The following is a 284,513-nucleotide window of genomic DNA, read 5'->3' on the forward strand; positions in this document are numbered from 1 at the left end:
AAGAATTAAAGAATGTGTTGAGGTAGGTGTCTGTCACACAGCCAGTCAGTGTGTTAGTCACCACTTTCTGACAGAAACCACGGAGCCAAGTGGGGTTTTCTAGGACCGAGGCCAAGTCGAGATGCTGAAGACAGAGAGTTGAAAGCCCTGTTTGTTTATATGAGAGCGTAACCCAGCCGAGGAGTCATCTCTGCTGGCAATGAAAAGCAGAAAGAATCACCTAGCTTTTGATTTAGATGAAATGGACTTGTATAAATATTTAGTAAGTACTGGCAGGACTGTTTTTGACCCTGCTGTATAAAGCAGGCTTCTCATTCTGTGTCGTACGGAAAGGCATACATACTGTAGGTTGGTGTAATGTCTTGGCTTATTAACCATTTTATGGTGATGTATTTATAGACATTTGCTTCTTTTAGTAAAACGAAAAGAAAAACACTAAAAGATATTTCATTTATTTTCATGTGATTTATCTTTAAAATCAAAGAAATCCAAACACTGCAGAAATATGAGCTAGCATTGTTTTTTTGTAAGTTTCTTTTTTAGCATTTCTTCTTTTTGAATGTCACTTAAATGGCTCATTACTTAAAACTACTCGTTACAAATTCAAAGCTCAGCTACTAATATGTATAATGTGTTTGATCATTTCAATGAAAGATCAATATTTCTTCCCAGTTTTTCATTTGAAGGTTTCAAGGAATGTCTTTCCAAATGTCCAAGTAGATACAGATTGATGATGGTGAGAGAAAGTGAATGAGTAATGTGGTGTGTGAAGCCACACTGTCCATATCATTATATATGCTCACACTTATCTCAGACAACCTAAACAGCTGAAGTGGTTTTACAGAAAGTGTCAAATCAATTTCAGCAGCAGTTTCCTTTTATCTACATCTAAAAATAACATTTATATAAAACACCCAGCTCGTGTTTCTGAAGAAACCATTAGCGGTGTAAAACCTCTCACCGACACATACTCAAACATCACACGCGTGTGCATGATGCACATTCTCACACACCACAGAGGCATTCACCGGCTGCTTAAAGCTACTCGATGTCAGAAGCCATACGTGTTTGAACAGAGTGAGAGAAAGAGAAAGGCAGAGATACAGAAAGCTAGCAACAGGTAGAACAAGTGTGACACGGAAACATTAGACATGTTTCCATTTGTGTAAGAGTCATTTTTCCTCTGTCAGTGCGCCCCAGGGCAGCTGTGGCTACAATGTAGCTTGCTATCGCCAGTGTGTGAATGTGTGTGTGAATGGGTGGATGACTGAATGTAGTGTAAAGCGCTTTGGGGTCCTTAAGGACTAGAAAAGCGCTATACAAATGCAGGCCATTTACCATTTCCCTTTAATGTTCACAAAGAAGTCAGAAGTTTTTTTAACACTAACGGAATCTGTGCCATAAGAAGCCCTCTGACGATGAAGTCTCGTGAATCTGACATTCATCGTACCACATAAACACATTTTATCCCAACTAAACCCCTTCAAAATCACCTGCCTCCATGGGACTACAAAACAGAGGAACCGTTTCCAGTTTCAAAGCTAATCTTCACGTATTTAACATGTCACTGATCTAATCGAAACACCGTCATCTCCTGAATCCCTGTGCATTTAGCCATTACAGTCGCAATTCCATGTTGTTATCGTTTATGTCCAAGACTACAGAAGTGGTCAGAGATTATTCCTGCAGCTGGCACTGCTTACAGCTGATCTGACGCTGGTCGCTGACTCTTCAGCAGCAATGTTTCTCCAACTATGGTCCAGCAGGCCAGAGACAGTTCATTACAAACGCCCAGGAACAAAGACAGAGTCTTTTTCTTGAATACAACAGTCATACTGCACCATGAAAAGCCTCTGTTGCAAGTTTGAATATTGCGTTCATAACTAGAATTTTTTTTGTACCTAAAACAACTCATTTGAATAATAGTTGATGGGATTGCTACAAAGCAACATATCGCACTGAAGTATATGTTATTGTCAGATATAGTCTCCATCATCATCATCATTATTATTTTTTATTATTATTATTATTATTAATATTACAGATTTTATGCCTAATGGCATTGACGGCTGCTCTCTCCATGTCTTCAATGGATCTTGAACCCCTCTGTTTTCCTTATGTAGTTTCTTAGCATGATGGCTTTCCTGCAATGTCTAACATATTATGAACTACAGTTGTAAATATATGATAATAATCTGGTGCAAATCCTCTTCAGGTTCTGTTGGAAAATATCTCGGTCAAATTCAAACTTAATGATTTAAAAAAAACCTTTTGATCTTGAGTTACTTATTATTTTACAGATTTTAAAATAGAAATTGACTAATATGTAATGCTGTGTTATTGCAGATAAACTTGTTGGTCTGGAGCAGCCCTCAGCTGTAATGCATTTAGAAGCAGATTGAGCACATGAGCTGCTGTGTGTTTGAATCTCATGTATTATTTTATGTAGCACTGCCACCTGCTGTTCAAACAGATGAACTACCAGATAAAGAATAAAAAAATATTTTACAAATCAAGCCTCATTCGTCCCTCCATCCTTACAGGCTCGTGTACTGTTGCACCACAACTTCGTCACGCTTTGTTTCCACAAGAAAACAGTGACAGAGCTGGGACTAAAAACAACTCTCAATGCAAAAAGACTGATGTTAAGAAAATTAATCGTAATATTCTGTTATTAAAACACACTGATACTTAAATGACAATGCAGAAGTGAAATATGTCTTAGCTGAACACAGACCTTCCTCTCTCTGCTCAAGCTGTACAAAACCCAAATAGGGTGTCCCTGACATGGGGGCGCTCCTGTGATAAACCACAGTAGAAGACAAAGTGTTGAGTGGAAGCAAGTTTTTAAACTTAGAATCAAAAGGTGTACTTTATTTTTTTCAGTGATAGAGAAGCATAGAGAAGGTCACATGGAGTTGCACCGTCTTTGTGGATCTAGAGAGAGGATATGATAGCTTGCCAAGAGAGTCTTTTTCCGTGGCCTCTCCAAACTCCTCCCACACCCGAGGTTCTGCCTTAGCTACTGCCCGATCCGCGTTCTGGTTGGCCTGTTGTTACCTATCTGCTGCCTCCAAAGTCCCACAGGCTAACCAAGCCTGATAGGACTCCTTCTTCAGAGTGATGGTTCCCTTCACCTCTGGTGTTCAACATCTGGTTCAGAGGTCACCACAACAGACACCAACTACCTTGTGGCCACAGCTCAATGCAGCAGCTTCAGCAATGGAGGTTCTGAACATGGTCCATTTGGACTCAATCTGATGATATGATTACAAAATCGATCATCAACCAGCGGCCTAGGGTGTCCTGGTGCCACATGCACTTGGTCCAATACATTTTGGGGCATGTATTCTGTAATGGAATACATTTTAAAAGTAACCTTCCCAACCCTGTCAACAGTAATTGTTAAGATTGGCTAGTGATTGCTTCACAAGACTGGTGTCCATCACACATTAGTAATATAATAAAAATATGATATGACCAACAATAAATTTATTGTATTTATAAATTTAATGTACTTAATTAAAGCATTTACAGTAGTAAAATTTAACCCCATCCATGAATCGCTACCCAAACAGTCCTGACCCGCGACAACATGAAACAGGAAAGTACCGCAGTGTAATCCATTTATTTCAACAAAGTAACTGTATTCTGAATACCACCCTTTTAAACGGTAACTGTAACGGAATACAGTTACTCATATTTTGTATTTTAAATACGTAACGGCGGTACATGTATTCTGTTACTCCCCAACACTGACTGTTGGCTACAGAAATGCAGCCTAACAAACCAGGTGCAAAGTCTCATTGACATTAAAATGTGTTTTTAAAGAGGTCTAGCCAAGAGAGCAGCAGAAAATGAAAGAAATATAACATCTCAGTTTATAAATATATTTAAGGGACCAGAAGGACTGGATTAATGACAATAAGGGTACAATTATAGAGTCATAAAGATACTTCAGGAACAGGTCTTTTTTTAAATTTTACATTCGCTAAATGAACTTGCTATTAGCATTAGCTACAACTCCCAGCTGAAAACAAAGTGCCGTACGTACACTTGACATGACAAACAAAAAATGGGAAGCGCATTAAATTAAATTAAAACAATAATATCAGCACATTAGATTAAATTAAAGCAGTAAAATAAGGGTCAAACAGCGTTATAAGCCAAGGAATGAAGTGGGTTTAAGACTTGTTTTAAAAATGGACAATGAAGGGGCCTCTCTAGTGTGCAGGGCAGGTTATTCCAGAGGTTAGGAGCAGCAATAGAGAAGGCCCTGTCCCGTCTGAGCTTCCTCTTGAACCTGGGTACCTCCAGAAGCAGCTTGTCAGCTGACCCGAGAAACCTAGGCATTCAGTAAGGATGAAGAAGCTCAGAGAGGTAAGGTGGGGCAAGACCATTTAAGCACAAGGAATCACAAGGTCCACTAGGACCAAACACAATCACCTCTGTTTTGCTTGGTTTACATTTTTAAAAAATTAGGGCCATTCAAGTTTTTATTCCAGTGTGTGAATGTGTGCATGAATGGGTGGATGACTGGATATGTAAAGCGCTTTGGGGTCCTTAGGGACTAGAAAAGCGCTATATAAATACAGGCCATTTACCATTTATATCCTCTAGAAATGCCAAAAGCAGTTTAACAGATAAAGCATCTTTCTGCTTCAGAGGCAGATAAATCTGGCAGTTGTCGGCATACCAGTGGAAGGCTATTCCATCCCTTCTATGCATGGCTCCCAAAAGCTGTAAATACAAGGGAAATCCAGGGGCCCTAAAATTGAGCCCTGAAGAGCAGCAGAAAATTACTCATACCCTTAAAAAGTTAACACTAAAAGTTATGTCAGACAAATAAGACTCAAACCAATTCAAAGTAGTACCACGAATGCCTGCAAGATGGTGTAAACGAGACAGTAAAATGTTGTGGTCTACAGTGGCAAAAGCAGCTGCTAGGCCAAGGAGGACAAGAACAACATGATTACAAGAATCATAGGTAACGAAGCTATCACTAAATCTCCAAGATACCATTCTCATCGAAACAACCAATCAATTAGGAATATACATTTTCTCTATAATTTTAGACAGAAAAGGCAGCTTGGAGATAGGCCTGTAGTTAGCCAATACAGTGTGGTCCAGGGCAGGTTTCTTGAGCAGAGGTTGTACTGCATGCTAAAAATTAGCAGGGACAACTTCGGATATTAAACTGGTGTTTGACAAAACCCTGCCCTATGCTAGGCAACATCTCCTTAAAAAAAATCGTGGAGGGGCAGGATCATTTGGTCTCAGATGGCCAACCACATCCTCTAAATAAAAAAGAGTCACAAGCTCAAACTAGTCAAAAACAACAGAGCAGGGGATGGAGACAGAGGGTCAGACCCAGGGGCAGAGATGAGAGCTTTTTCAATAAAAAAAGAAAAAGAAAGACACATAAAACATTAGGTCGTTTATGAGAGGCCTCCAAACAGCCAATTTGTGGAGCATGGCATTAATCTTTTCACCAAACGCTCCAGGAGCAACAAACGCACGCGCAGCTCTCCCGTCCAGTCTGTGGCAGTCACGTAGCAACTGAGAAAAAATGTTCGCAGTAGAAGAAGAAAAGCCGGAAGCGCTGCGGATGTTTTGGAAAACAGTCGGCTCTGGGGTAGGGAAACTGAGCTGTGTAGGAATGTGACGTTTGCTCATATTTGACTTACTTTATGTCCCTGAAACAACGAAAGCGACCTCTTCAGACAGTAACGACGACATGTAGCGTGTACGGCTGCAGTTTGCTGCTGCTTCTTCTTCGTGTACGAGATTTAACGAGCTAACGGTAACATTTAACTTTAGACTGCTGTGAGTTACGAGTTTAACACTCGGCTTAACGCGGCAATATTTTATAGTATTAGGACGCGTTTAAGAGAGTAAAATGCGTCTTTTAGTTTAGTTTCGTTTTATGTCAGGGTGACGTGTTGCTTTAAATCAAGCTTGATTTTTGTGTTTATATTAACCGGAAACGTTATTTCCTCTTTAACATTGCCTTCCCAGGAAAATGCCTAAAAAGGCCAAAAAGAGAAAGCACAAGAAGTCGTCTTCGTCCTCAAGTGAAGAAGACGAGAGGGTAAGGTTACAGCGTTTGTGTACTGTAGTTGACTTTGCTGCTACATGACATGAATACTGTCCAGTCACAACAATGATTTATTGAACACACGCGTGGGAGATGTATACAGTGTCATCCTCTGCATAGATCTCAACTAGGTAGCACACAGCATACTGTTTTTATATATCAGGGTTCAGCCCCTTCATAAGCATATATCCTAACATGCATCAGTTGCACTTAGATACACTTCCTTTATTGACAAGCTTCTGTAAGACTTAAAGAGCTGTCTCAGCTGTCTTACACTTCAGGTGTTTCCCGCTGTGCTGCTCTCTTCATACTCATCTGTGGCACATCCTGAGTACATACTGTACTAACCTTTGCTGAGCAGGCACGTATGTAAGTTACAAGCAGAACGTTTCTTCTAAGGCCCTAAGCTTTGCACGTTCAATAGCTTCTAGGTTAATATGTCACTAATAAAAGCCCTGTTGTATAAAAATATATTTTCCACAATACGTGTGTGTTAGTGAGAGGGATGTAAGAGTGACGCTGGATGAGTTTACATGCCTGGGTTAACCATCCAAATCGAGGGATAACGCACAAGAGAGGTGAAGAGAGAGTGCAGAGAGAGTAAGTTTGAGTAAGAAATAAGATAAATAAAAGTAGTCCAAACTCATTTTGATTTAAAAGCCAAGGAAGCCATAAAAGTGGGTTTTCAAAGGGTTTTGAAAGTGTCCAATGTTGGGGAGGTCCTGATGTGAGGGGCAGTTTGTTCCACAGTTCAGGAGCAGTCACAGCAAAGGCTCGATCTCCTCTGTGCTTTAATCTGGACCTTGGGACAGCTAGGAGCATTTGATCTAACCCTGATGACAGACTGACGCCAGAGTAAAGACTATTACAAAAGTCAAGGCGAGATGAAATGAAGGCATTAAGGAGGGGAGAAAAAATAACTTCACCCAGACTGAGCTCCTGATGGGAGAGCAGTTTGAGAACATGTGTGTGGAGCATGTATTCAACTCGAGAAAGAGAGAGTGCCCTTTCACCTCTTTTTAAGAAAAAGTCAACAATCCTGAAGTCGACGCAGGTGACCTTGAGGAAGTAAGATGATGAGGCAGAGCCGTCTTGTAATCTGGGAGAATTTGTTGTTCCAACTTTGGCCCTGAAGCTTCCAGCTGGTGAGGGGAGGCAGCATGAAGATAGTGGGTGTTTGGGTTTGGTTTAGGGCGACGAAAACTGCATCCCAATTCCCAGTGGCACTAGGACAAGACAGGAGGCGTGGCTGGAGGTGCCAGAGTTAAAGGTTCCTAAGATTTTCATCGGAAGGGATAAGAATTGGAACTTCAACATTATGCACTACATACTGTACATTAATGCCACTGTTTTGCACATGTCTCAACTCTGTATATTTTTATATATTTTATTTATTGTTGACTCTATTTAATTTGTAAAATATGTGTATACACACACACACACACACACACACACACACACACACACACACACACACACACGTAGAAAAACATTTAGTATACACATCCAGAAAAATTTTTTTTTGCATATACTATTATATATTGTACATATATTTATTAGTTTCAGATTTAGCCATTCGTATATTTTGCCTGTTTATGTTATTGTATTTTGCACAACTCTGTTGCTTGTGAAGCTCGCACACAAGAATTTCACTCGCATGTGCTGTACCAATGTACCTGCACATGTGATGTGACAATAAAATTGATTTGATTTGAATTGGGAAGAGTATATCAGAGAAACGGCTCAGGTTGAGCAGTTTGGAGACAAAATTGGTTTCGACATGTGCAGCATAACTAAGCACTATCATGACAAAAACGTTCAGAATAGGAGTGACAGGGCACTGGAATATTACAAAGTTTTCCTAAAAACAAGAAGTCCCTCATGTAAAAAATATCAAGAAAAAATAAAAATTTCTTTTATTGCTTTTATTTCAGCTGTAGTCTGCCTTAATTGTTGCATTTCACAAAATGTTTCATGTTTTTTATGTTATCAGATATCCAGAGGACAATATGCAAGCAACAGTTACAAAACCGCCAAGAGGAAAGAAGTTTTAAAGAGTCAGAAAAGGTTTGATGGAATTTACATAACCATTTATTTATTTCTGCATTTTTTTAACTGGAAATTAATCGTGTTTTTATATTATTAAAAAAAAAAGTTCTTACAGCATCGTTTCTTTTTATTCTTCAAAATCTAGCTGTAAAAAGGACAAGGAAAAATCCGTTTCTTCTTCTGTTAAAGATGACTCCCAAAGCACCCGGCAGATCAAAAAACCTGTCTACAGACTGGCAAAAACACAAGCAACAGAGCAGAAACCCATTAATAAGGACAGACAATATGCAAAATCCAAACCAGACTTTGTGGCATTCCATGGGGATCATTGCTCCAGTAAAGCAAAGAATTATGTTTCAGGGAAAGATAAAACTGTCACTGGAAGCGACATTGTGGAAAGAGGATACTCAAAACTCAGTGCAGGTGCAGTCCCTCAGAGAACAGAAACGAAGTCTAAAGGTGGGTTCGATGAAAAGTCTTCCCAGAGGAGCCAGTCCAAATTAAACAAGCCTCGAGTGGGTCCCAGTTTAGTTTCTGCTGAAGTGAAAGAACCAAGGCAGGATGTGCAGAAGAGGAACTGCAGAACTGAGGACCCACCGAGGACTGGAAATCACAGCAGGTATATCAAGACCAGCAAACCTACCTCCTCCACCTCTGCTATAGAGATGTGTCAAAAGCATGAAAAAAAGGAGTTAAAGCCCCAAAGAAGTTTCTATAAAGATGATGCAAACACGTCTTCTGCCTCCATCTTAAAGAAGTCTTCCACTTCAGCCAAACACAGTGCCTCGGAAAGCAGCTCAAAGGTAAATTTCACATCAGTGTCCCGTGGTAAAGTTCAGTCATCATCAATTCCAAAGCAAATCCTGGCACATTATCGAGAACCATTAGAATGTTTTATTAGGCTCAGATATAAATACACCATCATCTGCATATAGGGCCACTTCGTGGTCTTCTCCACTTATATGAATACCTTTAATACTTTCTCTCTGTCTTAACCATTGTGCAAGTGGCTCTATATATAAGAAGAGGAGCAGACATTACAAATGCTTATCACTACACTGTTGATCTTCCCTGAGATTACTATATGCCTCCCTTCTTAATAGGCCTCAGAAATGTACTCAAATTGTACTTTTTGTGATGTTAATATCACAACTACCCTCATCAGTCCATTTTTAGAAGACGAGTAGTATGCCCTTTTGTAACCCATTCTTTTCAGCTTCTCACGTTCTGATGCTGCACGTTTTATTTTCGATAATATCTTACTTCTTTAACCAGACTTGAGCCCCTTTTACATTAAATGAGACCATCTTGATGTCCTGCATGATCGTATGGTGAAAATGTGCTAAATGCTTTTCTTTAAACTTGTGCATGGACAGTTTCTCTCCCTCAGAAAAAATAATGAACTCAAACATTGAATAAAAACAGAGATTAGGAAAAATACAATAAAAACAAAAATAGTCCTTCCAAGAAGAAACGAGCCTTCTACACCCTAACAAGTTTGTGTCTAACATCCTGACTCAGGATCTAATTTTTGAACATAGTTATATATTTTTTAAAAACTCCACAGTTATTACAAATAGAGAGAGAGAAAAGAGAAGTAAGAAGCCGAGTTAACGACTCTACTAAGTAATGTGACCATAACCATGATGTAATATCAGATTTGTAAAACAATCTGAACTCTTCAGTCGTCAGTATCTCTCCTGAACATCCGAAGCTTCTCTGCAGCGGATGCGTTGGCTTTCTTGCGTATGATCAGGCGTCACTCCGGCTTGGTGACCGTGCGCCGTGCGCCAAGCGGACGGCAACTGAATCTCTTCCTGCTGTCGGGTTGCTGTGGGGTTTTCGCGCGGTGATATTCGTTGCGTCTTTTGAAGACCTCATTAGGGTAGTCGTGGTCCGCAAAAATCGTACCCTTCATAGAGCACCTCCTTCTTCTGCCATGCGCTCCAAAGAACATCTTCTTTCGTATGGGAGTCCCCAAACTTCACAATGGATCGGGGCTTTTCGCGGTCAAAGCGCAATGTGCTGTCTGGTCACTGGGAAAGCCCAGCGTGTTTTTCAATTAATTGTCCAAACATGTAATTATGTCGGCCCTTTCTTAATCTTCACATATTCCATATATCCAAAGGTTGTCTCTGCGCGCTGCTTCTAGGCTAGCTTGACGTCCCGTCTCTTATTTAATGACGATGCCGCCTGTAGCGCCGTCTCAGTCTCTTCATTCGTCCCTCTGCCTCTTCCACTCTAGCATCAACTCCTCTTAACTCACGTTTAATATCCGCCTGTTGTTGGTTGTTGTCTTTTCTGAAGTCGCGTAGCTCTTTCAGGATATTCAGGAGGGTGGGCTCAGCTGTATCCATGCCCTCCGTGGCTAACCTTGGGTCAGGAGAGTAGCTCCAATCCACGTGGCTTTTCTGTTTCCTCATCTGTCGGAGTTGTGACTCTCTTACTTCTTGTGACTACCCCCGTTTCCATATTTAAAAGCAGTCTCCACTATTATAAGAAGATTAGCCTCGTTTAAACCATACAGGGACAAAACAAAACAAAGCCTGTCGTTAAGAACCGGAAGTTCTTAACGATTAATTCTAGCTATGCAACGAACCCAAAGTTGCTCAGATCTTAAACCAAGGTTAAAATTTGATGGCAGGCCTTCTGGGTATGGGCAGCTCCCGCAGACACCTGATACCAACACTGACCAGGTAACATCACTCATTTAATGTTGATCCATGCTCAGTCATCTGGACCTAGCGTCTTCAGTGGGAGTCATCCAAGTGACTTCTTCAGTCTCAGCCGACTGCAGGTTTTCCCAACCTTATCAACAGTACATTTCCACAATAAACCAGCCCACCGAATGAACAATCGTTCAGTGGGCTGGTTTCAGTTCATATTGTCCACATGAACAGAATCAGCCTTTTGGGATCACTCATTTAAAACAGTAAGAAAGAACTGAAGGATAGATGTTTGTTTTTAAATGGATGGCTTTTCCACAGATACAGGTGGTTGAAGAGCTTCATCTTGCCCGCTCTGAGAAGAGATTGGAGGTGAATGTCCTGAAGAGCTACGGGGAACTCACCGCTATGGACATAGATTGTCCCGAAGAAGGACCTGCAGGTACGTAAGCGTCGTCTCTTTCCTAAAGACGTCCCAATTTTGTACACTCATCATGTGTTAAATTTTAAATCACACTTTGAGGAGTTTTTGGTTATTGTTTCAAAATTTCAATTAAGTATGTCAACTTTCAACTCACTAATTCAAACATCTGTAAGTGACAAAACTGAAATAAAAGCCCAAACTTTCAACTTGTGGCAGAAGCAATTTAACACATCTAACCCACTCGTAACTTGATCCATGGTTTGACTTTTTTTTAATTAATCCTTGTGTGACACATAAAGATTACGATATAAGCATCTGATTTATATATTTTAACATCTGACTTATGGATTTAGTTATTAATCTAACAAAATGGATAACTGATAAGACAACTGAGATGCTCAGCTCAAGTTAGTCTTAAGTAGTTTCTGAAATCGAGTTTCCACAAAACAATTATGTGGAAAGTAATATTATTTTTTGTGTTATTTTATTTATTGTTTTGATCATTTAAAAATAACCAAGAAATTACTTGATTCAATCCAATGTTTTTTTTCTTCACAGGCAGAAACTCGTCTCAGCAGGACCTAATCCTTGTTCTCGACACAAACATTCTCCTCAGTCACCTGGATTATGTGAAAAAGATCCGCTGTCATGGCCTCGGAGGTGTTTCACGCTATAATTTGCTATTAAAGCAGTAACTAATACTAACGGTGTTTTGTAGAATGATTTATAATATTTCATGTTGTTAAGATTTTTTCAGTCATGAGTTAAATGCTTACGTTATCTTCAAGCAGTGTATTTAGCCTTTTATCTTGAAAATTGTCCCCATAGAACAGCGTATTGCATTTTTGCTTTCCCTAACATAACATAATTTAGTTTTTAGACTCTATGATCACGCATCTGCTCCAAAAGAATGATTTCATTCCAGGATCAATACAGTTGCAAGAGAACTGAAGAGAAATTTTTAATTTTAAAAAACGTTATGATCGCTTCCACATTGTCAGATTGTATTTTTATGGATAAACTAATCAGTACTGTCTGCTTGCTCTGTGTTTACTTCATGTTCTGTTAGGCCTGGGCTTCCCCATTATCGTCATCCCCTGGGTGGTGCTTCAGGAGATGGACTCCCTAAAAATGGGAAGAGGCCTGTCAGGCTCCGTGGCCCACCTGGCGACTCCAGCCATCTCTTACATTTACAAGTGTTTGAAGAGCCGGGAACCTCGGCTGTGGGGCCAATCTATGCAGCAGGCCGCAGAGAGCAGCAGTGAGTGGAAACTTTGTCTCTATTACACATCCATTAGCCCATGTGAGAGCTGCCTGATAGGCTGTTGGGTGAATTGTTGACTTGATAAATAAATAAATGTCACCGTCACCCTCAACAACAGCGAGCACATGAAAACCTTCTATCCATTACAAAGGAACGTAACCGTTCCAATGTTACCAGCATGACAAGCAGATCCCACCTGAGATGTTTTCCACGTGCCACAGTGAGGAGGTGCCCTAACTTCTTCTTGTTGCATGATGAAACTCCACTTGGAACCTTGTTAACATCCAACCATGCAAAATATGATTTTTTTGCCATTTTTCAAGTGGTCTGAAACTTTTGGTCGGGACTGTGTTTTGTCATTGCTTGACTCCTCTGCACAGACACTAGGTGGCACTAATGCTGAACTCTTTCTCAAGAAATTAGTCACCATAATATACATTGTAAATATCTCAAGGGCACATTGTATCCGTGCATTCATTGCTGTGTCGATATTTTGTTACATTTTAAACAAGATCTGACAAAGGAGATGAGGAAGAAATGTTTTGGGTTTATTTTGGAGCCTCTACGCCTTCAGTATCTCTTTTAAAACAGGCATGAATTCTCCATCTTGTGTTTTCATTGTTGAGTCCTCCTGGTGTTTAACAGCGTCATGTCTTGTCCTTCTGTCCCTCTCTCTCTTCCTGTCTGTCTCCCCTTGTATGCAGATGGTCTGACTGCTGAGAATAACGATGACAGAGTGCTGCAGTGCTGCCTGCAGTACCAGAGGCTGTACCCAGAGTGTGCTCTCACCTTATGCACGTGAGTTATCCCTCCTCCCCCCCTACAGTAAACTGCTGCTGCTGCAGAGTGTGTCCTCTGCTGATAATGCACATGCATGTGACTGTGAGTGGGTCCAGCCAGATAGTTCCAGTTGGGATGAGAGAAAGAAAGCGAGGGCCAGACAGCTATTGGCAAAGAATAGATGTGCTGAGCACGGGAATGTGAGTTTAGTTTAGCAACTTATTGGCTCCGATTTTATGACGCAGCTATTTTGTTTTGTTTTCATCATTTTGACCTATTTCACGGCGCTGTTTCCTGCTGTAGTCATCGATTGTTTTGCTAAATCAAATTAGCGGGCAGACAGCGCTTCAGTGTCGCACAGTGAATTGATAATGAGTGTGGATGTCTGTGAAAATAAATAGTCTTAATGCCTTATCACTGCCCCCTGATTAAAAACATGCTTCTATTCTGTCATCTTCAGCAATGATAAGAATCTGTGCAGTAAAGCCCTCCTGAGTGGGGTGAAGGCACTCTGCAAGACTGACTTGGAGGCAGAGGTTGGGAGATCCAGACATGGCCTTCAGATCACTGGAGGCATTCAGGCTTCTGTGCCACCGAGCAATAACCCTCAGGTCTTATCACCAACGCTGAGCACGAGGTGCCCACCGGTTCAGCCACATGGTCAAAAGAAAGCGGGCTTTTATGTGGGAGTCCTACACAAAGGTGAGCTGGAGGTTAATGTGTTGCTTCATCATCATGCAGTAGTTAATGGCACATACTATCTATGTACTAGGAATCCCCCGCAACACATGCACTTCCTGTTTTCCTTCCCTCCCTTCTTATATTAACTGTACACAAGAAGTACACAGAGTTAGTATTACAGATGTTCATTTCTAGTCATTTACTCGTATGTGCTCTGTATCTACTGCCTAAAATCACTCAAACATATAAAATACTTGTATGTAACTGATCACAGAAAGCAAGCAGCTCAGTGAAGGAGACGAGGAGAGGACACTAAGGGACCTCAGCGGATGCATTTCTGCATTAGAAGACTGTCTGAGGGAGGTGCTGTCTGACGTTTTGCAAGTGGAGATGAAGGCTGCTTATGATGACCTCTGGCTTGAGGTAAAATAAATAAATATGGGGAATTTCACATCACTGACACTAAAAACACAGGTTCATTAGTTAAATGTTAGGTTGTATCAATATGCTGTTATAATATAAGAAGTTACTTTAGATATGGGTACGGTGATTGATGAGCTCCTCATAAGTGACACGTTCATTCTGTAAATAAAACTGTAATGTAAGTAATTGGTTCATGATATCATTCTTTGCATTAACAGATCGTTTATTTAAAGCCACCGTGGACACTTCAGGATGTCTTACAGTGTATAAAAAAGCACTGGATTGCTGTTTTTGGCCACCTCACCCATCGGAGGAAGGAGCAAACTGTTTTAAAGCTCATCAAATTTTTCAACTCCGGTAAGCACAAATATAGGTGAAAATATACTCTTATATACTCAGTGGTTACGAATAGTGAGTCTGTTATTAGCCTTATTTTGGAGTCTTGTGTGGTGATTTGAAGATTTAACAGGCAGCATTGTTGTGAAGGACATCACGTCTGTTTCTTGGATCTCGCAGGCTTGATAGAATCAGACATTCTAGATGAAAACATGATGACGACAGTTTCCTAGGAGCTTGTGTCCATATTCCCCTGAGAGTAAACAGCAGAATTTAATGTGTATAAAGGCAAATACTATATAATTATTGTAGCTCTGTAGTCATTTCAATGTTATAAACTGAAGCTTCTGATAGTCAGTTTGCCATATAAGCAATGTTTGAAACTGACGAGCTGATTATTAGCTCATCAGTTATGCAAAAAGTTACATTGTTAGGCGATGAAATGTCCAATTTCCGATACTCTGCATTATTTGTATAGAAAACGGTGCTTTCCCTGCACCTTGGCAGAGAGCGGTGGTGAAATACTGAGTCATCCCTCGAATGTAAGCCGTCCACCGTGGGGGTGTGATGTTGTCCGCCCTGCACTGTGCTAGAACCCTAAAGAACTGCGTGCAGAATCAGGTCATTTGCTAAAGTAGGAGACGGAAATGTGGGTCAGAAAGATGCTGAGTCGCCCACTGCAGCACTTCTGGGTCTTACTGCTGGATCCCCTTTGTGTATTCTCACAGTGCTGAATGTGTGTGTGTGTCTGTGTGTGTGTGTGTGTGTGTGTGTCTCTGTTTCTCATGCTCTGTGTCCACCTGTGTTTAGCTGCCCAATAATTTTTAATCCAGGCAAGAATGTTAATAGATTAAACAGTGTGGTTTTGTCCTTGCTGTGTGTTTTTGTGCGTGTTTGTGTATCCTTGGTTCACATGCTTGATTTCTTGGTACCACGCAGCCTGGCTCTGTGCCAGGAAGCTGAGAGAAGGGTGAGCAGAAGGAGGAAGTGAAGGCTGGATGGACTGTATCTGAGGCTAAGAACAAATCTGGGAGTGGAAAAGTACTGCATGTGATTTTCTGGTATCCCCTAAGAAGGCTGTGTGTGTGTGTGTGTGTGTGTGTGTGTGTGTGTGTGTGTGTGTGTGTGTGTGTGTGTGTGTGTGTGTGTGTGTGTGTGTGTGTGTGTGTGTGTATTCATATCTTTGTGGAAGTTTAGTATACTTGGGGGGACCAACAGCTGTTATGGAGACCAAGATCCTGGTCCCCAAAATGTGGTTTTAGTGTCAGGGTTACAATTGGGTTGTGGTCAGGTTTAGGGAAAGCATTATGGTGATTAGATGTTTGTTTTTTAAAAACAGCTGTGTTTGTGAGGACAGACTGTCTTCATACACATCTGTAAGGTAACAATATTCTCACTGTTAGGGCTACAGCTGGAAATGGAAGGATAAGCGTCCTGATAGATGTGTAGCTGTTGCTGTAAAGAATTTACTTTGTTTGTTTCCTTTGCTGTCCATACACAAATGCCAAGTTAGGTAAAGGATTTTTAAAAGAACAAGATAAATAAAGATAAAAAATAATGGAAGATAAATAAATGAGTACAAAATAAGTCAGGGAAGACAAGTGTGGAGATGTTGATGTAGATGGATGTACACGGAGCTTAATGTGCAAAGTGTCTGACATGCAAATTGCAGTTGAGGTAGGTCAGCTGTTCAGGAGTCTGACAGCAGGGGGGAAGAAGGAGCTGTTGAGTCCGGACGTTCTGGGTTTCACACTCCTAAACCTTCGTCTGGAGGGCAGAAGTGTGAACAGTCCGTGTTGGGGGTGTGTGGGGTCTTTGAGGATGGAGGCGACGCTCTGCTCTGCAGAGAGGGCAGCGGAGTCTCTGACTCTGACCTTCATATTTATAGAAAATAATGTGTTTATTGTGTAAAATGTTGACGTGCTGTAAACCTTCTTCTATGTGTGGATGTATGTTTTCTTGCACAGTATGTGCACATGCAAGCTCCCTGTCAGTCTGCGCGTCTATAGGTTTCCACCTGACTATAACAGGAACACAGCAGCTCTGCAGCAGAGCTCACTTTCATAATAGTTCAGTTTTTGTTACGTGACGTAAAACAGAGTTCATTTAGCTTCATTCATTTAGCACATTTTAGTTAGGTGAGATTAACCTTTATGTGCAGTCAGCTGATGGGCAGACTGCATGCATGCGTGCGTGTTTTCTCAGGTGAAACGGTGGAGCGTGAAGCCATCTCAGAGGTCGTTCAAGATGCCAAAGAGCTTGTGAACGCTTTTTCGAGAAGTTCAAAGCGCGTTCCACGAGCAGTCGCTGTACTGGACGACATTTTGAACAAGCTACGACCTCAGGTCAGCTCGAGCGCATTTGAAGACTTAATGGGTTTTTGTGTATGTTGTATCGTGGTTGTGTCTGTTTGTGTCACGTATATTGTAAGGGAAGTATTTTTAAAGTCTGATAACGAGCTAAGCATTACCCATTTTCTTATTAAACATAGCAATTTGAGTTTTTTTGTTTGAAACGTATTTTTCGTATTGTTTCTCAGCCAAATCCTCCTATGGGGGGAGAATCTCCCGCCTGCGACGTTGTCATGAATGACGATGACGATAACGGAGACTCTCACCAGGAAGTGTGGGCCGTCTTTGAGAGGATCTGGTCTCACGTGTGTCAACTAAGGTGGGCATGTTTGTTATTGGAGTGTTGGGATTATACTGCAGGTGCCATATTAGGATTACTTACTAGCACATATGCTTGGATTTATTTAAATAACTATGTCACCATCAGTTCAGAAGTTAGCGTATTCTGCAGCAGCACCGTACTATGATGATAGTGTGAGAGCCAAGTGGTTCCAATTGTGGAGGAATTACAAAAAGTGTGATTTTGCCAGGACAAAAACACACTTTGGAGTTTATTTTGAAGTGTGTCTTGTTTTTCTTTCCGTTCTGCCGACCCCCTGAAATCTTTTGCTTTCTGTTTTGTTTTAGCTTGGAGGTGTTCAAAGCTCTGGGCTTTGACCCTCACACCAGGCAGTGCCTTCAGCCAGAGGGAGCTGCTCCACCACCACAGGATGCCTTGGCCTGCTTGCACAAACTGTCCTCCATGGTCTCGCAGCTGCTCCAAGCTTTCAGCAGGTATGTCACGTCAGTTAAAAAAATACCGCTGGAGGCCCCTTCCTGTTGCTTCTTTAGATTTTAGGTGTGTGCGTCACAGTCACCGTTTCACAAATCTTACAGGTACATCTGGATCCGTGTCTTTCGGTAACCTCCACAGAGGAGTGTGATCTTGCTTAACCTGTCACGCTTTCCTCATGTTTTCACAGGTGTGTCTCACCTTTGCCTCAACAAGTAGCTTTTCGAAGAAGTCCTTTAAACGGCCACCCCTCTCCTTCCTGTGCGCATGTGTTTTATGCTGTCATTGCTCTCGGGCTTCATTCGGCACCGTAGCGCAGGCTGTAATCTCCGTGACCTTGTAGCTTTGCCTTATCGCCTTTCCCATGACGCAGCAGCCTGTGCTTCAGTGTAGCGGGAAGTTTCTGGTACGAACTCTAAGAAAAATGTCTAGAATGCACTTCTTGTGCCTGCATTGTCAGCGTGTGGTATGTTCACATGTAAGAAGCGTGTTCTTATCGCACTGGGAACGACCCGAGTCAGTCTTTAGTTTGTTCTCACGTTTACATAACACGAATCATCACAGTCGTCTGCAGCGATGCGGCTGCAGTCACGTGCTTTTAATTTGTTTTCCATTCACTCGGTTCCACTCGGAAAATTCAACAACAGCGCTTTTTCACGGAAGACATTTCACGCTGTGCAGTAGGAAGAGCTTGTGGACATAACAAAGTTAAGAATCGCCGATTTCCATTTGACCGCTTCCGTTTCCCAGAGTTGTGACTCGTAGCTCGGTGTCAACCTCGTTAATCCCACCTCGCTTCTGTGCGTGGGACACAAAAAGTGACAATTATTTGTTATCTATTTCCCGGACAGCATTCAGTGTGACATTTGGGTCTCTTTGAGGGAAGGTAACAATAAACCGCTGCCATCCAAAGGTCGAGGTGTCTCCTGATGTTCAGCCTGGTGTCAGATACAAAAACAGTGTAGAAAAGCTTTTGCTCTGGTAGTGACGCGGTGTTTGTGGTGACATAAAACAATCTGCTGTTTTAAAGTATATGAAACTTCTCACAGTGCGATATCCTGAAAGCCCCTCAAACCATTTAACCCTCTGAGCTCGTCTGTTTTTATTGTTTTTGAATGGTGGGACTTCGTTACCAGATATTACATCACGTCTAATATATGATCTGGTGAAGCTGCAGATAACATTGTACAAAAGCCTCCTGACACGTTGTGCCACAGCGGCGTCCTTTTCGAACACTCCGATAATCCTGCTTTCTCTCGAGTTTGCAGCTGCGGCGTCCGTGCGTACCCGTGGGCGTGTGCGAGGCTAATAAGAGCCACTTTAAATAGATAGTAAAGTAAACACACAGTGAATTCATCAGATGGGATACTGTCTGTAAACATCTAAGAAGGACATACCAGAATATGCATAATGGCCGAATAACACGAGTGCTTTCAGTCCAGAGAAAAGCTGGAAACAAAAATGGGAACTTCTGTCACACTGAGTGATATTGCTGTGAATGCATTTCCACATTAGTGTGAAGCATGTCGAGTCAGGTCACGATTAAACAATCTTAAACTTGATGTCTGCCAGCATGACAAATATTATAAATATGAATCACTGCAGGATTTGCATTCCTGTGGATTATTATTAGCAGGAATCTGCGTGTTTGTGTGTAAATCTGCGCCAGTCCGTACGCATGCATGTGTGTATTGGGCTGCACGAACATGGTTGCCTAGGAGACAGCCGGGCTCATTTTCATGTGTTTGAGCAGAGCTATGAGTCATTCCATGCACGCTATCGCGCCGTCTTCCTCTTTTTCATTTTTCTCATTCTGCAGACACTAGATATGGATAATTTAGGACACTGTCATTTCCTATCATTTTCTCCTATTTCCTATCCTTCCACCCTCGTTGCTCTGCTGCCGTTCCTTGCTGTCTTCTTGTTTCTCGCTCTGCATTATCCCCGTGTGCGTCAGAATAATGCACTTAATGACAGTGCGGGTTTGCATTTTATGCAGATGCACGGTTGTGGATGAATGCGCGGATAATACATGGAACTGCAAACTCATTTTGTCTGGCACAGTTTTAATCTGAGCAAATTCGTGCAATCGCAGAAGAACATTACACACCGGTTAAAACCATCCTCCAAATATTTGGTGGTCGTCTCCCTTTGGCCATAAAATCAGTTCAAACCTGTCAGAGACGAGCGCTGGGCCTTTGGGTTGCGCACACAGTGTTTCTGGGGGGCTTTTTGTGATGGTTCATGAACCCGAGCGTTTGTTTTTCCTTTTGATATTTAGCCTTTATTCAGATATTACTTTGTTGAAATCATGTAACGCGCTGTACAGGTCCAGGGACTCACTGCTGTGTGTGCTTTATAGGCTGCCGTCGTGAAATAGGGGTGTGTGCTGTGGTTTCCTTTCACAGCCATGTGAACGCATGGACGGTTAACTCGTGACACTAAATTGTGACAGCGCTGCTGCCTCTGTGTTAGAGGACAGACTCCAGGGCCCCAACCCTGAGCTGGCTAATCAAAACTGAAACGTATCGATCCCAGTGGGACTTTCTTGTAACAGAGATCAGTTCTAACATTGTGTTTTTCTGTTTTCAGTGTCTTGTTATCAGCTCCCGGCTTAGAAGAAGTCCAGACACTGCTCAGCATCATCAACTCCAACAATGTCAGTGGCATATGACAATTATTGGTACACAATTAGATGCACTGGACTTTGCCATGCTAAGCGCTTCTTAATGTGCTGTTTTCTTTTAGCTCAGATAAACTGCTTTCTGTTTCAGATAGTAACTGAGAATTCCAGGTTAACCGCCAAAAGCCTGCTCGACTGTTTTTCACAGCCGGACTACAGGTAGGGAATATTCATCTACATAACATAACTGTATTTTTATTGTTAAATGTAAATGGCTGCTTTGGAGCTTGATAAAAGCGTGACGTGGCTGCGCACATACTCAGTGATGCGTGCCATTAGCTATAACTTTCTTCTTACCAGGTATTGTATTCAAGCATGTTCTCGAAATTCTTGCGCTCTTTGTTGCAGCGTGTCCAGGCGAGTAGCTGTTACAATGACTGTGTCATGCCAACATTTCCAAACAGTCGTGCAACTCATTGTTAATATATTTCCTTGGGGAAAAATCTGTTAGCCATACCTTAGCAACCACTAAGCTGCTAGCTTATCGGTGCAGTTAGCGTGTCCTTGTCAGTTGCAGAGCCATAACTACACGCGTCTCACAGGGTGAAGCCTTAACAGGAGATCAGTGTTTAGTAACCCGGCGGCTTCATTTGAATCTTGGAGATGTAGCAGTGCTCCTGTGCAGTCTCATAGAGTAAAAGAAGGGTCACAAGTGAATTGAGTTTTGTGTCACCTCATTAAGCTGCCTTTGGATTCAAGAGCTTATTTTAACCTGAGCTCTATCTCACTGTTATCTGTTGAGATGTAAATTTGAAGTAGGTCGGACTTTCAAGGAGCCTGATGAAGTGCTGAGCAAAGGGCTAAGTTCAGGACTACGCACAGAGCAACCTCTGCCCTCCTTTTATATCGTGTAACGTGACACATGAGCTTTACATTTACGCTTTCTCTGAGATTATCTCATCAATCTTAAATGCCCATCATAAACTGTTATAAAGGGAACATATTATAGGATATAAATGTCATCATTACGTCACAGATTTTGGACCGTTTTTGTCTGCTTGTAACCTTCAACGTGGTTGAGAGTGTTTAAGCTGTGAGGTGTCTTATACACACGTACATTATTTTATCACTATGTCAGATGGATTTATTCAACTTCTGCTTGTATTTTTAAAGTTTTAATAAACAGACTTTAATCTTACGTGAAAACTCAGCCACAGAAACAAGCAGAATCACTACACCCGTCAGTCCATTGTGATGTCAGCTACCATGGAAACAAGCCACAGTTTTACGTATTCAACCGTCAGTTATTTGTTTAACACTGCTGCCTGACTCTCAAAAGGTTTCTCAGATCGTGACATCACTCCAGCCGTCACTGTTATTAGGATTGGTTTTGTTTGTCTTCAGTCTATTGAACATTTATGGATCAGGGGAGGGCCGGTGTCCTGCAGGATCTCACCCTGGGTCAGCACACCTGAATGAGATGATTAGTTCATTAACAGGCCTCTAGAGAACTGCAAGACATGGGGGGGTCATTTAGCCATTTAAATCAGCTGTGTTGGATCAAGGACACGTCTAAAAGCTGCAGGACACCGGCACCGAGTCCTGGAGTTCCCCACCCCTCATATAGATAATAATAATAATAATAATAACAGGGCTCTAGACTAACTTTTTGCCATGGGCGTACCGGTACGCCTAACTTTAAAAAGTTAGGCGTACCGGCACAAAAGTTAGGCGCACACAAATGTTATAATAATTTATATAATATAAAGTGTTTTTCTGGATACACTGTGCTTTTTCAGCATTCAAAGATTGATGACACCGTGTCAGAGCACTGGCTATGAATTTCAGAAGGATCAGGCCTTAACTTAACAGAAAAGTTAGCAATAGTTCTTTTCCTATTACAGCTACATCCACTTCTGTCGTGCCTAGGCTGCTCACTAGGGCTGCGTATCATCACTGATTTCTATAATCCATTCGATTCCGGTTTTCAAAGTCCCGATTCGATTCAACTTAGCCTCAGACAGTCAGAAATATTATAATTCTGATCATTTATCAGCACTGACTTCTTCAGAATTGTGAACATCACAGCAGATGCCTTTGTGTGAAAGTAACTAAGAATAAAACAGAAAAACATGAAGGAGATTTTCCTGGTCTGGCTTTTTATAGCAGATAACCTTAAAAATATTCTACAATGTTCTGCATATAAAGTTTAAATTTCTTCAGTATTGAACAACAGAAAAAATAGGCTTTCTTGTCCGAGGTCATTTAAGTGAAAAAGAAAAAGACAGCAGCCACAGCGCTGTAAACAACGGTAGACTGGTGGGTAATGAGCGAATGAATAATACAGAAAACAGAGATTGGAGACGGAAACTGTTCTTGAAGTACAGAGAGAGAGAGAGAGAGAGAGAGCTAGCTGTGCATGAAGTGTGATTTTAATAGTCGTGGAAGCAAAACAGCAAAATTCATGACGACATTGATCAAATGTGAAGCGCAGTTTGCTGCTTCTTTTGCTGCTGGCTCGGTGGATTTTGGTTGGAGAGACAAAACCTGCAGCTCAGAATCAGCGCAAAAAGACGTAAACACAGCGCGGACCGGACGCATCAGGATCGCTGAGCTCCGACAGCGTGTCCGTCTGCGGGCCGTCGGGTGAGAAAGCCGAGAAAGACAAAGCTGATTCTGATGCGTCGGGTCTGTGTTTACGTCTTTGTGTGGAGTCTGTGTACCTGCTCTCATCTGCTGTTTGGTTGTTGTTGAAATGGTTTTGTGAGCTTTAATCTGAGAATCTGGCGTTTCTGGCAAAACACAGTAATATTTAAAAGTCGATTCAGGATTTAATGAATTGATATCGCTTTATTCAAACTACTCACCTCCCACTTCCACCTGCACTTTCAACTGGACCACGGCCAATCAGAGAGGTCCCGCCCCTTACTATCTCTGATTGGTTTAGTCCACGATAGGGGCAAAATGTGTCTGTTGTTGACCACAGGGAAGGTTGCAGATTTTTTTTTTTTTTTTTTTTTTGCTACCCGAACATTTGGTCGCACAGGTGCAACCAAATTTTTTTTTTTTTAGTAGCACCACTGAAAAATTTGGTCGCATTTGCGACCAAATTGGTCGCACTCTAGAGCCCTGAATAATAATAATAATAACTTTATTTATAAAGCACTTTCAAACAGTGCTGTACAACTATTTGAAACTACAGAGATAAATAAAATAAAAGCGATACACAGCAATACAAGTAAAAAACAGTAAAAATTTAAAAACTAAAAGCCATAGAATTAAGACGTAAGATAGGGTGAACAAATGTGTCTTCAACTTAGTTTTAAAAACCTCCACACAGCATGCCTGCCTAATATCTTGAGGGAGGTTGTTCCATAGAAACGGGCATGAAAAGAAAAAGCACGCTCTCAGATTTTCTGGCTCTAGGAACCTTTAGAAGGCCAGAGTCCTGAGATCGGAGAGCGAGAGAGGGAGAACATTATATATAATATATACATTAGGTGAATGTGCAGTAGTAGCATGTATGCAGCAAGCAGGTGATTTCTGTACATCATCTGGATGGCTTGGGGATAGAAGCTCCTCTTGAGTCTCTCTGTCCTTGCCCGGAAGATGCGGAACCTTCTACCAGATTGCAGAAGTTGGAACAGTTTGTTGCCAGGATGGGACGGGTCCTTCAGTATCTGCGCTGCTCTAGTCCGGCATCTCCTGGTGTAGGTGTCCTGAAGCGGGGGGAGAGCAATCCTGCAGCAGCGTTCTGCTGTACGGATCACTCTCTGGAGAGCTTTTTGGTCCTTCACACAGCTGTTCCCAAACCACGATGTGATGTTCTGTGTGAGGATGCTCTCCACAGCGCCTGTATAGAAGATCCTGAGGATCTCTGGAGAGACCCTGAACTTCCTCAGTTGTCGTAGGTGATACAGGCGCTGCCTAGCCTTTTTGGTCTGGACCTGAATGTGGGCAGCCCATGTCAGGTCTGAGGAGATGTGGACACCGAGCTACTTGAAGGATTCGTCTGATTCTGGCTATGTTCCTCAATCTTTGTTATCTCTTTTACACGAGACTCAATTTATGACACTATCATCAATTTTCAAGATGAGATTTTGGGACAAGTGCTGAAATTTTTGAGGCCGAGATGACTCGAGGTTTTTTCGTTTGGTTTTTTTGATGTTTGGTTTTTTTGCCGTCAGAATTGTTGTCTGAAGGCCAACAAGGAGACCCAATGGATTTACTTTACCAAGTGGATCATCACGGCCTTACTGTATTGATCCATTTGATCGACCTTTGTTGTTATTATTTATTTTATTTTATTTTCAGTTGTTACAGACAGGACAGACATGACTGAGGGATAGGAAAGGGAGAAAGAAAGATGAAGGAACAGAAAAACAGAGGGGAAGTGGGACAGTGAGAAAGGAAACTCCTGGATCACCTGTTGAGAGAGAAAAATGGCTCGTTTTGTGATCTTGCTTATTGTGTCATCAGAGCTGAGAGCATTATCAGATGACTTTCCTGTATTTCAGTGACTTTCTTGCCTGGAATAATCATGTGAAGTCAGATGTTTTATTTAGTGTTTAAAGGCAGCTTGTGCCGTGTCACTTCCCAGAAGAGCTCTGCAGGCACTTGGCAGTCGCATCGTTCTGGCTTTTGTTGCCACAGATCGTCACTGACAGGCTCTTTGTTTTGATCCTAAATGTTTTATTTGTTACATTCGCCGTGAACCAATCTAGGACTTCACTTAGCGAGCGCAGTGTTAAATATTTGATTTCTTTGTTGAGTGCAGTGGTATTATGTCACGAGTTATATAAGGCCTTGGGAGGCGCTGGTTTCAGCTGATAAGATTTTACTGTGTCAGGTTAAATAAAACGTGTTCTGTGTTGCTTATCGTTCTCGATAACATACTTTTTATAACACTATAAAACACATTTGAAAATAATCAGTGATAGGTCTGTTACTCTGCACTGGCACAGAAGCACCAGGAATAAGGGTACTGCTTTCTGTTATGTGATATAGGAATGCCATTGTGTGTTTAGTAAGAAAGGATATTGTGCAAATCGAGCACAGAGCTTGTGGGCAGTCACATGTGCTTCTGAAAGACATCTAGATTTTGAACAAAGAGGCAAATGTTTGGCAGATTTTGAGCTGCTGGTAGCGTGGGAGGATGCAATTGAGGAAGCATTTGAGTGCTAGTTGACCGATGCAGCTGTCTCAGGGCCTTAACACAAACCAGTGACGCACTCTGGGGCCTGATCAACCCTGGCAGGGCCTCCTTGGATGAGGGTGTCTGGCGATAATGGCCGAAACACCCGATGAATCCAAGGTCCGCTACTGACGATGTGTCCCACATTTTAATATGATAATCTAGATCAGATCTCTAATCCCTAAAGCTAACCAAGGAAGGTAAAAATGGCAGATTATTTTGGGTGAAAGACCGAAACACCCTGTGAAGTTGAGGCACACGACGATGTGTCTCGCTGGTAACGTTTCTGGGCTGCATTTCCTCATAACAGCAATACCTGAAGACCTTCTCCAATTATCAGGGATTGTAACTTCCAGTCCTGTTACTGAATGAATGTGATGTCCTGCGACTCAGCTCAGTTTGCCTTCTGTTGAAATCCACTCAGCTCCAAGAAATATTCAAATCCACACAGCCCTGCTTCTGCTCTTGTTTGAAAACATCTGTTTTGTTTTCATGGAGTCATCGGTCTGATGATGACACCACACCTGGATTATTTTTCACTCGCAGACGTGCCGTCAGGTTGATGCCCGATGGCTTTTAGTGCAGAGCAGCGTGGCTGTTGGTTACCGCAGCTGATAATCGAATGACTCTGTTATCACAGAGTGCTTGTTCACGCATTAGCCACGTCCATGTTTAACTTTCATATCGTTTCTGGCATAATACGCTGACTCACTCGACAGATTTAGCGGTGGCTCCTTCTGGCGTCGTCTCATGTCATGAAATTTACACATTAGTTTTATGTAACTCGGTCACACGGAGCATCCAGAGGGAAACGCCGCTCTGCCGTTTCGTAAGCCTGTGGGGAACAGCACATCGTTCAGCACAAGAAAGCCTCGGGTGTTCCATTAGTTAACTTTCTGTTCATTATACTCGAGTGCTGCTGTGTGTCTGATAAGGCAGATCGGTCTCCTTCAGTAATAGAAGCTTTTATTTCGCCCTCTCGTGCCTGATGTTAGTGAAATATGAATCTTTGTTTTCATGTGTTGCATTAATTTGAACGCACCGCCTTCGCTTGCTCTTTATGTTCATCGGACACTTTAAAAAATCTTCTTATTGATCAGTAATTAGAATTCTTTGTCCGCATCACAGTGACAAAGAAAGATTTCTCTGTGCTTGTTGGCAGGACCGGTGAGGGGAAAAGGGAAACATGGATATAAATGCAACCATTTTCGTCTTTATTGTTACTGTTGTGATGCTTTTTGCTCAGATGCAAGATCCTAAATGTTCTTAGCGCCATCAGAGGGGATGGAATACAATCGGAGGCTTTCTGCTCCTGCTAATCACATGATGCTCTGCTTTAGAACATCACATCATCACGTGGTCCTATTTTCAGTTGAGTGCAAATCATTAGTGTCTCCCGGGGACATGCATTAACTACCTGTCAAACACATGTAGGCTGTTATGTAACACAGCAGCCCTTCCCTGTGTACACACTGTCGATGTGACAAACGTGTCGCAGTAGTTTGTCAGTGGAAACACTTTGAGGGAAGCTTGTCTGTCCATGGCGCGCTCTGGAATGCAAAACCAGCCCAGTTGCCACCAATCAGCACATCCTGGGAGCAGCCTGTACCCATTTCCACAGGCTCCAAAAACACACAGCTGCACCCTGGGGTGAGGGACGGGAAGTGGATGGATAGCAGTCAGCAGATTCCTCTCCTTCCTGCAGTTGCACAATCATCTAGTGAAAACAAAGAAAAAAGGCCAACGAGCAACAAGCTCCCTCAGCGTCTCCGCTGCTAAGCAGCTGTTGCCAAGATTTCAGCAGCCAGTTTGCATGTCTGTGCATGCCGAACCCTCGTTATGTGCGTTTGCAACTGCCTGGATGTGCTGTACTGTAGCAGTGTTACCAAAAAAAATTAGCTCAGCTGAGGGAAATGTGCTTAAATAGCTGCCAGTGAAATCCAGAGCTTCTGGAAGCTGCCGTGTACACAGAAGCAGGATTGTCTGTTGTGAGTGGCGAGTGCGATCAGCACATCCAAAGTTCAGTGATCAAACTGTTAGCGTAGAAAAGTCTGGATTCATCCACACGGTGCCATGTTCGGTTTCATTTTCAGGCATCAATTCAAGACGACGTGTTGATTATTTCTAACTTCAACTTTCACAGTTTCAAAATTACAAATAGGAAAAAGAGCCTTAAGCAAACGTTGGGGCACCTCGTGGTGTGTGCACGGCACCACTCTGTTAGGTGACTGTCAGCTTTTAAAGGTTTTGAGTGCCTTCGGGTTATTTAGGGGTTTTTTGGGGGGTGGAGGGCTGCAGTGCAAAGACTGAAACTAACCCACTGAAGGAGCAATGTGAATGGTACTCATGGCCATTGATCAGTGGTCTTTGATCAATGGTTGCTGATCAATGATCATGACAATTTGCATATTAATAATCAAGGAACTGACCTCAGAGCCCATTGTTCATTCAGTGGTGCTGGTGTCAGTCAGTGTGCAAATGTCCTGTTTATAAGGTTGGAAACCTGCAGTCAGCTGAGACTGAAGAAGTCACCTGATGATGATGAAACGTTCTGCTGGTGGACGGCGAGGACGTGTCTAAACCTTTAGCTTTTGTTTCTAGAGACAACACCTTGTGAATTATCAGGTTTGGTAGGATCATCCGTAGTGTTGTGATCAGAAGTGTTTAACTGTCGTTGTTTACCTACAAACCATTCTTCATCTCACCACTGAAATGTTCCCTGTGCCACTTGCTGCAACGTCTTTACTCAGGGCCCTTAGAGACTCCTGTTGTTTAGTTCATCAGTCCACAGGCTTGTTTCGATGCTCATTTGCAGACTTTTATGGGGAGGTCACAGGAACAGACTTTTCCCAATGACTCTTCCATGAAGGTCATATTTATGCCGCAGATAAGAACGGTGCAGCGCCATGCCCGACTGTGCTTCCAGGTCTTTTTAAGTGAAACAGGTTTTCCTTTCTTGCTGTCCTGTGAGCAGTTTTCTTGAAAAGTGCTGCGATCTTCCAGATCTCAACTTGACCTCCATTCCCATTGACACGATCAGGCTTAAAACATTTCATTAGCCACAGGCTTTTTGGAGATTAGATCGTTGTCCGCTCTCAACTCCTTGTCGCACACTAAGAGACATTTCTGGAGCGGGGTTCTCAGGGTTTTATGTTTAAGTTGTTTGTTGCTGGTTTTTAGTTTGTTTTTTTTGTCTTTTTGAGAGCTGACGCAGTCTCTAAGGGGATGGGTTTAGGGGATAACAGGAGGAGGGAAGCTGCAGAGAGGCATTGAAGACTGCAACTCTGCTTTCTGCTCCCAGCTCTGGATAGTCACATTTTGGGGGTTTTAATAAATTTGGCCAGATTTCTAGAAATGAGAGCTGCTCCATCCAGAGTGGGATGGATGGCATCTCTCCTGAGAGAAAAAGTGTCACACACAAGGTTCCTTTTGTAAAGCTTAGCCCATCTTAAACACTGTGTACTGGTGGAGAGTGCATTCCTGTGACCAAAGTGCCGTACGTTTGACACCTTTCTGTTGAAATGTTCAATTCAATTTTATTTATACAGGTGCTTTATATTGTAAGGTCGACCCTACAATAATACATACAGAAAAAAACCCATCAATCATATCACCCCTATGAGCAAGCACTTTGGCGACAGTGGGAAGGAAAAACTCCCTTTTAACAGGAAGAAACCTCCGGCAGAACCAGGCTCAGGGAGGGGCGGGGCCATCTGCTGTGATTGGTTGGTGTGAGAGAAGAAAGACATGCTGTGGAAGAGATACAGAGGTTAATAACAAGTATGATTCAGTGCAGAGAGGTCTGTTGACACATAGTGAGTGAAGAAGAAACACCCAGTGCATCATGGGACTCCCCCAGTAGCCTACACCTGTTGCAGCATAACTAAGGGAGGATTCAGGGTCACCTGATCCTGGTGGATGTTCTGCACATCCTCCAGTTTCACAACACTGAACGCTTATCTTATAACTCAAAATTCACTCATCGATCTGTTTTCCATCCCAGCCTTTCAGTCTCCGTGTACTTTGTGTAAAAGCCGAACGACAGGAAAGTGTAGTTGAAGGGTTAATATCTGCCTCTGGATTATAAAGTCCGCTTTAGTGGCTCTATTAGTGGATCTAATTAAACCATACAGGCAAAGCTGTGTGAGAGAGGTGGATGCCACTCCCTTCTCTGTACTCATGTCTTTCTCTGTTTTCTCGTATTCCCAGGGAGAAGCTCAGGGTGGGAGGGACCAAGTTAATGGAGCTTCAAGAGGCCTTGGAACACTGTGTTCAAGCTGCAGGTCAATACACGACGTTCCCCACGTAGCACCGTCAGGAACGTTGCTCATCAACCAAACGGATTCCTCGACGTGACAGATTCTTAACTTGAACTCAAAGCTGTCGAGTTAAAGGCGCATCTGCTCGTGCTGTGCCCGTTTCTGCCTTTGTTCTCCATCCATAAAGCTCATGTTACAGAGATAACGCTGTTTTCCGAAAGTTTGTTTAATGCTGTAACAGCTGGTTTGTATAATTCAGCAAGTACAGATTTCATTATTCTCTAATAGCTTTGCACTTGTGTCCTGAATGAGTTTTGGTGAGTTAAGGTGAAATTTAGTTTATAAATATTTAAATCTATTTTAAAAAAGCATATTATTTTGTTTAGAGTGATTAGTTAAATGACAAAACATTTTTACTTGAAATATTTTTTTAATAAAAATAAAACATGTACCATTTGTTATTTAAAGGCCTGCATTTATTTAGGTTTGTTTTTAAATCATTTCTGATTACCTGACAGCTTCTTACAGAGCTTAATCTGTTGACGTTGTTTAACTCACATCGATGTCGCTCTCATTCAGTATGAAGCTGACGCCTGAACATAATTCTTTAATGTAGATCAGGACAAAAACCCTTTCATGATAAACCAGCAGGTCAGTGAACAGAAAAGGACCATTTTCACCACGAGGCTCAGGTTACATCCATAAAACACTATTTTTCTTATGAATGCTGAGATTGTTCAGTGCATTTTTTTAAGAGCCCATTTTGACATCTAAACTTGTTGGCTAAATTGTCAAGTAAAGAACTTTTTTTTTTTTACTGTTGCTTGGTTTTGAATCACTAAAGAGACGCGTCACGTTTTCTTTCCCGAGGTAGCGTTCGCATGTGCAGAGCGCTGCTGTGATCGTCAGCCCGAGCGTGGTCATGCGTGTGTGTGAAGGGTGACTAAGGGGATTATATGCCTGTGATGCCAGCAGACAGGCTTAGAATACACCTGCTGGTAGTGTGACACAAGCAGAGGCTGAAGCATCAGACACCATCCAGGGAGAGGTGGAAGATGGTGAAAGGACAGGTAATGAGGACCCCAACTTCCTGTCTCAGCTTAGTCATTTAGAAAAATGTACAGAGCCTTTCTTTTAAACTTGTAGCTGTCGAGGGACCTCGCTGTGACGTTGTAATTAGAAAATGACTGGAAGAAAAACTATCAAAGTTATAATTGTAAATGATCAGGTAAGAGTTTAAAATGCTTCAACACATGTCGATGCTCTCAGCTCTTTAGTCATGATCCCACTTTACAATGCAAGAGAAAAGTGTACAGCCACACATACTTATACTAGCCCATTTACCCCACCATACAAGTTACCAGTGACCAAGTTGTGAATTGAGTGCAGGGCAGGGATTAAACCAGCTCCAGCAGGCAGGCAGTGATACGAGGTCAGGCAGTCCTCTTTCAACACTTCCACTATCCAGAATGACTGTCGTCATCCCTTCCTGCTGATGTCTGTTAGCCAGCTTAGCATAATCTCCACTAAAAGACACTTGGGAGGGGAAAAAAAAAAAAAAAAAAAAAACTGGCTTAGTGTGGTAGTCACTGTGGAAAATGGTGGCAGTGAAAGCTTAGCAGTGAACAGGACACAGCAATTACTCAGGAGCAGAACTAGAGGAAGATGAGGTGGCAGCAAAAGTTAGGGTCACCTGCTGAGTCACGACTTAAAAACGATACAGTCTGTTATCGAGCGATACTTTGTTAATTACTTGATTAATGTCAGAATTTGCAAACTGATGATTCATCTCAAATTATGACACATCACGCCAAAAGAATCTGGTTTAAATGATTTATTAAGAAATGTTACAAATGTGGTCATTTTCTTGCTCTAACAATCCTTCCAGAAGAATCTGCCAATGCCTGACACTTTAAACCCAAGACGGGAAAAAAAAGAAAAGATTTTTAGTAAACTGCATGTCTACATACATCAATTTCTTAAGTCACAAAAACAAAAATGTAGTTAGCAGAAGCATGGTTTGTGCGTGTGTGTGCACGTGACTGCAACTAAATCTGGCACTGGTTAGAGTCAATGACTGAAGCTCTCTGCTACTACTATTTTTTTTTTTTATTTTTAAACTGGTAAATCAGCAGTGTATAAAAAAAATATAAAAAAAGGCCATCATTTAAGATCCAAAAAGCAATCCAGCTGGTTTAAAATGACACAAAAAGCCATGATAGGTGTTTATCTACTCGCACTTTTGAGTAAGGCTTCAAACTACTGACCTTTAAATGTGTGAGCAAACTTACATTTCCCCCAACAGAAATATTCTTAAATGAAAACAAAACCACTCCATACAGCCACCTTTTAAGTAACCAAAAGTCGAACGTTTCTGTGAAAACCTCAAAGGTGACAAACCTTTGAAATGTAAGGGGGGAAAAAGAAGCACTAAATGTGTTGGCATATGACAGAAATGAGGAAGAAACTAAATATATACAGCACAAAAACCATTGTATGCAATATGCAAAGGCGTCATGTTGCTTTGGGCAACAACCCCCCCACCTCCCCTACATATAAGTCGATCTTCACTGAAGACCCCTCGCCCGTCCCCCCACCCCCACACGTATCCGCTCATACACACAGATCATCACGAAACACGATTACGTCACTAAGCCTGTTAGTTTGGGGGGAAAATAAAAATAGGTGAAGCACTGAAACTCCAATCCCCTGCTCTCCCTCCTCCCGGTCTTCCCTCTTCAGTCAGAGAGGGGAGACGGGGCTTTGGCGCAGTCGTACCACTCGTCCATCTCGGGGTTGTATACCTCCACCGTGTTAAGGAACTCGTTTCCGTCGAAGCCGCCCACGGCGTAGATTGTGTCGCCCAGCATGGCCACGCCCGCATTGCTGCGAGACGATGTCATGCTGCCCAGCATCTTCCAATCGTTGCGGGCGGGGTCGTACATCTCCACACAGCGAAGAGCGTGGGTGCCGTCGAAGCCGCCGACAACAAACAGTTTGCCTATCGAGAGCCAGAGATGCCAACATCAGGGAAGTCTGACCGAGAACGGATCAGTCTGAAAGGCAGATCTAGCTTTTCGTATCTGTGGACTCACCTGCATGAACGGCGACGGCGGCCCCTCTGCGAGCCACATTCATGGGAGCTATCAGAGTCCAGGTGTTGTTCTCGGGGTTGTAGCGCTCCACGGTGTTCAGGCAATTCCACGACTCTGCCCCTCCGATCGCGTACATGAAGCCGTCCAACTCGCACACTGCTGCCTGGTGCCTCCCTGAAATCATATTCGCTTAATGAATACAGCTTTTCATCTCACCTCAGGCTGCAAAAAAGTCAAAATCCACTGTGGATACACACTGATGTTGAGGGAGGCACAGTTGGTCCAGGTTTTGGCCACAGGGTCAAAAGCGTCACAGTTCTTCAGACCCTTCTGCCCGCAGGGATCCGACCCTCCCACAACATAGAGTTTGTTGTTCAAGGAGCAGACGCCTTTAAGAGAGATGAAAGCGACGAGTTGAAGACTTCAGACACTTTTTTCCTAGACATGGAAAAAAGTTACATGCATGCACAGTGGACCGACCTGCGTTGCAGCGATTCGTCCTCAGCTCTGGTACTTGAGTCCACTCATCAGTGCGAGGATCGTATTTCTCCCCACAGCTCAGCTCATCAGAATGTCCGTTTGAACCTCCAATCACGTAAAGCTGACCCTGCAAGAGGTCATTAGACCCTTTCACACTTCCAATTTTTGCAACATCAAGTGCCAACTAACAGAAATGTAACAAACATATTTGAACACGAGGAGTAGAGAAATACTTAAACAGGACAACTAATCCTGTTTGAACAGGTGCAGCTACGCTCCCGGGCGGATATTAAAATGTCTCTGTAATCCAGAACAAATGAACCTGAGATAAGATAAATGCTAAAACTCTACCATGAGCACGGCCATCTGGAAACGAGCCCTCGGAGTCCGCATGGGTGCGATGAAAGTCCAGCGGTCCTCCTTGGGGTCGTAACACTCGACAGTCCTCAGACACTCCTCTCTGTTGTAGCCCCCTGCAGGAACACAAAGAGGCACCACAGTCAATAACTCCCTTATATAAACTCAAAATATTAATCAGTGCAAAACCTACATGTCCAGTGAGAACAACGTGTGTACGTCTGTCCGTGCTGCACTATAACCTACAAATACACACCCCACCGACAGAGAAAGCAGTAAGGCTAATGGATGATTTGCCAACCTGCTGCAATGAATTTTCCATTCAAGGCTGCGGTGCCCAGGCCGGAGCGAGCATAATGCATGGGTGAGAGCGGTTGCTCTTCGAGCTCTTCTGGCTGGGCCTCGAAGCTGAGGCTCTTCATCAAGCAGGGAGTGGCAGAGGGAGATGTCTGAGGGCTGTTGCGACCGTGCAAGAAGATCACACACAGCACACCGTCCAGCACAGCCAGACACAAGTAGTTGTTGCCTAGGAGTAAGATTAGAGATGGTTAGGCAACAAAAAGTTTGCTTTTCATGTACAGCATGTGGCGTTTATTCCACCCAAAGGCAAGTTCTGATCGCACAGTTAATGGACTTACTTGCGGTCTTCTCAGAGGCGATGTATTTCCACTCTCTCCTGGCGGTCTGCTTTGGGGCGTTTGCTGCTTGGTTGGAGGGAGACAGGCTTCCTGAAGAGCTGCAGCTCATCTGTCGCTGGTCGCTCTCCCGTACAGGTTTCTTCTGCAAGAGTATATTGCAGCTACAGAAACCAAGCTTGCACCACAGGCCCCAACAGTGGCCAACGCCAACCAATTCCATCCCAGCCTACTCTTTGATCCAGCTGCTCTAACGTAGACGTAGCATGATCTTGCCGGAGCAAGTACCAAAATCTCACCTCCCCATATCTGAAGCCAGCTACAGCAGCTACTACAGCAGTGTCAGACCACCACACAATTTAAAGGAGGCCGATAAAAACCTGAAACAGCAACTGTCCACGCTCAGCTGGCTGAGATTAGCTTAATAAACACAGAGAGCTTTTAACATATGCTCAACAGCACTGCCAGGCCGGCATCATTGGTCATGTTCTACGTTACATTAGCTCTTACATTGTGGCTAAATTATGGTACAAATGAGCCATATAGACTTTTAGCCAGAAAGGGACCATGTAGTTCTTTGATGCATGGTCAGGCACAAGCTGTATGCCGCACGCTGCCAAGCAAAGTGTGGTAGAGGCGGTGAAGCCAGGCACAAGCTGTTGAGTACCTGCACAAACTGAAGGTGGTCCTCCTCGCCACCAAACACCTCACTGTGCCCCTCAATCACCAGCCCTCCATCCACCAGCTTATGGTCAGGTGAGTAGTACAGCGTTTGCACCTGAAAGACAAACAGGAACAACACACCCATGTGGCTGTCTCCATGGCAACACACTGAGAGCCCCTTATAAGGGGGGAGGGGGAAAAAAAAAGGGGGGGGGGGGAGGAGAGGCAGTGCTGTAAAGAGGAGAGGGGGGGAGGGACAGAGACCTGGATCTTCTGCTGTTTGAATAGAAAGGCTTCCTTTAAAGACACACATACCACCAGCACTGCACAGAGTGTGTTAGGCGTTCAAGCGCAAGAAGATATCGGCCGAATGTGACAGAGCATCTCCTTAATTTCCATCTATGAACAGAGGGAGTTGGTAAAAAAAAAAGAAATAATAAAATGCGAAGCTCCATCTGGAAAGATCTTCTGTGAAGAATGAAGAAGAGGAGCTGCGTGTGGCACACTTCCCACATCAGCTGCTTCAAAATTCAGCCTCTAGTTGAAGTTGTTACTGTGACAGCAGCCACAACGAGCAGGCAAATCCAGATGCCTAACAACAGTGCAGGTAAAACAACTTTGCTGGGACATAACAGATTAAATCCACCAGGAGACGCGAGCAGTCAGATGTATTCTGTCGGAGCTGCTGGAGTCACTCAGCTGCCCATCTTTAGGGCATATAAAAATAAAATAAAAGGCAAAGGATTGATGTGTGTGTATTTTAGAAAAGTTTAACATGAATTTATGTGCAGTAACGGGGTATTCAATTGCATATATCGCTTGCGAGGGAGATGATGAACCATGTGTTCTGATAAATGTGGAAATGGGATTCATGTGCATGTATGCCATGGACAGATGGGGACACAGTGTTGTTTGGCTGCAAAGAGAAGCTGCTGAGGGGCAGTTGTGCTCCTCTCCTCCCTCCCTTTTCTCTGACTCATTACCCTGGTGGCTCAGTCCTGGCTCCTCAGTCTGGTCTCCTGCTGCTGCTAATAAACCTACAGGAGATATAAATCAACGGGGAGGAGTGCCTGTTAGTGCTGCAGCAACAAACGTGCACCTGTTCAGATAGCAAAAAGTGAAAAATCAGAATCAAGGGTCAGACCTTTGAGTGTGTGTGTGTTCATAGGAGGAGAGGAGCACCGTAATACTCAGATGGGGTTGCATGTAATCCAACCACATACCCAAAAGAGAATATTGGAAAAAACAAACAAACCAAAAATATAAAGACAAGAGCAGACAGCAGCTCTTTTGGGCTCACCTCTAATTTGTAGTAGGGTTCAGGGGTACAGAGTTTCTTACTGCAAACACTCCAACAAATCAGAGGGAACAAAAAAAGAACAATGCTGATAGAACAGCATGAAAATGGCATGCCATTTCTACTTCAGCCTCCTAATGACTTCTTAATGTCAAAAACAGGAGGAGTTAAGAGGGAGGGGAAGGGGGAAGGCAAGAATGCAGATTAGTATGAGCCGAGACGGCACACCCGGATACTGACCTCCTCCATCAGTCGTTCCAGATGGTCACCGTTCTCCCACAGGCTACGCTGCACCCAGTTGAGAACCTTCGAGTAGAGCTTGCCATTGCTGGGCAGGGTGAGGTTGTCTTCTAGCATTACCTCCAACTGTAAACACAGAGTGAGGAGGTGAAACAGGAGGCGTGCACGGCAGAAATGAAGTGAGCACGTAACAGAAAATGAATACCACGAGCTTTACTGGGTAGCTGGGAACCTCATCTTACTGAATGATTAGCATTTTGCCATTAGTTTGTTTAAAATGCCAATTTCAGCTCTTCTCTCAGCATAATGCAATCCTACAATAAAGGAAATCACATGCAGGTTTATATTCCAGCCTTACAAAACTGGAGAGGCTCACTTTGACTCAACCACGGGGTTAATTCAGTCCAGTGTGAACAAAAGCCTCATGTTAGCCTGCTGTGCTTCACGTCCCCCACACTCAACAGGATTTGAGTGTAATGATTAAAGGGCGCACGTTCATACTGTAAGTATCGTTAATCTTGCGTTAGAGTCAGAAAGGTATAAATGTAAAGCTTAATCCTGAGTTATTTCACTAAACACTAACTGTAGCTACAGAGACATAAGACTGTTAACGGAGGCTTACAATGTATCACTTCTTCATTACAGAATGGCTCAAATGCACTTAAACAGTCAATAAATACTTAAATATTTAACTACATGTGTGATCCTTTATGCCAGTACCTTAAGGCGGGGAAGTTTAAGGAAGTCCTCCTGTTCAGACACTTCCAGTAGATGGTCTTGGATGAAGGCATCTACCTGGGACAAAAATCTAGCATCTCCCATAGAGCTGGCAAAGTTTCGAAAGGAGATGGCATTCTGGGAATCCAATTTAGACAGCAGGTAGTCGCCACAAATCTGAAGTGAGCGGAACACACTGGGATTAACTGAGGAAATAACCTTTAAGGATGATGGGGGAGAAAATTGTGACGAATGGGGCCGATGAGGAAAAAACATACCTGTTTGACTCGCTCCATTTTGAACCTTTTGGCTGCAGAGTAAACTTCCTTGACCAGCTCCTTGTCTGCCTTGAGTCTATCACACAGAAAATGCATAGTCGTTATCAACCAAAGGTTAAGAATCATAAAGAGATGGGCGTAAGGGTCAAAGGTCAGAGTTGCTACTGACTGGGCAGTATAGGCGTAGTTTAGCAAGATCTCCACAGCCTCTGGGTCCAAGTCCTCAAAAGTGACATGTGAGACTCCATGAGACTCAATGTCACTGTTAAAGATCTCAAACAGGTAGGGACTGCAGCAAGCCAGAACTGCACGGTGGGCCATGAGTTCGTGACCACACACCTGGGCAATAAAGAGAAAGAAGGGTCACTCAATCAGGATCGGGGGGGAAATGCATAAAAGATCACAGTGGGTAAAACTAATAAAGTTAAAATGAAAAGCAATTGAGTTTTTTTTTTTTTTACAACATGTATTTAAAGGTTAATCAGTGGAGTAAGTGGTCATTTGTCCTCTAGAGCACACCCTGCTCCACCTCAGCTCATAGAAGTTCACAGAATAACTCGGTGGCTTTTCTGAGAATGTGCAATGGACCATGCAAGTGTTTCTGCAATAAAGCATACCTGCAGCCTAACGTCACAGAACTGCCCGTTTTTCCTCAGGGCATTCATTTTGGCCACGGTAGAGTCCAGGAAACTTTCATCCTCAAAGATCAAATAACCGTTTTGAATCATCTTGGAAAAATTTTGACAAATTATCTAAGGAAAAAAAAAGAAAGAAAAGAGAACAAAAAATATATGCATTTAGTCAAGCACTAATGAATATCTTCTGCAGTGTGAGACATGCTTTCAGGTATGCAGGATCGTAAACGCTGGCTTATTTCATTGACGACTACACCGGATTAGGATTAGGCGTCTGCAACGTGCACTGTCAATTATAATCCTTGCATTAGTGGTTGTCTTACCTAATAGAGAATAATTCAAATCCAGGGAAGCACCACTGCTGAGAGCAGAACAGGAAACAAACGTAGGCACCAGGCAAAGCAGACTAAGATCCCTGTGAGAACCAAGTCTTCTTCACCCAGGGAGAGGGATGGGAAGTTGTCAGAAGAAATGCCAGCTGACCACTGAGCAGAATGGAGAGGGGAAGCAGCCACAAGGACAAACTATCAGGCTTGAAGCGACTGCAATCGAGTCCTTGGTATCCCGTTGGCTATAGAGTAGTACTTATTCTGTGTTTGTTGCACATTATAACCTGCATGGGGGAAAAAAAAGGAGAAGGAAAACAGGGAGTTACGTTCTTGCTTGGTTTTTAAATGGATGCTGCATGTTCTTGGCATTCAGGCAATGTGAGCATGAGTCAGTTCCACGTGGTAAGAAAGTGAGCGCTGCAGTCCCTTCTCTTTGGAAACAAACAATCACGCAGCAGAGCTCAGTTTTCCTCAATAGTCACAAGACTGCTTACAAAATTCAATAAAAGATAAATCAGACCAGTCAATCCCATCACGTTTAAGAAACTGTTATCCCAATATCCTGTAAAGCAGGGGTCCCCAACTCCAGGCCTCGAGTGCCGGTATCCTGCAGGTTTTAGATCTCACCCTGGGTCAACACACCTGAATCACATGATTAGTTCATTACCAGGCCTCTGGAGAACTTCAAGACATGTCGAGGAGGTAATTTAGCCATTTAAATCAGCATGTTGGATCAAGGACACATCTAAAACCTGCAGGACACCGGCACTCGAGGCCTGGAGTTGCCTACCCCTGCTGTAAAGCATGGAGCCTGCAGCACTGGTAGCCAAGCACCATATACTCCTCCCTTGCAACACTCCATTTGGCTCTAAATCTCCACACCTGCTGATAAGGCCAAGCAAGACCATTTAATCCATCTCATGTCTTCAGCTTCATCTCCCCTTCTCTCCGAGGCAAGGCTCCATCAGCTCTATGTTACATGACAGGCCTACTCGGCTAGCTCCTCCCTATAGGAACCTTTATAATCAGGCACTGACCTATAAGAAAAATGCAGGAGGAAACGACTTGTGACATGTGAAGCTTCATATGATAATAATAATAATAATTTTTTTTTAATTTAAAAATAGCGCCCCTCAGAACACCCAAGGACACTGTACAGCAAATGCATCATATACATGTAACCCTAGTGCACAACCCCACCTACAAATCACACCTAGTAAATCTCCAAAAGTTGATTCTGTTCATCTGGACGTAGCGTTTTGTGGGAGAAACGTTTTGTCACTCATCCAAGTGACGTCTTCAGTCTCAGCTGACTGCAGGTTTCCCCAAATCTTATAAACAGTACATTTGCATAATAGAATAGAATAGAATAGAATTCAACTTTATTGTCATTGCACATGCACAGGTACAGGGCAACGAAATGCAGTAATAATAATGACTGAAACCAGCCTACTGAAGGAACAATGGGCTGGGAGGTCAGTTCCGTAATCATAATTATGCAAATTCTCATGACCATTGATCAACAACCACTGACCAAAACCCACTGACCTAGTAAAGATCCTCCCCCTCAGACATTTCGATCCAATACTAAAAAACAAATTTAGACTTCACCAAAAAGTAAAGCAGAGGGATACCTAAACTGACCCCGAAACACACGATTATCCCAGTTTAACAAAAAGATTTTAACAGAAGTAAATACAGCTGTTCTACGTTTGACTTCACTGCTAACCCGATAAAGAAACAGCAAAAGACCAGACTGACAATGAGGCAGACAAACAGCATGGTCTTTGTAAGCCGCTGCTGAAATAACAACCATGTTATCCGCTGTCAGATAGTTCAGAGGAAACAAACACATTCTTTCCAAGCCAAGGTCACGTGTGAATGACACATTTGTAATAAAGGAACAAAAAGGAGAGAAAACTATTCATTTGTACTCTGCTTTTTAAAAACATTTATTTTCCAGCTAACTTTGAATAAAGTGCATGTTTGTTTTTACTGCAACATTAGAAAAGGATCAATAAAAACGGTATGAATACATAAATCAATCTTAAACTTCTATCCGATATCATTTACAATCACACTCGCAGAGCAAGTACACACATGTACTGAGCCAGATCAACAAAGTAAAAGTACTCAAATCCAGTGACCTACTAAACTCATAACCATACTGTTAGCAGTTTTATAAGAAAGTAATGGAAGGAGGATCTATTCTAAGAAGGGATTACTGTGCTTCAGGCTGTATCCAACAGTTTCTTTACCTCCACTGCAACCCACAAAGGGACGCAAATAAATTGGGACAATTCAAGTCTGAGGGACAAAATGATCATGATTAAAAAAATAATAATAAAAAAGATTAAAAAGTAATGCATTTTCCTGAAAAAGCATTACACTACTTGTCAGTCACTACTGGCTTTATTTTTTTGCAAGTGCTGGAGTGATGCTACTTGCGTGCAGTATAAAAATTAAAGCCAGAAAGCATCAAGATGTGCCATGTTGCGCAACTGTTTTGTTTTTGGGAAAGAGCTCATTGGCAAATATGTGAACCTGCCAATAATGTGTGCCACTGAAAAAAGCAAAGCTCGGTGGCACATTCTAGAAAATAGGCTTTTTACAAAGCAATGAACAGCACACACAGCGAGACTGGCACAGAAAGCTATAATTCAGCCCGTCTGCATGTGGACGGAGGGCACGCTGACCTATTTTTGAGTCGTTACGCAACATCTGGCAGAAGACTCCCTGAGAAGGAACAAATGCTGTGAACTCCTCCACAGGCCTGGGTCCACCACACTGGCATATTGACTCGTTTCACTTCCCTTTTTCCCACCAAGCACTTTACGCGAAACTCTGGCAGCCAAAAGCCACACCTTCAACTTTCCAGATAGTTCTTTAACAGAGTTTCCATCTTAAACCCAGCTTTCCTGACACAAGGACCTGGTGTATTTGGATAATTTTAAACCACTGACACAGTTATTCTGGGAACCAGTAAATGTTTATTGTCTCAGGCTTAACAGAATATGTATGAAATTGTTGCCTGTGGCTGTCCTTTGGGGCACTTGTGTGAGCACAAGTCATGATCAAAACTTGTATCACATCAGACACTGAGCAAGCAGTAAAATAAGAAGGGGGGGGGGTCGGGGCGCATGGTTGATGAGCTTCAAATGCCGTTGTACAGGCAGGCTTGAAAGCCACTAAACAAAGGAGGGAGAACAATAGCCTGGAAGAGAAAGAGTGACACTGTTCCCAACTTTGTCACAGAGGACAGCTCTGAATGGATCCTCTCTCCGTTTTTCCATCTGATTAAACAGGCACAAAGAATGCTGGTAGGAAAGCTGAACAATTAATGCTTGTTAGGCAGCCCTCTTGTGGTGAAAAGAGGCACTGCTTAATATTACACCCAGTTTTCACCGTGTGGAAATTTACCGCCTGTAACACGTCGCAAAGGGAATCTAATAAGGGTGAACAACAATAACAAAAAGCACTATACACCCAGCTGCCTCTGTAGCTTATTAAAACACAGTCCTTCCTACGCTGGAACATGTCTGTAGTTGAAATCCATTCCAATAAGCTACAAGGTGAGGAGGCCGTCAAATGCATGTAAGGAGCAAACCAACCCCCTCCCCCAAGTCAACTACTGGCCATCTCATTAAAATAGCACGTCTGCAAATAAAAGCACTAATGCCTGTGAGCACAACTGATCAGACTGCATATATACGCACACACTCCATTTAGCACATACTGGACATACATTAAGGAACCCGTTAAATGTTTATTTTTAGCCCTTTCATTAAATCAGTGTGTTACTAGGGAATTTTCCACGTGACTGTTAGCTTCAGAAACCGATTAACAGCACAGTAGGTCAAATACTACCATGGCGTTAGGCAGCATGCAGCCAATGAATACCAAATGATCAAGGGTAATCAATAAGCCCCAGTGGCAAAAACGGGGCATCAGTACTGTGGCAAGACTGGTCACAGCCCACAGAATGTGGCTAAACTACATGAAGGGTCAGTAAAGGACAGCGTGTCCCACCCTAACTACCTACCATTTCTCGAAGGGTAAATCTTGCAACTTGATTTAAAGTACGTATGTTTGTCTCGTCGCTATTATGCAGTGCCATTCAATAACCCCCTCTCTCCTTCACTCTAGCGAGAGGAAACCACCACCAGGGCCATGATGTCTGGCGATGATCCAGAAGTCATATAGCCACTAAATACAATCCCGCCACCGGAAACTGAGTCGGGAAAGGGACCCCCCCCACCCGCCCTAAAGTACCAGATTAGGTTAAATCGATTTTTTTTCCTCCAAAGACTACAAAGGAAGACTATACAAATACCTCTGCATTTACGCGACCTAGGCATGGGCATGCAGGTGGAATGAACGGAATGAGCTAGGAAGTCACGGAGAGATGGATCCGAGGGAAGCGCATGTTAGCCTTTTTTTAAGCTAGCAACCGCTTCCTAGCTCGGTAACCACGGGGCAGCTACACCAACAATAAATTCAGACACTGTGTTTTATTCAGTAATTACATCTAAAATAACAATACTCTTATGTTACCGGTCAGTGTTAGCTTATTGTAGTCATCAGTAACGCCAACCTGAAAGCTGCGGCCGGGGTAAATTGTCCGCGACTCTCCGCTACGAGGGAGCATTGCGCGGCATTTTCAGCGGTTGTCGCACAAACCCGATAAATGCGAAAATTGCCATTTATCTTAAGCTCCAAAATACACATCTAAGAGTCGTTTTACGGCCGTGCTAGTGCCCAATAACCCATACAACGGCTTCACCACGCGTTAACAGCTGACTACACGTCGAAGCCATCAAGCAACATCAGTTCATCTCTGAATTATTTTTAAGAGAGAGAACAGTCTTACCTGAGGCGTTTGATAACAAATGATATGAGACATATTTAATGCGAATTCAGACTTGGTGGAGTCGAGCTGGAGAAAAGACGCAACGCGGCTACAGGCACGGCGTGTGGAGCTAACGGTAGGTCTTTTCTTCCTCAGTAAAGGACCGTCGACACACAGTCAAACTTCGACTGTCTCTGTGCCAGAATGGCCGAGCAGCGCTAAAATGAGAACGCGCGCTCCCGAGAACCGCCACTCCGCCCCCCGCGTCACCGAGAGTGGGCGGTCCTTAACGCCCACTGTGAAAATGATGAAATCCAGGTTGTAGCGAAGCGCGGTGGATTATTAGAAACACACTGAGAAAGACGGTTTTATTTATTTTTATTTTATTTATTCGTTATTAATTTATTCATGAAACATTTTAATATTTCTTTAATAACTAGTCCTAAAAACTCTTTTAAAAAGGCTCATTCCTCGATTATAATTAACTGTTGCGTTTAAGGTATTTCTAAGCAACTTTTCAGAGTGTGGTTGCTATGGAGATGATGACCTTTGTTAATAAAATTTCCTCAAAATTGAATCACCTTACAGTATATACCACTCCTCGTATGATCATCATGGAAATGTGTTCATTTTATTAATTCGCCTGTGGTTTTTCCTACGTTTATCTAAACCTCTTTCATCCATTCATATCAGCAAAATAGAGAAAGTAGTAAAATATCTACAGTGAAACGAGATTAAATTGGCCTTATAGTGTCCTGTTTGAATAGGATAGTCTTTTATCTTCTCTGTCTTTTGAATGCACCTGCCAAAATTTACTTGCTATTACTAATATACTGATCCTATGAGTCATGACAGCAAGCTCTAACAATTGCCACAAGTGATGTCCATTAAAAAGGAACATCCAAACTAAACCGTGGCTGCTACTGCAAGGACGTCATTGTAGAAGAGCCCATTCACCTGCTGTGACTGAATGGAGCTTAGTACAAACTCAGTGCGTCAGTAATTAGATTAGAGGATAGGAATCACTTCCATAGCCACGTGTCAGTCAGTCAGTCAGTATCTGCACTGTGAGCATGTCTATTTGTCTGCAGCACAAGAGCATATGTTGGTAACCGCAGCGATAAGAGCCGCAGTCAGAGTTTAGCCATCACATATAAGGTATCAACACAGCATAGTCTATTCATAACAGCTCTTGTGCTGGTATTATTACCACAACACGCGGTACTTCCATCCATGTAGGTTAACATTCCTGACAAGGTGAGATAAGTTATTGCTGGCTAATGTTCAAGAAAATAAATGAGTGAATGACAAAGATGGAGCCTGTTTAATATTTGACCTCTGAATGTTTTTGCAGTGATGTGTCTCTGGACTGCAGAGGAAGCTTCTCCACAGACAGCTAAGGAAACCAAGCAATTCCAAAAGCAAAGCACCAAGGACCTAACAGAACAACCTGACCTTCATGCATCAGTGATACATTTCTCCCTGTCACTGTTAAAACACTTGTATGAACATTTAAACATGACGATCAAAGTTAAAGTAGCATAAATGTTTGAACTCCACCCTAACAAAGAGAGACAGTCAACCATTCACACCTATGGCCAGTTTTCAGTTTCTCCCACTGAGAACGCTACAGCCAGACAAACACAATCAACTTTTTGGGATTTCCTTGCCTGGATGATTGAGCATGCATTAAGACACATGATGTGCTCACTATAAGCTTTCTGTTTGCAAAATCACTTTCATGCCCGTGTGGAATAGGGAATGAAGAGCTCTTGGCAGGCAACACAGTGCCTGGAGCTTCAGACACACACACAACGATTATAGCTGGAAAGCAGCCACACAATCCAAACAATCAGTTAGTTTCTTAAGGAGGTGTTTTTAGCAGTCGGCTTGAAAGAAGAGAACTGAGTAGCCAGAGGGATACATTTCCAAAACATCCCCGATATTAAGAAAAACAGCCCAAAACTTTGTATTTCAAATATTCTGTTTTAGCTTAGTTGTGTACAAAAGCTGTAGTCATTTCTGAAGTGTTAGTTTGCAGTGTGACTTATATTTTAAGTGTCCACAGGACTTTATTATTATAATGCCTTTTATTGGAATGAGCAGAATCAAATCAACGTTAAATTATAAATGATAAAAGCTACAACATCAACCCAAACAAAGCATGAAATGTTAACCAGATGGAAAGCTTAAAATCCCAGTTGTTAGTAGTGCAGCCTCAGGGGCAGACAAGAAATACAGATAAAAGAACATCTTATGAGCACTGCAGAGCGTCCTGTGAAAAACTAAGGGCACCCTTACAGCTTCCAATTAAGAATAAAGGTTTTAGGTTGCAGCCGGATGCTGCTAATTAAACCATTGATTAACCGATCCTCAGCACGAGTGACATCTCTATAAAAGCAGACGTTCTGGCAGCTTGCTGGTCTGGAGCATTCAAGTGTATATTAGCACAGCTGTTCAGAAATAGCAAAAACAGCTAAGAGCTACATCTCTTGGCTGCAGGCCTCAGTTAGCATGTTAAAAGTTCAAGTTCAGGACATCAAAATTAGATAAACCTGAACAAGTATGAGGTGTTTGGGTTTTTTTTAGAGAGAAGAGGTTGAAAAGGGAAGATGGAGGAGTGATGATCTGAGTTTGCTTTGCAGTCACAGGACTGGAGCACCTTGCAGTCACTGACCATGAACTCCTCTGTTTACCAAAGTATGTTAGAGTCTCATGTGAAGCCATCTGTCTGACAGCTAAAGCTTGGCCTGAATTGGATCATGCACCGGGACAATGATCTCAAGCACAGCAGCAAATCTAATGATGTGGGAGGGGGGGAACCAAGATGTCAAAGTGCAGATTTCAACTTCATTGAAATGCTGCGGCGAGACCTAGAGAGCTGTACATAAGAGAGGAACGTTGTAAAGTAAAGCGGGCCAAGAGTCCTCCGCAATAATGTGACAGACCGATAAGGCCACATAGAAAATGATTACTTCAAGTTATTGCTGCAAAATGTGGTCGCGAACAGTTATTGAATCACGGGCTGCACGTAGTTTTTCACAGGACAGCAAAGAGTCCTGCAAAAGCCTTTTTACATGACAGTAATTACACCAGCTGCAAATGTGTTCGTTTAAAAAATGATGGTATCCTATATATTCCACTTTCATGAAAGGTCCTTCTGTGGTTGCTTTACTGTAGCAAGCAAGCGTACAAGTGAAACAATGATGACATTATGTAATCCAAATGTATTTATGTGGTTATCTGTCATTGTTCACTGTAAAGCAGATAAAGCTGCATCTCTGTGCTGTATAATTCCTCTCAGCTAATCTCCATATGTCACTGCGCTTCTCTTTTGCACAGTACTTGTTACTAATAGTATTTCTTATTTTGTGTTACTTTGTCTTGTGTATATGGCATTTATAAAAAAAAGATTTTACTTTGTCGTGAAGATGGGTTTTATCTCTGACGTTTGACATTAATTATTGAACCAAGTCCAAAATAATAATTTTAAGTATTTATTGCCTGTTTTACAATGCCAGCACAACGGACGCAGCCCTTACTTCACTGAGTCATCTTGGCGCCCGTTCTTTCTACAGAGATTTGTTCACTGGAGCTGCATAAATGTGTTCTGACAAGGACACTATGAATATTTTAGGTATCTGAGCCCGGCTGTAACACGTGTCTGATCCTTGCGTGTATGAAGTTGAATACAAGCAGGAGGATGAAGTCCTGTCAGGAGTTTAGAGAGGCTCTGCAGTGTTTGGAAACTTCCCCACATGAAAACTTCTTTTGAAAGCAAACCGCTTCGTGCCTGCTGTGGTCTTACCAACCATTTGCAGCTGTCTTATTTTGCAAAATATGATGCGGACTCATTTATTATGGCGAGCTCTCTATTTTTCTTAGGATACCGACTATATCATTCCCCCGGATTTAATGTGCTTCAGTTCTCCTGTCATTGTGGTAAATTGTAGTTGGAGCATCAAACGTGAGTGTGCCTTTCAGAGTCACTAAACTGTGCAAAATGTAGAGTTTTGTTTCTAACGACATCCTAACCCTTCACCCTCTGGGCACGGGAAAAGGAGAACAGTGCCACGTGAGCTGGAGTCACACAGTCCTCTGATAAGGTAGATAAACTGCAAAACTCTACAGTGTACATTTGATGACGGGCTGAAGATACTGGCAAAAAAAACCCTGGGTTTTCAGTGGGTCAAAGGTTAGATTTGGTTGTGTGCATTCTGTGTCCTTCTGTGTTGAGAATCACCTGTATTCACTTCCTAAAACTCCGCCCTGTAATCTTGTGTTAACGCAGATATTTTGGTTTTCTTTTTTTAAAGCAGTGTTGTTCTCTCAAAGGAGACACTCAGTGTAATGAAATTAAATCCAGTGCATTATTTCCGTGCAGGTTTTCCAATGCTTGCTGGATATGTTGCGCTTTCTCCAAATGAAAGAACAAACCCCTCAGTTTGTGATGCCGACGTTGCAGGTAGGTTTTGCTTTGCTGCAGCTGAGGATGGTTTGCATCAGGAAAATGTGAAGGAGGCCGTTTTATAACTTGTCCTGCTGATAAAAACCTCCCCGATGGCCATTCAAGCTACACCAAGGTAAATAAGTAAAAGTAATTTAATGAGAGAAAAGTCTTGTTTTTTTCACTACTGTGCAAATTTTAAAGGCGAATTAACAAAAGACTTTCTGGGCAAGAAGCTACCAGAACTATTTCTGTAATTTTACACATTTATTTGTTAAAATGTAAGAATTTAACCTCTATGTTACAATTTAAGCTCATTTCTACACTAGCATTTCTTTGCCACCTAGAAAAAAAGTAGATGTACTATTGTAATTACAGTTTTTCTTACATTAACTGTGCAGTTAAACATCTTTACACCGACAGATAGGAGTGTTTCCTTGGTCTGGGTCTTAGACACTTATGTATGACTGTGGTATGTTAGCTATATTACAGCGGTCATGAACCTTCAACCTGAGCGGCATCGTCTCCTGCCCTTTGACCTCTATGTTGAAACAGTGGCAAGTGAATCAGTGAGTGTCTCTTCTGCCTCTCATGAAACTACTTCTTCATAATTAACAGAAGCTCATAGTCACCATCCAGCTCTTACTTATTAAACGGATTGTTGACTATGACACACAAAGTATTGTTGTAGTAAACGACTTCTTTTATTTTTAACCACTGAACTGAGCCGCTGTTTAAAGGGGGAGGAGTCTCAGGCTTTTTGACCCATGGATATATACAAAACCACTCACATGCTTCAGTGTAGTAACATGACTCTCACTTTTCCACTTCCAACATTTCCCACACAAGGAAGTGAGTCAGTCTTGTGAAATTAGAACCACATACAAAAACAAACATCCACAAGGAGGATTTTGTGGGAGAAATCACTCTTATTTCTCTCTGGAGTCACACAAAACATACCTGTCTATCAGAGAGCAACTTGGCATCTTGCTCAAGGATAGTTGGAATGGAGACTGGAGCAGCTGGGGATTGAACCAGCAACCGTCCAATCAAAAGATATCCTACAGCCAATAGAGATGGGCAAGGCAAAGTGGAAAAATGCATGAAAAGGTGCTTCTGCTCACCTTTTTTGTGTGCTTTGTTTTTAAGCCAAGAGGTCATGAAACCAACTACTCAAAACCATCAGTCAGTGGATCCCTTCAAATAGTCGGTGACTTGGGAGAAAATCACATCAAGCTCTGAGGTTCGATCGGTGCAGCTGTGGCAGAAGCAATTTGAATGTTACATAAATGACTGAGTCAACATTTGGATGCTTGTAAGGCTCCTGTGAGCTTATATGGCAGCAGTTTAAAACCATGCAAATCTGTAGACTCACATGTGACAGTTTGTTTTAGATCATTCCAAACACTGCCTGCTCTTTTCCCCTCTGTTCCTCCCTTTTTAAAAATAATAATAAAAAAAACCCTCCCCTCTCTCTGTGAACAAAGCTCATGCCCAGAGCACAGACACTTAGATCTTCATTTCTTTGAAACACATAAATAACCTCAGTCATCCTTTCTACTCTGTATTCCTCTAGCCAGTATTTTTAATCGGGTGCCGTCTCTCATGTCTATTCCTCATGACTGTTAAAATGGGATTATCTCAGCTGAACTCATAAAACATCGCTATTTTATTAAAATAAATAAAAAAACAGAGCTCGGAGCAAGTATGCTATGATTCAGGGAATTTTACAACAAACATCAGTACTGGAGCCACATGAAAACCCGTAGTCAATACTGGAGGAGCCAAAAAAAGAGAAGAAAATCTGGCTTTAATGTCTATTTATTATGAAATTCACGAAACAAGGCTGCAGTTCTTCCTACATGCACAGTAGTTTCATCCGGGTTTTGTTGTTATTTAAGGACACACAGCAGAGTGAGGTGAGCACACAAATATATAAACATGACAGTTCCATTATGCATTAGAAAATACAGCAGTCCTCAAAAGCTTCTAAAATCATAAGAAATGAGTCTTTCTTCTTAACACGTCTCACCCACACTGACAGTGAGAAGCTGCCAGCAAAAGCCAATTAGTTGCATACCAGTGGTCAGCTCATCACACCGTGGTTTACATAATGAGCTAGTTAGCAGCATATCCCCTTTGAGGATGATACACATTAGAGCAGTGATGCCAGTGGTGGGGTGTTTCTGAGGCCAAGGTGAACGTTTGAAAAGCACCTTCGCCTTAGAGCCTTCTCGCTCCCTTCAGCATCATTTATCAGTACTTTCTAATCTTGTTCCCTTCAAACATTTCCATACAAATCAACTGCTTAAGTAGCAACACAGAGATGTTTACCTTCAGCAGAAAATGAATCTGAATAACTATGACGATTGAGGGAACCTGGATTGCACCGTGCACGCAGTTAATCATCATTCTGTTCACACTTGAGGAAAGGGAATTTTCCGCTGCTTAAGGCAGTAGGTCAACCCCCCCACCACCATCAATCTGGGGGCTTAAAGCAGAGCTGCTGATGCTGCAATAAGACGTCTCTGTGTTAGACCTATTGGGCCAATTAGCCCTAAAGCAGGCGGACATAAAACGCGACCTACAAATGTCATCGGTCAAACTTCAATGAGTGGCGAAAGGCGCCGTGGCATGTGGGCAAACATTGAAAAAACGCAGACACATCCGAGTACACACATAGACACGCACAGTGGCCGCAGGCTATCAGTGATAATCTTTGTAATCAATCAACTATTAACCAGTCTGCTTCCAGTCATGAGATCTTACATCATTTTGACCCCAGTAATATATCCAGTTATAACCGGAGTTTATTTGGCAGCTCAAACTTCCCGTCTCGCAGTACCTGCAGTACTTTATTATTTGCTGAAAGGCACTCATGAGTCCACAAAGCATCCAGCGTACCCGGTGCAATAAAAGCTCAAGCCTTGTTTGCACGGTTACATTTTACAACCTAATTGCATTCATAAAGTGGTTTTAAGTGCTGTTGCACTTCAGATTGAACCATGTATCTGCGAGCCGAGCAGCTTAAAGAACCAATAAATAAATGGATTAGATTCTGCGCCGATTAACGTCGGACAAAGAGTTCAAACACGAGTTCAAAACCAACTAAAGTGAGACAGCAAATCTAGGTTAGATTATGTCTCGGAATGTGAAAGTCTTCATCTCGGTGTTTTGTGCAGATGTTTCAGGAAAATGTTGAGTTTCACGTTAACTGACAGGATGAATGAGACTCAGATGTCAAATGGGTTTTTGCAGTAAGTGCTTGTAATCTACTTCTTTCACGGTCTTATCTGTTAATATAAATGGGGGATTAACTGAGCAAGTATCATATTGAATTACATATCCAGCTGAGGAGAGCTGTAACAAGAGAGGCCATGGCACATACAGAGCGCGGGCTCGAATGGGTAAAGTAATGGAGCGAGACTGCGGTGCTAATGCATGGCTGTGTGCTCCTCCTTCTCTTTCTGGCATCCAGGGGCGGAGCGGGGGGGTGGCTTACGGGGCTTAAGCCCGGGTTGTTTTGTCAGAAGCCCGGGGTATTTTGGAGTGTAATTTTTTCATAGTTAGATGCCTGGCTGACAACTGTATAAAACAAAAAGTACACACAATATTCGAAGCACATAGTGCACACTGTGGGAATTTACGACTGTGCGTGAATCCCCCCCTGATATTGGTATGATCCAAGCTCAGGCACTAAGCGACTGAGCGAGGGGGCGGGGCAGCTGCTGCCCGTGAGTGCGCTGTTGGAGAGACGGAGCCAGCCATACTAAGGAGAGCTTAAGTTTGACCAGGTACCAAAGCAAATCATTCGTACCGTACAAATAATGTAAATATGACGGTGCATCACGAAAGATTGATATGAAACTGATCACTTGACCAATATTACCTTACTTGCTCTTCAAGTGAATCAACAAATGGCAAAATGAAAAGCCGAACAAATGCTATTTTTTTTAGAGAGTCTTAGCTTACGTGTGTTTATTTCATATTTTCAGTTCTTACCCTCCCCGACTAAATCGGTTTCAGTTATGTACTGAAATATAAGAATGGACATTCGAGGGTTCTTTCAAAGAAAAAACTCAGGTAAATGTTATTTTATATATTATGCTTTGTATGTTGTTCAGTATATTTCTATGCAAAACAAGAGGGATTTCAGTACACAGCAGGATATTCACATTTGTAACCAGATATTTAAATACACTTTAGGGAGAAAACATAAAACATTTTTACTGTACAACATCAATTTAGAGTAAATTTTTGTTTTAGATAAATATTGAAATATATTTTGAATTAGTTAAATGTCAGAATAAAGAGAGACAGAGCTATTTTTATCACTTTCATCAAATTTAGGAGTACATGTACACTAAATTTATTGTTAATTAATAAGAAAACTCCAGAAGATTCCATTCTGAGCTGAAGAAGCTTCTGATAGGTTAGTAGAGTCCATGTGAGTAAATTGGTGGCACAGCTGTGGATGCATATAAGGCAAAACACAGAGCCTGTTTCTTTGACATGGGAAAATCAAGAGATATCAACCAAAACACCAGGAAAAGAACTGTGGAGCTCCATAAATGTGGCTCAAGTTTGAATACAATTTGGTGCCATTTTCAATTAAGAAATACAGATAGTTTCTCTCTTTACTCTTAAAGTTAACAAATATGTTTTTATATTTATCAATCTAAAAAAATAAACATTTAGTCTGATTTGATGTTACAATTAAAAAAGTGTTTTTATCTGAAGAGTAAATATCTGGTTTCAACTGTATATTTGATGATTGTCAGCACAAAGAGGGAGAGAGAGAGGAACAGAGAGGGAGAGAGAGGAGAATGAGGACAGAACAGATGAACAAGAGCAGGTGAGACACACATGTTAGTCAAATGGTTGCTTACCAAAAGTATCACCGTATCATAGGTACTCATGTATCTCGTACCTAGTGTTTCTTTTTAGGTTTGTTATTTTTCAAATTCTGTATTTATTAAGTTCTGCAGGCTTGTTTGCACAACAAGGCTAAATAATTATATAAACTTTTCTCAATCTAAATAGTGGACTTTGGTAGAATTAAAAAATAAGTGTAGTGCAGGTCTATGATGATTTTTAGTGCTATCATCTAGTTCTGATTCTGGTTCTGTCTTGGTTAAGTCCTCAGTAGTCCTGATTTTGAACTGTTGTAGTCCTGTTTTAATTCTGGATCAGTTCTGGGTCTGGTTGAATTGGGGTTTAGTCCTCGTGTCTTGATGCAGCCCTGACCTTGTTCTGCCTTGCTGCTTAATTAAAAAACTAGTTTAAGGTGTCCTGCACATGTGATATATATTTTTCCCTATATGAAGTCATTCTTTTTTGAACAGAGCCTATTAATCTTTCAGTCATTTCTACACCCCCCCCCCCCCCAAAAAAAAAAAAAAAATCCCACATGCATACTACTCTTTGGGCTAAGCCCCGGGTGTTTCAAATGTCTGGCTCCGCCTCTGCTGGCATCCACTAATGTGTACGTTAAAGTAGAGACACAGTCTGCATTTAGAGCTTTATCATCTCGAGCTTTCAGCATTTTCTTGGAAGCCAGTTCCTGACTATTTATAGGTAAAAAGTACCGTTGATCTTTCATGTAATTCATCCGGCCCACACACAACAAGAGGCGCCGGTGGCGGTGGTGTGTTTGCGTTTGTCTTACGCATGGAAAGAATGTTCTCATGTAGTGGGAAATTTACTTGTCACCTTCCTTGTTGTTATGTTTTATCATTGCTGCACGTGATTTGTTTTGTTATGGCGCCAGCAGCAGATGCAAGCAGGCGCGTTCTGCCAGGGCAGACCATAATATTTACGTCGGGAACTGACTCATCACAGTTGCTGTGGATAGCATTAAATGTGAAAATAAATAATAATACAAATATTGTAATCAAGGATCAAGTGTAAGGGATATCTTTATTATTGCCCAGGCGCGATGCATTATACAGTCTGCAGAGATGAACCAACCAATGAGTAATAAATACGCAATAAATGGAAAATACAACAGCAACAAAAAGCAACACTGAAAACATGGTGAGAATAATCACAGCATTTTGGCTTAAATAACTACTAAAAAATATTATTATAATGTAAAAGTTTTAATTGTAACACTTTCTAAACAAAAGCTGCCGCTTCCAGTTTAACCTCTGTCAAAACATTTCAACATTACATTTCCTAACATCAGCTCTGACCCTTTGTGCGGGTGTGTTAGTAATGTAGCTCTTTCAGTGCCACACTATGACCCAGCTCTTTGTTTATTGTTGCCAATGTCACATATTCGCACATATTAGAAGTGAAGAACAGCGTTTGTATTTTGTCCACGACTTTGTGTTTTGCCCAAAACTCCAGTCACCCACTTCCTAGAATCCTTCCTAAAGGTGTGACCTTGCTCTTTTCATGCTAAATAAATTACACTGTAAATAAAAACACTTTAAGGTTGAGGACGAGTTTTTCGCCTGAGGTCGTTGCCTTCTTTAGTTCAATAATAGGGGGTTTTACTAAATAGCATTAGCTTTTCCTTTGTGACCACTTTAGTTAGTATCGAAGAAATAAAGTCACCACTTGCATTCACTGAACTAAAACTGAAGTTTTCCTTCTGACTACACTAGCTCTCCTCCTGTACAGGGTGGGCTGTTTTAATAATATTTAACCCAATAAACTAGGTATTTGTGCAAATTACATGACACAAACATAAAGAGATAGGGATTTCACATTGAGACAGGTAAGCTCCTGCCTTGTGCCCTCACCCAGCATGTGGATACACAATCTGCACTGCACACATTCAAATGTTAAGACAGCGGCTCACCTTTAAAGCTGGAATGGAAACAGCTATGACATACAGATACTATACAATAAAGATAATATACATTTAAGTAGATAAGTGTTAGCTTAATTATTTATTTATTTATTCATAAGCAAATAAATAATTAACATCTCGAAATATCTTTCACTGTAAAAATATTGCCTGCAGGAAATGCTCCACTGCGAGGAGAAGATAAAGATCTAGACTGTTAGAAACGTTTGTTTGGTCAAAGCTGCAAAATGTACTGCAAACCTGGTTAGCGGTTACTATAGCAGCCAACTCAAGCAACTGCTGTTGACAGATAAGGTAGTAATAATAGCTCAGTTTGATGTACACACAGAAGTAACGATGCAGTTAGTGTGTGTTTTGCACAGACTGTACATAAAAGACAGATGTTTTTCTGGGTCTGAATAGTTAAGCCGATACAAAAAGGCCTTAAAATTGCATTATTTTCATTGGCCAGCACTGCAGCAGGCAGCTCCCTTGGCAGGTTTGCTTATCGTAGAGCCTCCTAATGCCGTCTGCAAAATTAGTTGTGCTTTCCAAAAAAAAAACAAAAAAAAAAAAAACAGGGTCCTGAGTCCAGGTACCATCATATTTTAATTAAGTCCAGTCACACAGAGACTCCTTGGTCTTCACTGTTTACTGGGGAAAATATTCCTTCATGCCAAACCGAGGAAATAAAAATTTGAATCGCAGCTGTTTGTTGGTTGTTAGAGGTTACAAAGATTATGAGTTGCCAGGATTTTAGCAACCAGTATCCAGGCCTGTGTGGCTGGCGCCTTAATCCATCCATTTCCTTAACCACTTATCCAATATAGGGTTGTGAGGGGGCTCGAGTCTTTCATACCTCATTTGAGAAAACTTCAACTTCAATCGAATGAATGATTCGGTGGATTTTTCCTGTGTCCATGCTGCACCTCTCAGCTGACTTTCATGAAGATTGTCATGGTTTTGCATAATCCTGCAGTCAGATAAACTGTGAAAACATCATGTCCTTGGGGAAGGCAAATATGTCCTGACCCATAATGGTGTTATAATGAGGAGACATACCCAAAATGTAAATGGGCATAATACACCTTCAGTGTTTCTCGTGTCACATGTCTTACAACCTCGGACACGTGCGACACGCTCAGACATTTCTGTAGTGCCTGCTTGTCTTTCACTGATTACCAAGGTCACCGAGGTGGCTTTGTTGTCAGCGCTTTGCAGGCTATTACATATCTTAAATAAATGTCTTCATTTAGAAAGCAACAAGAAAAGGTCACCTGCTTCACACCACGCGTACAGCAAACACACACACACACTTTCTCTCATACAGGAAAACCTGCAGTGACCTTGTGACCACCTCTGCCCACAGATAAATCTGCCTCAGAAGCCTTCACTTGGTGTGTTTGTGTTTCCATGGTGAATTATATTAGTAATCTGAAGCCTGTCCACGTGAGTTTTGTTGGTGCCACAGAGGAAGGCAGGGCTGGAACATAAATTTGTTTTTAAAACAGCATGTAGTGGTGAAGATGTGTCCTGAGTTTGTGTGTGTGATTATGAGTTGTGTATTTTTTGCCTAGAAATGATCCAGTTCCTCTGTAGTTGAACATGCATTAAAGGCTGGATGTGAAGCAATTATGGGACCAAGATCCCAGTGCATGTGTGTTATAATAGGTGAGGCATTGAAAAATAACAATACTGATGCAAATACCAGCAAAATGGGAGACGCGATGAACTGTCACCATCATTTTGTTTAGCACAGAGGATCCTTCTGTTCAGAGGAAGTAGGAAACTATGTAGTGAAAACTCACATGACTGGATCATTAAAATCTGGATTTTTCTCAAAGCCTCTAAAAGATGTGCAGTTGCTGCACGTCAGTCCGTGTTTTGTGTTTTTCTGCGTTTCAAACACGCAGTCTGAGCATTTTGTCCCGTGTTCTTATAAGGCAAACATCCACAATTCCGCTTCCTCAAGGCTATGGGAAGTGAGACTTTCTGCTTCTTGACTGACGCATCCCTGCGCGAAGACAAAACGTCCCTCTTCGCACAAAACACTGCACGCCTGACACAAATATTGACGCCTTCTGTCAAGCATACGTGGGCCGTGAAAGACTTTATTGTCAGAAAGTCGTTTTGCGGTTATAGCAGACATTCTTTCGAGAAAATAAGTTCGGGGAAATGTTTTGAGAAAATGCTCGTCTGAGAAAAGATGAGGCCTTCTTTCTCACAATATTCCTGCTTGTGTCTTTTCTATGACCGGCGCACAGGTTCACGCGTGAAGAAGGGAGGAAAGACCAACTGGTGATCAAGAGAATGATGGACGTTGTGTCTTCATTGCATAAGACATTCATTTCTTCACCCACATCCTCCTCCCCGCGTCTCTAACGCAGTGCTTACACTTAATCCTCTTTTTGATGACACGTTTTGTTACTGTTGTCCCACCGCGTCTTCACTTCCACAAAAAAGGTTGTAAACATTCACGCTCAGCAAAAAAAAAGGACAGAAACGGATTAGCGCAGACGATGACCGTCGACTGGTCCATTTATCAGAGAAGTAGAGAGGAATTGGCAATTACTCAGATCCCACAAGTCATATGACTGACCCAAATCTACACTGCAAAGGCCTAAATGTTACATTAGCTTTTAACATCCACAGTTTCATATCCTCCTAACAGCTCCAGTACTGCTGTGCAAAGATTTTGCGTACAATAAGAATCTGTAAAATCTCCCGTCATGTTAGTCATGTGGTAAAACACCTTGCAACAGTTTCCAAACAGCACGACACGAGTTCCAACAAACGTGGTTGAGGTTCACAGAAAAAAAGAAAAAGTTTTGTTTAATGTGACTCATGATGTCAAGCTTGTGCAAAAAGCTGCAAAACTACTGAGGTTTATAGCTGTACCACTGCGCTTTTTTTCATATTATTGGAGGGCTTCTTTTAATGTCGCAACTTGTTTGGCCTGTTTCCGGTCCTTTCTGGGGTCTTCAATTGGCACGATCTTGTGTCCATGACAACACAGCGAGAGCCGCAGTGAATTGGGACAAACGCGCACATCTTCCAGTGTAAATAAGAAGTCACCTGACCTTACTAAGTTACAGCTTGTCCCGGCTCGCGCGCTCCTTCCTCACGCTTCTCTCGCCCTTGTCTGTTTTTTTTCTCCTTTCTTTTTGTTGTTGTTGTACTCTCTCTTTCACTTTCCGGCACGCCCATTTATTCACATGCACGCACACACGTACGCACGCTGTTCTCGAAGCGTCGCTGAGTTCCTGGCCTGTGAAAAACAAAGCCGAGCATTTAATTATGCAACCAGCTTTTAATGTGGGGTTTTTGTAAGGGAAGAATGCGCAGATCAAATAGTGCCAGAGCCCAGATTCTTGAACAGGGAACAAATGGGATCCAGTTAGATCTGACAGAGGGAGAAACTTCTTCTTTGCTTGTTTGTCTGTTCCAGCACTGCCTGACTTCCCGGATGAAACAATGCAGTGCAGCCTGTCTTAAAAACAACTATCAGTGTCTTTTGTACTCATGCGTAAAGTCTGCCGTACCTTTAAACGTAACGTTTCAGCTAAATTCCTTTATTGCGTCTCATCTCTCCTCATGATTTGAACTGACTATAATTTTAAAAAAAAATAGCTAACTAGGAAAGAGGAGGATATATTCTTATCACTGCACACTGTAGCCTGCGGTTAGAACGAGGGAATGAGGACAATTGTTTGTGCTCCCAAATGCTTATACTCGCATGGTTACCCATGTCTATACTGCACACAGTGTATGTTTATGAAAGGGATGAACCCAGAGTGGGAAAAAGAGATAAAAGAGAGAATAGGGACGGATTACAAAGGGTATGTTGTTGTGTGTGCGCGCAAAACCAGTGAGCCTCATTGGCCAAATGAGTTGTGTTCACTACAAAGGGGGGACTTTATTGAGATGAGAGGGAGTAAGCCCGGGGATTAGGTCTGTCGGGCGACAGAGCACCAGGCCTCAGGGCGGACTTTCTGGTTGGCTTACTGGAATGATGGAGCGCATGTGTCATGCGGAACATGTTTGTGTGCTAAAGTCACACTTGTCCCGGCAGCCTGCATTCAGACACAAGCATGCGCAGAGACAGTGGCTCAGCTGGTTTGTGCGCGCTGAATTTTTCCAAAGTATTATCTAAACTAACGTTTACTCGCTTTGACTGATGCAATCATAGTCATCCATTCTAGCACCTTCTAGCAGTGCAGGCAGGTATTAGTTATCAGAGAGAAACTGTACCGTGCCTTGGCACTGTGCTTTTTTACTTCCTGTCGTTACCTCAGTGCTCAGCAGAAGTTTGAAAGTTACTAACAAGGACTCCATGTGTTACTGTTAACATCATGACTGTATCTTGCTTTTATACACTCTGTTTCATCCAATATATAATCAACAAGCTCACATTTGTTCAGTTTGTTCAGTGATCTTAGTTTAAGTAGTAGTTAAAATATTTATTACAGTTTTAAATTTATTAAAGTAAAAAGACGACAAACTCTAATTTTGCAGGACTGCTCGTGGTAAAAAGAGGAGTTGTTTACTGTTCGTAATAGAAGAACATTGTGTCTTGTAATGCCCCAAAGGCCTGCTCTCAGCCAGGAAAACGTGACATTGGTATTGTGTGCACTCTCCACTTACCTGCATGTATGCAGATTTACAAACCAGTCATACCTCATTGTTTGTCATAAGAAATCTCTTCCCAGCATCATTCTGAAAACAGAAAGCAAGATTTTAAAAAAGATTTTGTAGATAATCGTGGGAAACAACAACACAGCACAGTACAAAAACGCTGCAGCTACAAGGTGACTGCACTTTTCTCACTTCCTTTCCGATCGTGGCTCAAGAGTTGGGAGTTCACCTTGTAATCGGAAGGTTGCCGGTTCGAGCCCCGGCTTGGACAGTCTCGGTCGTTGTGTCCTTGGGCAAGACACTTCACCCGTTGCCTACTGGTGGTGGTCAGAGGGCCCGGTGGCGCCAGTGTCCGGCAGCCTCGCCTCTGTCAGTGCGCCCCAGGGTGGCTACAATGTAGCTGCCATCCCCAGTGTGTGGATGGGTGGATGACTGGATGTGAAAAGCGCTTTGGGGTCCTTAGGGACTGGTAAAGCGCTATACAAATACAGGCCATTTCCCAGGTCTCACTGCTATATCATTTGGAAAGTGCCGGTAGAGTAATTGAAAGCGGTAGTATAAAGTCAGTGCGTGTGTTAGCTTTAGATTTCTTGTGAAACTATAAAGGAAGTTGCACAACTTTAACTCGGAGTCCATTGAACTGTTTGGCTTTGGCACGTTTGGTAAATCTGTCTCGGGCGTCTGTACTCCTGCCAAACCTCCAACGCTTGACAGAACCTGAAACAAACAAACTGGTTGCCATAATGAGTCCTGTTAAATTTTAAACAGTGATAAAAGAAAGTGACGTATTGTTTTTCCACCAACGGCTGACAAAGGAGGGAATGCTTCAGTTTTCAGAAGATGTTTAATCATAAGATGAGAGGGTATCAATAAAAGAAACGTATTTGCTGTAATGTACCGCTGGCTTTTTTCTTCTTCTTTTTTTAAATGTTCTACACTTGTGCGCTGAACCCTGTTCAACACAATAAAATAAGCTTTTGCTATCAAGGTGATGTTTAACTCAAAAACCGGTGTGAGTCACACCAAAGACGGGACGTGACTGTGAGGCAGGACGTGTAACTGGTCCAATGACAACACGGGCTCCATGCCTGCTGGTTTACAAAGTAAATCATTAATTCTTTGTATTTAGATCAGAGCTGTGGTGGCTGTATGCTCGGGACAGTTGTTGTACAAACTGACCTACTTCCACTGTTGTGTTTATTAAGTAAATCTGTGCAGCTGTGTCACCGTTAAAACAACAATCACAGAAACAGTTCAGTTCAATTCAGTTTTCTTTGTAAAGCCCATCATCACATATAGAGCTTCAAAAAGCTTCACGGGCATAAAAACATAAGAAACAAGGTCACCTAAATATTAAGCAGACATTTAAATAACAAACCAACCTCGCGGAAATAGAAACACACAGGAACATACAAATAATACATTAGTAAACACTGATGAAGAAGATCTGCTATGGTTTCTATCTACCTGATTGCTAAATGTCGTTGAGCTCAGTAGGTGCGGCTGTATGGTCGTTTTATTGTTGAGTGGAAGCAAATATCAGCTTAAAAATGCGTCCTTTTAACAGCTTCTTGAAATTCTCAGTAAGGTTTGCTTTGCTGATTTTTTTAAGGGAGGCTCTCTGTGGAGCATTCAGTATCTAACATGTTAGCATAACCCTGCAGCAGAATTCTAGAGAAGCTGCACAGTAATGAGGATTTTTGGGGGAAGTCCAGCAAAAAAGGGCACTGCAGTAATCCAGTCTACTGGGAACGAATGCATAATGCATACATGAATGACTTGATGCGTGTTTAATCATCCAGGTAAGGAAATGCCAGGAAGTTCATTCTGTTCATCCGAAACATTTTTGAAGAAGTCACCTGGATTAGTGACGCAATGTTTAATGAACAGACTCAACTTCCTGGAAATGCACGATGGAAGTTTTCAGAGTCACGACGGTTCGGGACGTGTCGTGTCTTGGCATTTCCAGAGATGGAGCAGGACTTTCTTTCTGATAAATTCTTACTCTGTCAGCTAGTGTCCCCACCTTATGGACGAACAGATCTCGTTTGATTTTAAGGTCCAATAAAATAATTTAAATTTTGTCTTAAGTTTTAAAAGGTTTGCAGCCACGTCATCCGGCTCTATAGAAACACATAGCTGTGTAGCATCTGTGTAACTATGGAAACAAATGTCATGCTGTCTGATAAGGTTGCCAAGTGGCAGCATGCATAAGGAGAAAATTGAGGGACCCAGACGGCTTCCCAGTGGAACCCCACAAGAAAAACGATGAGTGGGTGATACCTGATCTCCACAGGTGATGAGGAATTTCCTGTGTATACGTAGGTGAAGTTAAATGAGGACAGCAACCTTATTACAGAGATAAGTTAGTCTGAGGTCATTTCGTATATTGGTGAGGTCCGTCTGTGTGCTGTGATTTGCTCCATGGCCAGTACAGAACCTAATTTAACCTTTAAGCACTGATTTGCATTAATACAGTTTTTGTTCTTATACTTTACTTAAAAGGTTTTATGTTTATCTGTAATATTAAGATTCATTCTTTTCTAACTGACTGCCACATCCTTTTTAAACATTTGCCCTTTTGCAGTGTCAAGGTCAGAAAGGTTCATGTAAACTTCTGCTCGCTGGACTGTATTGTGGAAACAAGTGCATCGACTTCTACAGAACTTAAACAACGTTCAGCTGTTTGTCATGGCCCTATCAGCTAACCTAATGTGGTGTTTACCTTAAAAGCAAGTCATAGCACATGTCAGTGCTTGCAACACAGCTCTTGTGTGTTAAATAGTAGATACACTTGTTTCCAGGGAATGAAGGAGTGTAAATTCACAGTGTGCCAACACGTTTACTTCTGCAGATTGTTTTGTGATAGGTTGATCATATTGCTAGAAAGCTGTGAAATTGGAATGTGCTAACGATCCCCTTTAAGATGTGATTTATATAGACAGAGAAATGTGTTGTATAATCACTGCCTTGCAGACACATTTCTCTGTACCCAGTGCATTTTCAAATAGCTTTAACCTCCCTGTTTGTTTGCCATGCAAAATTCTCACAGGCAGCTGCTCTCCTCCTACATGGTTTTAGCAAATCTTGGTTAGAGAGGTTTGGATTCTTATTTGAATTTTTCCGTGTAACTTTCCACCCACATCCTCCGCTAAAGACCTCGTGAAATTATCCTTGGAAAAGACAGGCGATTAATGTCTCCCATCATTTTAAGAGCTACATTTATTTTTGATATATGCTATAAACGTTCTGTTGTTTGTAATCAGCGACACTGTTTACAGTACTAATCACCCCCTCCCGCCCCTTTTTTGGTTAAATTTACAAAAAAGCAAAAAGAAAGAAAAAAGGCAGGACGTCTGTGGCTGACTAGCTCCACCTAGTGGCCAAACAAGGTAATCATTTACTGTTGCCATTGATAAAAAAGTTTCCACTTTTAAAGACATTGTGATCCTTTTACACCTGATATCTCACACAGTTCTGGCCCTTAATGGGCAAAATGGTTTAAAGGTTGTTGGCCTGGGACTGAAGCTAGAAACTAAAATAAAACTTATGAGCATCGCAGTGGTGAAACAGAAATGTAAACCTGTAATGGAGACTCTCAGAGGTCTTTATTTCCAGATAGTAATATCATGAGTGCACCAACTGAAGTTTGATCCATCTGAAAGTCTCAAGAACTTCAACATCAAGAGTAAACAAATGAATTAGTTTCATTTCGATATGAATCAAAACTGTCTAAACATTCATCAAAACACATTTGACATGTTAGAAAGAAAACAGGTGTGATATTTATTGCTTAAGAGATTTATTCGATCACTTGTCATAAAAAACACAAACATTATTGAAATCTGCCAAAACCTTTTAAAACTTAAAATTCATTACATGACTTATCTGACAACTCAGTAATTAATTTTCTGTTTAAGAATGCAAGTAAATAACTGATGTTTGGCATCTTAATCCAATAATAATAATAAGTGTTGTAAAGACTCACCTTTCAGCACACTCACCTCACCAGATGCACCTTGTTTCTTTTCCTCACCGTTGATTGGGTGTGGGGCTTGCCCTTGATTGCACTCACCTGTCACCTGTTATATAAGGACCGCACTCACCTACAGCTCTCTTTTTCTTCACTCCCACATGGGGCGGCAGCTGAGATGAGTTTCTGTTTGAGGCTCCAGAGTTCATGCATTATTTTAACTTACTGACTTACTTAAATCACACTTTGTTTCCTTTCAGAGTTAGCAGTTCATGCGTGTCTTTCCTTTAATGCTGATTATTCAATAAAACGAGAAACCTGCAAGTGATTGATGACTGTTCATTCTCATCCTGACCAGATGAGCCCATGATGGTAACTGTCTCCAGCCTCCTCTGAGCCTTCCTTCATAATAATAATAATAATAATAACTATAACTTGGTGAACACTCAAAACTGATTAAAGTTTGCAGTAAGGGTCCTGGCTTGTTTTTTCAGATGTACATGAAGAACTCATCAGAGTGGCTGACATGGAGGTAGTTGAGGACTAACGGTACCTGGGGGTACACACTGGCTGTAAACTGGACACAGACGCTGTCTTCAAAAAAGGGCAGAGCCAGCTTTTCCTACTGAGGCGGCTCAGGTCTTTCAATGTTTGTAGGAAAATGCTGACCATGCTCTATCACTCTGTGGTAGAGAGTGCTGTGTTCTTTGCAGCTGTGTGCTGGGGCAGTGGGGTGAAGACAGCTGATGCTGAACAAGCTGGCTGGTTCTGTCCCGGGTGTCCGACTGGAGAACCTGGTGGAGGTGTCTGAGAGGAGAATATTAAAATAGCTTCTCAGCATCATAGACCATCCCTCTCATCCCAGGAGCCATCGGAGCACAAAGACTCATCGCCTCTAAATGCAGAACTGACCGCCACAGGAAATCCTTCCTACCAGTGGCTATGAGACTGTACAACTCTTCATCACTCTGTAGGTGACTTTATTATATTAATCCTATAGGATTAATATGAATGCATTTTATTCCCACAGATTGTGCAATATTATTACTCATCTGTATGTTGAATGTTTTTTTCATTCCCCCATTACATGCTGCTACTCTTTTATTCATTGCACTTTTAATTCTTATTCTTATTTTTATTTTCATGTCTATTTTAGCGTAATTTATGACAGTATGTTTGCACTGAAGCACCGCAGCAATTTCCTAATGTTGTAAACCTGCTCAACATTTGGCAATAAAACCCTTTCTGATTCTGATTCTAACATGTCACTTGTCATAATTACTCGCGCTGATAATTATGCTATTTTATTTTTTCTGCACTAACTTTTCCTCTTGCTGCATTGAGCATGTTTATGACAAAAGAATTTCCCTCGGGATAAATAAAGTTCTTCTCATCTTAAATAAGAGCAAATTAAAATTACTTTTGCAGTCATTTTTCTGCCGTTAATGTCACAATAAAAACTTCTGATAAACATTTGATTTTCTTTCCATGCAAAACGATCTTCAGTTTTGATACTGACAATGAGGGGTTTTTTTTTTAAATTATTATTATTACTATTTTTTTTTAAAATAAAATGGGCCTTTTATTAAAAACCTTTAACACAACTGGGTTAACACAAAATTTGTGTAAAAGCCAAGTTGCAGTCGCTAGATGGCAGTAGTGCTCAAAATCCCCAATACTGCAGACCTTCATTTATTTCAGCTCGTTTCACTTTAGGTGAGCGTCCCAGGCATGTCCAGTTCATGCCCCGGCGTCAAAGCTTACACCGGTATTTAAAAAGAATCTGTCAAAAATGAATTATAACGACAGCTTTTAAGAAATAATCGTACTGTGGTACTTTTGTGTCGTTGCTGAAGTAAAGGAACTCACCCAAAACATCTTGTCCAATCATAGCGCTGCTATTGTGCATGGGAAGTAGTCTGCGCCTTGGAGACTTTCTGGCCAGCTGAGAGGTGGTCTTTGTATGACAGAGCTGAACAGGGGCTCTGACTCTGCAGATCTGAGGGAACAGGGGCTGCCACAGCTGCTGGGAACAGAAGTTAAGCTTGAGCGTTGAGAGGAAACAACAGACTGCAGGAGAACCAAAAAGTAGGCGCTCGAAAGCTGCACCGGGAGATTCCCGTGTTTCTTTCGCTGATGCTGGGAATTTGATCAACTCTTATAAATTTTCAAAACTTTTTGGTGAGAGCCAGATGTCTCTGCCTCTATCTCGAGACTCACTCTGAGTTTCCCAATGGCGAAAACAAAATATCGTGAAACAATGACAGAGAAGACTCCTGGATCACTGATGTGGCTTCCGCTCGTCCTCTCAGTGGCGCTGGCCGCAGGGCAAGACGCAAACACGGGGGCCGTAAAGGAGGACATCCCGGAGGGCGCATCCACCCTGGCGTTCGTCTTTGATGTGACCGGCTCCATGTACGACGACTTGGTCCAAGTGATAGAGGGCGCATCCAAGATTTTGGAGACATCCCTGAGCAGACCGAAGAGACCTTTGTATAACTTTGCCCTGGTGCCCTTTCACGACCCAGGTAATGTAATAAGAGACGAAGAGATGGTTTGATTAGGTCAATTCTGCTTCTTTTTTCTTGTTTTTCTTCTCTTTAAATGTGATGATTTGGTGCTTACTCTTCGCAGTCTAAACAAAAGCAGACAGAGGTGTGACAAATGTGATAGTTTGCTCACAGGCCGCCGTCTGACTGCCTTAACCTCCTCACACCTCCACGGGAGGCACTTCTGGGGCATTTCATCTCGCACAGATGTTCAGCCTGGCGGTCACTGTATCATTAGCATTCCGCCAGGGTTACTGTGTGGCTTTAGGTTTGCAGTGCAGCTTGATGATTATCATCACTCGTGGGTGCTCTCTCATTCTGAAAAGTAATGCCTAGGCTGTATTTTATTGGGCAGTCAAACAGTATCCCTGGCTAGTATTAGTCTTCAGAGGTGCATGGGGAGGGGGGGGTCATACAAGATAAAACATTTCCAAATATTCAACACACACATCTGACAAGAACGGAGTCCTTGTGAAGAGTAATGTAAGACTGAGGACATCAGTCTTATTGGTCTTATTGAACAACAGCAGATTAAAGTCATCATTTAGGGTTTGAATATTTGGGTGGTAATGTTGACTCACCTTTGTCTCTTTAATTGGAGATTATGTATCGGAATTTCAGGAGCGGGACCACGCCTCCAAACACGCTCTTTCCGATTGTCATCTATATAGGTTCCCTCAGTTCTGCAAGCTGTTCATTCTCGTTTACCTGCCCCACCCTCCCTCCTTGTTCTCAATTCTTTAACTTCTTCACTTCTATTTAGTGCATGAGGATCTGCTAGACTGTCACCAGTCCCCAAACCGCAGCTCAATTCATGTCCAAGCATCACCTTTACCTACTAGAACGCTGTCAAAACTAAAATGAGGACGTGGGCCCAGCGAGTGGAAGCCCCTTTCGTGATTATTTCATTCAAAACAAGGAGGCTCAATGGTTACTTTTCACCAGCATTTAAGTGTACCACAATTCAATTCAACTTTATTTATACAGCGTCAAATCACAGCAACAGTCGCCTCAAGGCGCTTTATATTGTAAGGTAGACCCTACACACAGAGAAAAACCCAACAATCACATGACCCCCTGTGAGCAAGCATTTTGGCGACAGCGGGAAGGAAAAACTCCCTTTTAACAGGAAGAAACCTCCGGCAGAACCAGGCTCAGGGAGGGGCGGGGCCATCTGCTGCGACTGGTTGGGGTGAGAGAAGGAAGACAGGATGAAGACATGCTGTTGCATGCATTTAATGTTTAGTTTCCATACGTAGCATTCTGCAAAATGTGCTTCGTGAATATTACTTCACAAAGTGCATGAAACACAATGCTTTCGTATTTTAATGTTGTATGTAGAGTACCTACATTTTTTCTAAATGCACTCGGAGCAACAAACATTCCAGGATCTGAAGGATGGAAAGAAAAGATGAATAGACGGAGGTGATCTGTGAGGTGAAGACACAGATTCCTATTCCAGATGTTTTTTTTCTCTTTTCAGTTTCAGCATGTCACAAATTCTCATGAAGCACATTTCTTCAATCATTGTTTCAGTCTGCTCTGTGCCTAGAATAATAATTATATTCAAGGAGGAAAAAATGCACAGTATACACAAATCTTACAAATGATGAATTCATTAGTGCGTGCCTCTGTGGGGAAAGTAAATCTTAGGTGATTAGCGATGCTCTTGGACAGAGAGACAGTAGTGAAAGAATGCTGCGGTTTTAACCTGTTTGTGTAACTGAAGGGTTTAATTTAGAGGAAATGTTGACTTCATTGAGAAGTGATTATAAGATTATCCTTTGGTAGTGAAACACAACAGCTCGATTGAGCGCTCCAGCGTCGACTCCTCTCTGTGTTTGTGACGTTTGTCTGCTTCTTAAAGTGTTTACGAGGATGTCAGGATGTGTGCTCCGACACCCCCGGCGGAATAGAGGAATGATTACTGCAGCGCACTGCAAGTAGGGGTAGCAGAGCATTTTGCCAAATGTTCTGACCCCGTCTCTCTCCCACTTTTTGTCCTTTTCCAACAAAATCCCGGCTCCTCGGAGAGAGTCGGTTTTGTTTTATTAAGGGTTTGCTTCATTGTGCCGTGGATCCATTTTCTCTGCTTTGCATCCAACGTGGTGCGATAACGCAGTCCCTCCTGTTTGACTTGGCTGCTTTTAAATCAGAGCTTCCCTTTTTATTTACACTGCAATCCGACACTGTAAACAAGAGAGTGTGTTTGCAATCTTTGTGTCTGTGCGTGCTTGCCTGAACGTGTGTGAAGCTAAAGAGTCAGGAGGATGCCTGGATATTGGGGTCAGGCCTGTGTGGGAAGATCAGTCAGGAAGCCTCCCCCCTTTCCTCCATCCTGCAGGCAGAGAAAGAAAGAAAGGCACAGGATCCTTCACAAGTCATTTTACCACAGTGCAAGGGCTGTGTGTTTACCGCTGAAGTCTGCCTGTGTTCTTAACAATACAATATGTCATTACTCTTGAAATGGGCATTCGCTTAATGAGAGAAGTGGCTGTACAGAAGAGTCCTGGACAGCTACAAACACGAACATCTCGCTTCTCTGGCTGCAGTCTGACGATCAATCTGTCAATAAGGACTTCAGGCTCATGCAGAGAAGCCAAAGGTGCGTTGCAAACAGACTCGCTGCACTTCTGGAACATTTATTTGAGAGTTTACAGACAATTAAACTCATTTCACGATGCTTCCGTTCTTCCCGAGCTACGAAACGTGGCCTCTAGCCCAAGACTAATGCCAGTTTGTGCATTGTTTCAATTAAAGAAACAAACACTGCATGACAATGACAGGAAATAAAATGGTAGACACTTATCTGTCTGCATGGCCCTGTTGGCATCCTTACATACACACACGTCCATGTAGCTACTACCTCGCTGTGAGAGGATGTGTTTGTGAGTGTCTGACGCTTGCTCGTGTTAATGTTTAACCGTCCAAGGTTAAGACGGATCCAAACCCAGCACCTGGTTCCTAACGTGCCCAGGAAAGTCAGAGAGCCTTTAAACCTTGACACTATGTTGTAGTGCACACTCCAGCTTAATGGAGGGTGTCTAAGGCGTTTGGGGGTAGCACCGTCTTCCACTTTAGAGGACTTAAATAAACTTGCAAAAATGTACACAACAGCATAATCGGGTTTAATATTTGTTTGCAAACCCTTTGCGGTCAGTGACGTCTATGATCTGCGGTAATGCTCTACCAGTCCTATCTTGCATTGTTGCTGGTTTTGATGGTGTCGACACACTTCCAGTAGGACTGAGGATATAGTGAAAATGACTACACTTTCATTGAGTGTGGATGAAACACCGTTATCCTTAAAACTGATAGTTAACACCTAAACCTAACACTTTTTCTATTTTAAAGATAGATGAGCTAGAGTAGGGTTGCCATTGTGACTTAGGGTTCTTTGATCTACTCTGAAAATATATGATAAAGACTTAAAAAGATCTACGTTAGGCAGAGAGTATCATTAATCACCGTAATGTCTTTTGTCTCCCTACAATGAATGTGTTTGTGGAAGCTAAAGTCCAAACAGAGAAAGGATGAAAGATGGACAGATTTTACTGACTCATGCCTGCGTGACATCAGCGTGAAGGTTTTGAAAATGGAACAAACCACCGACGTGTTTCTTGGAGTTTTGCTTGTTTTATTCTGCACGTTCTTTGTGTTTCAGCTGCGAGATCTCGGGGTTGGTTCCAGTAAGTTGTTGGCCTTCCTTGCTAAAAATTTCCATCCAAGTTATCTAAGTTAGAAGGAGATCGACCAAAGGAGTGCGGAGTGATGGGAGGAGATGATGGAATAGCTTCTGCCTTCTCTGCAAGATCAAAGGCCGTTATCACAGAGCCCTCCATGCTGGCGTTCGCGTCCTTTTCTACCCCTCGTCCCTTTGTTTCCTTCCTTCCAGAGTAGCTTTTTTTTGTCTGAATTGCCCCGCCCGTGTGAGATTACGCGCAGCCGGCGTTTAGCTGGACAGAGTCAGTAATGATGCTATTAGGCAGGAATGCCAAAAGAGAGAGGTGGAGGTTCGGGAGAAAATAGAGGAGGAGAGAAAAGTGTGGCAGACTGAAACTGTGTCTGTGAGTTTTATGTTTTAATGGATGCGGAGTATTAAAATAGGTATTAACTTTTAGGGCTGCACCTCATGACGTGGCCCAAGGTGCTCGTAGTTCAGTGGGTTCAACTCACGACACACGAGTGGAAGGTTTCCAGTTGTCACTGAGCGACTTCTTTCATCTTGGACGCTCATCCCCGAAGACTGCTACAGAAAACCGCGTCACACTTTATCCTTTATGTTTAAAACTTCGACAGCTTTACAGATCCTAAGGTTCAAGGATCTTCTTGCCTTTTAAAAAACAGTCACATCTAGATGACCTTAGGATCCACTGGCCCACATAACCCCATGCGTAGTAAGTGGCCCATTCGTGAAGTATTTGTCAAACATTTTTCTCTCTCTGCTGTGTGAACTTGTTTTCTAATCTCCACTGGAGGCTCATCAACCCGAGGTTCAATGTCCTTGTGACCTTCTAGACTCTTTGACATCACTGTCTGGGCTCCTGCCAGTATCCCTTTGACCTTTTGTAGCTCTGCTCTTGTTTGTGTTTTTTGGATAAGTGTCTGGCTGTCAAGACATGAACCTGAAACAGAAAGCAGTGGTGAAACAATTTCATATAAAAGATTTTCCACACACGTCATCATCTGGGAAGGAGCGGTGCTGGACAGTGAAAAATGTGTGAGCTTGCACTTCTGTATAATTACATTGTTAAGTAAGTTGACGGGTTAGCTTGTGACTATCATGACCAGACGTAAAATATTGTGTAAAAGTCTTGAGCCATCCCTTTTCTTTTTCTTTTTCCAGTAAAATCAGAAATAGGCGTTTTACTGAAATGCTCAAACATACATAGAATTACAGCATATAAGGCAAAAACAGAGTTTGCACAAGTCTAGAAAGCTTGAAAGTCAATATTTGGTATGATCACGTTTATTCTTAGAGACAGTCTGAACACTCTTAGGAAAGCTTTCTTGTCATTTCTTCAAGTAGTCTTTAGGAAACGTGCTCCAGGCTTCTTGAAGGACAAAGCTTTGGCTGTTGGCTGCCTTTTGTTCTGCTCTGTGTCCTGATGAGCCCACTGTTTCAGTAATGTTTCGATCTGGGCTCTGGGAAGGACGGATCAGGGGCCGATCGTGTTCCACTGCTTTTCTATCCAGGTATGTTTTTGATGCTGGTTTTGGGATCATTGTCATGCTGAAATATGAAGGTGCTGTCACTCAGATGCTATCCAGATGGTATTGGATTAAAAGTCTCACTGCAACCCTTTGACTAAATCCCCAACAGCATGAATGAAGCAGTGCCAAACATGATGGAGCCTCCACCGTGCCTCCATGGCTGAAGACTCTCACTGCTGTGCCTCTTTCGATGTTTCTTTAGTATTGATTTTCAGTCCAGTTCTTGTTCTTGCCTTGTTCTTGGCACATCTCCGCCTTTTTTCCCTTCATTAAGAGCGGCTTCTTAAAAGCTAACCTCCTTACTGAAACCATTTCTGATGATGCCTTGGTGGACTGTACATGGAGGAGCTTGAGGCCCAGATGCATCTCTCAGGACCCAGCAACACACCCAAACGCGTCAAGTTTTCAGCTAACAGCTTTTGAGAATCACTATGTTGATGTAAAATACTGTGATCGTTAATATTTTTGTAGATTCAACTAAAGAAATGGGAAACAAATTTGTGTCTTTTGTGCGAGGCTGCTGGTTCATCCCCTGAGTTAAGTGTCTTGTGTATGTTTGAATAATTCATAGGTCAGTGGTAACAAACACAAAAAATATTCCTCTGAGAACAGCCAGGTGCAAGGAATGAAAATGATGTAATTTTACATGGTCTGTCACTTCACTTCAATTTTATTTTATTTATACAGCGCCAAATCACACAACAGTCACCTCAAGGCGCTTTATATTGTAAGGTAGACTCTACAATAGTAGATACAGAGAAAACCCAACAATCATCCCCTATGAACAAGCACTTTGGCGACAGTGGGAAGGAAAAACTCCCTTTTAACAGGAAGAAACCTCCGACAGAACCAGGCTCAGGGAGGGGCGGGGCCATCTGATGTGATTGGTTGGGATGAGAGAAGGAAGACAGGATGAAGACATGCTGTGGAAGAGAGACGGAGATTAATAACAAGTTATCTATACTTGTGTCCAAGTTGTTGCGGTGCCTAAACGTTTCCTGATTGTGAAATATCTAAGAGGGAAGACTTGATTTGTTCACCTGTGGCAGTGGGCCCAAAGACACCTGAATTTAAAAATTAAAATGTGTGGCCAGTACTTTTGTCCATATAGTGTAGCTGACACTTTACCAGCTAAAAAGATTAGCAACTGGCTAGCTGTTAATGTCTTTTTCTGTCTTTGTAGTGCACATAATGGTGGTACACAGAGTGCTTATCAAAGCTGAGGCTGAGATTAGGGAAAGTGACCCCCCCCCCCCCCCCCCCCCCCTTGCTATTAAAAACTGCAGTGCTGAAATGAACTCCATAGTTGACTGATGATTCTCTGTGAGCTCACCTTTTCTGCTATTTCTCTCCTGCGAGTTAGAAATACGTTTTAAGTTTTAAGGATTCAGAGCTATGTAATCACGTATTAAGCTAAATTATACCACTCGTGTCCCAAACATGTACTCCTGTGCATGTTTGAGAGAACTGTTCAACTGCAGACAATATGGTAGCCTTGATCAGGCCTTGATTTTGGAAGACACGCATTGCTCTTGTAATATCTCACTTGGTCCACACTGAAATGTTACAGATGTTGCACCTAAAATGTACTAACACTCAGTAGTACCGTGTACAATTTACACACTAAAGAATAATAAATCACCGCCTTGGAAGTCACAGCCAACATGAGATCATGCCATTGCAAACCATGGGAATGTTCAACTTTGGCGTCAGGTCTACATGAGAGTAAATCTAACGTGTTCCAAATGAGTCCTCCAGACTCTAAGTGTATGATGCAAAACAATGAAATCAGATGAATTTGTTAGCTAAAACAATCCTTAGAAAAGTAATTTCCTCAATAATGTAGTCTAGACATCAACTGATTATGCTGTTTTAAAGACAGCCTCAATGAAAGGGCAACAGTAAAAGTGCAGAGGCTGGGCTTATTATTATGAGTAATAAAGCAGTAAAAATGCAGAATGGCAAATACTCAACATACAACATCATACATGTGTGCCTGCAGCTGGTATAGCTGGCACCAAGCAGCTGGAAACTACCCATTTGGACTGTGTAGTGGGGCGTTTGAAAGTGTGGTTTGGACCAAAAAACTAATGTAGTCAGAACACGGCAGCTAAAATGAAAGAAGCCTTTAAAAGCCCCCAACCAAGAAAAGACAGCCAGCGGCAGCTGTTATCAAAATCACCTGATATCCTCAAGGACTCGGCTCTCCTAAATGAAGTTAGATGACTTGCTGCTCAGACCCAGAACACATGGTAAGAGTTAGGGACAGGTCAGATAAATATGTCTGACCCAGAACAGGAAAACAGTAACCTTAGACGTGTAGCAAAACCCTCAGTTTGTGGAACAAAATGGTCAAATTCCTCTGAGATTTTCTTATAAACCACGTTTTGTGCAGCGTTTCATATCAAATTTAATGTTGCATCCCTCTGATGCAGACAGTATACATACAATTAGGGTATAGTGAGGTCTATTTATTATAATACAGATAATCAGGTTATCAGAATAAGTAAATGTAAAGCAAATAAACTCTCCAGACCTTCTGAAGGTCTTTGAGTTTTTTCACTAATTTTCATTTCAGTCCTTGGGCTTGGCCACTTTGTGTGTTTGTTAAGTTACTTAACGCTGAACTCTGAATCACCCAAGCATGAAAACGATGCCTAACTCATGAAACGAATCTGTCGTCACCAGACAACTTAGCAAAGAACCGATTTTAAATTGTGTCTTCAGGCACTTTGTTACTAGCAGCCTGGTGCACAATCACATCATTTGTTCCAATTTCTTAGTTGAATCTTTCACACACAAAACATCACAGAACAGTCTCGACAGGCGTGAAATCATCTGCACCAGGAAGTTGAACAAAACCACCTACAATGGATGAATAGTATCGAAAATCATGTCCTTAGGAAATAGGAAAGAAATCCAGCAAAGACCTGGCACAGGACACAAGAGATAAATCTGGCCGCTCAGTTGATCCATCTACTGTTCACTGAGGCCTCATCAGAAATGGTCTCATTGGATTTGGCTGTCAAGAAGCCTCCCCAGAGCCCAGACCTGAACGTTACACGGCAGTGGATGGAACAACATCCAAAGATGATGTCCTTCGAGAATCCTGGAGAACTATTCCTGAAAACAGCCCAAAGAAACAACGAGACAGCTTGCCTAAGAGATGTGGTTCGCAAATAACAATGGTTGCACCAAATGCTGACTTTCAAATTCTGCTTTTGCCTTATTTGCTGTATCGTGTGTTTCCATGAATCACTGCACCTACTGCATTTCCCATTTTCTCAGCAAGAGATGAAGAAATGAGGGCTGGCTCAAGACTTTTGCACAGTACTGTGCAAAACACTTCCAGTCTCCAAATGTTCTGTATCTACAGGATGTGTAATTAGGAACAGTAACTCACCACAGCCACTTTATAAAGTGATAATATGTCAGTATTATGTTTATAGCTTGTTAACTTACCTCAGAGTGGCCAAAAATATGGTCTTCCTGTTTTATTTAAATGTTGTCTACCTTGCCAGATTTAAATCTCCTTAAATTGAGTCTTTACATGCTTGTAAAAGGTTGCTGATGGCATAATAGTGGGACCATGAAGCTGTACCTGAGCAAGTTTAGTCAGCGTCAGTATATGAGCATGGACAGAAACATGAGAGCTGAGTTTGTGGTTTATTTTGCATCAGTGAAGCCTGATCACTGTATAATTGTTCTATGGTGTGTACGGTGGTGCTAAAGCGTTTCATAATAAGCTCCACGGCTGACGTCTCATTCACTACAAGAAGAAAAGCCAGAAGATTTTAACTGTGTGGATTTTTGCTACGTATGTATCTCACCATCAGCATTTAGGCAGTCTGTGCTGGGGGGAAGTCATATATCACAAAGACCACCTTAGCCATAACTAGCTGTGTTTGTAGACCTCTCCCTTTATAAAGTATGCATCTATGTTGTGTTATTACCTCACAATTAAGGATTTAGGGTGAAGCCTGAGCTTAATCTGATGGTTTGGTACACGGTATCCTACGTCAAGCTGATGAGAAGCACATGTCGAGCTCACGGCCAGTTTTACATTTTCAGCAACACAGCTGGACAAACCTTTGTGCCATGGCACACCGTTTGGAAATCACCGCTGCAAACATCTGAGTGTGCATCTGTGTGTGGTCGACAGCGCTGATCTGCTGCATCTGAGGTTTCTCTGTCTGCTTCAGCTCAATTAGAATTTCCCCCGTTAAACAAAAGAGCCATAGTGAACCGAAAACGCCGCCGGTCTCTTATGAGCAGGCGTAATTACAGTCTGTCATAAAATACTTATTCATGAGCTTTGCAGTTCTGTGGTTTTAATATTGAAGTTGTTGCCATTTATTCTTAAGCCTTCTACTTTTTGTTTTGTTTTTTTAAAGAAAATGAATGCAATTACTGCAATTAAGAAGCTGCATTTAGCAAAGAGAGAGTAAATTTTAAAAATCAGGCCAACCAGCTGTGAGTGCTTTGACTTTTCTATAATGGAGACCAAGAAACATCACAAGCAGCAATGTGTTTGTGGCCTGTGCCAGTTTTCACCCTTTCTTAAAAGGCATTTGCAGCCTTAACTGTCACAGTGAGACACGTGAAGAAAGCCGTTCAGTTAAGGCTGGAAAACATTACGAAACAAAAGGCAAAGGTGAAACTAAACAATAACCTAAACTGGGTGAACTAAGATTAAAACATGAACTGCCATGGATACATAGAAAAACCTGGAAATATGACATGAACACAGCAGACGACCAGACGAGGAACAAATGAAAACACAGAATGAATGCACACAGGAGGTGACCAAGGGAAGTGGAAACATATGGGGACACAGCTGATTCGAATGAGCGTAATGATGTCACAGGGAAAAGTAAAATTGAACACATTGAAGATAGAAACCAAGAAAACAACAGGAAGTATGGAGAGACGTAGACATGACAACACAGGCTTGACAATATGGAACCCACAGACATAAAACACATGACAGACTAGACAAGAAACAAGACACAAAACCGAAGAGACAGATGCTAAACTAAAACTCAGCTACGCCCTAAATAAGAAAAACTTATAGGAACTTATATGCCTGTGAAGGTTCTCAGTCATCCAGGTCATTGTAGTCAAAGGAGCTTGCAAAGAAAAGCGTCTGGACTTCTTTAAGTTGCTTGAAGACGTTTCACCTCTCATCCGAGAAGCTTCTTCAGTCCAATGTAGAGGTCTGGGCAGGAATTCGCATGATAAGGTGGGGCCAGGTTTCACAATGAGCTCACCCGAAACCCTGGCTGATTGGGACCCACACCCAGTTTCACACCTTGGCTCATGTGATTAGAGGATCATCAGGGGGTCCTTTATCCCTCTGTGGGGGGATACTCCCACTGGGTTTAAATCTGGGACTCTCCACCATTTGACCTTAGAACTGAAGAAGCTTCTCGGATGAGAGGTGAAACGTCTTCAAGTAACTTAAAGAAGTCCAGACGCTTTTCTTTGCAAGCTCCTTTGAATAGGAATTTATAATTAAACCTCACATAAGAAACTCAAAAATACAGAATAAGCTCAAAGTGCTGGGTCACAGACAAAGTCCCCGACACTAAACAGAGGCAGACTTGCTGCTCTGGCTCATCAAGTCTGCACCTTTGTCTTCTTTATCCTTCTCACGAACGCTGCTTCTTTCTAATGTGCTGTCGTGGTGGTTTTGTAAAATCCTGTTATGACCATAAAAAAGCATCCACGGGAGTCATAACCACAAGTTTTTTTTTTATATCTTCAGTTTTTCATAGGTGAAGCTGATAGAAGGAACATTCATCAGAGCCTGATCCAGAGACTTTTATGTCCGTTACTATTGATCTGATGAAGTCACAGACACTTTGTAAGTGAAAACATACAGAGCACCAACCATTTGATCATAAATCAGACCAGAACTCTGTCAGTATGAAGTCATGTGTAAAGAAAGGCTTTAGAGGACTGTATGCAGTGTAAAGTAATAAACACAGTCCATTTTTCATTTATCTAAAAATCTATCCTTCAATTATAGACCAATGTGACCTCCTCTTGCAACCTAAGCCATGTGTTTTTCTTCTGTCCAAGTTTGCATTAATCTTGGAGGGATTTCCTTTACGTACTTTCAGAGGTTTTTGGAATTCAGATCCAAGAAGATCCTCTAATTGGCATATTTGGAGTTCCAATGATCCCTCTTAATATATCTCCCAAGCAAACTGATGTCTTGGTTTTCTGTTCCCTTCTTCTTAGACTGTATTTTACTTCTTTAGAAATCTCTTACGCCTCCATCTGCACCACTATGGGTTAATACTGTCTGGACATTTTTGAGAGTGGAGAAGATCTCACTCACAGTGGACACCCTTTGTGGGATATCTGAAATCTTCCCTTCTCAGTATTTAGAGCAATGCATTTTACCCACCCTGTGACTAAATGGAAAAGATTTGTGATTTCCTCTTATTTAATGTAGACATAGGATTTAAGCACCCCCTTTCCCTGTTTTATTTTTATTTAATTTTTTTCTAATTTACTTAGTTTTTCCTTAACTTTCTGTTCTTGTGTAGGTATGATGTTTTTCATATTTTACTTTGTTTTTGTTTAAAAAGAAAAGTTTAAATGTTTGAAAAGATCTAATGTCATATAAGATGATACAATGTATATAAGTTTGTATAATCTCTCTTTAAAAAAAAGATGTGATCACATTACTGATGATGAATTAATCGAGTGCATTTGAATAGCAGCTAATGAACGACTGCTACTTACCTTTTTAATTCTTGTGGAGTACTTTTCCTCAAGCCTGTTCTTTCTGCAGAGTTACTCACATGTATACGATTTGTCTTGAAGTGTGAATGTTTTAAAGCCAAACCAGATTCTGAAAACAAAAGAATAAAATTGCAGTCAATCTAAAACACCCCTAAATTGCAGATTTGTGCTTCCACAAAGCATTTAGTCAGATAGTCAGAGGATAGCGAGACGGCAACATTATTTACTGAGTTTAAAAAGTCTGTTATGGTAACATCTGGTTTCAAAAAGCGCTGTGGCATACGTGGCTCGAAATGTCTTTTATATTGCACAGTGAAAAACAAAATTAAATTCCGAAATAGTTTAGAAAGGTAAATGCGCTCCAGATGGAGCTTGCTGTTGTTTATGCTTTGCAGACCGTTGTTGAACACAGCTGACAAACTGTAGGGGTCAAAGGTCAGCGTTGAAGACAGGGTCAGGGCGGGCTCTGAGAACATCAGCTTTAAGGAAAGATCCGGATGCTTGCAACTCATCTGAGTACTTCTTAAAAAATACCACACATTCCCATAAATGACAGTGATAAATTTGCATAGACGCTCATGCACATGGGACACGTTTATAATAATAATAATGTACACTTTTATTGATCCCCGTGGGGAAATTCTTCTCTGCATTTGACCCATTCACTCAGTGAAGCAGTGGGCAGCCACCAGCGCAGCGCCCAGGGAGCAGCGTGTAGGGATGGTACCTTGCTCACGGGTACCTCAGGGTAGCCGTTCAGGGGATTCGAACCCCTGACCTTCCGATCATGGGGCAACCGCTCTACCTACTGAGCTATCCCAGTTTAATTACTGTGAGCCGTACCCTCGGGTCTCATCCTCCTCTGTGCTGTGTCTCCAGCACATGTTATCCTGTCAGATGGATAACTGACTCTGGATCAGGCTTCTCGTGGGTCTGTGCATCTGGGAGGGATTACACAGTGAGCATCAGTTTTTATTTATTTGTGCGTAGCATCGTCTGATCATTCAGTTCCATTAATAGATATCTGTGGTTTCGGGGCCCATTGTCCCCAGTCACATTCAATTACAAAGACTAACGATCACCAGGAGAGGCAGGGCCACAACTGCCTGGTGCTTCTTCTCTCTTAGTTTACGTCACAGGTTTGATGTTTGGCGCTTTGAAATCCTGCGTGCTGACAGCTCTGTTGCTTCAGGGTAACGTTCAGTCATTAGATGTAAATTGGGGATGGTATGCAGAATAACAAGATATAGATTAAGAGATTAGAAAGGAAACAGAAAGACAGAAAGAAGAACTCTGGGCCAACAATGAGCAGTCTTCTGCTCAGTATCTTCACTTAATGCATCGTCTTTGGATGTAGAGTGTGTGAAATGGTCTGCAGAAAAACACTGGATTGTGCCAGGTTAATGTTTGCCCTCTGCAAACGTCGCAGATGCATGATGGAAATAAAATTGAGCACAGTGAGGCGTCAGAAGGAGACTTCTAGGGAATCACTCAAAGATAGCGGGAGCTGCTTAGAATTGAACTTGACCCTAAAAAACCTGACCAGCCAAATTTACCAGAAGAGGTTTTTCCTTTTTATTGATAGAGTCGTGTCTCTTTTAATTCAGACGCCATATTTTATTTAGTTCTTTTCTATTCTTTTCTTCTTCTACCAAGTAGAAGTGTTAGCGCTTGTGCTTGAAGTGTGGTTATTGCTCTGCAGCAGTGAGGGAAAGAGTCGCGTGACTGTCAACACCAGAAGTAATGAAATGTTATTTGGAATAAATGGACATTATTATCCTGTCAGACTAACTAACCACTTCCTCTCCACAATACTTTCCCCCCATTTAAAACAGACACACATGAAGTTAGTAAAATGTAGGAATTAATCTTTCTCAAGATTACAATTTCCTGTTTGGTAAAGTCTTTCGGGCTGATATCACGCCTGGTGTCGCAGTAATGCTCGCCAATTTAAACAACAAAGAAGGAAAACAATTTGGCGCTTCTGTTTTTTTCTTCTTTTTTGGATGTTAGTCTTCTTTTTTATTTGTTTTGTCCTGTTTGCATGTGTGCACTAGTGATGCCTATTAGAAGTGATCGGTGCACGTTGGGGTTGTTGCAGAAAACATTGCTGGAACATTATATGCACCGTGTTCAATGTAAATGATTTGTTACCTCGAGAATCTGCAAACCTGTTTGCTGTTATGTGTATAGTTTATAGTATGATTTCTGGACACTTTCCTCACCGACACACTGTAATTGCCTCGTGCTGTGCATTTCCCCGTGGGGCTGATTAGGTGAATTAAACTCCAAACCTGACAATGAAGATGACAGCCACTCTTATTCTGGCAGACTTTGCTTTGAGTCAGCAGAATGGCAGATATTTGTGTTTATTTACAGCCTCTGCTGCTGTTAAGTGCTATAACAGCTACATGTTGTGTAACCTGTTGGATTTTTGTTGGATCAGAAAGCCACAGAGAGTCTCCTACATGACCATTATTTAAGAAAATAACATATACAGTACTGTGCGAAAGTCTGTAGCCAACCCTCATTTCTCTTTATCCTGCTAGAAAAATGGGAAATAGTTGGGATTCACGTGGAAATAAAGTATACAAGGCAAAAATAATTTAGCCTAACAGGTTTTAAAGTCAGGTGGTGTGACCACCTTTATTCTTCAACACAGTCTGAACTCTCTTAGTCAGCTAAGTAGTCTTCATGCTTGTTGAAGGACATCCAAAACTCTTCTTTGTATGTTGTACTCTTCTCTGTCAAGATGATCCCACACTGCCTCAGTATTGTTGACCTCCAGGCTCTGGGAAGGTCATGACTGATAGGGTTCCACTGCATGTTTTTCTATTCATGTGTGCTTTCACTGCACTGGAAGTGTGTTTGGGATCATTGTTATGCTGAAAAACAAAGCTGTTACCAGTCAGATGCTTTCCAGATGGCATCACAACTTGACTGTACTTTTCTGCATTTATAATTCAGCCGGTTTTGACAAAATCCCCGACATCAGCCAATGCTTTTGGGGATGCTCACTGACAGCAACTGAACCAAACATTTCTAATTTGGATTCATTACTCCATAAGATCTCTTGCCACTGATTTTCAGTCCACTTCTTGTATAATTTGGCAAACCTCACTTTCTTTTCCCCCCATTTTCCTTCCTTAAGAATGGCTTCTTGACAGCTACCCTTCCATTCAGGCCAATCCTGATGCTGCTTGAGGAAACAGTAGATGGATCCAGACGCATCTCTCAGGCTGTGCGTCAGGTCTTTGCTGGATTACTTGCTGATAAAGATATGACAGTTTTTTTTAGATAATAGCTTTTTGGGAATCACTGTGTTGGTACTATTTTATGCCTGCAATTAAGTCGTTTAGCAAACAAAAACATTTCTGTGAAAATAATTGAAAAAGCAGCCAATGTCCAAAGAAAAACCTGGAAAACTGATGCTCACGACAACTTTAAAAATAAAGAGAAATCTGGCTCCTTGGAAAGAAAATATAAATAAATGAAGGACGGCTCAAGACTTCTGTACAGTACTTTGCATGTACTGCACACTGTGGCTCGCTAATTCATTTTGAAACAATAGGCTCAGTGCTAATGAGTTGTTAATATAAATCTTGAAATCTCAAAAGTTCTGTTCACCGAGTAAACATAACCTTCGATGGCATTCCTGAACAGAAGATACACTTTATGTTGTGTCTTTTATTGTTAGGAAACTGCATTTCTAAGGGCTTGGTTGTTAAGCTTTTATTAGCAGTACGATCGTGAGCTAACATCCACTTCTTTGACCTCAGGAGTGGAAAAGAAATGAAAACCAATGTGGACTATAAAAGTGCATAAAGCTGCATAAAGTCTCCTCACTGTGGCAAACAGAGAACTTTAAACCTTTGAACCAAACAATTATATGACATCATGGTCATAACTCATTAGCAATTAGCTCTAAATGATACAGTTCTGACAATTTTCAGTCATAACGCAGCTTTCCTCAGAATTTCCCATGCGCTGGCTTTGAAATTCCTTGTTGCTGCTGGTGTACAGCGAGATAAGCTCACTGCACAGTAAATGCTTCTGTGATTCCTTGCAAATTACTTCAAGCCTGAATGTCAGAGGAGGTAAAAGTGAGTTTGCCTTTGGACAGTTGCCCATCCCATTAAGACTTCTGTAAGTGTTCGAGCTTGCATGTGGTTTGCAGATGGATGCTTTTTAGAGCAGGCAATACAGGTCAGTGCTCCAGAATGCTCATATGAAGGCTGGAGTGTCTCGTTTTAGTTATTTATCTCTAGTTCCCTTTTGTCAACAGTGAGCAGAACTACCACATTAACGCCACCAAAAAACACCTTTTTGTTTAGTTTTTGGCGGCCATTTTTTCTCTTTTGTTGCCTGTTTGTCAGACTTTTTTTCACTTTGAGCTCATTCGGTTGGCTGCATCCAGAGGTGTGGACTCGAGTCACATGACTTGGACTCGAGTCAGACTCGAGTCATTAATTTTATGACTTTAGACTTGACTTGAAAAAATGTTCTAAGACTTGTGACTTGACTTGGACTTTTACACCAATGACTTGGGACTTGAATTGGACTTGAACCGGTTTACTTGAAAAGACTTGATATTTTACCCCAAATATAAAATTTAACATGCATATTATATGGAGATTGAAAATGTGACGTCATTCACGGGTAGAACCGCAAAGGATTCTGGGAACTCGTGGCAAGCGGTACTAGCGCACGCAGGCTTTCAATTAAAATCAGTCACACAGCGATAAAAAGAAACACAAAAATGTCAAGAAGCTGTTGTATTATTAACTGCAATAGCCGGTCGCATGACAGCCACGGGAAGCCGACGGGTAAAGAGATCGGTTGTTATCGGATTACGTCGTTGAAGAGAAATTGTTCGAGCCATGTTTCCGAAGTAACAAAGAGGCGACTGGATTGCAGCCATTCAAAGATCAAATATAACGTCCTAGAACACTCCAGCTCACAGGTTAGTCTGCTCCAAGCATTTCCACAAAGGTCAGTCTGCTGTTGTAGTTAATGCGTCATTTTTCTTAACATAATTGGTGATATAGGTTACAAGCAAGTCTGGCGCTGAACAGAAATTGTCGCGCTATGCTCCTTTATTTATTGTGCATAAATAGTGAATTGTCCTGACACAATATTGCGTTTCGCTTCTGTTATTATGGTACATTGACAAAAACATATACTTTTATTTACAGGATAAAACAGGTTTTTTGTATCACTAATTGCCCAGTACGATTATAGCATACAATATTATTGTCACTGCTACATTTCTGTGATGCTACCAGAAATTATTTCCACTACTAATTAATTACCGTTGAGCTCAAAGGTTATATTAATAAACGGTTAACGAATGTGTATTTATGAAGACGATTTGTGAGACTGGTAAACTTATGATACGTACGATGGTCTTTACTTTCTACACGGTGCATTTCAAGGTCCTGTACCCATCCGTCGGTAAACTGTACCTGGGCTTGTTGCAGTGACCTGAAGTTACTAAACTTCATGAGTGTATGCACTCACTCCAAGAACCGTATGATTATAAATATGCATATAAATATGCTAAGATGAGATAGCTGACTTCATCTAACTAGCAAATGTTGTCCAGGCTACGTTGGTGATACAGTTTTTTTTAATGTGTATGATATTTTTGTCATGCGATTTTAAAGCTGGTCCTACAACCGCATCCAAGAATAACATGCAGCGTATCTCAGAACTGTCGGTGAAAATTATTCTTGGAGCTAAGTTTAATTGAGCTGCATTTTAAAGAGGTGCAATTTCACAATTTGTGTATATTTTCTAAGTTCACTATTTTGTATGTGTTGAGAAAAACACAGATTTTAAAATTACATGGTCTAATATTTACATTTAGCATAACTGCAACATTATTTTTTCGTTTGTTTTTTTTAAAGACTCGAAAGGACTTGAAATTCAAAGTTTCAGACTTGTGACTTGACTCGGACTTTTACACCAGTGACTTGAGACTCGACTCTGACTTGCCTGACATTACTTGAGACTTGACTTGAGACTTGAGGATAAAGACTTGAGACTTACTTGAGACTTGCAAAACAATGACTTGGTCCCACCTCTGGCTGCATCCATAGCCTTTATGGGTTCATCACTGAGAAGCTATTTCCTCTGTGGAAACCAAAGGTTATGTTTCCCTTGCACATGAAGGTATAGAATTGGGATTACTGTGATTCCTTTTGTTGTCCAATTTTATTTAAAATTCATAAAATACTAAATAAGTAGGAAGTTTCACATATGAAACTATTTCTATGACCCCCCCCAAGAAAAATGTCCTTTTGAAATAATGGCACTAATAATATGTCTTTTCTTAACGCCTCTTAAGGATGCCCCGGGTCAAAGCACTTGACCCCTAACAAGTGTGCCTTTGCATCAAAGAAGGTATTTGGCTATTTGGTATTGGAAAAGCACACAGTTTCTCTTTCAGGCTTCCAAATGTAGACAAACACACATTTAAAGAGAAAAGTAATGACAAACAGGAGTGGCAGCATCATCCTGACATGTAAAATTCAGAGCTAATTAAACTAGAAGAGCTTGAAGAGTTGAATCTTTTATGTCTCATGTTGCTTAGATGTCACGAGTATTATGGTTTTCCACTCTACAGCCACGGCAAAGAGGGCAGCGGTGCTAAAGGGCACCATATTCAATGCTAAAGAATACTTACAACAGCTACGGGAACTTCTCCCATAAGGAAAGAGATGTCAACTTTTCCTTCTATGAAAAGTTTGGCTGGAGATCCATGTTCCCTTCAGAGCAGCCAGAAACATTTCCATGTTAGTTTTTAAAAAGCGTCTCTGATCACTGCAAATGTTCCTTCGCTCCACCTTCAGGAGTTACAGTGATGCCAAAATCTGAGTCGTTTGGAAAAATTACTTCTTGCTTCTTTGTGAATATTGTTATTGAAATTGAAAGTGCCTGTGGGCTGTGTTTCGAGAAGGAGTGCAAGGTGATGGCAGCTGTAAATGCAGAGTAGATAATGGATCATCATCTCAGGCAAAATATGAATATTTAAATTTGAACTCATTTGAGTCAGGAGCAGAACTGAGCAGGGAGTGTGACTCTGCTAACCATTCAGCAGAGTTGAGGACTGTTGCAAAACTGTATCTGTTTTCAAACGTCTTTTGTAATTGTCCTCTCTTCAACAAGGGGACCAGTGTGTGCGTGTGTGTGAGTGTGTCTGTGTTTACATATCTTTGTGGGGCCCAAACATTGGACATTTACTCTACTTGTGGGGACCAAATGCCCTTATGGGGACACAATTCCGATCCCCACAAGTTTGAAGGTATTTTGAGACTAAAAATGTGGTTTTAGTGACAGGGTTGCAATTTGGTTATAGTGTGTGCGTGTGTGTGTGTCTTTTTTGCAGCCCCTCAGTCTCTTTCCACAGCACAGTTGCGATGGCTGAAGTTACACAATTTGACTTGAGAAGATCAAGAAGATGCTTAGCAGCTTATTAATGGACACAACAAAGTAATCTGGTCATGTTGTCACCATGTGGTAAAGCTCCAGCTTTTATGAGACAGGCCTCTTTATGTCATTTAACAGACAAATCTTGTGTGAACAATGACTTAAAAAAAACTAGTAAAAACTGCTTCCAGAAGAATTCAGAGGGTAAATAGCAGCCAGGTACATTTTATGCAACAATCATCAGCAATTGTGACCGACTCTGTAAAAGCATGTTTTGGAGTTAACACGGTGCCACAGTCTTTCCAAAAGTGGATGTCCCAGCAAATTCTACCTAATGTCAGATCATGCAATGCAAAAAACCAAGGAGCTACATCTCAGACTCTACAGGCCTCAGTTAGCATTTTAAATGTTGATGTTCATGAAAGTACAATTAGAAAAATACTGAGCAAGTATGGCACATCTGGAAGATTTGCCAGGAGAAAGCAACACTGAACAAAGAAAAGCTTATGTTTGCAAAAACAAACCACAAGACTCCTGGAACGGTGTCCTTTGGACAGATGAGACCAAAGTGGAGATGTTTGGCCATAATCCACAGCAACACATTTGATGAAAATCAGACACAGCATATCAGCACAAACACCTCATGCAAATGTCAAGCATGACGATGGAGAGTGATGATTGGGGCTTGTTCTGTTGCCACAGCACTAAGCAGCTTGCAGTTATTGTTCAGTTCAGTTCAGTTCATTTTTATTTCAAACATTTCAAACATGTGCCTTCACAATCATTACAAAATATCATTCCATTATTTGTTTGAAAAGGAGTAGGCTGAAGTATTTACTTATTTGTCCCTACCCCCTCAAGTTTTACCTCTCATTCATTTAATTTTTTTTTGTCTTAAATTAAACAAACAACATATGAAACATATAAACATATGACGTAAAACAAAACATAACATACATAAATCAAAAACAAGAAATTAGCAAGCCCCACCACAGTATAGTTTCTTTCATATGAAAAATACAGAATGTGTATATTTGCAGATACACAAGTTATGGAAAAACAACAAAACAAAACAAAACAAAAAAACAACCAAAAAAGAACCGCAACACCATTACCAGCAACATTACCATCCTGGGTTAACCCCGTTTTCTTCATTCTTATACTTATTTAAAATTAGGTTTTTATATTTTACTTTAAACTGTTTTATGTTTTGACTGTCTTTTATTTCTTCTGTTAGACTGTTCCATAATTTAACTCCTGCAATTGAGATTGACATAGTTCTTAAAGTTGTTCTAGCACTTTGTATTTTTAAATTCCATTTCCCTCTTAAGTTATACCCACCTTCTCTTTCTATGAACAATTTACAGATTTCTTTGGGAAGCAATTTATTTCTGACTTTATACATTATTTGCGCTGTTTTAAGCTTCACCAAGTCTTGGAATTTAATAGCTTGCATTTTGACAAAGAGTGCATTTGTATGGTCCCTGTACCCTACATTATTTATTAATCTAATGGCCCTTTTCTGTATTATAGTTATTGTTTGTGTGTTACTTTTGTATGTGTTTCCCCAGACCTCTACACAGTAGCTCATATATGGCAGTAGTAAAGCACAGTATAAAATGTGCAGTGCTTTCTGATCCAACATATGCTTTGCTTTTCCCAGGACGGCAATGCCCCGTGCCAATTTCCCCCGAACATAAGTAATGTGTGGCTTCCAACAGAGCTTGTGGTCAATGATCACCCCAAGAAATTTTATTTCATTTACTCTTTCTAAATATACATTGTCAACACATATTTCTACTTCAATGTTTTTCTTTTGGTTTCCAAACAACATAAATTTGGTTTTATCGAGATTCAATGATAATTTATTTATATCAAACCACTTCTTTAATATCGTTAATTCCTGTGTGATCATTTCCAAAACCTGTGGCAATTCCCCACCTGCACACAGTATATTTGTGTCATCTGCAAATATTACAAACTTTAAAATCTCCGATACTCTGCAGATATCACTTAAGTACATAATAAACATTTTTGGACCCAGTACTGAACCTTGAGGTACTCCACAAGCTATATCCATCAAATTAGATTTATATTCATTTATTTGTACATATTGTTGCCTATTCCCTACATAGCTTTTTAACCATTCCAAAACCACTCCCCTAAACCCGTACTTTTCCAGTTTTTTTAATAGAATTTCATGATTAACAGTATCAAACGCCTTCTTTAGATCTAAGAAAACTCCGAGCGCATACCTCTTATTATCCATACATTCCGTTATCTTTTCCATTAAATCTATCAGTGCCAAAGCTGTTGATCTGTTGTTTCTGAACCCATACTGACTATCTGTCATTAATTCATATTTTTCCACAAAACTGTCAAATCTTTTTATGAAGAGTTTTTCCAGTATCTTAGAGAACTGGGAGAGTATTGACACTGGTCTATAGTTTGTAAAATTATGTCTTTCACCGGTTTTGTAAATGGGAATAACTTTAGCAACTTTCATTTTTTGTGGAAAAACTCCTTTTTGAAACGACAAGTTGAATATATATTTTAATGGTTTTACGATACCATCAATAACTGTCTTTACCGTTACCATATCAATATCATTCCAGTCTGTACTGGTTTTGTTCTTAAGTCCTCTAACCATGTCATAAATCTCTTTCTCTTCCACTGCTCTTAAAAACATTGAGCTATTGAGTTGATCATAAACTCCTCTGTATATGACAGTTTACAGGAAGGGTATGCTTTCATATGAAAGTCAAATGTGAGACAATCTGTATGACAGTTTTGCCGACTTTCTGCGATTTTGTCCATTGAAAGAAAAAAAAACTCTTATCTGATCTCAAGTTGATCACACTTCCCTTCAGATTTGTCTCCTTGTGCATATCTGGCTCTTATTCTTCATTTGTGTAGCTCCCAGGAAGAACCATTTCTGGACAACCTGTCCTTGAAAACTGTTGAAAACTGGTTAGGTCATTTTAAACTAAAATTTTTCTTTCTGCAGATATTTGAAGTTCATTGTGAAAACCTTTTATTGTATCCTGTACAACGAAAGGAGCAGTGGTTAGGTGATAGTAATTTAACTATTTTGATCACTTTTTCAAACTTTCCAGTGTGCAAACATTCCCTTGTTCAGCTTCTGAAATGTGAAAATGTTTGAATGTTGGCCTGTTGGTTTCACAAAATGATCTTTTTGGTCCGCGACAAGCTGTATGATTAATATAAAACATAATCGTGGATGAATTGAAAATAAAAACAGTTTTGCTTGTTGTGGCTAAATGTAGAATAGTGTTGCACAGTTCCACTCAGCAAGCAAAAGGTTGCTGGTTCAACTCCAGCTGGAGACATAACACTTTGGGAATGTAAAACTCTGTGAAGCAAGACATGTGGAGATGTTCAGGAGAAGGCTCAAGCTTGCCATGAACTAGAAACTGCTGGAACACCAGTGTCATTGTCCACAGTGATTTTAACGTCTCCAGGAAGAAGCCCCTGTTCCACTTTCAAGTTTGAAAGCTTGCTTTATGGTCAGAGAAGCTGTTTGGACACAATGACAAGATGTATGTTTGGAGGACTTCAAACTAATCAATTTAAATAAATTAATCAATTTAAAGAAATTAATAATTCTGCCCAGAAGAGAGGTCAAATATCCATCCAGAATTGCACCAGAATCTTCTCGCTGGCTATTTAAAGCATTGGGTCGAAGAGAAACTTGTTGAGGGGACATTTAACCAAATCTAACCAAATTTAGTGTATGTTTATACGTGACCCTGTGTAGATTAAAGCAAATCCAAAATAAATTCATACTTTTTCTTTTGTAAAGACATTAAAGATTCATGCTGTACAATCATTTCCTCCTAGAAGAAGAACAGTTCAAAGAAATGTCTTGATCCATGCTCAATCGTCCAGGTTAGTAAATCCCAAAAGGTTGATTGTGTTCATCTGGACGTTTTCCGTGGAAGAACCAGGTGACTTCTTCAGTGTCAGCTGACTGCAGCTTTCACCAACCTTATAAACAATACATTTGCAAAATAACTGAACGTAGCCGACTGAATGAACGATGGGCTGTGAAGTCAGTTCCTCGATCATTAATATGCAAACTGACCTCACAGCCCATCGTTCAAAGAAATCATTAAAAATTGTCACACCCATGATGGATGTTTGCAAACTTCTGACCACAACTGTTAATAGAGTCCAAATATGATGAGCAAGCCTCTTCTTTAATACTTGGTTACTCACAGTATTTTTTGTATGATTTCTCTTTGCTTGCAAACCAAAAATGGTAGAATGAATAAATCCTGTGAAATTGTAACAATACTGCTTCAACTGTTTTGATTACATACTGTCTGTATTAGAATTTCTTCAGTTTTTAAAAACCTTTGTATGAATCTGATCTGTGTTTTGAAACACTGTTCGTTCGATCTTCATTTACCTTTTCTATTATCGATCTGTATCTTCTTCACATTTCCTTCTTTCCCTTCCTCGGTTAGTTAAATAGCTTTTATTTCCTCACTGCGTTTTAAATTGTGACATTTTTATCTGGACATCCGCAAGCTCTTGCCAAAGCTAACATTTGGCCCCAGAGCAGAGTTTACGAAATAAAAATGCTTTCAGTTAATCATCAAACTTGAGCCTGTGGCCCTATTAATCACACAGCTTCTTTTGTGTTTGCAGAGATTGGACCCGTTACAATCACAACAGACCCAAAGAAGTTCCAGTATGAGCTGAGAGAGCTGTACGTTCAGGTGGGTTCAGAGTTCACATCTATCAGTCTAAGGAAACCGAGGCTGAAGCCTGGATGCTCGGGTCATCTGGCTTTGATAAAGGCAGCAGGCTTTGCTCATGTCTGATCTGCTGGTAGAACAACTTGCTGAGCTTATTAAGAAATTTTATCATTCATACAACATCGGATGATGAAAGAGCTTCAATTAGTGTTTTCATCTTAAGCGGATGCCTATCCTTCATGTAACTGGGGCCATGCACCTATTAAATTAAATGATCGTTTGCTGACTTTGATGCACAAAAGCCCCGAAACTTCACCCCATTTTTACCTCCCCTGTCATTACAAAGAAATGCATAAACAAAAACATACAATGGATGGACAGCAAGCTCTGCATATTTCTGTAATTAGTTTGGTACAAAAGGGAAGATGAGTACCATTCAGAGGCCCTTTGAAGAAAGACTTTGGCGAGTGTCTGTGCATCCTTGGCATGTCCTATTGTTAATCTGGTGTGCGAGCGCATAGCATGGAAGGGATCCAGTTTCCTCTCTCTTGCTGTTTCATTCCTGAGTCTGTTTTTCTTCCCCTCACCTCTTCACCTGCACAACTCCTGAAGAGGCTTTGGCCAAAGAGCGTGGAAAATATACTCTTTGGAATTGATATTTTTCTTAAAATTGAAAAATGTCTGTCACGAAGGCAGTTGTGTTTCAGAAGGGAGAAAAAGTCAGGCCACACTTCAAGAACCGACGTGCGTTGGGGTTTGGCTTAGCCTTAGTGTTTGGGACAGTGGGGGAATGTGGGAGTGCAACATTGTCCAGAGGGGAGATGGTGGAGTTCAGAGGAGTAAGAGGAGTCCTGTCTCTTTACCTACCACCCAAATCCCCCCACTGTGGCTCACTCCGTTCCAGATGTTACTCTTGGGGGTTATGCATCCTAGCTTGGTACTGAACCCTGGAGACAGACAGACAGACAGACAGTAATGTGTCTGCTGGAATGCAGCAGAGAATATTTATGTTTGACCCCACCGACAAGCCAGAGAGAAGAGTGGAAAGGACAGAATGAGCATTCATACATTCCCCTGCATATTTTCTATTTGATGTGTCTTTCACTATATTCTAGATTGTAGAGCTAGAGTCACTAGATTTTATCAGTGCTTTGGATTTTTTTCAAGACATATATTCCACACAGTGTGGCTAGTGGCCAGTTTCACTGCATATAGAGTCCAAATCAAGCAAACGTTTTGCCATAAATCTCATTTTGTATTGTACTATTCTTAGTTAGCGTATTGTCTGTCTTGTCTTAATGTTGGTTTAAAATGGAGCACTGTAACAAAAAATAATTTCCCCCAGGGATCAATAAAGTATTCTGATTCTGATTCTGATTCTGATTCTGATTTAAACGCATTTAAAGCTCTGTTGGAGGTTCACTCACTCACACTTAGGATACTTAAACTCATAAACTAGTTTTTGATGGCTGCCTTTTTTTCTCTCAGGGAGGAGGAGACTGTCCGGAGATGAGCATCGGTGCCATTAAGATTGCCTTGGAGATCTCCTTGCCCGGATCGTATATCTATGTCTTCACTGACGCGCGCTCTAAAGATTATAAGCTCACCCACGAGGTCCTGCAGCTCATTCAGCAGAAACAGTCACAGGTTTGGATTTTCTTTTTCTTTCTACACTCAGTAATATCAACGAGCTCAGATTCAAAGTGACCATGTTTTTCTTACCTTGTCTGTAGGTGGTGTTTGTGTTGACCGGAGACTGTGACGACAGGACTCACATTGGTTACAAAGTATACGAGGAGATTGCCTCTACAAGCTCTGGGCAGGTCTTCCATCTAGATAAGAAACAGGTCAATGAGGTGAGAGGAAACTTTTTAGCACGTACAAGCATTCAGGTTTCAAACCATTTGTGGTTTCAAGAGGTAATTTGGTCGTAGTGATCGAATCATTTAAACTCATCACAGGTTTTGTTCCTAAGCTGTGTACTGTAAATAAAATGGCAGCAGAAGGTTTTACAGCCTCCTCGTGTATTTCGCTATGCCCATGCTCGAGTCTGGTCTCCAGATCAAGTGTGCAGGAAACATTTAGTTGATTGATGTGTACCGTAGCTCTTTTTAACTTTTCCAAGAAATGTAAATCATCAGTCTTGGATGTAGAAACGACTCGAAGCCTGAGCTTTAAATGGTATTGCTGTTTTACTACTGTAAGATAAGATCCCCTGCTAGGGAACTGAGACGTATAGATTTTAAGCAGTTTCATATTAAAATTCAGAAATGCTTCATTTTTCTTTCTTGGCTTGTGAGCAGCATTTTTTGTCAACATCAAATGCATTCTGGTCTGGAGGTGTGCAGAGGAATGAATGAGTAAAGTGGTTTCTAACTAGCTGTCATGGTTTCGAGGGCAGGACTCAGTCGCAGGACTCACGCTGGGTAAAAGTCAAAAGATGGTTTATTTACAAGGATGACACCAGGTGAAATATATACATATATACAGTGCTGGGAGGGAAACAGCGGGCCCGGGGCAGGCAGGGAAAGGTCCAGGGAAGATCCAAGCTCCTCTTCACACAGCCAGTGACTCACAACAACCCACAATCCAGTCTTGTCCAAGCTCACTCACTGTCATCCACTCGGGATCCACGAGGAAGGGAAACAGGCAAGGGTCCAGGGAATTCTGTACACAGGGAGAGAAGCTGATGTTAGAAAGAAGCACTAGGAAATCACTAGGCAAGCTGGGTTATACTGACGGAGATTAGCGCAACAATCCAGCGAAGAATCAGACTCCACTGAGGCCTTAAGTAGAGCAGGAGTAATCGTCGGCGATGGATGGCAGGTGAGTAATTATCAGTGATCGAGGACACGCGAGGACGAGAGCCAGACTCCGCCCCGGTTGGGAGTAGTGAAAACATTCGATCATCGTCATAGATCAAAGTCAGTTAAACTTCAGGCATCTCAATCCGCCCAGTTAGGAAACATAAACCATTGTAAATCAGTTTCGCCTGCTGTGGTGCAAAAAGAAATGACAACATGCTTACTGGAGAGGTAAAAACGAGGCAACAAGACTAAATTTCAATCAGATAATGCTTCCCCATGCAGTCATCATTTTCCTAAGGCCTTTTTGAGATGAACGCTCTCACAAGCGCATGTTCCATCACATGTCCTGGATAGCGAGACATGTGGGTCACACACAGTATGGCTTGAGTTCTCCACAGAGACTCAGAGGAAGGAGGCAGGACACGGAGCATCGTTAGAAACTTCCAGATCAAAGCGTTCACGTGTTGGGAAGCTGACCTTGTATGCAGTTTGTGTGTTAGTTTTCTATATCACTTAAGTCTCCATTATATTTTGTCAGGTGTTTGAATACAGATTCAGGGTCCCAAAACTATACACCATATATGTGTAACTTACGCATTCTTCACATTTCCTTTCCATCGCTGTAGGTTCTTAAATGGGTGGAGGAGGCAGTGCAGTCCTCAAAGGTCCACCTGTTGTCCACTGATCATTTCACTGGAGTCAGCAACACGTGGCAGATGCCCTTTGACCCCAGTCTCAAGGAAGTCACCGTGGCACTCAGTGGCCCGGCACCTGACATTGAGATCAAGAACCCCCAGGGTATGATGAATGTAAACCACATGTCAACATGTTTCCTAAAAAGCTTCGTTTTTGATGTATTTTTTGCATTGTTTATAGAATTCACTAAAATGTGTATAAATTATGTATTCATTCATTTAAAATGATGAATAATGAATAATAGCTAAATTTGTACAGCATTCAATATTGTGCAAAAGTACTGAGTCATTGCTCGTTTCTTATATAAGAGCAAGTGAAATAAGTGCAGAGCTGTTGTAACATGTGCAGCCATGTATGCAAATACAACATAGAAAGCAAAACTAGAGTTTGTACAACTCTGATGAACTCGAAAACAAATATTTTCTATGGCCACTTGTTCTTCAACACTGGCTGAACTCTCTTAGGCAAGCGCTCCTGTTTCTTTCAGTAGTCTTCAGGAATAGTTTAGGCTTCTTAAAGCACATTCAGAGTTCTTCTTTGGATGTCGACTGCCTTTCTTCCTTTGCCTGTCTGATCCCACACGGCTCCAGTATGTTGAGATCTGGGTTCTGGGGAGACCAGTCCATGACTGTTAGTTTTCCATAGTGTGTGTGTGTGTGTGTTTTTCTCTCTATCCGGGGATGCTTTAACTGCTCTGGTAGTGTGTTTGGGATCACTGTCATGCAGAAAAATGAAGCTTTCCAGATGATATTGCACGGTGGATCAAAATTAACGACTCCAAACAGCAAAGAGGGGAAATACCACAACAAACATGCACAAACATTTGACCCACAGCATGCATTTAAGTCGCATGAATCTAATTTCTTTACTGCCGGTTAGGGATGGTTGTGATATCAATAAGAAAATCGGAGTCGCTAAATTCTTATCAGTTATCCCTATCCATGTTCATAATTGTGTCAATTTTGACAAGATCCCAAAACCACAGTTTGAAATGAAACCGTGACAGAGCCTCCAAAATCAGCTTTGTTTCTTTTTTTAGTTTCTCTGGAATTTAGAGGAGATTTCTCTATGTGCAGTATGTAAAATACACACTCTGCTTTCTAGCTTTGCCAGAAGCCAGAGAGAAGCTACAGTGAAGTGACAGGTGTCGGTGTCCCATGTGGCGCGCACACACGGTGCAGATAGCAGAGTCAGCAGAACAGACGAGCGTCAGCTCAGATCTCACAAGAGTTGTCGTGGCCGAGTGGTTAAGGCGATGGACTAGAAATCCATTGGGGTCTCCCCGCGCAGGTTCGAATCCTGCCGACAACGACACAATGCTTTTCTCAGCCGTCAGACAGTTAAAGAGCAAACCAACCCTGACAGGCTGTAGTCGCTGATTTTCTGAGAAGACATGAAGGGATAATCACATAATCAAAAGAGAATACTGCAAATATGAATACTAACTGAGGGACCAAAGCATAAACTTACGTCTTAATGCATGCTCAGTCATCCAGGTAAGGGAATCTCAAAAATCTCTGTTCATCTGGACGTAACAGTTTCAGTGGCAAAGGTTTCAGGTCCCACTGAGATCTGGGAAGACTACTACTACACCTACTGGTAGTAATAAACCAGGACTAAAAGCTAGAATAGAGTAAATATAGAAACCAGTCACATGATGCTAGAGTAATACATAGATCAAAACAGAAATCCTAAATTGAAAACAACAATTTAAAAAAAGGACTAATTATCTAAAACAGCAACTAGACGATACTAACACGTAGGAACATATAATATAGTAACTTAACTACAGTGTTCGAAAGCGTCTTCTTTTCTGTCTGCCATAGTAAAGACTGCAGCAACATCTGGGATGCATACATTGCGCACATGTTTTAATTACAGTATCTTGGCTAATGTATCAAAGACATCTTGGATGATTTATAAGACGTGCATCCATCCAGCAGCAAGAGTTAAGAATTAGGTTGTATAATTCAAAGCTGTAGAAAAGGTAAATAATTATCTCACGGTCCATGTCTATGTTCCTCCAGGGAAGCTTGTGGGGAAGAGTGATGGCCTCACTGAGCTTTTGCACATTCCCAACTCTGCCAAAGTTGTCAACATCAAGGATCCACAGCCTGGGATGTGGTCTATCAAGGTAAACAATTCATTCTTTAGCAGAAAATGTGTGTAAAATAACAGCCTGCTAACAACTACCATCGCTGGACTGCTTTTAAGACCGCTTACTGCAAATAGTTGAGTGGTGTAGCCTTGAAACGAGGTAACAACGTAGACCCCAGGAGGGAGCCGTGGCCTTGAAGAAGGTTCAAAACTTGAATTACTGCAGTAATATATCAGCATGCTGAGATACAATGATATGTAATCAATTTGACATGCACGCTGTCTGGTGAAGGCATCTCGGATTCCCAGTGAATCAAAGCATGATCAGAAAAACACACGTGAGCCCTGAGATGGATTTTAAAGCAACACTGAGGATCGAGACAATGTTTAACATTCAAAGCTCTGCTCCTGTCTAATCTTGGCACCCAGCTGTCACACGTTGTCACTGCTGCTGTCAAAGCCAGATGTTTTGGATTTTGTTAACCTGAGTGATTTGTCGGCGTTGTGTCAGTGTTGCCTCTGAGGCCCCCGGTGGTGCACTCATCTCTGCATAGAGTGGAAAAAATGTCGACTCAGCGCTTCCTCTAATAAAAAAGTGTGCATCAAACTCTGGGAGGTGCATATGAGCGATGAGAGAGCATTAATGGGTGGAACATTTGTATTGCTGTAGCTTTTTCTACATGTTGGTGCGATATTACTCTCTCTGGCTTTTATATTACATGATATTCCACAGTATATACGATGCTTCTATTTTGTAGTTCTTTCTTTTGTTTTTTAGGCAAAATAGAAATTAAAACGAGTCCTTTCCAGCTGTATCTGCAGCTAACCCACAGGTTAAGCCACTGCTGGGGTCTGTCTCTTTTCAGATTGTTTCCTTATTCCTTCTGTGTGACAGGGAAAACACTCCCTGATACACAGAATTACCTCTCGTGAACCTTTCCAGGTTTTAATATGTTGCTTATATTTGTTTTTCTCTACTGGGGGTACTGGTAAGTGAAACTCTGAGATTGAAATATGCGCTAAGGTGAATCATCTGTAGTGTTCTGTTTTATATCTGCTTAAAAAGCTCTCAGGAAGCTTTGAGTTCTGTGCTGACTTAACTCATCCAATGTGATCTGTGTTTATAGAAGTGCTGATGGATATAAACAGACACCAAAAAAAGAGAGACAGCAACTTTCTGTCTTAATCATGTCATCCAGTCGCCTCTGCTGCTGCCCCCTTCCCGACTCTATCATTCACTCCCTTTCTGTCACTTACTGAATATTCCTTCCTCTTTCCGTCCTTCTCCCCTCCCCAACACATTTAGTCCTCTAATTCTCTCCCTCAGAGACTCAGGGATCCGCTGCTCAGCTTAAACTCCCAAAACATCTTGTTTTTCCTTTCGGAAAGTGGCTTTTCCCCACATCACTCTAACAGGCTTTTAGACATACATATCTCCTTGTCATCTGTAGCTGTATTTCCCAGGGCACCCAAAGAAATGTGAATAAATACTTGAGGGGGATTTAGCTATTCTACCATGCTGGGTTTCTGTAACGCTAATGGCCCATGACATCCCAGTGTAACACCCGGACCACAGATTTTTGTGTGAAAAGGAATTTGATCCATTTTAATCTGACTTTAATTGGATAAAGTAGTGATGTGTTGAAGCCAGGTTCACCCAATTATCAGCACCTGCTTCTTCACATAATTCTTGCAACATTAATCTCAATTTTGTTTAATTGAATTTAATTATTTCACTGTAAGGTAAGATCATGTACACATACTGTAAAAAAATTCAGTTTGCACTAAAAGCAAACTTCGCCACCTCTGTACGCACATAAGGTAATCAAACTGTGAGGTCGCTGTCATTCACAAGTGGCTAACCCTAAGCTAAAATGCTTTAATTTATATATCTAGAGATATATCTAAAGCCATCACCAGCAGTAAGGAGCTCCAGCATTAGAGCTCTGTGGTACAGCTGTCTGTCAGCACCACATATCTACTGCACAAAAAAGGGATCTAGGGATATGAATTACAGTGCAGACTTTCCATATGCTTACTTTGAAGAGTGTGTTTACAGAATTTTGTAACCCATGATAGGAATGATAAAGTTTTAATTTGAAAAGCATGTAAAATAGCTTAAAGCCTCCCCAGGCACTTTTTTCCTAAATTGGTGTTTCATTAAAGTCATTCTGACTCATTTGCTTGCAGTATATCACAGGACTCGCACAAAGAAAATAAACTGACATTATAACCAGATGCAGCTACTAAGAAATTATAGGATGCAACAAAGGCATACGCTCAAATTATACTGTTTTTTGTATAGATGCATGCTTAAGGTAAGGAAATCCCAGAGAGTTGGTTCTGTTCATGTGAACGTTGTTTTTAATGTCACTCACCCAACGACTTCTTCAGTCTCTGCACATTTGCTTTAGTTTTTCAATGAATTAAAGTCGTAACCAATAAAAAAAACTATTAAAGCTCTGCGTACGAATCCAATCAGTGATTCTCCAGAAAGCAAATAAATGTCTCAGCACAGATCTGATTCAGCTAAGCGCTGGTGTATTCAGGCCTGGACAGGTCAGTCTGTATGGGTGGGTGTGAAATTGGGAAATGGGAGTGGTTTTAATTGCACTCACTGTTCTTTGCCTTTTCTAAAGGAGTGACCTTTGAAGAACCTCTCTCCTAATTATCCCCTCAGTTACAACCAACTAAAGACCAAGTGTAATGCTGTGGCAGCCAGTAGGGTGGGTTTAATGCAGGCATTAGCCTTTGAGGCTGAACCAAATCCCCTCATTATCTGAGCAATTTCACCTATAGTTTCATAATTGTGCTCATCTTTGCCTGCAAGCTCTGCACTATCCTATTTGGTAGTTTTCTCTTTACTGTACGTCAGATAGAACGTAGTCATTAATAAATGCAGCAAATTCACAAACTCTCTTTGATTTCAGGCAATTGCAAATGACAGTTTAGGTTTGCGTGCCTTGTTTTGCCCTGTGACTCAGTGTCTGTGACACCACCGGCGTGTTTCACCTTAGGTGAGGGGTTTCCACCTCTCACCAACATATACTTCATTGTAATTACTCTGTCTCTATTTTTCAAAGCTTCAAATCACCTCCACATGATGAGGACCACATGAGCAATTACCTGCTCTCTGATTATAGTCGTTGTGTTTAAAGTGATTCTTAGACCAAATAGGTCATCTCCCGATTGAGATGTAAGATATTAGGCTGTTAGCAGTGGCTTTGTCAGTGGCGTGTCTGTACATGTGGGGGATTGTTGGCATACAAAAGACTCTTCCCAATGCTGTGTCTGTCATTTACACCACTCAGCACTGCCTTTGATGACCCACGCCCTCTTCATTTGTTTGAATCTGAGCTATTATAGTTTCATGAGTTCTGATCAGCTGATCAGGTTTTCCAAATTCAATAATTAGTTTTAGTCGTTTTATATTTTTCAAAAGCCTAAAATGTTTTAGTTTCGTTTTAGTTAACTATAACAGCCTTTTGGTGATTCCTATAAATCAGCGCTCCCCAACCCTTTTTTGCGTCACGGACCAGTTTATGTCCAATAATATTTTTACGGACCTGCCTTTAAGGCGTCACGGATAAATACAACAAAATAAAACCAGTACCAGTACCAAATGTATTCATAACACACAGGAAAAGACCCAGGCAAACCGAGTTAAAGATAAAAACGATAAAATCCCTGTTAACCATAAATTTCACACCCGAGCTTCAACTCTCGCGGCCCAGTACCAAACAGATCCAGTACCGATCCGTGGCCCGGGGGTTGGGGACCGCTGCTATAAATCATATCGCCATTAAGGATCAGCTTGGATCAAACATCTGAAATTTAAGAATAAAGGTTTATCCATTAAGAATTCTTGGTACCTCAAAGACAGTATCTGGTAAACAAATGGACCTAAAACACTTCTACCTTTTTAATACAGACCGCAAGTGAAGGAAGGCACTCAGTCCGTATCTCAGGTCTCAGTACCATCGACTTCCGAGCTGGGTTTTCCAGGAAAGCCACCATGGACTTTAAAAAGACATCCAGTAGGCCAGTTCAAGGTCGGTAAAGGAAACATTTAAAAACTTTGGAAACAACAGGATGTGATGTTTGTTTGTTTTGTACTTGCTGGTTTTTTGCTTTCATCTTTTGAGATGTCAGAATATTCCACATGAGGACACAACACATATTGATTTTCCAGGTATTCCCACCCATATCCTTCTGAACACCACTGGACTCTCTCCTCCTGCTCGACCTGACAGGCTGGAGCTCCTGTCTATCTCTGGCACAGTGATCAAAACTTTGCCAATCCGGTACTACCCGGACCGTCAACCGTACAACCTCTGGAACATCACAGAGTTCATACCACCCAACGAGGCCTTCTTCCTGCGAGTGACAGGATATGACCGCGACGGTTTCTTGTTCCAGAGAGTCTCGAGTGTTTCCTTCTCCAATATTGTACCTGGTCAGTGATGCATATTATTAATCATATTTAGATGGATATATAAAAGGTTTCCTACCAATTTGCTTATTAATTTTCCTGACTTTATTTGCTTCTTTATCTTCCCGTTAGATGCTCCTAAGGTGCTGATGCCAGCCAAAACTCATGGTTACTACCTCCAGAGAGGGATAATCAAATGCCAGGTAGAGAGTTTCATCCCTTTCACACTGCGCTTCAGCAGGGATGGAGGAAGACTTGGGGTGGACCAACTTTTCAGGTGAGCAGCAGCTGTCAAAATAATATAATATCATCTATTAAGTGTTAAGATTAACACATTCTGCTTAGGACCACTGTGATTCAAAGAAGACTGATTTTTCAATCTGTTGTCGTTTATATTTGGAGTCATGCTCTTTTCTGCAACCTATGAAAAAACCCTAAATTTATTCTAATGTTTGCCAGACCATATGCTTACTCAGATCTCAAAACTGGTCATTAAGGGACAGGTGAGCTCTGAAAAGTCATCTTTATTGGGGCAAGCGTTAAAGACCTAAACACCTTCAGGGTGTTTTTATGAATCATTTTGGCTATGTGTGGCTTGTTGGTTATGGTTAATGTCTTTAATTGTTACTACATTTCCAGGCTTTGTAAGAAAAGGTATAATGTCCTCAACAGATGTATTATAATGGACATGCTGGAGGATGTAAAACTATTATATTTTGTTTCCATCTCGAGATTAAATTCAGTTAAATTTTACAGAGATGAGTTGATAGAGTACCAAAAGGATTCTTAAAAAGCAAAAAATAAAGTAAATCTGCTGGTCGTTAACACTTTTTCACAAATTTCCTGTGACTCTGTCATTCTAGTGAGTCTGACAGTGCATTATGGGAAATAGCCGAGGTAACTCTAAAGGACGAGGGTTACTACGAGTGCATTGCCATCAGCAGCGCTGGAACAGGGCGAGCTCGGACCTTTCTGGATGTATCAGGTAAACAAAAGTTTATTGCACAAAAATCATGAAACACCAGCTCCAAAACATTTAACGTTTTCTAGTCGTTTAAATAAGACTTTTGTTTTTAAAAACTATGATCTGAGTCTCTAGTTCATGTTATGGATTACAAATTATGGAAGTAACATAAATGGGGGCTCGTCCGGGATCTTTTGGGCTCACCGTCAGAGATCTCAGGCACAAATCACGGACAAGCCTCCAATTTTCACAAATTTGCTTTAGATGTGTGACAAATAATGAGAACCTAGAAGATTTTTGTTTAAACAAAAGAGAATTCACAACACAAACACAAAAGAGAGTCGAACCAAGGTGGAAGCGAGAGATGGTTAATCCGGGCCAGCTTTTATTGCCTGTAAGCTAGTTGTTGTCTAATGCAAGTATAAACTACCTCTAGCAGTGTGGGAGAGGCATGACAATACAACAAAATGATAAACTAAGTTAAAGTAATTCTCAGAATTTGTGTTGCTGTGTTATTGTTATTGTAATTATTAGTGAGCTACCCTCCATCACTACATTAAATGAGCCATGGCTGCTGGCCAGGAACGCTTACAGGCTGGGGAGCATTAGACTGTCAACAGATGTAAATGAAGTCTGATCGATCTGCTGGCAGGGCAATGTTTAGAAAACAACACGTTATTACTGAGTGAAATGGAGCAGCAGGTATATGTCATGCTTAGCAGGTTTACACACACACACATGTTGGGTATTCATATCTTGTGGGGACATCTAATTGACATAATGCTTTCCCTAGCCCCATGCCCTAACCCTAACCCTTACCCTAAACCTAACCATAACCTAATTGTAACCCTAACAGAGCCACATTTTTAGTCTCAAAAATGCCTTCAAACTGATTAGGACTGGGATTTTGGTCCCCACAAAGATATGAATGCACACATGCACACACACAAAAGCTATGGACCTATGGCTGGAATCTATGTCGCAGTCAACATGGGCTAAAGTTTATAGTTTCTCCTGCAGTCGAGCCCATGCAGAGACACTGCACGATGGCAAGATTAATGTAACTTAATGGAGCGTAAAACATGATGCTGTAATCCATGCCTCAGTGCAGGTTTGTAATGGAGCCTATGGTATGGTTTTTGTGAGTCATTTGTAAAGAAATGAGCTGTGGCTACAGTGTAAGATGAGAAAACATAAAGCTGCAATTAAGCTGCAGGATGTTCAAGGAAAAAAACATCCCACTGATGGTTTGGTTTGGTCACTGACTTGGATGCACAGTTTTGATAAAGCAGCTGAGCCACAGAAACTGACTGTTATCCACAACGAGAAAAAAGATCACGTAAATCATTTTTTGGATGATAATTTTATCACTCTAAGCCCTGAGCAAGGACAGAACCAGAAGGGATCATACAGTGATTTATATGTTTAGTCTCACCACTGGGCAAAATAAAAATTATGTTTCCATCTTTTTTTGTCCAGTTTTTTCTTTCCAAGAAACTTTCGTCTCTGTGGAATTCACAGAGCTTCATCTGCATAATTATTGCCAAACTGGGTGGAGAAGGTTGAAAGACGCTTTGTGAAACAGAAGAGCAAAAGAAGAAGCCAGACAGGGTCCTGTGTAATATATGAGCGTAACTCACCTGCTGTGTTTACAGTTCAAAGTTGCGGAGGTAGCTCAGTGCGGCTAACTGTTGCCTTTTATGATGTCCCTAAAATTTCATGAAATAAATCCCCTCTCAGCCACAAGTCCAACCTTTGTTAGTGAGCCAGCTATACTCTGAACAGGATGACAGGGCCCTGTTTTTTATACACATGCAAACACATAATTGTCACGGTTTGCGGGGGCAAGCCGTGTGGAATATATATAGGACCAAAAGGCGGCAGCTCTGGTGCAGGTGAGTGTTTATTAACAACAAAAATGCAAACAACAAAGGCGCTAGGAACATGAAACTGAAACCTAAACTGGGTAAACTAACAACACAAACCAAGAATGACGGTGCAGGGAGGTCCGGGGAAATACATACAGGGAGACCGAGGGGAAACAACACAGACGAACCAGCAACTACTATGACAGAAGACACAACTTAAATACACTCAGAGAACACAGGGGGATTACATACAGGTGGGGACACAGCTGGGAGTAATTAACATGACGAGACTAGGGAGGCAAACTGAAAACACTCACATAAGACACAGACCTTCACAATAAAACAGGAACTTACACATGAAAGGACACAAACTAAGAAACGCGGACTAGATACAGGAACACACGGGCAGAACAGAGTAAACACTAACCAGAGGAAGAACAGAACCAAAATCGCGAAGAGAAAACACAAAACGCTGGGTCAAAAGGACCCAGGATCATGACAATAATACCGCCCCTGCTGCCAAACTTATGTCATCCTAATCCCAGAGAGCTATTCTGAAATCCCCAGCATCCTCCCTTTATCAGAGCCAAAGCTTCCACCGCCACATCTTCCATTTCTTTTCTACTTTTCCTTTTATTACCCTTTTCTCTACTTAGCTGTGGTTCCACACTGAGAAAATGATTGATGACACGGCAAGGCTCACACGATTTCTGTTTTTGACATGATGACGCGACAAAAGACGGACAACAGGCAAGTTTGGTGGATATAAGATCTGACAAACTTTGGACATCATTTGATGTGCGAGTGCTTCAAAAGATAACAAAAAACCTTTGCACATCTATTTCAGAAGAAAATCAGACTGAGCAAATGTTGTAAACAGGCAAACAATAAATTATTGCTCAGGCGTGTGAGGACATCAAGGAATACATTTCCAGAGGCTAAGAACAATACACGTGTACATCCTGTATTATTTGACCGTTAGAAATATATGAATTTCTGTAGTTTTGGTCTATCTGTCTGATCTGTAACTCATATCTCTTTTGGTTGTTTGGTTGTTTGCAAACATTTGTGTGTTTCACAGCTTCTGACCAGTCGACCAATAACTCGTAGTTTGTGCACGTGCAGAAAATTTAGGTTAAAAAACTTGACTCCAAAAAAGTCAGGGCAGTTTCCATGATTGGATTCTTTTTGTCGCTACTTACGTAAGTGTCACAAAGAAAGTAACCACTTGCTCTGAACTGCTGTTTATTCTATGATGTCACGTTTTTTCGATTGCTGCCAACAACCTTCGTTCATCCTGCTCTCACACTCACACAGAGCCCCCTCCAGCCGTCACAGTCCAGGGTAACGTAACTGCCTCCCCGGGCTCCCGGGCCGTCCTCACCTGCCACGTCGTTAGCACCGTCAGCTTCAACCTCACCTGGTTGAGAGGAGGCCAAGACGCCCGTCTGGACCCACGCGTGAACGTCCTCGCCAACCTTTCGCTGCAGGTGTCCGCCGTAACCCCGGATCATTCTGGCTGGTACGAGTGTCACGCTGTAAATGAGGGAGGGGTGACTGCAGAGCGGCTCTACCTCACTGTACAAGGTGAGGAGCGTGTGTTTATGTCTTTGTGTGTTCTTAGGTTTTAACCTGCTGATGGTCTGTGTGGCTTTGTACCTGCACCTGCAATTCTCAGCGAACACAACCACTTTTCTAAAATATATGTCTCTTAAGTGCCCCTGCCTCCCTTCCCTCCCCTGCTCCCCATATTTCACTCTTTCGCTTTATGAGATGTGTGAAAATTATTTATGGTTGACTCTCAGGCAACACTGAAGTAGAGTTTTCCATCTCCGGACAGCACTTATAGTCGTGTTCCTAACGCTTCACTGACATGAGTCGGGAACACTGTTGCATGGATGAAAGAGTGCTGCTATCTATCTGGCCAGCTCCACAGAGTGTCTGCCAGCACCTGGGCAGGAAACAGTGATGCGGTACAGCTGCTAAAATCCACTTATTAGCACAGGATCTCAGCCAGAAACATTTGAGAAAGGAATTGAGGAAGTCTGAATGAGTGAAGAATTTTTCTTATTTTCTTTCCTTAATTCAATCTGTCCAGATGAACATCCTGTGTTTGCTTGGCTATACGACCAGAGAAGAAGAAAATTCAAAATCCATATGCTGCACGATGTTAGCCTAAATCTCTCCGCATGCTTTACTTCTTGGGCTTCAGTGGTTTTAAAAGAAGACAAATTGGCGTTCTTCTCTTTTTAAATGAGAAGGAGAGCCGTTTACTCAAAGTGGCTTTTATTTTCTAGACCTAAATTTAAAGTGTTCTTGTGACCTTACCTCAGAGCAAATTGTTGTCTTTCTAAGTGAATATTTGAAGCCGGCGCTTCAGGCAGGTTTTGAGAGGAACTCTGTCATTTGGCTCGTCTCACTGAGTGACGACCTACACAGTTGACCCAAAAACTGTTTAACTGGATACTTTTTCTCTTTTCTTTAATATCTCCACCTGCTTGTTTTTTGTCACTAGTTTATTTTAACCTGTTTATTGCTATTTGTTTTACTCCTTTTGCTTCTTTCTTTCTTTTTTTGCATATTATTTTCTCTGTAAAAAAAACCAAACAGCTGTTAGCAGGCCCTGGGGGTTTCCTAATTACTCCTGTACAGACCCATCCTAGTGATTAGTCTCACTTTGAAGTAAGCCAAGTCTGCTGACAGCTTACAACACTTGGACGCTGCACAGTGGAACTTGGGAGTGTGTCTGTGCCGTCTGCCTTAATTTAAAATGTCTTTTCTTCTTTTGATTTTTCTGTTGTGTCTCCACAAATTACCTGTTTAAATGGCAACATGTCACACCATCCGAGTGTTGTTTTTAAGCCTTATTCAAACGGTTCTTGTCAGACAAAGTTTCCAGCCAAAAATAGGGCTTTTAATGACTTCTTGCCACAGCTGTGTAGCAGTCGTCGCTTTGTGGTTGTTTAGTCGTTGGAGGACAGAGATAAAGAAATATGTGGGCGAAGTGTTCGTGTGTCCAGCTTTGTGAGTTGTGACTTACAATACTACTCTTTGTAAGTTGGATGTCTACAGTTTGGATACTGCCAGTGAGTCATTAGCATACATGGCCTTTTCAAAATTAGACAGCCACAGATGTAGTCATAGTAGATGCAGTCTGACAGAGGGGTCAGAGGAAGACGTGTAAAGAGGAGACTCGGGATAAATACATCGTGAGAGGGAGTGAAGGCAGATGAATGACGCAGAGGTGGGAGAGGATCAAGGGACTGCTGGAGACAAGCCTCTCCCAGACGTATCACATCTGTTGCTGGCTCGGGAGAGGCTTGTCGATATGGTTGTCCTAGTTTCTCTGCTGTCCCCTGTCCCCGGTGACATTGTGAGAATAAGAGGCAAGTGAAGACAGAGAAGAGGCCTTGTAGTTGTTCTGGCACGCTTTCCTTTGATCTTGTGTGTTTTCCAGTCCTTAAGATGTTTTTCACAATGGAAAGTCAAATTGTTCTCAAGTCAAAGTTCTAATATGTCAAAACTTGACAGCATTTGGTAAATGTGCTGTATACCTTTTAAAATGTGGTGATTGAAGCACCCAACGTGTGTGTGTGTGTGTGTGTGTGTGTGTGTGTGTGTGTGTGTGTGTGTGTGTGTGTGTGTGTGTGTGTGTGTGTGTGTGTGTGTGTGTGTGTGTGTGTGTGCCTTCATTTTCTTAAGTGTATTCCCTCAGCTAACCTTTCATAAAGTAATTTATTGATGGCGCACAAGCCAGAGCAAGTTCCTGGCAGGGACGCAGATTTGATGTTTCAGAAAAGTCTCTACATTAGGAAGTCTTAGACGGATTTTCCTGAAGTCGGAAAGGTCGGAGAAACTGGACGTGATCGTAGCAGCGGGAATAGAGTAGAGAAAACACACCCTTAAAGAGAAGAGTTACACATCGTAAATCAGTTGGAAAATCTCTGTATAGCCAGCTTCTCTGGGTCCGGATTCAGTATTCCCTCCTGTGTTACCAATAAAAACGAGAATGTGAGGGTGAAAGATGTCCTGTGAAACACTAATGGTTGTCATATCAGCTGTCACTCTTCTCACTACGGTGACAATAAAAGTTTATGCACTGTTACGACGTCTGACTGAAGCTGGACTCATTCAAAGCGCAAACTGCTTTCCTTGAATCTGTCCACGACTGTGTTTCACTGCAGACAGTGCAGCCAATCGCTCTGCAGTAACGCCTGCGACTGAATAAGACGGCGATTCATTTTAGCAACTTGTCTTTTATTCTAGAGGTGCCCAGAGTGTCAGTAGAGCCGCGCAATCAGACCTTTACGGCAGGAAACGATGTGCAGATCAGCTGCTCGGCTAGCGGCTATCCTCCACCTCGCCTGGTCTGGACCCACAACGGCATGTTCATCACGGCGTCCAGCAGGTGAACTGATTTCCTCTCGCACAAACAGAATCAATCATTCGTCTTTATATTAATTATACAACTCAGATTTTTCAGCGCATAGAATAAATGTCGATCTTTTCAGACACAGGATGACTCCCGGTGGCTCTCTGGTTATAAAAAATATGGAGAAAAAGGATGGAGGAGCGTATGGCTGCCTGGCCAGCAACCCGGCTGGGACCCACTCAGTGACCTCCATCCTCACTTACATGGGTGAGCGCACACATTCACAGACACTGGAAGCAAACACAACATTTACTAATATATTTTATGTATCACGTGCACTGCATTGCCCTTGATTCTCTTTATGGTACTGATGTTTTTCTATTTTTTGTTTTTCTAGAGTCTCCTGTAGTGTCTGTGGCATTCAGCGAGATTCTTATTGGTGTTGGAGAAGCCACTGTGATGGCCTGTTCAGCATCTGGAATCCCCCAGCCTGAGATCTGGTGGTACAAAGGTAGCATCTCATAGGACGTGACAGGTTTAGAAAATAAAGAAAAATGGAAACCGTCAACATATTCCCACAATCAGTTTGGATTATGTATAAGTTCAACGCACAGAAAAAGATTTTTCACCAAAACACTTGTTTTTTGTTACGCTGCTGTACTTGCTCTGTTTTGTAGGCCACACAAAGCTCCGCCCATCGTCCCTCTTGGAGGTGGACACATCGGGGGGGACGCTGACCATCAAGGAGACCCAGAATGCCGACGCTGGAGATTACACCTGCTTGGCTGTCAACGCTGCTGGCACCGCATCAGGACGGATCTCTCTGAGCGTTGGAGGTGAGAGCGGGACCAAGTTCTGTTTCCTGTGCTGCATGTTGCTAATGTCGTGCGACTGAGGTTTTCTGTCTTTGCTTCTGTTTTCAGCTTTAATATTTGCTTTAAGGGGGAATTGTTTTTACCATCCAGTCCTATTGGATAGCTACAGCTCTTACTTTCTTTTCAGGAAGACTAACAAAAGTAAATTGAAATCCAAATCTGTTAAACAGAAGCAAACTCAGAGGAATTGTGGGTAGTCGTCTCTGTTTGGGACTTTATCCCCTCGGTGAACTCGTGCAGAACTGCGAAACCTTTTTCAGGGCCAGATGTATAAATGACATAAGCACATGTTCCCTGAAGATGGTGTTGTTAAAATACTTGTACCTTCACACATATTTTACACTATACACACGCTTTACTTAGATGACCTGAGTGTGACATATCTTCATGCCAAAGACAACAATAGAAGCACCGATTGAATCCTGGCAACGCTTTATTTGGAGCCTTGAAACATTGTCTTTATGTGCTATATATGAATGCGCTCTTTACCAGACCAAGAACAAAAAGTGTTTGGTTTACACCTGCAGTTAAGAAGGTTGTACAGAGGTGGATTCACGTGTTTGCAAGGTTAATTGTGCAAACTGTCCGCAGTAGCTGTACGCTAGAATCGGTAACTAACCCAAAACATGCAAAAAGCACGGACAGACTGTCTTTAACGTGGATCATCTTCTACCCTTTTTGGTCTCTTCACCGCTCTAGCTGCACCCAAGTTCACTGTAGAGCCGTCGGATGTGGCTGTGGACATCGGCTTCAACGTGACCCTGCCCTGTTATGCCCGAGGTTACCCTGAACCAGAGATCGCCTGGCGGAGAGAGGACGGCTCGCCACTTTTCAACAGGCCTCGCACACATGGCACTATCTCACAGAGCAAAGGGCGTCTACAGATCACCAGTAAGATTTTTTTAAGCTGTATATGAATTTACAGATGACTGAAACAAATACAGTTATTTTATACCTTAATGTCCCTCTTTCCTTCAGACCTATGGGTGGGGGATGAGGGGGTTTATATTTGTGAGGCCCAGAATCAGTTTGGCAAGATCCAAACCCAGGCCAGCGTCGCTGTGACTGGATTAGGTAAGAAAAGCTTATTAAATTTCTCATTTCTTTGATACTATTATATTTTTCTGGTCTAGCACCGTAACCTCCGAATCGCTCAGTTAGCTCCGTCGCTCTCAAAACACACACATATCGGTTTCATGGCTGCTGAAGCTTCCTGTGCATCTTGGGAGTTTGTTAGAACCTTGTAAACTCTCTAATTCTGTTTCACAGCTTCTCTTTAGTGGAAAACACACTGAGCTCTTATATGTAGGCCAAAGGTTAGAAGGCAAAGACCCACCCAGATGTTATGCAGCTTCAGCTACTGCAGCTTTTCCCTACTGACAACATGCCTCACAACATTCATGGGATAAAAGAAAGTACATTCTTAATGCTTCCACAGAATGTGAGGGGAGAGGTAGCACTTTATTACCTGATCCTATAAGTAAGTCTGAGCACCTATATAAAATCAGAAGTCTTGGCAGTTTGCTGGTGCGTTCAGGTGCGTGTTCTTCTGAGGAGTGGACTTCCCAGCAAATTCATCTTGAGGTCAAACTGTGCAAAATTCAGAGAGATTGCAAAAAACCCAGAAGCAACATATCAGACTCGGCAGTCTGTATGTTAAATGTTAAAGTTCATGACAGCACAATTAGAAAACCCTAACCCAGAGAAAGCCTCTTGTCTCTAAAAAAAAACCTGTCAGCACATCTCAGGTTTGCAAAGTTGCATCTAAACAAACCACAAGACTTCTGGATGTCCTCTGGACAGACAGGGCCAAAGTGGAGATGGCCATAATGCACAGTGCCATGTTTGATGTAAACCAAGCAGCATATCAGCACAAACGCCTCTTACCAGGTGAAAGTGGGCAACAAGACAATGATCCCAAGCACAGCAGCTACAACAGAAGAAAAGAAAAGAATCAAGGTGTTGCAATGACCTCTGTTTTCTGTTCCTTTAAGTTAAGAAAGTTTAAAGCCATCCATGCCTTTACATCATCCAAACAATCTAGTGAACCCCTCAGAGGACTCACAGATTTGCGTTTTAGTGGCAGGTAAATCACGTGTTGCAATGACCGTGAGTCCAGACATCAACCTGGCTGAAATGCTGTTGGACTGTAAGGCAGCTGTGACTAAACAAATGCCTGAACTGAACACTGCGTGTTCCAGAATTCCTCCACAACCATGTGAGACACTGATAAAGTCGACAGAAAACACTTCAGATTATTGCTGCTAAAAGTGATTCTTCAAGCTACCGACTGGTGGCGTGCATTCAGTTTTTCTCAGAAATGCATACAGTCCTGAAAACCTCGTTTTTTGCTTGGCTGTATACCAAATGCAGATGTACGGCAGTTTCTTTTGGTGTGTCCGCTGCATGTACGCGTTCCCAGGCTCATCAGGGTGGTCGTCAAATTCCCCTCACCAACACCCTGTTGTCCATCTCCTACAGATGACGTCACCACTGATTGTGTTAACACCCCAAACTGTTTCCACAAATGTGATGTTACAAGTTTGTATTTATACACATACAAAGGCGTGTGCGTGTGGTTCTAGCAGCTGTATAAACACTGTACTTACAGTATTGATGATGCAGTTGCAGGAACAGTCACTCCCTGTCCGTCATACTGTACGCACACTGAACACACCTTATAAACACTTATTGCCATCGGCGTCCTTGATTTTTACTTCTCATAACGTCCGTAAACTTGTCCAAATGGCGTCCACAGTTTCACCCGTCATCGCGATGAGTCCGGCTGTGCTGAGCGTGATCGAGGACCAGCCGATGACTCTTCCTTGCGTGCTGCTTGGTGGGAATCCGCTGCCCGAGAGGCAGTGGCTGCACAACTACGGCCTGGTGAGGACACAGAGAGGAATTAGATTTTTAAATTGTTTTCCACATCTTGCACACCTTGATTCTTGCCCTGGGTTGAATAAAGAGGATTTCATTCAACTTCTGTCAGGTGACCTCAGACCAGTATGTGTCAGTGAGGAGGGATGGCAGTCTGCATATCGAGAGAGTTCGGCTGGATGATGCCGGTGACTACACCTGCCTGGCTGAGAACGCTGTCGGGGCCGCCAACCACACCACCGCTGTCAACGTTTACGGTAGCAAACATTAGAACGCATAAAATCTCTACACAGACAAGCGCATGTTATCCTCCCACCTATCAGACATCTTTTAGGTTCAGCATTGAGATCAGCTCTAACGGGAATTGAAGAAATTGAAGAAATGCAAATAACCGAACCAAGCCTGGGCTGATATCATTAAGCACACCTGGGCTGTTTCTGCATTGATGTCTCTAAATATCATTTCATTTAATGTCTCCTTTCCACTGTGAAGGCTCTTGTGCTCAGGAACAGGAATATCTAACCCAGGAGCTGCTGAAGGAATTGTAGACTTTGAAGCAAAGTGTGTGAGAGAGTGAAACGTGTTCTCCATTTCTACTAAAATCAGCTGCTGGTAGATTCTACCGACATAAACAGGAACAGTTTGCAGCATGTATATTAAAGCAGCGGCTCCTTTAAATTAGTGGGGTTAGGTCATTTTCATGTAGGCATGCACAAATCACTTGTATTGATCTTGCAGTAAGTCATGAGAAACTGTGCAAAGTGTGCAGCCAGAACACCATGCTGTGTCTTGTATTGTGTACACTCCACGTGATGCAGTTGTTTAGCTAAATCATGTTTCCAAAAAATGTTACAAGCCTCCGAGTGATGATCTCTTCTGCAGAGTCCTTGGAGTGACAGAGTCACAAAAAAAGAGAGCGAGAGGGGAAAAAAGCACAAAAGTAAAACAGGAACATCTGTACTGAGCAGTGCATGGACAGCTTCTTTCCAGATGCTCGTGAGACACACAGGAAATCAGTGGTGGCAGTGATGTGGAGACATCCAGGCACAGATTCAACGCAGAGGACAAAATGCATGGAGTAGATTCTATAAATGCCCGATGATGAAATTCTTCCGTATCTTCTCTTGCTTTCATTTTTGCAGTGATTCCCACCATTCAGCATGGCCCTCAGGTATTCAGCACAATCGAAGGAACGCCCATCTCCCTCCCCTGCCGTGCCGCTGGAGTACCGGCTCCTGATATCACCTGGACAAAGGTGTGCATCTCTTCTCTTGAAACAGCCAAAAAAAAAAGAAGCCAGGTCTCTTTAAATGCTGCCAAATAATTTTCAGTGCCACACACAGAGAAGCCATATGACACAGGGATGAAAGACACAACTAATAGTTAACTGTAGCTGTTAACTAACACTTAATATTGCTCAAGTTGCATCGCAATGTCTCACCTGATGATTTGGAAGGAGTAAATAATTCCCCTTTTCCTTAAATAGCCATTTTCCCTGATTCCCTCACACTTAAAGGATCAGTTGACTCGCGTACCCGTGCACAGATGAACCTCTTTATTCTCCTGTTGGCTGTTTTATGGCTAACACAGAGAGCATTTGTGTTTGTGCGATTTGGTTGTGCGGTTTTGAACAGCGATGAGCTCAAGTTGAAACCTTCCAGATGTGGATGCATTGTTTTCCACTGCGAAGGAACAGGTTCCTGCATTGTTTTGTGTCAGAGGTCAGGATTGCACAGAGACAATAGCGCTCGATTGGAAAATGGCTCTGTGAGGGTACATGTGCATGTTTGATGTGCTGCACTATGGAATCTAGCTGCGTCCATTAGCTTGCACGGTGTCTTCAGCCTTCGAGCGCTCACATTTTGAGCCAGTCTATGCATGTGGACAGTCCCTCCCTCTTTTCAGTCTTTTACACTCGTTCCTCCGAGTTGTAAAGGCCTTGCTGTTAAAGTGAACAGGGCTACAGGGACATATGAAACTAGAGCCTACTAAGTTCTGCACCAGCTGTTAAAACGTGATTCCCTCTGATTCCTTTGCTGTTTTCTATAACATCAGTCAGATGATGGCATGTTAGTGACTGCAGGGCTGAAATATGACACACTCCCGCTGCACTAACATCACACTGGCTTTGTGCTTTGGGTTTATATGATTTGTGCATTTGTAATAATTACTTCATAGTGCTGCTGCGTAACAAGCGGGCAAAGAATCTGCTTTTATATTTAAGTATTTAGTGGGTCAAACCACACTTCTTTGTCTTGGACAACAAATCGAGTGTTAAAGCTGAGCTGATGAAGTAAAATCCAGCCCTGCTGTGATTTGTGTTCTAGGGTGGGGAGCTAGTGAACTTGGGTGGTTCGGCCTTCTCGTTGAATCCTGACGGCAGCCTCCTTATTACTTCCCCTTCTGGAAATGAGACTGGAGAGTTCATCTGTACTGCTGCTAATGCTGCTGGCCATGCTTCCAGGAAGGTCCAGCTCACGGTCTATGGTAAACCTCATCACCAGCTGAAGGCTACACATAGTCTGTAAAGAAGCACGGGGGCTAAATGTAGCATTTTACGTCAAGAAATTATTGCTAAATTAAGGTTTCCGGGATCACACTGATCATTTTTTACCAAGTCCACATTCTGTGCAAACTCTAAAAGATGATACCAACAAATCACCCACATTCAAAGTCGCTTAAATCTCCTTTCCTCCTCGTGTGATGCTCAGTTTGAACCTCAGCAGGTCAGCTTGACCATATCTACATGCCTAAATGCTAGCAGCGAGGAATTAAATGTCTGTGTGTTTGATCGCCCAGTCCGACCGAGGTCCAAAGCTGGCGATGACGAACACTCAGCAGGTCCGACGAAGATGTCGGTGATCGAGGGCGAGGATGCTGTTTTGCCATGTGATGTCCACAGTGTCCCGCCTCCCATCATCAGTTGGGCCAAAGAGAGGCAACTAATCTCTCCGTACTCTCCCAGGTAAACACATACACATGTACACGACTTTATTCTGCCATTTTCATGAAAGTCACACCAGACAAAATCACCTTCTACACCCGTGTCAATGACACATTTGCTTAAGTTTGGCTAAAATCACATTATCTTGGTTTTAACCCAGTGGTTCTTAACCTTGTTGGAGGTACCGAACCCTACCAGCTTCATATGCGCATTCACTGAACCCCTCTTTAGTGAAAAATAAAATGTGATTTTTTTACTGGTGCACAAAATGAGCCATGCATGTCATGGCGAAGGCTCTGCCGAACCCCTGAGACCGACTCACCGAACCCCTAGGGTTCGATCGAACCCAGGTTAAGAACCACTGTTTTAACCTCAATGAGAGAGCTTGATTTGTTGTTTAAAGGAGAACCTACATACACTGTAATCTACAATGGAGTGCTTTGTCAACCGTTTATGACCTCAGGGCATAGTTTGTGGTTTTCTAAGATGACTGAGTAATCATACTCCTCCCTGTGATCTGTTGCTCCTACTATGCGCCTGGCAAACTGACTATAATTATGGTTGATGGTGGATTAGTAAGAATTACCAAAGTGTCTTTTTTTATGTAATAACCGAATAAGTCACTGAGTGGAAACTGTAAGTGTGTGAGTGTGTTTGAGGTTTCTTTTCTTAATATTTCTAAATTTGCAGCCATGCGTTTCACCCAGACTGTTTGGTTTTTAAGTATGTTCTTGTTTCTTCCAGACATGCAAAGCTTCCCTCTGGGTCTATGAAGATCTTAGAGACCAGGCTGTCAGACAGTGGACTCTATGTGTGCGTTGCTTCCAATATTGCTGGAAACTTAACGCAATCCATTGAGCTGAGCATTCTGGGTAAGTTTAGAAGATTAAAAATCTATGATGAGTGTAAAGATTCCTGACGTCTAATGTAAAAACTGTCAAAATATCAGAGTGAAATATGCAACCACCTGCATGAAAATAGATAACTGAACATATACAGTGTGTGATATCCATTTCTCAGATTTCAGACAGTCAAACTACTCATTCAGTACTCACAATTACCTAAATGAGAGGTGCAGCTCAGACATAATATCACCTGGGATTACATAGTTCACAGCCACACACATAATCTATAGTAACTCCTGGGCTGAAGTTCCTGCACTAAATATCATGCAGCTTCAGGTGAGGCAGAAGAAAAGCTTGGCAAATCATGTCCTTTCTACTGCAGTGCCCCCGAGTATTCATGCTGGCCCCCGGGTAATGAAGGTGCAGGTGGGTCACCCTGTGGAGCTGCCATGTGTGGTGAAGGGATTCCCAAAGCCCGTGCTAATCTGGACCAAGGATGGTAGAAGATACCCGGTGTCACCTGATGGCAGTCTGGCCTTGACCAATGTGGGACTGGATGATGAAGGAACCTACACTTGCGCAGCGACCAATACTGCAGGCAGAGATGAGGCTCGAGTTCAGCTTGTAGTTCAAGGTTGGCAACTTACAGTTTTACTCTACCGCTCAATTTTAAGACGCTCCATACTCAAACTGTTATAGATGCTTTGGAGTGTGTGTGATATGTTTGATTGTGTGTTTGCATCTTTTCAGTGCCCCCCGTTGTTGAAGTACTGGAGCCCCCCTTCAACAGTCCTCTGCAGGAGAGGGTTGCTAATCAGCGTATCGCCTTCCCCTGCCCTGCCAAAGGTGCCGTATTACCATCTCTTAGCTTTCAGTTCGCAAACAAGGATCACAACCAAATGCAAATGAAAGCACGTCTGTTCATAATGAAGCAACAAGCAAGGCAAGGGGCTGTGGTTTAGGGTTCTTCCTGTTAAAAGGACGTTTTGACTTCCCACTTTCCCCAAGTGATTGTTCATAGGGATTTGTCAACCTTTCTCCCTATTATTGTCGGGTCTTTGACTTTCAATATGAAGGTGAAGATTGTTGTGATTTGCTGCTATAAAAATAAGTAAATTGTATTGAACTGAGGGCCCGGGCCAGCTCGTGAGCCCGGCACCTGTGAGAGTGAATGACAAAGTGCATGCACCAGTTTGGTGCATTTATTAAAAAGAGTACAGTGCAGATTTTCTGTTGCAGGAGCGCAAACACAGAACAACTTTGGAATTCTTTTGCGAGTGTTCCTGTCTCCATCCCTTCTTCAGGTCTTCCCAAACCAGTGATTCGCTGGTTGCGTAATGGCCAGGAGCTGACAGGTAATGAGCCTGGCGTGTCCATCCTAGAGGACGGTACGCTGCTGATTCTGGCCTCTGTTTCACCGATGGATAATGGAGAGTACGTCTGTACCGCTGCCAACGACGCTGGATCCACTGAGAGGAAGTACCAGCTCAAAGTCAACGGTGACTGACCTGTTCTTTAAGTATTTTGCACCTCTAGTTCAAAAATAAAATTCCTACATTTCATAATATACTCATTACCTTTGGCACCTCCACAGTACCCCCAGATTTCCGTGACAGAGAAACATCCGGCAACCTGTCAGTGGTCCTGAGCCAGCCCACCAGCTTGGTGTGTGACGTCACAGGAACTCCAACGCCTGTCGTCACCTGGTACAAGGATGGAGCTCCTGTATGTGAATAATTGATTATATTGAATGGAAACAAAGACATATATTATTTTGCCATGTGTGTAAAGGTTACACCTTTAAAAGACAGGTACATAAATCAAATACACACACTGAGCGCTTTAAATTGCATGAGCCAAATTTAACCTGGGGTCATGAGACTGTGGTCTCTTTTTACATGAGAACAAGTAATGAGAAATTATAATGATGGAAGCCTTAAGCCTTGAAAGACTTAATGTGCTCTGATCACAGGGTGCGATGTCCAAGAGAACAGACTGTAAATGTGTGTGGAGCCTGTGTGCGTCCATGTGTGTGTGTAACAAAGACCTGCCAAAGAAGCCTTGGTTTCAATATGCTCAAAGCTACAATGACAGAATAATAATGATAAACTGAGGGGAGAACAGAGCATCATCACACACTTTGCTGTCACGTCCCAGTTAGTTGGCTGCTTTTTGTTCCTTTGGCTGCTGATTGTTTTTCCCTGTCAGGCACAGATGGTGAAATCAGAACTTTAATCCACTAATTACGAGTAATCTAAATCTACGCTCTTCTCTCCGAATGTTTTCTTGAACTGCACACTTTTTGTGTTTTGTATACATTTTAAATTAGGTTTGTCTCTGTAGACCGCAGCCACTTTCAAATCTGCTGAGAAACGTATCAGCAGCTCGTTTTTTGTGTTTTTGTTTAGATCCTATTACAACGACGTTACACTGTGATTTTATTTATGCTGATCGACAGGTAGTTGCAAGTAGTGACATTCAGATTGCTGATATGGGAAAAACTCTGAGACTGCTGAAGGCAGAAACAGCAGACGCAGGCAGCTACAGCTGTGAAGCCATCAACGTCGCAGGAAACGCCGAAAGAAGCTTTTTTTTGGATGTGCTTGGTGAGTAAAGACAGTCGGTGGCGACGCGCAAAGACTATTCTGTGCTGCAGGTTAATGCAATCCTGTCTCCTAGATTTACCCACAATTCTCAGTTCGGTACAATTAATTCAGAGCTGCGTTAAAAAAGTATTTAGACCAAAAACGAGAGAACATATGATATACAGTGCTCTCTTCCTGATTGTTACTTTCTGAATTTTAATATACTTAAAAAAAATCTTTTTGATAAGTTTGATAAATCTAAATGTTAAAATAAGAGCTGCTCAGCTTGTGGACGTGCAGAACTTGTCAGATATTGGCAACATTACTGCAGCAGAATAAGAAACTTGTAGTTGTACTATTAAAGCCATTTTTTCTCTCTTGGCTCCTTAGTCCCACCAACAATTATAGGTTCGGGCTCTCCTCAAGATGTTTCAGCAATTATCAAACAAGCTGTCTCTCTTGAGTGCGAGGTGCAGGGAATCCCTTTTCCTGCTATCCAGTGGTCCAAGGACAGGAAGTAAGCGTGCTCTGAAATGAAAAGAAATGAAGTTGGCTGAACATTCATTGGTCAGTACTTCCTGTTCTCATTCTTATTCTTAATCCTTTCTAGGCCGGTGTTTCTCGGTGATCCCAATCTGGAGGTCACAAACAGGGGTCAGGTTCTGAGAATAAAAAGTGCCCGTCTTGGAGATCAGGCCCGCTACCAGTGTAGTGCCACGAATACAGCTGGGAAACAGTCCAAGGACTTTAACCTTAGTGTCTATGGTTAGTGTGTAATCCTAAGCAAAGTAAATTTTCTAATGTAAATACAGCACCGTGTCTTGTCTTGAGCCACCCATCATTTCCAGAGAAATAGAAAATAGGTGGATAGATGCAGTTATTTATGGAAAAGTGTGCAAACATACATGGAAGTACAGTATGTGGGGCCAAAACGAGCTTCAGGAATCACCCTGGCGCTTTAAAAATACAGTTTTATGCTGTCAAACTGTGGAATTTTTTTTTATAGTTTTGTTGCTAAGCTGTCTGTCGTGTGTAGAAATATGTGTATAATTCAGGGTTATGTGCCTTGGTTGTGTACAAGGACTTGACTGAAAATGAGTGAAAAAGCAGCCAAAACTTTGAAAGACCTTCAGAAATCCTGGAGAACTGCTGCTCAGGAAAATCAGGCTCCGCAGCAGCAAAACGTAAAGAAACGAGTGGTGGCTCAAGACTTATGCACACTACTGTATACTGTGCATAAATCTTTTAGCACAATTAACATGGACAAACATAGCTGAATTACAAATTTCAGTATGTTTATATGTTTATTTCAGTGCCCCCCTCCATCAAAGGAGGTAATGTCACCACAGAGGTGACGGCACTGCTGGATACTGCGGTAACTCTGGAGTGTGAGGCACGTGGGGTGCCGCTTCCCTCCATAACCTGGCACCGAAAAGGAGAGATCGTCCTGTCCAGCCGTCAGGCTCAACATGTAGAGCGAGGCCGCTACTTGAAGATCGTTCGTGCACAGGCCTCTGATGCTGGACAGTACACGTGTAAGGTGACCAGCGTGGCTGGGAGCGCTGAGAAAAGCTACACGCTGGACGTCTACTGTAAGAGCCAGAAATGATATCGACACACATCTTTGTGTTCACTGTGTTTTGTGTCAGCTTAAAGTAACAGCTGTTAAAAATTAATTTAAATGATGTTGTTTACAACAAGTCCAGAACAAGTCCTGGAAATGAAAACTGCCATCATCTCTGTGTTTAGAAAACCCTTTATTGGCTCTGAAGCTTAATTTGGTGATTTAGCATAAACCAGATGTAAGTTCTGCCTGATAAAAGCCTGAAATGTGTCAAATGCAAATAAGATTTTAAACCTTTGTCACGTTCTCTTCTTTCCGTGGCGGACCTCCCTGTGCAGTGCCTCCCACAGTCACAGGCGGGGATAAAGGGCCCATCAAAAGGAAAGTGGTTCTCAGTAAATCTCTGATCCTGGAGTGTGAGGCTGGAGGACACCCTCCACCTTCTCTTACGTGGCTGAAGGATGGAGTCCCTGTACGCGATGGGGCAAGTGTCCGTGTGCTCGAGCAGGGAAAGAAACTAGAAATCCCCTCGGCCGCCGTCTCAGACTCGGGACACTACATCTGCGTGGCTACGAGCATCGCCGGGGAGAAGGAGGTCAAATATGATGTCAGAGTTTTAGGTATAAACACACAGAAAATCGCTGATTTCTGGTATAACTACATCACTTTCCATTTTCTTCTTAGAGTGCTATCCCAGCTGTCATTATAGTGATTTTTCACAGATCACCCAAACTACAGCTGATGGGGAAACACCTGGGATATTTCTATCCATCCAAAATGCACACAATGCATTTTTAAGTCATGCACATGATACTGTTTGTAGGAAGTTGACCTGCTTGTTTGCTTGCATGTTATCCCAGGAAGTGTTTGGTCTGGCTTTGTTGTTCGTTCCACACCGATTTCTTTACTATATCCAAATTAGTGTTTTTGCTTTGAGAAAATTTAGTCTACTTAAGGTTTATTGGTAATGGAATTCAACATTTAATTCTGCCAAGTAGAAACATCACAGGAAAAAAAGTGTGATCTAAACTGGCCGCTCAGTTGCATGTGTTTCATAACTGGTAAGAACGAGGACTAAGTACAGTCGACTTACCGACGTGATGCTGTCATTTATGGAGTAAATGTAAATGCCTGTGAGAAAGACATTCATCTCTTCTGGGTACCAAACAAGCGTCATTGCACAGCTGTGCCTTTAATAGAAATGCATTATAGCATTATGTAGCTTGCTATCGCCAGTGTGTGAATGGCTGAATGTAGTGTAAAGCGCTTTGGGGTCCTATGGACTAGAAAAGCGCTATACAAATGCAGGCCATTTACCATTATTTCAAAGACGCTGCTGACAGGAAGTGTATTTTCTGAATTTGTACTTGCTAACAGAAAATCGGCGACTGCAGCCTGTCAGGTTTGCTCTTTAACTGTCTGACAGCTGAGAAAAGCGTCACGCCGTTGTCGGCAGGATTCGAACCTGCGCGGGGAGACCCCAATGGATTTCTAGTCCATCGCCTTAACCACTCGGCCACGACAACTCATGTTGAGCCGATGCTCTCGTGTTCTGCTGATTCTTATCTGCAGTGTCCTGTCACTTCACTGTGGGTTTGATCTATCTGGCCTCACATATGCTAGAAATATTTGTCAGAGTTTATTCTATTGAGCATAAACTGAAATGTCAGGAAAATGAATTAAAAAAAGATGATTTTCACTCCTAGTTCCTCCTTTCATCGATGGATCTGATAATGTGACGGTCACCACAGTTATACTTAACACACCTTTGGAGCTCGAGTGTCACACCGCAGGAACACCTACACCTGTAATCACGTAAGAGCTCGTCTATTGCTCACAGTTAAACAAATGCAAACAGGCCTTATTGAAAGTCACTGTAAAGTTAATTCCTTCCCAGGTGGCATAAGGACGGAAAGCTATTGCGACAGGGTGAAGGATTATGGATCGCAGCCGGTGGGCGACGCCTAGTCATCTCTCGTGCTCAGGTCTCTGACACAGCTCTCTTTCAGTGTGTGGCCACCAATGAGGCAGGAAACCATAATAAGGACTTCAGTGTGGTTGTCCAAGGTAAAACAAAGAAACTTACTTTAAAATTAAAAAGACCTATCTCAGTATCTTTTAAATGTAAATGGCTTTACCTAAACTCTAGTTGCAAGCTGCAGCAAAATCTCGCTTTACCTTTTTTAAATTTCCTGGTTCCTCATTTTCAGTTGTAAAATGTTTCCAAGGATAAAAACCTGCCCTCTGTACCTCTGCAGTTCCTCCATCCATCCGTACCAATGGACCTACTGAACGTTCAGTGATTCTCCACAAGCCCGTGAGTCTGGACTGTGTCTCCAGTGGAATTCCTCCTCCAACCATTACCTGGCTTAAAAATGGACGACCAGTCGACGCAACTAGTGAGCACCTGCAGGTTGGTCCCTTAATTGTCTGACATTTTCAAGCTATTCACTTTAAAATCAATCATCACTGAAGCATGAACTTCTTCAGGTGAACCACAGATCCATACATGCTGTATATCTGCAGCCAAACCTAGATTCTCCCTCTCTCCTTGATGCAATTCAAATTATTACTTATTTTTATACACAGTGCTTTCAGTATGGAAACACAGCTCATTTCTCTATATTTTACTTTTGAGGAGCCAGACTTTCTTGTAATTTTGTATCTATATGTAACAAACAAAGTAGCAAACAACCACTTTATAAAATGTATCTTTATAACTTTGTTACAAGCAGCCTGAATCTGCAACAAATGTCAAAAACAAGTTTTTGAGTATTTTTGCAAAAAGCAACATCATTACCAAAGAGTTCTAATCTGAAAACTGGACATATCTCAGAATATCCTCAAAAATGTTTGGAAACTAGACAAGAACTGTCAGGCTTCACAACTATCCACAACAGATGAACAGTATCCGAAAGTTTTGTCCTAAGAAACAGGAAGAAATCCCACAAAGAGCCGACACAGGACCTGAGAGATGCATCTGGCTCGTCAGGTGATCCGTCTGCCTTCATCTTTTGGGGGCTGGTGTTGGGGATCTTGTCAAAACTCACATACCTTCTCGAAAACATGTGATTGGCAACATTTTCATCTGACAATGATCCCGAGCACATTGTCAGTGCAGTGAAAGCAGACCTGGACAGAAAAACACACAGTGGGAGATTATCAGTCATGGACTGGCCTCCCCGGAACCCAGACCTCAACATTACTGAAGCGGTGTGGGATCATGTTGACAGACAATCCAACAAAAGGCAGCCAACATCCACAGAAGAGCTTTCAAGAAGCTGGGCTATTATTCCTGTTATGATGAAGAATAAAGCTGGTCACACCAAATATTGACTTTCACATTCATTCGCCTGCTTTTGCTTCATATACTGCATTTCCATGTATGTTTGCACATTTCAATAAATCACATATTTCTCAAATTTCCTAGCAAAAAGTAAGGAAGTGGGGCTTAAGGCTTAAGAGTACTAACAGGTTAGAAGAAGAAGAAGCAGAAGCAGCAGAAAGCGATTCATTCTTATTCTTCTTCTTCACTGCTCAGTAATTACCAATCTGAATTCTCTGTATCTGCCACAGCTGGAGTCAGCAGGCAGGACACTAAAGATTACAGAGGCAAGACTGGAGGATTCTGGGAAATTCACTTGCCTGGCCACTAACGCAGCTGGTGAAGCTCAGCAGCACATAAGACTCAGCGTCCACGGTAACTTACTTATGGATATACAAATCACTCGCTCTGCATGTTTGTCTCGCTTATCTTCCTCCTCCTATATCCAGAGTTGATAATAATAAGCTGTTGTTTCTGGGTGTAATTCTGTTTGTGTCCCTCAGAGCCTCCCAGTATCCCGTCCTCTGGAGAGACCATTAACCAGACCATTCTGTCAGGCTTTTCCACTGAGCTCGAGTGCAAGGCCGCGGGCAGCCCATTACCTGGTAAGACTGTTCACTAACAACCTCCTCAGTCCCACTGTGCGCACTCAAAGCCTTTACAGTGTAGTTTTCCTACAAACAGCTTCAGCTTCTTCCCTCTCCTTCTTTTTCCATTTGGATGATCTAAACACTCAAAGATGTGCTACATATAAATTCATGTGTAACTAGGTTCTTATTGTAAAATCACTTTCTTCATTGTTAGAGGAAGTGTTACAGTACAGCAATTTAGTATCTATGTAACCATAACTGGGCAACGGAAATTCTTTATCAACTTTAAAAATTCTAAAAAAAAATGTAAAAATTACAATTCTTTATAATAAACTTTGATTTTTAGTCCAACATTTATTTTATTTGCTATTGTCTTCAGATTTTAAATAAACTCAAACCCTCATTAATCTCTTTTAAGCCTAGTTTTCTGTTTAATAGTTCTTTTGCTGAAAGTATTTTTGATATCCTTCGTGCCTTAGCTATCACTTGGTACAAAGATGGCCGACCTCTGACCAGTGCAGCTGGTGTGACGTTACGGAAGCGTGGCCAGATGCTGGAGATTGAACGAGCACAGCTGTCCGATGCTGGCATATACAGATGTGTCGCTGTGAACCTGGCTGGAGCTGCTGAGATATCTCACAGACTTCAGGTCCTCGGTGGGTGGCTTTCTCATTAATTAAGCAGAAGTATGCTGAACTTTTTGGTTGTTCGTGAGTAATACTATCTCTATAAGTTAGAGATTAGTCGCTGACAGATGATGACAATATGTGGATAGCTGAAAAACAAAAACAACTCCAGTGGCGTTGCAGATCGTCACTGACTGAGTGCTTTATCCTCGTGCCTTGCAGTGCCCCCGGTCATCTCCAGCCGAGGCGGTACGGTAACTGTTGTGGTGAATGAAGCCGTCAGGTTGGAGTGTGAGGCTACAGGGGTTCCTGCTCCCAGTATCACATGGCTCAAAGATGGCAGCCCTGTGGCAAGTGTTTCACATGGCATACAGGTGACATCACTACATTCATGCTTAGTGCTTTGTGCCGGATCATTCCAGAGATCTGTTGTGATGCAAAATGCGAGGTGACGTTATCCTCAGGTTATGTTGAACATTGCAGGTGTGCGGAAGCTCTGTGTTAGATAATAATAAAAGTCTTCTGCAGACCTTTTAACGACTGTGTGCTGTGAGTCTGTGCGTGAGCCGAGCACCGTGACGTGACCTCTGCTCTGTTTCCGTCGGCCTGTCAGGTGTTTGCTGGTGGCAGAGTGCTGTCCCTGGATAGCGCACAGGTTAGCGACACAGGCAGGTACACCTGTGTGGCTGTCAACGCTGGAGGAGAACAGCACAGAGACTATGACCTGAAGGTTTATGGTGAGAACATGAACAGCTGTTGTTGCATACATGTACCTATATGGTATCATATGGTAAACAGCATGTATAGTACTTTTTTTTTTTTTAATCCTTTATTCGTTTTGTTTTTTTTAGAAAAGTGTCTGACATCATTTGCAGTCCCCAGCTTAGGTTAACTGGTGGCTCTAAATTTGCCATCGGTGTGAATTTGTGTAACAGTCTGTGTTAGCTTTGTGACACTGATGACCTGTCCAGGGTGCATACTGCCTCTTGCCATATGGCTCCAGTCCCACCATTAACCTGAATTGGATAAGCAGAAGATGATGCATGATGAATGCATGTTCATTAGGTTCAAATAAATGCATATCCATGAAATATGAATCGATTCAAATAACTTATTGTTTATACTAAAGACACAAGTATCTGTATTTTACCGTATAAATATAAAATAGTTTTAAAAACAGATTTATCCGTCCATCCATCCAAGGTTTTGACTTTCACCTGTTTATTTGTGGATCACTAATGTTGCCTTTTTAAAAAGCTTTAACATCATAGTGCACTCTCTCGTTACATGCCCTGGTTCTTCTCTTTAGAGTTTAATCGTACTCATGCATGTTACGGCTGCTCCTTCTCAGCTGCTTTGTTTTGCTAACTAATGGTTATGACTGACTGTCAAATGTCTTACAGCAGAAACCAGACTGAGCACCAGGCTGTGAATTATAATACAGAAACAATATCTGGCAAGAGCCTTGAGCAAAGCATGTGCGTGTAGAGGAAGTGCGGCTTGACTGAGTTTAGCATTTCAATAAACGCTGTCAGCCTCCTGAACAGAGCCGAGCTTGATGGCGACTCAGCTGTTATACAAGTCTAATCAAAGCTAATGTCACTGAGGTAATAGGAAACATGTCATCTTACATACATGGGATTGTAGAGTCTGTGTTTGGATCTTTGTTCGTATATGCATGCAGAATGCAAACATCCACATGATGCGAGTTTCCTCGCAGAGATCAAAAAGAAAGGAGGGAAAAAGAACTTGTCCACTGAAGTGAAGGCAGATTTGTTGTGGTAATTGGTACCATTCTTCAGCTGATAGCCTATTCCCGTCCTTCTCCGATGACTTGGGCTCTGTCTGAACAGCGACCACAGTTGAAGGGACATTGGCCTACTGTCATTTTCTAAATAAGAGCCGACTGTCTTCTGAAAAACTTGTAAACAGAGGCTTAAACAAAACGCCTTTCATCTCATATATTCTGGGATTTCTGCCTCCTGTTAAAATAATTACATTATTATTCCCAGAGAAATGATTTCCTGAGCTACTTCAAAGTCAGTTCATTTCATAGGCGTGTGCTTTCGTTGCACAGATGCTCAGTGGCAAATACACATCCTGTCCAGAACTTATTGAAATTGCTGGAAATCAAAGCAACGGCCATCCAACTGGTATTTTTTAATCCCTACTCATTTTCCATCTCAGTGCATGTTAGCAATTCCCAGTGACGTTAGCTTTCATAACCTTCTGGGAAACGAAGAAACTCAGATTTATAATGTCACTAAAATATGTTGAACTGGTTTAATGATGCCGTCATAACCCAGGATGCAATTGGAGCTTAAAGAGCACCAGATGCACAACAAACAGCGCCTGTGCTGCTCAGGAAGCAATTATATTGTTTACCCATGAGGTAATCTAACAAGTTTAGTGTGCTTTGTGGGACAAAGCAGCACTTTCACAACAGCGCACCCTTAATACAAAAGATTTACTCCGAATCATGTCATTTAAATGATTTCATCCCAGAAAGTATTCATTCGATGACAGAAGCCTTTTCAGGAGCTCGTCTTCATGTTTTGCCACAGTGCCACCAAACATCAAGGGCGAGGAGGTGAATGCTACAGTGATGCTCGGTCAACCCGTGGAGCTGCACTGCCAGAGTGATGCAGTCCCCCCACCCACCCTGTCCTGGCTCAAAGATGGCCGCCCTCTCTTTAGGAAGCCTGGTCTGACTGTGTCAGCAGATGTTAGTCTGCTTAAGGTACAGTTCATCATACAACCATCATATAGCTAAAAGACAACTGGAAGGGCTAACTTTAATCTTAAGAGGTCCCTTTTAACGATGACCGTCTCTCCTGCTGTTAGTTGCATTTTTTCTTTGGCCAAAACTCTGTTCTCTGTCTACAAACTGGCAGATCAGCAGGGTGCATGTGCAGGACTCAGGCAGATATACCTGCGAAGCCACAAACATTGCTGGCAAAACAGAGAAGAACTATAACCTCAATGTGTGGGGTAAGTTGATCTTGTGTCACTGTCGTGCATTTGGACTGACCTGAAGAGATTTTTCAGTCTTTCTTGGACTGTTAGACAAAACAGAAACAAAAAGCTTTTTGTTAGTAGATTTTGATCTTTCTTTGCAGCCCATCATCACGATGATTTATGCATCGCTCATTTACTAGTACTAATGCATGCAGTGTGACTGCCTCCTTTTGGCGTCCCTTTGCTATTACAGTGTCTCCCAGTATCCGAGGCTCTGAGGAGGCGTCTCCTCTGACGGTAGTTGAAGGCAGTCTCATCACTCTTATGTGTGAGTCCAGTGGCATACCGCCTCCCAGTCTCACATGGACGAAGGATGGTAAGCCAGTTTCTGCTTTGATCAAACGTGGGGAGGCAGTGCGCATGCGCGGGTGGCGTGCTGGAACGCCTCACCTATCCTGTGTTTTGTTTATATTCCAGGTTCTGAAGTGAAATCTGACCAGCGGGTCAGGATTCTGTCAGGAGGTCGTCAGCTGCAGATCTCCAGCGCTGAGAAGACAGATGCTGCTTCTTACACCTGCACAGCCTCCAGTGCAGCTGGCACCGTCTCCAAGGAGTACAGCCTGCAGGTTTATGGTGTGTAAACACCACGAATTCATCCTTTTTTTTTTCAATTGCCTTTTTGCCTATAAAGGATACAGGCTGTACAGGTGTTGGTTAAATGTTGTCTCTATGGGGGAAAGAGTTAAGGTGATAAAAACAGTAAAAAGCTTCTCTTATCTCATCTTTTTAATGACACACCACTCACCCGCTTTTCTCACTTCAGTCCGTCCTTCCATCAGACGCACCGAAGGCGGCGCTGATGAGGTCACTGTGATAAAGGGAGGTGATGTGACGCTACAGTGTGATGCTGAAGGTGTGCCGCGACCTGCGGTCACGTGGCTGAAAGACGGACGGCCGATCACAGGCCAGCATGGTGCAAAGGTCCTGAACGAGGGGAGGCTATTGCAGATTAAAGATGCCAAAGTGTCAGACACGGGACGCTACACGTGCATCGCTGTTAACGTGGCGGGACAGGCTGACAGCAAGCATGACATCAGCGTCCACGGTATGAAACAGGAATTGCTTTCAGAGATTAAAGTTTTTTGTGTTTTCATAATGATCAAAGAAATCATCTTTGTGTCCATTTACCTCCTTTTCTCTCATCTTCAGTCCCACCAAGTATAATTGGGCAGGTGCAGTTTCCAGAAAATGTGAGTGTTGTCATGAGGAACCCAGTTGCTCTGATCTGCGAGGCCTCCGGCATCCCTCTTCCTACCATCTCCTGGTTGAAGGACGGTCAGCCAATTAAAACGACTAGTTCAGCGCGCATCCTTTCAGGTCTGTTCCTGTTTGACTTTTCGTGACTTTTCAAGCTCTTAGTCTTGATTTTTACTTCCCAGCTAGGTTTCAGAGGTTTCAACATTTGCAATGCACTGCCACTAATAATATTATGGAATGACTGCGACCACGGCCAAATGCAGACGCCGGTTCTGTGAAAAACCAGCAGAAAAACAATTAAATTGTGAAGCAAAAGAATGTTAATATTAATTTGAAAAGTTGGAAATGGAAACTGTAACAAAGTGTGAGTGAATCCTAATGACACTCATGTTGTCAAACCTGGAGTTGTTTCAGTAACATGTCATTATTTTTCACTTATTTTCTCATTAACTGTGGCAAAGCTACGCTGTTGGCTGTTGAGACTGACATTAGTCTGAAATATCATTAAACTCTGTCCTAAATGTTTGAACAGCTGTGGTTCTAAGAGTTCAGCTTCTCTGTGTTGATTGATTTCAGTGCTCAGAAAGGCTAATGTCATTTCAACACGTTTAAAAGCCTGTTTACGTGTTCTTGTCATGTTTTATTTCTGGGGAAAAAAAGTACTTTTCTTCTGACCTAGCTTTTAAAGACATTACACGTGGTTATAGAAACATAATAATAATGGACTTGTTTAACTTCTAGGTGGCCGCAGCCTGCGTCTGATGCATGCTGCAGCAGAGGATGCTGGGAGATACACTTGCATCGTGTCTAACAGCGCTGGGGAGGAGAGGAAGACCTTTGACCTTGACATCCTTGGTGAGAAAATAGAAAATTTATTGTATCATGTTTTGTTTTGTTTGTTTGTTTGTTTTTGTTTTTAGCTTTATGCCATAATATTGTCTAACTAAAGTGACTGTGCATTTACATATATTGTACCATGCTCGAAAAGGTGGAGGAGGTGGCTGAAGACAGGGAGGTGCAGATTATGGGTGCATGGATGGATGTTTATTTTCCACTTAATGATAAAATGGACTTTGATAGAAAATAATAACTATTTAACTGATTTTTCCGACAGTTCCCCCGAGCATTGTGGAGGAGGGAACTATGGTGGATACTAAAGTGAAGGAGAAACACAACATCACTCTCACTTGTGAAGCATCAGGTATTTGAGATAATCTGGTAATGAAATGTTTGGATCAATCCTTACTGTAAGTTCCAGTCAAGATAATCTCTGTGCTTTGGAACAATTTTCTTAAGCCCTTTTACAATTTCCCAGGTAATCCTGTACCTGAGATTAAATGGCTGAAGGATGGACAGCTGCTGGTGCCTGACGGGCATTACCAAATTCTGTCTCATGGCCGTTTCCTCCAAATCTCTGGAGCCCAAGTCGCAGACACTGGCAGGTACAGCTGCCTGGCCTCTAACAGTGCAGGAGACCGCAGGCGGCATTACAATCTTAATGTCCTGGGTACAAAGACAACTCTTTTTCCATTTTGGAGACTTTGAGTTCATTACACGTGGAATGAAATCATATTACTTATTTGTCTGTTTTTTCCCCTCTTTTCTTGACCAGTTTCTCCCACCATTGCTGGGTCAGGCCCTGACATTTCTGCAGAGGAGGTTACAGTAACCCTGAGCAGCCCCACCTCACTGGTGTGTGAAGTCCAGTCTTACCCTCCTGCTCTGATCATGTGGCTCAAAGATGGCACTCTGTTTGAATCCAGTCGCAACGTCAGAGTCCTTCCAGGTTTGCAATGACGTGCACAATGAAAATAAAGAAGCAATAAAGGGACAGAAGGAAAATGTGTTAGAATCTTTGAATCGTGACTCTGTGGCTGTTACAGGTGGGCGAACGCTGCAGATTCTCAATGCTAAACAAGAGGATGCTGGGAGGTATACCTGCGTGGCCACTAATGAGGCTGGAGAGACACTGAAGCACTATGAGGTCAAGGTTTATGGTGAGACCCCTTCAGCTTTGGGAGCATGCCGCAGCATAAAATGTTTTATGTGTGTTCAGTTCTAGCATAATCTATTGCACATGCTTTCTTGTACAAGTAAATATAATTTACAGCTCCTTGTCAGAAGTTTACATCCACTCATCATGGACATAAATGTCATGGTAATTTGGGGTTTCAGTGATTTATTAGAACTGTTCATTTTTCCAGGGAACCATGATTATAAAGCACACATCTTTATTGACTTTAAAAAAAACAAGAACAGAGTGCACAAGTTTGAAATTATGTTGGATTGTCTCTCACCCACATGGGGTCAAAAGTGCTGCTGAATCTTCTACAATGTCTTTTAACTTGACAGGATCGATTTAATTTCTCATTAGTGGTCATGATTGACTACAACTGGTCGTTCTCAGCATAAAAAGGATTTGTATGACAGTAATCACTGGATTGGCCATTGCTCAGAACAATGGGAAAGTCCAAGGAACTCAGTGAAGGTTCAAGAAGGAGAATTGTAGAGTTATACGAGTTGTGAAAGATTTCTAAACAACTGCAAATCCCAAGATCATCAGTTCTAACAACTGTATGTAAATACAACTCATTTGGATGTGTCACCACTTTGCCACGGTCTGGAAGAAGATGCAAACTGTTACCCTCAGATCAGGAACAACGGAGGAAAACTAGGCTCAAGTCTGGTATGAAATGGGGTTTTTTCCACAACGATGCCTCTTGTACATCGTCTTATTATCTTTTGGGAGACGCCTGCGTCACTTTCCGGTCAAAAAAAAGTTGCTGGTTGAATAAAAGTAACTTTAAGTCAAAATTTGCCAGGAGTATGAATAATTATAGGCTTCACTGTATATATTAGAGCCTGCATGTATCCAAAATAAATAAAACTTGTGCCCCTCATTCTTGTTTTTGAAGGGCAGTAAAGATGTATACTGTACAATCCTTCCATCTTGGACAAAAGAAATCATTAGAAGAGATTCATATCAATGATGAGTGGATGTAAACGTCTGACCACAACTGTAAATTACTGATAAGAATTACCAGTAATCAGATTTACATTAAACATATTTTAACTTGTTTTTGTCTCCAGTTCCTCCACAGATTAATAAGAATGACATTCCCGGGGAAGGACTGGCCCCTAAAGAGGTCAAAATCAAGGTTAACAGCACCCTGACTTTGGAGTGTGTTGCTCAGGCCTTTCCTACCCCCGCACTGCAGTGGTATAAAGATGGACAGGTAACGTCTGGGATATTTTCACAGTTTTTTAAAGCTGTGGGATTAAAGGCTTGAAAAAAAGTTTTTTCTCTGCACAGATCCTGCAGTCAGATGACCACGTGTCCATTACAGCCAACGGGCGGATCGTTCAGATCAAACATGCTCAGGTGTCAGACACTGGCCGCTACACCTGTGTAGCCACTAATATAGCTGGAGAGGATGAGAAGGACTTTGATGTAAATATACAAGGTGAACTGGGTTGACTAATGCAGATGTGTGCACTGCAACTATTATTTAATAAAGACACTACATAAATGCACAACCATGCGCCTGATGGCGTTTCCTCCTGTTAGTAATGTAATGCGTGAAGTAAGGTTTTAACGTCTGTCCTCTTTTTCCCCGCTGCTCAGTTCCACCTAATTTTAACAGGCCTGGTGCAGATGGTGATACCACGTCTTCCTCAGGCTTTGGAGTTGATGCACGAGACGTGATACTCAACAATCCCATCTCCCTGTACTGTGAGACCAACGCCGTCCCCCCTCCGACCCTCACTTGGTACAAAGACGGACATCTGCTGACATCGAATGACAAAGTTCTGATCCTGCCAGGTGAGACAGATGACGAAAACTGTAAGGAAGAGATGAAATGTGAAGGATATTTAGTCCATACACATTTTCTACTGCTTTAATCTCAGGTGGGCGAGTGCTACAGATTCCCAGGGCCCAGATTGAGGACTCAGGCAGGTACACATGTGTGGCTGTCAATGAAGCAGGAGAGGACTCCATCCAGTATGATGTTAGAGTGCTATGTGAGTAAAAACACCCTTATTTCCTGTGGGACAAGTATCGATCAGTTTAGCAGAGAACGGTTCACATGCATGTATGTGTTCTGCACTAGTACCTCCGACCATACGCGGAACAGACAGCGACCTGCCTGATGAAGTCACAGTGCTGGTCAATAAAACTGCCCAACTGGAGTGTCACGTGGAGGGAACCCCGGCCCCCAAAATTAGCTGGTTTAAGCACAACCAGCCAATCACCTCCAACAGCTTGCACAGAATTCTGTCCAATGGGAGAGCGCTTCAGGTAACAACCAGGAAACACAGACTGATTAAATTTGTATTTTTAAACCTCCCATACCCCACACAAGGTACGATGTCTTGACAACAATGAAAATAACTGTAATTGTTCTTTTTACTTCTTTTACTTGTTTATGTAAACATGTCAGTATCAATGCACCTCGGGTAATATTTACAACATTTTTTCTCCATCAGATATTGACGGCTCAGGTATCGGACACAGGGCGTTATGTGTGTGCAGCTGAAAATGTGGCTGGAAGTGCAGAAAAAACATTTAATCTCAATGTTCATGGTGAGTTACTCCCTTTTCCTTTTCAGCTTAAATGTGTCACAACCAGTGTTGGTCAAGTTACTTGAAAAAAGTAATCAGTAACTAATTACTGATTACTTCCCCCAAAAAGTAATCCTGTTACTTTGCTGATTACTTATTTTCAAAAGTAATTAATTACTTAGTTACTTTTTAAAAACACGATTTACAACCTGAAGAGGTGATAAAGCGATAGATCTTTCAGCCCAATTCTACTTTTTCTGCATAATCCATCATACAAAATGTAATCAGATGGAAAAGTCTCTTTTTAAAACTTGTTTTATTAGTTTTAATCTTTTAACTTTATGCATCAAGCAAACATTTAATTATATGCAACATTCTCTGACGGGAAGAAATTAGTTTAACATTTAAACCTATTTTCTGCACATCCCAGCTCATAAAATAAAATATTTTTTGTGTTTACACTCAGTCTTTCAAATAGATGCAAGTAAAACACAGCAGAAAATAAATAAAGTCAAAGACTCAGCGGTCCTGTTGCTCTATTTTCACCTGTAAAGCAGGAGTGAGGTAGGCGGAGGTTTACCCTGGTGCAGGTGTGCAGCGGTCAGTGGAAGAATCTGTGAGTTTCTCTGTGAGTTTCCCATTACGTCGTAGCTACTCGGTGCTTGTTGGAAGTTTAGGGGTTTTTTTCGCTGTAAAAAGAAGTTTTCTTCCCACGCACAGCGGACACTAATGTTTTTGTCACTTTGTATGGAATCAAACTCAAAGTAAGGTCAGTACTTCCACGCTTTAAACGCTGCACGCTCATACTCTCTCCCGCACTCGATATATGATCCATTGTTGATCTGCACACAGCTGTTGTCACAAATGTCGCACTCGCTTACGTCACTGTCATGAGACATTCTCGCAAAAAAAATCACGGTTTTAGTAACGCAGTAACGCAGCGTTCCTACGGGAAAGTAACGGTAATCTAATTACCGTTTTTGCAATAGTAATCCCTTACTTTACTCGTTACTTGAAAAAAGTAATCGGATTACAGTACATTTGTTTATGTTCTGCCCATCTCTGGTCACAACATGAACAAATGTAGTAAAATACTTTTCCCTCATGTGATCACAGCAAATTAAATATTTTTGTCTTCTGCCTGCTTTATTGAACGTTCCTCGTCTTTTTTCGTTAAGTGCCTCCCACCATTATCGGCCCGAGTTCTGAGAATGTGACGGTGGTTGTGAACAACTTTGTGGCTCTCTCCTGTGAAGCTACTGGCTTCCCTCCTCCAACACTGGGCTGGCTCAATGGCAGGGGCCCAATTCAAGCTAACACCAATGCACTCATCATGCCAGGTACTGTGAAGGAGTTACTTTCACCTATAGACTCACGATATCAAAAATACCTTTATGCAGACGATAAAATTACATGAAAATCACTGTTTCTCTGTGTCTGCGTGTGCCTGCAGGTGGACGCACTTTACAAATCCTGAAAGCAAAAGTGTCCGACGGAGGAAAGTACAGCTGTGTGGCCCTGAACGCAGCAGGAGAGGCTCACAAACACATCTACCTCACTGTTTTCGGTCAGATTGTTTCTGCAATGGTTTTATTGCACAGTGTAGCTCCGTGTGTTGTCTTCAATTGATGCTGATTTACCTCCTCCCCCGCAGTTCCTCCCAGCATCCGAGACAATAGCGGGGACTCTCCTGTGGTGGTGAATGTGCTTGTTGGGAAATCTGTAACTCTGGAGTGTGAATCCAATGCTGTGCCTCCTCCCGTCATCACTTGGTATAAGAACGGCAGAGTGGTGACAGAATCAGCCAACCTGCGTGTTTTGGCTGAGGGACAGATCCTCGAGATCAAAGGTTCAGAGGTGAGAGACGAATGGAAACCAGCGATGATGTGTCGTGTCCCTCTGCTGGATTAAAAGCACCTAACCAAAGTGTTGAATTAACTATTTATATGTTTTTTATCTGTTTTGCATCTGTCTGTATTTTTCAGGTGTCTGATACAGGACAGTACGTTTGCATGGCCACCAATGTTGCCGGGCAAGTGGACAAGCACTTCCACTTGAACATCTATGGTAGTCTTTCCTAAATATTTACATTTTTACAAATCTGAAAATGCACCAGGAACCTATTTCAACCAGTGTCCACCTGCAGAATATTATTAAAGATATGTCTTTAAATTTCTTCTTTCTCCAGTACCTCCCAGTATCGATGGCCCAGCAGAGGAGACAGTTGTGGAAACCATCAGTAATCAGGTCATCTTTAACTGTGACGCGAGTGGAATCCCTCCACCCACGCTCACTTGGCTGAAAAACGGGCGCACCATAGGTAAACCTGTGTGCAGGTTTAACTGAACCACAAAAAAGATTTTTCATCTGTTAATGTTGTCCTTTTTTTATTAAAAAAACACACGAACTTCATATTTCCTTTAGAGAACTCAGAGTCTTTGGAGATGCACATCTTCTCAGGGGGCAGCAAACTGCAGATCGCACGCTCGCAGCTCTCTGACAGCGGCACTTACACATGTGTGGCCTCCAACGTGGAGGGCAAGGCCTACAAGAGGTACCGCCTAACCATACAAGGTAGATGGACATCTTTATCTTTAAAACCCTGCTAATGCCTTTCTAGATACACTATATTGCCAAACATATTCGCTCATCTGCCTTTATCAATATGACCTTGAGCTGCATCCCATTCTTAATCCACTGGGTTTAATATGACATTTGCTCACTCTTTGCAGCTATGTTACACACAGCTATGCTAACCCGGGTAATTTGCTCTTAGTTCCTCCCAGTATCTCTGGATCAGAGCTACCCAGTGAGATGGGAGTCCTGCTAAATCAAACCATTCAGTTGGTCTGTCAAGCTCAGGGAACCCCAACTCCGACCATCCAGTGGCTGAAGGACGGGGAAGCCATCAACAGTACGGGAAGCAAGGGGCTCAGGTAAAGAATAGCACAATGTGCAATACACACAAAAATACATATACAAGACATATATTTTACAAATATATGTATGTATGCTCAGGATCAGTGGAAATGGCAGCAAACTCACTGTACTACGAGCTCAGACTGCTGACGGCGGCAAGTACACCTGCGTGGCCACCAACGCTGCAGGAGAAGAGGACAGGATATTTAATCTGAACGTGTATGGTGGGTTCAACTCAGGATTCAAACGTAACGCATATCTTTGGCGCAAATATTCTTTTATATAACGGATCCTGCCTCCCGTCTCCCAGTGCCGCCTGTGATCGTAGGCAACAGTGCGGCTGCTGAGGAGCTCGCAGCAGTTCTGGACAGTTCTGTGAGCATCGAGTGCGTCGCAACAGGCTCTCCCCTGCCTCAGCTAAACTGGCTGAGGAACGGCCTGCCTCTGCCAGTCTCCTCACACATACGTCTCCTCTCTGCTGGGCAAGTGCTTCGGTACGTCAGCAGACAGTGCGCGGAGGATGAATTTCTTTCTTTTGAAATATGCAAATGTATTAGTCTGAAACATTCTTATCTCGACTCTGGCTTTAAAATCTCCCAAATCATCAAAACAATGTCGTCATTGAAGATTGAAAAGGTTTGAAAAATGGGGGATTGGTTTAAATAGGAAACCTCTTAAATTTACACATCGTACAAATTTCCTGTCAGGGTGGCGCGCACCCAGGTGTCTGATGGTGGACGATATACCTGCGTTGCATCAAACAGGGCAGGAGTGGACAACAAACATTATAACCTGCAGGTGCACGGTGAGTCTGAAAACTTGCTACGTCAGCAAGAAACTGCAAGCGGCCGCATGTTCTAGAGTTGTATAGCTTTCATGTTTATTCATACTTTTCAGATATCCTCCAGGCAAACTGAGAAACAAAGGCTAACGAGTTGTTAAATTACCCTCCTCAGTCCCTCCCGGTCTGGATGGAGCAGGGAGCACAGAGGATGTGACTGTGGTCGCAGGAAACTTGGCTTCTCTGCTGTGTATTGCTGATGGGACCCCAACGCCCACCGTTTCCTGGCTCAAAGACGGAGCGACTCTAGTCCCCGACCGCCACGTCGTTCTCCTAAACTCGAACACCAACCTTCGTATTAGACGGGCTCAGGTTGGCGACACGGGACGCTACACCTGCGTGGCTAACAACACTGCTGGTGAAGCGAGCCGTCACTTCAACCTGAAAGTTATGGGTGAGTGCAGTCAGACTGTAGCTCTCCATTATCCAGCTTCAGCTGCTGATGCATGGACGACTAAAGAAACGTTACTTGTACTTTCTAAGATCCTCCGCGCATCGAGGGCTCTGGTGTACCTGCAGAAGTGTCTGTGGTGGTTAATAATGTCCTGGAGCTCCACTGTGAGGCCACGGGTATACCTACGCCCTCTCTGACCTGGCTCAAGGATGGACGCCCGCTCCCACAGACAGACAGCCTGCGCCTCCTCCAGGGAGGAAAGGTGCTCCGTGTGGCCTCAGCACAGGTCAGAGACTCGGGACTGTTAAAGTGAAATTTTGTTGCTCATACAGCATCGTGTGATTTTTATATAAACACTCACTGGAAACTTTATTAGTACACCTTGCTAGATGTTTGCATCCCTTCTGCCTTAATAATTCTTCATAAATTCAACAAGGTGATGGAATTATTCCTCAGATTTTGGTCCATGTTGACATGATAGCGTCGTGCAGTTGCTACACATTTGTCAGATGATCCATGATGTAGTTCTCTCTCCAGACCATCTGGCACTTCTCCTTTGCCCCGATGCTCAATGGATATTTTCTCTTTTTCTGACCATTCTCTGTAAACCGTAGACATGGTTGTGTGGAAAAATCCCAGTATTCCCTAATCTGATGCTCAGTTTGAGCTTGACTGCGGCTAAATGCACTGTGCAGCCATGTGATTGGCTAACTAGATATCTGCATTAAATACCAGTTGAACAGGTGTGTCTAAAAGAGGCCAGAGAGTGTACATGAATGGTTTTTGTGTGTTTTTTTCCACTGTTCTCACACTTTTGATGCTCAGCTGGAGGACACAGGCAGATACACCTGCTTAGCAAACAGTCCAGCGGGAGATGATGACAAGGACTTCCTAGTTCGAGTGCATGGTGGGTAACATAGACGTTTAGCGCAAATTGCAATATGCAAACTGTTTAAATTTATGGAAATTTCAATTAAATTGGTTCCATTACAAATACAAAAGGGAAGTTACAGTGTTGCAGTTATTGAATTGCTTAGAAATGTTTCTCGTTGTCATGCACATGTGTGCACAGTTTGATTGATCGTGGGCTACAGACGGTTAGAGCTCTTTTGTCTGCCTTTTCAGTTCCTCCTAACATTGTGGGAGAGAGTACACCTCGGGATGTTTCAGTGCTGCAGAACAGACAGGTGACCTTAGAGTGCAAGTCTGATGCTGTTCCACCTCCAACGCTGACCTGGCTCAAAGATGGCCAACAACTGCAGGTCAGAAGTCAAACAAAAGAAGAATAGCAACACGATGATACCTGGTGAGGTAAATAACCTTATCTGCCCCGTTGTGCAGGCCTCTGCTCGTGTGCGTGTTCTGTCTGGTGGCCGCTACTTGCAGATCAACATGGCAGAGCTCAGCGACAGAGCTCAGTACACCTGCGTGGCTAGTAACATCGCTGGCCAGACCACGCGCAAGTTTAACCTGACTGTCAATGGTACGCTTATGTATTTATAGAAATAAATTCCTCCTTATGGAGTTATGGAGTTAAGTAAAGTTCAAAAACCAGTAACACCTGTCCCTTCAGTGGCCCCAGTTATCAAGGACGGACCCCAGTCAGTGTCGGTGCACGTCAACAAGCCAGCGGTGCTTGAATGTGTAGTGAGTGGAGTCCCACCACCTCAGGTCACCTGGAGGAAACATGGAGCAATATTGGCAGGAAACAATCCCAGGTAGGTTCCTCGTCTCAAACTTTTATCATAGTTCTTCAACCTTCACAGAGATATTTCACATTGGCAGATTCAGGGTTTCACTCATGTTGTGAACACGTGTGCAGGTACACGTTTGCAGAGGATGGGTCTTTGCGCATCAACTCCACTCAGGTGACAGACACCGGTCGCTACCTGTGTATGGCAACCAATCAGGCTGGAACTCAACGCAAGAGAGTGGATCTGCAAGTATATGGTGGGTGGCAAACAGTGTTGGGGAGTAACGGAATACATGTACCGCCGAGTAACTGTATTCTGTTACAGTTACCGTTTTAAGTGGTATTCAGAATACAGTTACTTTGTTGAAAGTAAGGCTATGAACTCTAGATTTTGGGTGTCCACGCCGGTGGCAACCAAACAAAACGCGCATTAAGAGGCTCTCATGTCTGTGTCTCAATCTCGCGGCCCATGTCACCTCGACTTGCGGCCACATAATGACGTAAAGAAATATTAAAAAAAATTATTCACAAAAATGATTTAATATGAAGGCAACAGGCAGAGTGTTGCAGGCATCGCTCTAAAGAATGTAGCCTCATGGGTAGTGTAGTCCGTGCCGCAGGGAGAATGGACTGCCATACCCGTGATGTGTCTGTGAGCGAGGGAGGGAGAAAAGGAGTCGAAAAGTACGAGATGTCACCGAGCAGAAACGGGAGATGGAAATATATATATATATATATATATATATATATATATATCTATATCGATCCTTGTTAATGATCTCACTGAGGGGGTTCAGGCCTATGCAGAACAGCAGTGGGGACAGAGCATCTCCTTGGTAGATCCCGCACTTGATGGTGACTTGTGTTATGGGCTTGGAGTTGGCCTCTAGTGTTGTACGCCACATCCCCATTGAGTTCCTGATGAAGGCTCTTAGGGTCCCATTGATCTTGTACAATTCTAGGCATTCCAGTATCCAGCTGTGGGGCACTGAGTCATAGGCCTTCTTGTAATCAATCCAGGCAGTGCACAGGTTGGTCAGTCTGGTCTTGCAGTCTCGGCTGATTGTTCTGTCTACCAGTAGCTGGTGTTTTGCGCCTCTGGTATTCTTGCCAATTCCTTTCTGTGTCCCGCTCATGTATTGACCCATGTGCCTGTTCATCTTAGCCGATATGATGCCTGACAGGAGCTTCCATGTAGTACTGAGGCAGGTTATTGGTCGGTAGTTGGAGGGGACCGGTCCCTTCTTGGGGTCCTTGGGGATCAGGACCGTCCGGCCTTCAGTTAGCCATTACGGGTGTCTCTCGTTAACTAGCAGCTGGTTCATTTGTGCTGCCAGACGCTCGTGGAGTGCAGTCAGCTTCTTCAGCCAGTAGGCATGTATATATATATTAGGGGTGCAACGATATTCGTATCGATATTGAACCGTTCGGTACGCATATGTATCGAACAATACAACATTTGTAATTTATTTTATCAACTTTCCTTCTGACGATGCTGTCTGTGTGGAGCGCTCAGTGAATCTGCGTTCGACTACTCCGCCTAGGCTGCACTGTCGAGCGCAGATCCACTGAGCGCTCAACACAGACAGCATCGTCAGGAGGAAGAGCGCAGGGCAAGCTAGCGAGACAGAAGTTAAGCTCTCCTTGCAACATGGACCTCCCCCACCCTCATTCAGATCTGGCGTTTGGAATTATTTTGGTTTTCATGTGACGTATGACCCTGAAGGTAAGCGAGTCATGGACTAAAGTAAAACAGTATGTTGGATGTGCCACGCAATGCTCAATTACATTGGTGTGAACTAGTGTGTTAGCGCAGTTAGCTCGTTAACGTGTTGGCCGTCTAGCCCCATGCACGGGGCGATCGGCGGTAGCTCGTTAACGGAGATTTGCCGTGTTGTGGCGTTAAGGTCATTTCAACGAGATTAACCTGAAAGCACTAGTGGGAACACAACGAATATGACTGCAAAGACAAAAACAACAAGCATGCTACTAACTTTAGCCGAGTCATTTAGACAACTGTTTAATATGCTGCTGAGAATATAGCCCAGAAGAAGCGGATAGTATAGCTTTTATTTTGGAAAGAGACATTTCTCTGTAATAAACTCTCTTTTCCAAAGATGAGTGATTCCTCAATCAGATACAGGGCTTGCAATATCGCTAGCCCGACGTCCCGGAGCTAGCGATTTTTTCAGTCGGGCTACAAAAATCTCTCTGCCCTGCCCGTCGGGCTATTGTAGGAAAAATATATGTCAATGCTTTTGCATTCTTTCAGAAATGTAGCTGGGTAATTATGTCATTGGCATCGGTGAGCCACTGTCAATATGTGACATATTGAAATCGCGTTTGAATTTGCGCTTGTTTTTTTGCTTTCACTTTGCAATGACAGCACTGATCTGTGAGTGATGATAATTTGTGCACCAATTCCTCTGACATCGTCTTATTAATCGTTAGCTTACTATGCAAACATGACAAGTGAAATCTCCCGCAGCTTAAACATGTGAGAGGTTGATCGCGCAGAGAATCGCTGAGCTTATGTGAGTGTGTGTGTAAAAGCAGCAGGATTTATATTTGACTACGATGACCTTCACAGACAGATATATATTTTAGTTCTGCTGAGCCAAATAAGACAGGTCGGGGTGAAGAAGTGACAGCCAAAGAAAAGCTTACCACAAAACGGAGAAGTTATGACAAATCAGACTATAAGGCAAAAAGAAAGTGCAGCTTTATGGTTTCATGGACAAAAGAATTTCTGTGGCTGCAATATGACGAGCTAAATAACCAGGGCTGCACATAAGTGGTCCGCAGGTGCGCATTCGCTGTCAAAATAAAAAACACGCACAAGGGTTAGGGTTAAATTTAAAAACTGTACTTTTGAGTTAAAATATATATTTATAATCTTAATAAATGACAAATTAAAAAGGCATGAACATTTTTTTGTATCGAAAAAATATCAAACCGTGACACCAAAGTATCGAACCGAACCGTGAATTTTGTGTATCGTTGCACCCCTAGTTGGTACGGAGAGTAACCTTCAGTAAAAGTAATAATTCACACAGCAATAGTTCATTCATGTAGTTGTAAAAAGCCTGACAGTATATTAAGTAATCCAAAGTATTCAGAATACGTTACTCTCATTGAGTAACGTAACGGATTACGTTACAAAATACATGTTGGGCCATGTAATCTGTAATCTGTAGTGGGATACATTTTAAAAGTAACCTTCCCAACACTGGTGGCAAATATGTACCATAGATGTATTCAAATGACAGTTACTTTACTACTGCTTCCTGTCTTTTAGTGCCTCCTTCCATTGCTGATGGTCGCACCAATGTCACAGTTATAGTCAACGTTCAGACCACTCTGTCTTGTGAGGCTACAGGCATACCCAAACCCACTGTCAGCTGGAGGAAAAATGGCCGACTTATAAACACAGACCAGAACATATACAGGTCGGAGTTTTCTCCTTCTCTTTCCTAGTGAAATATATTCAAATTTGTCTCAGAAAAAAACAAAACCGGCTCACTTTAAGTGTATAGAAATACTAACGCCATCTCTTAATCGTTTCCAGATTACTGTCATCGGGCTCACTGGTAGTTATAGCGCCCACAGTGGAGGACACGGCTGTGTACCAGTGCGCTGCCTCTAACGAGGCAGGTGAAGACACCAGATCCATCAACCTGACTGTGAACGGTGGGTAACACAACAGTTATTTACAGATTCCTTTTGTTTTGTGTTAATTAAGTTAATTTTCTTTCTAATAAGTAATGGATCGTTCATCTGTGCGAGTTTATTCTACATTGTGGATTTTCATATTGCATCTGTTCCTCTAGTTCCTCCGTCAATAGCAGATGAACTCACAGAGTTAGTTGTGACCAGGCTGTCCCCGGTGGTCATTCCGTGCACTGCGTCTGGCATCCCGGAGCCCACAATCCACTGGAGCAAAGCTGGCATGAAGCTGCCCATAGAGGGTCTGGGATATAGCATCCTGGCAACAGGTATGTTTTAAATATACCCACTGCTGATGAACTCACCAAACCAAAGTGTCAGTGAAGGTTCTCTGTCATCTAGGTCATCGTAGTCTAAGGAGCTCGGACAGAAAAGCGTCTGGACTACTTTAAGTTTCTTGAAGACGTTTCACCTTCTTCAGTTCTGAGAGCAACTGGTGGAGTCCCAGATTTTAAGACCAAAGGGAGTGTCCCCAGGAGGGTCCTGGACCCCCTATTGATCCTTTGCCTAATCACATGAGTCATAGTGTAAAAACGGGTGTGGGTCACAATCAGCCAATGTTTGGGTGAACCCATTGTGAGACCTAGCTCCATTCTATCGTGTGATTTACTGAGACAAGACAGCTCCTTGAAAAAACAGAACGAGCTCACTCACTCAGATTTTGCGCTCTGCCTCACCGCCACATATTTTAATTACAACAAGGATTTTACAGACAAAACATGGCTGTGCAGTGGGCTCCCTGGTGTCACCTATTGTAGCCAAACTTAACATGGAGGAAGTGGGGAAAAAGTCTCCCATACAGGTATGTTGATGACACCTGGGTCAAAATCTAAATCCAGGAAGTAGAATCCTTCACTGCTCACATCAGCTCAGTGGATAAAAACATAAAGTTCACCTGTGAAGACACAAAGATGGCAGTTTGCCATTCCTGGACTGTGCCGTGGGCTTTGAAGGGAATGGAAACCTCAACATTGAAGTTTACCAGAAGCCCACACACATGGACCAGTACCTCCACCCTCTGGAACACAGACTTGGAGTGATCAGGATCCTACATCACTGGGCAGAACATGTTCCCCTTTAGCCAGAAGGGAAACAAAAGGAACACACGCATGTAAAGAAAGCTCTTAAAACATGTGATTATTTCCTCAAGTCAGCAAAGATGCACAGAAAAGGTCAGAAGCTTAAATAAGTCCAGACGCTTTTCCCCCCCGAGCTCCTTAGATCACCGAACCGAAGTTTGATTAAAACGTAAAATTCCCTTTTTAATGGCCTTAAATTTGACTACAAATACAACAAAAAGTAAGACAAGCGTCTCCTAAAGGGCACATGTCAGGTTACTTTGTGTGTATTTTAGCTGTAGATAAGATGTCGAGGAGGATTTTGATGCCTGTCTTTAAATATTTTATCTGCTGTTCGTGTCGATCTGCATTCAGGTCCGATAGAGATCACCTCAGCCGAGCTAGCTCATGCTGGACGCTACTCATGTACAGCTCAGAATGCTGCAGGCTCCACCCACCGCCACGTGCAGCTCACAGTCCAGGGTAAAAAACGAATTCTTCAGGGTTCACCGCTTAAATCATTTTTATTTTAGAGCTCTTGATTCTGATTGAGAGGCTTGTTTTTTTTTGTTTTATTTGGAGGTTTATTCTTTTGTTCTTGATCATCACTACTTTCCAAACCTTCTCCTCAGAGCTTCCAGTGATTGAGTCCCATCCATCAGCACTGGATGTGATCCTGAATAACCCCGTAAGTCTGCCCTGCAGAGCCACAGGCTCACCCACACCTACCATTACCTGGCAGAAGGAGGGCATCAACATACCCACTACAGGTAAATAATTTTGTGTTTTTGTCAGTTGGTGTAAGCAATCAGTCGTGAAATTTTGGCTCTGGCTTCGTGCTAGGTGGTAGGTCCACTATACTCCCTAATGGAAGTCTGCAGATCTCCAAGGCATCACTATCAGACTCTGGAATGTACATATGTGTGGCTCAAAACCCTGCTGGCACAGCGCTCGGCAAGACCAGACTCAGAGTGCAAGGTAGGTACTTTTATGTTGAAATTTCAACCTCACGATCATAATACCAGTTGTGTACAAAATGCACCCAAAGTCACTGAAATTCAGGTTTCCCACGATGTCAACAAATATACTAATGTACTAACCCCACACATTTCTCCTTGCACCTGAAGTCCCTCCAGTGATCAGCTCAGACACTCGGGAATATTTGGCACCTGTGGACTCCTCCGTGACGCTGCGGTGCCAAGCTGACGGCTCCCCTCCCCCCTCGGTCACGTGGCACAAAGACGGGCGCGTGCTGAGTGAAACCGTACGCCTGAGGGTCCTCAGTTCAGGATCTCTGCAGATCGCCTTCATTCAGCCGAGCGATGCCGGGAGATACACTTGCACTGCTGCCAATGCAGCGGGCACTGTCAACTTGGAAATGAGCCTTACTGTGCAGAGTAGGTTCCAGTCATTGAAATGACGTGATTTGACACATCACACTACATTTGTGGTGTTAACGTTTTCTATAAAGATGGATGGGTGATGCATGGATGCATGGATGGTTCCAGTAGTTCTGCTTCTTCAACACAGCATCATTCAGATTTTATACTCACATCCAGACATATAGTCCCAATCAAAAGTTTAAGACCACTTGAAAAATGGCAAAAAAATCCTATTTTGCATGGTTGGATTTTAACAAGGTTCCAAGTGGAGCTTCAACATGCAACAAGAAGAAATGGGAGTGAGATAAAACATTTTTTGAGCATGCAATTTACTGAAAACGACGCTTAAACTGGTTTTAAACTTTTAATCGGGAGTGTATAGCAAAGCAAAGATAAAAAAGGGTGACTTGGTTTTATCCTAATCTCTTGCAGTTCCTCCGTTCATTCGTGGTGGAGAGCAGGAGGTCGTGGTGGTGGAAAACAGTCAGGTCCAGCTTGTGTGTTTGGCAGAGGGCGTCCCTCAGCCAAAACTGTCCTGGGAAAAGGACGGTAGTCCTGTCAGCGAAAGCACGGGGGAGTATACGATCCTGCCATCTGGTGAGCTGGTTATTGACAGTGCTCAGGTAAAAAATAGAAACACTGAATAGTATTTTGTTTTGATCATATTTAACACACGAGTTTGACCTATATGCTCCTTTTCCCTTCACCCTGCCCCCACCTTTTGGTGAACCAGCCTGAAGATGCAGGAAGTTACACCTGCGTTGCCACTAATTCAGTCGGGCAGGACAGTTGGACCGTCACCCTGTTGGTTCATACTCATCCCATCTTCACTGAGCTTCTTGGGGATGTGGCCCTGAACAAAGGAGAGCGCCTCACGCTGTTCTGTGGAGTCAGTGGCATCCCCCTACCCAGAATCACTTGGGCCTTTAATAACAACATCATCCCAGGTATGAATCGTTGTAAACGGAGAGGTTTCCTTTCGTTATTTCTTAATCTTTGTCATTTCATTTTATTTCTTTTCTGCCATTGATGCTTCAGTTCACTACGATCAAACGAACGGTCACAGTGAGCTGGTGATCGAGAGAGTGAGCAAAGACGATGCCGGCACCTACACCTGTGTGGCAGAAAATGATGTGGGAACCATCAAGTCGCTGGCCTTGGTCTATGTCAAAGGTAAAAGCATGCTTTCATGAACTATTTTGATGCTGTTGCATCTCTCTAAGCTGCTCTACACTCGACCTGATCTGCCTGTTCTTCAGAGCCTCCGATCATCGATGGGGACCTTCACTCCAACCGCATTGAACCCCTGGGCGGGAATGCAATCCTGAACTGTGAGGTTCGAGGAGACCCGCTGCCAACCATCCAGTGGAGCAAAAATGGAATAAACATCCAGATCAGCTACCGAATCCGTCAACTGGACAACGGCTCCCTGGCCATCTATGGCACAGTGGTAGGAAGACAGCTCTTTTGTGTAAGACAAAGGTGAGCTTTGGAAAAGGTCACGGTGATTTCATTTACAATGTGTGTGGCAGAGTGAAGATGCGGGAAACTACATGTGTGTGGCGACAAATGACGCTGGTGTGGTGGAGAGAAGTGTCACACTTACCTTACACAGTGAGTGTTTAACCGTGTCAGGATGCAGCACTTTTAATTATAGCGTTTTTGTAGCAGTGATAGATGTGATAGAAGCACGCTGCTCTTCCAGGTGCACCCGCAATCATTGTAGAACCCGTGGAGACGGTGCTGGATGCCGGAACCACGGCTGTGCTCAACTGTCAGGCGGAGGGTGAGCCTACGCCCATGATAGAGTGGTCTCGCCAGGGGCGCCCCCTTCTGGGCAACAACCGCTTCTCTGCCTTATCTAATGGCTCCCTCAGGATCATCAGTGCGCAAAAGGAGGACACAGCTGAGTACGAATGCGTGGCAAGAAACCTGCTTGGATCAGTGCTGGTCAAGGTCACTCTTACCATACGGGGTGAGCAGTTTTTAGTTTATTCTTACATCTGCATTCAGAAATGGCAAAATCGGTCCATATGCATGCTTTCAATATTTTGGTGTCTAAAGGGACCTCACGCCAAGTGCCAAAGTTAATTAACGTTCTTGTCAGTCCATGGCGGCTTCTCGGAGTGGGCAGAGTGGGGTCCTTGCAGTGTGTCATGTGGTGTTGGTAACCAGAAGAGGCTCAGGCAGTGTAACAACCCTTTACCTGCCAACGGAGGCCGCCACTGTGCAGGATCAGACACAGAGACACGCAGCTGTCAGGGGAAACCCTGCCCAGGTGAGACTGAAACAGGGCCTAGAACCAAGTGTTTACAAAGGAGACCGTGTGCAAATGTCACATGCGGAACCAAATCTCTCGTCCCTCCACAGTGAATGGTAACTGGTCAGAATGGTCTCTCTGGGAGGAGTGTTCACGTACATGTGGTGAGGGCAACAGAACCAGGGTCCGGACCTGCAGTAGTCCTCCGCCTCAGCATGGAGGCAGGCCGTGTGAGGGGAAGGCAGTGGACGTGGTCATGTGCAGGGTCAGGCCATGTCCAGGTGAGGAAATGCATTTGCATGCGCAGGCACACACAGTTAAAAACAAGAGAACCACTGTCATTAAAGAGAACTTTAATTTGAGGGTGTTTGCTACAGTATAAATATCTTAATATTCTAGTTTTTGATGAAACTCCAGCTCTTTGGGCGTTTGCACACATCTTGACTTGTTGCCTAATTCTACTTATACTTCACGTAGCAGGCTAGCCTGTGTGGACAAACAGATCTAATAATATTCATGAAACAAATATGAATGTTTTTTTATGTCATTTCCAAATTTAATTAAACTTTCTTTTCTGATTTCCATGAATTTTTCCTGTTGTTAAACTGCAGATCTGTTGGGGTTTTTTTTCTAGCAGCACTGTGTTGCTTTATTCTGCTGTGTATATACATATATGTATGATGGACTGTAGGTTTATGCTCTTATAGTGGGAGGTAACTGGGGTTCTTGGCTACCGTGGAGCCCATGCAGCGAGACCTGCGGTAGGGGCGTGCAGTCCAGGATCCGTCTCTGCAACAACCCTCCTCCAGCGTTCGATGGGTCACAGTGTGTGGGCACAGACACCCAAACACAAATGTGCAAGGAGAAGCCTTGTCCCGGTAAGGACGCGATTATGCTTCGAGAAAAATCTCCGCTCCAGCCTGGATTTAGGAATTCGTTAAACGAAGCAGATTTCAGTTTTATACACTTTGTGTCCTCCAGTGGATGGAAAGTGGTCGTCCTGGGTGAGCTGGGGAGCCTGCAGTGTTTCCTGTGGGGGGGGTACTAGACAGAGGACACGCCTCTGTGCCAGCCCCGCCCCTCAGCACGGCGGCAGACAGTGTGAGGGCAACGACGTGCAAATCGACTTCTGCAACAGCGACCCCTGCCCCAGTGAGATACCTGAACTGCTACTGACTGCTTAGATACGCTCATTTCTGCATCTTTTCTTTTGTGAATCTGTCATTTTGCACTTCTGTGTGTTAGTCAGTGGTAACTGGGGTCCATGGAGCAGCTGGGGCAGCTGCAGCAAGACATGTAACGGAGGTCAGATGAGGCGCTACAGGACCTGTGACAACCCCAGACCCGCCTACGGTGGGAGAGCTTGTGCAGGTGCTGATACACAGATACAAAGATGCAGCACCGTCAAGTGCCCCGGTGAGTCAGCCTGCGGCACGGTCAGGCGTGTGTTATTGGTTCCCTTGTAAGACTAAATTACCCCTACGACTGCTCCATTGCCGTGATTTGTGTGTTGATGTGTACACCTGTACTGTTTGTATTTTGCAGTTGATGGTACCTGGGGTTCATGGCAGCCATGGGGAGAATGTTCTTCTTCCTGCGGAGGAGGACAGAGGACACGTGTTCGGCTCTGTGACGGTCCGTCTCCAAGTGACGGTGGTCGGCCGTGTCCAGGAGACTCTACTCAGCTGTCCAGGTGCAACACTCAGGCCTGCCCAGGTAACGTATCTCTTAAAAAAAGCTTCTGTGTTCATTTGCTGTATTTACATTTAAAGACACGTTTCTTTTGATCAGGTGGGCCCCTGAAGGCCCGAGGAAGCATCATAGGGAACATTAACGATATCGAGTTCGGCGTCTCCATCCTCAATGCCACCATCACCGACAGCTTTGGCAGCAGAATCATCAAAGCCACAATCTCTAATGTACCGAGGACGTTAGGTCAGTTTTCCATTAGCTCGTTGGTTGTATCACTGTTCTGCTTTTAGATGTTGTATGATGCTCTCTAATTCCTGCCTCCATCTAAAAGTCAGCTGTTTTCTTGAACTCCTAATAAATCTAAGACCTTTAAATTGATTCAAGGTCCTGCAATGAGGAAGCTCATCTCCATCCTGAACCCCGTCTACTGGACCACTGCGCATGAAGTAGGAGAGGCGGTCAACGGCTACACGCTAACAGGAGGTATCTTCAGGCGGGAGACGCAGGTGGAGTTTGCCACAGGTAGGATTTCATGGGTTCAACACGGAGGCATGAAATCTTTGAACAGCTGTTTATATGTAAAGATATGTGACGCGACTGCGTGTTGGCAGGCGAGATCCTGAGGATGACCCACATCGTCAGGGGTCTGGACTCTGACGGCGCTTTGCTTTTGGACATCGTTGTGAGCGGACACATCCTGCAGCTGCCTTCACATGCTCTCATCGGCATCAAGGTACACAAATAGGCAATGGGAATATTATGAAGCCAGCTAATAAACTAATATAGGGACTGAAAGAAATATGCATATGCTTATCAGCCTGTTTACAACCAAAACACATCAGTTCATGTATATTTACAAAATGGTTTTATTGCATTTCTGGAAATTTAAACCATAGAAAAGACTGGAAATCGAATACAGTGAACGCCTCTATTTTAGAAAACATCAATTTATCATTATTTGTTTCTCTCTCTCTTTTTTAGCCATATGTCATCTCTAAGCTTCCCACCAGCAAATCAAGTCCCCCGTCTTGTATACCTCATAGATTCATATAAACGCACAATAACTCAGTTTAACCCAATAAAAACAATTTAAAGTCTAATGTCACACATTGCAAGGAAACAAACTAAAATTAAGGTCCAGCTGACAGACGCCAAACTGAATAATAAAAATGCACAATGTTCTGTTGTGTTTTTTTCCCAGGACTACACAGAGGACTACATCCAGACGGGACCGGGTCAGCTCTACGCTCTGTCCACTCGCATGTTCAGCATCGACAAGGAAAGTGTGCCCTACACCTGGAACCACACTGTCTCCTATGACCCGTCCAAGGGGAAGATGCCCTACCTGGTGGAAACGCTGAGGGCCGCAGCCATCAGTGCACACTACCACCCACTGGAGGAGGTGTTGGAGTACAGCATACAAGCTAGTATCTCCAAAGGTGAACGCAAAAGATGTTTCAACTTCTATTGCCTAATACTTTGTTGCACTTTCACCAAACATAAGCGAAATTTAAAGTTTGTTAACGTGACTCCAGGTGATCGCAGTAACCAGTGTCCTCGTGGCTTCACTTTGGTGGCTGCCGGGCCTTACTGTGCAGGTAATGCTAATCACAACACACGTATACTTACCCCCAAACCACGAAAAACTGCACCTAAAAATGATGTATTCATGGATTCATAATTAGAACATCTGATCGTTTCTTATTGTTCGTATTCGTGTTTATCTTTGTGCTGCAGATGAGAATGAATGTGAGGTTGGGAATCCGTGTTCACATGCCTGCCACAACACGATGGGCACCTACTACTGCTCCTGTCCCCGAGGCCTCGCCATCTCAGCCGACGGGAGGACGTGTCAGGGTACAAAACTCTCCGCCGCCTACTGACCCGACGCGGCAGCAAATCACCGTTAAGCCTCTTCTCTCCTCTCTCCTAGACGTCGACGAGTGTTCGCTAGGTGGGAATGTGTGCCACGACGCAGAAGACTGCGAGAATACCATCGGCTCTTACAGATGCGTCACGCGCTGTGGGCGTGGCTTCAGGAGAACAGCTGACGGCTACAGCTGTACAGGTTTGATTGTACACGTAAAGGGCATTCCTTTCCTTTTTAATCGATTTGACTTTCTAATAATAGTGGGACATGTTTGTGTTGTTCAGATGTGAACGAGTGCCTGGAGTCAAATCCGTGTAATCAACGTTGTTTGAATACCGTCGGTAGTTACCGCTGCGCCTGTGAGCCAGGATTTCATCTCAGGAACAGGCGCTGCATAGGTGAGAGAGGCGCTCCTCTCCATTGATGTTCTACGTAAAATAAGACAATTTATCACTAAACCTGGAGCCACAAACTTCCCTTTTTCCTCTGTTCACCGCAGATATCAACGAGTGCAGGCAGAGGGTTTGCCGCTCTGATCAGCAGTGTAAAAACACTCGCGGTGGTTACATCTGTATTGACCTCTGCCCCAGTGGTATGACCAAGGGTGGCAATGGAACATGTGTGGGTGAGTGCTACTGAAGTACTGTAGAGTAGTTACTAATACGCTGTTTAGAAAATGTAGAGAAACACATCTATTCTCAGTGGGGGGAAATAATCATGCAGCATATCTGTACCGATACAGACTGGGTAATGTGTTAGGAGTGGAAGGATCAAGGTAGAGGGCTGAATTCAAGCCTGGAAATGAAAAAATTCCACACAAAGTAGCAGTTTCCTGTCCCGCTGATGGGTTAAGGATCTTCTACAGCCCTGTCCAGCTCTCCCAGAGTAACTGTGTGTCTCCTGGATTCTCCTCCATGCTCTTGAAACTGAGCTGGGAGACTCTGTAAATCTTCTGGTATCTTCTGTGTCGTCCTGGAGGAGCCGGACAACAATGCAGCCTCTGCAGGGTTCATGTATCACGTCACGCTAACAGCAGTGACACTGACCCTAGCCAAACGCAAAACTAGTGAAAAACAGTCAGGAAATATAAGGAGGGGGGAAAGTCAGAGGCCTCCATGTGTGAAACCCTTCCTGTTTGCAGCTCTTGTTAATTTCATTAAGACCAAAGCTGCTGAGACTGATTAACAACCCCCTCTGCTATGTAACTGACCACATCGATAGCCCAGAAGTTTAACCGACTAGATGCCAGCCTCTAATTAAAAGGTGTTTCTTGCATTTTTTTGATTAGCATATTGTGATTAATAAGATGATGCATGTTCGTCTCTTGTGGCCTGTTGCAGACGTTGACGAGTGCAGAGACGGTACCCATCAGTGCAGATACAACCAGATCTGCGAGAACACCAGAGGCAGCTACCACTGCACCTGCCCCCGTGGTTACAGATCCCAGGGAGTAGGGCGGCCCTGCGTCGGTACGTGTCTCTGCCTTGAATTGAATCCAGTGCGGTATAACATCAAACCCTCATTGCTGCTGTGTCATTCTGATTACTTTGGGCTACTTAGCCAAGCATGAAACATCCTGAGCAGTAAAATAAAAATGCAGTGCTCTTTCCTTATGTTTCGCATCAGCTTGCTTGCTTCAAGAAATGCACTTTCTTCTTTCTGATGCTGACTCACTCACTTCTGCAGAAAGCCTAAAAAGCTGCTGTCATCATATCGCGCCACTGCTTGCTCACATGACCAAATGCTTCACTGAGAACAGCTGATTAACTCTTTCTATTAAACGCAAACAAAAAAAATATCTTGCTTTTTGTCAAGAAACAATGCTGCATGATATCAGAGGCTTTGCCAGCTCAAGATGATGCTACGGTGTTAGACAGCTGTTAGGGAAACAGGAAGGAGGGAAAGGAATACATAAAACACCAACTGTAAAAAGACCAGCACCGTCACCTCACAGCTCTGTCTGTCACTTCCTCCTTTTCATTCCCTCCAGTTCGGATCTATCAAAGTGTTTCCAGCACCTTTATGTTTGGGGCTGGCTGTTTCCTGGCGTCGCTTTGTGATGGCGTATGTACCCTGATGCTGCTGGGACATTAACACTCTGTCTGCTTTATTCAGATAGTCTGAATGAACTGGGAACGTTTTTTTTAACATAATTCATATCTGATGTACTTCTTCAGATAAAATGTGAAAATTATGATTTTGTTATTTATGAGATGGAGTGATTCTCTCATTCAAATTAAACCTGTAGTTTCAATACATTTCTGTGTCCCTGACATGAAAATGTATTGTTATACAGCGGGGTAACTTGCATATCCCCTTTTCTCCCCTCATCCTTCTCCTCTTTCATGGCCTGCACCTCCTCCTGTGCTCCTCTCATCACTCTGTTCTTTTTTCTTTACTTCTGCATCATTTCCAACCTTTTATCCACCTTTTCTTGGTGCTGGTCTTTCTCTGTGCCGAGGACAGATGTAAATGAATGTGAGCGGCTCCCGCAGCCTTGCGCCCACCAGTGCATCAACACTCCCGGCAGCTTCAAGTGCGTCTGCCCTCCTGGGCGCCACCTGCTGGGGGACGGCAAGTCCTGCGCTGGGCTTGAGCGGCTGCCCAGCTACGAAAGTTACTCGTACACTTACCGCACGTCTCAGTCCGCCCCCGGCGGCGGCTCCAGCCAGATGCTCTACCACAACTTGGCCTCCCAGAGCTACCACTCCTACGCAGCCCCCGCGTCGGGGCGCTACAGGAGTCGGAGCCGCAGAGAGACGCGTGTGCATTCCTCACATCAGGGCATCCTCGCTTGTCAGCAGGGCTTTGAGCCCAGGGGTCACCGCTGCTTAGGTAACTATGGAGAAGAGGCAGGGTTGAGATGAGGGAGAGGAAAGTTCAGCATTTCATTACTGCCTGAGAATTTGCAGTGGGGTCTGGAAAACTGATGTTCTGTGTATCCCTCTGTGGCTGTTTTTGTGTGTGCATGACATCAAAAAGACATCAACGAGTGTGAAGTGAGGGACACCTGTCAGCACGAGTGCACGAACACACCAGGAAGCTACAGGTGTCTCTGTCCTGCTGGTTACCGCCTCATGACCAATGGCAAGACTTGTCAAGGTGAGAACCTCGGTGTGCTCGCTTTGTCTACCCGGCAATCCACCTGTTCACTGGAACTCATGCAATTTACCCTCAAGCGAGGTGTGACCTGTGCTTACTGTAGCTGTTTGCTGTATCTGCCGCAGACACAGACGAGTGCCTGGAACAGAACATCCAGTGTGGAGTGAATCGAATGTGCTTCAACACGAGAGGAAGCTACCAGTGTATTGACACCCCCTGTCCCCCAAACTACCAGAGGGACCCGGTCACAGGGTAAACCTGCACACATACATGAAACCTGATCATTCTGAACTTTGAGACAAAGTGATCATATTTTATCATATCCTACAGATATAAGTACGGGGGCGGGTTGTTTTCTCTTCAAATTGTAGCAGATTTCTGTGTAAAACCTTCTTCTTTGGGCTTCTCACATCGCCTTTACACCAAACCTTTGTTTTCTGCCTCCTGGGCCCACCAGCACCATATTCAACCAAAATTAACTTTTTTCTTTTTGTAGGTTCTGTCTGAGAAACTGCCAGCCAAATGACCTGGAGTGTGCACTGAGCCCGTACGCCTTGGAGTACAAGCTGCTGTCGCTTCCCTTTGGCATCGCAGCCAACCAGGACCTCATCAGGCTGGTGGCCTACACACAGGATGGAGTGATGCACCCCAGGACCTCCTTCCTGGTGGTGGACGAGGATTTCGCGTTGCCGTTTGCTCTGCGAGATGAGAACCTAAAGGGAGTGCTGTTCACCACGCTGCCGCTACGAGAGCCCCACACGTACCGCATGAAGGTCCGAGCCCTGTCCTACAGTGAAGACGGAGGCATCGAGTACCAGACGACCTTCATCGTCTACATCGCTGTCTCTGCCTACCCCTACTGAAAACACTTTAAATGACCCGAGTGGCTGCGTCCTCTGAGTGCAGTGCTGCAAAAAGTGGCATGGTGAGAGTTAGTGGATGCGACTGCATCAGTAAACAGACTGGAAAAAGATTATCGAGTGTGTGCGAGAGGCCAGCGGGTGCATACGGCCCCGAAGGTGTAAGGAAGTAGGACGCCTGATGTTTACATGAGGAAACTTACCAACTATTTATCAGCTCTAATCCCTGGAAACCTCCCAAACCTCTCAGTCAGTCATCTCCTGACTCTTCAGACTTATTTATAAGACACGTTAGATTCGACTCTTCCAAACCGAAACGCCACCGGTTCAGAGAGTACAACATATTAGCTTCTCTTTCATTTACATCAACCTATTATTAACTTCTTTGGGAAGGGCTCGAACACGAAAAATGGAAGACGGGTCCCACTTTTGCGCCATCAGTTGCCAAAGCGAAGGCGTCACTGTTCGGGTTTGGTGCTCAGGTACTGGCGCACGAACGCCTCTGGCAGAAACTCACGTCACCAGCGCGATGATCCACCCAACAGCTGGTGCCAAGATGTATTTTTTTACGATTTGTACATATGTTTTTCTCATAATGTAATGCCACACTTGTACGTACCGTATCCGTTTTGTAATAAAAATCGAATATGAATAGATAAACGCTGATTTTACAAATTATATATGCGTGCACAGCACTGCTGCACAAAACATCCCCGATCTTGACGGAGCGTGCCACACGTGGACCCGAGCGCCGTACGCAAAGCTTCTGATCACAGATACACTCGAAGGCCATTCAGAGATAAGTTTTCTCCGTCTGCCGTGAAGTCTTTAGATTCTTCGTATCCTTATCAGTTAAAGAAGATTAATGATAATCATGTGCAATATCAAATAAAAGTAATTATTACATCCGAATTATTACATTTACAAATGTTTGATAGTGTAAATCATTTTGAAGCTATGCTGTTGTTGATTATACACCCACACCTTGTTGATAATAGGTTGGACCTGCTTTTGCTTTCATAACTGTCTGAATTCTTCAAGGCACAGATTCAGGAGTGCCCTGGAAATCTTCCACAGAGGTTTTGGTTCAATTTTATTTATATAGCACCAAATCACAAAAAAAGTCGCCTCAAGGTGCTTTATACTGTACAGTAGATGCAGAGAAAAACCCAACAATCATATGACCCCCGATGAGCAGCACTTTGGCAACAGTGGGAAGGAAAAACTCCCTTTTAACAGGAAGAAACCTCCAGCTCAACCAGGCTCAGGGAGGGGCGGGGCCATCTGCTGCGACCGGTTGGGGTGAGAGAAGGAAGACAGGATAAAGACATGCTGTGGAAGAGAGACAGAGGTTAATAACAGATATGATTCAATGCAGAGAGGTCTATTAACACATAGTGAGTGAGAAAGGTGACTGGAAAGGAAAAACTCAATGCATCATGGGAATCCCCGGCAGCCTAATAAACACATTCCAGTTTATTAATAATTCGAAAAACAAGTTATGGGTACATATTTGCATAACTTTTTAGGTATATGTACAAGTAGCGGTAATTACAAGTACAAAACATGTACTGTGCTTCATAAATGAGTAACAAATGTAGTACATAACAGTAACCTACAGCACACCAGAAAAATAGATTCGGACTACCTTTCAGGCTCAGGTGCAGCGACACGGCTTTAACAAGGAGAAAAGTCAGTCATTCACCATCTTTCTCTTCTTCCTGCGCACTGAAACCACCAAAGTCCTCTTCTCCAGTGTCGGAAACGAACAGGTTCAGGATGGCTACGTCATCCACTCTCAGCTTCTCTCCTTCGTTGTCACTTTCAAAACCAACCAAAGAAATCCTCGTTGTCAGAGTCGAACACCCTCAGAAGGGCCGTGGCGGTGTCCTCCTCTCCATCATGCAGCAGTCCAGCCCTTTGAAATCCGTTGGTGATCGTGGATGTTTCCACACTTTTCCACGCTGTCAGATTCCACCGGTGGAGTTGAGCATAACTTGCTTTTCGCAAGTTTATCGCCGCTCATCATCCACGCCTCCCACTGAACGCGTAGCGCTACTTTGAAGTTTGTTTTTCGCGCTACTTGTACGGCACTATGTTGCCTGGCGGATGGAGATGTGACCAACATACCACTCTTGAACCCCGATACTGTGTGTCTGATCACATGCCCTTCCGCCAGGCAACGTAGTGCCGTACAACAGCGGAACAAACAAAACAAATCGTCTTACGATATGACAAAAATCACGGACAATCCATAGAAAAGCCGCACCTGACTAAAAGCCGCAGGGTTCAAAAAGTAGCGGCTTATAGCCCGACAATTACGGTACTCAAGAACAACAAGTAGGCCTGCAGAGCGAGAGCGAAGTGCTCTAATAGGGTGATATGGTACTACAAGGTCATTAAGATAAGATGGGGCCTGATTATTTAAGACCTTGTATGTGAGGAGCAGGATTTTGAATTCTGGATTTAACAGGAAGCCAAAACAGGAGAAATCTGCTCTCTTTCTAGTCCCTGTCAGGTCTTTGATGTCAGGTTGACATGACATCATCATACAGTTGCTAAATTGTTGACTCTGGGCTGTTACAATGTGATAAAGTTTATATTCTGCTGTAAAGCATCATCTATCATGTTGTACAGTCACTCCAAAGTGTGTCTCAGACGTTGTGCGCTAATTTCTGTACCTGTACGGTTCAACCGTTGTCTTTATCTTTGACTCAAAAATTTAACTTTGGTCGCTTAGTTGTGACACAATCCAAAATAATCACAACACAGCTAAGACTCAGCATTCACACATTTTAATTTATTGTTGTTTTTCTTCCAAAAGCACAAACATAAAAAAGGAACATTTGAATAAGGCAGTTTGTACATCAGTTTGGTGCGCTCCATCATCTTCTCACCCAGAAGAGCATCGCCGACTAGAAATACACGAAGCTCATAAATCTAGTCATTACTGCATTAGAGAAGGTGTCTGATGTCCGGATGCATCGTCACTGATGACAGTATTCAAACATGACAACCCATGTCTAAATATCAACCGGTGATGAAAAAAAACACAACTGTAGTGACTTGTGTTTTATATTTAAAAAAAAAAATGAACAAATAAATAAAAATCTATGAGTAACTTTAACTCCGTGTTTGAAAACGAGCAGAAAGGAACCGAACGCTGGAGCTATCATCACGTCTGCACTCGGAGCAAAGCTCACGCAACACGCGTTTCTTTCATGCTCATATATACTGCATGGTTTCAAAATAAAATGTAATAAAATCCACCACTTACTCTCTAAACACACGAGCTCCGAACTAAATCCCAGATGTAAGCAACGTTATTCCATGAAAGCGAAAATAAAACATTTGGCAACATGTCATCTACCCAATAAGGTGGATGAAAATTATGTAAAATGTGTTGGAAAAGTGTTATTATTATTATTATTATTAGACCAACTCTCAGGATAAATAGAAAAAAAACAACAAGAGGGGCGGAGCCCGGCTTTTATCCCATCAGGGAGTCTGATGATGGAAACCAAACAGTTTCCTCACAGACAAAATTCCTGAAACCTTGGAAAAACAAATGTCAGGTATGAAATGCTAAAGTGAATACTGAAAATACATCATCTATTCTTTAAACTATTAATCCCCGTCAGTTCACAAAAAAGAAGAAGAAGAAAACGCATCATCGTACCGAACGGCGTGTCAGGCCTGCAAACGGTGTTTTTAACTGAGTGAGTGGAGGCGAAAATAACGTCACTCAAAACAATAAAACAAAGCAGATGTTTGATCCTAGATTAATGTTTTTCTGTTAAATAGTGAAAAAGTTTTTTAAACAAAACAAAACCGTGTGAGCGCACGTTCTCTGGGAGACGCTGCGATGAACAGTACCAGCAGAGCCGCATCAATGCCCTGTTCAGTAGCAGAGGGGTCACAAGCAAAGTGGGATTAATAGAGTGGCGATGGAGATGCATCGTGGGTAGTATAACCCTTAACTGGGGCAGCACGAGGGGATAGATGGATGAATCCCCCCGGCCCCTCCTCCAGTGCAAATCCACCACCCTCTGTGCGTGACTGTGCTTTTCAAGCAGCTCTCGCTGCTCAAGTGTTACAGCGAGAGGGGCGGAGCCCGGCTTTTATTCCATCTGGAAGTCTCTGACGATGGAAACCAAACACTCAGAGTTTCCTCACAGATAAAATCCCTGAAACATTCGGTGGACGATGGAAAAACATGTTTGTTCCTATGAACGTGTGCGCGCAGCGGTGCCACCCGACCTTTCTGACCAGCAGGGAGCGCTCTGGTTTCTACTGGTTTTGACCAACAGCCCTGCTTTATGCAATTCAATCATGAGCAGTTTTACTAACATTTACCTCTGTAAGTTGGGAACCGCTGGGGGCACAGTGCACAGGAATGACCTAGACATAAAGGTTAACAGGTCGGGGAATCAGCACAGACACACGGGTACAAAATGATCTGTAGCGCCCTGTGAGGAGTACGATTTAAGCTATGACCGTGCAGGGACTCCACAGGAAAACCCATTTTTAACTTAATACGAGCCAGACTGTACTTAAAAAAAAAAAAAGGAAATAAAGTCTTGGCTTGAAAACATCTCATTGGGTTAAAAATCTGGTTTTCCTGTTAGTCCCTGTGCCATCTGTTACATAAACAGAGCACCGCCCCCTCTCTCTGTCAGGGATGTGGAGTGAGCTGCTCGTCTTCTACACCGTCTTCCTCGCCGTCAGTACCCTGACGATGCTCCCCACTCCTCCAGCTGCCAGAGCCTGAGAACACAGAAAGAGAAAAACTGTTTTTGATGATCATAATAAACCAACTAAAATCGTTTTCTTACACTTAAGTACTGTCGATTTGTTCGATTGTTCTGTGCTGCTTTCACTGCATTGCAAACCTCTGCAGGTTTGTCTTCTGAACACTGAGTTTCAATGTAACGCAACGTGCGATATAAACATTATTGCCACCACGTCCAGGCTGTAGCGCATGTGTGAGAATGACTTGGACGGCTTGGACCATTTATTAACCCCTAATTTACGTGCACATGAACCTGCTGTATCAGACAGAATAATGACCCAATCTGTATGTTTTTAACCCAAGAAGATTAAGAACATGAAGTTTAAAGCACAACGTCTACAACTGTTTGATTTAGAAGCTGAGAAACACAGTTATCTGACCCTTTGGGTGTTTTCAAAGTGGAACGAGTATCATTGCGGGAAAAGTTGAACTTGTCTATTGTTTTGGCTCAAGAAGACGCTGGAGATCCCACAGTGAGGTGGGAATATTTACCTTTTCGTGCCACTGCAGCAGGACCGCGCTGCTGTTCTCTGACGGCCTCTCGAAGCCTTTGTAGATGTATTTCATCAGCAGGTCCACGCCGTTTTTGTCGAGAGACTGAACGCCTTTCTCGATGTCACCGCTCTTGAAGGAGCTGAGCACCTTCAGCACCAGACCCTCCGCACGGTCCTGGCCAGAAGAGAGCAGACGGCTGAAGGCCAGAGTCGCTACACATTCCAGTCAGTTCGTATACCTGGCTGTGAAATCATCGACCACTGGACCTTGAGCCGCACACACCCTGAAAGGACCTCAGCTATAAGGTGCTGAAGATCTGCTACTTTAAGTTTGGAGAGCTTAAGAAGAACCAAATATCACTGCTATACTACAAATCAAGAACCTGAAGTTTCTCAAAGTGATGCATTAAAATGTGCTGGCGCTTGAAGCTTTACTGACGAGGAAAACCGAGCTCACCTTGACGTTCTGGTTCTTTGTGTTGATTGGTGGGTTCTTCAGTACTGCGTGTAAAGCCTCCGTGAGATTTCCTGTGCAGGAAAGGTTAAGGAAGCAGCACAGCAAAGACTCACCCTCCATCACAACGGATGTAAAGAAAATTAGAAACTAGCCTTTGCCTTCGTCTCTCATAAAGAACAACAAGCTGCACAATCAGTGCAGTCCAATTTTAAAAGCACAAAGTCTTTCAGTTAAATCAGCTTTATGAGCAGTTCACTGCCTGAATAATACAAATGCATTCATGCCCCGCAGCTCTGTTAATCATGAAAAATGTATTAAACACCTTCCACAGCTCCATTTCCCCCCAAATAATTCTGTTTGCAGCATTGCTCAGTCTCCTGATTGGTGGTTTTCTACACTAATCAGCCGTAAGTATGCTTCATAAAGACGCTCGACCTTATTGCAGTCCATGGTAGCAAAACTGCTCAGGCACAGGGGAAACAGCACTTGTACGAATAAGTGACTGAAGCCTGAGTGCTTCCACAGTGACGCTGTTCAGGTTCCAGTCATTTACTTGAATGTGGATATTGATCCCTACAGACACAGACGGGGAGATTTCTCGCGTGACTAAATCAAGAGCTACCGTACCAGCAAATCTCTGTTATACAGCGATTGCTCAAGATTGCTTGACTGGGTTTTGCTTTGATGTTTTGAGTTTTCGCTGTTGTAACACGCGCTGGGAGGAGTTGCTCAATGGGGAAGTTGAGCGCCTTCGAGCCCTATATGGCCTACAAAGCTCTTTTGACCCTCTGCGAGATGCCGGGTTCACCACACCCTAAAATGCACTTGCAGCATCAGGGAGAAAGCAGACCTGGGCAGGAGGGTGAACTCAGTAAAAGTGATGCACGCCCGCTTGTTCAATCTTGGAGCGCAATCCCTGGAATGTGACTGTCAGGCAAGTCGGGGCAGTGACTGGCCTGCTAGCTAAACGCCCATCCATGCAGCTAGCATCCCCGAAAGCTAAGTGAAGTGTGCGGATAAATCTGAGCCTTACGGGCACACTGCACAGGCCACCGCGGCACTTTCATTCAGCACGCCGTGTAGGCTAACGGGCGGGCTAGCTAATCTCGTAAAGGATATTGTCTGATGAGCGAGTCCACCTCTGCCTCGTCAGGACCCATCTGATTTTCTCCTCCGTCCTCCTCGTCCACAAACTTGTTCTCGTCGTATTCGTCCACGTCCACTCGCCTGAAGCGGGCGGACACGGTATTCTTCGACATGTCTGCGGCGATTCGGGTGATTTATATTAAACCGAAAAGCAGAAGCGTTCGCGCGCAAATCCTTTTTAAAAAAATTATTTCTGCAGTGCTTTTTTCTGATGTGGGCTGTCACTGGCAGACAGGCGACTTCCGGGCCTCCCCCTTCTTTCCTCCCTCGCCGTTACTTTGACTTCCGCTGACTCAATGCCGCCCCGTGGCTGCAGTTTCTGTTCTCACCGCCAGAGGGAGCTCAAACCAAAGAAATAGTTCCGCGGTCAACAAAACTAAGCAGGCTATGTTAAGATTTTCAACTTTAGTATTTAATTAATTTGCATCACTTTTTGTCACAGTGTACTATGACATTGCAAAATAAAATGAAATTCTGCAGCTATTTATTTTTATTTTGAGCAGTGGAATAGTCTTAATTTCTAAGTCAGCAAAAATAATTTTCTGGCACAACTTCACCTGCTTCCAAGGTGCATGGAGAGGATAAAAGAATTCACAAAGCAGGAGCTCCAGCAACACTTGAGGGAAGATGAACAACTTTAATAATAGACCAACGCGTTTCCGCTTGTGGCCTTCATCAGGGTCATAGTAAAACATTTTAAAATTGCTTAAATACAAGACAGGAAACAGAAAAAAATTTCAAATTAACCAGTACCTATCTATGAAGTTTTGACTGGTTAATTTGAAAAAAATTTCTGTTTCCTGTCTTGTATTTAAGCAATTTTAAAATGTTTTACTATGACCCTGATGAAGGCCACAAGCGGAAACGCGTTGGTCTATTATTAAAGTTGTTCATCTTCCCTCAAGTGTTGCTGGAGTTCCTGCTTTGTGAATAATTTCTAAGTCAGTAAGCTGCAAAGTCATCACTATCATCATTAAAATTCTACGTTTGGACTTGTAGGTTATTCCCAGACAGTTTGGACTAAACCAAACTCATTTTGATAGATGAAACACATTTGTCTGACAGCCAAAGATAAATACATCTGATATCAGGTGCTCTCTTTTTTTTGAATAAAAGAATTGTAGTTCACAACCCCGGGGACAGTTGTAACCGTCCCTCGTTGCAGCTGTCCCCAGTCTCCCCTATAAACTTCTCCACAGTTTACCAGTGTTTACAGCCCTGATTTTATTTTGTTTATTTTTATTATTCTCTCTCTTTTTTAATCTTATCTCATATCTGAAAAAAATGATGATGAAGAAAGAAAGAAAGAAGTTGAACGTTCAAAAAAAGTAACATGTAAGCAAAACAAAGTGAACAAAAACAGGTGTACCTAAAACGTCGCTTTTTAGGTACACCTGTTCAGTGGTTATCACAAATATCTAATCAGTCAGTCACATGGCAGCAACTCAGTGCATTTGGGCATGAAGACAGCTGGCATGTACCTGAAGTTTGAACTGAGCGTCAGAATGGTCATTTAAGTGACTCTGAATGTAGCACGGTTGTTGGTGCCAGACAGGCTGTATTTAAAAAACCCAAAACTGCTGACCTACTGGGATTTTTCTGCACAACCATCTGTAAGATTTACATGGTCAGAAAAACAGAAAAAAATCCAGTGAACAGCAATTATCTGACCTACGTTTCATCACAGGTCAGAGGAGACTGGTCAGAGTGCTTTGAGTTGACAGGAAGGCAAATAAAGTTTGTCTGGATACACAACATATCAAACCTTTAAGCAAATGGGCTTCAGCTGCAGGTAATCATAATCACAGTATTGCTATTTGTATGTTCCATTTAAGAAAAAGAGCATTAACAGTAGCATCAAGCGTGAATGTAATGTTTTGAAGATACGCATAAATGAACTAAAAACCTTCTTAAAAACACGATGTTACATCTTTATGCTAATGTGATACAGTTGAATCAGTGAATCCATACATGAAAATTCTGGATTGCTGCAGAATTCAGATACCTGTGTCATTCACCTTTATGATTGCACAGGTTTATTCTGAATATTCTGCTACGATGCGGAAATGTGGGAGTCTGGTGAGCCCAGTACTGTGTGCGATGAGTCAGAAGAATGGAGTCTGAATGGATTTGTAATCAGGCCTGCGATCCATGGGGGCTTTCATACGTCATATGAATGTGCATTTTTTCAGTATAGGAAGTAAGACCAAATTTCCCATGTTACTAATCCCCACACTCGTCTCTGTTTGCATCACAGAAACAGTTAGAAATAAACCCAAACTGAAGTATCTAGTTTTCAAACTGCATGACGCCTTGGGGGTGGGGGAGTGTGGCTTTGTTGCCTTTTGAAAACCACATGAGCTCATATTAAATTTTGGCTTATCGTCCCGTGATGTTCCCAGGGATAATGGGCAGGCATTTTCACTGCGAACCAAAAGAACGTAGTTCATAACACGCAGATCTTTTCTGGGAAAGCAAGTAACTAGGGCACACCTATGTTTCATCAATGCCTTTTTTCCCTTTAGAAGTGGGATCTTTTTATTTCCTTATCTGGCCTGTCTAGACTGCCCCAAGAGTAAAAAAAAAAAAAAAAAAAAAAAAAAAAGATAAAGATATCACTGCCTTTTTCCTTACATGCCAACCTACACAGTGGGAGTATTAGAAAACAGCGATGACTGCACCAAAAAAAGGAAAAGGTCAAACAATTGCAAAACATTGAACCCTGCCTCTGAGAGGCTCCTCACTCACACATTCGTCCATGAAAAACATACAGAGACGTTTTCTTTTCCTTCTCTTTCCCTGTGATTTTCCCACTCCCTCTTATTGCTGCACACATACACACAATCTGGCGTGCATTGGTCACAAGTGGCCTCATTGCAGGCTTTCTGCAGTGCCCCAACCTGTCCGTGCTATGTTGCTATGTGAATGACTCAGCACACACAGGGTAAATGGCCTGTACTTGTATAGCGCTTTACTAGTCCCTAAGGACCCCAAAGTGCTTTACACTACATTCAGCCATCCACACATTCACACACTGGTGATGGCAGCTACATTGTAGCCACAGCCGCCCTGGGGTGCACTGACAGAGGCGAGGGTGAGGATACAGCCTCACAGAGGGCATTTCTGTTCATCTGCCAATTAACAAACCTGTGAAAAAGTTCCACATGGAGTCCCTTTTGTGCTGTGCTGGCTCTAAGGAAGAGGTGAAACTTGAAACGTTCTCTGAAAAGATGCCGATACAGAGCTTTTAGACTCTGGGCAAATCTGTTGGGAATCTGGCCAGGTGCTTCCGTGCCAGAGGAAAGGACTAACAGAATAGCAAACTATCCTAAGCACTTAATTAGTACTCTCACACAAGGGGAATATTGCTTTTGGATGAGGATTTAATTGGGGAATGTAATAATTTAGCGGGGGCTTTGTTGGAGCAGGTCTCCAAGTTTTAGAGGCTCTGTGTGGTTTTCTTTATCATGCAGGTCAAAGGGAATCGTTTTGTCACGTTTTGTAACATCACTACTTTGACATTTATTGGTTAACATCATTCGATATTTGGTACGGGTCCTCAAATCACATTTTCAAATCAAAACAGTCCTCTCTGACTGAAAAACTGAGATTTAAAGGAAATCGCTGCATCGGTGTGTATTCCCCTCTTCCTGGAACCAAATATTCCCATTGCATTAGGTAATTCTTTCACATAGACGATTTCTTTAGTAAAAGGAAGTCATGAGCAATCAAGGAAGTCTGGGACTGGCCACTGGTCTATTTACCTCCACCGAAAATGATTAATCTCACATACTGTTAGGTAACTATTAACAAAGCAGAGATGTAGAGATGTCATTGCATTTTATAAACTACAGTACTTACCAATGAGTCAAAAATGGTTCTTACAGATAAATTATTACAAAAAACTGATTTAAAAAGAGGGACATTGTTTTCTGTGATGTAAGAGACTACGTAAGCATCTGCAGTTTTTAAAATTCACGAGCCTTTTTTGTACCTTTTTTTTTAATTTCAGATGTGTAATCTCCAAGCCCAAATCAAGACAATCCTATCTGATTTGGGCTTGTAGAAATAACACAGATTGTATTATCTGTTCTCAGAAGTTAGAACGCTGGCTCCAGTTTTTCAAAGGGTGTGTGAGCACTAACTGATCTTTATCCATCCATTTGTTTTCTGTCACTTATGTGAGTTCGGGTTCTTGGGCAGCAGTCTGAGCAGAGGAGACCAGACTTCCCTCACCCCGGAAACCTCTTGCAGCTTGTCTGAAGGAGAAACCAAGTTGTTCCCAAGCCAGCTGAGACATGTAACCTCTCAGGATGCATCCCAATCAGCATTTGACATCAGTAACTGCTCATGCCAATTGCAGCGGTTCTACTAGGAATCCGTCTCTAATGACCAAGCTCTCCCAATCTCTAATGGACAGCCCAGTCACCCTTTTGCAGGAAACTCACTAATCAGAGCTCTTGACCACAGGTGAAGATAGGAATGCAGATTGACGATAAATCAACAGCTTCACTTTTACACTCAGCCAAACCATTGCAGTCGTCGCTTCTGGATAAGCTCTTCCATCGAGGCCTGCTGATTACACTGACCACGTTTCGCGCTGTTGCCGAGATGGTCACGAAGGGACACTGGGAAAATCTGATGCAAACAGTGCATTTGGAAGACCTCGAGCTTGTTGAGGTCATGTTTGAGGATGACCCGGGTCAAAGATCCATAGAGAAGAATGGGCAATACTAGTGTGTGGGACAGGTGGATTTTGATGATGAGGGTGACGTTTGTCTTCTTCCAGATGCACCAATGGAGGTAGGCGAATGCTGACACCGATTGACAGCCGTTGAATCCACTTTCTTTTCCTGCACCAGAGAGCCAAGGTATTTGAATTGTTAGATTTACATGCCTTCAAGATACACGGTGGCTGGCGATCCACCAGTAGTAAGGACTTCTGTCTTCTCAGCACTGATCTTGAGGCCATATGGTTGAGCATATTGGACAACGTTGCATAGGATGTCTGTAGCCTTGTAATGCGTGAACATCAAGTCAGTTGAAGATTGGTCATCGGCGAACTCGATTCCACGGCGGCGGCCGTTGAAGGTCCTGCGCATAATTGCATTGATCATGAGGTTGAAGAACCGACTGGATGGGCGAACCCACACACACTAACAAATATCCTTTAGAGGACAAAGAGCAGGTCCACTGTTCCACGACCAGGACAAAATCCACAATGTTGGTCCTACATCCAAAGTCTGGCTAGTGGATGGACAATGAACTGGCATGGTGCAATCGCCCAATAGTTGAAGCACACCCTCCAGTTACTTCTTTATATGGAAAATAATACAAATGCATTCCTTTTGGTTTGTTTAACATGTCACAGTTAAAATGCTCTATACTGCTGGAAACGGTCTGTTTCGTTAGGATTTGGGGTTTCTTGTGATGCCAGTCAATACAAGCTGATTTTTCAGGTATTTACATACCCGAAGGCAAAATTTTGTAAATTCCTTGAAATCAATATGGTGGTATAATAGCTACACATTTTCATTACACTCTTTGTATATGACCACTTTCAGAGGAGCGCAGCCCGTTCTCATTCCCGAGGCGTAATATAATGACGATCTGGCGTTCCCGAGGAACACAAAAGGTGACCGTCCCCATTCTTATGCTACGCGCCGGGTTATGGATGAAATCCAGTAGGATGATGCTCCCGCGGTAACACAGATTCCAGCCATGTATTCCAGCCCTAACCCTCACCTTATCCCTAACCTGAACCAGCACTTTAATGAAGTTACATAGTGTTTTCCAAGCGATTTAAGTAAAATGAATGTACATGTATAGATTCATTTCAAACGGTTGTCATGTTTCCTCATTTTTTCAATCTCGTAATCTAGTGACGTGTTGGGTGCCCGGAAGCGTAATATATCGATGCTTTGGGGGTGAGAACACGTTGTATCCGAAGCCGAAGTTAATGACGCTGTGTGGGATCATGTTGACAGAGGAAAAAAGACAGCCAACATCCAAAGAAGAGCTCTGAACATCCTTCAAATATTCCTGAAGACTACTCAAAGAAATGACAAGTCATCTACCTCAGAGAATTCCGTCTGTGTTGAAGAATAAGGCGGTCATATCAAATACTGTATTTCAATTTAATAAACTGCTGAACCCATTTTCAATTTGCCTGACAACAAATAAAGAAATGAGAGGTGACTCAAGACTTTTACACACTCCGACATCCACACACATTAATACTCTGACGCAGTTCTTTTTAAATACAAGCCAAACTAAAGCAGGTCATGGTTGAACCCGAACCTTGAACTTTGACCTCAGCTGCTGTGTTTTTTCAGGAGGGGGCTCACGGATGAGGAAAGAGTCTCAACTATTTAAACAGAAAAGATTACACATGAGATAAATTCTCTTTTATTAATCTCATTTAACAATGCACATAAACATTATGTATGTTATGTTTTGCCAGTCATAATACAGTTATTAATCACAGAAATGTTTTATACACTACAGCTGACCATTTTGGATCTTGTAACATGTAAACATGGTCATAGGTGGCCGAATATATAGTAGAAATAATCAAAGTTAAAGTAAAACAATATGTAAAATATGAAAAGGTTAATGGCAGAACTCGACAGGATGTCTTCATAAGATAGTCGATGCTATTTTTTTTTTTTTTGTTTGCTATTTTAACATTTATGGGGAAACACAATCACTCACTTTCTTAAGTAGCCCTGATACAATGACACCGCATTCACCCTATGGTTATAGCCAGCAGCAGGTTAGCTTCGCTTAAATTAATTTGACATTAATCTGCAAAAAAACCCCAAACCTCTAAACAAGTTTTATGTAAGGCTTTCGAACAAACAACTCTTATCTTGTGGCTCACTCTCACAGCTCACTTTGCAATCATCTCTGCTCTTACCAAGTAGCTCTTTTTTAGCAACAACAACAAGAGATAAGCACCCATTAAAAACAGGAACAGCAGAGTGATAAGCGCCAAGAGGAACAGGCTTTTTAACACACGCAGAGAACATTTAGCAGCCAGAAATGTCTCCCAGGAGTTGGTAGAGACACAACAATGATGGTGGTAGTATCCACAGTCCCCTGGCTCAGCAGTTCAGTAGTTATTTCTGGACTACTGAACAACTGAAATGATTTAAATGAGTTAGACCAAACCCACTTTTAGAAGTTGGCCTTCATTTTCATTCAAGTGTTGGGACTAAATCATAGCTGTGAAGGTAACACAATGACAAAGTGTCCACAGACAGACACACACTTTGCAATAGTTTCTCCTACAGTAGGGATCACCAGAACCAGATTTAGCCTTGATGTGACGCACTGCCAGGTCAATGGACTCTGTGCTGAGGCAAGAAAAGCCATCCAGCAATTACTAAAAGCTCAACAGTTAAGTAACTTTTTAGCCCATTTTCTGTCTTTGTGCTGTGTTGTACCTGACTGCTAATTATTCACTTATAAGCCTTTACAGTACATAAATATAACGCTGTCAATCTTCTCATCTGATTCAACAAGAGGAAGTAAAAAACTGCTGCTATCCAAAACCATTTTTTCTAAAAGAACAACAGAAATGAGGAAATGCTTACAGCTATTAAAAAAATGCAACTACACAAACAAACAGGAAAAAAACACCTGATAGAAATCAGCTAAAAATAAAAAAAAGCATGTTGCAAAAGTTTCGTGGTTTCATCTTGCAGCAAAACTGCAAACGACTGTTTTGTTTTCTCGGTTTCTTTCCAACAACCTCGGCTGAAACGTAAGCGCGTGAGGGCCGGAAGTGTCCGGTGTAAAATTCCCCTGCTCCGCGTGCAGCCTCTGGGCCCCTGCAGGTGTAGGTGTAGTGTGTCTGATTTCAGGCCTCCACTGCTGCAGGTGAAGGTGTAGTGTGTAAAATTCCACTGGGTGCTGCCACTAGGGAACACCTTTCAGCTGTGGGCAGGTCTCGTGATCGCGCCCTCACTTTGACCTAAGCTGCACCTCACTGTTGAAAAGATCCGGCAGCAAGCTGGGTTTGTTGGGAGGCGGGGGGACAAACACTGTGTTTAAAAAGAAAAAGCACCCTGAAACCATGGAGTCAGGACACAGAACCGGATGAGAGAAGGAGCAGGGCCGTTTCCATGGCATCCAGTTTTGTTTTTCCAAAATGGCTTTAATATGAGGCACTCCCTAGAGGGGAGCAGGGAGTGCTCCTACGCTGTAGGTGGGTAAACATCACTGGGATGTTTGAGGTATCCAGAGGGGGGTGCACTTGGAGTGTTTAGAAGTTGCCATCAAACAAAACCAATGGTTACCGATAATATCCCCATCCATGTTTTCAAACAAGCTTGCATGTTTAGACAAGCCATCCGGTAATTAAAAAAAAAAAAAAAAAGAGGTGATTTGCATGCTCTGTTGTCACACGTTCAGTGTGGAAAGAGCTCAGCTCACAAAAAGACGCAGTGCAGGAACGGCTTCCTGCAATGTGTCCGTTCACACAGCTCAGTGTTTAGAAACGTCCACACACGGCTGTGAGATCCAAATGCAGTCTCCTCACCGACATTTGGGAATGTTGCAAGAAAATGTAAGTGAAGTGAAGTGAATGAGCATGTGAGTTTAAAACAGGCACAATAAACAAAATTGTAGTTTGGGTTGCTCAGTGGATATGGAACCAATTCACTCACATTGCACTGTTTGGTTCATTTTCTAGTCTGTCTCTCACAGCCTGCAGGGAAAGCACCTATCAGCTGTTTGTGGCCAGCAGTCACTATAGTGCACGTAAGCCCAGGTGAAAGCTGTATATGAATGAAATAATATCATATCATGTAACATCCAGCTTCCTTGCAGTAGCCCTTTATCAGAAATCATATCAAACCCAGAGCAAATCAAAAGCATCTCTATTACACAAAGAAAAGATCAGCATGAGAGCATTTTCCAAAAAGAAAATGCTTCGTTCTAAGGTGAAAACATAATCCCCCAAAAGCCCTGAAGTCTTAGACCGAAGCTACTGGCTATTATTCCCAAGGTGATTCACAGGCTTTCCTTGATGATCTCGTTTGAGAATCTTCTTTTTTGGGATCTCACTGAGGTTGAAAGGACGAGAGACGCTCGAGGGATTGTCCTTACGAGACGCGATGCAGTCCTTGATGGCTTCTTTAATAACCTGCAGGGAGGGGGACAAAGTCCATATTGTAATCTCATATGGAACAAATGCTGCTACATTAAATTCAAAGAGCGATATTTAAAAAAGGTTAAAAAGTTCAGATAAATATAATGTTGGATGAATTTTGAATAACATCATGCTGGAAGGTAGATTTCCATATATTTGTATGGCTACCATACTGTCCTGAAATCTAATACACGTTGAGTCATTCAGAAAAAAAGCTGCTCTTCAACACAGCAGCACTTTGAATTAAAGGGTCATTATTTAAATGGTCGAGTAAGATCTCGTAAAACATTTAACGTCAGCGCCACACTGCAACCAAGTGACATGGAAGGTACAACATGAAGATATGTGAGCCACATAAAAAGAATAAAACCCAAATAGCAGAGGGAGTAATGTCTGATGAGCCAGTAAGGAGTACAAAATATAGTAGAGTAAAAGCAGCATGACACGTAAATACTTGAAAGATGTAAAAGTACATTAAAATTCAGCAAAGTTCTATAGCGGTGGGGGAATCATATTTTGGGGGGCTGGTGCCACCCCATGCCCACCTTCTGGATACGCCCCTGACAAGTGTAGAGTTAGTATTTAACCCAATTATTTGGGAAACATCATCATTTAGTAATTAGTTAATATTTGTCAATTAATAAATGATCCAAAGTTAGTGGATTACATAGGCTTAGGTTTATTACCGATTTATGTTCACTAATCATTTCATCCCCCCAACTGTGTAAACCTGTATGAGGTTCTCACTACACATCCCCAGAGCTCAGCTGGTGACACTTTAACGATGTAAAAACGAGTAAGTCCAGGAAATTTCTGTCTTGCACTTTCATATGAATCAGTGTCGGTGGGCAGATTTGTTTTATATTAACCATGAATGACAGAGGTTTTATCAGTACGTTTCCAAATATTAGCGCTGCTGGCTAACTGGGCTCAAAATGCTGGAGCCTAGCATCGGAACATATCTTGAGTGGCAGCGTAAGTCTGTCTGCATCACCTGACCACCCAGTGAAATCAAAGAGGCTGAACCCTTACTCAACATAGTTACTCAGAAGTTAGCAAGTGAAAGTCAGCCTGACGTCACATAAATGACACACCTTTAGAGAATTAGTTTAGGCCTGTACCATCCGGTTTTGACTGCGATGAAATTTCTAATGTTGCACAATCAAAATGTGAGTAGACTCAATCCAAAATTTCCCCTCTGACAACACTAAGAATGAACAGCTGAGGAAATGAAGGAACAGCAGTTGGCCAATAACAAACCTGTTCATGAATCACTTAATCTACCGATGCCTGTAAGCCTTATGAAAACATCCACAGTGATAGGCTCAACAGGTAACACTGTGCTACACCAGTTTTGCAGCAGCGCTAAACTGACCTCCAGGTTGTTGAGAGTGTTGAACTCCATCAGGTCATGAAGCTGGATGAAAGCTTCGTTGGAGTATTGGAAGTTGAAGGTGGAGTATGGTGTCTCGGTGTCGTCAAAAATGTCAAAATCGGCCAGCTCCTTCTCCTTCTCAGTCTCCCTGGCAACGCCTGATATTTAACAACAACAAGAGTTGGGGCACTTTTCAGTTCAACCATGTATGTAATACTGTTCATTGCTGAACTGATACCGGATGTAATAGTTATGGTATACTGCGATTCTTCTCCGTTTGAGTGCAAAACCATAAACAGACTCTGTTTATCTGAATGGATGACCTATTTAATGTAAAGGACGTGCAGTGGAGATGAGGTGATAGTGTTTGTTTGCATGGCTTCTGATATATGACCTGTTTATACATATGGTCCGCCTACTGAGGCGAGAGATTTCCTTCTAGCACCTGACTCCCCCAGGAACCATATTTCACTTGGGTCATAAAAAAGACGGAATTCGTAGTTTACTGTAAGCACACACATACTCAAAGGGAGGATGGGAAGATGGTTTCTATTGGGGTCACTCAGAGGAGGTGCCTAACATCTGGCTGCTGACTGAATATGGTCAATTTCCCCCAGTCCAGCTTTGACGAAGAGATGCCTCATGTGCCACAACAGTGAAATTTTACCCCCACATAACCTCCACATACAGTCATACTTACCAGGCGCTTTGAATTTCCTGAAGTTGATGTTGACGAGGACAAAGTGGATGACCGTCGGGCAGTTCTTTTCACCGCTCTTTGGTTTGAAGACGTAGCATTCCTTCAGACCTTCACGGTCAAAGACTTTGGGGTCGATCTTGGGGAATGGCAGCTTGTTCATTCTAGCCCATTTCTCAGCGAGGAGAAGCTCCTGTGAGATGCAAATCCTGTTAGACTTGCTGTTTACATGAATCATTTATGACCACAAAAAGTCCCGTTTTACCTTGAACGGAGGGCTTGAGTCACTCGGTCGAGCTGAAAAGTCAAAGGAGATGATGAGGTCGACGCCACGCTGCGAGCGCAGGATAAGGGGGTAGGGAAGGTTGTAGGTCAGGCCGCTGTCTACTACGTGGATCTTCTTGCTCTTCACATCCAGAGGCTCGTAGATTCGATCGAACTCATCGGGATCTGAGCAATGATAAATTTTATTCTTCCTGACTCACCGAGCAAATTGTTTCGTTTGGTACTTGTCCTTTACTGGAAGTAGGACCGCATATTTGTTTTCATACATTTACAAATACAAATATTATTTGAATTAAACAACTTAAAGTGACCGTTTAAGCCACGACTTCCCTCAGCTGTGACCTGTGAAGCTTTCATTAAATTTATTTCTATAGACAGAGATGTGTGATATTTTCAGCAACCAAAGATATTTGTGCAGTTTTCCAAAATAGTTTTCCAAAAGTTATGATGGAGATTGGGTGAAGTTGAGTCAGTAGAGAAAGTATACTAAGGTTATGTTTGATTACAGCCCTCACTGCATTAACATACACATTTATTAAACTGTGATCAATGTATTATTCTTGCCTGTGACAGCATCCACCTCCTCTTCAGGTGTCATAGCGTGTGTTATCTCAAGTAATGGAGAGAATGGCATGTTGGTGTTCAGGTTCAGGCCCAACATGAAGTTATGCACCTGGAAAATGATGACAAGGAAGGATTAGGACAGCGAGCGATGCAAGGCTGTTGTAACTACTAACGCAGGAAGACTCGACTCACGCATACCTGTATGCATAATGTATTGAATATATTCGTGTACCTTTCCAGCACGACCCTCCCTTGTGTTGAACAAAGCAGAGTCGCCCAAGACTGACGTGAACATACGCTGAACCCAGCTGGCCTGAGCGGTGCGATGAAACTCCTCCTCTGCCTCCTGGTTTTCTGTCCCACCTAAAAACCAAAGTAACCCCAGGTGGAATATGCAAAGGTGGTTAATCTAATGCATAATGTCCACAAAAGTAATTAAAAACAGATACATTTCAACAAAATACATGATTTTGCATTGTTGCATAAATGTGCTAAAACTGTGTTAACATGTTGCACGAAAAGTACAAAAACATTTTTTTATGGGTATTGATTCATTCCAAATCTGGAATTGTTTTAAATGTTCTTGTACGCACGACATCAATTGAAATTTATTGATGCAGTGCCAATCAAGGTGCTTTCCACTGTAACATAAAGACCCTACAATTTTAGAGAGAACACCAACAATCAGCACTGTCCGCTTGGCGACAGTGGGAAGGAAGAACTCCATTTTACAGAAGCTGCTCCCTGAGCTTGGTTCTGACGTGCTCAGAGAGGGGCAGCGGGAAAGATTTCAGACCTGTTTTTCTTTTGTTTTGCACTTTTGTATTGTTAAACCCAAGACTGACAGCATGACAAGCATTCTTTCCACCATTCAAAAGAAAATGAAACCCAGTAGAAAAATCCGTCATTAATGTGTCAGAGCAGCAAATATTCAATAAGCTGAAATATGTAAAGGAATATGGACACTTAAGATGCTTGTAGGCAATTTAAAAAAAACTATCACAACATCTTTCTTATCTAGTTTTATTTCATCTTCAGTGTCACTTGAAACAAACACTGTTGTTGGTTTTGTTTGTACCCTTATAATCCACCCACCCATTCTCTCTCCGCCTCTTCCTCTTTGTCTATATATAGCTGTTTCTAAAAATTCACTCAGGGCATAGTGCAAACACTTCTTCAAGAAGGAAGAAAAGGCAATTACGTGAATATTTACATAAATGTTTGGCTTCAATCATCAAAGTCAGACCCTGAATAAAAACAAAATAAATAAAAACAATGCAAACTCTGGCTGTTGGATAGCGGCAGAAAAGCACGCTGATCAGCACTTTATCGCGATCTGACCTCGGCAGCTGCTCCCATGCAGTTGCAAAACACAGACAAAATTTGCACCATTACCACAAACTTTCACAACGTCTCAAGGGGTTCAACTTTTGCTCAAACATTTCAATGTGTCAACCAGTGTGCTGAACCTAATTTTTTCTCCATCAAAAGGAACGCCGAGTTCACCTTTGCGTGGCTCGTCGTCGTCCAGGGTGTCTTCTCCAACGATGTGCTGTGGTTTGATCTGCTCTGTAGGACACGAGGCAACATTTGTTAATTTGATTCATATACACGGCAAAACTGCATCTAAACTTTTGTTTAATCATGCAACTTTACAGAACTTAAATCAAACAAAGAAAGACCTGACACAAGCGAGCACCTGTTACTAATGCATTCTTTAGTAAGGTGGAGACGCTTTTGCACAACCAACACATTGTGAGAGTGCGTCTCAATGTAAAAGGTCACCCTAACATGTGCATTCAAGCAAACCGAGTCATCTCACCAGGCAAAAGAACCTGATGCCTTTCCGCTGTTGCGTTAACATTACATAAACACTCAAAGAATCCCATGATAAATAGTGAGAAAAAAATGAGGTTGGGAATACCTGCTAAGTGTGAGAAAATAATTCTAAACAAAACAAATTCAAGTGTGACACATGACTGTGACAATAGGCTCTCAGACATGACTGAACGCCTGTGTCAGTGGGAGACTGCGCTGTGGAAGTTATTTCAGCAGCAGATGCTCATACCAAAACAAAGAGATTATCTAAAAAATGAAAACATAAACTAATGCAAAGTAGCCAGCTAACCATGACTAAAAGCACCAATTTCAGATTACGTTCAGTAAATCTGTATAAAATAAGTAGCGTGTTTTCCTCACTTTTAGGCTCACTTAAAATCCTTTAATTTTCTCAAAAATCGACAGTGCTTATAATCCGCTACGAAGCTGCACCACTTGACGGATTGTCGGAGCATTACGGCTGCCGTAGTCAGGAGCCTCGCGGAGGAATCTGGGTCCTAAACTCTGCTTCAGGTCCCAAAGTCAATCGAACACTGCAGCATCACTGAGAGTTAAAAACTGTCTAAATTCTTTCATCTTTAATAAAATGATCAGCGTTGCTGCTTTACCAGGTGTAATAATTAAGTTTAACATCCAGGCATCCATGAAAACAGAATTTATTACATTTAACAGAGTTAGAAGTTAGCAGGAAGTTAGCTCGCTAGCTTCCACCTAAACATGATATAGCATGTTCTGACTGAGAGATTTCTGAAAAATTCAAACGTACAGCTCTGTTATCACTTCCAACATAAATGAAGACAGGAAACTAAACAGCAGTGACGTTTGTAGGGTTACTGAAGTTTGGCTAGCTGCTATATAATGATGTGCTACGTGATCGCTAGCGACACAGCTATGTTAGCATAGCATAAACACAGTGAAGCTGGAGGTTGAACGCTAACTTTTTTCCACTCGATTAAAGTTAACATGAGGGTTCCTGATGGTTAGGGACAAATGCAATCGCATGGCAGGATGCTGTAAACGGACCAAACATCAGTCAGGAGAACAACTGAGATAATCCATCCACAATACGAGGTTAGTCATTAATATAGTGCAACAACATGGGAATAGAGCAGCTGCAGAGAATTCAACATTAATGAATCAAAGGTACGGAAGTGGAGGAAGCAAGAAGAATGAGCTGAGTAAAGTTTGACTTATCTGACTGTTTTGTTTTGATTAATGCGCCTTCTGGTCCGAAAAATACGTCACATATACTGTGTGGACGATTTGTATTTCATTTCTACATGGAAGCTTATGCTTTTAAAATAAGAAATAACATTTCGATTCTTATCGTTTCTCGAGTACTCCAATTTTTACTTCTTTTATAATACTTGATTTAAAATAAGTGCTTGGAATGTGCACATCTACAATTAAAATTTTGTCTGCTGACTAAACCCATTTATTTGATGCCCTCTGATCGGCAGATGAATCTGCCTTGCGGCAAAATTATCGGGTCACTTTCTGGGTTTTTTAGCACTTGTATTGTTCAGTCCAAACAAACAGAATGAAAAATATTACCTAACTCCTCCTCCATGGTGCTGCCACCAGCTCTGTCCTTGACCCCTAGCACTCTGTTGAACAGAATTGAGAAGGCACTTCCCCACACACCTAAAAAAAACATAAAAAACATGTCAGGTTTGAATCTTGTATCTATTGTATCTACTTGTACCTGTTGCTCCTGAACGCTTCAGATCAGAAAACCTCTGAAATGTCTGCTTTTATAGATGTGCTCACATTCGTTGACCCTTTTATTTCCTCGGGAAGCAATAAGGGAAGCTTGTAAGTCCTGTGGAAAACCTTTCTTTTTTGTATGACTGCAGATGAAAACATGTTTCTCACCCATCAGAAAATGAAGAGGGTTTTCCTCGTACTTCTTCACAACAGTTCCCATGAAGAACTTGCTTCCAAATAGGTCAGGGGTCATGAAGGTGCCATACTTTGCCATCCCAATTTCATACGGGCTAAACTCCACCCAGTCTGCAGGTTGAAATCCCAGTGTTATGGTCACAATAAGGAACACACAATAGTAATACTGCATTGCATAATTGCATTGTGCACTCTGACACAGGCTACATTGTTGGATAAAAATGTCATGCATGGAAATAAACCTTACATATACTTGACAATGCCTTGCTTACAATTAACAGAACCAGCTGCCAAACAATTAATACTGTCCCTGCGTCACGCTGCCAACACATCCGATGGGAATTTGACACAGTTTACACAGTTTGCTGCCCTTTAAGAGATGGCCATCTTTAAGTCACCGCTCAGGGATAACACTTCCCAACGTCAACAGGAAAAAAAACATGTTCGCTTTGCATGTCTGCACATGTCAAAGTCGCACGCTCGCCCACACACCATCTCTCTCACAAAAAGACGTCGTCAAAGATTAACACACAGTTCTCATTTTGAGCTACTGGTCATCAACAGTAGGCACAACTTCCCTTTCCTGTCAAAACATCTCAGTTTATTATATCACTGACTTCACATTATATTGGAACATTCCTGTCAGAATCTGGTCCATGTTGGTGAGACTGCAAGAGATGATTTCCAAGGTTTTACAGAAATGATGCCACCGTTCTCCTTTTCTACTCAAAGATGCCTGAACATGGGTACGTTCTGGCCGTAAAGGGATGTGCATGGATGAATACTCCAAGAGTTTCTTGAGAATGTCTGTGGAGTGATTCTCGGTATTACAATAATCTTTCTCTGAGCTTGAACCTGTCTGGGCATTCTGCTCTGAACTCGCTCATCAACAGGATGCTTCTATCTGCATTTACTGGATGGGTGTTGTTTTCCTATTGCTTTTTGGAGCCAAAACCAAAACTAATTTTGTGCCCCGGGGCCCACAAACCCCGCTTTGAAACAGACTCGGGAGAGGAGAGACTCTTCATGGCGTGTTTATACACCAACCTGATGTAACATGTCGTTATGACATATTGGTAACTGCTTTTACAGACACGTATTCGCCCATAAATAGCCACTGAAGGGAACACAGACATACAAATGGACGCATACTCTCACGGTGACACTACTCAGACCTCGGAAACCTCAACAATCGCAGCTTATTTCACATCTCGCTTCAGTTGGCAGCCAGGAATTTTCTACTGAAATTGTCATTGGAGATTTTAGATGAGCAGATAAAAGAGAAAAACAAGTTTTATCTTACTTTCAATCTTACTTTTAAAGATCTGATAAACGACTGATGATGGAAAACACGTAAATCTAGACTGGCAGCAGGTTTGGCCTTGCCCTTATGCGTATCAAAGTGCCACTGAACAATATATTCATTTTTTATAAACCTGCTGTAACAAACGACGTGGATGTAGTCGGTTTCCTACACACTCACACACTGAGATGCCGTGAAGAAGGCTGTCTGTGTATGTCATTGTTTCCTGCCTGTGTGGACCGCTGAATGTATTTATTGTTAAAATAGCCGAAAGGCAGTTTGTAATCCAAAACTCAGCCGCCCACGACAATTTAGATTTGTGAAGAGAAGCACAAACATTTCCTCGATAAACAGTTTGACGGCGTGATGGAATTCGGTGAACGCGGATAGGAAGAGTTTGTTCTTGCTAAGCATCAGAAAAGTCTAAACTTGAAAGCGAAACATGATCAGAATATTTATTTTCACAGTTTTATTTAGAAGAATTTCAGTGTTTCAGGAAGTTTTCTGTAATACTAGTAGAGAGTGTATATTCAGAGATGAGTCCAAGATTGCGTGGGAGCTATATTAGAATTTAGGAAGTACTGTACAACATTTTGTACTGTACAAACTCCCACGTCACTGACCACAGGGCTTTCATTAGATGACAGCCAACCACATCTTGCCACATGTTCTTTATGGTAGCAGACAGGGATTATATGGAAATGTACCGCTCACTTATTTTGCATGTGGCTTCAGTCATCGTATCATGTACTCATGATATATGGATATGCAAAATATTGTTTTGAAGGATTTAGGATACATAATGTAACGTATGACACCTGCAGGTGTCAAACAGAAGAGACATATTTACCTGCAAACATGAGCTCAGAAACATCCGGTTTGACATGCAGACATGTGAAAAGAGGAAGCGGACACTGGGCTTGGTTTATTTTCTCCTGGATGTCGCTTAGCTTGATGCCCATTCTCTTGTAGGAGAGAACACTCAGTGTTAATCATCTGAACACCAAGTTTTACACGTCAGTCATAAGATTCAGATTTCTATCTCAATATGACTGCACAGTTATGTGACACTAAAAGAAGAACGATAAACTCGGATGGCAGTTCGAAGAAAAGAGAAGAAGTGGCAGATGGATTTAAAGGGAAGGAACTGACTAACTTACTGGTAAAAAAAAATCAGACATGGGAATATGGAGTGTTGTCAGCATTAAAACAAAGAGCACATACGAGGTTCTTACCGAGGGTATAAGTGTCTCTCCTATGAGCATACCAAAGATATCTGCAAAAGTAACCGGCTGTCCTGAAGCCTTTTTGGTCCACAGGGCCTGGATATAGTGGGTGATGTGCTGGGGCATCAACAGCCTAAGTGGGTTACTGCTAACTCTCTTCATCAACTCACTGTTGATGTCCTTCGGGCCCTTATTTGGAAAGTCAGGGTTGGAGTAGAGAGTTGACATGTACCTGCAGGAGTAAAGAGGGAGGAAGTTAACACAGATGCCATGTCAGTTAATACATGTTTTAACAATATACCTCTTTATGAGGTTTATGCAGGTACTTTACTTGTAAGGAAGTTAAATCCACTAAGTCGTGGAGACAGAAATAAGCCAGAGGTGCCTGCTTGAAGACTTCATACCAGCAGGGGAAGGGTGGAAAGTTTGCCAGAGCAGGGAGGAGCAACACCGAGGAAGAATTAGGAAATAAAACGAGAGAGAAACGTAGCAGTGGCAAAAAATGTGTAAAAATGAAAAGGTGTCTTTAGAAATAGGTCAGACAGAGGCAGGGTGCAAAGGAAACAAAGAGGAGGTGAAATAAAAACAGACCATGTGGATCCAGAGAGGCCAGCAATATATGTGGTACAGTCGAGGACCCCGGACTCAAACAGGGCCTTCATAACGCCCGAAAACCCCACCATGGCGCGGAAACCGCCTCCTGACCCGGCTATTGCTATCACTGGCACCTGTAAAATACACACACACACACACACACACACACACACACACACACACACACACACACACACACACACACACACACACACACACAGTAACAGTCATAAAAGGAAGAAGACAGGGCCATGCTTACTCACACCTTTGTTACAGAATAAATGACAGCAGCTATGAGTCTCAACTTCATTCTTTCATCTTGAGTAATTTCCTTTTGCCGTCTCTATGGGCAGCAGCTTGCTGATTGCATCATGGCTTTGCAGCGTTTTCTGACTGGTAGATTTGCAGCTTTTCAAAACTGCAATTGTGCAACATTGCTTCTTTTTCCAGTCTGCATGGTCATTTCTGAATTACAAAGTCACTGTGGAGGAATTGTTGTGGCACGGTGGAAGGCATGGAACTGGATATCTCATTCCTCTGGAGCTTCCGTCACATGTTAGAAACATGAACAGACGTGGCCCTAAGGCATCGAGCCAAAACCACACCACTGGGAAAGCTAGTGCAGCTCAGAGTATTGGAGCTGTATGAGGCTTGTCTTTTACTTCCTGGTGTGAGAATTGTTGAGGTGTTATTTTAAATTTGAGAATGCAGCGTGTCAAAAGCTGCACCACGGTCATGAATTTAGAAAGCCAGCAGATCTGAAAGTCAGCACCAAGCACGAATACCCTCCCTAAAGTCAGCACACTCACCACGCTTTGTGCTATTTGGTACTAATGAAACCGACCTCAAGGGAGGTAACAATTGCACAATGAGTCCAGATTTCACATCCATCATTCCTATCAGCCAAAAATATATAATTGGAAATAGAATAGAATAGAATAGAATAATTCTTTAACTGTCCCACAAGGGGAAATTTGGTTGTGTCAGCAGAAAAAACACACACATATAAACAGAACAGGACACAGAACAGAAACACATTTTTTACATATTTACATAATGGATAATAGTTACCAAAGCAGAGTACTGTACAGTTATTAAAATTAGAGTACAGATAAGTGGCAAACCCAGGTTGTAGTGTGCAAACAGAGCAGGATACTGAAAGATGTTTAAATAGTTAAGAATATTTAGAATAACTGGAAATGTGCAGATTGTGCGTTGTACCTGTGCATTAAAAAGTAGACATGTAACTTCCAATAAGTTAGTGTATATATGAACTGAGAAAAGTAATGTGCAAGTTATGACAGTAGAACTTGTTACAGCACTGATGTAAACATCTATGTTTGTTGGGAGCAGTTTTGATTGTACAGTCTAACGGCTGCAGGGAGAAAATGTCATCTTACAGCAGAACACTGTAGAGTAGGGCTGTGCGATATAACCAAAATCTCATATCCCGATATAAGAATTCTATCGTCCCGGTAACGATATAAATCACAAAAATGTAACATTTTCTGTAAGTTCTGTGAATCTCGGGCAGCTCGACTTGCATGAAGTGTTTCCAGCTGCGCGTCATGTAGCTGGAGTCGAGTGTTTTAACCGATGCATGAAACTATACATTTTTAGACATAAGTTGTAACGGCCGCCGTTTTCTTTGTGAGTGTTTATTACACGGCGTGCTGCGGGGGAAAGCCTGTTCTAACGTCTAAGGTCTATTTTTTAGCACCTGGCGGCTCTTTTTTACTTCTCATCCGTAAATAATCTGCATACTCTTTCACGTGATTCCATTTATTTTGAAAAGTCTCAACAGGATCTTGAGCTTTATTGTGAAAGGTTTATGTGGAACATACACAAGCGGACACGCGATGGTTTTACCGTCGTTGTTGCTAACGACAACGCATAAAAACAGTCGCTTGTCCGTCTGTAGTGTGGTTATATTAAATATAAGAGAAAGAGAGAACTTTAAGAAATTAATATAGCCACTACAGTGAGCATCAAAACGATGAACAAATATTGCCGTAAACAGTTTATTTTGCGACACCACGAAACAAACGATAGCGTAAAATGAAACATAGACGTTTTTATATCGCCATCCGATATATATCATTATATCGAACAGCCCTACTGTAGAGATCCCTTGAACGGCAGTTCTCTGAGCCAAAATGACTGGTCGGATTGCTTTGAGTTGATGGGAAGCCAACAGTAACTCAATAACCAGTCGTTACAACCAGTATGTGCAGAAGAGCATCTGCTTATAGACAACACTGAAATCTTGAAGCAGATGGGGTATAACAGCAGAAGACCACACTGAGTGCCACTTCTGTCAGATAAGAACCGAAAACTGAAGCTACAATTCAAATGGGATTATCAAAATTGTGGGGTGCCCCAGGGCTCAATCCTTGGCCCTCTTCTTTCTCCATTATACCTGCTCCCTTTGGGGTCTATTTTTAGAAAACACGAAATATCCTTTCACTGCTACGCAGACGACTGCCAAATTGATTTGTCTTTAGCACCAAATGGCCCAGGCTCCATCCAAATCCTTTTGAACTGCCTCGAAGATGTCAAAGCTTGGATGGCTCTGAACTTTTTGAGTTTCAATGAGAGTAAAACGGACTTAGAGGCATTATAATGTTAATAATTTCCATTTATGTTTTGAGCTTGCCCCTCCCCATAAGACACTCAGTATAGCAATGTCTTTATGCAGCTCGATCATCCAGGTAAGTAAATCCCAAAAGGTTGATTCTGTTCATCTGGACGTAGCGTTTTCAGTGGGAGAAACGTTTTGTCATCCGAGTGTCTCAGAAGCGAAAACGCTTGTGATCCTGTATGTGACAGGAGTATCGAAACATTTGAGACACATTTCTAAACACTGTGTCTCTGTGGCTTTTAAACCGCAAAACACACTGCACCAAAAATTGGTCCACCCCAAGGATTGGTTCCCCTGACACAAACAGAGTAATGCAGTGTACGCTGTTAAGTACCAGGCATGATTTATACATCGAGGAAACCAAGGAGGCCATTTAGGTGAAAAGGGAAAGACCATCTCTGAATCGAGGAGGGGGGCCTAAGGGTACATTTCACCATTGTACAGTGCTGTGATTGCAGCCATTTCTCAACTCTCTGTGAATGGTACTCAAGCCCAATGATCGGTGGTTGTTGATCAATGGTGATGACAATTTGCATATTAATGATCAAGAAATTGACTTCCCAGCCCATTGTTCCTTCAGTGGGTGGTTTCAGTCATTATGCAAATGTACTGTTTATAAGGTTGAGGAAACCTGCAGTCAGCTGAGACTGAAGAAGTCACCTGGATGAGTAACCAAACATTTCTCCCACTGAAAACGTCCAGATGAACAGGATCACCTTTTGGGACTCAGTATAGCGTGTACACAGTGCTGAAAGTAAACCAGAGCATTCAGACTGACACTGAGACTGTGGTGGGTGCAGATTTTGAAGCATCATTAAGCTCCAAACAATTCGCTGCCATAATGAAAAATATGATCAAAGTAACTATATAACAGCTTCACTTCATTCCAAAAGGTTTTTTTGCACACAAATGATCAAGACTAAACATCAGGTTATTCCACAGTTCAGCACCGACACTGTTTTACTTTTAGCAAAGTTTGCATGTAAAATGTGTGTTAAAAGGACTTTGATCCACACCTCTTCTGGGTGACAAGGATCCTCAGTGCGTAGCAGCTTCTTGATGCCGAGCATCACCTTTTCTCGACGGGCTTCTCTAAATTGCTTCTCCTTGTCACAAAGGGTGTGGCTGAACCGCAGGTCCAGGTTTGTACTGCAGATAAAAGCAACAAGAGGGAAGATCACCAAAGCAGTCCCAGGAAAGCAGCACCGGAAACACGTGTTTCAGTTTGTATTTAGAGGCCGAGATAGGCTGTGATCTCTTAATAACACTACTGATAATGTTGAAACTGATGGTGATGTGATTTGGGGGATATCTGATGGAGAACACAACCACAAATAGTCATGGCCTCAAGGAATTCATTACACATTCTTTTTTCACTGAATTTCCTTCCCACAATTGTGCGATCAAAATTCTCATTAATCTTATTGTTAGAATGACTCAGCTCACATTTGCTGAATCGTGCTGCACCTACTTTCTAGTTTTAACCTATGGTATGCTTCAGGGGAGTTTCTGCAGTTTCAAACCTGCAATAATTCTGAAGAGCTTAGTTTGATTTTAGGTTAAACAGTAAATGTTGCTGTGAAACAAAATAAAACTATTTGATTTTGAAGGTATTACATACCAGATCTCCAGTGACATCTCTAAGTGCACTTTGGTTGCCTGTCAAAATAATTAAATATGTGGTTATTATACATTATTTAATTGTGGTTGAGGGCAAGAAATAAACACAGAAACACAACTGATCCCTTTAAAGTCTCTTGGAAATACATATTGTACTTTTCTATTGTGATTTGTAACAAAAAAACCTTACAAGGTTACTTTGCTGATACTTTGTAGCCTCCATACTCGTTTAATGCGAAATCTGCCTCTGTGGCCATACACTGACACTTCTTTTAGGACATTAACAAAATATCAAATTAAAATATTAGGTCCTTATCTTCTTCCAGCAGCTCTTTTTCAGTTAAAGGGCTGATATGCTCTTCAAGGCAGTCTTTCTGTGGATCTCTGGACCACTTCCAACACTCACGCTGCTTGTAAATTACTCTATGGAAATTTAGCTATGTCTATATTCATGTGAAGAACATAGAGTTCAAAGTTGACCCGTAAGCGAACGTGAAGTCCTGCATCAAACTTTTTGTTTTCAAGCAGTTTAAGCTCAAAGAATCCAACTTTTTCGAGGTGCACAGAAGACACTTGTCTTTAGCTGTGCGCACAATTAAATTAGATTAGTGTAACAATGAAAGCTTTTAGTGCAAACTTCTGAGGCATGAGGAGCAGAAAATTGAGCCAGACTATGTTTTTTGCTCTACTTGCCACTTCATCCACTTCCATGTGGTCAGAACAAGACTTCTATAAAGTAATGTAGACATAGCAGCCGTGCTGAAAAAGATCTAGAGGCGCACAAGAAGATGACCCTAATTCAGATTGGGTTTTTTATGTTTTTAGACGAACCTCTTACATGATCGCTTATAACATAATGACGATAAATAATGAAAGTCGGACAAATTAACTTTCTTACTTTGCCAATGAGGAACACCTCCGTCTTTGTCTGGCCCACATTGAGTTTGGAGATTTCAAAGGATGCTGTCCCAAGCGTCTCATCCATCACGTAGTTGGCATCCATTAATGTTAACTGTTGGGCATAAACAACAGCAGTTTATACTCAAATAGAAATTGTGGCCGGTGTTCACGTCTTCCAACTGGCTAGTTTTGTCGGTTAGTTAAACTGATTATGACTTAGACGTTATATGCCGATTGCCTTCACAAACATGGAAGGACCTCACCGACTTTGAGCGTAGTGCTGTAACAGCGTCGGACCAAATTGTGCCAACTGTAAACGGTGTTATTAGAAAGTAGAAACATTTAGAAACTATGGAAACTCAGCCTTGATGTGGCAGACCGCATAAAGTCACCGACCTTAGCAGTCGACTTTAAAAGTCACCTCATGACATGATTTTCCATTAGTCATGGATGTAAATATGTAGGCAGCTTGAGTAGCTTACCCCAAACTAACACTTGAGTCAGTCAAAGGCTAGATGTTAGGATAACATTAACATATCACCTCATGGCGAGCTACAAGTGTTAGGCTGTGTTTATGTGGGATTGCGCTCCATGACATCACTTCTTGTCATCCTGTGCTGCGCTCTGTTACAGTAAATGCAGGTCTAACCTCCAGAACGTTGTGCTGGTTGGGGTCTAATATGAAATGAAAGGTCTCGTTCCATTTTGGATTGATGTCGTTGTCTATGTGCTTGGTCCTCCTTCTGCTTTCAGGAGCCGTCGGGATGAAAATCTCCACATACGGGTCTGGAGTGTCCACTGGGCGCACAAACAAGTTCCACAGGGTTACTACACAGCCGAAAACCAACCTCAAAATAACCATCATCAAGTGCTTTTGTATTTCTTTTGCTGTAAATGTACATGGATTAGATTCCAACGATATGAAGGAAAGCATGGTAATATGTGACTGTAAGGCAAAAATGATATGAGCACTTACGCAGGTCGCCCAGCGCTCCCTTGGTGACGTTCTGAGCTCGAACTACAGTCACTGTGAATTTGTGAGAAAACTGCTGCTCCACCTGCAATTTGGACATTCAGAGTTCAGTCTCACTTCATTGCTTCATGAGAAAAAAATCACATCAGCCATGCTGAGAATGAAAAATGAACACATCCAGATGACACAGCCAAGCAGTTGGCTGCACTGCAGCATGACATACACTGGTTCAGTGAAGTCTGGCGTGCCCCAAGTGAGAGCATCATTGAGAACATCTGGATTTTTTAGAACTCTCCAGTTAAGGATGCACTTCCCAGCTGTGTTCACACTGTGCTACGACAGCTTTCTCTTTATATTTTGACAGTACTGCTAAATTTGTAGCCCTTTCCCAAATACTGTGACTCTAATACATACTGATGAGCATTTAATGGGCCCGTACTGTAAACCATTTATATATTTTACAGCAACCCTTTCACCTCAGCTTCCCTTTTGCTACATTGTCGTATCCCTGAAAGTTTGGTCGCACACTGAAATGAAAGTTAAAGTATTGGATTCTGTTCAATACGACTACTTGAAGGTCCCAACAGTGTTCTTTGTCATTTCTAGATATCAGATATCTCCAATCTCACAGAATAGATTTTGTTTTGAATTTCTGTGTGTTGCAGTGCAGTTTGATATTGTGACTATTTAAGATTTCCTGTTTCTGGCAGCCTTTTACACACTTTAAAATTATTTTTAAAAACCCAAAAAGACAAATAGTTTTCAACGACATTTGCAAATCTCTAAAACAGGAAGTGCTGTGAGACTTTTTTGCGGCTTTAAAATAGCTCCCCTCTCACCCCTTCTTGTTGAAAGGGCTGCTTGTTCAGTTTTTCCTCTACAACACTGTGAGCTTAATTATTTTATGATTATGGTGCTAAATAAATGAAATTTACCTGGAATTACGTGATAAAAACTCAGACGTCACACTGATCAAATATTATGCATATTTTTCCTTTAAACCAACCCTTTCAAACTTGTCTTCCACCAAAATAGAAATGAAAATGGCCTTGACGTTGACACGCTCATTGTTATACTTAGACCCAAGGCTGTGGCTTGTGATAAGAGGGAAATTTTTTAATACCAGTGAACTAAGAACTTCCACAGAATTATTTGTGTCACAGTTGATGCCAAAGGAATCTGTCCACTTTTGTTTTGGCCTCACTCTTATTTACAGTTATGTAAACACGCACTGTGTCGACACTCACAATTATATTGGAAGCCATTGTCATGTGAGGTGAGCAACTCGCAGGAAAGCCTTCGTCAAGATGTGAACTTTAGGTCAAGGGAACATATCTGTCACAAACTGCAGCACAGACAGCCTGAAATATGAAACAAAGAAGTGCAAACAAAGGGTTAGAGTTTGAACAGGCGGAAAAAAACATCATATTTAAACTGTGATGCAAACGACAACAAAATACTGGCATAATTACAGCTTTACTTTTAGCCAGAGATGCAACAAATGGACATATTATATGGCGTTATTTTTGTGCCACGTAAAAAGTTTGCAGGTGCAAGTGTTGCATTTTGAGGAGAACAGGGCTGATTGGAGACCAAAACAGCCAATCAGATTTTTTTGCATCCAAGTCTGTGATTGGCTGGTTTTGTGGCACAAATAGAACGGTGTACAGAAAGAGCTGAGCGCAGAAATGTTGAGAGCGCGAGCAACACATTGCCAGCGAGCGCAAAATCTGAGCGAGAGGGGCTGCTATTGTGTGTGTGTGTGTGTGTGTGCGTGTGTGTGTGGATAATAGCAAGCACTGAAATACATTTTTTGCACGCAGTAATGAATTTTGTTCACTCAAATTCAGCTTTTCTTCGGTCAAAATAAATTTCTCCTCAAAATGCAACACTTGCACCTGCAAATTCTTTTTACGTGCGCTCAGAATAGTGACACAAAAATAACGCCATAATATGACAGTATCTCTTAAAAGGGTGCCTTTCCTAAACAAAACACTTTTTTTATAGTGCACTGGAATTTTTTAAAAACAAGTAGCTTCGCAAATACCAGTGAAGTCTTTTCTTTTACATCTTGGCAGGGGTAAAGGGAAGTGTGCTGAGCCACAAAATCCCGATAAGAGGACCGGGCCAATAGAAATGGTGTGTGTGTGTGTGTGTGTGTGTGTGTGTGTGTGTGTGTGTGTGTGTGTGTGTGTGTGTGTGTGTGTGTGTGTGTGTGTGTGTGTGTTCACCACAAGCGTATGTTAAGAGAACGAGAAAATATGACGGTAAAGGGAGGAGGGTCTTCCCTGAATAAATGCGGTTCGTTCAACATGCTGGACGACAAAATGTAAAGCTTAGTGCGCATTTGCAGAATAGGTGGCACGGTGGCTATTTTTAGCAACCCCAACTCTTTCTCTGTGATGTCTGAAAACCATATCTTGATAAGAAATTTGCATAGATATGTGCATGTCTATGTGTGCGAGTGTACAACTGATAGCATATGAAGGTCACCAGCCTTTTCTCTGCTGCTCACCAAAGTGTGTAATTACTGAGAGGACTGAGAGCACGTAGAGCGTCTGTGTGTTCACAGAAGCGGTCACGTACTTTGCATCAGTGGTCCAACTTCTGACGGTGCCAGTTCACGCTGCCCTTGTTCCGCTGCTGCATACAATAGGCGCATGCAGAGCTCTGCAAGTGTGCCAGCTTCAGCAAAGCGCCGCGTGGCAGCACATTTTCATATGAGGATGCAGAACGTAAGAGAGACTTGCAGCAACGGACTATAATGCAAAACAGCTGCCGCAACTGTGGCTTTCAGCGGAGCACAGTCAGGATCCTCCTGAGGGAGTGTGCTCACCTGAGCCACACAAGGAGCAGGTCGAAGACTCACTTCAGTGAATCACTGTGCGTGTCTCCAGAGAAAGATTACGTCGAGGAGTCACTGCAATTTAATTCTTATACGGCTTAGAGGCTTCACGCAAAACTTATCATTAGGCACTGCTAAGAGGCTTTACATTATTCTTATTAGCCCGGCAGATTAAGGGCAGATCAAACAAGGATCGATGATGTTATGAGTGCGCTACATGCGATGCTGAGTAATGTTAGTCCTACTAAGGCAGTAAAGATGTGGTGGATACTATGAATTTGCACTTATATAAACATGACACATGATATAAAATATCTATGAAGGTAGTTCATAATAAACATGATAATAATCATTATTAAGTTCAGTTTTATTCAGTTTTACTTGTGTATCCCTGCAGTGATCGGTCCTATTTAAACTGGCCTGTGAGTTTCCTTGTCTTACGGCGTTGCGTAAAATGTAAGCCTTTGCTGTTTAACCCATTCGGAGCAAAGGCTCAGACCTCCTCCTTTAAACTGCGCCCACACCCGTTTGTTAAAACACAACAATGTGTCTAAAAAAGGAAAGGAAATATCCACGTACCTCAGCAGGCGCATGCTATCAGCTCACAGTAAATGTCTCATACTGTAACGCCAAAAGCTCAGGAGGTGGAGAGGAGGTGCTACCGTACCCGGCAGTGAGCGCTGTCGTAGCTTGTTACGTTCGCGTCGAGAGAGACAAAAAACTACCGGAAGACAATAAAAATACAGCGGGGTTCAAATGACCGCTGGATTTAAAGAGTGATGGTCAGGATTCTTTTAATAGGAAATTTCCGAGTAGCAGTCAGACTGTCTGTGACTCAGATTTTGAGACTTGAGCTAGAGCTCTCCAAATGTGCACGATGAGCAACCGCAAGGTGGCATCTGTGGCTGAAGCTCAAGAAAGTTTGTGAAAGAGACCAACTTCATTTTTTCTGTCTTTTACATTTTTCCGAAGATGTGCTTTGAGCCATGTGACTATTTACTGATTTAGGTGGTGATTCATTTAATCCAGTGAAATTCAATTCAAGGAAAAAAAGAGTTTTATATGTTCACTTTTTTTTTTTTAAAGTACAAGTTTGTGAATCTCTCTGGAGGTGATTCACAAACTTGTAATTTTTTATCAATCAAAGAGTACTCGAGTATTTGTACTTATCATTTCTCCATGTTTGTTCATAGGTTTTATAGAGGCTATAGATATTAAATAAGATAAGATAAGATAAGATAAGATAAGATAAGATAAGATAAGATAAGATAAGATAACCTTTATTAGTCCCACACGTGGGAAATTTGTTTTGTCACAGCAGGAAGTGGACAGTGCAAAAGTTATGACGCAAAAATTAGAATCCCCCCTGTCGTGGTAATACGTTGTGTAAACCAGTAAATATTATTAGACATTAATTAAAATCACAGCTTCCGGTTTTTATGGGGACAAAAAACAAACAAAAACGCATACAATTAGTTAATTTAAGGCTGTAGCACTGAAGGAGTGAGAATAGAAAATAAATATTCTGTGGATAAGAAAGCTTGTTTCTCCCAAAAATGATTTCTGGCAGAAAGAAAGAAGGAAAAAGATTGTCTACTTGTTACTTGTTGTCCTATAATCTGTGAAACTTAACTCATGAAAGATATAAAGTTATTTTGACAAAAAGAATGTTTTCTGCAATCACTTTTTAGCAAAGTGGTTTTTATATGTCCGTGTTTGATCCGGCTAAACAGTCTCATTGACATTAGAAATGTTTTTTAAAGAGTGATGTAGCCAAGGGTGCATCAGAAATTACAACGCGTATAACATATTGGTTTTATAAAGATATTTTAAGTGGCCAAAAAGGACTGAAACGATCATAATGTAGGTAGAGTTACCCAGAGTCATAAAGACACTCGCAAAGCAGGTGATTCATAAACTCTGCTCACTAAAATCCCTCTTTGTCACAGGGTGGATGGGTGAGTAGTGAGGGTGATAGGAGGGGAAGGAAGGAAGGAGGAAGCACCGCCCCCCCCATACAAATAAAGCTCAACCTCGCTGTGGACGTTCTTAATTTCAGCGTCGTCGTCGTGCGCGAGAGGGAGTTGCAGACATGAAACAAACGTGGATCTCACAAAGTCTCCGGAGCATGAACAAACTCACCTTGCCGCTTTTCCTGTTGGCCCTGTGCTTTCTCGCCGGTGAAACTGGTAAGCTGCGGAAACTGGAGATTATTTCTTACAGTTTTTCCATTTTATTTTATTGCTACAGCCCAAATCACAGCAACAGTTTAGAAGTCGTGATTTCTTTCTATTATTATTATGATGATGATGCCTAATAAGATGTCTTCTTGAGAACTGATTATTTTTTATTAAACAGACAGTAAGTGTCCAACCGTATCTGTTACAGTTAACCCATGTTGCTCAGAGCCATGCCAGAACAGGGGCGTCTGCACACCACTGGCCTCAGAAAAATACGAGTGTGACTGCACACGCACGGGGTACTATGGGCAAAACTGCACAACACGTAAGTGTGAACATCGCGCTTGGAGTGAAACAAGGTGCATCTCTGGTGGTGACTTGATGGCTTGATTCACGTGCTCTCTTGGTCTCTTACAGCTGAGTTCTTCACCTGGATCAAAGTGTCTCTGAAGCCAACACCCAACACAGTCCACTACATCCTGACCCACTTCAAGGGTTTCTGGAACATCGTCAACAGCATCTCATTCCTCAGGGATGCCATCATGAGATATGTGCTGACATGTAAGTCTCTCTCTGCTCGAAGGCAAAAATGAAAAAGTGGATTGGAAAGTTTTTCACAGTACATTAAACAGTTTGCGCAGGAACTTGTTGTAGTGTTTATACTAAATGAAGGACTAATATGGGTTTTCCTTTCTCTAGCCCGATCCCACATGATTGACAGTCCTCCAACTTATAATGCTGATTACGGCTATAAGAGCTGGGAAGCCTACTCCAACCTTTCCTACTATACGCGCTCCCTCCCCCCTGTGCCGCAGGATTGCCCAACCCCTATGGGAGTAGTAGGTGAGTACACTCTCTACCTTTGGAGAACCAGTTTTCTTAGATTCTTAAGATACAAAACCGTCTTTGTCGAATTACATCATAGGAAGCGCGCACATTGGAATTAGCTTTCCTCTTAGATCAATTATAAAGTGTCTGAGGCAACATGGAAAAACCTCCCCCTACAAGCCCAAACCAAAGAGATCAAGTTATTTTTTGCGTCAGAAGTATGAAACAGACCCAAAGAGCTGTGATTTTCCTATCATACTGTTATGTGCTCATTGAAGTCTTCTTATTCTTCCAGGCAAAAAGGAGCTACCTGATGTTAAAGTTCTGGCTGAGAAGCTCTTAATGAGGAGACAGTTTATACCAGACCCGCAGGGCACCAGTTTGATGTTTGCCTTCTTCGCACAGCACTTCACCCACCAGTTCTTCAAATCTGACATGAAGAGAGGGCCTGCTTTCACTGTTGCTAAGGGTCATGGGGTAAGTGGAGCTGAATATCCCGGTTTTTGAAAAGCAAACTCATTTTAATGTGACCCAGTTTTAATTGGCGTGTCTTGTGCTGTCAGGTGGACCTCAACCACATCTACGGTGACAACCTGGAAAAGCAGCACAAGCTGAGACTCTTCAAGGATGGCAAGCTGAAATATCAGGTATGGGGGGGAAAGGTAGCTGTACTCGAGGCAGTCAAAGAGACCAGCTCATGTGCGTTTCTCACAGCAGTTTCCTCTTTTGCGTAACTCCGCAGATGCTCGATGGAGAGATGTACCCCCCTACAGTTAAGGAAGTGGGTGTCACGATGCATTACCCCCCTCACGTCCCAGATTCTCACCGCTTCGCTGTCGGCCACGAGGCATTTGGCCTGGTCCCTGGTCTGATGATGTACGCCACCATCTGGCTCCGTGAACACAACCGTGTGTGCGATGTGCTGAAAGAGGTCCACCCATACTGGGATGACGAAAGACTCTTCCAGACCACACGGCTCATCCTAATCGGTAAGACAAAAGAAGTCCAGATACCAGCTGTGACGTAGTTGGGATTTTTTATTAAAAAGCTAATAATCATATTGTTAGCAGGACTTCTTATTCACCTCCCAATGATGTTGCGCACAGTGGAGCATTTCATTTCAGGAACCTGATTTACTGAAAGACTTGAGAATTTCTTGTAAACATCAGAAAGAGGAAATGTGTTTTACTCTCAGGACTCCACTTTGTGCTTACCCACACTACAGACATGCAAATGAAGCATCAATAAGCACGATTTATTCTAAAGCAGAGTGGCTTTTAGCATCTAGAGTGTCTTCATTATATAAACCGTCACATTTCTCATCTGGCAGGTGAGACCATCAAAATCGTGATTGAGGACTACGTGCAGCATCTGAGCGGCTATCACTTCAAACTCAAGTTTGACCCCGAGCTGCTCTTTAACCAGCACTTCCAGTACCAGAACCGCATTGCATCTGAGTTCAACACCCTTTACCACTGGCACCCTCTGATGCCCGATAGTTTCCACATTGAGGAGACAGATTATAGCTACAAGCAGTTTGTCTTCAACACCTCTGTCGTGACCGAGCACGGCATCAGCAACCTGGTGGAGTCGTTCACCAATCAGATTGCCGGACGGGTACGAACTCTTTAAGCTCCGCAGCAGCAGTTAGACTGAAACATACAAGACCAGTGTTGCTCTAAGGATGCAGAATTGAAATTTCTTTTTTTTGTAATTTAGGTTGCTGGTGGTCGAAATGTCCCCGGACCCATCTTGTATGTGGCCATTAAATCCATAGAGAACAGCAGACAAATGCGTTACCAGTCCCTCAACGCCTACAGGAAACGATTCTCCATGAAGCCCTACACGTCTTTCGAAGACCTGACAGGTGAGACAGATTCAGCACTTCTTGAAAATACCTGTATGCTGAAAATGTGACAAAAACAGGTTCTTGTAATTGCTGTCTCAGGCCCAGCTATTGATAGATTAATATCTTTGCAATGCGCTGATTCTTATTTTCACAAAGTGTGACTGAAAAACCTGCAGGCTGCACAATACGGTTTATGCAATAGTTTACCTGATATTGAGGAAATGCCTCAGAGTCCCTAAGCAGCTGCTGGCAGTTTTGAAGGTTAGGTATTTATTTCCATGACTCTGAGAACCAGATGGCCATTTCATCTTAAGGTAGAGTAAGCAGACTGTCATGACTGCAGGCGAGATATAAACAGACACGGGGAGTCCCTCTACTTTAAAGAGGAAGATTTAAACTTTTCAAGAGGTTTAATGTCGATTAAAAACTAACTTTGACTTGCTGTATAAGTGAAGGAAAAAATGGCGTGCATGCTAGTGGAAAGATAAAAATCAGGAAGTAAAGACATATGAAATCTGTCAAATCGCAGTGACCGAGCCAGTGGGAAGGACGCCAGATTGTGTTACTGACCAAAACCATTTCCTTGTTTGTGTTATTCAGGGGAGAAAGAAATGGCTGCGGTGCTGGAGGAGCTGTACGGGCACGTCGATGCTGTGGAGCTCTACCCGGGCCTGCTGGTGGAGAAGCCCAGACATAACGGCATCTTTGGGGAAACAATGGTGGAGATGGGGGCTCCTTTCTCCCTCAAGGGCCTAATGGGAAATCCCATCTGCTCCCCGGAGTACTGGAAGCCCAGCACCTTCGGAGGCACAGTCGGCTTCGACGTGGTCAACACCGCCTCGCTCCAGAAGCTGGTGTGCAATAACGTGCGGGGTCCCTGCCCCGTGGCGTCCTTTCATGTGCCCGATGTTAAAGAGACCGGGTCCATGATCATCAACTCAAGCACATCGCAGTCGCAGGGCAGCGACATCAACCCCACCATTATTTTGAAAGAAAGGACTACTGAGCTCTAATTTTATTTAAGCGTGTTGTTGTTGTTGTTGTTGTTGTTGTTTTTAAAAAAACACAGTTTTATTTATTTATTTATTGGTATATTTATTTTATATATTTATACTGTAAAATAAAACCAGAACAAGTGGAACAAATTTTTATATTTGTGATTGAAATTAGAGTAAGTAATTTGTATTTATTTTGTACACTGTCTTCTTATACTGATAACCTCAGGCACTGCAACTTAATACTTGAAGGTCAGTTTACAGTTTCATTAAAACAGTAAGTTACTGTTAAATGTTTCCCTGGATTACCTGTTGCCTCTCCATTTATGTTCCCATAGTTGTATCCCAGTAATAAACAGTGATGAGAGTTTTAAAGGGCAGTGCTCCGGTGCAGACTGATTGTGACTATCTGCAGTTCACGTTGTTTTAGTGATTTCATTTTGACCAGTTTTCGTATTAGTCAGAATAATATGAAATGACAAGTGTATGTTGAATCCGCACTGTTTTTTTTTTTTGTTTTTTTTTTGTTTCGTTTTTGTTTTTTTATTTTTTTTATTTGTATTTTCAAGGAACAAACAAATATTCTGATTGTACAGGCTTAAAATAGTGTGTGCCTACGGTCTTCAGAGTATTAAACTGAATAAATGATGGAAGTCATACTTCAGAAATCAACTGTCCGTGTTGCTGTTTTCATGACGTCACTTTGTGTTCTTGTATAAACTCTGAACTGGCTGTGACAGCAGGATAAGACACTGTTATCTGAACATAGAGCGCACACATATCAGTTCACATGCTCCGACTGAAATGCAAATGGCTGTAACTCTGAGAAGTTGTTTCTTTCGACACACTCAGCGGCCGCTTTTTCTAAGTAGGCTTTGCTAGGGCTGGGTTGGACCTTCCTTCCTACAAGATACAAAACTAACAAATGTGTTCAAATGGCTGGAGACCTATTGACATTTAAATGATGTTCTGTTGGTGTTAACGGGGCCAAAGTATGTCAAGAAAACATCCCCCACATCATTGCGCTGCCACCATTAGTCCGAACTGTTGATAGAGGACAGGTTCTCTGCTGGACTGAGACCGGATGACTGATAAATCACACAAATATATAAACAAATAACAAAACTCTGAGATAATGAACTCACAAAAACAACCAAGAAGCAGAGACCACAGCGTAATGTAATTACTGAAACTGTCCGTTATAATAATAGTTACAATGTAAGAAACTGATTTACAGGATACATTCCTGTAAATCAGCTGGACTCAGAGGTAAAAAGATCCCCGTCTGTGAATAAACTAGAAAGGATAAAGTTTAGGTATATAACGTCTCAGTCTAATTAGCAAACCAAATCTCACATCAAGCCTTTTCTATACAATTTAATTTAATTTATACAGCACGAAATCACATAATAGTCGCCTCAAGGTGCTTTATATTGTAAGGTAGACCCTACAATAATACATATAGAGAAAACCCAACAATCATATGACCCTGTGTGAGCAGCACTTTGGCGACAGTGGGAAGGAAAAACTCCCTTTTAACAGGAAGAAACCTCCGGCAGAACCAGGCTCAGGGAGGGGCGGGGCCATCTGCTACCAGTTGGGGTGTTCTTTGAACAAAGAGAGCGAGAGCGTGACCTTGAGTTAAGTATCAACTTCACATTCAAACTTGACAGCAGCAGTCCCATTCTCTCGCTGTGTGTGTAAACACTCTTATCTGCAGGTCTGAAAGCGCAACGTAGCAACATTACATTTCACATACTACTGATGTCATAAAGTCTGAGCTTCAATCAAGATTCCCTGCGCGACTGCTATTCTCTCGAGTGCACTTTGTAGCTGAAGAGTTTTCACTTTTGTAGAATAAAACAAGTCTATACTTGTTAAGCTTAAAGAAGTTTGCGTGCCGTGAGGGAGCCTGGCAAGATCTCGTGCTTCGTGTGAGATCGCTTTAGAACGTAAACGATCCGTTTTGCATTAAAAGAATACAGTTTCACCAGTGCATGTAAGGGTGTCTTTGGGTAACACAAATCTTTTCCAGGTGACAGTTTCTATGTGCTGTCTCAGTTTTTGTATTATTTTAAGCTAGAACTCCACAGACTGCATGACTAGTAGTAAAAAGAAAGTGAGGAGATGACTGTATGCTGAGGCATTATGCATATCCCTAAAACTTTCCAATGGTTGTTATACACATGCCAGGAGAAAAAAAGTAGTTTTACTGTATGTGGTGCGTGGACTAGCACTCAGTTCAAAAGCATACAGTAAACCTAGCCACAGTCGTACAGACTGGCAGTATTACAGTGGAACAAAAGGGTTTTTTTAGGTTATCCAGTCCAAAACAAACATAGTGGAAGGAATGTTGACGTGACTGGCAGCATGGAGCGGTGAGTCAGACCGCCAGGCAGCATCCTTTCTAAACACAGACAATGACAAGCTAAACTTTCTCATCCATTCACGTATTTCGCACAAATGACAACGAAATCACATTTGCTCTCTCCCCTCACACCGGGTGATTAAAGTTTTAAAAAACAAAAACTTCTTGTGCATCAGCTGTCACCTTAACTGAATGTCATGAGCAGTTAGTCCTCCATCGCACAGTCTTTGTCCCGCACTTCAAAGCGAGAGGCGTAGGAGTCCCCTGTCAGAGGGACTTGGAGCATCACTGCATGAAAATGACATGATTGTGTGTGCATATTAGTTGTTTCCCCCATATTGTCAGGGGGAGTTTTATCACTCTATTGTGCAACAATGTGTGGCATGGTCAGGTCTCGATCTGCGACATCGAGCAGGGGAACGCATCTTGCTTTGTGTGAGTTTAATGAGAACGAGCGGGCCGTGGGCCCTGATTCGGGAGAAGATTAGGAGAGTGCTTTCTCTCTGACCGATTCTGGACCTCTCTGGAGTCGGACCCTGTGTGGAGACTGTGACCAGGACCCGAGTTACGTGATGCTCTGCAGGTGGCAGTGACTGGGGTGAAATGGGAGCTGGCGCAGGCCGCCTCGGCCCGTGAGGCACTGGCACTGAAACCAAATGACTTGACTGAAATGATTAATCCCTGATCAGATTATCTAATGGTTTATATTCTTTATCAGTCAATCCATTTTATAGTTTTCACTGCCAACTGTTTCAACTGAGCGATAATGTGTTGTAAGAAAAAAGTGTGTTACTACAACAAAGTCTAAAACAATGTGGCAATTGTTCTTAATGACCTGAGAACGGTGTGTGAGGAAAACAAGTGAAGCAAAACTATTAATCACAGTCTACGTGACTGCAGCTGAAGCTTTGCCTAACCCGGCTCACGTGGATGCTGGTACGAGGAAGTTATTTCCTTGCATCTAATGCTGAGTCTCCACGATGACAAACACAAATCTTTTCTTGTTGTTAAGGCAACTTTGCTGTCACAAGGAAGATTTGTCACTATCATTCTTTTTAAATGGTTATCTTTTCATCTGACAATGTGCACCACCTCACACTTTAATGAACAAACTGCAGTTGCGACCAGTGTTGGTCAAGTTACTTGAAAAAAGTAATCAGTAACTAATTACTGATTACTGCCCTAAAAAAGTAATCCTGTTACTTTACTGATTACTTATTTTCAAAAGTAATTAATTACTTAGTTACTTTTTAAAAACACGATTTACAACCTGAAGAGGTGATAAAGCGATAGAGCTTTCAGCCCAATTCTACTTTTTCTGCATAATCCATCATACAAAATGTAATCAGATGTAAAAATCTCTTTTTAAAACTTGTTTTATTAGTTTTAATCTTTTAACTTTATGCATCAAGCAAAAAATTTAATTATATGCAACATTCTCTGACTTGAATAAATTAGTTTAACATTTAAACCTATTTTCTGCACATTCCAGCACATAAAATAAAATATTTTGTGTGTTTACACTCACTCTTTCAAATAGATGCAAGTAAAACATAGCAGAAAATAAATAAAGTCAAAGACTCAGCGGTCCTGTTGCTCTATTTTCACCTGTAAAGCAGGAGTGGGGTAGGCGGAGGTTTACCCTGGTGCAGGTGTGCCGCGGTCAGTGGAAGAATCCGCGAGTTTCTCTGTGAGTTTCCCATTACGTCGTAGCTACTCGGTGCTTGCTCGGAAGTTTAGGGGTTTTCTCTTCCCACGCACAGCGGACGCTAATGTTTTTGTCACTTTTTATGGAATCAAACTCAAAGTAAGGTCAGTACTTCCACGCTTTAAACGCTGCACGCTCATACTCTCTCCCGCACTCGATATATGATCCATTGTTGATCTGCACACAGCTGTTGTCACAAATGGTGCACTCGCTTACGTCACTGTCGTGAGACATTCTCGCAAAAAAATCACGGTTTTAGTAACGCAGTAACGCAGCGTTCCTACGGGAAAGTTACAGTAATCTAATTACCGTTTTTGCGATAGTAATCCCTTACTTTACTCGTTACTTGAAAAAAGTAATCAGATTACAGTAACGCGTTACTGCCCATCTCTGGTTGCGACACACTTTCGTATGAACCGACCTGTGATAGGCTGCTAACGCACGATACCTGATCACATTCACATTGAGAATGCTTTGTTTGGTTTATTAGGATTGACCAATTACTGCTACAATTTTGAAAAAAAAAACAATAATAATAATTTAACTAGCAAAACAGATGATTGAGGAACTTAATGCGTCCAGTATGGAAAGAAGTTGATCTTTCATACTTTTTAGTTTTCCTTATTCTGGTAACACGAGCCGATACTTGGACCCTTGGAGGTTGCATGGGCAGTCCAATTCCTCAGGATGGCACATCAATAGGTGCCATTGCAGGAAGACTGTGTCTCCCAGCACAGTCTCAAGGGCATGGAGGAGATTCCAGGATATAGACAGTTACTCTAGGAGAGCGTGATGAGGCGTAGACGTTCTTTAATCCATCAGCAGGACTGGTATCTGCTCTTGCGTGCAAAAAAAGAAACAGGATGAGCACTACTGGAGTTGGTGAGTGTGGACGCTTCATCTCTTTGCTCTTGAATGCTTTGCTTCTTATATTGATTTTTATTGATTTTTATGCTGATTTTTTCCCTTTTTTCCGTGTGAGCTTACCTGCGATAACTTCTGGACACTTGTAGATCATTAGGACTAGAGTGTTCTTAACAGAAACAGCAACATTTTATGGTTACCTTGTCCTCAGCGCTCCGTGTGTCTGTGGCCTAGACACAGCTGAAGCCTGATTACAGCGTCTGGGCACCGAGCAGCCTCAATAGCCTGGAAAGGTGCTAACCGCTAGGCTAACTAGCAACAAGATGCCTTCCCTCTCCACAGATGACTACCACAGCCTCCTGCAGAAGATTGAGGTACTGGAGACAAAAATTCATCGCTTAGAAGTAAACGTGGAGGTAAATGGACTGTGTGGAAATGAAACAACCTTGCCTTTGATTCAAAACAATGGCGATGAGCAAGCTAGTACACAGCTAAGGAGCACAGATAACATGACCAAGAAAGTAGACTCTGTGCATTATTATAAATCCTCAAGCGATAATCCCCCCTTAGACTGTCTTGGTGCAAAACCAAGACATAAATCATGTCTCCTGGAAGGGGGAGGACGTATCACAGGCAGGGCACAGCGAGCTGAAATCTCTGAAACCGACTGGCCTTCACTTCCTACGAGACAGAGAAGCTCTTCTACCCCTATATACGGGAGGAAACAGGACTGGACAACCGTGAATAGGAAGGTTAACAACAAACCTCCAAAACAACTGAATGTGAAACTGCAGAACAGATTTGCTCCACTATCAAAGGACCCTGGATCTATATCGGACAACCATCCATCTAAAAGCAGCAAAATAAGGTCTGAAAATCTGTTGAAAAGTGAAAGGCCACAGGGAAAGCTAAAGGCTAGGCCTGAAACTCTGATTGTGGGTGACTCTGCCGTAAAGGATGTACAAAGGATGTGCGGTAAGAACACTAAAGTCCTCTGCTTTCCTAACGATATGGTCAACAACCTGAAGGAGAGAATTCTTCAAATTGCAGATGAATATCCAACTGTGACAAACATTGTTCTGCATACAGGGTCAAACGATGTGTCCAAACAACAGTCGGAGGTTCTGAAACGGGACTTTACTGGATTATTAAATACTGTAAACTCTCTGAATGCAGCTGTATTCATCAGTGGACCTGTACCGCCGGTCAGAGGAGGAGACGAGAGATTCAGCAGGTTGTTTACACTGAATAAATGGCTTATATCAGCATGTGCTGACCACTCAGTGCACTTTATCGACAACTTTAATATTTTTTGGGAACGCAGGCATCTGTTCAAAGCAAATGGATTTAATTTTAACAAGTCAGGGGTGAAACTGTTCACCTCCAACTTGTTTTATTCCATACGTCATCCATCTGTGCTTGGTGAAAAAGGAAAAGGTAAAAGGAAAGCTGAGCGCAGATAGAGAAAAACAAACCTCCAGGTTCATTATGACATCTATAAAGAGAAACTTCACAATTATAATTTACAACTGAGGAATGCAAGGAGGTCCTACTTCTCTGACATCATCACTAAAAACAGCCATAATGCTCGGGTCTTATTTTCTACAGTTGACAGGCTAACAAACCCTCCTGTGTCAGTGGCAGCTGAACTTCATTCGACCATGGCCTGCAATGACTTTGCCAAATTCTTCACTGAAAAAATCCAAAAAATTAGACAAGCAATTGGTACATCAACAACAGATCCAGGATATGTACTGTGTCCACCAAAAAACTGTTTAAACACCATGAAACAGTTTCAACCTATTAACAGCAAAGACCTGGAGGACATCTTAGGTCAACTGAACTCCTCCTCCTGCTGTTTAGATGTCCTGCCAACAAGTTTTTTCAAAAAGGTCTCAAAGACTTTAGAGTCAGACCTGTTACAGATCGTCAACTTTTCTTTATTATCAGGTGTGTTTCCAGAATCACTAAAAACTGCTGTAATCAAACCTATACTGAAAAAGGACAATCTTGACAAGACACAAATGAACAACTACAGGCCGATCTCAAATCTCCCGTTTTTAAGTAAGATCATTGAAAAAGCAGTTTCTCAACAGCTCAGTTACTTCTTAAAACAGAATAATTGCTACGATGCCTTCCAGTCAGGTTTTAGACAGAACCACAGCACTGAAACCGCTCTGACCAAGTGTTCAATGACATATGTCTGAATACAGACAGTGGAAAAATGTCAGTCCTAGTTTTACTGGATCTCTGTGCAGCATTTGATACAGTTGACCACAACATATTACTCAAACGACTGGAGAACTGGACAGGTCTTTCAGGAACTGTACTAAACTGGTTCAAAACATACGTAGAAAACAGGAAATACTTTGTATCAATAGGTAACTTCACATCTGAGCAGACAAGTATCACATGTGGAGTTCCCCAAGGTTCCATCTTGGGACCCCTTCTGTTTAACATCTACATGCTCCCACTGGCACAGATTATAAACAACAACAAAATAAACTATCACAGCTATGCAGATGACACACAAATATATATCACAATGTCACCAGGAGACCGAGGCCCTGTACAGGCTCTTGGTAAATGCATTGAGGAAATCAATGACTGGTTGTGCCACAATTTTCTCCAGCTAAACAAAAACAAACTGAGGTAATAGTCTTTGGCGCCAAAGAAAAACGATTACAGGTCACCAGAGAACTTCAATCTATACATCTAAAAACCACAAACCAGGCGAGAAATGTGGGTGTAGTGATGGATGCAGACCTAAACTTAGAAAAACACATTAAGACAATAACAAAGTCAGCTTACTATCACCTCAAGAATATATCAAGGATAAAAGATCTGATGTCTCAACAGGACCTGGAAAAACTAGTCCATGCATTCATCTTTAGTAGGCTTGATTACTGTAACAGCATCTTTACAGGTCTACCTAAAAAATCAGTCAGACAACTACAGCTCATTCAGAACTCTGCTGCTCGAGTCCTCACTAAGACCAAAAAAGTGGACCACATCAGTCCAGCTCTGAGGTCTTTACACTGGCTGCCTGTCCGTCAGAGGATAGACTTTAAAGTTCTGATGCTGGCCTATAAAGCTCTGAATGGTTTAGGACCAAAATACATCAATGACCTCCTGACCCAGTATGAACCATCCAGATCCCTCAGGTCATCTGGATCCGGTCTTTTATCAGTTCCCAGAGTCAGAACCAGACACGGAGAAGCTGCATTCAGCTTTTATGCTCCTTATATCTGGAACAAACTCCCAGAAAGCCTCAGATCAGCTGAAACACTCAGTTTATTTAAATCCAGGTTGAAGACTCACCTGTTCTCAGCTGCATTTGAATAAAGCACCAAATCCACACTTTAAGCTTAAATTTCAAAACTTACATTTAACTACTGATTTTATCTACTGTTCTGATTTTATCTGTTTTGATTTTATATACTGTTGTTTGTTTGTTTGTTTGTTTGTTAATTAGTTAGTTAGTTTATTTGCTTGTTTTAATCAATTTTAAATCATGCTTTTTATTTGTTCTTGTTTCTAATGTCTCTGTAAAGCACTTTGAATCACCTTGTTGTTGAATTGTGCTATACAAATAAACTTGCCTTGCCTTGCCTTGCAAAATAACCTCCAGTAGGCCAATGGTGTGAATGTCTCTGACCAAACAATCAGAAACAGACTGGATGAGGGTGGCCTGCGGGCCCAGTGTCCTCTAGTGGGTCCTGTGCTCACTACCTAGCGCTGTATAACGTGATTGCCATTTGCCAAAGAATACCTGAATTGGCAGGTCCACCACTATTACACTGTGCTTTTCACAGATGAGAGCAGGTTCACCCTGAGCACATTAAGAGATTTGAAAGGGTCTGGAGAAGCCGTGGAGAACATTCTGCTTCCTGTAACATCGTTTAGCATGAGTGGATTGGTGGTCGGTCAGCGATGGGCTGATTTGATATGCAGAACTCTAGAGACTAGGCAACGGCACCCTATCTGCCATTAGGTATTGGGATGAAATCCTTGGACAGATTGTGAGACCCTGTGGTAGTGCAGGGTCAACCTATAACTGTACAGGATTAAAAGGAAGGAAGGACAATATGAGGTTTCACCCAAATCTGCATATAATGAAAGATGATGCAGGTAAGAGGCAGACAGGAAGGACAGCCCTGATGACTCATCTTCATCAGTTGACTGTATGTGTGTGTATACCAATTTGCATCTGGATTACTCACTGTGACGTTCCTGAGAGATAAGATAAAGGTTATTTCAACTGTGGTAAATCATGAAAATACACCTTAATAATTAAGCTTAAAGCTGTCACTGTTTACACAGAGGCCATCCATGCCGCTCCGCTGCTGCTACTCTTAATGAGAAAGAGGCCACTGGATTACTTTAATATTTGTGTTTGCTGTTGTTTCCCTGCTGGCAAATGCTCTGTTTGTCGCAGTGACTCTCAGCGTGGAGGAATGCACGGTATCTGACTGTTTCCATTTCCGATCAAACTTAGAGTATCAGTGGATGTGTACGTTACAGGAGTGTCTCTTACACAGAAACTCCCCACTGCGTATAACAGCCTTTTAAGGCTTCTCATCGACAACACGACAGTATGCTACAGGAGGAGAAAACACCAAAATAAAACACAAAACAGCTGTTAGTACACTTTATATCACACAGATGTGCAGTCATATCATGTCATCAGTGCATACTCACTGGTTTCACCTTCCTTACTCATCTATGAGACATTCATTGCTTGTATGTAAAATCATCTGAGGAAATGCAGTGCATGACATCACCCCCAGGAGATGATCGCTGTTTATAAAGTTCCACTAACAGATTTTGCACTGATAAGAATCACTCTGTGAAACCCGAAACACAAGAATTTCAGGTATGTTTATGCAAGCCTGGGCATGGTTTTCTGAGAGGATACGCACTCAGACACAGACACTAACGTAATCTTATTGATGTGCATTAAAACACTGCAGGTTGGCCTTGTATGTAAAAAGGATATGGGTCAATCAGCGGCCATTATTTGTTCCACAACACAACAGAATCATTTTACGTCTTTTAGACATCGGTGTCAAAATTGGCTTCCTCAGTACAAAACTGGCAAAATACATAAAAATAACACTTATATTATGTATAACATGGCACTGAAGTATAACTAAATAGCGATGTATACTGTGGCAAACAGCAGGGCTAGTGCTCCACAGCCTGTATATAAAAGATAACCACAGTGACATCACCCATTGGTTTATTTGTCATTCTTTTGTTTCAGTTTGTCTGTTTATTCACAAAAATGAGGCCATTGGTGTGAGAGTCACTTTTGCAACTGCTACATGTTCTAGACCCAGAAGCCTCATTCATCTTTTATATAAAGGGCATGTTAGAGACACCTACACAGACATGAAGGTAAGGTTCTTATGTTTGGTGAGCTTTAAATAGTAGCACTACATTCTCTGTTGATCAGCCAGTCACCCCCCCGACCCTGATCGTGCTACAAAGAAGCTTCCTACTTTTACTTCCTTGTTGCTTTTAATAAATATTCTGGTGAAATGGCTTCATTTAAAATGAGCAAATGTAGTTACTTTTTAACCAGCAAATAGCTTATTTGCTTCGTTTTTCTTCTATCTATCATCTTCTCATAACTTCGAGCAAGGAAGTATAATGCTATATTTCTCAAAATGTTTAGCTAATGTTTGACCCTGTGAACAATGAGGAAGTGATGGCTGGTAGGGAGTCTATTTGTTACCATTTTGACTGTAGATTGTGGCCTGTATTTGAAGCGGTAACACTTTGTTTTTGCACTTCACTAAAATGTAACTATTTAGCAAATACGCTTAACTAAGTTAACATGAAGTTATCTCAGGAAGGAGGCAGGTATGGACTAACACAACATTTAAACATAAAAGCTAACAGGGAATTGTGACATAATGTATGACTTGTACACTTCTATATGTAGTACATGAGTAATTGTGGCTCGGAAGAATGTCGTTGGGAGGCAGGAAACCTCAAGATATAGAATAAAGGCTAGAAAACGAGGAACCACCTCAGACTCTTAAAAGGAAATCATGTTACACATGTTGGTTGTGTAACATGTAGGTTTGTTGGCAATGCTTTTTTATGGTGGTGAATATTTTGAGCTAGGAAAGCTGTTCAATAAAAAAAGAATAAGAATAACTTTATTTATCCCGAGGGAAATTCTTTTGTCATGTACATGCTCAAAGCAGCAGGAGAGACAGAGGAACAGATGAATAAGATATACGATATACAATATATACAATAAGAATAGTAGTGTACAGTAATATACAGTAGGATAGTGCAAGACATAGTATCGGATAACTCTAACGAAGTAATATATATAACTATATCCTGGTGAATAAATAACTTAACTATCAGTGCAGGCGATTCTAGAAAGTGACACAGTATTGTGCAATAGAATTCCTGACCGCTCCGACTATCCACTTTTCTCCTTTTTTACTTATTTTTTGCTCTGGTTTACGTTCCAAAATCCTCTAGTTTTATAGTATAAAAAAAATAATAATTTGGTTACATTTCACTGTGTGTTATACTTGTATAACTATGCATGTGACAAATAAAGAACCTTGAACCCTTAAAGGTGTTTCTGTATGAAATATGAAGATGATGCCATCATTATGCTTTTCCCATGTTCAACTACAAAAGGAATTACTGCTGCCGCACTGTGTCATTCGCTGTTTTGTCACCGTCACCTGTTCTCAGTCTCTTTCTCAGACATCATCTGTAATGACTAAGGGTCTAAAGTTGTAGAATGTCAGTTATGTGACATGCTGTGTTTTCCATGTTAGTAATTGACGTCTGGAAGTCGGTGACACGCCTTGAATCTGTCACATCTACGTGTTCTGCCCTTTCATGGACTCTTCCATCTATACAGGATATAGTAATTTGCTTATGTAAACATTACTCTAATTTCAAGCAAAGAAAAAAAGCTGTTACACTAAATAAACTTTAAGTGAGATGGCAGCTGACAAAAATGACGACAATGAACCAAATGAGGAAGCATTAAGTTATAGAAATAAGAAAACCGCAAGATTTTCTCTGGTTAGAAGGCCAATCAGTACATTTTCACATTAACAAATGCAAAGTATCTCATTTAATCTCGCTCTGGTCGTCTAAATGAAATTATCTTTTTGTCTTTGTTGGAAAGCTCAATGAAAAGACGTCACAGGGATTCAAGATTTGGCAGGACATTTGCAGAACACCCAGAGTTTATTTGGAAGCATATTCAGCAACTCAATCCCTAATTAGTGTCCAGATTCCAACTCAGATGAATGTGTGTGTGTGTGTGTGTGTGTGTGTGTGTGTGTGTGTGTGTGTGTGTGTGTGTGTGTGTGTGTGTGTGTGTGTGTGTGTGTGTGTGTGTTAATTAAGATGCCACCTCTACATCAAACTAAAAGTGAGTTCAGGAAAATTCCAGAAGCTTTTAATAATCTAATTATTGTAAATAATTGCTCTGCTTGTTGTATTTCTGCTGTATTTCCTTCAACTACCTGCTTTCTGGTGTTTCTGCTCTGATAAAAAGGCAACAAAAAAATGAATGAGAATTTAAATTAAATCTTGAGTTAGTTGTACAGGACATTACAGACAGATTTCAAGTGTGTGTCTGCTGAGAAATTCAGAATTTACATGGTGCCCTTCTAAGATATTGCTCAAAAGCAGTCTAGTCATAACCAGAGATTCGCAGTAACACGTTAAAAGTTACTGTAATACGATTACTTTTTCAAGTAACAAGTAAAGTGAGGGATAATTGTTGCAAAAAAGTAATTAGATTACTGTTACTTTCCTGTAAGCACGCTGCATTACTGTGTTACTAAACCATGATTCTTTTTGAGAGCGTCTTGTGACAGTGACGTAACCACGTGCGACGTCCGTGGCAGCAACAGACGTGCTCGGATCAACAATGGATAATATGGCGTGATGCAGCGTTTAAAGCTTGGCAGTACTCACATTACTCTGAGTCTGATTCTGTAAAAAGTGACAAAAACATTAGCGTCCACTGTTCACTCTGCGTGGGAAGAAAACTTCTTTCTACAGCGAAAAATTAAACTTAAGCTCTGAGCGAACAGCGAGCACGCTGCCACGGGAATGTGACATTCACAGAGAAACCCTGGATCCTCCCACTGACATGACCGCTGTGGACAAACCTCCACCTGCCCCACTCCTGCTACACAGGTGACAATAGACTTAAGAGCGACAGGACTCAGTGCTGCTGAATCTGTGATTTTATTCATTTTTACTGTGTTTTACACATATATATATGCTGGAATATGGAGAAAATAGGTTTAAATGTTAAACACATTTCTTCCAGTCAGAGACTGTTGCATATAATTACATTTTTGCTTGACGCATAAAGTTTAAAAAAAAATTAAAACTAATAAAAAGTTTTAAAAAGAGACATTTTTTTCATTTGATTCAATTCTACATTATAAAATATGCAGAAAAATAGAATTGGGCTGAAAGTTCTATTGTTTTATTACCTATTCAGGTTGTGTATCACGTTTTTTTAAAGTAACTAAGTAATAAAGTAACTAATTACTTTCAAAAATATGTCATCAGTAAAGTAACTGGATTACTTTCTTGGACAAGTAATCAGTAATTAGGAACTAATTACTATTTTCCAGTGACTTGACCAACACTAGTCATGGATGAAGGTGTTGCGTCCTCAGATACTTTCAGTGGAAATGTTCACACAACTAGTTTGAAATATTCTCGAAGGACTTCTGGTCAGGAGAGGGTTTTTTAAACACCGTATCACAGCAGGTAAAAGCAACTTACTGCAAAAAAAATGGATTGTGGCAGTCACAGCAACCCTGCCGCCGATTTCGGAAACAATAGGTGCATACAAACAAAAGGTCTTCTAGAAGTTTCCATGACATGTAATCTGTACTGTTGTCACAACACGTTAGTTGACAGGTAACAAAGTAGAGAACGCTCTGCTCAAAGCAGGTCATTACTTCAAAAAGAGAACAGTGGTTTTGGTTTGCAGTACAAAGAAGATGTAATATCATACAATTTTTTTTGACATTTTGAATGTAGCACACAGTGGAAGGAAGCAAACAAAAAACAGTCATTATTTTCTCAGAGTCACAAGTGTTAAATGGAGGGAATGCGTCAAACTTTGCTGAGGCCACTTTCAAAGGAAACGGTGCCTTTCAACATCAAACATAGGTTTTCTTTTTGGCCCACGGTTGACCTCTCAGCCAGCTTTCGCTAAAGATCAAGATTGGTGTCACGGTCCCGGGTCATTTTGACCCAGCATTTTCAGTTCTTACATTCCTTTTGTTTATTAGTGTTATTCTATGTTCTTTGTGGGGGGTTAGTTCTTGGGTTGTGTCTCGTGTTTAGTATAGGTTCAGTTCAGTGTCAAGTCTGTGTCTGTTTCTTGTTTCCTGTTTTATTGTGAAAGGTTGTGCCTCATGTCAGTGTGTCTAGCTTTGCGCCGCACGTCTCGTTAGCCCAAACCCTCTCAGCTGTGTCTCCCTCCTGTTTCTCAGTCCTCCCTCAGTGTATTTAAGCCCAGTGTGTCTTTGTGTCAGTGTAGCGTCGCTAACGTCTGTTCACCCATACCTCCCTGTGTGTTGTTTGCCAGTTTAGTTATTTTCCAGTATAGTTAGTTTTCTGTTCAGTCACCCCTGCAATAAAGCTGTTTATTCTGAACTCACTTTCGCTTCCGCGAGTCCTTCATTTTGGGTCCTTCCTCTCTGCCTGCCTGCACACAGCCATGACAATTGGGCAGAGTGTAGTGACACCGGAGGAATAATAACCACATTTCCCATCATGCACTCAGCATTTCATCTCTGCTCATTCCCTGTTTGTTTTACTCCACTTAATCATTAGTTATTATTCATCTCTGTCTCTCTTCCACAGCGTGCCTTTGTCCTGTCTTCATTCCCTCACACCCAACCAATCACAGCAGATGGCCCCGCCCCTCCCTGAGCCTGGTTCTGCTGGAGGTTTTTTCCTGTTAAAAGGGAGTTTTTCCTTCCCACTGTCACCAAAGTACTTGCTCATAGGGGGTCATATGATTGTTGGGGTTTTGATCTATTATTGTAGCACTACATCAATAAAACTTGAATTGAGTTGAATTGAATCATTTCAATTTCAACTCTGAGCCCACCTGAGCCTGAACCACATCAGGTTATCATCCTAAAGCTTCTGTTTCTTTCATCATCACATATTAGGTCTTTAATGAAGTCTGACTTTTCAGTCACACTGCCAATAAGGGTTGCGTTGACTCCAGTACGCCAGCATTCCAGGTTCATTTAACATTCACGTGAAGGATTTCCTAATGAAATATTTGTGGACTGTGCAGTGATTTTTCTTAACTAGGCTAAATGATTATTTGTTCATTATTGGTTTGTTTCCTTCATGTAATTTGTTGACAGTAGGTAAAATAAGATTATTTATTTATTTTTCCACTGTGAATTTGATCACCCTTCATACAAAAACTAATTATAACATAATGAGCTTATTAAACTGTGAAAGTTCTGTTTCCACTCATTCATCTCAGGATTGTGCTGTGGCCTATCCCAGATGGTGTCATAGGCTTTGTCAATTCATTAACTCCATCCATTCATCTATCCATCAATTTTCTTCCACTTATCCAATTCAGGGTTGTGGTGGGGCTGGAGCCTATCCCAGATGGTGTCATAGGGTGGGTGCAGCTCTTAAATAGTGTTATTAAAGTCCAAAATAATATTACTATTAATATGTTTTTTTTTAATCGAGGCAACTGACTCAGTAGCTTTTTGAGTTTTCTCAGCTTTTGTCTGCAGTTTTCACAATTCAAATGTTCATGTTTATCTAATTAAAATACACATGTGAGGTTAATGATGCCATTCTTTTTTTTTTTGATCAAGGTCTTTTTATTGAACAAAGAATTGCTTCCAACAACAATTATGGCAAAATTAACAAACAGTTGTGCCCCCACCCCCCCAGAACAGTGTAACTAAAACCCAGCCAGAGAGGAAAGGAGAGACAAAATAACATAAAATAAAATAAAGTTACAGATACAAAGTAAATAATAAAATAAATGAACAACAGCAAGAGAAAAAACAAAAAACAAAAACCCACTCACACGCACATTAAGCAATAGTATCCGGACTTAATCTTTCAAAGTAAGTAAGAAAAGGTTGCCATGTGTCATAGAACCGCCGAACCGAACCTTTTACAGTGTAGCGGATCTTTTCCAGCTGAGTATAGTACATGACATCCTTAACCCATTGCCCATATACAGGTGGAAGTGGCTCTTTCCATTTCAATAATATCATTCTACGGGCCAAAAGAGTGCAGAAGGCCAGAAGATCAGAGTGTGATTTGGAAAGACTGGCATCACAAGGCGTCACTCCAAAAATAGCTATAAACGGGCAGGGTGCAATTGGAACACCAAATATGTTGGATATGGTTTCAAATATGCTTTTCCAAAAGCTACCCAGTTTTGGACACGCCCAGAACATGTGAAATAGGGAAGCAGGCTCTCGTTTGCACCGGTCACATGTGGGGTCAAACCCATCCTTGATTTTGCTCAGTCTAGTTTTAGACCAATGGAGACGGTGAACAACTTTGAACTGAATCACCACATGTTTAAGGCAAATAGATGATGAAGAAATGCTATTGATTATCTTGTGCCAAGTCTCATCTGTAATCCGTTGGCCAAGATCACTTCCCCATCGTTCCCTAAGTGATTGCAATGTGGACAGCCTAAAATTACTCAACAGCTCATAAACATCACTTATAACCCGCTTAGCATTTGGCTTAAAATCAAAAATATCATCCAAAAGGGATGGTGGTGGACAGGACGGAAAGCAGTCAGTATTAGAAGCAACAAAATTCCTGAGTTGTAGATACCTGAAAAAGTGTGACTGAGGGATCTTGAACTTGTTCACCAGCTGTTCAAATGAGGAAAAGATATTGTCCGTGAAAAGAGCAGCCATTGACGTTATTCCCAGCTTTGTCCATATGTTAAATGCCTCGTCCGTCAAGGATGGGGAGAACATGCAATGTCTATGCGGTGGTGCATTAAGAGAGAGTTCAGTCTGTTTAAAGTGCCGTCTGAGCTGATACCATAACTTCAGTGAGTGGACAACAAGAGGATTCGTGGTGAAGCTGGAGATCGGTCTCGCCAGAGGTAATCTGGCACACAGCAAAGACACCAGGGAGGATTGACTCACCGATAGCCGCTCCAGTGTTACCCATGATGATGATAAATTATCATGGTCTTTCATCCAGTACAATAATGCTCTTATATTAGCTGCCCAGTAATAAAACAGAAAATTTGGGAGTGCCAAGCCTCCTGCGCTCCGCGGTCTTTGTAATACACTCTGTTTCAGCCTAGGTGGTTTTTTGTTCCAAATGAAGGAGGAGATTTGACTATTTAGATTATTAAAAAAAGACTTGGTTAAAAAAATTGGAAGACACTGAAAAAGATATAGAAATTTAGGGAATATAGTCATCTTAATGATATTTAATCTACCACCCAGCGAAAGAGGCAAGGACTCCCACTTTCCAAAATCCTCCTTTAGTTTAGACAATAAAGGAAGATAATTAGTTTTATACAAGTCTCTATGATTCTGCATAATCCAAATGCCCAAGTATTTGAACTTGTTATAGCTGAGCTTGAAAGGTGCTAAAATAGACGAAAGTTCCCTGGTTATTGTACCTAAAGGCATTGCCTCACTTTTCCCGAAATTCACCTTATATCCGGAAATTGTCCCGAATTCCTTAAGTACATCTAAAAGTTTAGGGAGGCTATTTGAAGGGTTGGAAATAAACAAGAGCATGTCGTCGGCATAAAGAGAGACTTTATGCTCGATATCCCCACGACGTATTCCCTCAACCTCAACACAGTGTCTTAGAGCAATAGCTAGCGGTTCAATTGCGATGGCAAAAAGGAGAGGTGACAAAGGGCACCCCTGTCGTGTGCCACGCTGAAGCTGAAAAAAGGGGGACAGACTATTGTTGGTCCGAATGGCCGCTACAGGGTCACAGTACAATACTTTTATCCAGGATACAAAATTACTCCCGAGGCCAAATTTTTCAAGCGTATGGAAAAGAAAGTCCCATCTCACCCGATCAAACGCTTTCTCAGCATCAAGTGAAATAACAGTTTCCAATACAGTACCTTTGACGTGGCTATAGATTATATTTAATAAACGTCTAATATTAAAAAACGAGTACCTGTTTTTGATAAAGCCTGTCTGATCAAGTGAGATAATGGAGGGCAGATGTTTCTCTAAACGGCGGGCCAACACTTTAGCAAGGATTTTGGTGTCGGTGTTCAGCAGAGATATTGGACGGTATGAGCCACAATCTAAATGATCCTTATCCTTTTTTAGAATTAGGGAGATCACTGCCTGACGCATTGTTGGAGGCAAGGATTGTGAGAGGAAAGATTCTTCAAAAGTCGATTTTAACAATGGATTCAATTGGTTAGAAAACTTCTTAAAAAAATCGGAAGGATACCCGTCGGGGCCAGGTGATTTTCCAGACTGCATACTCCGTATGGCCATTTCAATTTCAGCATCAGAAATGGGCTCCTCCAAACTGGTGGCCGCATCTTCTCCTAAGGAAGGGATATCAAGTTTCTCAAAGAAATTTTCTAGAGCCAGGTCATCCTTAGCCGGGGGGGAGCTGTATAAAGTCTGATAGTATCTAAAAAAACTATTATTTATACCTTGGTTATCCGTGCATCTTATTCCCTGGTCATTCCGGATCTCAGGGATAGCTTGATTAGCTGTTCTTTGTCGTAGCTGATGAGCTAGCAGCTTGCCTGTTTTTTCTCCATGCTCATACGAGTAGCTACGCAACTTCGAAATTAGATACTCAGCCTGTTTTGTAGATAGAAGATTATATTCAGTTTGTAATTTCAGCCTACGTTTATATAATACCGGGTCAGGGGAATGGCTATATACAGCGTCTAGTTTAGTAATTTCGTCAGCCAATAGAGAGAGTTGCTCAGTATCCCTCTTCCTTTTGTTCGCACAGAATGAGATTATCTGGCCTCTCAGATATGCTTTTAGAGATTCCCAAACAGTTGATGGTGACATCTCTGGAGTTTGATTGATGGCAAGAAAGAAATCTATTTGAGACCTAATATAATTAACAAACTCTTCGTCTGCTAACAATACTGGGTTGAACCTCCATGGCCGATAATTGGAGTAGGCATTGGGAATACGCAGTGAAAGAACAACAGGTGAATGATCTGAAATCACCATGGCCTTGTAATCACAGTCTGTCACCAAAGGGAGGAGTTTTTTGTCCAGAAAGAAATAATCTATACGAGTATATGTTTTATGGACATTAGAAAAAAAAGAATATTGACTTGAAGTTGGGTTACGAAATCTCCATACATCAGCTAACCCGTAGTTATGAAGAAAACGCTGTATAACACGTGCTGATTTTGAAATAGGCGTGCATTTGTGCGAGCTGCGGTCCATAGCAGATAATGAGCAATTTAGGTCCACACCAAGAATAATATTATGCGTTGCCATGTTGGGAAGCCGTGCAAAGACATTAGTGAAAAAACTATGATCGTCCCAGTTAGGGGCATAGACATTCGCTAAAATCAAGGGGAAACCATATAAATGTCCTACAACTACAACAAAACGGCCTGCAGGGTCTTCATCTACAGTTGTGGCTATAAATGGTAAAGTTTTGCTTATCAATATTGCTGTCCCCCGAGCTTTAGAATTAAATTTAGAGTGATATATCTGGCCTACCCATCCAGACTTGATTCGAAGATGATCAGAGGTACGCAGATGCGTTTCCTGGAGAAATGCTATATCCGTTCTAAGTCGTTGTAAATGAGTAATAACCTTTTTCCGCTTGACTGGATGGTTGAGTGATTTTACATTCCAGCTTACAAAATTTACCACCCGATCACTAAATGATCGCGCTGTGCTCATCCCTGCTCAAATAGTAAAATATGAAAGCTCCAGATGCACAACAGGCATAGGAGAAGAGGAAAGAGAGGGGAGGAAGAAGAAGGAAAAAAAAAAGAGAAAAAAAAAGGGAAAAACAAAAAACACATTGATAAGTAAAATAAACATATCTGGCTGAAGCCCAAACCAAGAACACAATGAGCAATTACACCAGATCGAACATGGTGACTGCCAAACCCCCTGCAAACAGATCCACACATATAGCCTAGTGCTTGTTTGGGTTACTATAAGCCAGACTCTTAGGCTCCCGCTGGCCGCTTGACATAACATATCCTACAAAGAAAAATAGTCAATAAAATAGAAAAAGAAAAAAAATATATATATATATATACACATACATATATCGACATCCAAACAAAGTATAGAACTTTTCTAAACCCAATGGTATTGCCATGAAATAAAATGAACCAAAATGTGTTTATGAAATAAGTTTAAATGTCTGAACAAGAAGTGTCTCTTCAAGCTTTTCATCACCGTGCGAACGCTACAACAAACAGTCATGTACACTCAGCCGTAACTGAGACAACCAACCGTAGCACTGGCGCTCCCAGAGCGACAGGCGCAGCCTCCTCAAACGTTGATGATATGTTCTTTAACATATTCCATTGCCTTCGCCGCATCCAGAAGTTCTTTCTCCTCCCCGTTGTGCGTGATACAAAGTCGCGCTGGGAACCTGATCCCAAAACGGATACCTTCCTGCTCACGGAGAAGTTTCCGGACTTCTGTAAAAGCAGCCCGAGCTCGGGCCACCGAGGTCGTAAAATCCGGGAATATTGCAATCGGTTGTCCATTGAACCTCAGCGGAGCTTGGGTCCTGGCACGGCGTAGAATTTCCACACAGTCCTGGTAGTAATGAAGCTTGGCTATGATGGCCCGCGGGTTACCACCCGGCCTTCTCGGGGCCAGACTCCTGTGTGAGCGGTCGACAATAACATCTTTATCCATACCCAGCGCTTCACGTAGTAGCGCGGATACGGCCGTGGTGGAGCTCGAATCCGGGCCCTCCGGGACCCCCATGATACGGATATTGGATCTCCGCATCCTGCCTTCCATGTCATCACATTTATCTTTCAGGTCAGATAGCTCCTTCCTCAAAGTCTTCACCGTAGATTGCAAGGTGACCACCTCATCGCTCCACATTGACAGCCCGTCCTCTACTTCTTTCACCGTGGCCTTAACTCCATCCATTTCAGCGCGCGCTGCCGCCGTATTGTTAGCAATCTCATTTCTCACTTCTTGCACGTCAGCCCTAATGTTATCAAAATCTTCTTTCAGTGCATTCCTGAGTTCTTCTTTTAACACCACGCTGATATCATCTTTAATGGATTGAAGAAGCTCTAATTTCAGGGCATCAGTGTCCACAAAGCGCCCATCGCTCTGCTGAGCCCGTTCCTCAGTGGTCGCTGAGCCGGGCGCCGCCCTTGGGCCACCATTGGTATTCTCGCCCGAGGATGCGCCGGGCCTAGCCGCAGTTCCTCCGGTGTACTTGTATTTCCTTAGGTTCGATGCCATTTTGTCTCGAGTGAAGCTTTAGTATATAAAACTGTTAGCTTCCCCTGTGACATAAAATGAGACTTTGTAGGTTGAAAAAAAACTATTTCTGAAACTCTGTTAGCGGGAGCCTTCAGAAACACGTCCTACTCCATTGCTGGCTCGCTAGCGCCCCCCCTTAATGATGCCATTCTAGCTTCAGTTACATGTACCTCTACCTTCAAAAAACACACAAACTCCTGTTGAGTAAACAAAAAAACAACAACATTGTAGCGCCAGTAATTTAAAACTTCACCTTTACAACTTTCAGCTGATCCCTGCAACCCTAATTATGTGGGCTTGGGTATACAGTTACAGGACCACGGCAGTTTTGGTGTATGTGCTTACGAAAGCAACCTAGAGCAGGTAATTTGTGTATTTATAGTGGATGAATCACTGTCGGTCAGAGATTACACGTAAATACTACCGAAGAAGCATGAGACAACAGGAAGGGTGGAGATATCGATGTGTGCGCGTGCACGAAATCTACCTGGGAGATGTACCTGGAAAATAACAAAAGCCTTTATTCCAGGAAACTACTGACTTATTACCTACAAACTGCAATATTACTATATAAATATTCACTATATTAGCTTTTTTCATTCTTTGGCTCAAATGACATTTGAAGGTTTATAAATCATCACTTTTAAGTAGAAATCTTTCAGTTGAAGTTTTAAGTTTCATGATTTCACCGTGCAAGTCGTCACATGCTGAATCATTTCCAGATACAAATTTTCCAAAGCACTTGAGCAAATGCATGATTATGAATGGATTAATTAATGAATTAATTTGAATAGTATTCATCATTTTCTGATTTAATAACTGTCTTTTCCTGCATGTTTTACTGACAGTAAATGCCTCTTGTGCCAGACTTTAATTGTCTCCTGGGGATAACGACTCTCTTGTAACACAGAGATCTGCAGTTACAAAAAGAAAAGTGCAATACTATACTACAGTTATAAATAGTGCTGGGATATCCTGTCGCTCCTGTTCTTTTATTGGCACAGATTCTAAATCAGACTCACGGTTAACCTTCTTTCTCGTAAACAGTGAAAGAGGAGGCTTGTACTTCTCAGCAAACGTCCACAGTCTGTTGTTGTTTCCTTGCTGCATATATAAACAAACGTTGCGCAAATCGAAAACGACTGTTCCTGGTCATTTGCCTCCGTTTGCTTTACGTATCTTTATTATATGTCTTCCTGTATCATGACAACTTTCAGCAATTCCATTTAAGAATCAAATCAAAACTAGGAAAAGCTGAGAAAGAACAGAGAAGACGAGTGAGGGTTATGAAGAATTCAGCTAAATTTAAAGCTTTTATTAAGCTTTAAAACCGAGCGTCTAAGCAAACTTCTCTCTTGTATGTGGCTAATAATGGTATAGAGATTGTATGCAGATAATCTACTCTGGGAATTTTTTGCAGTGGTTTCTGAGATTCTTATTATTGGAGTTGTGCGTCACACAAAAGGGTTGTGGCTGAGGAGCGGCCTTTGTTGTCTGTGATTGGCACGTTTCAAAACCATGAACGCACTTAGAGCTAATACTCTAACATGTATTTGTTTATCCATTGTAACACATTGCCTTCATCATAGCACATGCCATTGTTTCAAGTATTGACATTTGCTTTTTTATGTTTTTTGTTCTTGTTTTTATCTAATTATGGAAATCAAATTACTTTTGCTTTCATGCTAATGCTATGCAGGTTAAATATCGTTCAGCTTTTCCTTTCAGGACTGAATTTCATCCAACTTTTCGCTTCCAAAGTCAGACAAGAATATGCTTATACTTATCCCATCTTCACCAAGTAGCCTCTATAAAAATTTAAACACTTCTGTGGATGTGCCGTATACTTGCTGGACACTTGCTAGTACTGGGCTGGATCTCCATTCCTCAGAGGTTCTGGTCCATAGTCATATGATAACATCGCATAATTGCTGCAGCTGTACATCCATGACAAGAATATTCCTGTGTCACTGTATCTCAAAGGTGTAAACTTATTGTCATCTTCAAAAAAAACGTTTGAACTTTAGCAGATTGCCTTGGCGGTGTTTACCTGCTGAAATGAAATGAACTGAGCTGATGTCTTGTGATTGGCTGATTACAGCCAGTAAGTCTGTAATTCAATGACAAATTTTTTTAAATTGGTTCTGACCCTGTATGGTTATTTCGTTTTATCCAACATATATATATACACACATACATATATATATATATTATGGGTGCAACGATACTCGTATCGATATTGAACCGTTCATACAGTGCTTTCGGTTCGGTACGCATATGTATCGAACAATACAACATTTTTTATTTATTTTATCACCTTTTCTTCTGACTGTGTTGAGCGCTCAGTGGATCTGCGTTCGACTACTCCACCTAGGCTGCACTGTCGAGCGCAGATCCACTGAGCGCAGCGCAAGCTAGCAAGACAGAAGTTAAGCTCTTTGTAACATGGCAAATTGAACCTCCCCCACCCTCATTCAGATCTGGCCTTTGGAACTATTTTGGTTTTCATGTGACGTATGACCCTGAAGGTAAGCGCTTCATGGACAAAAGTAAAACAGTATGTCGGATGTGCCACGCAATGCTCAATTTGTGGGAACTAGTGCGTTAGCGCAGTTAGCTTGTTAACGTGTTGACGCCGTCCAGCCCCACGCACGGGATGATCCCGCGGTAACTTGTTAACGGAGATTTGCCACGTTATGGCGTTAATGTCATTTTAACGAGATTAACGCTGACAGCACTAGTGGGAACACAACGAATATGACTGCACATTTACTCCGACATCATCCTAGTGCAAAGACAAGTGGAAGCAGACAAAAACAACAAGCAGCATGCTACAAACTTTACCCGAGTCATTTAGACAGCCGTTAGCACGTGATTCTCCTTATGGGGACCTGATATGTTTAATATGCTGCTGAGAATATAGCCCAGAAGAAGCGTATAGTAGAGCTTTTATTTTGGAAAGAGACATTTCTCTGTAATAAACTCTTTTCCAAAGATGAGGGATTCCTCAATCAGATTTATTTTTTTCTTGTATTTTGTTGTTTCAGCAACATTAAATTTAAAAACTGTACTTTTGAGTTAAAATATATATTTATAATTTTAATAAATGACAAATTAAAAAGGCATGAAAATTTTTTTTGTATCGAAAAAATATCGAACCGTGACACCAAAGTATCGAACCGAACCGCGAATTTTGTGTATCATTGCACCCCTAATATATTTATATATATATATATATATATATATATATATATATATATATATATATGATGCCTGCATCATTATGGTAAATTTTGGCCATTTCAAAGATAAATTTAAAAAAAACTGGCCAACACTGGCATTTCAAGTCTTTCTTTTCCGTGTGCTCTGTGAGCTCCTCCCAGCAGCAGGTTAAAACACACTTAACGCTGCTCAGTGGTTTTAAAATGTGTGTCACTTTTTCCCACTGAAGTCGAACAAGCGAAGCGCAGCTAATCGGATGAAAACAGCATAGCTTTGTGATGAGTAGGTGTGTAGTAGTTATGAATGTAGTAGTAGCAACAGCGATAGACACAAGAGTCACTCCCTTTCTTCCTCTCTTACGCAAACGATTTCACAATACTTCAACACACACTCTGCATGCACGTGAATCAGGGGGCTTCAGTCAATCCAGCAGATTAAAAACAAAGCTTCGTGTGCTATAATACTTTGCCCTTTTTTCAGGTATAACACTGACAATGAAAGTGAATATAAAAACTAAAATGTGGGAAAATACTGTCCACTTCCACAGTCTGAGCTTAGATTAACACAAAGGCAAACATTGGCTCCTGCAAAGCCAATTTCCACTCTCAGGATCGGGTGTGAAGGTTTCTTACCCTGGATTTCATGTTACAGAGAAAGGTTTCACCCGAGTACTCACTCACCCTTGAAAAGCTGAGTTGGCTAGAAAGTGTCAAAGCTACGCAGAGATCATATCTGACATCATATGGATTTGTTTAAGGGCGTTGAATGGTCTGAAACAAACAAGGCTTTTGATTCTCCAGCGACACTGTATTCACCTGGTGGTTATGACAGCACATTATGACAGTGGTGGTCAGAGGGCCCGGTGGCGCCAGTGTCCGGCAGCCTCGCCTCTGTCAGTGCGCCCCAGGGTGGCTGTGGCTACATTGTAGCTTGCCATCACCAGTGTGTGAATGTGTGTGTGAATGGGTGGATGACAGGTTGTGTAAAGCGCTTTGGGGTCCTTAGGGACTAGAAAAGCGCTATACAAATACAGGCCATTTACCATTTTTACCATTATTATCTTTATTATTCATTAGAATAGAATAGAATAGAATAGAATAGAATAGAATAGAAAACTCCCGCTTGGTGCATCATTGTCAACATTATTAATTTATTTGTCTATGAAAAAATTACACACAAGAGTCTGGAAAGCTTTGTGAACTAATTTTTACTTACAAACTCGGGATCCTGCGCTGGAGGCAGCCACACCTGCCGCTCTGGTCGGCGCTGGATCCTTGAGTCTCACTCGTTAGTACAGCTGTGGACTTTGTATGAAGAAACCCTCGCTATTGTGGATGATCCTGCTGTGTGTGTGTTGCCAGGAATCTGTGAGCAGAGCGTGTTTCTGGAGTTGTGACTTTTTCACATTCACGGACACTTGCACTGTACTTCTTTGTTCACTGTAAATAAATCCACTGTCCTTCATCATTAGAGTTCTTCACTTTTTGTCCTCCTTTTTCTGCAACTCTACGATCTGCCATCGAATACCGCGACCTCCTCCTGGTGGGACATGCCCAGAACACCTCACCCAGGAGGCATCCTTGTCAGATGCTCAAACCGCTTCAACTCAGCTGGCTCCTTTCGATCCAGAGGAATAGCAGCTCTACTCCGAGCCCCTCCCAGATGGCCGAACTCCTCACCCTATCTCTAAGGGAGAGCCCAGCCAACCTTCGGAGGAAACCCATTTCTGCCGCTTGTATCCGCGATCTCGTTCTTTCGGTCACTACTCACAGCTCATGACCACAGGTGAGATCAAATCATTTTATATAAATACTGTTTATATTTGACACAAACAAACAATTTGAATGAACATTTTTGGTTAAATTAATTGTTGATGTAAAAGACCCAGTGCATTTTTAAAAGAAAAAAGGAAATATGTCCTCTTTGGTTTCAAGCCAAGGAAAAGTTTATTTCTACAGCACGATTTGAATAACCTTAGTGACCAAAGCTCTGCACAGGCTATACAAAATATACGCTAACTAACAAACTAACAGTAAAAATACAGTAAAAATCCTCAAATAAAACAAAGTGACTGAGACTGTGCTCGCACACTGAAAGCCAGCGTGCCCAGGACACCGAGCAGCAGTTTCATTTTTTTGAATAGACATTTATGTTGTGGTTGTTTTGTCATGTGTGCCATGATCATTCTTAAATTTCACACACAGAAAAACATTTTGCTCACAATGAATCACTGACTCAACTAAGCTTATTTTCAAACTTTCTCCGTAAGATCAACCGACTGACTCCCACATTCCCAGTGAGATTCCCTGCGCTCACATGCAGACTGTGGGGGACTCATTCAGGCATAACCTTCTAACCAAAGTCTTTCTGGACTTGATCAGACTTTCCGTCCCTCTTTAACGTAGACTCGGTGTATTAAGTAATAATTTGGTGTAACTTACTGTAAGTGAGAGCAGTGGAAACAAGTGTGGTAAGAAGACGTCGGGTTCATCCAGTTCATTCGAGCTTTAAGGGGTTCGTTCAAAGCAGATTTTCTATTTTCCCCCGTAGGGAGGAGACATAATAACTCTAATTTTCAGAGCTATTTCCCAGCATCTCTGTGCAACTGAGCTGATAGCAATACCATGTGTGCTCAGTCAAATTATATATATATATTTTTTAAGTGTAAGGAGTCAGTTTACCAGAGGCAGCGCAGTGGCGTGGTGGTTAGCACTGTTGCCTCACAGCAAGGTCCTGATTTGACTCTGTGAGCCATCAGAGGCCTTTGTGTGTGGAGTTTGCTCTCCCTGTGTTTGTGTGGCTTCTACTCCAGCTTCCTCCCACAGTTAATTGCAGATTCTAAACTGCCCATCAGTGTGAATGTGAGTGCGAATGGTTGGCTGTCTCTATGTGTTTACCATTCGACAGACTAACAACCTGTCTAGGCTGTATCCTGTCTTTTGCCCTATGGAGCTGGGATAGGCTCCATCTTCCCGTGACCCTGGCGAGGATAAGGAGAAGAGGATGAATGGATTTGTATTGTAGTTACCTTGGATAATCTTCACTGACGAACTGATATGTTTGTCAGATATTTTATTATAACAGCCTCCCTCAGTTTATAATTTATTGATCAGTTACTCTTGTCAAGGTTTTGCAATTCAGCAGGTCTTTGAATCAAAATACGCCCAAATTCATTTGGATGTAAGATTCCTTATGTTTGTTACAGTAAATGATTTGGGGTTTTTTATATTACTTTGGTTTATGGGGTAGGAGAGAGTCTTATTTAACTATATAATGGCACGAGTTCCTGACCCAAGTGGAGGAGTTATCTCGGGGTCTTGTTCAGTAGTGACAGTAGAAGGCAGATCGACAGACGGATTGGTGCTGCGGCTGCAGGGATGTGGACGCTGTACCGGGCCGTCGTGGTGAAGCTGAGTGTGAGAGCTCTAAATTTACCGGTCCCTACCTCACCTCGCCTCGCCTGTGAGTAGTGACCGAAAAAACGAGATCGCGGATACAAGCGGCAGGAAAGGGGTTTCCTCTGAAGGGTGGCTGGCCTCTCCCTTAGAGATAGGGTGAGGAGTTCACCCATCTGGGAGGGGCTCAGAGTAGAGCTGCTATTCCTCTGCACCGAAAGGAGCCAATTGAAGTGGTTTGGGCATCTGACAAGGATGCCTCCTGGGCGCCTCCTGGGTGACGTGTTCTGGGCATGTGCCTGTTACGACCCCCTCTGCTAGGCAACAGGGGAGGAGTAACATACACAAGCCCCCACACAAAAACTGAGTAAAATAAAAGGTTTTATTTCAAACTTTAAACAGAAAACCGGCAGGGCTGTTCAGCAGGCCACCGGGAAACCAACTAACACACGTAAAGCAAAACACAAGTAAACGTAAAAGCTAAGGGATAACTAAAGCAAGCTAGCAGCTCAAAACTCAGGCTAAGTTCAAGCATGCACCAAGGTTTGACAAAGTTCAGCATTACAAACAAGTTCAACAAAGATCGAAGAGGGAGGCACAAAGGGCAAACTTCACGTTCAGTCCTAAGCAGCAGCCACTGAGTGAAGGACCTCCAGCCTTTTGTAGCCACAGGTGTATGGAACTCCAAAGTGTTCAAAATTAAATAAATAAATAGGTCAAGATGAAATAAATAACTATGTGAATAAATAAGACACAGATATGTAATGTGAGAATGATATTGTGAAATAATGGAACACATTTTGAAAACAATGCTCATTATTGTGAAACATATTACATTCTGCTATATAAATTTTCTTATTATTGTGAAATATTATTTCATGGTCATTATTTTTCACAATAACAGAGATTATTCCTGAGGCATTTTATTTATTTCCAGCCGTTTTTAGTCCAAAATGACCTTTTTTCAAAGTCAGTCTTTATTTCAAAATCCCGTTTTTCCCGATGGTCTATTTATTTCATAATGCGACTTTTCAGCAGAATGACTTTGTCTGTCAATCAAGAAAGACAGGGCGGAGCCAGTTGTGTGATTGGTTGCTCCTTTACTCAGACATAAGTAATAGCACATGAATTGTCGATTTAGGTTTAATGGTGCAATGCATCTCCTATGCAGCTGGCGGCAGTATGCAGCTCAAAATAAACTTAAGGCACCGACAAATGCAAAACACTGGGCGCGAATAACGTTACAGGTGTATCAATTCTTGTGAAGGGCATGGCTGCAGGAAACAAGTCCGTTTCTGAGTTACTCAGAGAACTTGCTAACCGCTTAGATTGAACGTCTTCACCTCAGTCTGCGTATTGCAGCAGTGTACTGGAGATGAAGTGGTCCCTGGTCCAAGTTCTCATCACAACCGCACAGTGTTAACGTTAGCAAATGCTAACGCTATCACAGCTAGCTCCACTCCACGAAACGCTGTTCAGGGTAAGTAACGATATGTTATTATTGCTTGGTTAGTCTGTCTGTCTGGCAAAAATGAGCTTTTTAATCAGTTTAGTCACAGATTTTTTTTAATACTGTTTTTTATCATAGCAAAGAATTCTATAAATTAGGTAAGAGAAAATAATTGTCTTCTGGGTTAATGTCTGTATTACTATTTACATTGTTGTAGGTAATAGTTATTCATGACTGTTTTAAAGTGGCTTATCTTCTGTGCTAATATGGAAGACAAGTAATCTATGTGAAAGAAAAGAAAGCAATTTTAGTTCAACGTAGTGATTTTGTAAGTGGGTATAATTTGAAAATGCTTTTACTAGTACAGTGGATGTTCTTTAAATATTTAACATTTAAAGTGTGTGTCACTTTACAGACTCCAACTTCAGTTTTGGTTTGGTCTCACCGTTGTAGGTCATAACACAAACAAGTCGTCAAGTCAAGCAGCTGAGGAAAGGGCTTAAGGAAACCATGGTATGGCCGCTTCTGACAGAAAGATCAGACATCATTCCTCCTTTCTTACCAAGGGAATCAGAGACTGCTCCCTGTTGTGAGGTAAGGTCAGGTCACATCTTTTAACATCTGAATAGTAAAGCTATTTGGTTAATTTATGAAGGATGAACATTAATTGTTGACACAAAACACCAATATACTGTTTTGTATGCGTGGGTTAGTTGAACAGCTGGGTTACATTTAATAAAAATACACCTAATGTTGCTGATGCTCTTAAGACTACAAGATAAGTAAAGCTATAAAATGACTGTGGCCTGCCACAGAAGATGAAGATGAGGAAGAAGAGGAATGCTCTCGAGGATAAATGCAGAGTGGCAGGTTACCTTCGGTCCTTCATTGAAAATGGTAAGTCTGCTGCGATAGGTATTTTGCCATTGGTTTTCTCTGATTATACTTTGGTAAATTACATACAGTCCAGTGATCTTGGGTCATTAACAAAGTACACTATAGTAGAGCTGGGCGATATGAGATTTTTTCATATCACGATATTTATTTTTTTTATAAAAAGGACAAGAGCGGTGAGGTCTATCGCAATAGTTTAATTTTTCTATTGAGAAAAAGTTATTTCGCAATACATATCGTTATATCGCCCAGCTCTACGCTATAGTATAATTTTGTTTTGTTATTTGCTCCATGCAATACATAAGAGTGGTGGCATTATCAGTTGCACTAGAATTGTATGTAGACTACTTTTAGCTTTGTTAACATAAAAATATCTATAAAAGCTACAACAGCAATTTGAGTGGGGCAAAAATGTCTGGTGCCCTGTATGTAAGTGGTCATCTTTTATGGTATTTCTCCATAAAAGATTCAAAATAATGAATATAGGATGTCATTATAGTTTAAAACAATCTTCTGTTGCAGCATCTTGTGCACAACAAAAAGCCCTCATCAAGTTTTGGACAGGATGGGAAGTCTTGCCGAGAAATGACTGTGGAAGTGGTCAACAGCAATCTTCCAAAGTCTTCCACCGGTTTTGAAGTACTACGTCTTCCTGCACACTACTGTACCTATGAGTCATTTCTAATGGACATTCAGGTGTGTCTCAACTCTACTGACTCAGGTTTTGGTCTGGTTTACGATTGATTCCATAACCACATGGTAAAATTAGACCATTTCTTCTTTCTTGCATCACATTACTGTACTCGGTGTTCAAAGAAACGGACAATCTAGTGAGTTCTAGTTCTTTTTAATACACTTGACAGTGAAAAATACAGAGTACAGGTGTGCATTTATGGCTTTTTTAATATAAACTGATGAAGAGTTCAGATATCAAAATCAGTTGTTCACTGTACATTATAAATTACACAATATGTTTTGTTTATACTCGCTACTGATACAAAAAAAATTTCTAGAAAAAATTATTTGAATTAAGATGTTACACTACTCTACTGTGTTCATTGTATTAAATCTGCTCAGAGTTGACATGTACTGTATATCCAACCAAGAAATGAATATCATTAAAGTGACAGCTGTATAAAACAAATCCTGTTTTATAGCCACTCACTGTTTTGTTGAAAATGAAATTGGTTATGCTGTTTTGAGTCAGTATTAGCTACAAAGCTGTAGAAATTAAAAAAAAAAAAAAAATCCTCCTGACATAGAAACTGATTAAATGTAATAATGTCTTTCTACAAGTGATTTTGAAGTATTGGTAGCACAGCAGGGTCTTGTTCATTCAGTGCATCTGGGAGCTGAATCTCAGGAATGGTGATCTCATTTGATGGGCAGCGATTATGTTGTCCTGTCCAGTCCACACCATAATCCTCATCAACCTGAAAGAGCATGCACATGTTTTAAATCTAAACTGAAGAGGTGTTTCCTGCAGCTGTTCCTAGATGGACTTATTGAGTCTGCCAGGGCCTATGTGAGTTGCTTAGGCATTGGCTACCAACTAATTATTCATTCACCCATTCTAGGTCAGGATTGGTTCTCTTCAGGTATAACAAATTTAACTTTGTTTAAAGTATTGCCATCTATACCTGACAGGTGGGATAAAAGAGAATGGCTTGGGAGGCGCACAGCAAATCTCAAAGTTTTCCAATTAATGCTGAAAGAACCAAGGATGTAAATGTATTCTTGTTTTAGCTTTACCGAAGACACCAAAGAAAGTATATCTATAATGCTGCTGAAATAGACAAAACCATTTCAATAAACTCGCTATTTAACATCAACCTTGTTATGCGTTATCAGAGAACAATCAACTGCAAACAGCAATGAAACATTCAACTATGTACTATTTAAAGCACTAATGACCCTGTTGTCTAACAAGATGTGATAAGTAAGTAGACTGTGGAAAGCTGGTGGGTCTACTCTCTGTGTAAAAGGTTCCTACAGGCTCCACTGACCCCAGTCTCCGAGTTAACACACTAACAGCTAACACTGCTAAACGTGTCTCAACGCCGAGATGGCGCCGATAGCTTTAGCCGTAGCTGCCCCACTTAGTTTAGACAGTAACAAAAAAAAGTAAGCGATAATAATTCATTGTCAAACGTCATAATTAAGGTCAACACCTAAACAATGCTGTGTACAGAATCACACAGGTGCTCAATTACAGCATAAACTTACCTTAGACCATCCTCCGTCATTTTCCTCCTAATTGTGCTCGGAGACACAGAAAATGTATCGGCAATTACCCCGACGGTTATCCCGGACAGCACTAAAGTCCTGAGTGCTGCACCGGGATTTCTAGACGTGGACGGCCAACATTTGAAGACTGTTCTTCCTCGGCGTATTCCAAACGAACACGGTGCTGAATTGATCTTAAACCTTTGACAATGCTGTCATCGATGCGAACATCTTGAAGAGCAATTATCATCCCAAGCATTTCAGAAACATCTAAACGACTCAAAACAGTATCTACAGGTAAATGATCCCTCTCTATCTGATTTGCTTAAATGAGCAGAACTGGCTGAAGTTCACACCAGTCCGCCATCCTCCGTGACTTTTGACCTAGCACGCTGTTGCTAGCTGCAGTAGCCGTCCGCGGAGCCGGTATCCAGGAAAACTAGTCGATGGTAAACGATAAGCCAATAGGTGCAAAGGTCCAGCCCACGACAGACAAAGTCATTCTGCTGAAAAGTCGCATTATGAAATAAATAGACCATCGGGAAAAACGGGATTTTGAAATAAAGACTGACTTTGAAAAAAGGTCATTTTGGACTAAAAACGGCTGGAAATAAATAAAATGCCTCAGGAATAATCTCTGTTATTGTGAAAAATAATGACCATGAAATAATATTTCACAATAATAAGTAAATTTATATAGCAGAATGCAATATATTTCACAATAATGAGCATTTTTTTCAAAATGTGTTCCATTATTTCACAATATCATTCTCACATTACATATCTGTGTCTTATTTATTCACATAGTTATTTATTTCATCTTGACCTATTTATTTATTTAATTTTGAACACTTTGGAGTTCCATACAGGTGGGCACGATCAGCCACTGATTGCCTCTTGGAGCATCACGGGATCCCCGGGCAGCCAATCGTCCGTGTGGTCTGGCACACTTCATTCTGCATAAAAGTGGGCTGGCACGGGTCTCCCAGTAACCAATCACCCACAAGTCATGGCACACATGGATTTGCATGAACACAAAAGGGCAGTCTCACTCCCTCCAAGGCCCAGGGCCATAACAGTCCCACTGGAAGGAGGCCCGGGGCGGACCCAGGACATTACATCTCTCAGCTTGTCTGGGGGAACACCAAGGTGTTCCCCCAGACAAGCTGGAGGAGGGGCCTGGGGAGAGGGAGGTCTGGGCTTCTTCTCTGCCTAGGCTGCTGCCCCCGCAACCCGGCCCCAGATAAGCTGAATAAGATGGATGGATGTATAGCTATACATAGTTACAACTATATGTCCTGTAAGGTTCAACTAATTAGACAGGCAGAAAGCAGCATTAGTTCTTTACAAATAAAAAAAATATTTAATACAAATATTTATTGGATTTAATCAAAGAAGCTATTTATTTGTCAAAGCCTGCAGTGAAGAAGAGAATGAAGCGAAGAAAAATATTTAACAGAGAAATGAGCAGACCAACGTGGAAATAAGGGAAAAAGTGTGGATCTCTGTTTATTTTCACACCTGCATACCAAGAGGCTGCACAAGGCTGGACTCCACTTTGGGAAATTAGGTCGGAGCAGTTTGTGAAAAGCAGATCATCATTCACAGCAAAGCTAAGCGTCTGACCTCGGTTTGGAAAATGGGGGAAAAACCTCTAGACTATGAGCAAACAACACCTAGTTTAGAATCGCCTGACGCATGTTCAGTGTCTCATCTTTTTTGTTTTTTTTACTCACCATCATGGAGCCGGATGAGACAGCCGGTAACAGCCAGTTTGTGATAACTCTTCAACTGGAAATGAAAGTTCCTGAGTCAGCGGTTTGGATTTTTTTTTGTGCCTCGAGTAAAGCAAGGCTGGACTTTCAGACTTTCTCCTAAGCACGTAATAGCCCACAGTTGTCATAATATTGGAACACTGCTAGGAATGACCGCTTCACACCAAGAACACAAACTAGGTCTAATCGCGGTCAGGGGAAACTTACAGAACCACAGATGTTTTCCTGTTTTTACAGACCAAAAGACCGAGCAATAAAACACCCAAAGGTTTGCTATAGTGGAGCTCAGTAAAATATATACTTTTTAATAGATTACTTTTAATTCATGGTAAATGGCCTGCATTTGTATAGCGCTTTACTCAGTCATTCACACACTGGCAATGGCAGCTACATTGTAGCCACAGCTGCCCTGGGGCGCACTGACAGAGGCGAGGCTGCTGGACACTGGCGCCACCGGGCACCACCAGGCCCTCTGACCACCACCAGTAGGCAAACATGGGGTTAGTATCTTGCCCAAGGATATTTGGCATGTAGCCTGGGATCAAACTACCGACCTTCTGATTAGTGGCTGACCTGCTCTGCTCACAGCCACCCAACATAATATAAACATTTGTCATGAGCTAAAATGTTTTAGGTTATGAAAGTTGTTAGAAATGGCAGCAGGCACTTGGCACTTGACTTACACTTATGTCAAGAGCTAAAAACAGCAGAGTAAAGCAAACTTCTCTTTCAAGAACAAATCTGTCATTGTCGCCTCTCCAGCTGATGAAAACATCATTTTTGCTTTTAACATATAAATGGCCGGTAGCCTCGGGAAAAGCCGTTGCTTCCTTCCTATCGCAGGAATGCAAACATGACTGAGTAACCTGAGTAATATGCAGGTAGAGGGACTCCTTTATCCCACAGCACCGGACACAAGAGAGATCTCTTTCATCTATTACATAAAACCAGCAACACTCCACACCTTCATGTTGCTCTTCATGCCTCAGTGATACGTAAAGACCACGTTACTGGGAAACCGCAGCACAGAGGTATGTAAAGCATTAGCTGAAACCATACTGTGGTGGGAGAGGCAAGATGACGCATACGATCGTTTTGTTTACTCCTGGTCTCTATTTTATTATTTCCCCACCTGCCACTGAAACCTAAAAACATCAATCTGATGTACCTTTTAAATGACCCGGCGCCTGGCATGCTGGTAGATGTAAATGCGTATTTATAAACCAAACAAAAGCATGGCGGCTTTGGCGCGTCATCAAGAAATAAGGAGCCAGGATGTTTCTGGAGTTGAACTGTGAAGAGGTTGGTGTCACAGTCTGGCTGGGGCAGACTGTATGTGTTCATGTGTCATAAGACCCAGGACCGTGACAGTTGGGTTTTTTGTTAAATTTTTCAACATTTTCATTGTTATTTTACCAAACCGCAATATCACAAAATGCGAGAGGACTGGGCAAAAATAAGTCGATAAAATGTTATTCTGCATTAAATGCAAAAGAAATGTAAGGGTACTAGGCAAAGAAAATCTTTGTTAAGTAAGTGGGTGCATATGCAACTTTATGTGCAGCTGTATATGCAACCTATGGAATCTAAAACCTTATTTTTAGTTCTCGGAAAAGTGGGTTACGTTATTTACTCTTCTAAGACTACAATGGTGAAGGGGAACCAGCTGTGCTTAATGATTTGCCTGTGTGTTAAATACACATTTCAAATATCGACAGAAACAGAAATACTCTTTCTGTTGGTCGTAAGTAAGAAATGCTGTGAGGAATTCAGCTGGAGAAAAAGCTAATGAGAGAAACTGTCTCCATCCTTACAGGCTTTGAAAGTCAAATGAATTAGGATGAAGGCTGACCTCTAGTGTTCAAGGGCTGTCTCGACTTGTCTTGACCTTTTACAGCCAAGGGAAGCGATCGAATTACCGATGATATAACAGAGCCACGTGCACAGTTACATCCCTGGTAGTGTTCAATCGCCTGCTCTTTTAACCTCCCATTTGATAAGTGAATTTTTTTTATTAGTATTTCAGTATTTCATATTTTAATTTCATATTTAGACCATGACTTCAGATCCCAATTAAGGGATCTGATGACAGTGGAGGAGATTTCAGTGGTACAAGCACGATGAAAGAATACATCATAGCTTCCTGCTCAGTGATCGTATCTACTTCCTTTTCTATCCCTTTGAAGAAGTGAGGCTCCATAAATATTAAAGAGGTAAGTATTACTTCTCAGCTGCAGTGAATAGATAGAAGAAAATAAACTTTAGAAAACTAAACAGAAGAAAGAAGAAGAGAAATAACAATTTTAACACAAACCAGTGACACACTGTGGGGCCTGACCAACCCTGGCAGGGCCTCCTTGGATGAGGGTGTCAGGTGATAATGGCCGAAACATCCGATGAATCCAAGGTCCACTACTGACGATGTGTCCCAAATTTTAATATGATAAGCTTGATCACATCTCTAATCCCTAAACCTGACCGAGGAAGGCAACCTGCTCTCTCCTGTCGCTTTCAGTTTGCACCTTCTGCCTAAGTTGTAGTCCCCCTGGTGTGCACCTCCCGACACTCCTCTGTCACCCGATCTCAGCTATTGCTTTGGTTTTCACAAAATCCACGACCACCATTTCTCTCCCCAGCACCATACATACCCAACAGCCCCTAATCACCCCTGTTCCCTTCACCTACACATTCATCTTCTGATCCAATCTACCAGTCAACCATGATCCAGCCCAACACTCTTCAGTTACACGACTTTATTCATGTACCGTTCCTTTAACGTTACCCCTACTCCAATTCTTCATCTATGCCATGATGAACAAGTTGACTCCACCTCCAGAGCTTGCACCCTTGCTCCTCTTCCACCTGGTCTCCTGCACACACACCTTATCTACCTTCCATTTCTCCATCATATCAGCCAACGCTCTCCTTTACCACTCATAGTCCCTACATTTAAAGCCTCTAGTCTAACCTCCACACTCCCGCTTTTCTTTCCCTCTCTGTCTCTGAATCTTCTTCCATTACTCTTATTTTGTCTTCGGCCAACAGTAACACAGTTTACACCTTCTAATGTGGGCCAACAACATCAGATGCAGTCATTGTTAACTCTTCCCCAGCCGATCCAGTATGGAAATCCTAATCTTCCATGTCGTAGTTGGCAAAGATTTTCCACCAGATGACAAAACCCTCCACAATTATCCAGGCTTGGACGCAGAGCTAGCAGTACACTGGCAGTATGCTATTATGTTAGCCATTACACAATGAGAAGATCCATTTGGGTCACTTGTATTTTTCATTATTAAAATGAGAAAAAACACTAATACATATAAGGTTTGCAGTGGGCTGTTTGACCTTGTGCTCATTACAAGAATTCAACTGAAAGCACATTTTCTCACAAAAGTTACTAAAACAACACATTAAAAACAGTTGTTGACGTTAATAATAGTCGCTGCTCTTTTTTTAGAACCTTCAGACAGATAGATAGCTGCTGCTGACAGACAGTTTTAGCACAAAAGGTGCAAAATATTCAGCCGAATTCCACTGTAAGCAACCCGGGCTTTACGAGTGACTGAGAATAATGGAACCCCACCTGACATGCATGCTCTGTGTGCCTAAATAAAAAAAGTCCAGTAATCCCTTAAGCCAATAAAGACAGGACACAGACGCAGAGATGAAGGGCAAAAGCCAAACACGGTAGCAGAAAATATCGTGTGGGTGTGGCGAGCATTTGCCCTTCCTAAATGCGCTGCAGTGATTCAGCACTCAGGGAACGGAAAGCTTGCAGTGATGCATGAAGGCAAAGAGTGCAAAGAGGGGATTCCTTCTCGCACGTAAACTTGCGAAATTGTAAAACTTGAAAGGTGCAGTTCCTGCATTTATGTTGCTCTGAAGGGAAACAAATACCTGCTGTGAAGATAATGATATTCAGATGCTTTGGGCAGATGAGCAAAGTTCAACTGCAATGGAAAGTAAATGTGTTTACTAAAATACTTTTTCCACTTAAAGTGTTTACCATTTTTACGTCACTGTGTGCCACCAGTTTACTGCGTAATGTTGTTGTTTAAGGATCAGTAACAAGCACTCGTATTTGGGAAAATATAAAAACAGGAAGGGATAAAATTTGCTTTGTTATCCATATAAACGTCCTCCTGATTAGTAATATTAGTTAGTTATATTTTAATATTGAGGAACAGATGCATACATTCTTAAACCAAAGGAAATCACGTCTTCCTCTTTTGTCGCTTAAAAGCGGAAATTCTTGAGCTGTGGAGACATGCAAGGAGACAACACGCATTACATGACAAAACTATAACAAGAATTTAGGTTTTATAAGCTCGTGCTGAACTCTGTCTTAACTTGAAGAACTTAATTACCTAACCACACACAACTTTCACAGTTGTCTCTGCTTTGTTCTTACTACTTGTGTTTCTTAATATTCTCAGTATTTCTTACTTGGTTATAACCAGTGAATAAAACAGGATCACATGTTGACATTGTTTTGTTTTTGTTTGTTTTTTTTTAACCTCAAAATAAAATTTTACATAATTCTGAAACGTAACGACCAATCTACCTGTGAGGGAAATCTAGGTTTTAGAAATGAATGAGTGGGATTTTTGTGTGGAAAACAGTCGGGAAGCACATGACAAAGCATATCACTAGATATTCCCCACCCTTAGCTAGCGGTGTTTTGTGTTTTGAAAGATTCCCGTCATGTGTTTCGTGTGAAGCTCTATGCCTGGAAGAACTTTGAATTCCAGACAGGATCACTTTATTTGAAAGTTCATCTTGGGGATATGGTGCTTTTCCTCGAGTTAACTCTTAATGCGCTGCTCATAAAAAATGCAACACAGTGGCTCTTGTGTACTGCTCTTGAATAGGGATGGCTTTTATCAGCTGCCTGATCAAGTGATGCATTAAATGTGCGATATGGGAGAAAAAAGAAAAGAAGCTTTTTAAAAAAGAAACGTTTTTCTTTCAGTTTTTTGTCATTCTCTCTCTTTCTTCGTCAAGTGTAGTCAGGCCTTTATCAAGTCGAGTCTTCTAATTGCTGAAGTGAAATCCTCTTAGGATCTGCGCTCTATTTCTGTTCGGCGTACAGGGTTGCTTTTGAAATCTCCATTAGACCAATTTCATTGGCTGGAATAGACACACACAAGCACGCAAAAACACACACCGTCCAGCAACAGATAGCTCAGTGAAGTGACTGAGTGGAGATCAGTGCAAGGTTATCTGCTGCTACAAAGGGAGGACCTCACTGTGACCGTGGGAGGTAAGACAACCTTTGTTAATAATGCAGTAAAAAGTCACACAGGCGGGTTTAGAAATGTGAAGTTGAGTTTTGAACGAAATCATTTAAAGTATACGAGTTATTTGGTCAGTGTGTTTTGCTTACATACACAGACTTTGGGGCCTTTTTTATGTTTCATGTGTATAATTTACATTATGTTGCCACGTTATGTATCCAAGGGGCTGTTTTTGTTTATTCTCATTTCGTTTCTTTGATGACTTAAAGTAAAAGCTTCTGCGCAGAACACAAACAAAGAGTTCATTCTGACAGTGCTGAGTTTAGTCACGGGTCTGTGACTAATTGGAAGTCAGATGGTTACGAGACGTCAATTTCTCACCAACACACAGAGAAACAGACCTACAATAATAATAATAATAACAATAATAATAGTAATAATAATAACAAGTATAGGCTGTTTACCTAGCTCCATTTGCTAATGCTAGAGCTAATCACAGAAAATTACATCTTGCAAACTGTGACCTTAGAGGAACTTAGACCTGCCGTCATAAAGATCATTACCCCAGATGAGCATTGTGACTGCATACAGGAAGCAGGACTGCAGTACCTGGAACCCTGGGGACAGATCATTTAATCCAATCAGATATTGGCTACAGCATAGAGGTGGATGTAGGCCAACCTACCTGTGCAAACAGCAGCATCACAGAGACATTAGGAAGCAGTGCGAAGGTCAAAAGTTTAGCAAGATGGTAATTTTACCAGTATTTGCACTAAGAATATATTTGCAATAAGAATATGCTAATGCATCTAAATGTGTAGTTTCTGTTGCATTCACACATCTGTTTTAATCACTAAATTTGCAGCATCACTGTGATTTTGTAATCTTGTGTTTATGATTGCGTTTCATGATTTTAGTGACCACATTCATCAGCTCATTCTTCAAGCAGTAGCTTTAAGGACTTATAGCAAGCACGCAAGTCTTCCGCAGGTCAGTAATCCTCTTAGACTGCATTAATTTAATTAAAAATCGTGGAAGTCACCGGATATCCAGTAGCAGTGACTCTAAATCTGTTGCAGTGACAACCCAAACATTATCTAAATAATTAATGGCGCCATGTCGGCATTTTCTCGATTTTCGTCCTCCAGCTAACCAACCAGGAAAATGTCTGAGCGACTGATTGACTTGGAAGAGACCGCGACCCAAACAGGTGAGGCGACATGGCGTTTAAAACCTCACACAGGAACTGACACTTTGTGTTTATGGTGTTTTCACAAACACTATGAGATTGTTCATCAAGAAAATCGTTTTTAGAGTAAAAAAGCAGAGCGAAGTGTAAATCTGCAGAGTCTGGGCACTTCAACCTCACGTCCACCACTTCATCAGCAACCTGACAAAGATTAGGGCCAGGCTGTGGCTCAAACACAACCTAACGCAACCTGACATGGGTTAGGATGTGTCTGAGTCACATGGTAAACAAGCATATCTTAAGAAATTAGGACAAGCTACTGTTCAAATTAAATCTCAAGCATGAATTTTGGCATCACAGTTCTCCGGTCATAAACATTTCCAATCTACCACACGGACGATTCTATAAAACTGGGCCGTGTGTGTTAAACTGAAGTGTAGAAATAGAAGAAGAGTTTGCTGACACTCTTGCACATCTTTTTAAATAAAATTCTCTGTGGATGTTTTTTATTGTTTGAAAATCAAAGCTTTAAACAAGCCATCAGTACGGTGGCCCTGAGAGGCCAAACGGACTGGAACTTAAGAACACACCAGCAATAAGAAAAACGCTGCAAAAGCACACAAAACACAACGGATTTAGGAAAAAAGAAAACAAAAATAGGAAAAAACTGCAACTGGTCCGTCGAGTTATTGTCTCCCCACAAACACTTCCCTTGTGCTTTTGGAAATCTGTTTTTTCCTATTTCCGTTTTTGTTTTTTCTATTTCTGTTTTCTTTTTTCCTGTTTCCGTTGTGTTTTGTGTGCTTTTGCAGCATTTTTTTTTTATTGCTGGTGTTTTCTTAAGTTGCAGACCGTTTGGCCTCTCAGAGCCACCGTACATCAGTGACCTGGAGGATTGTAAGACGTTAACAGATGCTAATCTTCTTTTTATTATGCAACACGGAGGTAACTGGTACATTTCCTTATCCATAAGCGTGACCAGTGGTTTCAAACATAAATATATACGACATCACTGTTAAAACCAAGACTTGTATGACTGCTGCTTTATAAAAGCACAGCTCCCACACGCAGGACTGACAGACATGAATTAAATCCTGTCTCTTGAAGCATCTGCCTTCCCACTCCTGTTTCGTTCTCGCCACTCTGCGTTCATAAATAGTTTAGCACAGACATTAGTAATTTCCCTGAACACAAACAACTATCTGCTTTCTCCGTAGGCCCCAAAGGGGTGATCAATGACTGGAGGAGGTTTAAGTTGGAAAGCATGGACCAAGAAAACTTGAATCCTGCAAAAAGGGAACTGCTGAGACAAATGTCATCCCCCAGCAAAGCAAAAGATACCTCCAGAGGAAACCTTAACCGCAAGGTATGACACAACCCAGTTCCCACAGCGCTAAACCAGTTCTTAACTCCGATGTGCAGGAAATTGTAGAAATTCTCAGTTAATTTAGAAAACTTTGGCCTCGAGCAGCAAATGTTTGCCATTCCAAATGCTGCACATAAATATCAACCCAAAAATGTAACTACTGTTTTAATACACTTCCTTCAGATGAGTGTCCAAGAGTATGAACTGCTTAAGGAGGAGGATGAAGGATGTCTAAAGAGCTACAGAAAGCGGTGCATGCAAGAGATGCATGACAAGCTCAGCTTTGGGCCAAGGTTTGAAGGCGTGTATGACCTGGACAGTGGAGAGGCTTTCCTAGAAGTTATTGAAAAGGAGCATCACAGCACGGTTGTGGTTGTGCACATCTACAAGAATGGGATTAAAGGCTGCGAGGCACTCAACAGCTGCCTTGACTGCCTGGCCACTGAGTATCCCACCGTAAAGTTCTGCAAGATTGACGCCGTCGCCTCCGGTGCCGCCGAGCGCTTCTCGGATGAATATTTACCCACGCTGCTCGTGTACAAAGCTGGAGAGCTACTGGGAAACTTCCTGTCCTGCACACAGCATCTAAATGAGGAATTCTTTGCTACTGACGTGGAGGGTTTCCTCAACAGCTACGGCCTGTTGCCAGAGAAAGAGCAGCCTCAGATGGAAGACGATGAAGAGAACAACATAGAGTAAATGAAGAGTTTGGCTGCTGATGAAGAACCAAAGGAAGAAAGATCTAAGAAAGACAGTTACATTAAAATATGAAAATATTGAGCTGGGTTTCAATAAATAGGCAAGCGTAACATCTCCACCAGCGCTCTAGTGTTTTGGGATTGTTGTCTAAAGGAAAAGATTGACATCCAGTTGATGACGAAACATCAGTGACCCAGATATGGGTGCTTCAGAATATGGGCGAGACAGTTACAGTAATGTGAGGAGAGCAGCTTCTATTAATACAATATATATAAATATATATATTTAGAGAGAGAGAGCAAGAGAGAGAGAGCACAACTCCCCTCACCACTACCCCGATACAAGCCAAAACTGTAACACTGACTCCAACGCTGTATCTACTTGTAAAAATAATGATTAACAGGGTTTTTTTTGTAGTTTTTATATTCGATTCAATTGAGATTTACACAGGCTGCTTGTAAAAAATCAGGGTTTGTACAAACAGACATCCCCAAATGTGTTACACGTGTATGTTTGATGTATCCCGGGTGCTCTGACAGCATTTAAAAACAGAGGAAGTAAGAAAAAGATCAACGTTTCGCAGCTTCATTTTCATCACTGTGATCATAGACGGGTTCATTCATGTCTGCACAGGTCATACTGGGAATTGGAAACAAATGGAGGAAGTCACAAAAAAGGAAATGGTTAATGTTGGGGTTCCTGTGTGTAATCTTACCCCACAAGTCATGACTCAGCACAGTGTCAACATCATCGCATTTAAAGTTGCTCACGCCAGGTTTCCCTTTAACCTTTGTATTAGTATTTAAGTAAACATACTCCTGTCAGTCATAATAACAATAATAATAAAAAATCGAATGTTTGCCATTGCATTTCATTCATACACGATATAGATTTGGGGGTTTTAAAGGCAGGGTGAGAATGCTCACCACTGTGGCCAGGAAGTCGCTGATGGAGTCCACAACATCTTGCATTAGTAGTTCCTGTTCAGGTGGTTATAAAGTAGTGAGTTTGGGCTTTTTCGAATTGTAGAAATTGCACGTTTCATTTGCGGCTCAAAGAGGAAGTAAAATTAGGATTTCAAATGTGTTTAAGCCTTCGGACAGAGCGAGGCTTTTCTCCATTTTCCATTCATACTTAGTAAAACTAAAATACAGTGAAATTTCACACAATTTCACACATATTTTAAGTCTATATTGAACCTAAGCAGCAGAGGATCGCTTCAGAATTTGCCAGGAGATGAAGCCAAGAATTTTACTCTGTCATCTGACGACTTTTTCCTTCACTCCCACCACCTCTGTCTACACTCCACACACTTAAACCCTTTCGTTTAAGTGTGCGTACTTTGCGTAGATTAAAAGGCCTGGTGTAAATACTCTCGAGTTTAGTAACTCATCTTGAAATGAAGTAAAATTTTCAAAAAGGGATCAGAAAAAGAAAGTTTTCAAAAGTTTGCATAAGGTTACGGAAGAAAAATAGTGTGCAGACGGATGCTGTCGCGTGTATGATAACTTCATCTGTATCGAAGCACAGACTTGACTCACCCGTGACCCCCTGAACTCCTCCTGGCATGCTGAAACCACAACTTAATTTTTTGTTTTCCTTTTCAGTGATGACTTGCAATAACCCACAATTTAATTTGCAGTGAGCTAAATCAAACAGCCTGTAGGAAACAAGGTTTGTCATGAAGTAGATAATAGGATCATATAAATTCTTATGGAAGGTAAGTGTTTTTGTGTTATTATGTGTGTATTTTCGAGACGCAGTTCGCCTCTTAAAGCTCAGACAGCCTCCAGACAGGTTTCCTCCATCTCGTCGTAAATTTATCAGAACTATATTATCATACTTACTTTGTTTAACTTATAATCAAATCATTAAAACCACATTTTGGGAACAACACTTGAGAAAATAGAGAAGCTTTATAGAAATAAGACACATTTACCGTTCATGCTTCCTTCTTCTCAAAAGGCCGTCCTTAGTTTACTGCTTTTCTTACTACATTTATCGTTTTCATTTATCAGACTTGTTTTTTAATCTTCTGTCCACCAATGATTCGACAATCTTCAGCTTGACTGAAAAGCAGGAGTGTCGGACATTATTGCTCAGTGACGGGCGCGCGTGTATCTGAAAAGGCTGCAGTTTTATGTGTTTCCGGGAAAGTTCATCCGTGTGTTCTCATTTAATGCGATGCTTCGACTCCATAACAGTTTGAGAAAAAGTTGAAGAGGTCCCCTGGAGGACTTACCCAGGTCGTCAGAGTTGTGCACTGACTCAGAGGCACAGTTTACCTTTGGACTATGAAGCTCTAATATGCTCACCAAGTGCCACCACCGGTCCCAGTTACTGGAGTATCGCACCAAATTGTCGTGAATGAACTCAAACACTAAAATGGTTTAACAGCAAACACCTTCTATTCTGTGTGAATAGATGTGTGACATCTAACAAACAAAATAGACACAGCATATCTGCAAAAACACTTCCTGCTGACTGTGAAGCATGGCGGCGCAGGGGTGATGAGTTGGGTTTGATTTACAGCCACAGGACTTGGGCACCTTGGAGTCACTGAATCATGTATGAAATCCAATTTCATGTCCAATTTCAGATACAAAATTTAGCTGAAACTGGATCACGTGACAGGACAAATGACCACGAGCACAGCAGTGATGACCATTTCAGACTCCAGACTTCTTGCTGGTAAAGATGGTCCCACAACCTAACGTATCATGGACGTATCAGGTTAATTGAACTGGCAGGTTTCATGCTGTAAGGCAGGGCTGGGCACCTCCAGGCCTCGTGGGCCGGTGTCCTGCAAGTTTTAGATCTCATCCTGGGTCGACACACCTGAATGACATGATTGCAACTTCAAGACGTGTTGATGAGGTAATTTAGCCGTTTAAATCAGCTGTGTTGGTTCAAGGACATCTAAAAGCTGCAGGACACCGGCCCTCGAGGCCTGGAGTTGCCCAGCCCTGCTGTAAGGCAAAGAAAAGGGTTAAATTTGACTAATAGGGGGTCACTTTATTTGTTGTAGGTTTTGTAGCTTTAGTGATTTAGAAATTTGGAAAAGAACGTCCAAGCTTATTTCAAACTTTCTCAGGTGAGGGGGGGTTGTGGCTTCCTTGGGGGGGAAATTACATTAGTCTCTTATATACAGTAATTGCCTGTAAGAAGGATTTCTAATGAATATTGAAGCCAGAGCTGCCAAACTGTTACACTCTTATAAATATTCCTCTAAGGATCTACGTGTGTTTGCCATTCCACAGTAGCGCATCTCGCATGACTTGCATAGCCTCTAGCTTTTATTGCATCATTTTTACACCATAGCGTCTCTATCAAAATCTTTTGGATACTTTCCACAGAAGCCATCGGAGCAGAAAGTGGTTCAGGGTGCCCAAACACGTCAAGTCTCGACTACTACAGCACTGTTTGCAAACAGGACAGCCATCGACTTCCTAATAATATGGTGCAATGTTTAAGTCACACTTTAGTCAATCTACAACCATCTATTCCTGGCTTTTGGCCACAAGCGAGTGAGGCAGAAGACACAGTGAGTCATCTTGGAAGAGCTGAGGAAAGATCTTTTTAACGCCATTAAGAAATGAGGGTATATTTTACCTCGATGCTTATCTGAAGGGTCGGCCTCACATGAGCCGAGTTTCCTGAATAACTGCAGAGTGAAGTCCAGAAAAACATTTACACAGATACAGTAAGTCTTTCCTCTTGGAAAAGACCCCATACATGACCTGACGCACTGCTCCACTCAAACAAATGTTTATCTCACTGTTTACCCATGCTCCGACCACCTGATTCCACCCCCATCCTGACATTTTGGTCCCCCCTTTGTTTATACTCCTTCGCTAATTGGAACACTTTTTTGTGCTTTTTTTATGTTTGGAGTCTTGGAAAGCCCATCTGTCACGCTCTAGTTCACCCACATAAAAAACAGTTTAACTGAGGTGATGTCATGACACAGCAGGACACCCGGTTGGAAACACGCTAGACCAAATATGGACACCGGATGTTTGGGAGATGACTTAACTGCCTGTAAGAAAACCTATTTTAAGTAAAGTTGTTTATATATGTTGTTAAGATCCTCGTGACTCATGAAGGTCAGCGATGAAGTGATGATGTGAGTGTTGGGCCTGGTGAGCTTTCAGTACAAACAAGGGGCAACTTTTTGAACGCGTGGAATAAAGTCCAACGCAATGCAACCGCCACAGCAACACGGCCTCACAGAACGTGATTGTTGTTACCAAAACAAAGGTGGGGGGAGCAAACTTTTCAAAGAAATGGGGAAGATAGAGGATGGAGGACTCAGTGGAGGATGAGAATGAGTAACACAGCTGGAACGGCTGCAGAAAAATAAATTATGGTGCACAGCAGGCTCCCACCTCCTACTTTTGGGTTGGTCCTATTGATGTTTCACACGCTAGGCTCACTTTACTGAATGAAAGGACCGAAACTTGAAAAAATGTCAAGGATGGTGTAAGAGATGAGTGGCTAGATTTCCAAAGGATTAACTTCCTGCAAAGTTCTTTTGAAGTACTCTCATCTTTGCTGGATTTAAGTAAATGTCCCCATAACCATGAATCACATCTGTTTAAATTCAAACACCACAGGCTGGATTGTCCATGCTCCTGCCTTTAATGCTGATGACAAGTCCTGACAACTGTCGGTATGGTTGACTCAGATTAAGAGGTTTTCACTGTAATGTTGCTGCAGCTTACTGTACACGTTGGTATCCAGGCGTGACGGCAGACTGTCAGAAAATAGCTCCGCTGCCTGCAGCAAATGTTTGCCTTAAAACTTCTCGTGTTCACGCTTTTGTCTCATGGAAGTCTCATTTTCATTATGAACCAACAAGCCACTGAGGTATTTGTCCAACTAGTCTCAACAGTTTCTGAATACCAACAAGGTTTATGTCACAAAGGGACACAGTAAAATGTCTGAAACTGAGACTTCCGAAGAAATTCCACCCAAGAGCACCAAGTGAAAGTGCAAGTGGCTGTGTAACAAAAGAAAGGAAAAAACACACACAGCTGCACACATAAAAAGAAAACATTCACACTTCAACCTTCTACAAGTAATTAAATGTGCTGTGTAATACGGAGCATGAAGTTATGAAGGGTGTAGCTCAAAGATAAGATTAGCTCTGTTGCTCCTGTACGGAGCAGAGGAATCACATTTATAAAGATATTCAAGTTATTACTGTAAATCCATAAGGACACAAAGCAAAACTTGCATGTGCATCATAATAGGCAGCTAGCTAGATCGACAGATACACACATTACATGTACAATTTCAATGTAATTTTGTTATATGAGTGAAATGACTTTAAATTTAATCTATTCAAATATAATCTGTACACATTCAGTTTCCACCTAACACAACATCCTTAATGATTAATTATTTGAATAAATAAACCTATGATTTCATATGTTTCAGCTGCATTTTATTATCATTATTATTATTTATTTTAAAATTGTTGGTCCATGTTTCTAAGGGCCAACGATTGTTTTTTAAGTGTATAAGTTTAACACTTATCAAGACCCACACCTTTTTATAAATCCATACATCCATCCGCTTCCGCTTATCCTTTTCAGGGTCGTGGGGGCGCTGGAGCCTATCCCAGCTGTCATAGGGCGAGAGGCGGGGTACACCCTGGACAGGTCGCCAGTCTCTCGCAGGGCTAACACACAGGGACAGACAACCATTCGCACTCACATTCACACCTATGGGCAATTTGGATTTTTCAATTAACCACAAAGTGCATGTCTTTGGACTGTGGGAGGAAGCCGGAGTACCCGGGGAGAACCCACGCAAACACGGGAACATGCAAAGTCCGCACAGAAAGACCCCGGCTCAGGACCTTCTTGCTGTGAGGCAACACTGCTAACCATCGTGCTGCCTTTTCATAAATGCAAACAAAAATGCAAACTGAACTTTATACAGAACTTTTATACATACTAATAATAATGGAAAATAGTGATATCCAGTCAAGCAGTCAATGAATTACATAAATAAGCTAGTTTAGGCTTTTATTCTTTCTGCACAGCACTACCCTCAGTATCCTTTAATTATACTACAGAGACTTTTAAAGACAACTTTAGTCCTGTATTGGTTAGTCCAATATACTCCAGTTGTCTTTAAGCCTTTTGCAAATATTTTTTTAATGCCTCATGAGATTTGATTTGATGATATCATAATGTTATTATTATATATTATGCCTCATATATGTAAATATATATATATATATACAGTGATGGGAATAACGAGTAATCTAACTAATTACTCCAGGTTATACTTGGCACAGATGTTCCTGTACACTATGCCGGCCACTTTGTTATGGCTTTCCATGTATGCCTTGCCTGCTAGCATCTTCCACCCTGCTGTTATGAGCTGGATTGTCTCAGGGGCATCTTTACACAGCCTGCACCTGGGGTCTTGCCTGGTGTGATAGACCCCAGCCTCTATGGATCTTGTGCTCAGAGCTTGTTCTTGTGCTGCCATGATTAGTGCCTCTGTGCTGTCTTTCAGTCCAGCTTTGTCCATCCACTGGTAGGATTTCTGGATATCAGCCACCTCCCCTATCTGCCGGTGGTACATACCGTGTAGGGGCCTGTCCTTCCATGATGGTTCCTCGTCTCCCTCCTCCTTCTTGGGTTTCTGCTACCTGAGGTATTCACTGAGCATACATATACATATACACATATACACACACACACATATATATATATATATATATATATATATATATATATATATATATATATGATGCATAAAAATAACAGATATTTGCTACCTGTATTTCTATGCTTGCACAAGCGTATTTACCAATGACTGTAAAAACAATCTTTTCTACAGTCATTGGTACATTGGTACTTACATTGACGTCGATTTAGTATGTTTTGGCGTCATCTGCCGGCGGTCACTGTCTGGAGTATCTGTATACACCAGAGGTCACGAGGACGATTTTTTAAAAACTTAGACCTAGTTGCTAATACACGGTATACACATAATTATTTTGTTTGTTTGTTGTTTTGTTTTTACAGCTTAATACTTATGTTTTCAAGCGAGATTTGTTTAGGTTGACTAAACTGCTACCTCGCTTAAAAGAAATACATTTCCCATAATGCTTCAAATTATCAACTGCGCGTGCTCGTCTTGTAGTCGGGAAAAATGGCGGCACTCCTGCAACAGGAGTTGGAGGCTTCCGAACTAGCCAAGCTACCAAAAACAATTCAAAGTAAACTCGAGAAAATAGTTTCTGATCTGCGGTATGAAATCGATTCATTAAAAGCCCAACACGAGCAATTCCGGGTTGACAGCGGTAAGTTATTCCCTGTTATCCTGATAGCTAGCTGTGCTAAAGTGTTTGGCTTTGCTTACAGTGCATGCATGCCCGTTTTAAACCGTGCAATGTTAAACCTCAGAAGTTTGAACGTACTGAACATACTAACCGTCCTTTGTTTGTTACTTCATTTGTCCGTCAGGGGCTTTAAAATGTTGATTAAAGCTAACAAGCGATGAACTTGCGCTTTTCCAATAACAAGAACGAGATGCTAGCTAATGCTAGCACTAGTTAACCCTCTGAGCTAACCACTGCTTTTCATAGCAAACAAGATGTAAATAAAGCAAGAAGGCGATGATTCTGTCTTCTTGTCTTAGCTGTTTTTGTTTACCTTCTTGTTACAGAGCAACAGTTCTTCGAAAAAGTTAAACAGCTTTCCCAATGTCAAGAAGACTTCCTGTCTCACACTCAAGAACATCTTAAACTCAAAGATGAGTTTAACAGACTTGGTGAGAATAATATATTTAGGTTTTCTGATCGGACTCGGACTGATTCCACTTATGACTCCACAATGTTGACCTTTATTCTTTCTGCTAACTTTCATTTTTTTTTCCTGAAGGAGAGGAACTCCAAAGTGTTCGCGAGAAGAACCGAGAATATGAATCTGCACAACAGAGGTTGTCATCAGAGCAGGTAGGGAATCCGAAAATCACCGATAACCGCTTTGTGTTAAAGAATGTTTCTAATTTATTTTAGTCTATCGGGAACTGCAGTGGTCATGTCCTCTGGAGCCTGAGCATTTATTATTGCTGTTGGTGTGAGGTTCAGAGTAATTACGAACAGTTTTAGAACAATCAAGCGTTTTTTAGCAAGAATGTTTGTAAAAACTGTACGTAGGCAGGTGATCAAATCAAACATAACAATAGAAAAAGGTTTAACACAGTTTGACACCCAAGATTTAAATCCTACTTGCGCTTATGCCATAACTTCCACGTTTAATATAAAAGGAGCCCATTCCTTCATTTTCATTAATAACACTGGATTGACCAATCAGATCTCTTAACGTGACCAGCCCCTCCCCTTTTGCACTCATGCACCTTGTAGAAGTTTCTTGATAATGAAAATATATGTGTAAAGAGGGAATGTCTGCGTTACTAAACTGCTTTGGATGCTTTAAGGATTTAAGATGTGCTTAATTTGTAAGTATTATAACACTAAGCACTCTGTTTAAATTCATGCATTTGTTTAGACTGTGCTGTCCAAAGCCAAAGATGAATTGGAGGCAGAAAAGCGAGAACTTGTGCGAACACTGGAAAGGAGATCCTTAGAAGTGGAGAACTTAAATGGTATGAAAAGAACATTTTTATATAACTTCATATGTATTGCATCTATATTGTAAATGTAAAATCTCACCTCTACATAACAGAGTCATTTCTTTTGCTCTTCCAGATGACCTGAGGCAACTCAATGATAAGTTGGTGGAAGTGAACTCGTCAAAGATGACCCTGCAGATGAAGTTGGATGATCTCGAAGCAGCTGAAGTCAACATCAAAGTGAGTTGATATTTTCATGTAGATTTAATATCTTAACACCACCTGCGAGAGAAAGTTGTTTTCTGTTTTCTGCGGTTATCAGCAGATCACTGATTGAAGTTGTCATCTATTCTAGTATAAGGAGAAGCGAATGGAACAAGAGAAAGAGCTGCTGAACAGCCAGACAGCTTGGCTTAACGAGGAGCTGAAGGCCAAGAGTGAGGACCTGCTGTCCCTGTCCCGGCAGAAGGGTAACGAGATCCTGGAGCTGAAGTGTTCCCTGGAGAATAAAGAAGATGAGGCAAGTCCCTTTTTTTGTTGATTTTGGTTTTTTTGTTTTTTCTTTGGGATGTTTATGTCTGAAGAAGTTTGTCGCGATAGTCTTGGTTTGTTACTTTGATCTCAGTGCTCATTGTGCCTTGAGTGTAGGCAGTTATTTATTTTGAGACTGTGTAGAACCTTATTTGACTTGTCATCTGATGCCATTTGTGATTTCTAGATGAAAAAACTCCAAGATCAAGTGACCAGTCTGAAGACATCAAACGAGAACCTTCAGAAACAAAATGAGGAGATGATCAGCAAACTCAAAGAAGTATGTCTGTTTGCAGACAGTAATTCCTTTTTAATCAAACCCTTTGGTATTATGTAAACTTACATTATAATGAAGGCACTCAGAGTGAAAATGAATGGTTGGATTTGAACTTGTTTTAGGCCAAGGAGCAACACACCAGCATGGAGGAGAAGTTACGAAATGAGCTCAATACCAACATTAAGCTTTGCAATTTACACAAGGTATGTACACGTGCAAAATGAAACCATGTGGTGTGGTACCATTATTTCCAAGTTTGCATTGGTAAATTATTACGTTACATTATGATTGTAGCGCCCGTGATCAACAACTTCTAAATTTGTTACCAGGATTCAAATTCAAAGATTCAAAGTGTTTATTGTCATGTGTCACAAGAGAAAAGTCATTTCTTTGTGCAATGAAATTCTTTCTTTGCTGACCCACAGATGCCGGTTAATTATTGTTTGTGTGTTCTTGGCTCAATAAAATTGTTATAAGGAACTTGTGATTTAAAAACATAATCTTTGAGTGTTTACATATTTAATTAAAATGACAGTGCTTAAGCTTTACGTTTGTAAATGCAATGAATACCTGCATGTATTTGCTCGGCTTCTTTGCCGGTGTTTGTTATACTTCACCGTTTATTCTGGCAGGGAGCAGCTGCAGATTCTGAGGCCAAAAGCAAAGAGCTGAGTCAGGCGGTGGAGGAGCTGCACAAGCTGCTGAAAGATGCCGGTGAAGGTAAAAGGCTCCTCTGTAATCATGTTTTCTATCCTAGAAGGACAGAAGATGTTCAGTTTGTTTGCTCGTGTAGTTGCAGGTTGTTGGGATTTTAGAGTCTTTGTTTTTCTTCCCTCCTTGACAGCCAACAAGGCTCTTGAGGATAAGTTGCAGGAAATGAATGGCGTCACAGACAAAACTGTCGGTGAGCTAAAGGACAGGATTCAGGGCCTTGAGAAGGAGCTGGACAATGCCAATGAACTGCTGTCAAGTTCCAAACTTAGAGGTCAGTGGAGTTGATTTTTATTCCTGTCTTCATTTCATTGACATGCTGATTATTTGTAGGCAATGCAAAATTAATTTTCTGGAACTTCAGCCAAGCCTTGCGTGGATTTATTTAATTTATTTATTTATATTTAATGTGATCATTTGAACTTTCTCTTTGTCTGTCCAGGCCCTGTTGCCTCAACATCCATTCTGACAGAAGAGCAAATGACAACAATGTCTCCAACAGCCGCTGCTATATCCAAGATAAAACCTGGTATGAAGCTGACTGAGGTGCGTACAGCTCAGGGTTAAGTTTCATTACAAATTTCATTACTCTAGAGTTGTGTGTCTTGCTTGTTCGGATTTCTTACCGACGTGTGTTGAACTAACAACAAGATGTTTGATTATCACGTCTTCAGTTGTATACAGCATACGTGGAGAGCCAGGAGCAGCTGCAGTTGGAGCGGTTGGAGAACAAGCGAGTCAACAAGTATCTGGACGACATTGTGCAGGAAGTGGAAGCGAAAGCCCCCATCCTGAAAAGGCAGAGGGATGAGCATGAGCGCATGCAGAAATCAGTGGCCAGCCTTTCTGCCAAGCTGGAGCAGGCTGTTAAGGTTTGTAATGGAGCCGCGTTGTTTGCGTGATCAAATAGATTTTTGCTGCTTTTTAATTGACAAGAAAACCGTAAACAGTGACTGCTAATAACAAGCAACGCTCGAGCTTTCTGTTCACGTTTGTTACAGGAGGTTCACCGCCTGCAGAGCGAGGCCGACGAGGCCAACAAGCGCTCCTCGGTCCTGGAGAGAGACAATCAGAGATTTGAGCTTCAGCTCGCTGACATGGCTCAGCAGGTGGGTTCGTCCTTTTCTTTGTGTGGATAAACTTTGTCAGTCTTCAAAATAATGACCGAAATAATCAAATCACTCAAATAAAATTTCTCTACTACCCCTTATCGTTTCTTCTAGGTTCGCGTGCTGCTGATTGAGCTCGAAGAAGCTCGTGGGAACCACGTGATTCACGAGGAGGAGGTGAGCTCAGCTGATGTCAGCAGCACGTCAGAGGTGATCAGCCAACACTTGGTGACTTTCCGTAGTGTGGAGGAGCTTCAGAAGCAGAACCAGCGTCTTCTTGCGGCCCTCAGAGATCTCAGTGAAGCCCAGGAGAAGGAGGAGTTTGAGGCTACCGGCAATAAGTATGTTACAATGTTTACTACTTTTTTATTTATTTATTTAGCCAGAGTTTTGCATCTGACCTAAAATATTATCTTACCTTTTTCCCCCACAATGAACTGTCTCAGGCACGGGGAGCTGGAGCAGAGTTTGGGGAAGGCCCAGGCTGAGCTGGAGTCTTTGAGAGAGCAACGCAGCCAGCAGATAAAGATGACCGAGTCCATTGTGAGGCAGAGGGACATGTACCGAGTCTTACTGGCTCAGGCGACCGGAGTCAACTTCCCACAACAAGGTAAGAACGTGAACACTTGCATCTTGAAAATCATAAACGAATACTGTTTATAGAATTCGATACACTAATTTCACAGCAGTTTTACACGTTACACAGAATTTGAATATTTGAGTTTGCATGTTGTTCGCTCTGGCTTCCTCCCACAGTGCAAAGACATGCAGTTAGTGTTAACTGGAAACTCTAAATTGCCGATAGGTGAGAGCGAATCGAATGTCTGCCTCTGTGTTCGCCCTGTGACAGACTGGCGACCTGTCCAGGGTCTGCGCTGCCTCTCCGCCCTCCCGCGACCCTGAAAAGGATAAGCAGAAGAGCACGGATGAATATTTGATTGTTTATCCACCAGGTACACCAACTGAAGAATTCTCCCTGACGTCTACCCCACGTCGTTCCCCCGCGGCCACTCCCACCGCAGGAACACCCACCGCTCTTGTTTCCATGGCCACAGAGTCTGCTGAGGCGTTGGAGGCCAAGGCGGCTCTGCGACAGGTGAGCTAAATTTGCCTCACAAGACGGAAACTGAAAATATTTATTTCTTTTATTTTATTCTTTTATTTCTTTTCTTCATTAAAAGCTTGGGACTTTGCATCGTGTTGCTCGTGCTGGCCACCAGATGGCACAGTGCCCACATAAAGACGTTTGTAGGTCTCTGAATCACAGACAGCAGTGTGTTTATTGGCAGACTTTATTGGCTTTTAAATGACTGCTTAGATTCTATCAAACGTTGGATGGCTGTAAATTTCCACCAACTCAACGAGGGAAAACTGAAGTCCTCATATGTGCTCCGGACAGATTTGTATCCCAGATAGTGAAAGCCCTTGGTCCTCTTTCTGTGTATGTTAAATCCTCTATCAGGAATTTAGGTGTCACTTTTGACTCGCTTTTTATTATTTAAGAAATGTGGCTAAGTTAAGCCCTATTTTATCTCGTCCTGAACTGGAGATAGCTATACATGCACTTATTTCCTCACGCTTGGACTGTTGTAACTCTTTGTTAATGTGTCTAAGCAAAGGTTCTCTGGATCGTCTGCAGGTTGTGCAAAACGCTGCAGCTAGACTTTTGACAAAATCCTCCAAGTATTCTCATGTGACACCGTTGCTGTTTCAGCTACACTGGCTTCCTGTTGAATTTAGAGTTCATTTTAAGATCCTGGTCTTGACATTTAGAGCCTTGCATAGACTGGCACCAGCCTACATCTCCGATCTGCTACAGCCTTACGTCCCCAGCAGGTCCCTGAGGTCATCTGATCAGGGCTTACTTGCTATAAAACAGACTAAGATGAGAATTAAGGGTGACGGAGCTTTTGCCACAGTGGCCCCGAGACTGTGGACTCTCTCCCTCAGACATTAAGATCTGTGGACTCTGTCGTTGTTTTTAAAAAAAACAACTCAAAACTCACCTTTTTAAAACTGTTTTTGGTTAAATTTCTGCCTGTTTTATATTGTCTGTTTTACCCTTTTATTATTTGTTATCTTATGTGCAGCACTTTGTGATTCTGTCTAGAAAGGTGCTATAGAAATAAAATTGTATTTATTTATTTACTAACACCTCTATCAAAGTAAATAAAATGTCTGGTTTCTTTGCAGTTGCAGGACGTCTTCTCCACCTATAAGAAGGAGCGCGCGGAGAGCGAGAAGGCGATGACCGAACAGAACGAGAAACTCCAGGAACAGCTCTCGGAGCTCCGCTCCCAGAATGCCAAGATATCCACACAGCTAGAGTTTGCTTCCAAAAGGTAATTTAAAAAAAGTGTGTGTGGGGGGGGGGGTGTAGCAGGAACAGAACTTGGGAGCATGTGAACTTTTCAGGGGAAATGTCCACTGTTAAAATCAAACATTTAATCACAAGGACATCAGTCAGCAGAAGTGACGTCAGCTTTTTACGCTCTCAGGTACGAGATGCTGCAGGACAATGTCGAGGGCTACAGGAAGGAGATTGCTTCACTGAGAGAGAAAGGACAGAAGATGGAGGCTGCCACACAAAAGCTTGAACAGACCGTCCACACGTTGAATGAGGATCTTAAAGAGTCCAAGGAGAAACTCGCCATGGCTGAGGTTTGCCCCGTATCCAGTGTCATATTTGTGCTTCGGATCACTTTGGAGTTGGACGTGTCCCTGCTCCAGGATATACTGAGACACGTACTGTGAACTGAATCTCATCCACCTTTTCAGGGCCGTGCTGAGAACTTGCGTAAGGAGAGAGACATGCTGAAGCTGGTCGAGTCCCGGCTGAGTCAGGAGAAAGAGACGATTCTGAGCCAGCAGCAGAGCCAAAACCTGCTGCTGACCAACCTCCAGGCTATTCAGGTAATCTGAGGTTGTTTTTTTTCTGTCAGTGTCTGACTGTCACATCTTCACGTAAACAAAATTAACGTTACCTTTTCTGTTCTTTTAGGCCACTCTGGAGCGCTCTGAGGTCGACACACGTCAGCGTCTGAACAGCCAGCTAGAGAAACAGGAGCGAGAGATCTCCCAGCTACAGAAGAGGCTTGAACAAGAAGTGGAGCAGCGCCACCTGCTCAGCAGAAACCAGGAAGTAGGCATCCAATAAAACAGTTTCTATCATCTTTTGTAGGCCAGAGAAGGATGCAGATATAGTGCTAATGATTTTCTTTTTTTCATATGCACAGATTCAGTTAATGGATGCAAAGAGGCAGTTGGAGACACAAGTCGCCTTACACCAAAAAACAAAGGAACAACTTCATGCCGCCGAGTCTGAGCTCAACACCCTCAGGATGCAGCAAGGCAGCATCGAAGGGCGTCACATCCTGAGCTCCCCCTCTACACCGATCGGCAGAGGTCGGCATTAAATGTTTACAGACAGAAGAAGTTAAACTAACATTCACAATAAAATCCAGACACGTACAAACCTAAATTCTTTGTATGTTGTCGGGATGTCATGAAGTACCACGAGGCATGTTTAGCGTCGTCATTCTTTTGGATCCTACGTTCTAGTTTGAATGTTTGAGACGCAAGTAAATTGCTCAGATGTTCCAGTTTTATCTGAACTTTTAAAAGCCTGAGTGTTGCACTCAATGTCTAAAACCGCGCTCCTTTTGAAAATCTGTGGGAACTTAAGCACAGGTTCTTCAAACTTAATTGGTATATTTGATTAGTGCACATTTGCGTCCCCCTTTCTCACACAACCACTTCAAAATGCTTTACTCGCTTGCAGGCCTGCCTGGTTCAGATCAAGACAGAGAGGACCTACGAGGCCGCCTGCAGCTTACTGAAACGCGGGTTGAAGAGCTTGCAGAGAGCCTCCGGGCCACCACATCCAGCATGGAGCAGTACCAAGCGATGGCTCAGAGCCTCGAGGAATCGCTGGAGAACGAGAAACAGGTTGGGGGCTCGATCGTGAAACAACGTCAGCTCATAAAACATCCAAATAGGACAAAAAATATGAAAGTGGAAAACATTCAAAGGGTTGTTGCTGTTAATCAAATAAAAAGTTGTTTTAGTTTATGTTGACATTGTAACTTTATATGAAAGTACAGACGATACAGATGTGATTCAAGAAGCTTCACAGTCTGTTACTGTATGAAAGTTAAAAAGTAGCCACGAGGCAGCTCAATATTATTTATTATTGGTGTACACAATGATCAGGGTTGAGATCGTCTCAACAATTACAAATTTGGCACGTTAAGTTTTAAAAATCACGTAAATGTTTTGTTTTTCTAAATGTAATGTGACGTGTGACAACCAGGTGACGGAGCAGGCGCGCTCATCCATTGAAGGCCGTATGAAGGAGGCCGAGGAGCAGCGCTGCAGACTCGAAGAGAAGCTTCTGCAAGCAGAGAAAGAGAAGCAAGACCTGAAGGAGCAGAAGAAGAGTGTCCTGGCTGCTCTGGAGGAACAAGTACGAAAGCCTTGTTATAACCAGGCACAAGTGAAAAATGCGTTTACTTGTTTCTGTTACTGGAAACATTTTTGTTTGTTTGTGTTAGATAAATGACCTGAAGAGAAGTCTTAGCAGTGCCCAGGCAGACCACCAGGCAGCGCTACAGCAGGTTGCAGTCGTTGAAGCCCAGAAACAGCAGGCTATTAAGGACTGCCAAGATCAGGTAAGCAGTCATAATAAAATATTACATGGAGGAAAATAATCCAAGTGTGGAATATTCTGGTTTGAGGTCACTTAATGCAGGTAAAAATCAAAAATATGAAGTAATTTGTGGGGAGAGGGGAAGAAATGTTGAGAAACTCTGATATGCAGAGATTGACTCCAAACCTTCTTTTGCTCTTCAAGGTTAAACTGGCAGCTGAAGCTCAAGATAAATATGAGCGGGAGATGATGCTGCACGCAGCGGACGTGGAAGCCCTGCAGGCAGCTAAAGCCCAGGTCCTGCAGGCTGCAGAGCTCAAACACCAGCTGGGGGAGAGAGAGCAGAGGATCAGTGCTGAGCTACTGGAGGCCAGAGTGTCATGGGAGGAGCAAGAGAAGATCCTCAAGGTTTGTTTTACATTACATAAATAGATTAGATATGTTATGTTAGATATATTATGATATGTTTTAATTCGTCTTAACTCGTCTGACAGGAGGAGATGTCCAAGATGGAGAGCCGCTATGAGGAGCTGCAAAGGCAGAACACCCTCCTTCATGAGCAGATCCAGGCCATGAGCAGCAAGATGGCAGATAATTTGCAGCGTGCTGCCAGCGAAAGTTCCCTCAACATATCTTTGACTGAAGAGGGAAAATCCCAGGACCAGCTTCTTGAGATTCTCAGGTAACGGGCTTATCTAGCTTACACTGCAGGATGTTCTTGCACAATCATGATTTCACTATTTCTAAGAACGGTTGATCCGCATTGTTCATCACAGGTTTGTACGTCGGGAGAAGGAGATCTCAGAGTCTCGTTTTGAGGTCGCCCAAGGGGAGACTTTGCGTTACCGTTTGAGGGTGGAGCATTTGGAACGAGAGCTGAAGGAGGTGCAGGACAGTTTGAGCGCTGCTCGAGAGAGGATGCAGGTTTGTTTGTTTACTCGTTGACTCAGTAACTTCTGGTTTGCGGCTGTACCGAGCGCGCAGATCACCTACGGATTTTCTTTATCTTACACTTTACTCTGTTTCAGGTGACAGCGAAGACCCTGGCTCAGCACGATGAGCTGATGAAGAAGACGGAAACGATGAGCATCCTATTGGAGACAAACAAGAGTCTGAGAGAAGAGAGGGATAAGATGGAGCAGGAACTGCAGCAAACTCAAGCCAAGGTCAGTCTCACTGATGACTTGAATCTCACATGTTCTCCAGCAGTGCACTGGAGATTAGTTTCTCATTTGTACACTATAACCACTCGATTATCCAAATATTGCAAGTGTTTAAATTTGATGTTGACAACACCCACGAGAAGAGCGTTATTTTATTTTCCCTTTGACGATCAGTGCATGCTACGTGGAGTCTGGAAAGTCTTCTGTACATTTCAAATTTTGCGTTAACATCTACGTATTTTAAGAGTTTTGGTGGTCAAAGGTTATTGTGACCATAAAAATGTCCAAAAACACCAACATGTTGAATCTGAATGGTCAGCTTAATTTATGATCACTATTCACACCTGTAACTCACAGACAGGGTGAGTTATAGTGAATGAGTGCCCACGTATCAGATTTCTGTATAGTCTTACATACACTCACTGTGTTGTCATCTAACTGACATAATGCTTTCCGTAGCTGCTCACCCTAACCATCAAAAATGGATGCCTAACCGTGACCTAATTGTAACCCTGAGACTAAAACCACATTTTGAGTCTGAAAAATGCTTTCAAACTCGCGGGGACCTGGATTTTGTCCCCATAAGGGCTGTTGGTCCCCACAAAGATATGTAAACACAGAAGATGTGTAAAAAAAAAAATAATAAATTCAACCGACACTCGTCAGTCCGGTCGATATATTCGCACATGCGCAGACTTTTTGATGGGCGGAGCAATGTAATCATGCACGGATTTGCGCGTTAACAAGAGGAAGTCCAAACATGGACGAACTAATTTCCAAAAAAATTAAGGCTGTCAGCGTTAACGCGGTTAACGATTAAAAATTATTAACGCGCTCAACACATCTGGAGCGCAGAGTGAACAAATGCGTTGACGGAGACATTTCAGGGATTTTGACTCAGTCTGCGCACAGATGGGTTAATTGTTAATCGCATTTGTCTTGATGACGGCGCATTAACGCTGACAGCAATAAAAAATATCTAAAGTCACCAATTTGGGATTTCTTTGGCTTTAAACCAGATGAAAGAGGTAAACCTGAGGATGTAACCAAAGCGGTGTGCCGCTTGTGCAGACGTGTAGTGCGAGCAAAGGACTCAAACACGACTAACTTGCATTAACATGTACGTGCTGAGTATGCTAGGCTATCACCAGCTTCTGCAGGAACAAGCATTTGCTCGCAGATGAAACAGGGTGCTATTATTATGTTTTTTCTGTTGACTGCTTCTATTAGCTCCATCACTATTAGCAAACGTACTCACGGGCAAATAAATAAGTCACTCTTGTAAAAACGATCGCCAGTGGGCTCAGCCTATCGGTGATAGTCGACGTATTCGTTCAATCGCCGAACCCTAACACACACACACACACACAGTCTAGACAGACATAAACTGCAGACTTGACAACTCGGTGGAGGAAATCAGCAGCAAAGCGGCAGCTATGTTTGAAATCTTCTCAGTGCGCGAGTATCTCTTGTGTGTTCAGGTGCAAAAGCTGGAGTCGGACATCTTGCCACTGCAGCAGGCCAACTCTGAGCTGAGTGAGAAAAGCGGCATGCTGCAGGCAGAGAAGAAGCTGCTGGAAGAGGAAATCAAACGCTGGAAGGCTCGTACTCAGGTCGGTGCAAAGACCCAAATATAAACAAAAAGATTTTATTTTTCATATGAAGGGGAAAAATTACGTTTGTCATGAGACAGACTTCTAAGTTGTGAGATGAATGACTAGTTTTCCTTATGTCGCTCTAGCATTTGGTGAGTCAGCAGAAAGATTCGGATCCAGAAGAGTACAAGCGTCTGCATTCTGAGAAGGAGGCGCATCTAAAACGTATCCAGCAGCTGAATGAGGAAAACAACAGACTTAAATCTGAGGTGGTCAGGTGAGGAACTACATACAGGTGCTGAACTGGGCTCTCCTGGTCTGTTCTTTCTTCCCCTGTCTTCATTCATTTTAGTTTTCTCTTCTTTTCTCTCCATAGGACAAATAATCTTACAGCTTCCCTACAGAACCAAATACAAAGCTTGCGTGACAGTATGAGTAAGATAACCGAAGACAAGAACGGGCTGCAGAAGGAGATTGAGACCAAAAACCATGAACTCCAGGAGAAGATGCGAACCATCGCACAGATCAAGAAGATCGGACGGCGTTACAGGACGCAGTACGATGAGCTTAAGGTGGCGCACGACAAGGTACTTGTTACCATTACAGCTTAAACTTCAATCCAAAGCCTGAAGTTAAAGTGGGTGGTTGTAAAATGTGTTTTAATTTATCACGATCTGGTGATAAATTAGTTCATCAGTAGTACAGTTGTGCTTCCTTGAGGTTAAACTTTAACTCCATATGTACTCCAGCTTGTAGCTGAGGCCGCGGCAGGCCCATCCCAAGAGGAGGAGGCTCGTCAGGCCTCTGTTCAGGAGCTGCAGAGCCTCAGAGATTCTCTGAGTCAAGCTGAAGCTCGGAGTGCAGACCTAGAAGGACAGCTGGAGAACATGAACAAGGTAGGAAAACTTCCCCCCGTTTTATATGTGCTGATAAACCTCTATACTAAAAGTTCTTGGGATGGTGGGAAAAAAACAAGTGTTTAGACAATTCTGCACGCTTACCTTAGGTGGTCACGGAGCGTGAGACCGATGCACGTAACGCCCAGGAACAATCATCTCGGCTGCAGACGGAGCTGACCAGGCTGCGGCAGGAGCTGCAGGATAAAGCTTCTCAGGAGGACGCGCTCCGACAGCAGATGGCTGAGAAGGAGGAGAAGACCAGGAAAGCCATCGTTTGTGCCAAGCAGAAGATCAACCAGCTCATGGGTGAGGGGACTACCATAAACTCCTGATTTTTACCAGTTACTTGCTCTTCCTCACATCGCTTGGCTCTGCGTAACGAGCATCGCTTCTCACTTCGAATCTGTGACGTTTGCGATTTATGACCAGGCGCTAAAGACCAGTTGCAGAAGGAAAACGAGGAGCTAAAACAGCAGCGTGAGGAGCTGGAGGTGCGAGTGAGCGCTCTGAAGTCTCAATACGAGGGCCGTCTGAGTCGGCAGGAGCGAGAACTCCGAGACCTGCGAGGTCAACAGGAGAGACAAGAGCAGCGAGATGAGCCAGCTGAGGCAGGTCCCAGCAAGGTGAGGATGTTGTTTACTTTAGTCTACTTACACTGGTTCGCTGTGATATAAATATTTTAATGTTTTAGGTATGTGTCACACAACTAAAACACGATTATCTGCAAGCGTTGCTAAAATTGTGTCTTTATTTTATCAGTGTTCTCTATTTTGATGGCTTAACTATGTTGGATTGGAGAAGTACGGCGAGTTTAGTGACCGTTCGGCGTCCTGATTCTGAGCATTTTCTTTCTTTCGGTGCTTTTAGACCCAAGAGCCGCAGAGGAGCACAGAGCAGAGGCAGATCAGCCTGAAGACCACTCCAGCTGCAGACAGGGGCAGGTAGGGGCACTATTTAAGCATGGAGGAGTATTTAAAAAGTCTTACTCAGTATGCATCAATGCATTTCATGAGTTTTGTATTTGTCTTAATGCTGACTTTATTCATTTGACTGGTGGCTGGTCCACACTTGCACTTTTCTGAGTTTTTGCTGTTTGACACTCGTTTGGTCGTGCCGCTGACTTCTGCAATCTCAAAATTAAATGGCAGTGTAGGTGCCACGTCTGGACTTTGGAGGAGAGAGTATCATTTTCTTAGTGGATCTTTGAGGTCCAGAGAACAATGACTCATCCTAATGCTTGTCTCCGTCAGTGCCAGCACCTCCGAGCCTCCAACCGCCAACATTAAGCCTACACCTGTAGTTGCTACAGCCAGTAAACAGCCCGTCAACCCAGGGAACAAACCCACTCCGAGAGCAAGCATCAGGCCCATGATCACCCCAGCTCCTGTGCCCACTCCTACGCCCACTGCTACGGTCATGCCCACCACCCAGGTGGAGACGCAGGAAGGTAGGTTTAACGGCAAAGCTTTAGCTGAGCTGTTAGCGAGTCCGTGAGTAGGAAACTAACCGCAGGTTTGGTTTTTTTTAGTCATGGTAAAACCTGCAGTATTTGTAATTTTTATTCTTGGACAGTGATGCAGCCAGCTGAAGGGCCACCAGTGGAGCACGTGACCGTGTACGGCAGTGCGAGCGGCTCGGTGCGCTCCGCCAGCCCCAACGTCCAGACGACCTTAGCTAGCCCCATGCTCACTGTGCAGCAGACCCAGACACAGGCCACCGCATTCGTTCAACCAACGCAGCAGCAGAGCATGACCCATACAGAGCCAGCCAATCAGGAGCCACCGCCTGTGGCGATCGAGGCCACGCCTAGCTCGCAGGTGGAGCGGCCGTCAACGTCGTCCTCTGTGTTTGGAACCGGTGAGAGATGATGTTTTTGAAAGCCGAGGCGATATTTTGTTTTAGACGACGAGGTTTTTTCTTAATTCTTTAACCAACGATAGCCACACTTTCTCTCCAGTGTCAGCAACACCGGGGACATCAGCAATGTCCAAGCGTCCTCGGGAAGAGGAGGAGACCGCCAGTGTGGTCACTGACACTGAAGCCACTCAGGAGGACACCTCGCGGGCTCCCATATCAAAGAAGCTGCGCATTATCCAGAGAGTGGGTCCAGAGGTGAGGCTGGACTGATGCACATAAAACTCCATGGTTTTGATTGTTTGTTTGTTTTAAATTTGAGCGAATGTTGATGCGCCGGTTCTGATTGTAGGAAGAGGTGCTGGCCGAGGATAGCGCTGAGGCCGAGGGAGTGGTGCCGACAGACAGTCTAGACGGTGGAGAAGGAAGCCAGGTTGGCCCAAACATTTTTAGTTTTGTACATCAGCTGATAATTACCATCATTTAAATCTTTGCAGTGATTAAAAGTAAATAAATAGACTCAATCTCAAAGCTGCCAATGAGGATTTCATAATGTTGTACCATAAAACAGTTTTCACCATTGTAGCAGTACCATAAAGTAGTCTTGTGATAATGTTGTCACATTCATGCAGGAATTGTGCTGGTATCTAGTTTGCATGATGTTTTGCGTTGTCACTTTTTCGCCCCGCAGACGGAGGCGTTTTCCACGCTGGAGGATGGAGATGAAGGCACAGCCTCCCAGTCCCTTACAATGGAGCAAGAGGTTACCCTGAGCCAAAGCGAGACCATGCAACAACTGCAGCAGGAAGTGATCGTTATCGTAACGGACACAGAGAGTGACGAAGAACAAGAGGAGGAGGAAGACGAAGACGAAGAGCAGGTACGGCAGTTTTGTTCAATTTTTTTTTTTTTAAAGACGACATTTAAAACGGTGAAAATTTGTCTTACAAATTTGCCGGTTTCCAGGACTACGATGACGAGGATGAAGAAGATGAAGACGAGGAGGAGGAAGATGACGAGGAGGATGATGATGACGGAGAGATGGGAGAGGAAGGAGAGGACAGCAATGAGGGCAGCGGCGATTGCAACGAGCCCTACGAAGGAGACGACACAGAGGTAAGAGTACCTGCAGCTCCAGCTGTGACCTCTGCCACCCACACGCCGTGTTAACCCTTCCCACTCGCTGCCTTTCCCGCTCACACACTCAGTTTTTCCACACACTCTCGTTTCACCGTCACTTACATGCTGCCCCTGTGTCGTAACGTCCTGTCTGCGCGCCTGTGTTGACTTTAGCTGTTTACATTTTTACTCGAGTCTTCGTTGCACATATTCAGTAGGATGAGTCAGTGTCTGCAAGGGAACAGCTAACGAGCTTTTTACTTGTAATCTTTGTGTGAGGTTTTGGAATAATGATACACGTGTTATATTCAAAGGCAGGTATCTGAACCAAGTTAAATAGAAACTATTCTCTTTATACACGATAGAAAATGTTAAATAGCAGCACGGATTAAACTATAAAATGTGTAAACAAAAACAGCTTAGTATTACTTGGGTAACAAACATGTACGCACAGTTACTGTCCCTCCATTTAGAAAGACTGATGCATCAGAGTGAACTTCATTCAACACCGACGTCGGGTTTGAATACATTTTAAATTAAAATGTATGAATGCTGTATGCATTTTGTTCATTCCTAAGTTGAGTTGTGAGTCTATACCAGCCAAAATACTGTTTTTGGTTATTAGCATTTAAAATATAAAGGCTCTCTAAAAGTAACACAGAATTAGCTGCCTTTCCAAAAAACCCCAAAAACCTTTCAGAAGTAGTTACGGTTTGCATAAAACCCTGTTTACTGTTTCCCTGCCAGGCTTCTACACTTCTAATGGGCCAACATTTCTACACAGCTAGGATTTGGCATGTTCTTGACAGCGTTTAAGTGCATTTTTAGCGTTTACATGTGGACGGAGATATTTTTCAAAACTGCAGTTTTCAAAAGTAGCCTACGTCCACACATACACGGGTAAGTTTAGTGACGGCAGCGGGGGAAAAGCTGTTTCTGTAACTGCATCTTGGCGCTAGACACCTCCAGAGAAGCAGCTGAAATTAACTTAAAGTCATTAAATTTTTGGTTTTATTTTGTTGTATTTATCTGCGACACCTTAAAGGCCGGTTCGTGAAAATATTGTCGGGCACAAACCGGTCTGTGGCGCAAAAAAGGTTGGAGACCGCTGCCGTAGAGGACGGGACCGTTCTTAAGAATCGATAAAGCCATCCGTAGTACCTGTTTAGAGTACAGGGAGGCTAAGCCGGACTCGCCTGTTAGACCACTGGACCGTCTCACTATCTGATTCAGAGTTTTTCTCTGTGACGGAGGTCAAACTTCTTCTTTTTTTTTTTTAACCTCTCGGCTTCTCTCACGGTTGTTTTAGTGAATCATAATCTGCATGTGATGCTCTGCCAGTATACCCTGGCACTGCTCCGTTTTATGACCTTTCTCTTTCGGCGGTTCCTCTCACTCATCAAAGTTATGTTACTCGTTGGTCTTACCTTCGTTTGCCAAATTTAGCCTTTTTTAAACTCTGAGTGGTTTTGAATTTCTTCTTTGACTCGTTTCCTTTTATTTCCCCTCGTTTCTCAGGGAGCTGACGTAACGGAGCCGGGCACTGAGACGGAGGAGAGTCTGGGGGCGTCCGACTCCACCCAAAGGCCGGCGGATTCCCAGACACCCAGCTGTAAGCGCCAGGAAACCCTGTCGAATACGTAGCTGTGCCTCAGACTCTGCATGCGCTCACAAACCGTCCCGCCATCCAATTAGTATCCACAGTCTGCGATGACTGAGAAAGATGTCGTGTTGTGTTTTCTGTCTGAAAGCGGGCGTAACAAAGGTCACTGCTAAGAAGAGATTTGCTTTACGGGAAAAATAAGCAAATTAACCCGACTCACTTATGTTTTAGGTAAAAGGAGGTTTAAATGTCACAAGTAACTGAGATACTGATTATAAAGGGAGTTACTTTGTTTACATTTTTGGTGTTTTAAAGTATATTTATCTAAAATCTTATTTTCTCTTGTTCATTTGAACCTTTGAATTCTGTTTTAGTTGAGAGTGGCACAATGGAGGCTTTCTCTGCAGAGCAACCCACAAGTTCTGGTACACGCATGCCCCAGTCGCCACGGAGACCAGTGCATCAGCTGCCTTCACAGCGTATCCCAGTGCGCCGCCAGTCAGTGGGCAGACTTGCTCCCGGTGTGCCGGGCAGCGCTGTGAGTCACATCGAAAGGCTGAGAATTTACATCATGATACTCCTACGAACCTCTGTGTGAAACCTTGACCCCCTTTTCTTCCCTCTTTCAATCTGCAGCAGCACTTTTTCGATGAGGATGACAGGATGGTTCCCAGCACTCCCACTCTGGTGGTGCCTCACCGCTCTGATGGTTTCGATCAGGCCATCCAGTAAGTGTCGCACACATCGGGCCGCAAGTTGGAACACAGAAAACCTTTTAAAGGTTTTAAGGAACTACACGTTTATACAAACAGTGAATCATGTCGAAACTTCTCCTGGTTTCATTGTGACCTGTAGTTTGTGTAATTCCACTGAAAAATAAATCTTGTCAGTGGAAAAATAAATATTTTGCAAATGTAAATTAGGCTGGTTGTATAAGTGCACAGCATTACACTAGTACTCTGTTGATGCACCTTTTGATTTGTTCAGTTTTCTTGGGTAGCAGCTGGCGTGATACATCGTAGTGTAGTTTCCCCACTCTTTGTTGCAAAGCACTCAGATTATGAGGACATCTCTGCACCTCCGTCTTCAGCTCACACCAGTGACGTGGCTCCGGCTGGCTCATTCAAAACTTCAGTTTTCTGTTTGTTGTTTTTAAATGTATCCTCGGTCGTGTTGAAAGGGGAAATTCTTCTCCATGTGAACAAACAACACTTTGTTTTTGTGCTAAACGAACTGTTGGACTTGCAGACTAAAAATTAACCTTGGTCTTAAGGTTGGACGAATTTATCACCCATCGACGATAGGGCTGTTGGATATAACGATATATATCAGATGACGATGTGAAAACGTCTATCGTTTCATTTTACGCTGTTGTTTGTTTCGTGGTGTCGCAAAATAAACTTTTTCCGTCAATAATTTTTCATCGTTTTGATGTCACTGTAGAATTTCTGAAAGTTCTCTGATATGTAACATAACCACACTACGGACGGACAAGCGACTGTTTTATGCGTTGTCGTTGGCAACAACGACGGTAACACCATCGCGTGCCTCCGCCGTCCATTTGATTATTTTTAACATAAACCTTTCACAATAAAGCTGAAGATCCTGCGGAGATCTTTCAAAATAAACTGAATTACGTGAAATATGATGCAGAGTGTTTACGGATGAGAAGCTAAAAAGAGCTGTCGGGTGCTAAAAAATAAACCTTAGAACAGGCTTTTGCCCGCAGCCGTGCAATAAATGCTCACAAAGAAAACTGCAGCTGTTTAAACTTATGTAACACTCGACTCCAGCTACACGACGCGCAGCTGAAAACACTTCACGCAAGTTGAGCTGCCTGAGATTCACAAAATTTACAGAAAATGTAAAATGTTTGATTATATGTCGTTGTGACGATAAATGTCTGATATCGGGATATGAGATTTTGGTCATATCGCACAGCCCTAATCAACGATAAGCTGAGCCGTTCACCGGTCGTTTTTACAAGAGCGATTTATTTATTTATTTATTTATTTATTTATTTATTTATTTGTCCTTGAGTAAGTTTGCTAATAAGGTTGGTTGAAGCTAAGGGGAGCAGTCAACAAAAAACGGTAATAGTGTGCAGCGATTCACTTACTCAAACTCATAACAGAAGGAAAGAAGGGCAGTGGTCTATGTTCAGAAAAAACAAAACATGTAATTTAAATTAAAGAAAACACAGAAGAAAAACTGGCTTTTTTCCATTATAACTGCGTTTATCTGTCTTACGCACTCAACCAAACAACAAATACCAAATTAAACAAGTTAAAAATCAAAAAGTTTCTTCAGGCGAACAGAAATTAAAAAAAAAAAAAAAAAAATCCCCAACTTTAAGTCTTTTGTGCAGTTTGGTGCATTTCAAATAAGTGAATAAATAATACAAAAAGTAGCTGTATTATATTATTATTATATTATATTAATACTGAAACAAACAAAGTTTTCTAAGCACACAAATCAGTCTGTGCATGACTACGTTGCTCCTCCCCTCATAAAAGTCACCTGCGTGAATATATCACCTATCGTGATTTAATGGACTGATGAATGTTGGTTGGAAAAATTGTACATATAACTTGACCAGATCTCATCAGACAGAAACACATTGTTTTATACACTATCAGTCACACAGACACACCTTCTCATTTAATGTTTTTTCTCTATTTTCATGACTATTTACATCATAGATTCTCTCTGAAGGCATCAAAACTATGAAGGAACACACGTGGAATCATGTAGCCAACAAAAAATTGTGAAATAACTCAAAACATGTTTTAAAATTTAGATTCTTTGAAATAGCCGCCCTTTGCTGTGATTACTGCTTTGCACACTTGGTGTTCTCTCGATGAGCTTCATAAGGTCGTGGTTTTCCAGCTCCTGGAGCATTTATCTGGGCTCTAATCTGAGGTGTTGTTAACTTGTGATCCGATGCTCGGATAAATTCGTCTTGTTCTTCCTTTTCTGGGCCGGTCCTCATGTGAGCCAGTTTCCTCGTAGCGCTTGATGGTTTCTGCGACTGCACTTGGGGAGTTTTCGCAATTTCAAACTGACTGACCTTCAGTAATGATGGACTGTGGCCTCTCTTTACTCAGCTCATTGAGAGAAGGGTTTGCAGCGCTGTCAACAAAGCAAAGAACGGCTACTTGGCAACAAATTTAGATTCCATAGATCTTACTTAATATATGTGATTCTTGAGTTTGTATCTACAGTGTGGAAAGAAGTAAAAATACAGAAAAATGACTAAATGGGAAGGTGTGTCCAGACTTTTGACTGTGTGTGTGTGTGTGTGTGTTAATGTTTTAATGGGAGGAAAATCTGCAAAGAACTACTGTGTTGTGTGCTACATTATCCTGTAGCATACATTACTGTAGTACAGCACGTGTATAGGCCACAAACATGCAGTCATGTAGAGCTGTCTGACTGCATCTCCTCAAACTGAGACTTGAGTTCGTATAAACCAGCCTTTATTCATTCAAACTTGATCATTTGCTTCTAAAATGAAATCTTAACTGGTCCGTTTTGGTCGCTCCACAGTCGCCTAATTCACGTTCGTGCTTCTTTTGTTTCTCAGCTCGCCACAGGTAGCTGGCGTGCCACGCTTCAGGTTTGGCCCTTCAGAGGACATGCCGCAGACCAGCTCTTCCTCACACTCTGATCTGGGTCAGCTCGCATCACAAGGAGGTAATCTACCAAATGTTAACCCCAAAGAACCATCAGTACGCACCACAGTCTCTTTAACTGCAAACTAATTCTTCTCTTCAGGTCTTGGGATGTATGACAGTCCCTTGTTTTTAGCCACTCACGAGGAGGAGTCTGGTGGACGCAGCGTTCCCACCACTCCGCTACAAGTTGGGGCTCCAGGTATTTGTCTGTCTCTGTCAGTCTGATGTGAAGGGATGTGTCCGTTAAAGCATGTCGCACTGCCTTTTCCCGAGCTTCCTCAAAACTATCTTTTCTAGGATAAGTGTGATGAAATTTGGGTTTGGGAGCACTACAAGTTACTGGAAAGTTGAAATTTGTTTTCATCTTTCTATCTTCCAGTAACTGTTTTCTCAGAAGTGGCTCAGTCCGACACAACAGAGCACGCCTCTCAGTCTGTTCCCATGGTGAGCACATCAACACCAGGAGCTGCCGGTGCAGGGGAGGAGAGAGACGACGTCTTCCTGGAGCCAGACACTGATCGGTGAGCCTCGCCCTCTCAGCAGCTTGTCACTCCTCGAACTTCTGCCTCTTTGAAACCTTTCGTTCCACTCGGTTTCAATAACTTCACCAAAATGAGAGAAGTTACGAAGGTCACAGTTTACATAATCCGAGGTGCATTTTGCTTGATTCAGGCCCGGTGCTGAAGTGTCGATGGACCCCGTGGTGTCTCAGGGCGATATGGAGGAGTCGAGCCAAGCGTCCGACAAGAGCAGCCTCCCCTCCACCAGCCAGGAGCCTTCCTCCAGCTCTGCAGGTGCACTGCAGCCTCGTGACTGTGCCGTTCCCCATCTGTTTTGTCTTTGTTGCATATTCAGTAGGTTATGTTTGTTTTTGTTTTTTTTAGATACAAGCAGCGCTCCACCAAAACAGTCCCGGCCCGGGCCCAGCAGACAGCTCCAACGATGGCCGGACAGCCGCGGCGGCCGCATGAAGAGAGGAGGTAACGCGTTTGAAAGCTCGTGGTAACAGTGATGTAACACGAACGTTATAATGGGCACAAGACTGAGCAATGATTTTATTACTGCTTTAAATGGCCACTCATAAAGGACTTCAGACATTTCATTCAGGCTTTTATTAATGAAAAGCACGACAGGAAACACGGTACATTCATTGTGGTTATTCAGAACACATTTTACTGTCACCATATTTTTATTTTTTATTAATTTTTTACATCAGTGCAGCAAACCCGTCTAAAAACATGCTTCCATCTCCACAGGTCAAGCTTTTCCGTCATGGAAACAGGGGAGAAGATTCGCCCGATGAAGGAAAAATCAAAGTGAAGAGCCCGTAGTTCCCTTCAGGAAAGCTCAGACTGATCTGTTGTTATGAAGCGTGTTTGGCTTTGATTTAGTTTCATTTTGTTAATGCGATTAGATACTTTCTTGTTATTGGGTCCATCCTGATGTGTTTTATGATGATTATAATAAACTTACAAAGCGAAAACATTTTTGTTGTTTTACTGTGAACATCTGATGAAGTTGTTGGACTGCGGTGATGAGCCGGCCGCAGGAGGAGCGATGACGGGACGTTCACCATCCAACCTCACGTTGTAGGATTTTGCTGCAGAAGCAGAATAAACAGAAAGTTCATTAGACGATTACATTAATAGCTGATACTTACAAAACAATATTTTCCTTCGTGCCGCTCTATATTCAGGTAGACTGGCATGAACGCGGCACAGAGCTGTTTATCAACACGGTCGCTGCTACAGTTTGCAGCTAGTCCACGGACACCCGCCTGTTTTCTTACGCATCACCATTGAAATGGAAATCTTGACTGTGGGAACTGCAATAAATCTGAGCTGCAGGTGAACACCCTAACACACACACACACGTGGTCCTTGTTAACGACATGACGGACACGTGAAGGACATTCTGTGCTTCTGAAGTTGAGCAACAAAGGCGTGCGTAAACACCACTGCTGCTTTAAACACTGCCAAACCGCATGCTTTTATTCCAGCTCTGTAAACAGTGCGGTGTGTGTGACTTACGTCCTGAGAAGACAAAGTATCTGTAGCCCTCTGGTTCGGCGGTTGTGGGAACAGACACGGCGGCTGTGACGGCGGGCGGGAAGCCTCTCCAGGAAGTCCGAATGTTGATGACCGGTCCTAAAACGGGGGCTGGAAATGAAACGATCCGGTTTAAAGTTGTGCCATGAAGCCAAACCGTACTGGCGTTGTCCAGTGCAGTGTTTTTGTTTTGTGAACAAACTCTTAACCCTTGTTCATCCCATAAACCGTACGATGGGTGTTTGTTTCCATTTTGCAGTTATTTGCTCCTCTCCACCAGCTATGACTCGCTTTTTCGGTGCAGTGTGTGCGCTGCAGCTCGTGTACACGTTTAAGCCAAAGTCTAAGCATGGAGCCAGTCATACGTCTGTAAACACGCTTAACAATAGTGAGGATTGTCTGGGGTTCGCTTCACGAAGTTCACGCACAACTATTGTAAAAGTTAGTGTGCACAAACATAAAGAGAGGTATTAAGTTGTTCTTTATGAGTTATAGAGAAAGGGAAAATGTTCAAATTCAGTGAATGGAAATTGGATTCATACTTGTTGGATTCTACATTAACTTTTTAAAAGTGGAGGCAAAGTTGTTGAACCACAAAAACACAATGATATAATGTGGTGTAAATATTATATCAGAAATGTCGTTATTATTACTGCAGATTATCAGTAAGGAAGCTGATTGAATGCTGACCGATAACTCGTGGCGAAGGGGCGGGATTACTTCCTGCTCTTCTTGTAACTGAATCAGAACAGGTAACGGTGAAATGTTTTGGCTTTATGTTGTGTAGCTGTGTCTCTTCTTTTCTTTGCTAAATGAACTTTGTATATTGTTTACATGATCGAAATAAACTGATTGGTTACCTGCTTGTCGAACTACTCGGTTGCGGACTGTGTAAACGTCATACTGGACTTTCTTGCCACATGTTGGCCTGACACCAGCCTGGTATGAATACTTCTGAACCATTCCACCTAGAGGAAAAGAAAGTAAACATCTTAAAACCTTTTTATGTGTTCAAAACAAACATTGTACACATTGTTTATTACAATTCTCTTTCTGAAGCAATGAACAGCAAAATCTATCTTTTCTGGTAGTTTAATAAGCTCCGCCCCCCTAATTTTTACCTCTCTTGAAGAAGTAGACTGACTCTGCCCTCCTCTTGTACTGGGGCACCGACAGGGCGGCCGTGATGTGGCCCCGCAGCCCGTCGAACCACGTTGTAATGACTTTGGGGTAGCCGGGGTCCAAAGCGTCGTTTTCAAATCTCCAGTACTGACTTCCCTGTGAACACCATGCAGTGTTAAACTCTGGGCAGATAAAGGGTAACGCTGTTCGCTCAGTGGTTCTGCTGAGATTGGTCCGTTTACCTTGAAAATGTACGTCTTGCCCTGGCAGTTACAGCGGGTGAACACGGTGTCAATGGGTGACGGGACGCCCCACTCCTGGGTGATGCCTCTGGGTGGACCTGGCACCCTGTTACTATCCAGCAACCAGAAGTAGTGACCTGTAAAAGTGATAATATCACTATATAGGGTTTTAGATAAGCTATTGTAACATTGTAATTTCATTCTCTCAGTTTAATGCTTCATAATAATTTCCCCTCAGTTCTCCCCGTCTTCAATGCATTCCGTTAGTTTCTCTCTTATATGCAAATCCACTGTTGTTGGACTGGGATGACACGACTGATCCTTTTAGAGTTAAACCTGCACAGGAGCTGCACTAACCTCTGAACACCACCATTGTGCCGTTCCTCAGTGTGGTGACTCCACTGACGGGCCGCCCGCTGCATAGGTTTGTATCGTTGCTGTCATCTGGGGAAAGTAAAGACACCCGTGGGAATAAACACCACCCACCACGTAATCCCAGACTGTGTTTCTGGGCGTTGACTGTCATTTTCTGCTGTTTTTGTGAGCTTGTTTTCACCTCTTAAATGTGGCTGAACTTTACTTCCAATTTCGGAGGAATGTCAGATTTATTTACAGCGTGAGGGAAAATGAAAAAACAACTGAGCTCATAAAACTGGTAGCTGCGATCGTGCCAGACTCGTAAAACAAATTAGATTTTCGGAAATTTTGGTACTTGTGCCCATCACAGAGTGAGTCCCTCAGGTGTTTTCTGCATGTGACATAAAGAATCTGGTCAAATTATTTTTTTTAAACAGTCTTACCTGCTTGGTAATCTCCTGTATCGTCTATATTCCGGGTTTCCAGGGGCTTCGTGTCAGGTTTAGAAGTGGGCTTAGCTGGGTCTGGCTCGTATGGCTCTGGTTTTTCCACAGGTGGAGTCGGCTCTGGTTCTTGAGCCCCGGTGGGTTTGGAGGTCTGCAGATCGTCTGTGGCAATACTCCACGCTGCAGTTGTGGGTGAGGGAGCGTGGGTGGTCACAGCTTCAACCATTGATATCTCCTCAGATCCCACTGAGGAAGCACTGGTGGAAGGAAGAACTGAAGGGTTGCTTGCAGTGACATCCTCAGGGTGGCTTGCAGTGGGTTCCTCTGGGATGGTTGAGGAGGCAGAGGTGATGGTGAGCAGTGAGTTATCTGGTTCATCAGAGGGAAAGACAGCATCCATAATAGCCACTGCTGGTGTCTGCGCGTCCAGCTGTGGGGAGCTGGTTGAAGAACTAGGCTCGACTGAGGGTACTGAAGTTGATGTTGGCTCGCTGGAAATGTGGTCAGCTGCTGCTGTGAGCAGAGAGAAAGTCATATCACTGTAAATCAAGTCTTTTAATCGATTTAATAAAATAATTAAATATCAATTTGCATATTTTAGTTGCAATTTGTATCTTAGTTGCTACATTTGAGGTTTTTTTCTGCAATCTATTGCTAAAGTAACTCACAAAAACTGTATGAATCAAATACCATAAACAGATATCTCACATACTCGTGCTGTCACTCGGGGCCTCTGCAGTGGTGCTGACGAGGTCGTCGTTGTCTGAAGGAGTCCTCACTGCAGTCGGGGTGGCCTCGGTGGAAATCTCACCCAGCGGGTCGACTGTGGAGAGCTCATAGTCACTGCTGATCTCCGGGACTGGACTGGCCTCCAGATCTTCAGGTTCAGTTTTAGAAAAGTCTTCAGTGGGAAAGATCGGGCCAGACACATCTGTGAGAATGTGACGAGAGCGAGATGAGGTGCGCACTTGGACGTAAGACTTGTGTAACTTTATTGGGAAAGAGCTTTGCTCACCATCAGTGGGATCATCTGGTGGATGTGATGTTGGACCGACCGGAGGAACTGAAGAGTCATCTGTTGGCAGCAGCAGGGTTCACACAAACAGTTTAATCATTTAATCGGCCATCTTTATTTTTCCTACATGTCCTCCTCCGGACTCTGGATGCAAAAGTGTTCAGAGCTTTGATTGAAGAAAACTCCCAGAAAATGTCCTGTCCTCATTTCTGGCATCATTTAGCGCTTTCCTCTCTTGTGACTCAGCCCAACCCTCCCACACACAGTCCACTCACAACAACCTTGTGTTTCATTTGGCCTGTGAGGCTAATGCCCCTGGATTTAGCCCCGAAAATAAACCACTGTGACAAATTCACAGCCATAAACATCCTCCTGACGTATGCGTTTTAAAATCCACCGAATCAAGTTCACGACAGTCATCAAAGTGACTGAGTGAGCATTTGTTCCTGTCATTAGAGCCAAATGTTGGATAGCTTTCTCTAGCAAAGTTCAAAAAGAGCAAACTCACCTTCATCGTTTCCCTCACTGAACGTAGAAAGCTGGTCTGTTGCCTCTTTCAAAGTTTGATCTGTGGGAACGTTCACGAACGAGAACAAAAATCACCATTATTGGTGTAGCCCCCATAAAATCTGCCTTTAACCCCAAATGACTGAAAATCTAGGAGGAATCGAACCTTTTACCAAGAAAAATATACCTTTGGATTTGTTATCATTTACATTATTGCATGAACTAGTCTTCTTTGCTGCTGCTGCACTGGCCTCTCCACTGTTCTGTTCTGCAGCAATTACCAAGACAGAAATTATTGTCAAACGTTGCATCGTTGCAGATTACTGCATGCGCTGCATGCTGCGGTTATACTGCCGTACTGTGCATGCTGGTGATGGACATGCAGGCAGAGTTAGAGTGGGGATGTCACATTCATCCTGGTCTAAGGAGCTTGGAAAGAAAAACGTCTGGATGTTTAACCTCTCAGCCGAGAAGCTTCTTCAGTTCTAGGGTCAAATGGTGGAGAGTCCCAGAGCCCCCTTGGTGTGGTAAGCCCCGCCCTCTGTTCAAAGATGGTCGTTCACAGTGGACATAGATGTTTCTGTCAAACCATCTGTCTTCTCTTTCCAAAATGTGAACATTAGCATCCTCGAGAGAGTGACCTTTGATCTTTACCTTTGTCCCCACCATTTGACCCTAGAACTGAAGAAGCTGCTCAGATGAGAGGTGAAACGTCTTCAAGCAACTTAAAGAAGTCCAGACGCTTTTCTTTCCAAGCTCCTTAGACTACGATGACCTGGATGACTGAGAACCTTCACAGACACATTCATCCTAGTATCTTCCTCCCGTTTGTGCACAATATGCGTCACAAATTGCCATAATTATATAATAACAACGTGCATGAGCTGATGGTATATTATATTGATGACTAAATGTAATCTGTTACATAAGGGCTGTATGACTCCACAGATGAACTAAGGATGATGATGAAATCTATCTGTTTAGCATGCATTAAGAATCCCTCACATACACACAGGAGTTGAATGAGCTAGAAAGGACCAACCTTGTGCATCGCAGTGGTTCTTGTAGTCCGGACAGCACTGGTTGTACGTTATGCAGTCAGAGTCACAGCTACACAGCCGGCCTCGTTTGAAGTTTTCTCCACAGCGCCCCTTACATGAGTTTTCTGTTGCGCACAAACATCATAATAGACGCACAAACACAGTGAGACTGCACAGCTGGTTGTTAGACGTTATTATATGTAAGGGTTCAGCAATGGTGACCAAAAATCTCAATTCTGCTGGATGCTACAGATCCAAAGAATGAAAAGGCCTCACTTGTGGTGCACTGAGATTCATAGTCGTTGCAGCACTCGCCATAAGACAGACAGTTATAGTCGCACTGGCATCTGTAACCCCTGTAGTACTCGCCACCGCACCGTCCTCTGCAGCTCGCTGTCAGTAACAGTAAAAGAAGGATAAATGTCAGAGGCAGAGGGTGCAGCGATGAGACGACACGTGCGCTCCTGATGTGTCCCGCTTGAGGGCACAGTCTGTGCAACCCTGCCAGAAATTGATTTCTGCTGTAGTGACACAGGGGGAACCTATGTGTACCTTATGTATATAAGGTACACATAGGTTCCCCCTCAGGTAAATAATTATTTAACAGAGTAAATATGAACGAGTACAAGCAGAAAAAACCTGAAGCATTCCAGGAAAGGCTTTCATTAAAAACAAATGAAACCAAAGAATATTAAAGAATGGAAACCAGTTTAATGTTTCCATGTTACAGGATGCCAGGTTATACTCACTCTGAGCGCCACTAAACGTCAAAGCACAAGCCAGAAAAATAAGCGCACAAAGTAGCGTGGAAGACATCCTCCTGTAGAATCTGAAAGTAGACACAAAAGCACGCACACAAACTCCATCATATTTCCAGTGATGTTTCTGACTGATGTGCCAAAGAGGGACAACACGGGAACAAAAACGTGGCTTACCTCGCCGGAGCCTCGGAGCACTGCTGAAGGTTCGGCTCCGCCTGCTTTTAAAAGGCTGAGAGCTGCAGTGTGACCTCCCATTAATTGGCGGATCCTGTCTAATTAAATGTGCAGTGATCTCACAGGCTGTAGGGAGGGTCCTCCAGTCCAGACTGCAGGTCCAGACAGCATGATTCGCCACAAACAGCTGGAAGGACATCAAAACACGTGTGTCGGACTTTACACACTTCCGAGCAAAAGAAGAAGAAAAAAAAGAAAAGTGTCTGAACCCGACTGTTCACAAGTAGGAAATTCTTTTAGCTTCATCCCAGACTTTAAAGCTTCCAAATAAAAGTCACATGGACACTCAAATAGCAGCTGGCTGTTTTCTGTATATGTTCTATATATCTGTTTATTGTGAATCTGATTTCCCCTTACAGCTGCCATCTATTTTAGAATAAAGCACATACGCACTAAAACTATTCTTAGACAATTTACATTTACTACATCTTTGTTTTAGCAATTATTAAATTATAGATCAAGAGTAAAATCATATTAAATCCTCTCTCCCCCTGTTGGCAGCTGAGTTTCTTGTCACTGCCAAAATAAATAAACTCCTATATTCACCATTTGTACTGTTAAATATGAGGTTTACAGGTGTTGAAGGCCAAAAAGCTGCAATGACAGTGCAAGAGAAGGAAAACAGGGTTGATTTAACGCCTCCTGACCTTCAAGTTGGGGACATTACTGTAGCATTTGCAGCGTCTCAGTAAAAACATGTTTATCTTTAGTATTTAAAGAGGCTGTGACTGCGTTTGGCTGTAACTCCCTCCACCCATAATCAACTTATTCTCTACACTCTTCCTGCTCTGCTGCTGTAACTGGAATTTACAGTAATTTATTAAAGTTACTGTAAATTAATTCACAGCAAATTCAATGTATTTGAATTCGTCACATGTTACTTTATTTCTCTGTATTTTCATTAATAGAATGTTTATTGTGTTTTCATGTAAACTGTTGCAGGATTAACATCGTTTAAAATGTACACCTTTACCTGTAAAACACAGATAGAAAGAAACCTACAACAATGTAGCTTTATTTCTTTTTATTTGTTTGTTTGTTACTTTCTTTGTAAGTGGAACAAACAGCATCCTTCTTAACAGACAAGACATTTTAATAATTTGAGCCTCGTGTGGCTGTTGTGACGGACCGTATCATGCATGTGGTATTTTTCCATCATGTCATGGTTCAGTTAGAGGAAAAGGGCTCATTAGTACGCTCCTGTCAACCCAATAATAACAACAGGATCTGGTTGAAGTGGCCGAGCCGACCAAACAGTCGGGTCTAGCAGACATCACAGGAAACATCAGCAGAAATATTTCTCACTCATATACTGTGAAATGAGATTGATTAAACCCGCTGATCTTAATTTAAGAACAAAAAAACAACAACCCAGTGACAGGAAAAGAAAAGAAGTGCAAGCTGAACATTTTAGAAAGTAGAGTAAGCACGCCCCCGTGTGTCTGTAACCTTCAGTGCAGCTTTGTATAAATGTATAAATGTTGAACTCATGTAGAAACCAACTTAATAATAGTTGGATGCAATGCTCCCTCTAAGCTGCGCGCGTGCGCACTGCGGGCACGGTCTCTGCGCACAGAAAATCTGCGTTGCGCACAAAAAAAAATCTACCTGAATTGAAATTAAAATTAAAACTTTAACAATTCTGTTTTGCAGTGTTAGTCAGTGAGTGACTGGCTGCTCCCGTATGGGATTAGAGCGATGCCACCTTATCCCACAGTCCAAGCCACAGACGGAACAACTGACGGACAAAGTGTGGACTTTATACCAGTTTTTAAACTGTGTTGATCGGCCACGTAAAACCAGAGTTATGATAAAAATATCTGCAATGTTTGTTTTTCTTCCTGAATACTGTCGTTGTTTATATTTACTGCGGGAAGAAACGGTAAAAACTGCGTTTGATAAGGAAAACGCTCAAAAGCCTGTGAGCAAAAACAAAAACACCCTCCAGCCTTTCCTATTGGTGGAAAAATGTACCATGTGGACCAATCAAAAATGATATGGCAACATGACATTTAGTTGTTTAGGAAGGGGGAAGTTTTAGGAGTGAAGGCGTGTTTGAGATGTGAGAGATTTGCGAAGTTAGCGCAAATCTTGTGTAGTTAGTGTGTAGTTAGTGTGTAGTGTGGTCAGTAGTTTTGTTGTGTGTGTCAGAACAATGAGGCGCCTGCTGAGTGTTACAGGTGTTACAGCAGTGACACATCTGCTGCTGTCAGGCCTGCAGGTATCAGGCTGTTGTTCTCCTTCATCTCATAATGGACAGAAATTATTTTTTGTGACACAAATAATTTGTGTGGCATCAGATTTGATGCAGAACAGCTGATTGTTCTGTAAATAGTTTGAAATGTTTGTTTAAAAAACACCTTGGCTGCATTTTCAGGTAAACTGTTCTGAAGGCAGGACTGTGATGCAGTTTTCTGCCTCGCCACTAGAGGGCGCGGCCGTTTTGTGAGTAATGTTTGACTGGGATGGAAAATGGTGTTCATGAAGGCAGTGTGAATCACAAGTTATGCTCGGGAGCAGTTTATGTGGGTTCAATGAGAGTGTGCGTCCATAAGACTGGTGAGTTACAGGATATTTCTTGTGTAAGAAGGATAGCCTGTATGTTTTCTTGCTCTGGATGTCCTCTGTTTGTACATTTTCTATAAGCTAAGTTATCGCTAAGCTAAGCGGGCTAAGCTAAGCTAAGTTCGCCTAGGCCAAACTGAGTTCAGTTTGAGTTGGGGATTTGTTATGTGTATTTGCCTTCTTTAGTTGGCATCATAAGTGAGTGGGGCACAAGAGTTAAGTGATGGGAAGATGTTTATTTTCTTTGTTGTCAAATATGGTTCAGACTATAAGTAAAAGCCGCCAGCTTAGTATTAGGGCCTATAAGACAAGTATGTGGCTGTAATATGTTATATGGTGATTATTGTTGTCTATAATTTGATTGTAATTTGTGTTCTATTTTCCATTCTGTTTGTAGAACCACACACACACACATACCCACACCCACGCTAAATCTGCCATTAAAGAGCTGAACGATCATCCCCTGTCCTCGTTAATTTCTGGAGGGTCATAGTGGCACTTGACCTGTGCACACCCTGCGATCACCACCGTAGAACTGAACCTCATATCAGAAATCATCATAACAAAATTGGTCCTTCGAGCCGGATAGGTGATTACAGAGTGAAGATGGATTATGACCCCCAGAGAGCAGGTGCACGTCCACGGAGGGCTGTGCGACCACCAGGATGGATGACTCAGTATGAAGGCTACACACTGCCACCCACTGCTACATTGGAGCAACAGCAGACTAGAGAGGGATACGCCAAGATGACGCCCCTCACCCAGACTCCTGGTTCTACTGGAGCTGCAGGACAGACTCCAGTGTCATCCAGCATCCCTCAGGAGTTCATGAACATTGTGCAGCAACTGCAGGAGGACAACAGGCAACTTCAGATGATGGTAGGAGACATGAGGAGGCAGATGGATCGTAATGTCAGCACGTTGGAATCCACCCGCTTACGTTCTGCCCAGCAACCAGGGGGCTACATTTCAGCTGATAACACTTGGGTCTCCACACCTCTAACTACACAGCCTTTTCCCCTGAGACCAGAGCAGCACAATATATCCTACACACAGGATGCAGCTGAAGAATGGCCAGTACCACCACCTCCAGTTTTTCTCCCAAGAAATCATCCTGATCTACCAGAGGTACAGTCTGTTCCACCTCCACCGCTACCAGCCATTGCACAAGAGCTTAGCCAACGCTTACAAGAGCTACAGTTACAGCAACCCTCAGCCACTGAAGCTCCTGAGTTTCACCCTCGTGCGCCACAGTCCACCCCCTTATCTCAATCACTAGCTGGACCTAGTTTCGACGCGAACATGCTCCCCCCAGAACAAGTGCTGGCTCCCACTACAGCCATAGGTGTAAAGGAGAAGACCTACAGAGGACCATCGCCCTCCATCCCAGAGTTCACGCAGGGTGATCCCAGGCAGTTTGCTAGATTAAGGCTTGCCCTAGACAATATTCTCCCCTTTGATGCAACGGAGAGGTTCAAATATCAGGTCTTATGTGACCACCTTATATTTGAGGAAGCTCTTTTAATTGCTGACTCCTACAGTAACTCACCTCACCCCTACTCTGACACGATGGCCTCGCTCATTAAACATTACGGTCAGCCGCACCAGCTGTCACTGCAGAGGATAGCAGAGCTTATGGATGAGCCCAGCATCCGCCCAGGTGACACAACTGGATTCAGAAGGTTTGCACTGAGAGTCCGTGCTCTGGTCGGCATGTTAGAGCAACTTGGGGAAGATGGACACAGAGCTGCAATGCGGGTCTCATGTTGCTAGACTGACACGAAAGCTACCCCAAGACCTACGTGCTGCTTTCCGCCGCTACCTTTACCCACAGAAAGATGGAATACCATCATTGAGAGACTTTGCAGAGTGGCTGGAGTATGAGCTGGTCATTCAAGAGGGCGGAGATCACACAGAGAAGGTAGAGGAGAGCTCGAGAGACAGGAGCAGCATGAAAAGAGATAAACGAGCCACCAAAAGGACTACCACCGTGCTGCATGGTGCAACACACAACACTGCCCCCCAAAGGTCCTCAGCCACAACCCCTTCCACTTCTGAGGTCCAAGACAAGCACACAGCTTATTGTCCATATTGTAATAACACTCTGCACTTCCTAGATCAATGTGTCAACTTCAAGATGCTGACTAAGGAGCAGAAATCAACTTGGATTAAGTCCAACAATCGCTGCTGGCGTTGTGGGCGGCACCACCAGGCCGCTCAGTGTCGACTTAAAGTGCAGTGTAAGACATGCAGGGGAAAACACCTAGAGGCCCTGCATGAAGTGAATCTCAGACCTGCTGCACCCAATCCACCAATGGAACACGTCGCTGAGCTTGGGAGTAAACCATCTACTGAGGTACTTTATCTAGACCGGCGTGCTGGCTGTAGCCAAGTACTTCTGAAGATAACCAAAGTGCTGCTGCAGAACGGTGAGCACACCCTGGAGACATTCGCCATATTGGATGATGGATCTGAGAGGACGATCCTTCTCCCTGAGGCCACTCAAAGACTGCAGTTACAGGGCACGGCAGAGAGTCTTACTCTACGTACGGTGAGACAAGGATTGAGAACCTTGCATGGCGCATCAGTGACAGTCAAAGTCTCCCCTGCCAGCCAACCATCCAGAACATTCACCATTGAGAGAGCCTTCACAGCAGATGACCTAGGCTTGGCTGAACATTCCTACCCTGTGAAGGCACTTCAACAGAAATATAGACACTTGAGAAGGCTTCCCTTGCAGCCCTTCACAAATGCCCAGCCACTCCTTCTGATCGGCTCTGACTGTCCTCACCTAGTAACGCCCATCAAACCTGTGCGCCTAGGCTTACCTGGAGGACCAGCTGCAGTCAAGACTAGACTTGGTTGGGTACTACAGGGACCAATCCCCTCCCTTAAGCACTCTGCTCAACCACAACAGTGCCTCTTCCTCTCAACTGCCTCTCCTCAATCAGAACTTCATAGTCAAGTAGAGAGGCTTTGGCAACTTGACACTCTCCCATATCGAAGTGAGAAACTAGTGACACGGTCTCGGAGGGAAGAGCAAGCTATGAGGCTTTTGGAGGCAAAGACGACAAGACTGAATGTCGAGGGAGTAAACAGATGTTCAACTCCCCTTCTGCGTGTCAGTGATATGCCTACACTCCGGGTGCCACCTGAAGCAGTACTCCCCAATCTACGTGGCACGGAGAAGCGCCTCAGTCGAGACCCAGAGAAGGCTAAAGCTTATCAAGCGGAGATGGCAAAGTTGATAGCAGCAGGCTATGTCAGAGAAATCAGTGAGGAGGAAATGAGGGCCTCCACAGAATCATGGTTCATCCCCCACCACATGGTGACACACAACGGAAAGAACCGTGTGGTGTTTAATTGCTCATTCACCTATAGGGATCAGAACCTCAACGAGCTGCTTTTACCAGGCCCGATCCTGGGGGCCTCTCTTCTTGGTGTGCTGCTACGCTTCAGAGAACGCTCCATCGCAGTTAGCAGTGATATCAAGGGGATGTTCCACCAGGTGAGACTACTGCCTGAGGACCGGCCACTACTACGTTTCCTCTGGCGCGATCTGCAACGAGACACCCATCCCAAGGTGTATGAATGGCAGGTGCTCCCCTTTGGGACAACATGCTCACCGTGCTGTGCAATTTATGCACTCCAGCGACACGTCCATGACCACAGTGACCAGGGAGATGATGTGCGTGACTCCATTGAGAAGAATTTTTATGTTGACAACTGGTTACAGAGCTTCTCTTCTCCAGATGTGGCCACAGAGGTTGTGGACAAACTACGGTCACTATTATCGGAGGGAGGATTTGAGCTCAGACAGTGGGCCAGCAGCACCCCAGATCTCATCAGCCATCTACCAAAGGAAATAAGATCGGAGAGCAGCGTACAGTGGCTGAATCAAACTGATATGGACCCTCAAGAACCTGCTCTAGGTTTGCGCTGGATTTGCTGCTCTGACACTCTGCACTACAAGTCCATGCAGTTGGAGAGGAATCCTCCTACCATGAGAAACATCTACCGGGTTCTGGCGAGTCAGTATGACCCACTAGGGTTTCTCGTCCCCTTCACAACGAGGGCGAAGGTACTAGTCCAGCAGCTGTGGGACAAAAAGCGTGAGTGGGATGACCCCCTGTTACCAAGTGACCTGCTCTCGGCATGGAACGAATGGGAGGGTGAGCTGCAACATCTGGACGACATTAGTCTACAACGTTGTTATGTAAGCCCAGAGCTGGACAAATCTGACAGTAGGCGTGAGTTGCACATCTTCTGCGATGCATCTCAACAAGCATATGGAAGCGTTGCCTACCTACGGACGGAAGATGCTGCTGGAAAGGTGGAAGTTGCTTTCCTGACTGCCCGCTCTAGGGTGGCCCCTAAACGGCAGATGTCCATGCCACGTCTGGAACTATGTGCAGCCTTGACTGGAGCTCAACTTGCTAGCCTGCTGACCAAAGAGCTCACCCTACCACTATGCAGAGTGGTGTTATGGACAGACTCCACCACTGTCCTAACATGGATCCAGTCAGAGTCCTGTCATTTCAAGGTGTTTGTGGGAACTCGGATAGCTGAAATCCAGGAACTGACAGACAGCCAGTCTTGGCGTTATGTGACAACATATGACAATCCGGCAGATGATCTAACTAGGGGTAAAAGGCTACAAGACCTCACAGTCCAGTCCCGGTGGGCATGTGGGCCCCCGTTTCTGCAGCTACATCGAGACCAGTGGCCAGAGCACCCAGCCACACCATGTACAGACTTTGCTGAGGAGCAGCGTAAACCAATAACTTGCTTAGCTGTGTCTACTGACTCTATCTCCCTGCCTGATGCACAGCAGTTTACCAGTTTTAGCAAGCTTTTGGAAGAAACAGCCAGGTGCCTTCACGGGGCGGCTGGTGACAATCTCACATCAGAGAACTACAAGGAGGCTGAGCTTATTCTGCTGAGAGCTGCTCAGAAAGACAGTTTCCCTGATGAGATCCAGTGCCTGACCACTGGGAAACCAGTTCTCTCATCCAGCCGTCTGTTTTGCCTAGACCCGGAATTTGATAAGTCGCTTCAACTCATAAGAGTAGGTGGTCGTCTCAGACGATGCCATGATTTGGAAGCTGCTGTGATACATCCAGTAGTATTGGACCCTAAACATCCAGTCACCAGACTACTCATCCGACAGGCTGACAGTGATTTGAAACACCCAGGAGCAGAGAGATTGTTTGCAGAGTTGAGAAGGAAATACTGGATTCTTCGCGGCCGTGAAGCCGTAAGAAGCGAACAGCGCTCCTGCCCTGAGTGCCAAAAATGGAGAGCCCAACCTGCCAACCCAAAGATGGCTGACCTTCCCCTTGCACGCCTACGATTACATCAGCCAGCCTTCTTCTCAACAGGCATCGACTGCTTTGGGCCAATGCAGGTGAAAGTTGGTCGGAGAAATGAAAAACGCTGGGGCCTGCTCTTCAAATGCTTGACGACTCGTGCCATTCATATTGAGGTGTTGTCTAGTATCAACACCGACTCATTTCTAATGGCATTAAGAAGATTTGTCTCTCGTCGTGGGAAACCAGCTGAGATACTGTGTGACCAGGGAACAAATTTCCGAGGTGGGGATCGGGAGCTCCAGGAAACTTTCAAAGCCCTGCATCCCTCTTTACAAGGCAAGTTAGCAGAGCAGCAGATCAAGTTTCGATTTAACCCTCCCAGTTCTCCCCACTTTGGAGGATCCTGGGAGCGAGAGATCAGGTCCATAAAGGCAGCTCTGGCCTCCACATTGGGCTCACAGGTTGTAAAAGAGGAAATACTCCAAACAGTGTTGATCGAGATCGAGGGAATACTCAACTCGAAACCTTTGGGGTACGTGTCATCAGACGTGGCTGACCCAGACCCCATTACCCCAAATTTGTTGCTGATGGGGCGGCTAGACCCTTCCCTACCCCAAGTGATATACCACGACTCAGAGCTCATTGGACGACGATCATGGAGGACCTGTCAGGTGTTATCCGATCGCTTCTGGACACAGTTCATACGCCACTACCTGCCTACACTGCAGACACGGTCAAAGTGGCAGAAAGACACTGCTCCGATCCAGCTGGGCACTGTGGTGATGATAGTGGATCCCCATCTTCCCAGAGCATCATGGCCTGTTGGGAAGATCAACAGGGTATTCCCCGGAGCTGATGGTTTGATCCGATCTGCAGAAGTGGACGTAAAGGACCGTACCTACGTACGCCCAGTGAGCCGCCTTATTCGACTACCTGCAGTACCAGAACAAAATGGACAGTAAATGACATTCTGCAAACTTGCGAGGGCAAGTTTGGGGGCGGCTGTTCTGAAGGCAGGACTGTGATGCAGTTTTCTGCCTCGCCACTAGAGGGCGCGGCCGTTTTGTGAGTAATGTTTGACTGGGATGGAAAATGGTGTTCATGAAGGCAGTGTGAATCACAAGTTATGCTCGGGAGCAGTTTATGTGGGTTCAATGAGAGTGTGCGTCCATAAGACTGGTGAGTTACAGGATATTTCTTGTGTAAGAAGGATAGCCTGTATGTTTTCTTGCTCTGGATGTCCTCTGTTTGTACATTTTCTATAAGCTAAGTTATCGCTAAGCTAAGCGGGCTAAGCTAAGCTAAGTTCGCCTAGGCCAAACTGAGTTCAGTTTGAGTTGGGGATTTGTTATGTGTATTTGCCTTCTTTAGTTGGCATCATAAGTGAGTGGGGCACAAGAGTTAAGTGATGGGAAGATGTTTATTTTCTTTGTTGTCAAATATGGTTCAGACTATAAGTAAAAGCCGCCAGCTTAGTATTAGGGCCTATAAGACAAGTATGTGGCTGTAATATGTTATATGGTGATTATTGTTGTCTATAATTTGATTGTAATTTGTGTTCTATTTTCCATTCTGTTTGTAGAACCACACACACACACATACCCACACCCACGCTAAATCTGCCATTAAAGAGCTGAACGATCATCCCCTGTCCTCGTTAATTTCTGGAGGGTCATAGTGGCACTTGACCTGTGCACACCCTGCGATCACCACCGTAGAACTGAACCTCATATCAGAAATCATCATAACAAAACAGCTGCAAAAACTTTGTTGTTTGCAAAACTCAGTTACTTTTTTGAAGAACCCAGATAGCAAGGAGACATTGAACAGATGTTGATTTTCCATCTGAACCATCAGAATCGTCAGGATTGAAATGTCAACACAAAACCAATGTTGAAACAACATTGAAATACTGATGAAACCTGACACTGACATTGAAATAACATTGATTCACTGTTGTTCTGTCATCGTTGATTGTTGATCTATTTATAGTTGACAAGGTGACAACAATCACGTTGAAAAACCATCGATTTATGGTTGAGCGGGAAATTAAAGCTGCTACCATTGGACTATTCCGCAGCACCCCTATCACATTGGTACATCCCTCCAGGTAACCATTGTCTTGTACAGTAGAGCGGGACATTAGATTTACTCTCAGCGGAATTGACCGGAGAAGGCATCAGTTCATGCACTGCACTGGCCTGCACCACGATTAGTATAAGGTAAGAATGAATGACTTTTGTTCTATTCGTTATTTCCACGGTTGCATTTGAATAACAGTAAAACAAAAAACAAAAAAAAACTTGTTAATGTAAAGTTTCGGATAAAATGTGGGAGCCCGAAATTGTGTCTACTTTCATCTTACAATCCGGCAACAAATAAATTGCACTGCAAACAAAGTCTATCAACAAAGAAAACATTTTCGTTTCATACTTTTCCGTTATATTCCCTTACAAAGCTAGCTTTAACGCTTCGAGGGTAGAGCAGGGCGATATGGCCAAAAATATTTATCACGATATATATTTGAAAATTTGCGATAACGATATAACCGACGATATAATTGATGCGAGACAAAATACAACTCCACAACATTACTAGCGCAAAAAGACAACCTATCATTTATTTTCACTTAAACAAGAAGCTGGTTTTTATGTACATTAAAGCTTTATAAAAATGTAACAGTGCAAATGCAAATTCCTTGCTGAAAGTTTAACCAAAAGGCATTTCCAGTAGAAATGGGCTGACATAAGAGGTGCTTTGCAACATTAAACTGTAGTGTGCAGTACGTATTTTTCGGACCATAGGGTGCCCAGGATTATAAGGCACATTACGCGAAACAAAGCAGTCAGATAAATCAAACTTTATTAAACTCATTCTTCTTGCTTCCTCCACTTCTGTACCATTGATTCATTAATGTTGAATTCTCTGGCAGCTGCTCTATTCCCATGTTGTTGCAGTATATGACTAACCTCGTATTGTGGATGGATTATCTCAGTTGTTCTCCTGACTGAAGATTGGTCCTTTTACAGCATCCTGCCATGCGATTGCATTTGTCTCTAACCATGAGGAACCTTAACGTTAACTTTTATAAGTGGAAAAGTGTTAGTGTTCGTCCTCCAGCTTCACTGTTTATGTTATGCTAACATAGCTGTGTCGCTAGCGATCACGTAGCACATTATTATATACCAGCTAGCCCAACTTCAGTAACCCTACAAACGTCACTGCTGTTTAGTTTCCTGTCTTCATTTATGTTGGAAGTGATAGCAGAGCTGTACGTTTGATTTTTTTCAGAAATCTCTCAGTCAGAACATGCAATATCATGCTTAGGTAACTAGCGAAACTAGCGAGCTAACTTCCGCTAGCTTCCTGCTAACTTCTAACTCCGTTAAATGTAATACATTTTGTTTTCATGGATGCCTGGAAGTTAAACTTCAGTTACACCTGGTAAAGCAGCA

The 284,513-nt window shown here is 42.4% G+C and overlaps 9 protein-coding genes, 2 long non-coding RNA genes and 2 other non-coding genes across 20 annotated transcripts; 6 read left to right on the forward strand and 7 right to left on the reverse strand.

Moving 5' to 3' along the window:
• Positions 1–5,642: 5,642 nt before the first annotated feature.
• Positions 5,643–30,661, forward strand: swt1 (SWT1 RNA endoribonuclease homolog). 2 transcript variants are annotated; one of them, XM_085386536.1, is made up of 17 exons: positions 5,643–5,780; positions 6,019–6,091; positions 8,091–8,164; positions 8,292–8,949; positions 11,134–11,254; positions 11,795–11,896; positions 12,306–12,497; positions 13,205–13,298; positions 13,741–13,982; positions 14,236–14,384; positions 14,603–14,741; positions 16,926–17,065; positions 17,260–17,390; positions 17,699–17,845; positions 20,436–20,502; positions 20,618–20,685; positions 29,870–30,661. In XM_085386536.1, exons 2-17 carry the CDS (start codon positions 6,023–6,025, stop codon positions 29,967–29,969), a joined length of 2,493 nt encoding a protein of 830 aa, XP_085242662.1. In that variant the 5' UTR covers positions 5,643–5,780; positions 6,019–6,022; the 3' UTR covers positions 29,970–30,661. The 2 variants fall into 2 exon arrangements, with proteins under 2 accessions (XP_085242662.1, XP_085242661.1); XM_085386535.1 differs by having other exon boundaries at positions 5,667–5,803; positions 29,870–30,660.
• A 1,483-nt stretch (positions 30,662–32,144) lies between these two features.
• On the reverse strand, positions 32,145–43,702 carry ivns1abpa (influenza virus NS1A binding protein a). 2 transcript variants are annotated; one of them, XM_085386025.1, is made up of 15 exons: positions 43,516–43,701; positions 38,640–38,929; positions 38,299–38,433; positions 37,851–38,020; positions 37,682–37,757; positions 37,407–37,580; positions 36,687–36,812; positions 35,154–35,264; positions 34,490–34,631; positions 34,153–34,377; positions 33,846–33,967; positions 33,495–33,621; positions 33,272–33,403; positions 33,015–33,188; positions 32,145–32,920 (listed from the first exon to the last, which is right to left on the reverse strand). In XM_085386025.1, exons 3-15 carry the CDS (start codon positions 38,407–38,409, stop codon positions 32,658–32,660), a joined length of 1,953 nt encoding a protein of 650 aa, XP_085242151.1. In that variant the 5' UTR covers positions 38,410–38,433; positions 38,640–38,929; positions 43,516–43,701; the 3' UTR covers positions 32,145–32,657. The 2 variants fall into 2 exon arrangements, with proteins under 2 accessions (XP_085242151.1, XP_085242150.1); XM_085386024.1 differs by having other exon boundaries at positions 37,682–38,020; positions 43,516–43,702.
• A 21,357-nt stretch (positions 43,703–65,059) lies between these two features.
• hmcn1 (hemicentin 1) lies at positions 65,060–154,997 on the forward strand. Of its 2 annotated transcripts, XM_085386199.1 has the most exons (107): positions 65,060–65,873; positions 89,970–90,040; positions 91,508–91,666; positions 91,753–91,875; positions 93,453–93,624; positions 95,550–95,656; positions 99,551–99,671; positions 99,812–100,075; positions 100,184–100,328; positions 100,915–101,036; positions 104,201–104,470; positions 107,150–107,291; positions 107,395–107,522; positions 107,653–107,766; positions 107,933–108,091; positions 108,830–109,021; positions 109,109–109,204; positions 110,889–111,016; positions 111,123–111,267; positions 112,153–112,265; positions 113,338–113,497; positions 113,810–113,975; positions 114,699–114,826; positions 115,182–115,433; positions 115,550–115,645; positions 116,104–116,298; positions 116,394–116,524; positions 117,258–117,405; positions 117,775–117,901; positions 117,995–118,149; positions 118,698–118,976; positions 119,287–119,568; positions 120,655–120,763; positions 120,846–121,015; positions 121,207–121,361; positions 122,525–122,648; positions 122,777–122,878; positions 123,343–123,519; positions 123,712–123,863; positions 124,103–124,226; positions 126,054–126,229; positions 126,384–126,480; positions 126,701–126,823; positions 126,925–127,080; positions 127,271–127,552; positions 127,657–127,824; positions 128,446–128,559; positions 128,819–128,905; positions 129,020–129,211; positions 129,317–129,490; positions 129,588–129,701; positions 130,795–130,940; positions 131,018–131,168; positions 131,330–131,527; positions 131,614–131,727; positions 131,817–132,004; positions 132,193–132,289; positions 133,447–133,608; positions 133,722–133,835; positions 133,923–134,125; positions 134,254–134,335; positions 134,457–134,588; positions 134,693–134,842; positions 135,045–135,204; positions 135,287–135,411; positions 135,498–135,681; positions 135,895–135,992; positions 136,144–136,422; positions 136,512–136,708; positions 137,248–137,329; positions 137,548–137,684; positions 137,764–137,905; positions 137,996–138,140; positions 138,245–138,372; positions 141,414–141,564; positions 141,684–141,805; positions 141,946–142,110; positions 143,275–143,382; positions 143,532–143,669; positions 143,743–143,877; positions 144,027–144,296; positions 144,714–144,904; positions 145,015–145,228; positions 145,320–145,454; positions 145,541–145,731; positions 145,814–145,895; positions 145,987–146,256; positions 146,389–146,559; positions 146,652–146,822; positions 147,249–147,419; positions 147,523–147,693; positions 147,787–147,957; positions 148,087–148,257; positions 148,333–148,476; positions 148,618–148,755; positions 148,845–148,966; positions 149,435–149,672; positions 149,769–149,831; positions 149,971–150,090; positions 150,167–150,301; positions 150,388–150,501; positions 150,603–150,728; positions 151,444–151,572; positions 152,570–152,938; positions 153,086–153,205; positions 153,331–153,457; positions 153,702–154,997. In XM_085386199.1, exons 1-107 carry the CDS (start codon positions 65,579–65,581, stop codon positions 154,066–154,068), a joined length of 16,905 nt encoding a protein of 5,634 aa, XP_085242325.1. In that variant the 5' UTR covers positions 65,060–65,578; the 3' UTR covers positions 154,069–154,997. The 2 variants fall into 2 exon arrangements, with proteins under 2 accessions (XP_085242325.1, XP_085242327.1); XM_085386201.1 differs by lacking the exon at positions 152,570–152,938 and having other exon boundaries at positions 65,061–65,873.
• trnas-aga (transfer RNA serine (anticodon AGA)) lies at positions 94,752–94,833 on the forward strand. The gene has a single exon. It is a non-coding gene; the product is annotated as a tRNA-Ser (tRNA).
• On the reverse strand, positions 94,771–95,590 carry LOC146650234 (uncharacterized). Its single transcript, XR_014908103.1, has 3 exons — positions 95,527–95,590; positions 94,993–95,145; positions 94,771–94,905 (listed from the first exon to the last, which is right to left on the reverse strand). It is a non-coding gene; the product is annotated as an uncharacterized LOC146650234 (long non-coding RNA).
• Positions 120,393–120,474, reverse strand: trnas-aga (transfer RNA serine (anticodon AGA)). The gene has a single exon. It is a non-coding gene; the product is annotated as a tRNA-Ser (tRNA).
• A 1,847-nt stretch (positions 154,998–156,844) lies between the features above and the next one.
• Positions 156,845–161,224, reverse strand: arpc5b (actin related protein 2/3 complex, subunit 5B). Its single transcript, XM_085386202.1, has 4 exons — positions 160,928–161,224; positions 159,809–159,881; positions 159,350–159,526; positions 156,845–158,832 (listed from the first exon to the last, which is right to left on the reverse strand). The coding sequence occupies exons 1-4, from the start codon at positions 161,065–161,067 to the stop codon at positions 158,770–158,772; spliced, it is 453 nt and encodes a 150-aa protein (XP_085242328.1). The 5' UTR covers positions 161,068–161,224; the 3' UTR covers positions 156,845–158,769.
• Positions 161,225–167,359: 6,135 nt separating this feature from the next.
• LOC146650237 (cytosolic phospholipase A2-like) lies at positions 167,360–189,751 on the reverse strand. The gene is made up of 19 exons (XM_085386718.1): positions 189,455–189,751; positions 187,278–187,391; positions 186,034–186,115; positions 185,707–185,855; positions 185,056–185,169; positions 184,159–184,196; positions 183,554–183,686; positions 179,894–180,030; positions 179,312–179,534; positions 178,927–179,041; positions 176,747–176,884; positions 176,426–176,515; positions 174,539–174,601; positions 173,265–173,395; positions 173,033–173,141; positions 172,449–172,633; positions 172,187–172,376; positions 171,487–171,644; positions 167,360–170,105 (listed from the first exon to the last, which is right to left on the reverse strand). The coding sequence occupies exons 2-19, from the start codon at positions 187,299–187,301 to the stop codon at positions 169,947–169,949; spliced, it is 2,238 nt and encodes a 745-aa protein (XP_085242844.1). The 5' UTR covers positions 187,302–187,391; positions 189,455–189,751; the 3' UTR covers positions 167,360–169,946.
• A 1,165-nt stretch (positions 189,752–190,916) lies between these two features.
• On the forward strand, positions 190,917–195,377 carry ptgs2b (prostaglandin-endoperoxide synthase 2b). Its single transcript, XM_085386609.1, has 10 exons — positions 190,917–191,064; positions 191,264–191,380; positions 191,473–191,616; positions 191,755–191,898; positions 192,179–192,360; positions 192,447–192,530; positions 192,626–192,872; positions 193,214–193,500; positions 193,603–193,750; positions 194,333–195,377. Exons 1-10 carry the CDS (start codon positions 190,968–190,970, stop codon positions 194,743–194,745), a joined length of 1,863 nt encoding a protein of 620 aa, XP_085242735.1. The 5' UTR covers positions 190,917–190,967; the 3' UTR covers positions 194,746–195,377.
• Positions 195,378–220,960: 25,583 nt separating this feature from the next.
• Positions 220,961–238,465, forward strand: pdcb (phosducin b). Of its 2 annotated transcripts, none has more exons than XM_085386611.1 (5): positions 220,961–221,173; positions 235,286–235,358; positions 235,517–235,578; positions 236,775–236,923; positions 237,107–238,465. In XM_085386611.1, the coding sequence occupies exons 3-5, from the start codon at positions 235,533–235,535 to the stop codon at positions 237,620–237,622; spliced, it is 711 nt and encodes a 236-aa protein (XP_085242737.1). In that variant the 5' UTR covers positions 220,961–221,173; positions 235,286–235,358; positions 235,517–235,532; the 3' UTR covers positions 237,623–238,465. The 2 variants fall into 2 exon arrangements, with proteins under 2 accessions (XP_085242737.1, XP_085242736.1); XM_085386610.1 differs by lacking the exon at positions 220,961–221,173 and adding an exon at positions 234,121–234,394.
• On the reverse strand, positions 225,959–227,830 carry LOC146650240 (uncharacterized). Its single transcript, XR_014908294.1, has 2 exons — positions 227,354–227,830; positions 225,959–226,560 (listed from the first exon to the last, which is right to left on the reverse strand). It is a non-coding gene; the product is annotated as an uncharacterized LOC146650240 (long non-coding RNA).
• Positions 238,466–244,774: 6,309 nt separating the features above from the next.
• On the forward strand, positions 244,775–266,894 carry tprb (translocated promoter region b, nuclear basket protein). Its single transcript, XM_085386044.1, has 50 exons — positions 244,775–244,949; positions 245,315–245,419; positions 245,530–245,603; positions 246,160–246,256; positions 246,360–246,463; positions 246,579–246,743; positions 246,942–247,034; positions 247,154–247,234; positions 247,664–247,751; positions 247,876–248,016; positions 248,185–248,288; positions 248,417–248,614; positions 248,744–248,851; positions 248,966–249,192; positions 249,298–249,461; positions 249,805–249,947; positions 251,045–251,193; positions 251,350–251,512; positions 251,630–251,764; positions 251,853–251,993; positions 252,088–252,256; positions 252,633–252,799; positions 253,164–253,316; positions 253,405–253,521; positions 253,704–253,907; positions 253,994–254,181; positions 254,276–254,423; positions 254,528–254,665; positions 256,144–256,275; positions 256,404–256,534; positions 256,634–256,844; positions 257,007–257,153; positions 257,264–257,462; positions 257,586–257,779; positions 258,024–258,097; positions 258,407–258,603; positions 258,729–259,013; positions 259,114–259,268; positions 259,363–259,443; positions 259,702–259,890; positions 259,977–260,126; positions 261,648–261,741; positions 262,107–262,270; positions 262,369–262,460; positions 265,319–265,428; positions 265,510–265,608; positions 265,789–265,930; positions 266,082–266,203; positions 266,294–266,389; positions 266,666–266,894. Exons 1-50 carry the CDS (start codon positions 244,799–244,801, stop codon positions 266,710–266,712), a joined length of 7,026 nt encoding a protein of 2,341 aa, XP_085242170.1. The 5' UTR covers positions 244,775–244,798; the 3' UTR covers positions 266,713–266,894.
• On the reverse strand, positions 266,870–273,185 carry prg4b (proteoglycan 4b). Of its 4 annotated transcripts, none has more exons than XM_085386047.1 (15): positions 273,122–273,185; positions 272,936–273,015; positions 272,463–272,579; positions 272,189–272,311; positions 271,334–271,414; positions 271,148–271,207; positions 270,640–270,699; positions 270,337–270,555; positions 269,622–270,134; positions 269,179–269,265; positions 268,822–268,958; positions 268,579–268,735; positions 268,318–268,425; positions 267,440–267,568; positions 266,870–267,009 (listed from the first exon to the last, which is right to left on the reverse strand). In XM_085386047.1, exons 2-15 carry the CDS (start codon positions 273,000–273,002, stop codon positions 266,906–266,908), a joined length of 1,962 nt encoding a protein of 653 aa, XP_085242173.1. In that variant the 5' UTR covers positions 273,003–273,015; positions 273,122–273,185; the 3' UTR covers positions 266,870–266,905. The 4 variants fall into 4 exon arrangements, with proteins under 4 accessions (XP_085242173.1, XP_085242172.1, XP_085242174.1 ...); XM_085386046.1 differs by having other exon boundaries at positions 269,622–270,137; XM_085386048.1 differs by lacking the exon at positions 271,334–271,414 and having other exon boundaries at positions 269,622–270,137.
• Between the last annotated feature and the right edge of the window lie 11,328 nt (positions 273,186–284,513).

Source organism: Rhamphochromis longiceps, linkage group LG17 (genome assembly GCF_057381845.1).
Source record: "Rhamphochromis longiceps isolate RC_006_pf linkage group LG17, R_longiceps_female_GT1.1, whole genome shotgun sequence".
Taxonomy (NCBI): Eukaryota; Metazoa; Chordata; class Actinopteri; order Cichliformes; family Cichlidae; genus Rhamphochromis; species Rhamphochromis longiceps.

Coding starts and splice junctions, on each gene's coding strand:
- swt1 (XM_085386536.1), top strand. CDS start 6,023: ATGCCTAAAAAGGCCAAAAAGAGAAAGCACAAGAAGTCGTCTTCGTCC. Junction 8,165..8,291: donor GTTTTAAAGAGTCAGAAAAG/GTTTGATGGAAT, acceptor TTCAAAATCTAG/CTGTAAAAAGGACAAGGAAA. Junction 17,391..17,698: donor TCTCACGTGTGTCAACTAAG/GTGGGCATGTTT, acceptor GTTTTGTTTTAG/CTTGGAGGTGTTCAAAGCTC.
- ivns1abpa (XM_085386024.1), bottom strand. CDS start 38,409: ATGATTCAAAACGGTTATTTGATCTTTGAGGATGAAAGTTTCCTGGAC. Junction 38,021..38,298: donor TCTGTGACGTTAGGCTGCAG/GTATGCTTTATT, acceptor TTTATTGCCCAG/GTGTGTGGTCACGAACTCAT. Junction 37,581..37,681: donor AAATGGAGCGAGTCAAACAG/GTATGTTTTTTC, acceptor CGCTCACTTCAG/ATTTGTGGCGACTACCTGCT.
- hmcn1 (XM_085386199.1), top strand. CDS start 65,579: ATGGCGAAAACAAAATATCGTGAAACAATGACAGAGAAGACTCCTGGA. Junction 104,471..107,149: donor GCTCTACCTCACTGTACAAG/GTGAGGAGCGTG, acceptor CTTTTATTCTAG/AGGTGCCCAGAGTGTCAGTA. Junction 121,362..122,524: donor CAACTAGTGAGCACCTGCAG/GTTGGTCCCTTA, acceptor TATCTGCCACAG/CTGGAGTCAGCAGGCAGGAC.
- arpc5b (XM_085386202.1), bottom strand. CDS start 161,067: ATGTCGAAGAATACCGTGTCCGCCCGCTTCAGGCGAGTGGACGTGGAC. Junction 159,882..160,927: donor GTGGACTCGCTCATCAGACA/ATATCCTTTACG, acceptor CCTTTCCTGCAC/AGGAAATCTCACGGAGGCTT. Junction 159,527..159,808: donor CAAAGAACCAGAACGTCAAG/GTGAGCTCGGTT, acceptor TCTTCTGGCCAG/GACCGTGCGGAGGGTCTGGT.
- LOC146650237 (XM_085386718.1), bottom strand. CDS start 187,301: ATGACAATGGCTTCCAATATAATT. Junction 185,856..186,033: donor GGGAGCGCTGGGCGACCTGC/GTAAGTGCTCAT, acceptor TTGTGCGCCCAG/TGGACACTCCAGACCCGTAT. Junction 173,142..173,264: donor GGGAGGGTCGTGCTGGAAAG/GTACACGAATAT, acceptor ATCATTTTCCAG/GTGCATAACTTCATGTTGGG.
- ptgs2b (XM_085386609.1), top strand. CDS start 190,968: ATGAAACAAACGTGGATCTCACAAAGTCTCCGGAGCATGAACAAACTC. Junction 191,381..191,472: donor TGGGCAAAACTGCACAACAC/GTAAGTGTGAAC, acceptor GGTCTCTTACAG/CTGAGTTCTTCACCTGGATC. Junction 193,501..193,602: donor CCAATCAGATTGCCGGACGG/GTACGAACTCTT, acceptor TTTGTAATTTAG/GTTGCTGGTGGTCGAAATGT.
- pdcb (XM_085386611.1), top strand. CDS start 235,533: ATGTCTGAGCGACTGATTGACTTGGAAGAGACCGCGACCCAAACAG. Junction 235,579..236,774: donor AGAGACCGCGACCCAAACAG/GTGAGGCGACAT, acceptor CTTTCTCCGTAG/GCCCCAAAGGGGTGATCAAT. Junction 236,924..237,106: donor GAGGAAACCTTAACCGCAAG/GTATGACACAAC, acceptor CACTTCCTTCAG/ATGAGTGTCCAAGAGTATGA.
- tprb (XM_085386044.1), top strand. CDS start 244,799: ATGGCGGCACTCCTGCAACAGGAGTTGGAGGCTTCCGAACTAGCCAAG. Junction 247,035..247,153: donor TGATCAGCAAACTCAAAGAA/GTATGTCTGTTT, acceptor AACTTGTTTTAG/GCCAAGGAGCAACACACCAG. Junction 248,615..248,743: donor AGCTGGAGCAGGCTGTTAAG/GTTTGTAATGGA, acceptor CGTTTGTTACAG/GAGGTTCACCGCCTGCAGAG.
- prg4b (XM_085386046.1), bottom strand. CDS start 273,002: ATGTCTTCCACGCTACTTTGTGCGCTTATTTTTCTGGCTTGTGCTTTG. Junction 270,700..271,147: donor CAGTGAGGGAAACGATGAAG/GTGAGTTTGCTC, acceptor TGCTGCCAACAG/ATGACTCTTCAGTTCCTCCG. Junction 270,138..270,336: donor GGCCCCGAGTGACAGCACGA/GTATGTGAGATA, acceptor CTCTGCTCACAG/CAGCAGCTGACCACATTTCC.